This window comes from Chiloscyllium plagiosum, unplaced genomic scaffold (genome assembly GCF_037043375.1).
Source record: "Chiloscyllium plagiosum isolate Xiang-an unplaced genomic scaffold, Cpla_swu_hap1 HiC_scaffold_36, whole genome shotgun sequence".
Lineage (NCBI taxonomy): Eukaryota > Metazoa > Chordata > Chondrichthyes > Orectolobiformes > Hemiscylliidae > Chiloscyllium > Chiloscyllium plagiosum.
Genome location: NW_028270174.1, coordinates 6634058 through 6922415, shown reverse-complemented (window position 1 = coordinate 6922415; position 288358 = coordinate 6634058). Strand labels below are relative to the sequence as shown.

Below are 288358 nucleotides of genomic sequence, written 5' to 3'. Positions count from 1 at the left end.
TTAGTGACAAAGGGTATTGTAGGTTACAGAGAGACATAGATAAGCTGCAGACATGGGCTTAGAGGTGGCAAATGGAGTTTAATGTGGAAAGTGTGAGGTGATTCACTTTGGAAGGAGTAACAGGAATGCAGAATACTGGGCTAATGGTAAGACTCTTGGTAGTGTAGATGAGCAGAGAGATCTCGGTGACCATGTACATAGATCCCTGAAAGTTGCTGCCCAGATTGATAGGGTTGTTAAGAAGGCATACAGTGTGTTAGTTTTTATTGGTAAAGGGATTGAGTTTCAGAACCATGAGGTCATGCTGCAGCTGTACAAAACTCTGGTGTGGCCACATTTGGAGTATTGCTTACCGTTCTGGTCACTGCATTATAGGAAGGCTGTGGAAGCTTTGGAAAGAGTGCAGAGGATATTTACTAGGATTGCCTGGTATAGAGGGAATGTCTTATGAGGAAAGGCTGAAGGACTTGAGGCTGTTTTCTTTAGAGAGAAGGCTGAGAGGTGACTTAATTGAGACAATATAAGATAATCCGAGGGTTAGATAAGGTGGACAGTCAGAGTTGTTTTTCATCAGATGGCGATGGCTAGCACAAGTGACATATCTTTGAATTAAGGGGTGTTAGATATGGGACAGATGTCGAGGGCTTTTGCCTGAAACGTCGATTTTACTGCTCCTCGGATGCTGCCTGAACTGCTGTGCTCTTGCTGCACCACTAATCCAAAATAGCTCAGACGTCAGAGGTAGTTTCTTTAATCAGAGAGTAGTAAGGGCATGGAATGCATTGCCTGCAACAGTAGTAGACTTACCAATTTTAAGGGCATTTAAATGATCATTTGATAAACATATGGATGAAAATGGGATAGTGTACATTAGATGGGGTTCAGATTGGTTCCACAGGTTGGCGCAAAGTCGAGGGCCAAAGGGCCTGTACTGCGTTGTAATGCTACATGTTCTATGTTCCATGGTGAAATATTGCTAAAAAGTCAATTATTTTTCACACTATTAATATTTACACACTGACATTCAACAACTAACTGGCTATGATGAGAAAACAGGAACCAACTGTCTCAGGGATTTGTTTAAACAAAGTTGCATGGTTTGGGGCCTGTTTTAAGAAGGATTATATTTTCAATATAAATTGATGAGACTGAACTTAAGACAACAGATGAGAAGTGCTGTGCGATAGTTGACTCAAATATTGTAACTGTGGTGACGGCACAATGAAGGGATTGGTAAGTGAAAGCATTTATTGTAAATGTGGAAGAATGACATTTACATGCCAGAGAAGGCTCAACATAATTAGATTGTGCATTAGTCGATGTAGTTAGTTCATATTTTATCTCGATGCAAAGTAAAACATTTCTCAATTTAAGGCAAAAACTATTGAAGTTTGAAATTACACTGGGCACATAATAAGGTGCAAGCCTGAACAATTACCTTCTCTCTATTTTCAAGGAAGCATTAATCCTTAAAAATAACAGATACAGGAATTTCATATTAATACATTAAGCATCTGTGGGATCTTGCTGTGTGCAGGTTCCCCTGTCACAACACATTTCAAAATGACTTCATTGTCTGCATAGTGTTCGAGATTGTATTGGGGAAGTGGAAGGTTTTATTTTATTCATTTATGGAACAGAAGTATCACTGGCTAGGCCAGCATTTATTGCTATCCCTAATTGCCCAGAGGGCAGTTAAGAGTCAACCACATTGCTGTGGGTCTGGAGTCACGTGTAGGCCACACCAGGTACGGATGGAGGTTTCCTTCCCTGAAGGGCATAAGTGAACCAGATGGGCTTTCCAACATTAGACTTGGCTCTCCAGATTTTTACTGAATTCAAATTCCACTATCTGTTGTGGCAGGATTCGAGACCCTGGATCCCCAGAACATTCCCTGAGTCTCTGGATTAATAGTCATACAGTCATAGAGATGTATAGCATGGAAACAGACCCTTCAGTCCAGCCCATCCATGCCAACCAGATATCCCAACCCAATCTACTCCCACCTGCCAGCACCCGGCCCATATCCCTCCAAACCCTTCCTATTCATATACCCATCCAGATGCCTCTTAAATGTTGCAATTGTACCAGCCTCCACCACTTCCTCTGGCAGCTCATTCCATACACGTACCACCCTCTGTGTGAAAAGGTCGCCCCTTAGGTCTCTTTTATATCTTTACCCTCTCCCCCTAAACCTATGCCCTCTAGTTCTGGACTCCCCAACCCCAGGGAAAAGACTTTGTCTATTTATCCTATCCATGACCCTCATAATTTTGTAAAACTCTATAAGGTCACCCCTCAGCCTCCGACGCTCCAGGGAAAACAGCCGCAGCCTGTTCAGCTTTTCCCTATAGCTCAAATCCTCCAATCCTGGCAACATCCTGGTAAATCTTTTCTGAACCCTTTCAAGTTTCACAACATCTTTCTGATAGGAAGGAGACCAGAATTGCACGCTATATTCCAACAGTGGCCTAACCAATGTCCTGTACAGCTGCAACACGACCTCCCAACTCCTGTACTCAATACTCTGACCAATCAAAGAAAGCATACCAAATGCCTTCTTCACTATCCTATCTACCTTTGACTCCACTTTCAAGGAGCTATGAACCTCACCCTTTAGTGTATAAGTCTTGCTAAGATTTGCTTTCACAAAATACAGCACCTCAAATTTATTTGAATTAAACTCCATCTGCCACTTCTCAGCCCATTGCCCCATCTGATCAACATCCTGTTGTAATCTGAGGTAACCTTCTTTGCTGTCCACTACAGCTCCAATGTTGGTGTCATCTGCAAACTTACTAACTGTACCTCTTATGCTCGCATCCAAATCATTTATATAAATGACAAAAAGTAGAGGACCCAGCGCCGATCCTTGTGGCACTCCAATGGTCACAGGCCTCCAGTCTGAAAAACAACCCTCCACCACCACCCTCTGTCTTCTATCTTTGAATGATATTACCACTAGGGTAGCGCCTCACAGCGTCAGGGACCCAGGTTCAATTCCCTCCTCGGGCAACTGTCTGTGTGGAGTTTGCACATTCTCCCCATGTCTGCATGGGTTTCCTCCGGGTGCTCCGGTTTCCTCTCATAGTCTAAAGATGTGCAGGTTAGGGTGAATTGGCCATGCGAAATTGCCCGTAGTGTTAGGTGAAGGAGTAGATGTTGGGGAATGGGTCTGGGTAGGTTGCTGTTCAGCGGGTCGGTGTGGACTTGGGCCGAAGGACCTGTTTCCACACTGTAAGTAATCTATCTATCTCTTTAAAATTTGCAGTAATATTCACAAAGCATTTAAAACTCCCAAAAGTCCAACTTCAGGATATGACTGGGGGTGGGTGTTGAAATACATACAGTCCTGAAGCTTTCCTGGAGTGGATAATACTTTTATGAGGAAACGTTGGACAGGCTAGGTTTGTATCTAGGTTTGTATCCGCTGAAGTTTAAGAGTAAGAGGCGACTTGATTTCGGGACCTTGACAGGGTAGATGTGGTAAGATGCTCTTATGGAAGAGTCTAGAAGGAGGGGTCAATGTTTAAAAATCACAGGTGACCCATTTAAAACAGAGACGTGGCAATGTTTTTTTGTTGGAGGTGATGAGTCTATGAACTTCTTCTCCTACCAGAAGAATGTGGAGGCTTTGGAGAGGTACAGAAAATGTTTACCAGGATGATGCCTGGTATGGGGGATTTTAGGTTGGATAGGCTGGTTTGGAGGTGCCGGTGTTGGACTGGGGTGTACAAAGTTAAAAATCACACAACACCAGGTTATAGTCCAACAGGTTTATTTGGAAGCACTAGCATTCAGAGCGCTGCTCCTTCATCAGGTGGTTGATGAAGGGGCAGCGTTTTGAAAACTAGTGTTTCCAAATAAACCTCTTGGACTATAACCTGGTGTTGAGTTATTTTTAACTGGATAGACTGGGTTTGTTTTCACTGGGACGCAGGAGGTTGAGGGGTGACCTGATAGAAGTTGATAAGATTGTGAATGGCTTGGATAGAATGGGAAGCGTGAGGCTTTTTCCCAGGGTGGAGGGGTCAATTACTCGGGGACACAGGCTCAAGGTGCAGGGGGGAGGTTTAAAAGAGATGTGTGAGGCATGTTTTTCACACAAAGGGTGGTGAGTACCTGGAACGTGCTGCCAGAGGAGGGGGTGGAAGCAGACACAATAGCAGCATTCAAGAAACACCTGGACAAATACATGAATAGGAAGGGAATAGAGGGATACGGATTCTGTAAGTGAAGCACAGGTTTGGAGGGCCGAAGGGCTTGTTCTTTGTTCTTTGTTTCCTGAAAGAGTGGTGGAATCAGAGTCCTTGATTATTTTTAAGGCAGCAGAGGATTGATGGATATGTGAGGAGTGAAAGGTTGTCTCATAGGCAGGTAGGCAGACTTAAGGTTGCAATTGGATCAAACAGGATTTTTTTGAATGATGGAGCAGGCTCAAGGGCTGGATGGTTTATTCCTGCTCCTAATTCATGAAGATGCAAGGCATTTGCTAGACCTCAGCTGGAATATTGGTTGCCAAGTTATAGGAAGGGAACGTATTGTGGAGAGTGTGGAAGTGATTCACAAGAATGGCCTCAGGAATGAGAAACGTCAGTGGTGAGGTCAGATCAGAGAGGTTGTCACTGTTCTCCTTGGTAAGAAGAAGGCTGAGAGGAGGGTTGATAGAGGCTTTCAAAATCATGAAGAGTTTGGACAGAGCAGACAGGGAGAAATTGTTCCCAGTTGCAAATGAGAGGACACAGATTTCAAGTGATTTTCAAAAGAAGCCAATACAGGACAAGGGGAAGCTCTTTCACACTGCGGGTAGTCAGGGTATGGAATACGCTGCCTGGAAATGTGGTGAGGCAGGTTCAATTCAAGAGGACATTGGAGGATCACTTGCATAGAAAATAGTATGCGAGAGTTTTGGGGAAAAGACAGGAGTTTGGCAATAAGTAAAGATGCTTGCTGATGTGGGCATGATGGGTCGAATGGCCTCCTTCTGAACCCAAACGCTGCTATCATTCTGTGAGGTGGAGCAGCGCTTCATCTAATGGCTAACTTTCAAAAAGGAAGACATATCATAAAATGACTGGATATTCTTGGGAATAGTGGACTGGTTGGATATTCAGAGATATTGGAGATGGTTAGACTGATAGGTCTGTGTCCGTGCTGTTTGACTCTAAGACTCTATATATGATCAATGTCTTTGGAGAGAGTGTAGATATTGGGACTGATTTATCTCTTGGGATGGAGACTGGGCTGATGAATGATTAAAACTTTGACCTGGGCTTGTCATCCATACAACATGTGACAATAAATTCTGGTACAACACCAATCACTGTCTTGATAACATGAATGCAGCATTATTGAAATGACATGGTTGGCAACTTAAATTCTCCCCAGATGAAAGGGACATTTCCCGGAGGCATTGTGAAATAATAGGTAGAGCTGATTTATGAAGGGGGTGATTTCCTGACTTGATGCTCCCAGCATGGAGCCTAATCCAGCAGAAACATTTATCTCAATGAGCACATCCACTTAAACTAATGACTAAAGTATTGTATATTGTATATATTTCTGACATGGTTGTAGTCGGATGTTTTGAAAATGCAGAATGAAAATGGACAGAAATTGTTACAAAGATAAGAAAACTGAACGATAGTCACACTGTCCAGATACCTGAGAATTACCAACACCTGGGGCCCAATTAAACAAGTGTATTCAAACTTGGGTTGGTGGCGAGCACTTTTGCTTTGAGTATAAAGGTGCATTAGCACTTTAAGCCAATACGCCAGTGCAGGCCCATAGCAGTGCAGAGTTGTCTTTCAGATGAGATCGAGCTCTTGTCTGTTGTAAAAGGTCCTGAGGCCAATATTTTGAAGAGGAGCAAGGGGAGTTCTCCTCTTGCCTGCAATTCAATATTTAGTCCTCAATCAACGTTACTAAGTTAAAAAGCATACAACATCAGGATCTCCTCCAACAGGTTTATTTGCAAGAACAAGCTTTCAGAGCACTGCTCCTTCATCAGGTAGCTGTTCCAAATAAGCCTGTTGGACTATAACCTGGTGTTGTGTGATTTTTATCTTTGTCATCCCCAGTCCAACACCGGCACCTCCACACACACCCACACTCACGCACTCACATGCACACTCAGTCTGTCACTCCTACATGCGCACACATATAAGCTCATGGGCTGAATTTGTTTTTGCTGAATTACATTTTGTTTTGCTGAGAAACTGCGTGAATTCATGTAAAACTCTGTAAAGCCATACAATGCCATACAAATTCGTGTAAAGCCATACAAAGGGTTGGTCAGTCTGACATAGCATTGGGACACAGACAGACTTCACACATAATGTTTAAAAAGCTGAGCTACCTTGAGAATGTATTAAAAAGAAGTTCGGGGATTTGCATATCAAAGAACAGAAACCAGCATATCCCATTATAAAATATGAAAGTTTTAATCTAAGATTGTATCACATCTCCATGACACTGGACTCCTTTGACTATAAATTCTGTGAGCATGATCTTAACCTCCACAACCACCTGATGAAGGAGCAGCACTCCAAAAGCTAGTGCTTCCAAATAAACCCATCGGACTATATCCTGGTGTTGTATGATTTTTACTAAGAGTTGGCTGTGAAGGGGCCAGCAAATATTGAGATTGTTATTTGATTCTCTGCTCTTTCTGCAGTCTGTGTATGGAGAACCACTCTCAATGGTACATGACTCCGCACACAAGGCACTCTCAAGGGCTCTCTTCAGCAGCACCAACTCTCAATCTTAAAATTGACCTACTTCAGTTTCATTTCATATTTTAATGTCAAATTTGGTCCTTTAACAAAAATCTCTTTATCTTCGGGTGGGAAGGATATCTCACTTCAATAACTCCCAGGCACCAATCTTCCTCCCCGTCCCTCTACCCTTTCGCTTTCCTCTCACCCATCCCTTCGAGTAACATTATCCCTTGCCGTATCTTCACGAACTGCTCTGACCATCCCCCTCCGATCCTGTGTTAATGAGTTTTGAGCTCAACTTGATGCTAACTTTTTCAATCACCTTAGAAAAGAAACAAAAGGCACATCTAGACAAAGCAGGGTTTGCTGCCGGCCCCCAGTTGCCCTCACACTGAGTGACTTGCTTGGCCTTTTCATTGTCAACTCCACTGTTGTGGGCCTGGAGTCACGTGGAGGCCAGACTGGGCAAGGACAGCAGATTTCCTTCTCTGAAAGACATGAGGGAATGAGGTGGGTTTTCCAACAATTGATGATTGTTGTTGTGGTGAGATTTGAAATCATACTGTCAGAGATACTGAATAAACTCACAAACTCTTAACATTTGCCTGTACCTGTGTTTTTGTTTTTGCCACTGTTTACCTATTATTTATTTATCTATGATAATTAACTCTGCGATCTGCCTGTATTGCTCACAAGACAAAGATTTTCACTGTGCCTCGGTACACGTGACAATCAATTCAATTCTATTCTGATTCCTGATGAAAGGCTTTTGCCCGAAATGTTGATTCTCCTGCTCCCTGGATGCTGCCTGACCTGCTGTGCTTTACCAGCACCACACTCTTGACTCTGATCTCCAGCATCTGCAGTCCTCACTTTCTACTAAGTTAAAAATCACACAACACCAGGTTATAGTCCAACAGGTTTACTTGGAAGCACTAGCTTTCAGAGCGCTATTCCTTCATCAAGTGATCACCCAATGAAGGAACAGCACTCCAAAAGCTAGTGCTTCCAATTAAACCTGTTGGACTATAACCTGGTGTTGTGTGATTTTTAACTTTGTACACCCCAGTCCAACACCAGCATCTCCAAATCATCACTTCCTACTGACAGAGACTTTAGGTTGCTAACCCAGTGACATTATCATGACACCGCTATCTCCCCTCAATTTGCAGCAATGTCTCTTCCTGCTCCTGCACCTTTCCTTCTTGCATCTCTCAAGGATCTATCCTTGACCCCTGCCTTTGATCATCCACGTGCCACACTGCAGCTTTAGTTTTCATATGTACACTGATAACTCTCAGCTCCACCTCACCAACTCTTGGCTTCTCTGCTGTTGCTAAATTATCAGGTAGATTATTGACATCTTGTACTGTGAGAGTGGCAGTTTCTTCCAGTTAAATACAAGGATGTCTGAAACCATTGATCTCAATGTCTCACTGGTGGTCAAGTGGTTCATTTAGTCCAGACCGTGAGGTAAACCACGGTCAGTCAGGCACATAGTCTTCCCCGAATCTGGGGATCTGTCTCTGCAGTCTAGGGATTGAGTCATGGTGAGTCGTGTGGGTCAAGTTAGAGATGTCCAGGGATTGCAGGTAGGTCAGACATTATAGTATGGAGGCATCAGTCTACAGTGTGGGCTAATTTACCCTGTAATGAGATAATGGGAGGGACTGACTCTGATGGAGATGACTAGGAGAGCATTTTGTGGTGATGAAGGGGCAGGAAAGGTTTTGAGGCACCCCCAGTGAGTGACAAGGATAAGGTGGGTAAGAGATGTGGTATGCGATAGTGAGATGTGTAGCTGATGAGCAGGAGGTCTGTGCAGTGGCAGAGTTAGAGAGAGTGGTGGCCCTGTCAATGTGAGTTACCAGAGTGAGAGGCTGGTGGTATTAACTGGTGCAAAGTGCAGAAGATCATTTACCTTCTTCCTGCACTGCTGGGCAATCAGGATATTGCACTGAGCCAAGACACTGTCTCGGTCCAGTCTGACTGTGTCTTGTGCCTAAGCTTTCTTTGACAGTCAGCAGGAGACAGTACTGCCCTTCTCTCCAACACAATGTCCACCAGCACCTCCTGGACCTGTGTGCAACCCGTTGAGTTAACCTGCCCTTCTGGGCCATTTCCTTGGGGATTACAGTGTGAAGAATAATTCCAGGCCTGTACTGTCTGAATTGCTATGGACCTGGGCTTTTAGCATGAGGCTGAAATCGTCAACATCACAAAGACCCAGGAGCAGCAAGCTCTTCCCCCTGAGCTGCCCTGCAATGCCATGAGATGGAGCTGTTGGGGCTGGCTGTATTACAAATGAGATGAAGAGTCTCAGACTTTCACGAGTTTGAGAGGAGCAAGGAGGACTGGGCACCATGAATCTCCCTCAATAAAACACTTTCTCCAAAAACAAAGGGGAATTCCAGCCCACGGTCTCAGCTCACCTGCTGCTGAAACACTCACCCATGCCTTTCTCACAGCTAGACACTGCTATGGCGAGCAGCACCTCCATTCTCTCCACCTCCTCCATCTTCACCATGGACATCCAGACCCTATACACCTCTATCCAACATGACAAAGGCCTCCAAACCCTCCATTTCTTTCTCTCCCGGCGTCCCCACCAGTACCCTTCGACTGACACCTCTCATTTGGTTGGCTGAACTGTTCCTCACCCTCAATAATTTCGCCTTTGAATCCTCCCACTTCCTCCAGACCAATGGGGCAGCCATGGGCACCCATATGGGCCCCAGCTATGCCTGTCTCTTCATTGGGTACTTGGAAAAATCCATCTTCCGCAGCTACATTGGCACCATTCCCCACCTTTTCCTCCGCTACATTGATGACTGTATCGGTGCTGCCTCGTGCTCCCATGAGGAGGTTGAACAGTTCATCAACTCCACCACCAAATTCCACCCCGACCTTAAGTTCACCTGGACCATCGAAGTCACTTCCCTCCCCTTCCTGGACCTCTCCACATCCGTCAACGGTGACTGACTCAACACTGACAACTTCTACAAGACCACTTACTCTCACAGCTACCTAGATTACACATCCTCCCACCCTGCTTCCTGCAAAAAAATGCTATCCCTTATTCCCAATTCCTCCACCTCTGCCTCTGCCACATCTGCTTCCAGGAGGACCAGTTCCACAACAGAACACACCAGATGGCCTCCTTCTTCAAACACCGCAATTTCCCCTCCCACGTGATTGATGATGCCCTCCAACACATCTCATCCACTTCCCCCACCTCCACCCTCGAACCCCACCCATCCAACTACAACAAGCACAGAACTCTCCTTGTCCTCACAGGTCATGAAGGCAGTCCTGGGTTGGAAGGTTGGATCTGGGATAAGGTGGGGTGAAGGAGATGAGGAAACAGGTGAAATCCATATTGATCCCATGTGTTTGGAGGGTCCCAAGGTGGAAGATGAGGCGTTCTTCCTCCAGGCATCAACCTTCATATACATCATGGCATCCTCTGCCACTTCCACCATCTACAGACCCCACCACCAGACATATGTTTCCCTCCCAACCCCTATCTGCATTCCATAAAGACCATTCCCTCTGCAACTCTCTTGTCAGGTCCACACCCCCTACCAACCCACTAACCCACCTCCCCTCTCGACAGCTTCCCCTGCCACCACAGGAATTGCAAAATCTGCACCCAAACCTCCCCCCTCACCTCTCCTAGGCACCAAAGGAGCCTCCCACATTCACCAGAGTTTTACCTGCACTTCCACACGTGTCATTTACTGTATCCATTGCTCCCGATGCGGTCTCATCTACTTTGGGGAGACAGGACACCCACTTGCAGAACACTTCAGAGAACATCTCTGGGACACCCACACCAACAAACCCCATCACCCTGTGGCCAAAAACTTAAACTCCCTCTCCCACCCCACCAAGGACATGCAGGTCCTGGGCCTTCTCCATCACCACTCCCTAACCATCCGATGCCTGGAGGAAGACTGCCTCATCTTCTGCCTTGGGACCCTCTGACCACATGGAATCAATGTCAATTTCACCAGTTTCCTCATCTCCCCTCGCTCCACCTTATCCCAGATCCAACCTTCCAACCCAGCACCGCCCTCATCACCTGTCCTACCTGTCCATCTTCATTCCCACCTATCCATTACACACTCTTCTCTGACCTATCACATTACCCCCCACCTCCGTCTACCCAGTGCACTCTCAGCTACCTTACCCCTGAGCCCCAACCTTCTTCCTTTTACCTCTCCACCCCCGAGGCTCCCAGCCTCATTCCTGATGAAGGGCTTATGCCTAAAACGTTGACTGTCCTGCTCCTCAGATGCTGCCTGACCAGCTGTGCTTTTCCAGCGCCACACTCTTGCCTCTGCTACGGCAATGCTATCCTGACAGGTCCCTCACTTTTCTCCTCTCTAAACTTCAAATCATCCAAACCCCTGCTGCTATATGTCTTTACTCAACACTGAGTCACATTCACCCATCCCTCCTCTCCCTCCTCCACTCACTGAGCATTGTGACTTCTGAGGTGATTTTAAAACTCTCACCCTTGTCCTTCCAAAGCCCGACCCTTCCCTATCTCCATTATCCCCCATCCAGCCCCACAACACCTTGAGAAATTTAGTCTCTAATTCTGAGAGAAAGTGAGGGCTGCCCATGCTGGAGATCAGAGTCGAAAAGTGTGGCACTGGAAAGGCGCAGCAGGTCAGGCAGCATTCCTGATGAAGGGCTCATGCCCAAAATGTCAACTCTCCTGCTCCTCGGATGTTGCCTGACCTGCTGTGCTTTTCCAGCTCCACACTTTCCAAATCTAAGTCTGAGATGCTGCATATCGACAGATATGTCTTCAGTTTTCCTGACCTTAGACTCTAGAATTCCCCTCCTACTCCTCTCTGCCTCTTTTCCTCACTCTTGTCCTTTCTGATACTACTTGAAACCTATCTCGTTAAGCAAGCCTTTAAAACAATAGACTCAATTATGACTCACCATCATCTTTTGTTCTATAACACTCCCGTGAACTACCTTGGGACATTCCTTACACTAAAGGTGTTTTATGAATATAAACTGATATCCCTGTTAAACCAGCCACCAGGCAGTGCATAAAAGCAGCCTTAAGGGCAATACAGTGGCTCAGTGGTTAGCACTGCTGCCTCCCAGCACCAGGGACCCAGATTCGATTCCACCCTCGGCCGATTGTCTCTGTGGAGTTTGCACATTCTCCCCGTATCTGCGTGGGTTTCCTCCAGATGCTCCAGTTTCCTCCTACAGTCCAAAGATGTGCAGGTCAGGTGGATTGGCCTTGGGAAATGCAGGGTTATAAAGTAGGGGGGTGGCTCTCAGTGGGTTGCTCTTCAGAGTATTGGTGTGGATTCGATGGGCTGAATGGCCTGCTTCTACACTGTAGAGATTCTATGAGTGATATTGGGGTGAGGTGGGAATGGGAGTCTGGGGATGGAATAGATTCCCTAATTCCACAGTCCACACAAACACTAAATCTAAAAGTTAAGGACCCGTTTGAGAAGTTGGGCTAAGAATAATAAGCACAAACCAAATAATTCTTCTCCACATTCTCCAAAACTATTCACCGGCCCCGGGGAAGAAAGGAAGTTAATGAATGTCTTCGACATTGTTGAGGTAAGAGTTCCACCTTCACCCAGCTGTTTTGGCTTTGTCTTTCAAGAATCTAACTAGAATTCTGTCTGTCTTTAGATGGAATTGGCACCAGTTTATAGATTGACATGAAGTGTTTAGAGAGAGAGAGTGATCTCGCTGGAAGGAAATAAATTGCGAAGATCAATAAAACTCCTGCCGACCTCAAGACAGATTAGAACACGGTTCGTGTTCGCATTCTTTAAGCAGATGTAGTATTCCCATTGAAATAAAACGATGGGTTCATTGAAAATGGATTGATCCTGAAGCAGAGATTTGTGGATGTCCTTAGGTTTAGTGTACTAGGCAGGTGGACCTAATTGCATTCGGATGGTCAACCTTCTCAAAGGGGAGGGACAACAATTGATTTCATTGGTTCGATGATGAGGTGCAGAGCATGGACCAGCTCAGCAGGAGCTCACCTTGGCTTGGGATCCTGTTTGATTTGTTCCCTTCCAGCTGACCACAGGTGATGTTGGGCCCCACAAGACTGACGATCTTGCAAAGGATATTCCCATTCTCCATAGTTTTAAACTCAAACATCAGTGACGACAGGGTCAGTATTCGCTCAGTCGTTGGCACCATAAGGTCTGAGGCCAAAGGTCAAAGGTTTAATCTCACTCCAGAGACCTGCAACAAATGTCAAGGTGGATGATATCAGTGCAGCATTGAGGAGTCTGGACAGAGCAGGTTAGGAGAAGCTGTTTCTCTCAGTGAGAGTCTGTTTGAGGACAATCTTTTCAGGCGATTGGCGAAAGTGGTTTAAGGAGAAACGTCTTTACATAGTGAATGCTTTAGGATCCAGCATGTCCCCCAAGAGAGAGCAATGGAAGCAGATTCAATTTCTAAAAAATCGTTGGATAATTACCTGAAAACAAAATAATTGACAGAGCGACAGAGAAAAGGCAGATGAATGGGGTTGTTCTTGTGTAGAGCTGACGAAATGAGGTGGATTACCTTCTGTGCTCTGATCTTTCTGTGATTCTGGGTGCCATCTTTTTTAATCTAATATCATACAGAAACCCTGTCTGCCCTTCAGCTGAATGGAAGATGGAACAATTGTGTTATTCCAAAGAAGAGCAAAAGAGTTATCCACAGTGTTCTGGCTAATAATCAATATTTCAAAAAGAAACTCAGATTCCTAGGTTATTATTGCATTTTGCTTGTGGGAACTCGCTGTGTGTAAATTGGCTGTTGTGAACAAATGTCCAAGGCTGTAAACGGTGGCACAGTGGTTAGCACTGCTGCCTCACAGCGCCAGAGACCTGGGTTCAATTCCTGCCTCAGGCGACTAACTGTGTGGAGGTTGCACATTCTCCCCGTGTCTGTGTGGGTTTCCTCCGGGTGCTCCGGTTTCCTCCCACAATCCAAAGATGTGCAGTTCAGGTGAATTGGCCATGCTAAATTGCCCATAGTGTTAGGTAAGGAGTAAATGTAGGGGTATGGGTGGGTTGCGCTTTGGCGGGGCGGTGTGGACTTGTTGGGCCAAAGGGCCTGTTTCCACACTGTAAGTAATTTAATCTAATCTAAAACACTTTGGAACACCCAGCAGTCAGGAAAAGAGATTCATTCATTTGAAATTTTCAAATGCTTTCCGGTCTACAGTGTTATCAAATTAGATCCAAGTCCAATTAATACAGAACAGTCACACATGCAGGGTTTGAATATGTGCAACTTTCTTGAATTGCACCATGTATTATAGCTATGTCAGAATGGCCAGAAAACTAGTTTAGTTTCAATTGTTCCACATCCCAGATTAATCACTTTGTCGTCATTACTTCTGCCCTGCTTTAAGATTGCTAATTCCACATTACTTAAACTACATTTTGACCATTTTTCTGCATCAGCAATGCTATCTGAAGATTGAGTGACTATAAAGAAGACAATGGTGTTTAATCACTAACAGCTGTAGCTGATAAAATGGTCGATTGATTGACTAATCATTGAGCCGCTATGCTTTTTAAACGAGGTGTCATATTTCGAGCAATAGTGCACATGGTAAACTGATTGCAAATGGATATGCAGATGCATGGCAAGACTGGATTAATTCTCTCTCATTTGATGTAATCTCAGGGGTAGGCAATGATTAGAGAGAGGTGTTAATTTGCTGTAACTGATCCCATGGTTTATCAGTAGTTCAGGACTTCTTACTCACACACCCCTCCAACACTGCTCACCCTCAGCTCCCCACACCCACCGAATCAAACATGTTTAAAATCATGATTTTGACGTGCCAGTGTTGGACTGAGGTGGACAAAGTTAAAAAAATCACATAACACCGGGTTATAGTCCAACAGGTTTATTTGGAAGCACTTTGGTGAAGGAGTGGTGCTCCGAAAGTTAATGCTTCCAAATAAACCTGTTGGACTATAACCCGGTGTTGAGTGATTTTTAACTTTGTTTAGGATCAGCCACCGTGAGGGCTAACCTTGCCAAGCGATCAGCACTGGTCTGTTTATTATTGTTAAAGGAAAGGGTTGGATCTGGCGCATTGATGTGTTGTTGCTTTATGTTTCATCTCAGTCATTGCTGTGAGCTGTCCCTCCAATCTAATACAGTTCCTTCTCAACTCTGTGAGGTTTTCACCTTTGGCCTTCATGTACTTTTTAAACCCTGATATGGGAGTGGCCTACAAAGCCAGCTTTTGTCACCCATCCCCAATTGCCTTCAAACTGAGTGGCTTGCTGAGTCATTTCAGAGGTTGGTTTAAGAGTCAACCATATTGCTGTGGGTCTGGAGCCACACATTGGCCAGACCACGTAAGGACGGTAGACCTCCTTCCCTGAAGGATGCCAGTGAACCAAACGGTTCAATAAGCAAAGACAGAAATTGCTGGAGAAACTCAGCAGGTCTGACAGCATCTGCGGAGAGAAAGCAGAGTTCAAAGTCTATGAAAGCAGAGTTACCGTTTCAAGTGTAACAATCCTTCATCGGAATTTCTGGATTTGAAATGCCAACTCTGTTTCTGTCTCTTTACAGATAGTGCCAAACCTGCCAGTTTAGAATTAGAATGAGTACAGTGAAAGGTTTACAAGTCGCCACTTGTGGCACCATCTTAGAGCCAAAGTACAGATTCTTCAGTATAAATTCCTGGGACAACATTAGAAAAATAAAGAAATGAAACCGTCCAGCTTCACAGACCTTCCCACCATCTTTGGTACAAACATACACACTCATGGGAATCAATTCGAAAGCTAAAGAGATAAAAAGTTCAAAATAACATTTCTGCCAACCCAGACTGCACCAGCACCTAGTCTCAAGGCTCATGAGGCCAAACATCCACTCTGATTGTGGGAATATATTCTAATGTGGGGAATCCACACTGACGCCGGGAATCTACACTGAGGCCGGGATTCCACACTGAGGCCGAGAATCCACACTGATGCCGGGAATCCACACTGAGGTTGGGAATCCACACTGAGGCTAGGAATCCACTCTGATGCCGGGAATCCAGATGCCGGAATCCACTCTGATGCCGGGAATCCACACTGAGGCTGGGAACCCACACTGAGGCTGGGAATTCACTCTGATGCCGGGAATCCACTTTGAGGCCGGGAACCCACACTGAGGCTGGGAATCCACACTGAGGCCGGGAATCCACACTGAGGCTGGGAATCCACTTTGAGGCCGGGAATCCACACTGAGGCTGGGAATCCACACTGAGGCTGGAAATCCACACTGAGGCTGGGAATCCACACTGAGGTTGGAAATCCACACTGAAGTGGGAATCCACTCTGATGCCGGGAATCTACACTGACGCTGGGAATCTACACTGACGTTGGGAATCCACACTGAGGCCAGGAATCCACTTTGAGGCCGGGAACCCACATTGAGGTTAGAAATCCACACTGAGGTTGGGAATCCACACTGAGGTTGGAAATCCACTCTGAAGTGGGAATCCACACTGAGGCCGGGAATCCTCTTTGAGGCCAGGAACCCACACTGAGGCCGGGAACCCACACTGAGGCCGGGAACTCACACTGAGGCCGGGAATCCACACTGAGGCTGAGAATCCACTCTGAGACTGGGAATCCACTCTGAGACTGGGAATTCACAGTGAGTCCGGGAATTCACACTGAGGCTGGGAATCCACACTGAGGCTGGGAATCCACACTGCGGCTGGGAATCCACTCTGAGGCTGGGAATCCAATCTGAGGTCGAAACCCACTCTGAGGCTGGGAATACATGATAATTTCACTTGAAGCTCAAGGACGGGAAGTAGGATGGACAAAGGAAAAAATAATCAAAAGTAAAAAAGAAAGAAAATGAATAGATGGGGTGGATGAGCTTTATCTGAGGAGTCCCACTCCGTCGCCATCTTGAATCTTCTGTTTGTATTTCAGATCTCCAACATCCATAGTTTTTTTTAAGAGTTTTACAATAATCAACAGTGGTCAGGTGGTTACCATTAACTTTCAATGCCAGATTTGTGCTGGATTCAGATGTAACGATTTGCCTTGGTGGGATTGAGACCTGTCCCCAGAATGTTAGCCTGGGCCTTTGGATTGCTGGTCTAGTGACATTATCACTACATCTCCACCTTCTTTAACTGAGTGACTTACTCAGCCATTTCAAAAGATTGTTGAGAGTCAACCACCTTGCTGTGAGTCTGAGTCACATACAGACCAGGTAAGGACGGCAGATTTCCTTCCTTAAAGGACCTTAGTGTGCCAGATGGGTTTTTATGGGAATTGATGATACTTGTCATGGTTACCATCTCTGAGGCTGACCTTCAGGCCAATTGAGTTTGCATTCTACTAGCTGTGGTGGGATATGAAAGCTTGTCCTCAGAACGTTAGCCTGGGCTTCTCCATCATTCCTAATCCAGTGGGATTGCCATTATATATGAACAGGCTGATCCCCCACCTACAGATCCTTGGCCACATGAGGTAGGACATCGCATAGTGAAGTGGGATCCAAGTGCAGGAGTTACTTTCTTTCTGTTGTCTGTCACCGCTCTGCCTCATTGTTACAATGTGCATTGAATAGCCATTTTGAATAACCAGTAGCAAGGCCCATCCTGCCACTAGTGTCAATGGTGTCATGCTTCAACTAGAACTTCAGCATGGTCTTTTTTTTCAGAATTCCTGCAATGTGAAAACAGGTCCTTTGTCCCAATAAGCCCACACTGCCCCTCCAAAGAGTAACCCACCCAGACCCATTACCCGACATTTCCGCTTGACTAATGCATCTAATCTACACATCCCTGAACACTATGGGCAAGTTTTTGTTGCAAACGTTTCGTCCCCTGTCTAGGTGACATCCTCAGTGCTTGGGAGCCTCCTGTGAAGCGCTTCTGTGGTGTTTCCTAAGGGACAGGCCACTATAAATGCCGGAGGAAACACCACAGAAGCGCTTCACAAGAGGCTCCCAAGCACTGAGGATGTCACCTAGACAGGGGACGAAACGTTTGCAACAAAAACTTCCAGCTCAGCGAACAAAACCACAGCAACGAGCACCCGAGCTACAAATCTTCTCACAAACTTTGAACTATGGGCAACTTAGCATGGCTAATTCACCTAAACTGCACATCTTTGAACTCTGGGAGGAAACCGGAGCACCTGGAGGAAACTCACGCAGACATGGGGAGAATGTGCAAACTCCACACAGAGAGCTACCCAAGCCTGGAATCAAACCTGGGTACCTGGCGCTGGGGGGCTGCAGTGCTAACTACTGAGCCACCATGCTGCACCCTCCCCCCGGTCTGTGAAGCAATGGTTCTGTTCTCCCCTAGCCATGTGAGAGTTGTGTAAATAGGACCTGGTAAGGGTGATGTTTTCCCCACCTGGACACACCATCCAGTCCTTTGTGGTGGCACAGTGGCTCAGTGATTAGCACTGCTGCCTCACAGCGCCAGGGACCCAGGTTCAATTCCAGCCTTGGGCGACTGTCTGTGTGGAGTTTGCACATTATCTCTGTGTCAGTGTGGGTTTGCTCTGGTTTCCTCTCACCACCAAAGATGTGCAGGTTAGGTGAATTGGCCAATCTAAATTGCCCATATTGTTTAGGGATGTGTATGAAAGGTGCATTAGTCAGGGAAATGTAAAATAAATAGGGTAGGGGAATGGGTCTGCGTGGGTTACTCTTCGAGGGTCAGTGTGGACTTGTTGGGCCGAATGGCCTATTTCCACAGTGTAGGGATTCAATGCTCATACCTCAACTGGCCCAGAAAGAAGTAAAACTAGCAAATAACAGATTTACATAGAACATAGAAGAATACAGCACAGTACAGGCCCTTTGGCCCTCGATGTTGCGCCGATCCAAGCCCACCTAACCTACACTAGCCCACTATCCTCCATATACCTATCCAATGCCCGTTTAAATGCCCATAAAGAGGGAGAGTCCACCGCTGCTACTGGCAGGGCATTCCATGAACTCACGACTCGCTGAGTAAAGAATCTACCCCTAACATCTGTCCTATACCTACCCCCCCTTAATTTAAAGCTATGCCCCCTCGTAATAGCTGACTCCATACGTGGAAAAAGGTTCTCATGGTCAACCCTATCTAAACCCCTAATCATCTTGTACACCTCTATCAAGTCACCCCTAAACCTTCTTTTCTCCAATGAAAACAGCCCCAAGTGCCTCAGCCTTTCCTCATACGATCTTCCTACCATACCAGGCAACATCCTGGTAAACCTCCTCTACACCCGTTCCAGTGCCTCCACATCCTTCCTATAGTATGGCGACCAAAACTGCACACAATACTCCAGATGCGGCCGCACCAGAGTCTTATACAACTGCAACATGACCTCAGGACTCCGGAACTCAATTCCTCTACCTGTCTGATCAGGCTTGCCTGCTTCAAAGTGAAGATCCAGTACAATTATTTCCAAGTATTGCTTTTTTTTAAACAGCTTTTCTCTTGCGTTTGCCTGAATGTTGTTGGTGCTGGCTTCTCTCCGCTACTGAAGTTGGGCTGTGGATGAGGACATTCACAGTTTGAGGAGAAAGTGAGGTCTGCAGATGCTGGAGATCAGAGATGGAAATGTGTTGCTGGAAAAGCGCAGCAGGTCAGGCAGCATCTAGGGAACAGGAGAATCGACGTTTCAGGCATTAGCCCTTCTTCAGGGCTAATTCCTGAAGAAGGGCTAATGCCCGAAACGTCGATTCTCCTGTTCCCTAGATGCTGCCTGACCTGCTGCGCTTTTCCAGCAACACATTTCCACCACATTCACAGTTTGCAGGGTGACTGTGGGTGGTGCAAAAACCAACTTCTGACAAGTTCCGAAGTTATTCGTTGGGCAGCCTGGAAACTTCTTCACCTTCACTTTGGACCTTTTATTCTGGAATTATAAAACTATGGAAAAGTCCTGCATGTTCTTTGGTAAAGGCTGCTAACATTTGGATAAAGCTGAGTGCAATTCTGCATTTGAGTTAAATTCATTTAACACAATTTTTCACAGCACATTTCATGACCTCAGAGGACCCTAAAACACTCCCCAATTATTTAATTTATTTTAGAGTTTACTCACTGATCTGCCCCACTAATGTTCATTTTTGCCTTCCCCAGAGTATTAGTACCTGATGGGGAAATGCTTGTGTTAGCTCATGAAACATGAGAAGCCGACATGGCTAATGTGGTAGTGAAAGCGTTAACAGGCTTGGATTACAGTTCCACGAAAGTGTATATATTACACCCAAAGACACTTCAGTGTCTAGGCTAACGTTAAGCTATTCGGTTACAAATAGGTGGACCCTTCCATCAGCATTTCATGCTTCAAGTGGCCTCAGTTAAGCTGAAGTCTAAGACCTTTAAACCCTCAGTTCATTTATTATGAGACAGTATTGATATCATGAGAATGCCTCTTCAAGGTATCTTGCACACTAACACTGAGACATAACAAACAGTTACAAATATAATGTGGAAGATCTGTAACATAGCCATGTACAAACAGGGAGGTTCTCATTTTCTCTGCTAGATATTAATATTTGAAAGGTAACACGAGTTGACCCCAACTGAGTGGTGCAATCCAAGGTCCTGGACTACATGCTGAGGTACGCACTGAAGCCTGGGGCAGCTCCTGCCAAGGTGCAGTGGGGAAAGACAACTGTCTGAGGCCTTTCAGCTGAGGGTAACTGGGGGTTTGTTCAGTTTCAGATCGTCCTGGTGCATCAAACACATGTTGCTGTAGTCTTGTACGTGTAAGTAAGCAACCATCCCTGGCCTCCAGCAATCACACCCGGCCTGGTGCAGCAGCCTGCTGGCATTAGCGTGGCAACTTCCTGGCCTGGTGCAGTCGCCTGCTGGCATTGGCATGGCGACCTCGCGGCTTGGTGCAGCTGTCTCCCAGCATTGACATGGCAACTTCATAGCATTGGCGTGGTGACCTCCTGGTATTGGCATGGTGACCTCCTGGCATTGGCCTGGTGACCTCCCAGCTTTGGCTTTGTGACTTCCCAGCATTGGCATGGGGACCTCCCGGTGTTGGCATGGTGACCTCCCGGTATTAGCCCGGTGACCTTCCAGTATTGGCATGGTGACCTCCTGGTATTAGCATAGTGATCTTCCAGCGTTAGCATGGTGACTTCCCGGCATTGGCCCGGTGACCTCCCGGCATTGGCCCGGTGACCTCCTGGCATAGGCGTGGCAACCTCCTGGTGTTAGCGTGGTGACCTCTCGGCATTGGAATCGCGACCTCCCAGCATTTGCATGGTGACCTCTCAGCATTGGCATGGTGACCTCCTGGTGATGGCGTGGTGACCTCCCGGCATTGGAATGGTGACCTTCCAGCATTGGTGTGGTGATATCCTGGTGATGGCATGGTGACCTCCTGGTGAAGGCATGGTGACCTCCCAGCCTCCTGCAGCAGCCTCCTCCTGAAGGGCCTCCCAGTGTGCTGTGTCACCAGCATGGTGTGGAGCCAGGGCCTGGTGGGGACTGGGAGCTAGGTGCCGGTGTGGTCAGCTGTACTGAACTTTTATTTCTGTTATGCTGGATATTTTATTTTATGTATTGTCTTCAATCTTGTCACAACATAAGCTGTGCATGGGTACTTTTGTATCTAAGCAGGTGCTGTAATTGGTGACGTATAAACATTTCACTATATTCATGGAGTATGTGTGACAGTAAAGGCTGGTGTATTCCATTCTAAGAGATGTCTTTGGTTTGTTTGGATAGAATCAAACTCCAATGTTCGTTTGTTTCCTTGAAATGCTACTGTGCAAAATAAAACTGTACTTGTGACTATGTATATATATAAAGACTTTTTTATGAATATATTTTTGAAATAAAAGAAGTAGTACTCAAGTCTACCACTGCTGATTGAATACCTGATTGTTCCATTTGATATCACTGTGCCTTAAGATCTGAACAACACTCTTGGAGCTGTTAACATTAATGTATATTGAACCAAGTAGCATTCATATGATAATGACCTGGTGGCTGTCAAAGTGATACTGTTATTGAAGTGCTACAAGATCAGAAATCAAGCATTTAGCTTCTTCCCTGGGCTGTGACAATCATGGGCAAAATATATTCACTCTATATATTGATTTTCTTTTTGTGGAGAGCAAACTGTAAATATAAATGGAGCATATCACCAACCACGCTACAAAATTACTACACTGGGCCAAACAGCAGTTGAGGTGGTGAAAGGCAAACCTTTCTGTTTTCTCCCTCTATATCAGGACACCATCATTCAGGTAACCAAGGTGACTGCTGATATATTTTATTAGCACCACAGAAGTGGCTGAACCTGCTGTAGGCTGCAGGTCTGGTAGTGCTGACATTCCTGTTCCGATTGTATGAGCCCAACTCTCAAAGACAAAGCTGGGGCAATATTCCCTCTAATTTTCTTCCGCATTCTGCGGATCCTCAGAGCGGCTGCGCAGCCGGGAATGCTGCCACTTACAGCAGTGAGAGATTTAACAGAGGTGCTTACAATCAAAAGGGATTTTGAGGAGAGTACTTAAGGTAAATACTGTAGAGCTCTTGTGGCACAGTGGTAGTGTCCCTGTCTCTCAACCAGGAGTCTGGGTTCAAGTCCCATCCCCTCCAGAGGGGAGAACATGTTGGTTAGAGAATATCAATATGGAAAAAGTTGTAGTGTTCTTGTGGTACCGTGATTGTGTCCTTACAGCTATAACTGGAAGATCTGGATTCAAGCTCCTCCTGCAATGGAGGTATTTGTTTTTTTTTATATACACTACTACCTGACAACGGTAATGCCTATTTTTCCTCGGCACCCATGTTGTGTGTGTGCAGGTGTCAGACACAGTGAAAAACAACAAGTGTGTAAATCTTTATTTATATACCACCACCAGGAAGAAAGGATTGAGGTGTTTGATAATAACATCGATGAACAGGTTGAATTAAAAACCTCAAGAAGGAGAAATTGGGTTATGAGTCAAACATGAGTTTCTGACAATTAACATCAAAGCCGATAGGGGAGAGTAGAAATTACCTTCTTCCAGCATGTTATACTGATGTGTATTGAACGGTCTGAAATGCAGAAATCTATAACAACAACTGTCTTTCTATAGCGCTGCTAACAAAGTGCAATGACCCAAGGTGCTTCATTGTCACGTTATCCAACAAAGTTTAACACTGACCAAACATAAAGAGATAATAAGGCTATTCTCAAAGAGGAAAAGAGAATTTTCCAGACAAATAGAGTGGATGATGAAATCAAGGGTTATAGTGAGAGAAATCCTGAGAGTTCGGAGAGGAGTGCCAGAATTTTGAGTCTTTGCAAATTAAAATGTGCCTGCCATTGGTCGAATAATTAAAATCAAAGATGCTCAAGAGGTCAGAATAGGAGGAGCATGGACACCGTGGTCTTGTTATTGAGTTGAAAGAAGTTATAATAAATAGGGTAGAGTGGAGTTCTGGAAGGATTTGAAAACCACCGTAATAATTTTAAAATTAAGCCATCTCTGGAATTTGAGTCTAAGTAGATCAATGAGCACTGGGGCTGCTGGGTTGAATGTAGTGCAAGTTAGGATATGGGCAGCAAGTTCTTTAGATGAGCTCAAGTTTATGAAAGGCAGAAGGCGGAAAACCAGACAAGACAGAATCAGATCAATAGATTGAAGAGACAACAAAGAGCATGGGGAGGAGGGTTCCAACACCAGATGTGATGGAAATAAGGCAAGGTTCTGGAGGTGGGAGTGAATGGACATTCTCAATGCTTTAAAGTTTAGTCTCGATTGAGCCAGTCCGCTGAAATGATGTATTTTGTTCAAACCTTCTCCTTGCATGCATATCCCCTGTTTTAAATGTCACAGAGCTACCTACCTTCCCTCCCACATATTGTTTACCATTCTTAAAAGTTCACTCCCTCCAGCATGCAAGTGTCTAATAGAATGCTAAATACCTAGGAGTGAAAGGGAATAAGGCAAACAGGTGGTGGAACTTAATTTAAGGAATTGTAATAGAATACACTGTAAAAGGAGCCAGTCAGAAGGAGGAAGAAACTGTGTTTGAATAGTGAAGCAAGAGATGTGTGAAGAACTTAAGCTGCTCTTTTAAAGTATTCTGCTCTCTGCATGTTCTTCACTTGGAGACTGGGAGTCTCTCTGACACAGCTCTGGTGCATATCAGGTGCGGTGTGTACCATCTGCAAGATTCGCTGCTTTACTCACACAGCGTGCTCCCACAGCACCTTCCAAACACACCACCACTACCATCTAGAACAACAATGGAAGTAATTACATGGAAGGGCCATCCCCTGCAAGTTCCCCTCCAAACCACTAATCATCCTGACTTGGTAATATATCGCCATTGCTTTCCTGTCGCTGGGTCAATATCCTGGAACTTACAGCTCTGTGGGTGTCCCTATACCACTTGGACTACAGCAGTTCAAGAATAAGGGTCACTACTCGCTCCAGGGCAGTATGTCCCTTTAGTTTCTTTGTATAACACCCCAGATCCCTGGTAAAAAGTATTTTGCTTTGCTGTAACAGCATCTAATCTTTCTTTGCATGCAAATAAGGGGAAAGTTAAACAACTCCCAGTTGCACCGGAGTAACCTACAAAGAGTTGTGAACACAGCCCGGTCTATCACGCAAACCAGCCTCCCATCCACTGACTCCATCTATACCTCCCACTGCCTTGGGAAAGCAACCAACATAATCAAAGATCTCTTCCAACCTGATTACACTCTCTTTCACCCTCTTCCGTCAGGCAGAAGATGCAGAAGTTTATATATACGTGAAAATAGATTCAAGAACAGCTTCTTCCCCGCTGTTATTGGACTTCTGAATGAACCTCTTGAATTTTAAACTTAATGGCGATCTCGCTGTCTGTGCACCTTCTCTGAGCCGTAACATTGTCTTCCTCATTCTGTTCTACCGCCCATGGGCACTTTGTGTGGTACAATTGGCCTGAAGTGCATGCAAACATAGAAACAAAGAAGATAGGAGCAGGAAGAGGCCATTCGGCCCTTAGAGCCTGCTCCACCATTTATCCTGATCATGGCTGATTGTCCAACTCAATAGCATAATCCTTCTTTCTCCGCATAACCTTTGATCCCATTCGCCCCAAGTGTTATATCTAGCCGCCTCTTGAATACATTCAGTGGTTTGGTATCAACTCCTTCCTGTGGTAATGAATCCCACAGGCTTCCTACTCTGTGGGTGAAGAAATGTCTCCTCATCTCCGTCCTAACTAGTCTTCCCCGGATCCTCAGACTGTGACCCCCGGTTCTGCACACACCCACCATTGGGAGTATCCTCCCTGCATCTACCCTGTCTAGTCCTGTTACAAACTCTTCACTGTACTTGGGACAATAAGAAGCAAATCAAATCTAATCAGTTCCAAAGATTATAAATCCCCTCTGCACCCTTCACAAAGCTTTAATATGGTTTCTTAAAATGTGGTCCCCAGGCAATGCTCAAGATGAATCCTAATTAGTCATTTAGAAAGGTTTAGCATAACATACTTGCTTTATATTTCATGTCCTCTGCTTAAAATGGAGTGACCATTCTATAGAAAAGAAGATTTTATGCAATATTTTGGAATGCAATATCTTATATATTGCTGTGCAGTGTGGGTGTCATTGCTTCAACAGCATATCTCTACATTTGGAAGAGACAGATATCCAGTGTTTTAGACAGACGCTTATCATATTGCCAATCTCAGCACAGTCGCTAGACTGAAATAAAGTGGCAGCAGTACGATTGAAACCTAGCCTTGGGCTAATTCTGTCCACATTCCACCAACGTCCTGTGCCTTAGAGATTTGGGTCAGAGAAGGGGTTAACAACCTGACAACGATAAAATTGTTGACAGATTCAGGGGGTAGATGGGAGACTTGGAGGTAGGGAACTTCTTATTGCTGCAGTGCTGCATATTCCACTGTGGGTGATGCCAGTCAATGAAGTGAGAACATCTGCAGCAGACAGCTCTTGCTGCGCAGTGACATGAGGCGATGGCTGTGGTTCTGGGTTTTTTTTGTACTGTGCGTCTGTGTCTGTTCCATTACCCTATAAAGCAAATCACTAAGGCCCATTCCTCACTGGAAGCAAAATGTACGATAATTAGCAAATGATTGATTACTTTATGGAGCTGCCTTGCACTTAAACCAATGCATCCAGCTTAAAGGTAATCCATAGCTATTATATTGAGAGCTTTACCTTTCGTTAGGTGGTTGAGTGTTCTAAGGGATAGTGCAGCAGTGACATTGTGATTTGAGCTCAGGCAGAAATGAGAGAAAATTGGCAGTGAGAACTAGGCTCATCTTTGCTCTCAGCGGTACAATGTGTCTGATTCCCTTCCATCCTAATGAGGTCAGCAGGCTGTGCCTCATCTCCTGCCACCTCGACAGCAGCACTCCCCAGGCTACAAGGAGATCTTGTGTGTGGCCAGATAAGGAAGCTTCAAACTTCAAACAGTGGAACAGTAATCCGAAACGCAAGGAGCCGGGGTAACTTAGCAGGAGAACCAAACCTTGTGCATTCTCTATCGCAGTGCTGGGAAGTCAGAAACACAGCAGATGTATCCTTATAGGAACTGACCAGTCCAAATGTTACTGCATAACTGAACAGAACAGGCAAAATGGAGACAAAACAGAAATGCATTCGTGTAGCACCTCGGGATGTCACAGCACTCTGCGCCAGACTAAGTGCTATTTTGAAGTGAAGACTTTGTTGTAGAGTGGGAAACATGACACGTTGCTCATCATTGTATATACTTAAGGCTGAGAGAGTTAGATTCCTGATCAGTCGGGGAATCGAGGGTTAAGGGGGTGGGGCGGGGGGGGGGGTGGGTGAAGCAGGAAAATGCACATGAAGGATGTTGGATCAGCCATTGAATGGCGGAGCAGGCTCAAGAGGACAAATGCCCTTCTCCTGTTCCCATTCCTTATGGTCTCACAGAAGGGTCCAGATGATTTGCAATTATGTTTGGCACATGTGGTCAGCACTGCTGCCTCACATCACCAGGGACCCGGGTTTGATTCCAGCCTCGGGCGACTGTCTGTGTGGAGTTTACACGTTCTCCCCGTGTCTGCGTGGGTTTCCTCTGCGTGCTCCGGTTTCCTCCCACGGTCCAAAGATGTGCAGGTTAGGGTTGATTGGCCACGCTAACTTGCCCCACAGTGTCCAGGATGTACAGGCTAGATGGGTTAGCCATGGGAAATGCAGAGTTACAATGATAGGGTAAGGGTAGGGATCTGGATGGGATGCTGTTCGGAGGGTTTGTGCGGACTCGATGGCCTGAAGGGCTTGCCTCCACACTGGGGAGATTCTATGTTTGATTAAAAATAACTGGTTCGGACAATTGGAATAATCAACGATGTTAGAAGTGGACTTTAGGACAGAGAGCTTTGTGAGACTGATGGAATCTCCACAGGTGGGCTAATCTTTGTTGAGTCATATAACACTGAAATAGACTGATTAGATTAGATACAGGCCCTTCGGCTCAACCAGTGCACACCAATCCTTCAAAGAGTAACCCACCTAGACCCATTTCCCTCTGACTAATGCACCTAACACTATGGGTAATTTAGAATGGCCAGTTCACCTGACCTACATATCTCTGGACTGTGGGAGGAAACCCATGCAGACACAGGGAGAATGTGCAAACCCCACACACACAGACAGTCACCTGAGGCTGGAATTGAACCTGGGACTCTGGTGCTGTGAGGCAGCAGTGCTAACCACTGTGCCATCATGCCGCCCCATCCAGCCAGTCCATGCCGAACCAGTCCAATTCCAGACTAAACTAGTCTCACCTGCCTGCTCCTGGCCCATTTTCCTCCAAATATTTCTTATTCCTGTACTTATTCAAATATCTTTTAAATGTTGTAACTGTACTTACATCCACCATTTCTTCAGGAAGCTCATTCCACATGAGAACCTCCTTAAAAATTCCAAAGGCATGGAACGATGCTTGATAAACAAAGGGCTGCAAGGTAATCAGGGATAGGCTGAAGCATAGATTTGAGGTTCCAGTCAGTTCAGCAATGATCATATTGAAGGATGAAACAAGCTGGAGGGGTTCCTCATTTAAATGAATGTTTGTAACAAGTAAATTGTATGCTTCATCGGCATGTACTGAGTTGTTTACTCGGTATGGAACAATTTTGAGTATTTTCACTACATGACCTCCTGCACCTATCCCTGACATTCCGTCAAACAGACTCATGTGATTCATGAACACTAGGCCAGAGCAGTTGGGCTGAATGGCCTGTTTTATATTGTGAATGCTAAATAAAAGGTTTATTTTAACCCCATAATTGTATTTCTATCATTATAAAGATGGATAATCTTCTTTTCCCTGTTTTTTAAAAAAAGATTTTTCTGAATTGAGGAGATGCTAATGTATTGGTGGATACATTAGTCTTAACAATGAATTAAATAGTCAGGAGGTGTGATTATTATGGAACTCTTACTTCTTAAATGTGCTGCAATTGTCCTTAGTTGCCTGCCTTATAAACTCTGTGAAACCTTTACCTTCTCATCTCACTCATCCATTTCAAACATGATACTACTGTAAAGTGACTCGAATGTGCAAAAATGCTACGATTACAAGATCAAAGGAGCCTTACAGAGTCAAAAACCTTGCATTTATATAACGCCCTTCTCATCTGTCAGACATCCCAATGTGGGTTACATCGAGTGAACCTTTGGTGTTCATTCACCGTTGGAATACGGGAAATGCGATAACCAGCATGTGTACAGCAAGCACCCACAAACACCAAATAATGACCAGATTCTCAGTTTCTTGGGAATGTGGGTTGACAGATTGAGGCGACCTCCTGTGCCACGGAATAGTTACATCTGCCTGACAGGCCAGTGGGACCTGCAGTTTATCATCTCATCTGAAAGTTTCTTTCTACAGACTCTCTCTGTTGTTGTTTACATGCTCAGTCGCATAGCAGTCCTGTTCAGTTATTTGATGAGATTGTAAAAATGTATGGAACATGGCTAAAATAAAATCGGTCTCAAATAATAAAAGACACGGGCAGGAACAGTATCGACAGATTGGCTGGCGTACTGATGTAATAGCTAACTCAAGAGAGGCCACTTATTGAAAAGGACATTGGAACACTCACTCATGATAAAGAAGAACCAGTCCTTTGGAGCATTTTTGCATTTCTTTTTGTAGCTAGATAAAAAATAATGTGCTTGAAGCAACCCCACTGCAATTCTGACAACTCAGCCGGGTTGTATATTATGGCTGTGGATGATTTCCTTTGGTTGAGTTGTGAGGATGTATTACTAATCAGGGAATATTAACAAACTGAGGAGTACACAACCAGTCTGGAGAAAATGAGGTACTATCGTAATAAACGACAAGAATTGGAACATGGAAGGAAAGGCATATGTGAAGTTCCAGAGCAGGTTTTTTTTTAATGCTGAAAAGATTTACAAACGTAAGAACAAGGAACAAGCGAAGACCACTCAGCCCTTCAAGCCTGCTCTGTCATTCTATAAAATTAACTTTAAATTCAACTCTACATTCCTGCATTTCCCCGATAATCTTGCATCCCCTTGGTCAGCAAAAACGATTCCGCATCTGGTGCCTTTTGAGGAGGAGGATTTCAGACACTCACATCCCCTCACACAATGTGTGAACGATATGACATGTAATTCCAGCAAAAAGCTGGCGTTTGTCTTTAGGAGTGTGATCTTAGAATCCCTACAGTGTGGAAACAAGTCATTCAGCCCATCGAGTCTGCACCGCCCCTCTGAAGGCATCCCACCCAGGCCCACCTCCCCCAACCCTATCCCTACATTCCCCATGGCTAATTTGCACATCTTTGGACTGTGGTAAGAAATCAGAACACCTGGAGGAAGCCCACACAGACACGGGGAGAATGTGTAAACTCCACACTGCCAGTTGCCCCCGGGACTGGAATCAAACTTGGATCCCTGGTGCAGTGAGGTAACAGTGCTAAACACTGAGCCATGGTGCCGTGGATTTTGGCTGGTGAGCATAAGTGTCTGGGTGAGGAGTACAGCTCAAAGTTTAGTTGTTTTATGCCCCAATTCATGCCTTTCAACTGGGATGGGCAACGATGTCCTTTTCAACATTGTGATCATCCCGTGATCATACAATAAAGGCAAGATCTGATGAGCCTTGAATATAGGCCAGACACTCAGCAGATGGCCAAACATGGGCAAAGCTCCCTTCACACTTTCACGCCTCTGAGCAGGTCTCCCATACATAACCATCAGAGCTTGGAAGAATGAATGGTGGCCTCATTGAAACAAGGATTCTTAGAATGCTTGACAGGAAAGGGTGTGTCCCCCTTTGGGAGAGTCTAGGCATAGACAGAGGACATCATCACAGACTGAGGGGTCATACATTTCAGACAGAGATGAGACAGAATTTCTTTTCTCAGAGGGTAGTGAATCAGTTGCTTGACTGCAGGTGACTTGTAGAGGCTGGGTCATTCAGTATATTCAATCACCTGCTTGACTGCAGGTGACTTGTAGAGGCTGGGTCATTCAGTATATTCAAGAAGCAATAACAGCTCAGAATAGGTTCATTAGAAAATATCTATTCAAGGCTGAGAGAGACAGATTTTTAATCAGGAAGGGAATCAAGAGTTATGGGGAAAAAGGCACAATTGAGTTGAGGATTATCAAATCAATCATGACCCCATTAAATGGCAGCACAGATTTGCTGGGATGAATTTTCTATTGCTTTTCCTACATCTTTTGGTCTTAAGGTCAAGCAGAACACTTTTAAGATATAAGGCATTGATTAGGTTTGAAGAACCCAGAGCTATGAATTCTTTTCTAGTTGCTTTTTGTAAATACAGGCAGTTCCCGGCTTGGGAACATGTCCATTCTGGACAAGTCAGAACGCAACGCAGGACAATATAAGGCAGCTGTTGTGCGTGAGATATTTTAAATTTACCCTCTTGCATAGGATCGTGTTTATAAATACAAGCGTTCATGAGTGAGATGTTCATAAATTGAAGACACACTAAATATAACGTCTTGTATCTAGTTTGTTAGAACATAGTACTATGATTCAGGCAGTTAATGCAAGTAACTGCTATACCCAATAGTGAAGGGCAATATAAGTATTTTTACTGTCATGCTTTTGGCAGGAATAACCTGTTTCTTTCTCCTTTTTCTGTTACTGTGCAACATGAGGGATAACTGAGAAAAGGCACCCAGCAGTGGTTAGCACTGCTGCCTCACAGCACCAGAGACCCAGGTTCAATTCCCACCTCAGGCGACTGTCTGTGTGGAGTTTGCATATTCTCCCAGTGTCTGTGCGGGCTTCCTCCGGGTGCTCTGGTTTCCTCCCACAGTCCAAAATGTGCAGGTTAGGGTGAATTAGCCATGCTAAATTGCCCATAGTGTTAGGTGAAAGGGGTAAATGTAGGGGAACAGGTCTGGTTGGGTGGCTCTTCGGAGGGTCGGTATGGATTTCTTGGGCCGAAGGGCCTGTTTCCACACTGTAAGTAATCTAATACTTGGAGAAAAGGGGCAGAAAATAATTTTAACTTTGAACATTGCTAAAATTCATGAAAATACATTTGAAAACTATAAACAAAACAATAATCCATAACAGTCTCAGAACTGAGGGTTGATCATTTAGGACTGCGATGAGGAAAGATTATTTCCCTTGAAGAGTTGTGAACCATTTGAATTGACTAATGCAGAGGGCTGTGGGACCCCTCGGGAAATTGAGAGATATGGGAAGCGGATGGGAAAGTGGAACAGCAGCAATGTTTTTATCAACTGGTAGATGAAGAAGAGCTATAGAAGACGTGAGACATTAACTCTGTTTCCCTCTCCACAGATGCTGCCAGACCCCAGTTGAGTTTCTCCAGCATTCTTTTCTTTTAATCTCAGATTTCCAATGTCCACAAGATTTTATACGAACATATTTTGGGAACATGGTCTCAAATCCTTTCTTGACTGATGGTGAAGTTTGAATTCAATAAAAATCAAGAGTAAAAGCCAGTCAAATCGTGACCATGTATTGATTAATGTTTAAAAAACCCATCTGGTTCACCCATGTCCTTTTGGAAAGGAAATCTGCCATCCTTACCTGATGTGGCCTACATGTGACTCCAGACCTACAGCAATGGGGTTGACTCTCAACTGACCTCTGGACAATTAGGGATAAGTAATAAATGCTGGCCCTGTTAGTGACACTTCAATCATGTGAATGAATGAGAAACAGTGAAAGGCACATTAGAATGTGTGAATTGTGCCTTAAATGCTCTGAGCACATTATGGACAATGGTGTGAATTTCTTCTACACCAAAGGACCTCCTGGGAGGATGTAAATGTGACACAATAAAAATGGCTTTTTTGTTTGGGTACCTTCAAGCAGAAAGAACCTTCCAGAAAGAACCTTCTCTCAAAGGGGTAACGCACCCATCTACCACAGAAGGTGGTGGAGGCCAAGTCTTTGAATATATTCAAGAAAATAATAGATAAATGCTTAAATGTTCAAGGCATCAAAAGGTATGAGGAGGAAGCTGGAATAAAGCATTGAGATAGAGGATCTTCCTTGATCATATGGAATGATGGAGCAGGCTTGAAGGGCTGAGTGGCCTACTCCTGCTCCTGATATCCATGTCCAACCTAGACGTTGTTCAATACCAGACATCACACAAAGTACTTCTTAATGGAAAAACCATAGCTGTATGATCAGATTTTCGGAGTTTCACAAGGTTTGTTTCCCTATGGCAAGCATTACAGGTTACCCACTGGTAACTTACCTGATGTGCAGGCTGAAGCTAATATCACAAACCTGGTCTCAGAGAATACCTAAGATTGACTTGTTGCACTGGGAAGACACTGCCTTTTTGGAGGGGAGTTCTGAGATCAGAGTTCAATTCGGAACTTCAGCCATGCTTGTAATGAAGGAGGCAATTCTGGAGCAGCAGAAGGCCTCTTGATTGCGAGACAGAAAATGCAGAGCAGTTTTTAGTTACTTAATTCCCCTCAGACAGAAAATCAGTTTCCACAGGCTGGTTCCACACCTGCTTCACAGCGAGGTGCTGCTAGGACTGAGGAAACAGTTTGAGAAATAAAAGGTTGGCAGTGCCAAGCAATGTGGCATCATTGGCACAAGTGGAGATGATGGTCAGGTGACACTTTGAGCTTCAGTTTCCAAAGTCAGATTGAGGAACACGTCACCCTCAATGTTTGAATACCGCACCTGCTCCTTTTCAACTTCACAGAGGTCAGTGATGAGCAAACCCAGGTTCCTTGTCCAGGTTACCCAGTATCCCCAGAGCCTTCAGCTTTATCCAGATACACTACTAAGGTACCTCCACCACGAGGAGAAGGCATTTTTATTTCATGACCAGCCAGAACTCGTGCCAAACTACATGTGCTTCAGTCTCAGCTGTACGTTTGATGATTTTGCAAAATCAGGTACAATATGAGACTTGGCCCCTTGGCAGCACTATGACAAGTTTTAAGCTTCTTCGTGCCTTATGTTCATATTGTGTAGTTTTATATGTTGTGACATTAGATGGACAATGAAGCCAGTCTCTGAGCTCTCCCTATGGCTCCATTTCTAACCTCCTGAACATTTCTATTTGAATTGCACCTCACCTCCTCCCTCCCCTCCAATCAACAGCTTGCTTCATCAATCGCCCCCGCTCTGGACTTCCCTCCTTAGTTATCTCAGCTCCTCTTCACCAGTCCTGTCATCATCCGTTCTGCAGAAGACAACTGTGTCTGCACTCCCAGGTGTGAACAATCGCATGGCCCTAACGTAAAGAAGGAGTTTCCCTGGTATCCCAGATAACATTTATCCCTCAATTAACCTCACTAAAATCTCACAATATTGCTCTTGTGGAGATCTGCCATATGCAGAATGACTGCTGTGCTCTCCATCTTTAAAGAGTGTCTGTCCTCCAAAGGCATTTCATTGTCTGTAAAACACCTTGGCAAGATCTGAAGTCAGGAAGCAGCTGCAGAAAAACAAGTATTTCTCTCATTCCTTCCTTTTTCTTGAGTCAGTTGTATTTGGTGTCAGATCTCCCATACACGGGCAGCATAGTCGCTCAGTGGTTAGCACTGTTACCTCGTAGCATTAGGAACCTGCGTTTGATTCCACCTTGAGGTGACTGTCTGTGTGGAGTTTGCACATTCTCCCCATGCCTGCACGAGTTTCGTCCCGCAGTCCACAGATGTGCGGATTGGCTGGATTGGCCATGCTAAGTTGTCCAGAGATGTGCAGGCTCAGCTTTATTTTTGCATGGGAAATGCAGGGTTACAGGGACAGGATAGAATAGTGGGTCTGGGTAGGATGCCATTCAGAGGATGGGGGTGGAGTCAATGGGCTGAATGGCCTGCTTCCATACTGTAGGGATTCAATAGATTTTATGATTGTATCATGAGGCACCTAAAGAGTTTTGAGTGATTCAATCCACAATCTGATACTGTATAGTAGGATTCTGTAGAGATTTGAAACATCTTAAAGGAATTTTAATTTGGGCCATCACTTTGATCAGGAAGCCAATTTTTTAATCAAAGCCTTTCTTCCTCTGGGCTTTATTGATATTGTTTTCACTGATCTCTCACCGATTATAGCCTTGTTTATTATTCTGAGATCCACAATATCTCATCTTACAATGGGAAGAGTATAATGTAGCCTACACAGAAAACTGCCATCTTAGCATGAGAACATAGAGCAGGAGCATTCAGTCTCCTGAGGCTGTTCAATTAGATCATGGGAGACCAACATCTGATTAACCAATCTCGATTCCATAATCCTTAACATCATCTCAGTTTTGAAATTTTCTATTGACCTCCAAACTCAACAATTGTTTGAGAGAGAAAGTTCCAGATTTTCTAATGCACTTTGGCTGGAGAAATGTTTCCTGATTTCACCATTATCTAATTAGACCCTGCTGTAATCTTAAAATGGCAGTGTTTGCTGGCACCATAGTAACAAAATGGGCACTCACCACCCATACAGTCGCCGAGTGTATGACATCGCTGCTAGATGCTAACCAAGAGTCTAATTTCAAAAGTTTTGAATCAATTCAGTTCAGATCCTGGCATAAGGATTTTACACTGCCCCAGTCCCAGCGCCTGACTGCCCTTGGTAGCCCCTCTACAGTACCCTGCTCTCGAACACTCACTGCCCACCTCTCTTGCTGTTTACCGTTACACACTGGTGAGGGGGCAGGGTGGTGAGAGGGAGGGAGGAAGGAAGGATCAGGAGCAGGGCCCACTCGGGAAGTCATGAGCAGGGCAGCAAGCGAGTGGGGCAGTGGCTGGAGTGCGATGCGGTGCCGTTGGTAGATCAGAGCTGGGTAACTGCGGCAGTGTGCCAGTGTTCCTCGGATATACAATGGTACCATTCATTTATCTATGGACAAGCAGTTGGCGACTTCAAGTTTGAGGTGCACACCCAATGCCATCTATAATGCCAACCTCCTGTTCCAGTGCGCTAGCAAGAGATACAATGCTTTTTTTTTAAACAAATTTTACCCTCGTTTTCTGGACTCAAGCCACTGGAGGAGACAGCTCCTCCCTCATTGAATCAGATAAAAATTAGCTTAATCAGTTTGTTCGGGCATGTGATGAGACATCTCCAGTGTAGGTGGGACTTATATCCAGATTCACTGTCCAAACGATAGGGATCATCGCCATCGTGCAGTAAGCTCTATTGATGTAGACAATGGCAGTGGAGGATAATATTAATTTGAGTCATAGAATCATAGAGATGTACAGCATGGAAACAGACCCTTCAGTCCAACCCGTCCATGCCGACCAGATATCCCAACCCAATCTAGTCCCACCTGACGGCACCCAGCCCATATCCCTCCAAACCCTTCCTATTCATATACCCATCCAAATGCCTCTTAAATGTTGTAATTATACCAGCCTCCACCACATCCTCTGGCAGCTCATTCCAAACACGCACTACCCTCCGTGTGAAAAAGTTGGCTAAGACCAATCCTCTGGAGTTGTGGGTTCAGATCCTAGGCAGCTGGTGGAATATAAATACTGTGAATCCTTGAGCATAATTCCATCAGTCAGATCACTCAGTACCCGAGAGTGTACATGCATCATTGTCCCAACATGACGCTGTAATTTAGTCCCTTAGCAAAGCCATGTAGAACTATCAGAGACCTCCTTGGCCAAGGTAGCAAAGACCAAACTGAGATACAAACCACTATATGATTAGAAATATTTTAATTTCTCCACAGCCTCACAAAGTTATGTTACTTTGACTTTAATAAATATATAGGAATAGTAATTATTAACCTAGGTTTTGAGAAACTATAATTTTTTTTTAGTTCTGCTCTAGTTGGGGACAATGTAGCACTGAACTGGCTGTTGTATATGGATGTTAATTGCAGCTACATATGATGAATGTTATAATTTTTGTTTGCCACCTGCTCCCCAAAATATGATGAAATGTATTCTGCTGATTACAGCTGTTATTGTCAAAATAATTGGGTGTTTATTTGAAAAGCTGAAACTATGATGGAGCAATAGCATTGATTCCATTTTACCTCTGCCTCAGGCACACTGACTCGCGAGAGGTATTTTTAAAATAAGTTCATCATTGAGATCAAAGACATTTTCCATAGTCTTATCGATTTAAATGTCATGGATTGGAGATGCCGGTGTTGGACTGGGGTGTACAAAGTTAAAAATCACACAACACCAGGTTATAGTCCAACAGGTTTAATTGGAAGCACTAGCTTTCGGAGCGCCGCTCCTTCATCAGGTGGTTGTGATTTAAATGTGAGTCCTAGGGTTAAATGGAGTGGTTACCCCTCCTTGTTCACCCCACTCCCATGAAAGGAAGCCTACTCTAAGATACATCAGTCAGATTAGAATCATAGAATCCTTCAGTGTGGAAGCAGGCCATTCGGCCAACACTGTCACACCAACTCCCCAAAAGCATCCCATCCAGAACCTATCACCTTGCATTTCTCATGGCTATCTCTGGGCACTATGGGTAATTTAGCATGGCCAATCCACCTAACCTGCAAACCTTTGGACTGTGGGAGGAAACCCATGCAGACTCACAGAGAATGTGCAAATTCCAAACAGTTAACCGAGGATAGAATTGAACTTGGGTCCCTGTTGCTGTACAGCATCAGTGCTGACCACTGAGCCACTGTGCCACCCAACAAGGTTCAGACCACCTGTCAAATGGCATGGAATTCACAAAGGCACATTTAGACATGACAGCAATGGCAAAGAGGAAAATAAAATCCAGAAATAAAACAAAGAACTGTGAATTGCTGGAGATCTGAAACAAACAAAAACAGAAATTGCTGCAGGAACTCAGCAGATCTGGCAGCATCTGTGGGGAGAGAAAGCAGAGTTAACGTTTCAAGTCCAGTATGACCTTTAGAATCATAGAGTCCTGTAGTACGGAGACAGGCCCTTCAGCCCAAACTGGTCCATGCCGACCAAAAATGTCCATCCACGCCAACCCCATTTCCCTGCACATGGCCCATATCCTTCTAACCCTTTCCTGTGCATGTATTTGTCCAAATGCCTTTTAAATGTTGTTAATGTACCCGGCTCAACCACTTCCTCTGGCAGCTCATTCCATATGCATACCATCCTCTCTGTAAAAAAGTTGCACTTCAAGTTCTGCAGTCTACCTTCTACAGTCATTCCCTCCACAACCAACATGAGCAGTATGTACACTAAAAGATATACTGCAACAACGCACCATTGCTGCTGTAATAGCAGCTTCCAAACCCACAATTGCTACCATCTAGAAGGACAAGGGTAGCAGCTACATGGGAACACCACTATTTGCCTGTTCCCCTCCCAGTCGCACACTGTCCTGACTTGGAAACGTATCACTGTTTCTTCACTGTTGCTGGGTCAAAACTCTGGAATTCCTCCCCAAAGGTATTGTAGGCCAACCTACAGAGGGTGGCCTGCAGCAGCTCAGCAAGGCAGCTCACCACCACCTTCTCAAGGGTCAACTAGAGAAGGGCAATAAATGCTGACCCAGCCAGCAACAACTGCAATCTGCGCATCAACCAAAAAAGCACAAACAAGGCACAAAGAACCTAATTTCTTGCCTTTTGTTGCACTCAGCAATTCATATCCCCTTCAGAAAGTAGTGAAATGTTATCCAATGTTGTGTTTCTGAGCCCTGAAGTGGGGCTTGACCCCACAACCTCAGAATGGGGAACTGGAAGGATTACATTGTTGTGAAGTGTAATAACAAAACGTCATTCATTATGACAAGTGCTACAGAAGCTGTTTCCATCAAAACATGTGAGAGGCTATTAGATAAATGCATGAAAAGGAGCAACAAATGTTCATTTATAGGTCAGGATAAAAAGGTAATGAGACATTATGGATTCACATTTTTCTAATGAATACCTTAAATGCACACATACAGCATTCATTGAGAAAATAAATATTATCCTTTATAATATATTCCACATTGCTTTGTTTTGTTTTGATATGTCAGTAATTTGAATACTGCTTGATGTAACATATTAATAAATGGATAAGCATTTTGGAAATGGAATAATTGTAACCTTTTTTTGACTAGGCTAGTTCCTTCTCAAATCTTTCAAGCATTTAGTTGTTGAGGCTGCCAGATTAAATGAAATTTTCAAAACTGAGGCCAACAGATTGTAATCAGACGAAGGTATTAAATGATATGGCATTAAGGCAGTGGGTTCATGTCCTATTTCAACTTAATTTCAGTCCGTAATTCAGTAAGCGAAAGTTAGCTTCGGTGCTACTCACCAAAAGAGCCCATCCTATTCGCCCTTTAGGGAAGGAAATCTGTCATCCATACATAAACTGGACTATATGTGACTCCAGAGCTACATGGGGTTGACTCATAAATGCAAAACGGCCAAGCAAGCCACTCAGCTCAAGGGCAATTCGAGATGGGCAGCAAATTCTGAGTTTGACAGTGTCAGATGTCACATGATACCAGGTTATAGTCCAACAGATTTATTTGAAATCAGAAGCTTTCAGAGCACTGCTCCTTCATCAGGTGATTTCAAATACATCTGTTGGACTATAACCAGGTATCCTGTGACTTCAGACTTTGTCAACCCCAGTCCAACACCGGCATCTCCACATCAGGATCTTGACAGTGACATTCACATCTCCTGAGACAATAAAGAACAAAGCAGAATCTGGATTAACTGCAATCAACATTGAATATGAACATTGTCAGCTTCTTCTGTCTAAGAGTAAGGTGTAATAGACTGCAGAGTTGCATGATATACTTATTATCCTCTTTCCCTACTTGCTGATTCATTTGTGTCACAGCTAATTGTCATATCTGAAACAACACCTCAGAAACACATTTCTGGATACTAACCGATTGCTGTTTGTGGGAATTTACTCTCTGTGCATTGGCTGCCTTGATTGTTACATTACAACACTGATTATACTTCATTGGTTGTAAAGCACTTGGAGATATCCTTTGGTCATAAGTGGTACATACAAGTCATAATGGCCTTTGAGCATGCAAAGCATGTTTTGGTGGAGTTTGATACTGCAGCCATTTTACACTAAAATTTGTTCATGTCTCAACCAAAACAATGCGATTACCAGATGCCCTGTAAAAAGTTCAAGTGACAAAGGAAGGAAACAGTGCTTTAAAGTCAGCTGTACATGTTAAATTTTAAAAGATTGTAAATAACACTTAAACAATAGATTGCTTTTAAACAAGAGCATTAAAGGATATGGGGCATCAAGGTAGTTAAGGACGGGGTGAGAATGACATAGTAGAAATATCATTGGACTAATATTTCAGAAGCCAATGCTGTGGGAACATGTGTTCATGTCACATTTCAATTTACATTTCTGTAATGGAGCTGAGTTTGAAAGCATGTTGTAGTATTATTTCCTCTATATAATATCCTAGTTGTTAAATTGTTTAAAGTGTTAATGGCTTGCTGTGTTGTGAACACTGCTGTAAGAAAATATTCCTGCAGTAAAACCTTCGTATTTCCAAGTGGGGAACTGACAAATCTAATAAACTTTGACCCCCAGAAACAGTGCAATAAGGAAAATTTGTAATTTCTTTAAGGCATCATTGCAATCTATATTTTTTTTAAGAATGTTTGCAAGTTACTTTTAGGAATTTATACATGGGAGCAATTGAGATCTGGTTGATCTGACAGCCCTAACCTGGAAGCAGTACGAACAGAATTAAATTAGATTAGATTCCCTACAGTGTGGAAACAGGCCATTAGGCCCAACAAGTCCACACTGACCCTCCGAACAATAACCAACCCAGACCCATTACTGTACCCTATATTTACCCCTGACTAATGCACCTAACACTATGGGCAATTTAGCATGGCCAATTCACCTAACCTATACATCTTTGGTTTGTGGGAGGAAACCCACGCAGACACAGGGAGAATGTGCAAACTCCACACAGACAGTCACCCGAGGCAGGAATTGGACCCAGGTCCCTGGTGCTGTGAGGCCATTGTGGAAGGAAATTAAGACTCAGAACATATGTGACCAGTCACAAATGAGAGTTTCTAGGTGAAGGGGAGTGGGGTCAGAAAGGGTCAGTAAACTGATACAGATTGAAAGAGAAAGGAGACAGAGACAAAAAGGATTGCTCAAAGGAAAGAAAGAAATACTTTCTAAGAAAGATCTGTTTCAGTTTAACAGAAAAGAAGATAGAATCTCTGGGAGACACTGTGTAAACTTGCTTTAAAGAAAGGTCCAGAACAATATCACGAATGCCATGACTTAAGCAAGAGAGAGTTTATCAAAGAATGCCTCCCTGATGATAATTGAGAGGTGAAATCTGTTAATAGATAGAACCCCTGACTATTCCCTTGAATAAAGAACTTACATTTTGGAAAGTCATAACTACATATTGTTACATATATGCAGGTGTTTCTGGAATCTAAGACTCTTCAGAAGAAGAGTCATACTAAATTTGGATAATTCTGTTTCTCTCTCCACAGATGCTGCCAGGCCTGTTGAATTTCTTCAGCACTCTCTGTTTGCTTCAGATTTCCAGCATCCTCAGTATTTTGCATTTATTGCTCTACGACTTTTGTTTTATTGACTATTTAAAGTCAGATTTTTTTTTAACTATCAACTGGTTGTTAATTTATGTTTAATTTGTTCTTAGCTCTGATTCTTGTTTGAGTAAAAGCTATAAACAGTGAAATACTGTTAGTAATCTCTTCATTTGGGATGTTTCAGCAAATGTCCTTATTTTTATTTATTGTTCCCTCATGGGTATTGTAACATAGTGGGCTTTGTCTTTATCTTTCAGCAACCATGCACTTTTCAAATGTTCATTTTGGCTTAAAAAGTACGAGATTTGAGCTTTATCGAACAGAACAATGCACAGATGGGAGGATAAAGGCCTAGTCTGAGAAACTTGGAGAATCACATTGTGATAATTAAGGATAACAGATTGACAAATTATGCTAATTGAATCTAATTTGAGCATATCAATTAAATTAATTAGACCGCAGACTTTTCCATGACTCAAAGCCCTGAAGTGCATTGTTACAGAACCTCTGAGGATGTGGATAAGACCACACTGGACTCACCATCTTGGACTTTTAGAATGCTGTACGTTATAAGACATAAGCACGCAGTTGCTACATTGCACCTGTTGTAGCTGATTAAATATACCCTTCGCATACCTCACTGCCAAAGAGGAACAATCCTGTCTGTAGAAATGAGCAACCATAGCATTGCTATGTTTTGAAATGAGGATTGGTAAATGAAGCCAGATGAGGGACTGGAGCAGACACAGCGACTGTGATACATTAGTCAGTGTTCAGTGTTAATGAGAAACTACAAAATACAGTCTCCTGAAGGACTCTCAGGAATTACTTAATTAGTGAACAGCAACAACAATATTAGTAGAGATGCTTAAAGATTTGTTGCTCCTTTTCACAATTTACAAATGACCGACTACTTACATTTTTTTAAAAGAATACACATTTGGATCCAGTTAGGAACAAGAGGAGACCATTCAGTCTTTCGTACCTGTACCTCCCACTCTATTCACCCCTTGCTTCCATAACCATTTGACCATCAAAAATCTATCAATCTCAGTTTTTATGTTTTCACCTGATCATTAACCTCAGCAGAGTTTTACAGTAGAGAGTTTGAGATGACTACTGCCTGTTTTTGAGAGGAAGTGTATACAGGTCGTTCTGCTATAACGCGTGTTTCGTCAACTTGAATTCTCTGTAACACGATTGACAAATTGAGGACACTGATTCTAAAGTGCAAATTTTTAAAATATGTGTTGGCTATAACGCAATTACATCACCAATACTTTGAGCGCTGTTTCTAAAGTGCGATTTCTCTATAGTGCGGGGTTTTACAAGAACACATTACAGGAGAACTGGCTGTATCAGCAATGGCTAATTTTCGGATGGTATACCCTTGCTCTGGACTCTCCCAACAGACAAGTAAAGTTTTTTTTCCTTTTGTTTTGTTTCCACACTACTACCTAACTGTGGTAGTGCTTATTTTTCCCCGCACCCATGTCGTGTGTGTGTGTAGGTGTAGGACATAGTGAAGACCAATAAGTGCATAAGTCTTTATACTTCGCCACCACCAGGAAGAAAGGAAACACCCGAGTGGCCAGAAACAAGCAGTGTCCTTCTCAAAGGGCAATGCTGCGTGATCAAAATGTGAAGGGGAGGACAGGGATTAAATCAAAATAGGTTTGGAGAGGGAAATAATACACTTCATTCCCTGTGGTGTCCACCTCTTCCTGAACAGCTCGAGGGTGTTGGTGGACACCACGTGCTCCTTCTCCAGGGAGACCCGGGCTCTAACATAACCGCGGAAGAGGGGCAGGCAGTCAGTCCTAATGACCCCCTCCACAGCCCATTGCCTGGACCTGCTTATGGCCAGTTTGGCCAGGCTCAGGAGCAGAACCACAGGGAGATCCTCTGACCTACCCTCCCCTCTCCACATCGGGTGCCCAAAGATCAGGAGCATGGGACTGAAGTGCAACCAAAAACAGAGGCAAAGGTTTTTAAGAAAATCAAAACGGGAGTGCAAACGCCCTCACCCAATATATACAAGGTCCACGGACTCCACAGCACCACAGAACAAGCAGTTGGGCTGGGAGTCCGTGAACCACCGCAATCTGCAGTTGCAGGGGACTGCCGCGCACACTACCCTCCACCCCAGATCCCTGAGAGAAAGGGGGAAGAGTCCCACATAGACAGCCCTCCACTGGGGATTCCCACTGCCCGGTCGCAAATGGGCATGCCAGGGCGTGTCCGGACGGTGGATGAGGGAGAAGAGGTGGACGGTGTGCAGCAGCAGTCGGTACAGGGCCCGCCGTTTTATGTCCCTAAAAGGGGGCAAAACTAAAACTCCAGAGGCGGCTAAAGTTGTGGGGCACAGGTTCCCGGGGAAGTACCGGACCTTGGGGCCAATGTGAAATTCCGTTCAGGCGGGACCGCACCCGGACAGGATTCCACCACACACCTGAGCAGCCTCCAATTGATACATGATGTTGGGTCCGAGCACCGCCATTTTAAGGTGTTGAATGGTAGTGGCCATGAACCTGACGTCTACCGCCGCCCTGCTGGCAGTAAAGATTATCTTGATCGATCCAAATAAATCCTTTAACCATCTCTACAAACACCTTATTTAGATTGGCCCGGAATCTTCTTTACTCGAGAAACACCAATCCAGTCTATGCAAAGAGCCTTTGTGTTTCTGTATTCCCTTCTTGGCCAATATATCTTTTGTGAGTTTCGCTTCTCAAGGAATAGAAATGTTGAAAACAGGAGCAGGAGTAGACCATTCAGCCCCCTTCAGGCCTGCTCCACTATTCAATAGAATTAGAATTAAGGTTTATGGTTGCATACTCAAGTACAGGAGTACAGTGAAAAGTGAACCTAGGTACAAAATGTTAGGTAAACAATAGAAAATAAGCAAATAATTTAAAAGTTCTACATTACCATTCTTGTCAGTGTAAAATAGTAAAGAAGAAATAAAGTGACAAGTTCCAAAGTACAGTCCTTCATTAGTCATGGGCCTGTTGTTGCTCCATGCTGGCCCTTCCTCACGAGGGCTCACTCTCTTTCCTGTACTGGGCTGCATCTCTGTATCTGTGCCGCACAGTGTCGCTGTCTGCCACTGACCGCCTTCCTCTCTCTCCCACGCTGGGCTTGATCTATCCATCCTCACACCTCCGCGCTGCTGCCTCATCACCAACTGCCATCGAGGTTCACCAGAACGTTCACCGTGGCCCACTGGCGTCTGGCTCCGGGGCCCCTGCCACTTCCATGGTGCCGCTGACCGCCACAGTTCTGCCCAGGCTTGCCAACTGGCAAATTCCTCACTCTGGGTCCCCCCACCCACTGCTGCTAATTCCAGTAGAGAGAAAAAGAAAACTTTTTAAAAAAATTTTAAAAAGAGAATGGAAGGGGAAAAGAAGGAAGGAAAGCAGCCGGAGCAGACAAACTCCAGCTCAGGAGCCCTATTCTGCCGCCATCTTGGTAACATCAGTAAGATCACAGCTGATAATCCATCTCAGTCTCCTGTTCACTGACACTGATCCAGCATCCACTGCCATTTATGGAAGAGAGTTCCAAACTTCTCCCACCCTTTGTGTATAGAAATGCTTCCTAACATCTCTCCTGAATGATCTGGCCCTAATTCTCAGACTATGTCCCTTGGTTCTAGACTCCCCAAACAGTAGACATAGTTTACCTTCATTTGCCCTGTCATTTCCTGTTAATATGTTGAAGATTTTCATCAGATAGAGTCATAGAGTCTTACAGCACAGAGACAAGCCCTTTGGCCCAAACTGGTCCATACCAACCAAAATATCCATCCACGCCAACCCCATTTCCCTGCACTTGGCCCATATCCTTCTAATCCTTTCCTATCCATGTGGTTGTCCAAATTTGTTTTAAATGTTACTAATGTACCTGCCCCAACCACTTCCACTGGCAGCTCATTCCATTTGTGTACCACCCTCTGCTTAAAAGAGTTGCCTCTCAGATTCCCTTTTATTCTTTCCTCTCTAACTTTGAACTGATGCCCTCTAGTCCTCGATTCCCCAACCCTGGGAAAAAAGACTGAGTGCATTCACCCTATCCATGCCTCTCATGATCTTATACACTTCTGTAAGATTCCCTTGCAATCTCCTACACTCTACAAAAAAATGTCCTAGCTTGTCAACCTCTCCCTATAACTCACTCCCTTGAGCCCTGGCAACATCCTTGTAAATTTCTTCTGCACTCTTTCCAGTTTAATAACATCCTTCCTATAGCAACGTGACTAAACCTGAACACAATATCCCAAGTGCGGCCTCATCAACGTCCTGTACAACTGCAACATAACTTCCCAACTTCTATACTCAATGCCCTGAGTGATGAAGGCCAGTGTGCCAAAAGCCTTCTTCACTGCCCTGTCTACCTGTGACTCCGCTTTCAGAGAACCGTGCACCTGAATTCAAGATCTCCCTGTAACTACCTACATTCTATAGAAAGCTGATCTAATTTGTATAATCTCTCCTCATAACTTAACTCCTGAAGTCCAGCAGTTCTTCCTGTAAACCTACATTGTACTTCCTCCAATCTATCCTCCCTAAGGTGTCGTGCCCACTCCTGCTCACAGTACTCCAAGTGGGGTTTTGTGTAGCGTTAGTATAACTTCTGCATTATTGTGGTCTAGATGTAAAGCATTCCATTAGATTTCTTGATTATTTTCTGCAACTGTTTATGACATTTGAATGAAAGTACCCTCATCTATCCTTTATTAGTCCAAAATGTATAACCTCAAACTTGCTTACATTTCACTCCATCAGCCCTTTCACTTAGTCTATCACTGTCTACCATGCCTTTGTGTCATCAGCAAATTTGGGAATATGACTTCCTATGTCATTATCCAAATCGTTAATAAATAATGTGGAGAATTGCAGCCCTAACACAGGCCCCTACTAGACACCACTAGTCACATCTTGCCAATTTGAGAACCTATTCATTATCCCTACTTTCTGTTGCCTGTCATTCAACCAATGGAGAGGCGATGGCCTTGTGGTGTTATTACTAGACTATTAATCCAGGGGCTTGGGTAATATTCTGGGGATCCAGGTACAAATCTCACCACGGCAGATGGTGGAATTTGAATTCAATAAATATCTGGAATTAAGAATCTAATGGTGACTATAAATCCATTGCCAATTGTTAGAAAAAACCCATCTGGTTCACTAATGTCGTTCAGGGAAGGAAATCTGCCATTCTTACCTGGTCCGGCTTACATGTGACTCCAGACCTACAGCAATGTGGTTGACTCTGAGCTCCCCTCTGGGCAATTAGGGATGGGCAATAAATGCTGCCAAGCCAATGACACCCTCATCCTGTTACAGAATAAAGAAAAACAAAATTCCCAACCACATCAATGATTTTCCCTCAATTCCAAGTGTTTATTCCTCAATTAACAATCTCTTACATGGGACTTTATCTTCTGCCAGTCCTTCTGGAACACCATACAAACAATATTCATATACATTCCCCTCTTCCCTTTGTCACTTCTTCAAAAAATTCAGTGAGGGTTGTCAGACATGACTGACCTGTCATGTTTGCTCTCCCTGATTTATTGAAAATTTTCAAGGTGTTCTGTTACCCTGTCATTGGTTATAAACTCCAACAATTTCCCCACAACAGATACTAGGCTAACTGGTCTATAATTCCCTGGATTTCCTCTCTTGCCTATCTTGTGGACCTGAACTTCAAGGTCTTTCACTTCTTGTGCTCTCTCAATGTCCTCCCAAATCCTTGTAGTTTGCCTTCCCCAAATACATTGTCTCACACTTAAGACTGACCCTCTTTGATGTGTCTCGTGACACGCCATCTTGCCTCGTGCACGTCTCTCTTCTGCCGCTTATGCATTTCCCATTTTCCAAGGAAGCATGTTCATTTTCCTGGCTGTGTGCCTATGGACGTGTTTCTCACATTCCCTCAACAAACAATCTCTGTGTTGAGTTCCTTTCTAAATGGTGTGTATCTGTAATATCTTCTGATTCTGAGACTGTATGCTACATTAGATAAGGAAAAGATTTAGCTGACACCATGAAACAAGATTAGAGTTTCTCCCCAGCCCCACCCTCCCTCCCATTTATCTCTCCAGCCCAGAAGCTCCCTGCCTCATTCCTAATGAAGGGCTTTTGCCCAAAATGTCAATTTTCCTGCTCCTCGGATGCTGCCTGACCTGCTGTGCTTTTCCAGCACCACTCTAATCTTGACTCTGATCTCCAGCATCTGCAGTCCTCACTTTCACCTACCATGAAACAAGCTCCACTACTCAGGAGATAAAGGACTGTCCCTGGAAGGAGCTAACCAAAGTTTCTCCAAGGTAACCAGTGTGTTACACATGTGTCCATATGATCTATTCATTGCAACAGAATGTCTGAGTAGCAGTAATGTAAACTTACCTTTATTTGGAGCTGACATCTCACAAGAGACCACTTTGTAACTCAGATGTAAAGTAACTAGCAATTACATAGTATGTACTATTACTGTTTGTCCAGATTGTGTCTTTTCTCAACCTAAGACACTGAGCATGTATTCGTCCCCACTGAGTATCAGTTACACAGACTTATATCAATAAGAAGAATTAGTGGTAACAAATATACCCACAACATCCTGGATGGTGTCCAACATTATACAATGGCAACAGCAGTGAGGATTAATGGTAAGAGAAGTTGACTTATTTTCTCTCAGTATTGCTGTCTGACCTTCTAAATGCTTCTGCCACCATTTGTTTTCTGTGCTTGAGGTTGTCCGACAGAGGGAACATCTTTTTTGATGTGAAAACTGAAAGTCTGCAGATGCTGTAAATCAGAAACAATAACAGAAATTAGATTAGATTCCCTACAGTGTGGAGACAGGCCCTTCGGCTCAACAAGTCCACACTGACCCTCTGAAGAGCAACCCACCCAGACCCATTCCCCCACATTTACCCCTGACTAATGCAGCCAACACCACAGGCAATTTCACATGGCCAATTCACCTAACCTGCACATCTTTGGACTGTGGGAGGAAACCGGAGCAAACCCACGCAGATACAGGGAGAATGTGCAAACTCCACACAGACAGTCGCCCGAGGCTGGAATCAGCCCTAAGACTGTGGTGCTGTGAGGCAGCAGTGCTAACCACTGAGCCACCATGCTGCCCTTTTTACTTCGTTAAAAGTAGTTTAAGAGCAGGTGAGGAGTTATATTCATAGTAATCGCAGGGTCTTCGTGCTTCTAGAAGCCTCTCACCTGGACGAAAGCTTCAAGCATTTTGTTAAGTCCATGTATGCATAATAAATCAACTGAAAGTTAACAATCTGTAACCCCCACCTTATACTGAATTTAAATCTCTACATTTTGAATAATTAAGATGATTTATATAATCTGCAATAAAGGCATTCATAACATTATTTACCTATTAATGTATGAACTTTTTTTCTCCTTTTCTAAACATTCTGCCAACATAACCCTCCCATTGTTGTATATACCATCAACCTCGAATTTAATAAACTCAGGAGTTTTTTGCTGCTCTGTTTTAACTACTGAACAACTTTTCTACAGTGATTCTCTTACAGATCTTCGAATTTAATAAACTTAGTACAGAATGTGACGATGAACAACATTTCCGTGAAGCTGGCCACAGAAGAGGATGTCCAAAATAACCAGTCTGAATGCCAATTTTAATGTTTTCTTTTCAGATTATGGTCTTCCTCAAATTATAATTTTATATTGACAAGATGACAGACTGCACACGTAGAATGTCAGGATGACAATTTCATTCATACACTAACCCACCCAGACCCATTTCCCTCTGACTCATGCACCTAGCACTTTGGGCAATTTAGCACGGCCAATTTACCTGACCTGCACATCTTTGGACTGTGGGAGGAAACCAGAGCAAACACCACACAGACACAGAGAGAATGTGCAAACTCCACAGAGACAGTCAACTGAGGCTGGAATTGAACCCAGGATGCTGGTGCTCTGAGGCAGCAGTGCTAACTGCTCTGCAGCACTGAGCTACCAAGCTCAGCAGGCTTAGCAGGGTCTGTGGAGAGAAATCAGAGTTGAAGTTTCAGGTCCTCAGAACTGTTCCAACAATTTCTGCGTTACAACTTTTTTGACATATTTATATTTCAAATTTGTAATTTTATTGGGTAGACCAAGAAATGAGTAACTACAAAGATTCACGGTAAGTGCTGCTCAGCAACCGACAAACATTTATAAATGGTTCAGTCTTTGGTACCAGTCCTTGAGTCTTGGATGTAACGTTTAAGAGACATGGCTGTCAACCAGTATTCCTTTAAATATCTCTATAGGAATCAAGTTAGCTTAAAGATAAGAGGACTTGCTTTTGAAATGGAAATGAAGAGAATTTCTGTTCTCAGAAGGTCGTTGTTCTGTGGAATTTCCTTCCTTAAAATGCAGTAGAGGTTGATACTGAATACTTTTAACCATCAAGGGAATCAATGGTTACCATTATGGTAAATATTAAGGACCCTAGGTCAATCTTGCAATCACAGAATCCCTGCAGTGCAGAAGCAGGCCATTTGGCCCATCGGGTCCACAGGTTCCTTCCGAAGAGCATCCCACCCTGAACCCCCCCACCTTTTTCCATGTGACCCTGCATTTTCTATAGCTAACCTACTTAGCCTGCACATCCCTACACACTATGGGGCAATTTAGCATGTTAAATCCACCCAAACCTGTACATCTTTGGACAGTGGGAGAAACAAGGCAGCACAGTGGCTCAGTGATTAGCACTGCTGCCTCACAGCACCAGGGACCCTTGTTTGATACCACCCTCAGGCAACTGCCTGTGTGGCGTTTGCACATTCTCCCCGTGTCTGTGTGGGTCTCCTCTCACAATCCAAAGATGTTCAGGTTAGGTGGATTGGCCATGTAAATTGTCCATAGTGCTAGTTGCATTAATCAGGGGTAAATATAGTGTAGGGGAATGGGTCTGGATGTGTTACTCTTTGAAGGGTCGGTGTGGACATGTTGGACCGAAGGCCCTGTTTCCACACTGTAGGAATTAAAATCTAATCTAAAACTTGATCACCCAGGGGAAAACCACGCAGACAGTTGCCCGAGGCTGGAATCAAACCTGGGTCCCTGGTGCTGGGAGGTAGCAGTGTTAACTACTGATGTCCTAGAGCTGCTCCCCATTGAGCATAATTAGCACAGTGTGGGCTCCATTAACTAGGGTGTGTGTGAGTTAGCTGGAGAGAAACCCGTGTAGAGAATAGCCTTTTATTAGGTGCAACAGTGAGATTAGAGACTGCTCTATTTCTGATTGCCATGCATCACAGCATTTAATGTTAACATGCAATAATACATGGTTGTTTTTGACCCATGCAGATGTGATGAACTGAAGAGCTTTTCTCTGTACTGTATGACTCCATGAGCAGAGTTCTAAAGAGGTCTGACCACAAAGTCAGTTCTTGACCCTATCTTCTCCTCTGTCAATCTGTCTTAAATCTAAACTTGTTGTTAAAACCTCACACGAGTGAGTGTTCAGCGATAGGTGTGAATTGAGGCTGGATTCAGATCAACCATTCTCTTACTGACCGACGGAGTGGGCTGGAGGGGCTGAATGGCCTATGTTTGCTCCTAAATCATATCTTTGTCCTTAATTAGTAATCACTGGGACAATCCCATTCGCTCACAGATTGGGCATAGCATTATCTACTTCCTGATTCAGGCTGGCCTGCACTGGGATAAGAAGGTCACGTTTTGGGCTACAAGGGGGAGGTTAAACAGAAACTGATTGCCTTATCTGTTGCTAATTCCTAGTAAAGCAAAGCTGTCCTTCTTTCACTCTGTGATGAGCTTCACCATTTAAATCTTTCCTGTACCCAGCAACAATTAAAACAAAGGGACTCCTTATGCAGTAAAAGAATTACTTGAATTTATTTGTGGCCTTGCACAACATTGAACGGCCCAAAACACTTTACATCCAGTGAAGTACTTTTGAAATGAGTTTACGTAACCTTCTTATTGAGCTGAGAGGGGATAGACAGAGAAAACTATTGTCCATTCCCAGTTTGTTCTCAGGAGGCAGAATTTAAGGTGGACTGCAATACAGTTTGAGCACAGCCTCATTGGTACATATTAATTATTCAAGCTCCTTGAGAAGGGAGGGAATAAATTAGTTCCCTTCTATTCAAGAGGGTTTTATATAATTCTTAACAAATGAAAATCAATCTACAAATCTAAGCAATCTCATCTGTGTGACTGCAGAGCATACCACTCAATGTGCTACAGTGAGATCTGCACTGTTGCTATGGATGCTGCTATGGTTATTATGAGACCTGTGAAATATTGTGCTACTTGGGATGCAAACAACAGCAACTTGTGTTTACATAGCACCTTTAACACAGTAAAATGTCCCAAGGTGCTTGACAGGACCATCACCAAACAAAACCTGACACTGAGCCACAAAGGGAAGACAGGCGGCCAAAGCTTAGTCAAAGAGATTGATTTTAAGGAGCATCTTAAAGGTAAGAGGAGAGAGGGAGAGATGATTAGGGAATTCCAGAGTTTAGGATTTTGACCCACTGCCCCCTAGGATGCTTGTTTAATATTGAAGTGATAATGAAAAGCAAATGATGCAGTTCCTCCAGAGTGAAGATTGAGGTCTTTGAATCCATTTCTATTCCCACATCAGATAAAAGGTCATGATTTGGAGGTGTTGATGTTGGACTGAGGTGGACAAAGTTAAAAATCACACAACGCCTGGTTATAATCCAACAGGTTTATTTGGAAGCACTAGCTTTCGGCGCACTGCTCCTTCATCAGGTAGCTGTGTTACGTGATTTTTAATTAGATAAAAGGTAAAGGTGTCATACTTCCAAAGGAACATAGGATAGTTCTCCTGATTAGAGAGAGAAGATTCTGGTGCTGGTTTAACCTGAGGGTCACCACGCCTCAGGCAAGGGGAGGTGTTGAGAAAGCGGGACCTTCAGGTTAACCTCAGGCACAGAGGGTTTAGGAAGGAATTCCATGAGGTGCTCCCTCACCAGCCAAAGGGACAGTCGATGTGGGTGGAAGAATTAAAGTCAGGAATGTACAAGAGTGCTAGAATTGAAATTGAGTGTGAAAATTGAACCTGCGCTGTTAGCATCACTGCATCCGAGTGGTTCCACGGACCTGCGTTACAATGACAATTACCTGCACAACAATTCAGCTGTTCAATCACCATGCGTTACGGTACTATGTTGAATGGCCACATCAGCAGGGGGAGACTCACAGAAGTTACTTTTCCGTTCTAAAAATAAGAATGACAGAGAGCGCGTCACCATCACTGGCTGCTGGATGGGTCTTAATAACTGCAAGTGTCAGCTGCAATCAGGATCAGTAAGCAGCCGGGCGTATTGCTGCCGTCTGCTGCTACTGCTACCATTGCTCCTAGGTTTCCTAAAGTCACTTAGATGACCATTCCTTGGTTTTGCAATGATTATCAGTTGATTTCTGTGATAAAACAATAAAGGCGTGAGATTAATCATGATTACAGTCAGTACAGGGGAGGATTAGTAAACAAGGGATACTGGCGTTTCAAAGATAAATCTCCTACTCATTTCTCCAGCTTCTGTTTATGGAGCCAGTCCCCCTTATGGCAATCTATTGGTAATAGATAGTGACAGCTCCACTTACTTTACACTCCTAGCATTTCACTTCCATGCTGTTTTATTGGAATCTCGTGAGCCCTTGGGATTAGGAGAATGTTAATCAGCCCCCCAGTCCCAATCCATTCGAACACAGTTGATCAGTACCTTTGCTTTACTGATGTACCTTAGCTCCTTTCCAGACAAAAATAACACTTTGTCCTTTATCAAGTAGAAACTTCAGCTCTCCTGTCTCTTTCTCTGTCAAGATATAACAACAACATCTTCAATTTATATCCTAAAGACTCAAAACATTAACTCAGTTACAGCCTCCACAGATGTTGCCAGACCTGCTGAGTTTTTCCAGCACTTTTAAGTTTTTGTAACTTTTAATTTTATAAAATCGGCTCTGCAATAACACTTTTCTTCAACACAAATCCGCTTTAATGCGATTGAAGAATTTAGACCGTTATTTGTAGGATGTGAACTTTCCTTATCTGTATTGGTAATAACGCTGTTGTGGCCCCACTATTTAAATGGCACAGTCACTACGTGATTTTCTTATAACGCGAGATCGCACGAGAATGGAACAATCCCATTATATCAGGACCTTTAAGCATTATGAAACATTCAAATATCTCAAGGTGTTTCACTGAAGCTTTACAAAGTAAAGATGAGACTTCAGGCCTCATAAGGAATCATTACCACAGGGGACCAAACACTGAGTCAAAGAGGTAGATTTTAAAGAGTGTCGTAGAAACAGAAAGAGAGTCACAGAGGGTTTAGGAAGGAATTCCATGAGGTGATGCCTCACCAGCCAAAGGGACAGTCGATGTGGGTGGAAGAATTAAAGTCAGGAATGTACAAGAGTGCTAGAATTGGAGGAGTTCAGACACGATAAGCAGGAGGACTAGAGAAGGGAAGGCAGAGATAACAAGGATAAGAGTTTTAATTCTGATACATTGCTTTGACCAACACAGGAACGACAGGGGAAGTGTTTGACATGAATAGCAGAGTTTTGGATGATCTAAAGTTTGAGGAGGTTAGAGTAAGAGAAGTTGACCTGGAATAGTCTAATAGTGTAGTTTAGAGGTAACAAAGTGCCTTCCCTTCTCTATACTGTCAAGATAGCAGGTCTCTGGCACATCCCAGTACCATATGGCATATCAGATTTTGCAGCATATACCAATTGGACATTTGACAAACTGACATTCAGCCACTCAATGGAGCTCGAACCTTCCAAACAGGAAAATTCACCATGAAAATATTGAGGATTAGAATGAACTAAAACACTTGAACGGACAAAATTCTTATTTTTTTTAACACGCCATTGTATATAATGCCCTTAAGTAAAACCTTACTAATGGATTTTATGGTGAATTTATTTCCCTTTCTTTGTAAAAAGGCAAAAATACGCCACACGAGCAACGTGGTTGTTCAGTTGAAGCTAGCAGATTCCACAACAGCAGTTGAATGTTTTCAGCAAACCTCTCACTGCACAGGAGCAAGAATGCCTGCAGCCTAAACCATATGCTGGAGCTTATGTTTCTTCCTTTCACAGAGCTAAAGCACTTCACGTTGTGTTGATTAACACATCCTTTTTCAACAACAAAAGAAGGGGTACACCTGGTTGTCAGAAATGAACCTGAGTTGGAGGAGGAACATGGGAGCAGGGTTGGCTTGGAGGTTCTTCTGTTCAATGAGATCATGACTATTCTGTGACCTAACTTGAAATGCAAACCTGCTCCTAATTCTAAACTCTACAGGATTGAAATGGATCTCAACCAGTATGAATATTTATTGTTATCCATTTTTTATCTTTTATATGCACATTCACAAACATACATGGACACACACTCTCACTCACTTATTCACTCACTCACTCATTCACTTACTCATTTTTTACTCAGTCACTCACTCAATCATTCACTCCCTTGTTCTTACTCATTCACTCATTCATTTACTCGCTTAACCCCTCACTCATTCACTCACGCATTTACTCACTTAATCACTCACTCATTCACTCACTGCTTCCTCACTCATACAAATAGATACATATATATCTCTGGAAAAGGATGCAGGAATATTGATTCAAGATAGATGCTTTAACAAAATATATCAGGCCACATAAATGGTTTAAATTGAAAACAGTTTATTTGTACTTTTTTGTGATGTTTTTATCTGATAAAATCTATATTGATGCTCCATTTATAAACCGTGCCTTGCAAGTATGAGTTTCATATGAAGAGCATCTTAAAGTGTATGACACTACAGAATATCATTTATCTGTGCACTGTGAACTCCAGCCAGCTGGAAGGATACTTGAGAGCGAGAAGCTGTTTTAAGAAGCATGCATATTTCAGTGAGACTTAGTAACAGAATGGCTGTCTGGGATTGAAATGGTCATGTCATCTCTGTTATGGCATTGGTTAGTCTTGGAGGAGGTTTGACGTATTTCTAAGTAAGTAAGTGAATAGATAAGTAAGTGCCTCTCCCTGGTGAAAAGATCCTCTCTTCAGCTACAGAATGTCCCGTGGAAGGCTCTCGTTTGTTATTTTTAAGAGTGTTTTGAAGAGAGCTGAGGACGTTTTAAATAAACTGTCTATGTACGTTCTAAGAGCAATGTATATTTGTGGTTTCCCATCTACCTCAGCAGTGCCCAACTCTCCTGGTGATTGACCTTCCTGCTCTTCATCCTCTCCGATTGGATGGGAGATGATGTAGAATGCCACTGTAGTCAGAATCTGTGCATGGCACGGTCATTGGAGTCCCAACGCCAATCCCAGGACAAGCACACAGGGTGCTGCAGTGCCAGATATACCGTATTTTCAAATGAGTCCAAATTCCAGAATTCCTGCCACTTTGAGGGACAGTAAAGAATCCCACAGCACTATTCAGAGGTCAGAGGCTCCTCTTGGACACTATTAGGAGTTTGAATATTTTCATGGCTATCACTCCAGCCTCTGAATTACAAATTTGTAGGGATTCAAGTTTCACTTTAGACACTGTCCCCAAATTATAGGCTCTGATGAAGGTTCTGAAGAAGAATCATAGTGGACTCAAAATGTTAAGATTGTAAGACCAGAAGAAATAGGAACAAGAGTAGGCCATTCGGCCTCTCAAGCCAGTTCTGCTGTTCAATGGGATCATGGTATATCTGAAATTCCTCATATCCACTTTCTTGCCCTTTCCCCGTAAACTTTGATTCCTCAACTGACCACGAATCTCTCCCAGCTTTAAGTATACATAAGCACTCTGCTCCCACAGCTCTCTGTGGCAAGGAGTTCCAAAGACTAACAACTCTATGAGATAAGAAATTTCTCCTCATCTCAATCTTAAATTGGCACCTCTTTATTCTGAGATCATGTACCTGGTTCTAGACTCTCCCATAAGAGGAAACATCCTCTCAGCATTTACCATGCTAAATTCTTACCAATCCTATGTGTTTCAATGTTATTAATCCCCATTCCCCTTAGCTCCAGTGCAAAAAGTTCCAACCCTTTATAAGATAATCTCTCCACATCAGGGATCATCTTAGTCAGCGTTCTCTGAACTGCCTCCAATTAAATATCTTGCCTTCAACTTTTTTTAACCAATTTTTCTAATCGACATGTTCAGAAATGATTGTTTCATACCACTGCAGCAGCTGGGACTTGAATTCTGGCCTCTTGGTCGAGGGGTAAGGGCACTTGCATTGTGCACATTGGACTAAAACCTTTTTCTCTCCCCACAAATGTTGCCTGATCTGCTGAGTTTCTCCAGCTCTTTCTGAGTCAGTTGGGAAATCTACCAGTGAGCTCAGAAGAGAAACTGCACTGTCAGAGCTCTTCCAAAAGACAGATTAAGCAATGGAGCACTCTCTTCCAACAGCCCACTCCCCATAAGCTCCCCCATGTGAAATAACTACACAGGCCTGCATCCCGTCACCAAGTCACTCTTTATTTACATGTGAAGAGTTCTTGACTCCAGTACTACATCCTCAGAGCCAGCCCTCAGAGTGAGTTCTTGACTCCAGTACTACATCCTCAGAGCCAGCCCTCAGAGTGAGTTCTTGACTCCAGTACTACATCCTCAGAGCCAGCCCTCAGAGTGAGTTCTTGACTCCAGTACTACATCCTCAGAGCCAGCCCTCAGAGTGAGCAAAATCTCTGACACTCCTCTTTTTATCTGTCAGTCAGGGCTCCGTGATTGGACCGGGTTAATAGCCCCAGTCAGGGAACTACGAGGTCAACCTGGCTTACCTCATTACAATCACTACACTGTGAATATATTTAAGGCTGAGATTAATTTTCAAGACCTTTGGAATTCAAGGAGTTTTGGGAACGAATGAAGAAATACAGTCGAGGGTGTAAGACCTTAAGTGACAGTGTAGGGTCAAGGATAAAGAAGCTTTACTCCTGTTCCCATTTCTTCCTGGTGAATTTACCTTTGCACAGTTAGTGACAGTTTAATGAGGCTTGAGTATGTGATGTAGAGCATTGAGAGTCATAGAGTCAGACAGCACTGAAACAGACTCTTCGGTCTGACTAGCCCACACCGAACATAATCCCAAAGTAAACTTGTCCCACCTGCCTGCGCTTGGCCCATATCCCTCCAAACACTTCTTATTCATTTGATATTATAAAGTTCACAGAAATTTCAGTAAAGTGTTTTGAAGACCATTTTTAGGATTTTAGTTTAGATCTATCATTATTGGAAGTGCTGTCATGCCCTTTCTCTGCACATGAGGCTGGATAGTGTGTCAATGCATGATTCAACTGTGAGGCACATTACAGCCACAACCTGATCTTTGCCTCTTCTGATGTGCCTCCTCTGCCATGCTGTTGGGAGGTCTACTGAATAACAACTGAGATATCATGGATATCACAGGACTGTTTCACTGCAGAAGGAGGCCATTCAGCCCCTCGTGTCTTCCACTGGCTCTTCAAATGATCATTAACTATTGCCACTGTCCATCTATTTTCACACGTCCTAATGCGGTTCTCCATTATCTCCATATCCTGTGGTACTGGAGGCAAGAGTTTGCCAAGTGACCTGCCAAGAGGATTCAGCACAGACTGCACAAAGAACACATGAGTTGTTGTTTAGTTAAGGAAATAAAACACAATTATTTTAAAGGCCAGTGTATGGAATAAAGCATTAATTAACATCAGAAAGAAGAACAACGTAGTTAGTGGAACCAAGTATTAATTATTACGGAAGAATTATTCAAGGGGATTTTAATGAGACTGAGTTTGTAATGATTTGATGGCTTAGTTTAGAAATACTGACTGCATTAAAAGGAAATAGCTCGATTACTGGGAAAAAAAAATAAGTGGACTTCATCTGCAATGCCACGTTTGTGATTTTGTTTTTCAGTTATTGATCCTTGACTTTATCTTGTAGATACTCATTCTAATGCCCACACACTATCCCACTCAAACACACGCACACACATACAGACACACGTGCACACTTATACACAATCACTCATCCCATTCATACTCTTAAACATGGACTCATCTGTTCACACATCTTCCCACACGCATTCACATCCACCTCCGCACAACCCCACACACATGCACACAAACCCACACATGCGTACATGAATACACCCACACAAACACCTACACACACATGCACATGCACACACCAACATATGCACACACATACACACCAACACACATACACACCTACACACACATGCACATGCACACACCTACACATGTATATACATACACACCAACACACAAACACACTTACACACACATTTACACACATACATTTATACAGAAAATCCACACACATACACAGATGCAAACACACAAAATATAAACACACACACACACACACACAAATAGAACATAGAACATAGAACATAGAACAATACAGCACAGAACAGGCCCTTCGGCCCACGATGTTGTGCCGAACATTTGTCCGAGCTTAAGCACCCATCCATGTACCTATCCAATTGCCGCTTAAAGGTCACCAAAGATTCTGACTCTACCACTCCCACAGGCAGCGCATTCCATGCCACCACCACTCTCTGGGTAAAGAACCCACCCCTGACATCTCCCCTATACCTTCCACCCTTCACCTTAAATTTATGTCCCCTTGTAACACTCTGTTGCACCCGGGGAAAAAGTTTCTGACTGTCTACTCTATCTATTCCTCTGATCATCTTATAAACCTCTATCAAGTCACCCCTCATCCTTCGCCGTTCCAACGAGAAAAGGCCTAGCACTCTCAACCTATCCTCGTACGACCTATTCTCCATTCCAGGCAACATCCTGGTAAATCTTCTCTGCACCCTCTCCAAAGCTTCCACATCTTTCCTAAAGTGAGGCGACCAGAACTGCACACAGTACTCCAAATGTGGCCTAACCAAAGTCCTGTACAGTTGCAACATCACTTCACGACTCTTGAATTCAATCCCTCAGACAATGAATGCTAATACACCATAGGCCTTCTTACAAGCTCTATCCACCTGAGTGGCAACTTTCAAAGATCTATGAACATAGACCCCAAGATCCCTCTGCTCCTCCACCTTACTAAGAACCCTAAATACAAACACACACACATGCATGCACACACTCTCATACACAACACGCACACACAGAGACAGATACACACATATATACACACACACACTCATACACACACACACATATGAATGTTGGCACACATCAAAACGTGGGCGGCACGGTGGCACAGTGGTTAGCACTGCTGCCTCACAGCGCCTGAGACCCGGGTTCAATTCCCGCCTCAGGCGACTGACTGTGTGGAGTTTGCACGTTCTCCCCGTGTCTGCGTGGGTTTCCTCCGGGTGCTCCGGTTTCCTCCCACAGTCACAAAGATGTGCAGGTTAGGTGAATTGGCCTTGCTAAATTGCCCGTAGTGTTAGGTAAGGGGTAAATGTAGGGGTATGGGTGGGTTTCGCTTCGGCGGGTCGGTGTGGACTTGTTGGGCCGAAGGGCCTGTTTCCATACTGTAATGTAATCTAATCTAATCTAAAAATGCTTCAATGCCATTGATTTATTTTCACTGGGTGCCTGTGTGGCAACACGATGGAATAAATTTTATGTCCAATCTTTTAAAATGTTAGTGACATATTTAGAGAAGGTGATTTGGTACTTTGCAAATCACCCATGTAATGAATACAATACATTTAAAGAACCGAAATAGACCATTCAGCCCAACTGGGCTATGCTTTGTATGAGCCTCCTGAACGTCTCAAATACTTTCCAGTCCTCAGTGGCCAAGCAAAGTGTGTTCATAGCACAGCTAAACAGGCTGAGTACTAACCTGTAAATCCATCTCGATCACACCAAGGGCTGGTCAACAGAGTGGGAGGCACTGGTGGTCAACAGAGTGGGCGACACTGCCAGTCAACAGAGTGGGAGACACTGCCGATTAACAGAGTGGGAGACACTGCCGGTCAACAGAGTGGGCGACACTGCCGGTCAACAGAGTGGGAGACACTGCCAGTCAACAGAGTGGGAGACACTGCCGATTAACAGAGTGGGAGACACTGCCAGTCAACAGAGTGGGAGACACTGCCGATTAACAGAGTGGGAGACACTGGCGGTCAACAGAGTGGGCGACACTGCCGGTCAACAGAGTGGGAGACACTGCCGGTCAACAGAGTGGGAGACACTGCCAGTCAACAGAGTGGGAGACACTGCCGATTAACAGAGTGGAAGGCACTGCCGATTAACAGAGTGGGAGGCACTGGTGGTCAACAGAGTGGGAGACACTGCCAGTCAACAGAGTGGGAGACTCCACTGGTCAACAGAGTGGGAGACACTGCCGGTTAACAGAGTGGGAGACACTGCTGGTCAACAGAGTGGGAGACACTGCCGGTTAACAGAGTGGGAGACACTGTCGGTCAACAGAGTGGGAGACACTGTCGGTCAACAGAGTGGGAGACTCCACTGGTCAACAGAGTGGGAGACACTGCCGGTTAACCGAGTGGGAGACACTGCCGGTTAACAGAGTGGGAGACACTGCTGGTCAACAGAGTGGGAGACTCCACTGGTCAACAGAGTGGGAGACACTGCCGGTTAACAGAGTGGGAGACACTGCCGGTTATCAGAGTGGGAGACACTGCTGGTCAACAGAGTGGGAGACACTGCCGGTTAACAGAGTGGGAGGCACTGCCGGTCAACAGAGTGGGAGACACTGCCGGTTAACAGAGTGGGAGACACTGCTGGTCAACAGAGTGGGAGACACTGTCGGTCAACAGAGTGGGAGACTCCACTGGTCAACAGAGTGGGAGACGCTGCCGGTCAACAGAGTGGGAGACACTGCTGGTCAACAGAGTGGGAGACACTGTCGGTCAACAGAGTGGGAGACTCCACTGGTCAACAGAGTGGGAGACGCTGCCGGTCAACAGAGTGGGAGACACTGCTGGTTAACAGAGAGGGAGACACTGCTGGTCAACAGAGTGGGAGACACTGTCGGTCAACAGAGAGGGAGATACTGCTGGTCAACAGAGTGGGAGACACTGCTGGTTAACAGAGTGGGAGACACTGCCTGTCTACCGAGTGGGAGATACTGCTGGTCAACAGAGTGGGAGACTCCACTGGTCAACAGAGTGGGAGACGCTGCCGGTCAACAGAGTGAGAGACACTGCTGGTCAATCGAGTGGGAGACACTGCTGGTCAACCGAGTGGGAGACACTGCCGGTTAACAGAGTGGGAGACACTGCCGGTTAACAGAGTGGGAGACTCCACTGGTCAACAGAGTGGGAGACACTGCCGGTTAACAGAGTGGGAGACACTGCTGGTCAACAGAGTGGGAGACACTGCTGGTCAACAGAGTGGGAGACACTGCCGGTTAACCGAGTGGGAGACACTGCTGGTCAACAGAGTGGGAGACACTGCCGGTTAACAGAAAGGGAGACACTGCTGGTCAACAGAGTGGGAGACACTGCCGGTTAACAGAGTGGGAGACACTGCTGGTCAACAGAGTGGGAGACACTGCCGGTTAACAGAAAGGGAGACACTGCTGGTCAACAGAGTGGGAGACACTGCCGGTTAACAGAGTGGGAGACACTGCCAGTTAACAGAGTGGGAGACACTGCCGGTTAACCGAGTGGGAGACACTGCTGGTCAACAGAGTGGGAGACACTGCCGGTTAACAGAGTGGGAGACACTGCTGGTCAACAGAGTGGGAGACACTGCCGGTTAACAGAGTGGGAGACACTGCTGGTCAACAGAGTGGGAGACACTGCTGGTCAACAGAGTGGGAGACACTGCCGGTTAACAGAGAGGGAGACACTGCCGGTCAACAGAGTGGGAGACACTGCCGGTTAACAGAGTGGGAGACACTGCTGGTCAACAGAGTGGGAGACACTGCCGGTTAACAGAGTGGGAGACACTGCTGGTCAACAGAGTGGGAGACACTGCTGGTCAACAGAGTGGGAGACACTGCCGGTTAACAGAGAGGGAGACACTGCCGGTCAACAGAGTGGGAGACTCCACTGGTCAACAGAGTGGGAGACACTGCTGGTCAACAGAGTGGGAGACACTGCCGGTTAACAGAGTGGGAGACACTGCTGTTCAACGGAGTGGGAGACACTGCCGGTTAACCGAGTGGGAGACACTGCCGGTTAACAGAGAGGGAGACACTGCCGGTCAACAGAGTGGGAGACACTGCTGGTCAACGGAGTGGGAGACACTGCCGGTTAACAGAGTGGGAGACACTGCCGGTTAACCGAGTGGGAGACACTGCTGGTCAACAGAGTGGGAGACACTGCCGGTTAACCGAGTGGGAGACACTGCTGGTCAACAGAGTGGGAGACACTGCCGGTTAACAGAGTGGGAGACACTGCCGGTTAACCGAGTGGGAGACACTGCTGGTCAACAGAGTGGGAGACACTGCCGGTTAACCGAGTGGGAGACACTGCTGGTCAACAGAGTGGGAGACACTGCCGGTTAACAGAGTGGGAGACACTGCCGGTTAACCGAGTGGGAGACACTGCTGGTCAACAGAGTGGGAGACACTGCTGGTCAACCGAGTGGGAGACACTGCTGGTCAACCGAGTGGGAGACACTGCCGGTTAACAGAGTGGGAGACACTGCTGGTCAACCGAGTGGGAGACACTGCCAGTTAACCGAGTGGGAGACACTGCCGGTTAACAGAGTGGGAGACACTGCCGGTCAGTTTTGTGTGATGGAAAGAACTTTGAATCCTCTGCCATTACTACCTATGGTAAAAGTGGAGGTGCAGTACCTGGGACTCCCTGAGTGATCAGTGATGCACTGCCTGGATCATGAACCTCTTGACTTGCAATTTGGAAACTGTTTTGGCTGCAAACCCCCTCCTCAACTGGGTTTTAGAAATGGTGCTCTGTGGTTAGTTTAATTACCTCCAGATGCTGCAGTAAATGTTGCTATAAATCCCTAATAGAAATTGAGCAAGTGTTCAGTGATCAGATAAGGTACCTGCCAAAGGGGCTATAAGAAATTGAAAAGGACAGTGGAGGATAATTATTTAATTTATTTAACTGCAATCAATACTGTGTGAAACTCAAACCCAGTCAATCCAAATGACTAGCACATCTCTGCAACCAAACAGTAAAAGGTGTCATCAACTTTAAAAAGAAATGTGTCTTGTCATGTTTTGGTAGAGGACAGATACTGCTTTGCGGTTGACGGTGACTGGGATGAAGTGGAAATAATATGGAATGCAAGCGCAACAAGCAGCAACAGTCAGTTTCGGACCAACTCGATCACCTTGCCACCAATTACATCCACTTTCAGACCTCCTGCCAGCCACTGGAGGCTCAAGTGGATTATGTTGGAATGGGTTTTCAATGCTTTGCAGCATAAATCCCGCGGCTCTGTAACAGCAACCACCTCCACTTCACAATGTCTCAATGCATCTGCTGGGATATGGTGACATGTACCTTTCAATGGGGAAGAGGTGGGGTGTATACCTAGATGAAAAATAGTTAAAAACAAAACGCAGTAATACTTGGAAACGAACATTCTGATCGTAATGGAATTCCATTTTAAACCAGTTTGTCTCAATCACCTGTTTTACTGGTTTGCCTCTGGGTCTTGAATGGGATATGACACATTAGTCCCATGATTGATGAGGCAGTCTCTAATCATTGTGGTTGAAGTCAGATGCTCCGGGTGAACATTATCTGCAAATAATCTTGTCAACAAATAAAGTACCCACATTATTATATCTGTAATCCTAGTGAGTGATTTGTATGTTTAAGTCAACGTGAAGTATGTCACACCATCTGTGACTAAGCCCCTCAGCTAAACACGGAATTCACCTTTCTCATGGCTTCGTAGCTGGTCTGAGGAGTATAGGTCAACGCTTGATGGAATTTAGAAGAATGAATGGAAATCTAGTTGAGGTATATAAAATGCTAAAAGTGATTAACAAAGTAGACAGAGAGCGGAAGTATCCCCTTGAGGGGTAATCTAGAATGAGAGGTCATTGATTTAGAATAAGAGGTCAGATTTCAAGCAGAGGTGAGGAGCAAATACTTCTCTCAAAGGGTCATGAATCTGTAAAATTCACGACTGCAGAGTCCAGTGGATCCTGGGACATTGAAAAAATTGAAGAAAGAAATAGGCAGATTTTAATCAGTAATGGTTTGAAGGGTTATAGAGAGCGGGCAGGAAAGTGGAGTTGAGGCCGAGATGAGGTCAGCCAGGATCGTATTAAATGGCGGAGCAGGCTCGAGGTGCTGAATGGCCTACTTCTGCTCCTTGAGCATAGAACATGGAACAGTACAGCACATGAGCAGGCCCTTCAGCCCACCATGTCTGTGCCAACCATGATGCCATTCTAAGTTAACCCTATCTGCCTGCACATGGTCCATATCCCTCCATTTCCTGCCTATTCATATATCTGTCCAAAATGCCTCTTAAACACTGTTATTGTCTCTGTTTCTACCACCTCCCCTGTCAGTGTGTTCCAGGCACGTCTGTGTAAAAGCCTTGCCTTGCACATCTCCTTTAAACTCTCAACCTCGCACCTTAAACCTATATCCCCTAGTATTTGACATTTCCATCCTGAGAAGAAGATTCAAATGCTCCATCCTATCCATGTTTCTCATTATTTTGTATACTTCTACTAGGTCACCCCTCAACCTCTGATGCTCCAGTGAAAATAATCCAAGTTTGTCCAACCTTTACTTTTAGCTGATACAATCCCAATCCAGACACTGCTAGTAAACCTCTCCTGCACCTTCTCCAAAGCCTCCAATCCTTTCTATAATGGAAAAATCCATCTGCTAATTCTCTGCCCAAGTTTCCAACTGATCTATATCCTGCTGTATCCTTTGACAACCTTCCTCAATATCTACAACTCCACCAATTTCCGTCACCAAGTGTTGTCTGCGATAGAGTTAGGTTTAGGGTTAGTTTAGGGGACATGAGTTAGCTTTGGCAAATAGGGTTAAGGGCAATCCAAAGAGATTCTACAAATACATTAAGGACAAAAGCAAAACTAGGGAGAGAATCGGGCGCCTCAAAGATCAGCAAGGCAGCCTATGTGTGGAACCGTAGAAGATGGGGAGATACTAAATGAGTATTTCGCATCAATATTTACTATGAAGAAGGTCATGGAGGATAGAGAACATGGGGAAATAAATAGCAACATCTTGAAAAATGCCCATATTACAGAGGAGGAGGTGTTGGATATCTTAGATATCTATGGGAAGCTAGGGAAGTGATTGCTAGGCACCTTACTGAGATATTTGTATCATCAATGGTCACAGGTGAGGTGCCGGAAGACTGGAGGTTGGCAAACGTGGTGCCACTGTTTAAGAAAGGTGGTAAGGGCAAGCCAGGGAACTATAGACCAGTGAGCCTGACGTCGGTGGTGGGAAGTTGTTGGAGGGAATCCTGAGGGACAGGATGTACATGTATTTGGAAAGTCAAGGACTTATTAGGGAGAATCAACATGGCTTTGTGTGGGAAATCATGTCTCACAAAGAAGTAACGAAGAGGATTGATGATGGCAAAGTGGTGGACGTGATCTATACAGACATCATTAAGGCATTTGACAAGGCACCTCATGATAGACTGGTTAGCAAGGTTAGATCACATGGAATACAAGAAGAACTAGCCATTTGGATACAGAACTGGCTTGAAGGTAGAAGACAGAGGGTGGTGCTGGAGGGTTGTTTTGCAGATGAAGGCATGTGTCCAGTGGTGTGCCACAAGATTCGATGCTGGGTCCATTTATATAAATGATTTGGATGTGAACATAGGAGGTATGGTCTAGGTTGTAGATGACAACAAAATTGGAGGTGTAGCATACAGCAAAGAAGGTTACATCAGAGTATAACAGGTTCTTGATCAGATGGGCCATTGGGCTGACGAGTGGCAGATGGAGTTTAATTTAGAAAAATGTGAGATGCTACATTTTGGAAATGCAAATTAGGACGTATATACTTAATTTGTTTTTTTTTAAGATTCCCTACAGTGTGGAAACAGGTCCTTCAGCCCAACCCAATCCTCCGAAGAGTAACCCACCAAGACCCATTCCCCTTTGACTAAAGCACCTAACACTGTGAGCAATTTAGCATGGCCAATTCACCTGACCTGCACATCTTTGGACTGTGGGAGGAAACTGGAGCAAACCCACACAGGCACAGGGAGAATGTGCAAACTCCATGCAGACTGTCGTCCAAGGCTGGAATCAAACGTGGGATCCTGGCGCTGTGTGGCAGCAGTGCTAACCACTGAGCCACTGTGCTGCCCAGGTAAGGTCCTAGGGAGTGTTGCTGAACAGAGACTTTGAAGTGCAGGTTTATAGCTCCTTGAAAGTAGAGTTGCAAGTAGATAGGATAGTGAAGAAGGCGTTTTGGTATGCTTTCCTTGATTGGTCAGTGCATTGAGGATAGGAGTTGGGAGGTCATGTAGCAGGTCTACAGGACGCTGGTTACGCAACTTTTGGAATATTGCGTGCAATTTGGTCTCCCTGCTATAAGCAGGATGTAGTGAAACTTGAAAGGGTTCAGAAAAGATTAACAAGGATGTTGCCAGGGTTGGAGGATTTGAGCTATAGGGAGAGGCTGAAAAGGCTGGGGCTATTTCCCCTGGAGCATCAAAGGCTGAGGGGTGACCTTATACAGGTTTATAAAATTATGAGGGGCATGGATGGGGTAAATAGGCAAGGTCTTTTTCCCAGGGTGGGGGAGTCCAGAACGAGAGGACATAGGTTTAAGGCGGGAGAGGAAAGATTTAAAATGGACCTCAGGGGCAATGTTTTCACACAGAGGCTATTGTGTGTACAGAATGTGCTGCCAGAAGAAGTGGTGGAGGCTGGTACAATTACATCATTAAAAAGGCATTTGGATGGGTACATGAATAGGAAGGGATTTGGGGCAAATGCTGGCAAGTGGGACTAGAATAGGTAAGGCTATCTGGTTGGCATGGACAAGTTGGACCGAAGGGTCTGTTTCCGTGCTGTACAGCTCTTTGACTCTATGACACTATAAACTCTTGAAACGTCATAACATTCAAGACTCTGGGTCAAGAACTGAAAAGTGGGACTAGTGCAGTTAGGTCAGTGCAGACTTCATGGGATGCAGGGCCTCTTCTGTGCAGTATGACTCTGTGATATAGCACTTGAAATATGATGGTTCTCTCAGTCTAATAACTGGCTGAAAGTGATGTAACTCCTGTGCAAACTCCAAGCTGCAAACTGCCTCCAGTTATAGTTTATGTAAAAGGGTTATATGAAAAGCAAAGCAGTGAAGATATTGTAAAGTAGATTCATTGATTGCAATTGCAACCCCTACAGGGAATCACACATGAAGGAACAATAAGTCAGAGGCCAGCCTGTTCCATATGCAGTGTCTGTTCAGTACCTTAATACCATGCCTTGTCTCCGTATCATTTCATGCACATGTCTCGCTAAAAATCTTATTGATCTGCGATTTAAAAATATTAATTGAACTGGAATCTCAATTAATAACTTTTAATCTGCATTTGTTAGACAGTGGCTGCAGCATCAGTTTTGCCTTTTCTTTGGCTTCCTGGTCCAGGATTGGTCGTCGTTATGGATGACCTTGGCCACATCTCCCCATTCCAATTGGTGACAAGGAATCGATGAGCCATTATACTGTGGACATTTGCTCCCATTTGGTGGATGTGCCAGGAGTCCCTGGCGTGATGATACTTTGATAAAGAGCAAAGAGATGTTCCCCCCGATGTTTTGTCCAATAAAGGAAAGCATACCAAACTCCTTCTTCACTGTCCTATCTACCTGCGACTCCACTTTCAAGGAGCTATGAACAAAGGTTTCTTTGTTCAGGAACACTCCCCAGGGCCTTACCATTAAGTGCATAAGTCCTGCCCTGATTTGCATTTTCAAAATACAGCTGGATAATTACAGGTGACCAATGGCTCACAGCCCACTCAGCTCTGCTTCAAACCCCCTTCCTTTCCTTCAACTGTTCATGGTCAGGGCAGAGTAATATTGAGGCTAACTGACCTTTGAACAAGTTGGACTGTCCTATAGTTATTTATTTACACACAGTGGGTGAGCTGCCAATTTGGGCACCCACCCACTGTCAGCGTTAAGGTGTGAACCCGAGGGTGGTAGGTAGGTGATAGGCTGCCTAGAATATACTCCAACCACCACCACCACCATCCAGCCCCCCCCCCCCTCCCCTCCCACCCCGACTCCCCACTGGTCACTCTTAACACATCTGGCAGGAGCAGATTGTACCCAATCCATGATCAATATTTACCCGAAAACCAACATTATCCAAACGGATGATAAAATGAGGAGCAGAAAAGGCACAGCAGGTCATGCAGCATCGGAGGAGCAGGAAAGTTGACATTTCGGGTCGGGACACCTCTTCAGGACTTTCAGTATCGACAGTCCTTACTGTCTCCAAATCACCCAAACAGTTTGGTGTCATGAGGGAGAGTTTGCAACAGGTGTACATCACAAAAGTACCACATTGGCTGTTGAGCACTTTCAGATGTGCTGAGTGCAAGGCACTACAGAAAGGCAATTTATATATGCACTTGGGCACAATTGATCAGAGACCTGGACTATTTTTGAGTGCATACTGCTACTGCTTTGAGAAATGTTGAAAATGTAACAGAATTTAATCAGGCCAATAAACTGAATAGATAAATTCTGTGAGTTTTTTTATAAACAAGAGAAAAATTACTGCATTTACTGAGGTAGCGAAACGTAATGGCTTTTGGAACAAACAGAAAAACAAATGTCATGTTCAATTCAGAGTTTTAAACTTGGTGCTATTACGAGATAAATCACTTGTGTTTTGGAAACTCACTTGACATTTCGAGGTACCTAGGATTTAAGCTTTGTGACTATAGGCCTCTGGGATATATTAGAAGAAGGTAAAAACAATGACTGCAGATGCTGGGAACCAGATTCTGGATTAGTGGTGCTGGAAGAGCACAGCAGTTCAGGCAGCATCCAAGGAGCAGCGAAATCGACGTTTCGGGATATTAGAAGAAGCCAATCTGTATTGTAGATTGTAAGCGTATCCATTTCATGTGCTGGGGAATGCTTATCACACTGCGGTACATTTGAATAGGTGAACTGTGGTTATATCTGATTTGTTTTATTTATGGCATTGTTTCAGCAAGTTGGAATGTGTCAGAACTATAGAATTTTGCAATTGTATTCCAAGTCACTGAGTGCAGCGAACTTGCAGCACTGCGTTAGAATGTCAATGGGGACCATCATTGATAGGTGGAATGATTCAATTCAAGAAGCTTACTTTCATGGTTAGAACTTGCAATAGTAATAGTGAGGCTTTCCCTAGATCATGTCCAAGTTCAGGATCGAACTATGAGACAGATATGCTTCCAAGAAAGGCACTGGCCTAAGCTGATGCAACAGCTACCCTAACAGGGATAGCTTCTCTGGTCTTTGTCTATATCCGGACAAAGTTTGGAAGTCTAAACTGCCAGCCTGAATTATATGTCAAGGTTTTAGACTGGGACTTGAATCTTCTAATTCAGAGGAGCGAGTGCCAACCACTGAGCCACAGATGCAGATCTGACAGGTTGGGAAGGACAGGTGAAGCTGGTCTCTGGGTGTGAGAATTGGTGTTAGCAGGGGAAGCTGACACTGTTAAAATTCTGCAACTGGGATATAATTTACTTCCACTAATTTATCTATAACGTACAACTTTACAACAGACCCTTAGATCTCAACAGCTTGTGCTGGTGTTTATGTTCCAATGAGCTTCCTCCCACTCTTTTACACCCAACTCTATCAGCCTCATGGGCTGCGTCCAATGCCTGTATGTCCTTCCTCAGATAAGCTGCGGAAAACTAGCCATGGTATCCCTGTTATGGTGCTGACTAGCAAAAAGTTGCCATAAGACTGTTGTTTCTTTAGGGAGAGGCACCTGGTGGTTGTTAGACCTGAAGGTCACCACATCTCAGGCAAGGGGAGAGGTTGAGAAGGAGAGTCTCTTATGGTAACCTCAGGTGGTGTAGGAACTGAACCCACATTGTTGGCATTACTCTGCATTTCAAGCTTGCCATCCAATCAATTGAGCTCAAAATAAGGGGAAGCAGATTTAGGACGGAGTTGAGGAGGAACTTCTTCATCCAAAGGGTTTGGAATCTGCGGAATTCCCTGCCCAGTGAAGCACTTGAGGCTACCTCATTGAATGTTTTTAAGGTAAATATAGATATATTTTTGAACAGTAAAGGAATTAAGGGGTATGGTAGCGGGAGGGTGAGTGGAGCTGAGTCCACAAAAAGATTAGCCATGATCTTATTGAGTAGCGGAGCAGGCTTGAGGGGCCAGATGGCCTACTCCTGCTCCTAGTTCTTACGTTCTTATGTTCTAACCAACTCCTGGTATAATTTTATCAAACCTCCCTACTTCTATTTTTCATTCCCTTTGAGATAAAGGCTAACATTCAATTTCCTTCTCTATTAGCCACTGAACTGGGATGCAAGGATTCATGAACAAGGACTCCCAAACCCCACTATTCTGTAGTTTTTCTCCATTTCAATAATATTCAACTCCTCTACCATCCCTGCCAAAGTGTACAGCTTCACATTTTGCCAAATGAAGTGCTCTGAGTGGATTTTGATAAGCGCTATATAAATCTGAATGTTTTCTCTTCCTCTGCATTGGTATTGGCTGAATTACTGAGTCTGCTTTTATCTCAGGTTTCCACTATCTGTTTTACTTTGGGGTTTATTTTTCTCTTGTCTGCTTTCTTTAGATTAATGGGCTTGCTTTTACACCTGTCATGGTGTGTTGTTCATTTGTAGATCATTAACTCTTAACAATTTCATGGGAAAAAAAGGTCTGATTCCATTTCTTGAATCATTTATATATCAATTTCTGTGAGAAACCAGAGCAATAATCTACTGATTTCTGAGGGGGAGATGACAATGCAACATTCTCAAGTCTCCTAAAGCTTAAAGATCTTTTATTCTTTGACTGAAAGCCTTTCTTTAGTTGCTCAGAGATTTTTGTGAAAGGATGGTCTATCAAACCGTTTAACAATTAATGCAAAGGTAATTGTTAAACGGTACACTTTGGAAGTAAAAACAAGGCAGCAGATTACTACCTGAATGGCAGTAAATTGGGGAAGGGAGTGCGCAGCTGGATCTGGGTGTCCTTGTGCACCAGTTGCTGAAGGTAGGTATACAGATGCAGCAGGTGGTAAAGAAGACAGATGGTATGTGGCCTTCACTGGGAGAGGTTTAGAGTACAGGAGCAGGGATGTGTTGTTGCAGTTATACAGGCCCTTGGTAAGGCAACAGCTAGAATATAGTGTGCAGTGTTGTCTCCTTTCCTGAGGAAGGATGATCTTGCTCTCGAGAGAGAGCAGCGAAGGTTTACCAGGCTGATTCCAGGGTTGGCAGGAATGATGAATGAGGAGAGATTGAGTAGGCTAGGAGTGTTTTCACTGGAGTTCAGACGAATGAGGGGAGATCTCAGAGACTTATAAAATTCTAATAGGACTAGACAGGATAGATGCAGGGAAGGTGTTCCCGATTAGGGTGAGTCCAGAACCAGGGCTCACAAACTGAAGATTTAGGACGGACATGAGGAGACATTTCTTTACCCAAAGAGTGGTGAGCCTGTGGGATTCATTACCACAGGAAGTAGTTGATGCCAAAACATTGAATGGATTCAACAGCTGCTAGATACAGCACTTGGGGTGAAAGAGGTCAAAGGTTATGGGGAGAAAGCAGGATCAGGCTATTGAGTTGGACGAGCAGCCATGATTGTGATGAATGGCAGAGCAGGCTCGAAGGGCTGAATGGCCTCCTCCTGCTCCTATCTTCTGTGTTTCTATGTTTCTACCCTGCTCACCTCAAGTCATGTCAATTTACACACTGAATCAGAGATTAGGAAATTAGATTTCTGCCTGACCTTCTGAATAGCATAAAATAAAGAAAGAAAGGGATGGAAAAGTTCAGCAGGTCGAGTGACAGCTTTGGAGAGAGAAACAGAGTTTGTGGATAAATGGTGGACTCACTGTGGCAGCAGATACATGGGAAGAGCACCACCTGCAAGTTCCCTTCCTTGCCACTTGGAATATACGTTCACTATCGCTGGGCCAAAATCATAGAACTCCCTCTCAAACAGCACTGTGCAGAAATACCGACACAACATGTAATGCAAAGGTTTAAGAAGGCTGCGCACTGCCTCCTTCTGAAGGACAACTAGAGACGGGCAATAAGTGCTGGCTCAGCCACACACTGTGAACAAATTAAAATTAATTTTCATTTATTAGTAACTTGCAGTTTATCCACCGGAATGTGGATCAATTTTCCAACCCAGTACCCCAGGGTAATGGGTTTACACCGAATTCAGCTGGTGAAGGTCTTGTCTTCTCTCCGAGATAATTGATAAGAAGCAGTACATTTTTTCCATCATTGATTTGAGTATATTGCAGATCGTCTCTCCTCACAACATTACATGCACACGAGCAGTTACAAATAATCACAGTTGCCAACACTTGAGGGCTGGGTTGTAGTTCCAGAACTTGGAGGTCAATCTCCTGAAGAAGGGCCTGTGCCCGAAACGTCGAATCTCCTGTTCCCTGGATGCTGCCTGACCTGCTGTGCTGTTCCAGCAATAAAGTTTCAACTTTGATCTCCAGCATCTGCAGACCTCACTTTCTCCTGGTCAATCTCCTGGGCATTGCTGGGGGTAAAAGACCAGGAGAAACACAATTAGAGTCATAGAGATATTCAGCACAGAAACAGACCCTCCGGTCCAACTCGTCCATGCTGACCAGATATCCTAAATTAATCTAGTCCTATTTGCCAGTATTTGGCCCATATCCCCCTAAACCCTTCCTATTCATATACCCATCCAAATGCCTCTTTAATGTTGCAATTGTACCAGCCTCCACCACTTCCTCTGGCAGCTCATTCCATACATGCTCTCCCCTCTGCATGAAAAAGTTACCCTTTAGGTCCCTTTTAAATTTTTCCCCTCTCACCTTAAACCTATGCCCTCTAGCTTTGGACTCCCCCACCTCAGGGAAAAGACTTTGCCTATTCATCCTATCGATGTCCCTCATAATTTTATAAACCTGTGTCAGGTTATCCCTAATACTCCAGGGAAAACAGCCCCAGCCTATTCAGCCTCTCCCTATAGCTCAAACCCTCCAATCCTGGCAACATCCTTGTAAATCTTTTCTGAAGCCTTTCAAGTTTCACAACATTCTTCCTATAGCACCAGAATTGCACACAGTATTCCAATTGTTAAAAATCACACAACACCAGGTTATAGTCTAACAGGTTTATTTGAAGTGCTAGTTTTCGTAGCACTGCTCCTTCATTAGGTAGCTGTGGACCTTCTCCATAGTTACCTGATGAAGGAGCAGTGCTCTGAAAGCTAGTACTTCCGAATAAACCTGTTGGACTATAACTTGGTGTTATGTGATATTTAACTTTGTCCACCCCAGTCGAACACTGGCACCTCCACATCATGTATTCTAACAGTGGCCTAACCAATATCCTGTACAGTCGCAACATGACCTCCCAACTCCTATACTCAATGCACTGACTAATAAAGGAAAGCATACCAAACACCTTCTTCACTATCCTATCTACCTGCGATTCCATTTTCAAGGAACTATGAACCTGCACTCCAAGGTCTCTTTGTTCAGCAACACTCCCCAAGGCCTTACCATTAAATGTAAATGTCCAGCCCTGATTTGCCTTTCCAAAATGCGGCACCTCGCATTTATCTAAATTAAACTCCATCTCCCACTCCTCAATGCACTGGCCTATCTAATTAAGATCCCATTCTACTCTGAGGTAATTAGTTCAGAAAGTATTGGATTTGGGGAAGTCAGTTGTTTGATTTGGCAGACAACAATTATCCATATGGAGAACAGAAAGTCTTCCTGCTTCCCACTTGGCTACAGGAGAAATACACCATGTGAGTGAACATGTCGCTTGGCCAAATTTCACCAACTTTGCGAACAGAACCTGTTACTGTTCATTTCTCTGTAATTTTTATCGCTTTGCTGCATCTTTGCATTTACTGTCCATTAAACCTGCTGCAGAAAGTTAATTCGGGCTTGCAATGTGACTCACTTATGCTTCCTTGAAGCTGAACATACTCATTAGCGGGGACCTACCCTTTTCAGGCATTGGGAACTGGTCCAGGCATTACACATTTCTTTTTAATTAAACAAATGCATTCGGGGTAACAGTTTCCTGATGCATTCTTCACAGCAAACCTTCAATTATTCAGAGTCCACTGATCAATCAGTCACTGATCAATCAATCACTGATCAATCAGTCATTTTTCTCACACAGTCTATGCTGTTGCTCCCTACGATATTTTGGCACTCTCGTGTCTGTCCTGATGAAAATATTTGACAGCTTCTCTCTTTTTCAGCAAAATTCAAGTTGTGCACTAACAAGCCACATTTCAAAAGTTCATTCCGGGAATTACTGATGTAAATACCATGTCTCACTAACTGTGGGTGACGGCCAATCAATCCTGTTCACCACTGAGTGAACCAATGGTTAATGTAATATTTAACTCCTTCAGTTTGGGAGTTGTTGGGAGACTGTAAAAATGCCAACATTTAAATCAAAACATTTGTAAACATTTCCTTTGTCTTTTAATTTCCTCTTCTGTCCTTGAGTTGACTCCTCGTTTTTAGCTAGTTGATAAATCTAATCCAGACTCGGGTTTCCAGCATCTGCAGTCCTCGTTTTTACCTAGTTGATAAATCTCTGACCTATCTTCCTTTCCACCTCTCCATTCCACCCTCCTCCCTGACCTATTACCTCCATCCCCACCCCCATTCACCTATTGTACTCTATGCTACTTTTTCCCCATCCCCACCCCCCTCTCATTTATCTCTCCACCCTGCATGCTCCCTGCCTCATTCCCGATGAAGGGCCTTCGCCCGAAACGTCAATTTTCCTGTTCCTTGGATGCTGCCTGACCTGCTGTGCTTTTCCAGCACCACTCTAATGCTTGACTAATTAAGCCTCCCTCTGTTCAATTTCTTCCATCCAGCCTTATTTGTGAAGTGAACAGTTCCATCATCCACAATATCCCAGATGCCCTCTTGCACTCGCTGCACCTTTATAAGCACACACGTTTCAGAAACTTGCAGGCAGTTAATATCTGAATATGCTCTTATAAACCTGACTTGTAGGTTGCACCACAATATGCCTCACCCTAAATGAATCTGGGACAGGAAGTACCTATCTCCCTGGAGACACAGCTTGCAGGAATAACAAGACATTGTCTGCTGTTCAATGAGTAAGTGAGGGGGGCCTGACTGTGTAATCTGCTTTCAGAGCTTCAGATGGAAAAGATAATTGAAGAAATTACGCAGGGCATTCGAGCGGTACAAACTGCATGGGCCAAATACCATAAACAGAACAATAAACTGAAATGAAATTAACACATTACTGCAGTAAAGAGGCAATAGAGCATTTAGACAACCGAATTAATCCTGTGGACACAACCAGTTTAAAAAGGTGCCTCTCATAAGTGTTAAAAATGCAATCACTCAAAATCACACTGCTTCAGAGATAATGAACAGTTGAAATAATGCCTTGAAGTCAACACAATCACTGGGGAATTGTATGTATAAAATCTCCCAGTTTCCAAAGCTTTGTGCCATCAGTGGCACCAACCTTACAAATCAGGATGTGAACATTTTTTCTCCACTAGGAGCAGTTCAATATTACAAATTCAGGACCAATGGTCACTCAATATCATCCCTCCAAACTAGTGATCTCTACCCTGAACACGGGTGGCAGATGCATGAGAACACCACCCCCTTGAAGTTCCGCTCTAACCACTCACCATCCTGACTTGGAAATGCATTGCTATTTTTTCACTGTCACTGGGTCAAAATTCTGGAATTCTCCCCCTTGCAGCATTGTGGGTCTGCCCACTGCTGGACTGCAGCGGTTCAAGAAGGCACCACCTTCTCAAGGATGACCAGGGAATGGGCAATAAATGTCTGATCTGCATTTCAATTAAATTATGGCTGATCTGTATTTTAACTCAAACTATACGACATTGGTTCCATGCCACTTAATATCCTTATCTAACAAAAATCAATACAATAAATGGATGAATGAATTAGCTTTATTGTTACGTGCACTCAAATGAGTGGAGCAAAAACTTTGCAATGTCAGCATTTATGGCACCATCTTAGGTACAGTTACTTAAGTATTTGGTACAAAATTGGATGAATAAAAAATAATCTAATCTAATCTAAAATAAAAGTCCTGCATAAGAATAAAAAGAAAAAAAAGTATTCAATTTAGTCTTTTGACCCCAGTCCGTGCCAGCACCTAGCCCTCAGACCGCACTGGGCTTCAAAACACACAGCCTTACCTCCTGTCCACAGGGGCTGTGTCTCCCTGTGAGTAGGCAGAAGTGGGGACTGCAGATGCTGGAGATCAGAGTCAAGATTAGAGTGGTGCTGGAAAAGCACAGCAGGTCAGGCAGCATCCGAGGAGCAGGAAAATTCGACATTTCGGGCAAGAGCCCTTCATCAGGAATGAGGCTGGGTGCCTCAGGGGTGGAGAGATAAATGGGAAGGGAGGGGCTGGGGAGAAGGTATCTAAGAGTGCAATAGGTGGATGGAGGTGGGGGTGAAGGTGATAGGTCGAAGAGGAGGGTGGAGCGGATAGGTGGCAAGGAAGATTGACAGGTAGGACAGGTCATGAGAGTGGTGCTGAGCTGGAAGGTTGGAACTGGGGTAAGGTGGGAGGAGGGGAAATGAGGAAACTGGTGAAATCCACATTGATGCCCTGAGGTTGAAGGGTCCCGAGTCGGAAGATAAAGCGTTCTTCCTCCAGGCATCGGGTGGTAAGTGAGTGGCGATGGAGAAGGCCCAGGACCTGCATGTCCTTGGCAGTGTGGGAGGGGGAGTTGAAATGTTCAGCAATGGGGCGGTGGGGTTGATTGGTGCGGGTGTCCCGGAGATGTTTTCTGAAGCTGTTCTCCCTGTGACTGCCTGTTCTGAGACTATCCTTCCCCAGCTGCCTCTGAGATTTCAAATTATCAATTAACTCCACATCAGCGTTTCAACAGCGGAAAAAATTCCCGATTTCCATTACAGTTTGTGTGAAGAAAAGCTTTTTGGCATCGTTCTGTGAATCCATGACCACACGTTAACCAAAAGGCCATCAGAGATTGAATTATGCCAAGTGCCTCCACTGTCAGCAGTGTTTGTACTTTACTGGTATTTGCAGCAAGGTCTTCCCCCAACACAACAATCTCCTGCACTTTGGAAGAAAGGATTACTGCAGATGCTGGAATCTGTACTGAAAACAACAAATGCTGGAGATCACAGTGGTCAGGCAGGCAGCATCCATGGTGAGAGAGAGCAAGGTACCATTTCCAGTCTCGATAACTCTTCGTCGGAGCTGAAGTCTGAAAAGTTACCATGAATGACATGTGAGTCAGGTTCTTGCACTCATTCTGTTCTCATTCCCCTTGATCTAGACTTCCTGACCTACTCAACATTATCTCCCTGAACAAATCTTCAAATCATTTTCAATTAGATCTTCAATTATAGCACCACTTCATCTTCCATCTTCAAAGGGAAGACAGGAGAGTAGGCCTGTGGTGTGGTGGTAATGTTCCTTAACTAGGTCTGAGTTCAAATCCCACAGGCCACATGGTGTTCCATAACATGTCTGAAAAGGATGATTACACTAAAGTACAACCTGATTTTGTGCAATCTCCCTTTGTAGTTTAACCTCATGATTATGAGGCTGATACTGCTGAGGAACTGTCCCGGCACTCGCTCACCTTAAAATAAATTCCCCTCACTTAGTCCGCCGGAAGCACTAAATTCATTCTTGATTGGATCCACATGTCATTTGTATATTTCATTAACCTCCATTTATAGAGTGTCTTTAAAATTACGAAACAGCCCAAGCACTTAAAATAAAATGACAGCAAGGTGAGTCACATAACGAGAAATTCGATCAGGCAACAACAATGTCAGTGAAGGAGGCAAATTTTAAGCAGCATCTTAAGGAGGAAAGTAAGTTAAAAAGGTTCAGAACTGTAGGGAGAGAATTTGTAGGAAAGTAGAATATAGAAGCAGGAGTAGACCATTCAGCCCTTCAAGCCTATCCACCATTTAATATGCTGCTCCTACTTTCTCCCCAGACCCTTCGGTCCCTTTTGCCCTAAGAACTATACCTAACTATAACTTTTGAAAACATTCAATGCCACAGACCTCCAGAACTTTGGATCCAGGCAACTTTAGGCATTAATGGTAAAGCAATGTCAACGGAAAAAAGCCTTTTCTACACATTTATGCCATTGGATTGTTGGTAGAGACATGGACATTACTCACTATGGTGAGTAATATCTTGTCTTCATGACATACTATGGCTCCTCGACCACCAGTGGCTGCTGTGCACATTTGATCCCTTCTGACTGATTCTTATCCAAACCATTAGTGAGGGCTCCATCCAGAACAGTATTCCAGAAGCAACAATCAATGTGATGAAATCTCTGCTGCTGCAGTCTATTTTGTTGGTTGGGAGATGAAGTGGTCCTCGATTTTTCTCTGTTCAATATCTCATTTGTTTTGATGTTTGTGCTTGTTGTGAATCTCAATATTTGGATGTTATTGTCTAGATATTGCACAGGGTCAGATTGAGAGGAGCAGAAATAGTTGTATAATTAGATTGACTAAGTTGCATGTAATTGCCTGACAAAGCCATTTTAAAAAATACATTCAAGGTATGTAGGCATCGCTGACTTGGCCAGCATTCATTACGCATCCTTATTCACACTTGAGAGGGTGTCGGTGAGCTGCTGCAGTCCATTTGGTGGGGGTGCACACACAACACCATCAGACAGACAATCCAGAATTGTGATCCTGAAGGAACGGTGATATATTTCCAAGTGCTGATGACGAATGGGTTGGAGAGGAGCTTGCGGGTGGCGGTGATCCCATGGATCTGCTGTCATTGTAGTTTGGGAAGGACCTTTGGTGAATTTCTGCCAGGAATCTTAAAGATGCTGGATATAGGCTTGCTCACTGCGCTGGAAAATTCGTTTTCAGATATTTCGTCACTACACTAGGTAACATCTTCAATGAGACTCCGAATGAAGTACAGGTGGTGGAGCCCACTTTCTATTTATATGTTTGGGTTTCCTTGGGTTGATGATGTCATTTCCTGTGTTGACATCATTTCCTGTGGTGATGTCATTTCCTGGTCTTTTTCTCAGAGGGTGCTAAATGGAATCCAAGTCAATGTGTTTATTGATAGAATGCCATACTTCTAGGAATTCTCATGCAAGCCTCTGATTGGCTTGTCCTAGGATGGATGTGTTGTCCCAGTTGAAGTGGTGTCTTTCCTCATCCGTATGTAAGGATACTAGTGAGAGTGGGTCATGTCTTTTTGTGGCTAGTTGATGTTCATGTGTCCTGGTGGCTAGTTTTCTGCCTGTTTGTCCAATGTAGTTTCTGTTACAGTTCTTGCAAGGTATTTTGTAAATAAAATTAGCTTTTCTTGTTGCTTCACTTTGACTGGAAGCATGGCATTCCAAGATCTCTATCAACAAACGCACTGACTTGGAGCCCATCTACCACCCCCTGAGAAAAAGAATAGGAAATGACATCACCATAGTAAATGATGTCACCAAAGGAAATGACATCACCAAAAAGGAAACCCAAACCTATACATGGAAAGCAGGCTACACCACCAGTGCTTCATTCGGAGGATCACTGATGATGTTACCTAGTATTGACAAAATGTCTGAAAATGAACTTTCCAGCTCAGTGAGCAAATCAACATCCAGAACCTCAACCTGAGCTATAAATCTTCTCAAAACTTGCTAATCTTATAGATGGTCTACTCTGTTGCTACAATGCTTTGTTGGTGGTGGGAGTGGGTGTTTGTGGATATGATGCTATTAATGCTATTAATTAGGCTGCATTGTCATTAATAGCATCATGCTTCCTGAGTGCTGTTGGAGCTGCACCCATGCAGGCAATTGGACAGTACTTCATCACCCTTCTGACCTGTGCCTTGTAGATGGTGGACAGACTTAGTGGAGTCAGAAAGTGAGCTATTCACTGCAGTATTCCTAGCCTCTGACCTGCTCGTGCAGCCATTGTACTTATATGGCTAGTCCAGTTCAGTTTTTCTGGTCAATGATAAACTCCAGGTTGTTGATTGCAAAGAGTTCAGTAATGGAAATGCCATTGAATGTCAAGGAGCAATTCTTTCTTGTTGGAGATTTGGCATTTGTCTGATACAAGTATTAATCGCTATTTTTCAGCCCGAGCCTGGATATTGTCCGAGTCTTGCTGCCTTTAATCATGAACTGCGTCAGTATCTAAGGGGAGACAAATGATTCTGAACACTGTGCAATGATGGCAAATATCCCTATTTCTGACTTTATGATGGAGGGAAAGTCACTGTTGATGACATCTTCCATCACTTTACTGATGATCGAGAGTAGAGATAGGATGACAATTGATTAGATGTCCTGGTTTAACATATAGGACATATCTGGGCAATTTTGCACATTGTTGGTTAGACACCAGTGTTGCAGCTGGCCTGGAACAGCTTGGCTAGGGGAACGGAAGATTCTGGAGAGCACATCTTCAGTGTCATTGCTGGAATGTTGTCAGGGCCCATAGCCTTTGTGATATCCAGTCCTTCCACCATTTCTTGATATCATGTGAGTGGATGGAATTGACTGGATGCTGGGAACTTTGGAGAAGGCCAAGAAAGATCATCCATTTCTGGCTGAAGATTCTTGCCAATGCTTCAACCTTATCTGTTGTACCATCATTAAGGATGGCAATATTTGTGGAACTTCCTCCTCCAGTGAGTTGTTTAATTTTACAACAGGACAGGATTTGGCAGCACTGTAGAGCTTAGATCTGATCCATTGGCTGTGAGATTTCCTCTGTCGCTTGTTGCTTATGGTGCAAATAGCCCTGTGTTGTAGTTTCACCAGGTTGACACCTCATTTTCAGGTATGCCTGATGCTGCTCCTGGCATGCCCTCCTGCATTCCCCATTGAACCACGGTTGATAGTAATGGTAAAGTGGGGGGGGAGTTATACCAGGCCATGAGGTTACAGATGATGCTGGAGTATAATTCTGCTGCTGCTGATGGCCCACAGCACTTCATAGATTTAGATTAGATTACTTACAGTGTGGAAACAGGCCCTTCAGCCCAATAAATCCACACTGACCCTCTGAAGAGCAACCCACCCAGACTCATTCCCCTACATTTACCCCTTCACCTAACACTACGGGCAATTTAGCATGGCCAACTCACCTGACCTGCACATTTTTGGACTGTGGGAGGAAACCGGAGCACCCGGAGGAAACCCACGCAGACACGGGGAGAATGTGCAAACTCCACACAGACAGTTGCCCGAGGCGGGAATTGAACCCTGGTCTCTGGCGCTGTGAGGCAGCAGTGCTAACCACTGTGCCACCGTGCCACCCATCTGTTTAAAGTCTGTCCCATTTGGCATGGTGATAGTGTCATACACCAATGCACCATCCCAAACCCTGGGCTTACAAAGGGATTTATAAATAGGGCATAATATACAAAAGTCAAAAGAGTTTGCTAATTCTATTTAAAATTGTTTGACCCCAACGTAACTATGGATCCAATTCTGGAGATGGATGTGAGAAGGAAGGTTAAAGGGGAGGGTAGGACTAATGGATCAAAAGAAAGGGGAAACACCAGACTCCATGATTTCTCTCATTGGCCTTCGCACCCAAGCTCTTGTTGGCCTTTGGTGAACCTTTCCCTGCAGATACAAGGCCCATTCTTTGGCAGTCAATTGAAAGCCAGCAGCTCTGTTGGATGGTGATGCCACGGGGGTGGGGTGATGACTGCTGGTACTTCACCCTTCTGAGGGCATGTATCATTACTGGATCCAGGACAGAGGGGAGTGATTGAAGGAGAGTGAGTCATTCACAAGGAACTGCGATTGTGGTGGTGGGGGGGGGTGATGCTGTAGCATTCTGTAGCAAAGTCAGAATGATAGCTCTCTGAAGTCCACTTTTCCAATGCAAGCTCCCTTGAGGCGGTATTCAAGATTCACACACCTTCTCAACATAGACGTTATTAGGGTAGGGGCAGGAAAGTAATGGGATCCCTACTCACCATTCTCTAACTTAATCAAATGCTTTCTGCACTCTCAAGCCGACCATATCTAACCCTAGTCTTCAACCAGCTTCTCCAACCAACAGAAATAGTTTTTCTTTTGTTACATGAGACTTAGACACATGGATGACCCAAGGATCATAAGGCAGGATTCTTTATTCCACTGGCATCAGAGCATTACAAACAGGAAAGGAAATTAAGGATGAATGTGGAATTATTTACAGTAATTACATGGAATGAGCCTACAGGTTACATTTGGCAGAGGAATTCCTTTGTCTGTTTTTGACCCCTTAAAATCAGCCCTCCCTCCACCAAAGATACCCATTTTTCTATTCGGCAATGCCAGCTGCCTTCCCTGTCAAACCTTAATTATTTCCCTCATTAATGTTTTAGATATTCTCTGCCATTCTTTATATTCTGACCAATTGACTTACCTTCCATTCATCATTGCTGAAAGCAGCAATCAATAGGCCTGTGGCATGAGGATTGTCTTTGAATCAACCGTTAAAGAGGTTAGCAGGTGTTTGTGAAAAGAAAATCATGTAAAACTAATATATTTGAGATTTTTCAACAAGAAACTTGTGCCGTGGATAAAGGAGACTCTGTAGATGTATTGCACTTGCATTGCCAAAAAACATTTGACAAAGTTCCATGTAAAAGGTGATTACACAAAGTAGGAGTTCATGGCGTAGCGGGCAATACATTAGCTTAGACAGAAGACGGTGGCACAGTGGCACAGTGGTTAGCACTGCTGCTTCGCAGCGCCAGAGACCCGGGTTCAATTCCCGACTCAGGCGACTGACTGTGTAGAGTTTGCACGTTCTCCCCTTGTCTGCGTGGGTTTCCTCCGGGTGCTCCGGTTTCCTCCCACACTCCAAAGATGTGCAAGTCAGGTGAATTGGCCATGCTAAATTGCCCGTAGTGTTAGGTAAAGGGGTAAATGTAGGGGTATGGGTGGGTTACGCTTCGGCGGGTCGATGTGGACTTGTTGGGCCGAAGGGCCTGTTTCCACACTGTAAGTAATCTAAAGACAGGCTGGCTGGCAGAAAACAGAGGGCATGCAAAAATGAGTCTTTTTCTGGTAGGCAGGATGTGTTACACAGAGTACCCCAGCAGTCTGAGATGGCCCTCAGGTTTTTATAAAGTAAATCAGTTGTTCAGACGAGCTGTGAAAAGTCATGCAAGCTGCATTTATAGATGACACAAAGACAGGAAATTGTGTTGTGCAAAAGCTTAAGGAGGTTGCAGCCAGATATAAAATAAAATCTGAAAGAACTACAGATGCTGTCAATCAGAAACAAAACAGGAGTTGCTAGAAAAGCTCAGCAGATCTGGAGGCATCTGTGAAGAGAAATCAGATCTGAGGATGAGTCACTGGACCTGAAATATTAATTCTGATTTATTTTCACAGATGCTGCCAGACCTGCTGAGCTTTTTCAGAGCTAGAGGGCATACGTTTTGGGTGAGAGGGGAAAGATTTAAAACAGACCCAAGGGGCTACTTTTTCACACAAAAAGTGCTGCATGTATGGGATGAGCTGCCAGAGGAAGTGATGGAGGTTGATGCAACTACAGCATTTAAAAGACATATGGATTGGAAGGGTTTAGAGGGATATGGGCCAAATGCTGGCAAATGGGACTAGATTAGGTTAGGATACCTGGTCGGCATGGACGAGTTGGTCTGTTTCTGTGCTGTACATCTCTATGACTCTAATAAAAAGGTAGACTGTGAACGATTGCAGAATAGCAAGGTGTTCCAGTGCACAAGTCACAAAAATGTTACTACACAGGGGCAGGCATCAAGAAGGTGAAAGAATGCTGTCCTTTCTTATGAGAAGAATGGAACATAAAATAAGGAGTGTTTTTTATTCATTCACAGGATGCGGGTGCTGCTGGCTAGGTCAATGTTTATTGCCCATCCCCAATGACCCAGAGATCAGTTAAGAGTCAACAAGTTGCTGCGAGTCTGCAGTCACATGTAGGCCAGACCAGGTAAGGGTGATATCTTCCTTCCTTCATTAGTGAACTAGATTTTTTTCCCCAACAACCAACAATGAATTCGTGGTCATCGGTAGACCCTTTATTTCCATACTTTTAAAAATTGAATTCAAATTCAACATCTACCGTGGTAAGATTCAAAACCAGATCTACAGAACATTACCTGGATCTCTGAAATAACAATCTAGCAATAATGCCCCCAAGGCTTTCACCTCCCTCTATCCCTAATACTATGTGTAGTTTTGGTTTCTTTAGATTAGATTAGATTCCTTACAGTGTAGGCCCAGGCCCTTTCGCCCATCATGTCCACACTGACCCTCCAAAGAGTAACTCATCCAGACCCATTTCCCTCTGACTAATGCACCTAACACTATGAGTAACTTAGAATGGCCAATTCACCTGACCTGCATATCTTTGGACTGTGGGAGGAAACTGGAGCACCTGTAGGAAACCCACGCAGACACGGGGAGAATGTGCAAACTCCACACAGATAGTCACCCAAGTCAACTTTATTTAAAGACGGATGCAAGTGCATTGGAGGTTATCTACCTTGTGTCTTGAATGGAGAGGGTATTATCGGCAGCACCAATGAATTGCCAGTCTGTATGGCAGATGAATAACGCACACTGCTGGTAGCTGCCATTGTATAATTATTCACAAGATAATAATTAGATATGGACTGGGGAGGATAGGAGAACAAAGAAATAGAATCCTAATAGACAGACTAGAACTGGACATATCCTTGGTGTAGGTCTAAGGGGCTACATGCTTGCCATCCATTGATTGGGGCCCATTGTGCTCCAATGATACTAGACCAAGCTATTAATTTAATAGCTTTACCAAATGGCAGCACAATCAGAATGGGCTGAATATAGTTTCCTTCTGTGCTGTATCATTTGATGAGTTGTGGCTAAAAACAAATCCGGAGCAGCTGAAAGGACTGCAAAGCAAAGTCAGAGATGTTGTGAAAGGATAGAAATCAGTCAGCGTCAAACTGCACAGCTAGGCTGAATGGTCTCCTCCTGCTCCAATGGCTGATGACCTTGCTAGTCAAATCAGTGTGCAATTCTCCCATCCAATCAAAATGTCTGTGGTAATTTTTCATAGAATCCCTACAGTGTGAAAGCAGGCCATTTGACCTTGTGATCCTGTGAACAGCACCCCATCCAGACTCACTTCTATCCCATATTTTCCCATGACTAATCCACCTAACCTGCACATCCCTGGACACTATGCCACAATTTTCAATGGCCAATCCACCCTAACCTGCACATCCCTGGACTGTGGGAAGAAACCAGAGAACCAAAGGATGTAAACGCAGGGGAGAATATGCAAACTCCATACAGACAGTCACCTGAGGGTGGAATTGAACCCGGGTCCCTAGCACCATGAGGCAGCAATTCTAACCACTGAGCCACCATGCCACTCCTCTTACAGATGACACCCCACTGGAGACTCCATTTGGTGCAGTATATAAACAGCTTTGATTTGTTAAGGCATTTTTGAATACATTACCATTTGACTTCATCTTTGCTTACTTGTACCTTAACGTTTCCCAATATTGTGTAAGTCAGCTACATTTCCACTCTGCAGTGCATTACCCTGCAACCCCCCCCCCCCCCGCCTCCAAAATACTGCAATTTTGCTTCTAAACAGTCTTTTGGTGCAAGGATGCAGCATTGAGTTACATTTGTCGAGTTTGATAATTAAGGAACCCAGCAGCGAATCTATCACCTCAACTGAAACCTATCCCACTTCCTCATCCTGCATTACAGTCATTCTATTACTTCTGAATCACAGAAAAATCAATAGACTATTTACGCTGATACCCAGAATGACTCCAGTTAGCTTGGTGCTTTAAGTTCTAGCCTGCGGTACTTGAGCAGTGACAGATTTCAGAGTAAACGCCGTGAGTTAAGAATCACTCTGAAGCCACCATCAAAATGCCCTTTGTTGTGTGAGAGGTCAGGATTGCCTTCTCTGGAAGTTTATTGATACGGTCACACGCCTTTAACTACCCTGTCCCTAAACTCCCACCAATTATCACCTGAAAACATTCATCTTCCCAGGTTAATATCTTTGTCCACCAATTACAGGCACACCTTGACATGATTCAATGAGTCTTGATGTCAGTCAAACTAAGCTTTATTTCCAATCTCTAAAGCCATAATCACAAATATAGCCATAAAATGTTTCAAGAAAATTAAGGAAAATCACTTTCTTTTCCTGCAAAAATGATATATTTTTCCTGAGTTGGTCACAGCTGCTTCAAAGAGATGATTCCTCAATTCCAAGAACCTCCAGAACAGCAATGAATAAGGTCAGACTGAGACTCTAGTCCATCACAAGGGCACATGCATTGTTCACCCATTGTGCCATCGGCTGGTGGGCAGCATAGAGGCTAGGTGCACCCTCACCATGGGCAGTGTTGTTTTGGTTTAATAAGTTTACCTTAACTTTTGAAAGTTTATTCATAGAATCCCTAGAGTGTGAAACAGGCCCTTTGGCCCGACCAGTCCACACCGACCCTCTTAAGAGTAATCCACCCAGACCTATTCCCCTACCCTATTATTCTACATTTACCCCTGACTAATGCACCTAACCTATACATCCCTGAACGCTATTTAGTGTGGCCAATTCACCTAACCTGCACATCCTTGGATTGTGGGAGGAAACCCATGCAGACATTGGGAGTATGTACAAACTCCACACAGACAGTCATCAGAGGTTGGAATTGAACCGGGTCCCTGGCGCTGTGAGGCAGCAGTGCTGACCACTGAGTCATTATGCCCATTTATGTTTACTATTTGATTGTGTTTTTGTAACAAATAATTTCATTCACAGGATGTGGGTACGATTGGCTAGGTCAGGATTTACTGCCCACCCCTAATTGCTCAGGGGGCAGTTAAGAGTCAACTACATTGCTGTGGGTCTGAAGTCACATATGGGCCAGACCAGGAAAAAAACATCATATTTTCTTCCCTGAAGGATATTAGTGAACCAGAAGGGTTTTTCCTGGTGATCAGTTTCATGGTCATCATTACAATTTGTTGAATTTAAATTCCACCATCTGCCAGGACAGAATTCAAATCCATGTTCCCAGGACATTGCCTGGGTCTCTGGATCAATTGTTTGCGATAATGCCACTTGGGCATTATCTCCCCTCTAAAGAGATGCAGTTATTTCTCTATCCGAACAGTGGAACTACTTGTGGATCTGGCTTCCAATCCAATCAATGATTGTCAGTTGTACCTGGCCAATGAAAGAATGAGTGTCAGCAATCCTAGGTGGACCGTGTCAGCAGATGCTGTTTGCTGGATCAATACACCAATCCTGAACATCTTCTTGTGGATCAATCAATGATGATGGGTTTTAGCGCACAATAAATAATAAGCATTCATTTCCATAGAAAATTGCCCTAATTAAATAAACTCCATCAGATAGAAAGGTCTTATAGGTTTTGTTAACAATGCACAAATTATCTTCACTGCATTGGAAGTGGCATGTTGATGGGAAACAACGACATGACTAGAAAGCAAGTTGCACATGAAGCTAACCGAAGAAGAATTAAAATAAATAATTGGAAGTAGGCATATCAATCCAAGAAGTGACAAGAGGTCTGCATAACTCCAACATTTTTTTGATAAAGTATTATGAGAATTCCTATTTGAATACAAAGATCACTTAGCTTCCTTTTCACATTTAATTAGAAAGGTCACAAATGACAGAGTGTGCAAAGGCAAATTGCATTTATATAGCGGTAAAAGGACAGGCCCAAGCTGCTTCATGGAGAATTGATAAATGGAATTTGACACTTAGCCACAAAGGCTTGATTGAAGAGGCAGTTTACAAAGAGCTTCTTCTGTGAGACTAGAGAGGCAATGAGATTTCAGGAGGGAATTCCAAATCTTAGGGCCCAGACAACTGGAGTCACGGCCTAAAATATTGGAGGAGTAAAAATTGAAAGAGGTCAGAATTGTTGGAGTGTAGAGAGCTTAGAGGTTATGCATGGCTAGAGGATTATACGGAAATAGGGAGGAAGAGGCCATAAAGTGATTTGAAAACATTTTAACAATTGCGACATCGACAAACTGGGAGCCAGTGTAAGTGAGCAAAGGGGAGATTTTTGGTATAAGTTGGAATTCAAGCAGAGAGTTGTCAACAAATCCAGCTTTGAAGGTGAAGATGAGAGTGCCAGGTGGGATACCACCTACTGAGAATTGGAATCCGATAGATGTGCTGAGTCAAAAAGAATGATTTTGTCAAAGCTTTTCATCCTGCACTCAGCAGAACAGTCGGCAAGAAATATAAATTCAAAGAGAAAGCTAACATATATACTTGATGAGAAGACAGTGTTGGTTGATTGGCAAGTGAACTCCGATGGGTAGAAGGGTTTTCATGGAGAATACACCAATTAATGACAATTGACAGTTAACTGCCAGGCTTTGTTGCAAATTTTAAAGAAGGCAGGCTATTCCTGTTTGGTCAAGATATTACCGGGTGAATGGCAGCCAGTTATTTTGTTGTTGAACAGATGCAGTGCATGTACATGTTCTTTCTGTCTACATAGTTCCCTGTGTATTAATATATATATAGTTTCTGATGCATGCAAGGGAAGCACTCAACTAATAGTCTTTAAGACACAGGGGTTGTGGGCTTCTAATTGGCTGGCAACTTCTGGCAACCCATGACATTAATGTTGAGGCCCGTGATTGGCAGAGAAAGATGCCCACATTTACCTGTCAGCTCTTAACAAGCTGATTGATGGGTGATCAGGTGGGATTTCCAGGTAGTGGGGAAGGGGGCATGGGTTGTTAACAGCACCCTTGCCCACCATCATCCCTTCATTTAGTCCCAAGAAGGGAAAAATTATGTTATTTGAGCTTGTCATCTATTTTGTATGTTACTACAAATGGAAAGTCTTTTAAAGAGAAAAGACAAAGTGTTGATCAACAAAACTGGCTGCATGTTGCTGGAAGCTTTATAAAAGTGTTAGCTCTAATATCTCAAACCAAATCACGAGGAACAGTGTCCATGACCTTCCCTGCAAGACAAGACCAAGAAGTGAGCAGAGAGCAGCAGCAATCTTTATATGTGGCCATCTTTGACCTCACAAAACCTTTCCCCTCTCAGTGGGAAGGATTACACAATGCTCTTCCCAAGGTTAGCCACCACAGAAACTTGTTACCATCATTATGGGTGGCATGGTGGCTCAGTGGCTAGCACTACTGCCTCACAGCATCAGGGACCCAAGTTTCATTCCAGCCTCAGGCGACTGTCTGTGTGGAGTTTGCACATTCTCCCTGTGTTTGCATGGATTTCCTCCGGGTGCTCTGGTTTCCTCCCACAATCCAAAGATGTGCAGGTTAGGGTGGATTGGTCATGCTAAATTAACCCACAGTGTTCAGGGATATGCAGGCCTGGTGTGTTCGCCATAGGAAATGCAGGGATATGGGAATAGTGGGTCAGGGTAGAATGCTTTTTGGAAGGATGGTGTGGACTCAATGGGGGCGAGTGTCCTGCTTCCATACTATAGTGATTCTATGATCTCCTTGCTGCGCAACAACATGCAAACTGTGATTCTCACCGACAGCTCCACCACAGACCCGATTCTTCTGCAAACAGGGATCAAGCAAGGCTGTGTCATTGCAACAGTGATGTTCCTTGGTGTAACACTCCACACCATATCCATGAAGCTTCCAACAGGAGTGCCACAATCTATGGGATGAGTGGGGAAGTGCTCAGGCTGTGTCGTCATCAACCCGTAGCCATCGAGTCATACACGCTTTGGTCCAAACGGTCTATGCCAACCATAATGTCAAACTAATCTGGTCCCACCTACCTGCTCCTGGCCCATATCCCTCCAAACCTTTCCTATTTATGTACTTATACAAATATCTTTTCAACCTTGTAACTGTGCGCACATCCACCACTTCGTCATAGTCATAGAGACAGCACAGAAACAGACCCTTTGGTTCAACTTGTCCGTGCCGACCACATATACTAAATTAATCTAGTCCCATTTGCTAGCACTTGGCCCATATCCCTCTAACCCCTTCCTATTCATATACCCATCAAGTTGCCTTTTAAATGTTGTAATTGTACCAGCCTCCACCACTTCCTCTGGGAGCTCATTCCATACAGCGGCACCCTCTCTGTGAAAAAGTTGCCCCTTGGGTCCCTTTTAAATCTTTTCCCTTTCACCCTAAACCTATTCTCTCTAGCTCTGGACTTCCACACACCAGGGAAGAGACTTTGTCTATTTACCTTATCCATGCCCCTCATGATTTTATAGACCTCGATAAGGTTATCACTCAGTCCCTGGTGCTCCAAGGAAAACAGCCCCAGCCTATTAAGATTCTCACTGTAACTCAAACCCTCCAACCCTGGCAACATTCTTGTAAAATCTTTTCTGCACTCCAATGTCCAGAAATACTTGAACTCAAACCGCAAAGGCCAGTAACTGGAAGCTCATTCCACATGCAAACCACCCTCTGTGTAAAAGATTTGCCCCCATGTCTTTTATAAATCTCTCTCCTCTCAGTTTAAAAGTGTGCCCCCTGGGCATGAAATCCCCCATCCTAGGGAAAAGGCAACTCCCATTAACACTATCTATACCCCTCATTATTTTATAAACTTCTATCAGGTCACCTCTCAACCTCCTGTGCTCCAGTGGAAATGGTCCCAGCCTTCCTTTATAACTCAAACATTCCAGACCCAGCAACATCCTGGTAAATCTCTTCTGAATCCTCTCGAGCTTAATAATATCCTTACTGTAACTGGGGACACAGAACTGGTCACAGTATTCCAGAAGAGACCTGATGAATGTCCTGTACAACCTCAACATGACATCCCTACTCCTATACTCAAAGGACTGAGCAATGAAGGCACGCATGCCAAATGCCTTTTCAACCCCCCACCCCGTCGTCTATATATGATGCAAACTTTGAAGAATTATGTACCTGAACCCCGAGGACTCTCTTCTACAATATGACTCAAGGTCCTACCAAAGTCAGTATTTAAGCTGCAGAGCACAGATTGTTTGTGTGTGCGTGCATGTGGGCGGAAGGATGGAAGTGTGCGTGCGTGTGCGCGCATGTGGGCTGGAGGAAGGAAGTATGTGTGCGTGCATGTGCGTGCATGTGGGCAGGAGGGTGGAAGTGTGTGTGCATGTGTGCGCATCCGTGTGGGCGGGAGGAAGGAAGTGTGTGTGCGTGTGTGTGCGCGCATGTGAGCAGGAGGAAGGAAGTGTGTGTGCGTGCATGTGCGTGCATGTGGGCGGGAGGGTGGAAGTGTGCGTGCGTGTGTGTGCGGGCAAGTGGGCGGGAGGGGGAATGTGTGTGTGTGCGTGTGTGTATATGTGGGTAGGAGGGGGGAAGTGTGTGTATATGTGTGGGCAGGAGGAAGGAAGTACGTGTGCGTGCGTGCATGTGGGTGGGAGAGGGAATGTGTGTGTCATGCATGTGGGCAGGAGGGGGAAGTGTGTGTGCGTATGTGTGCGTGCATGTGGGCGGGAGGGGGAAGTGTGTGTGCGTGTGTGTGCGCGCATGTGGGCGGGAGGAAGGAAGTGTGTATGCGTGCATGTGGGTGGGAAGGGGAGGTGTGTGTGCATGCATGTGGGCGGGAGGGGGAAGTATGTGTGCGTATGTGTGCGTGCATGTGGGCGGGAGGGGGAAGTGTGTGTGCGTGTGTGTGCGCGCATGTGGGCGGGAGGAAGGAAGTGTGTATGCGTGCATGTGGGTGGGAAGGGGAGGTGTGTGTGCATGCATGTGGGCGGGAGGGGGAAGTATGTGTGCGTATGTGTGCGTGCATGTGGGCGGGAGGGGGAAGTGTGTGTGCGTGTGTGTGCGTGCATGTGGGCGGGAGGGGGAAGTGTGTGTGCGTGTGTGTGCGTGCATGTGGGCGGGAGGGTGGAAGTGTGTGTGCGTGTGTGTGCGCGCATGTGGGCGGGAGGGTGGAAGTGTGTGTGCGTGTGTGTGCGCGCATGTGGGCGGGAGGGTGGAAGTGTGTGTGCGTGTGTGTGCGTGCATGTGGGCGGGAGGGTGGAAGTGTGTGTGCGTATGTGTGCGTGCATGTGGGCGGGAGGGTGGAAGTGTGTGTGCGTGTGTGTGCGCGCATGTGGGCGGGAGGGTGGAAGTGTGTGTGCGTGTGTGTGCGTGCATGTGGGCGGGAGGGTGGAAGTGTGTGTGCGTATGTGTGCGTGCATGTGGGCGGGAGGGTGGAAGTGTGTGTGCGTGTGTGTGCGCGCATGTGGGCGGGAGGAAGGAAGTGTGTATGCGTGCATGTGGGTGGGAAGGGGAGGTGTGTGTGCATGCATGTGGACGAGAGGGGGGAGGTGTGTGTGCGTGTGTGTGTGCATGCATGTGGGCGGGAGGGGGAAGTATGTGTGCGTATGTGTGCGTGCATGTGGGCGGGAGGGGGAAGTGTGTGTGCGTGTGTGTGCGTGCATGTGGGCGGGAGGGTGGAAGTGTGTGTGCGTGTGTGTGCGTGCATGTGGGCGGGAGGGTGGAAGTGTGTGTGCGTGTGTGTGCGCGCATGTGGGCGGGAGGAAGGAAGTGTGTATGCGTGCATGTGGGTGGGAAGGGGAGGTGTGTGTGCATGCATGTGGACGAGAGGGGGGAGGTGTGTGTGCGTGTGTGTGTGCATGCATGTGGGCGGGAGGGGGAAGTGTGTGTGCGTGTGTGCATGCATGTGGGCGGGAGGGGGGACATGTATGCGTGTGTGTGTGCACATGTGGGTGGGAGGGGGGACGTGTGTGTGCATGTGGGCGGGGGGAAGTGTGTGTGCATGTGTGTGTGCGCATATGGGTGGGAGGAGGGAAGTGTGTGTGCGTGCGCATGTGAGCGGTAGGGGGGGAAGTGTGTGTGCGCATGTGGGTGGGAGGGGGAAGTGTGTGTGCGCATGTGGGTGGGAGGGGGGAAGTGTGTGTGCGCATGTGGGTGGGAGGAGGGAAGTGTGTGTGCGTGTGTGTGTGCGCATGTGGGTGGGAGGGGGGAAGTGTGTGTGCGTGTGTGTGTGCGCATGTAGGCTGGGGGGGAAGTGTGTGCGCCTGTGTGTGTGCGAATGTGGGTGGGAGGGGAAAGGTGTGTGTGCCCGTGTGTGTGTGCGCATGTGGGCGGGAGGGGGGAAGTGTGTATGTGCCTGTGTGTGTGTGCGCATGTGGGCGGGGGGGAAGAGTGTGTGCGTGTGTGTGCGCGCATGTGGGTGGGACGGGGGAAGTGTGCGTATGTGTGCACGTGCATGTGGCGGGGAGAGGGGAAGTGTGTGTGCGTGTGTGTGCGCATGTGGGTGGGGGGAAAGGGTGCGTATGTGTGCACGTGCATGTGGCTGGGAGGGGGGAAGTGTGTGTGCATGTGTGTGTGCGCATGTGGGCGGGAGGGGGGAAGTGTGTGTTCGTGTGTGTGCGCACATGTGGGTGGGAGGGGGAGGTGTGTGTGCGCGCATGTGGGCGGGAGGGGGAATGTGTGTGTTCGTGTGTGTGCGTGCATGTGGGCGGGAGGGGGGAAGTGTGTGTTCATGTGTGTGCGTGCATGTGGGTGGGGGGGAATGTGTGTGTTCGTGTGTGTGCGTGCATGTGGGCGGAAGGGGGAATGTGTGTGTTCGTGTGTGTGCGCGCATGTGGGCGGGAGGGGGAATGTGTGTGTTCGTGTGTGTGCGTGCATGTGGGCGGGAGGGGGGAAGTGTGTGTTCGTGTGTGTGCGTGCATGTGGGTGGGGGGGAATGTGTGTGTTCGTGTGTGTGCGCGCATGTGGGCGGAAGGGGGAATGTGTGTGTTCGTGTGTGTGCGCGCATGTGGGCGGGAGGGGGAATGTGTGTGTTCGTGTGTGTGCGTGCATGTGGGCGGGAGGGGGGAAGTGTGTGTTCGTGTGTGTGCGCGCATGTGGGCGGAAGGGGGAATGTGTGTGTTCGTGTGTGCGCGCATGTTGGCGGGAGGGGGGAAGTGTGTGTTCGTGTGTGTGCGCGCATGTGGGCGGGAGGGGGGGGTGTGTGTGCGCGCATGTGTGCGGGAGGGGGAATGTGTGTGTTCGTGTGTGTGCGTGCATGTGGGCGGAAGGGGGAATGTGTGTGTTCGTGTGTGCGCGCATGTGGGCGGAAGGGGGAATGTGTGTGTTCGTGTGTGCGCGCATGTTGGCGGGAGGGGGGAAGTGTGTGTTCGTGTGTGTGCGCGCATGTGGGCGGAAGGGGGAATGTGTGTGTTCGTGTGTGTGCGCGCATGTTGGCGGGAGGGGGGAAGTGTGTGTTCGTGTGTGTGCGCGCATGTGGGCGGAAGGGGGAATGTGTGTGTTCGTGTGTGTGCGCGCATGTTGGCGGGAGGGGGGAAGTGTGTGTTCGTGTGTGTGCGCGCATGTGGGCGGGGGGAATGTGTGTGTTCGTGTGTGTGCGTGCATGTGGGCGGGAGGGGGAGGTGTGTGTGCGCGCATGTGTGCGGGAGGGGGAATGTGTGTGTTCGTGTGTGTGCGTGCATGTGGGCGGGAGGGGGAGGTGTGTGTGCGCGCATGTGTGCGGGAGGGGGAACATGTGTGTGCGTGCATGTGGACGGGAGGGGGGAAGTGTGTATTCATGTGTGTGCGCGCATGTGGGCGGGAGGGGGGAAGTGTGTGTTCGTGTGTGTGCGTGCATGTGGGTGGGAGGGGGGAAGTGTGTGTTCGTGTGTGTGCGCGCATGTGGGCGGGAGGGCGAGGTGTGTGTTCGTGTGTGATGCGCATGTAGACGGGAGGAAGGAAGTGTGTCTGCGTGTGTGTGCGTGCATGCGGGCGGGAGGGTGGAAGTGTGTCTGCGTGTGTGTGTGTGCATGTGGGCAGGAGGGTGGAAGTGTGCATGCGTGTGTGCGGGCATGTGGGCGGGAGGAAGGAAGTGTGTGCGTATGTGTGCGAGCATGTGGGCGGGAGGGTGGAAGTGTGTGTGCGTGTGTGTGCGCGCATGTGGGCGGGAGGGGGAAGTGTGTGTGCGTGTGTGTGCGCGCATGTGGGCGGGAGGAAGGAAGTGTGTATGCGTGCATGTGGGTGGGAAGGGGAGGTGTGTGTGTGTGCATGCATGTGGACGAGAGGGGGGAGGTGTGTGTGCGTGTGTGTGTGCATGTGGGCAGGAGGGGGAAGTATGTGTGCGTGTGTGCGTGCATGTGGGCGGGAGGGGGAAGTGTGTGTGTGTGTGCGTGCATGTGGGCGGGAAGGGGAGGTGTGTGTGTGTGCATGCATGTGGGCGGGAGGGGGAAGTGTGTGTGCGTGTGTGCATGCATGTGGGTGGGAGGGGGTACATGTATGCGTGTGTGTGTGCACATGTGGGTGGGAGGGGGGACGTGTGTGTGCATGTGGGCGGGGGAAGTGTGTGTGCATGTGTGTGTGCGCATATGGGTGGGAGGAGGGAAGTGTGTGTGCGTGCGCATGTGAGCGGTAGGGGGGGAAGTGTGTGTGCGCATGTGGGTGGGAGGGGGGAAGTGTGTGTGCGCATGTGGGTGGCAGGGGGGAAGTGTGTGTGCGCATGTGGGTGGGAGGAGGGAAGTGTGTGCGTGCGCATGTGGGTGGGAGGGGGGAAGTGTGTGTGCGTGTGTGTGTGCGCATGTGGGTGGGGGGAAAGGGTGTGTATGTGTGCACGTGCATGTAGCTGGGAGGGGGGAAGTGTGTGTGCATGTGTGTGTGCGCATGTGGGGGGGAGGGGGGAAGTGTGCGTATGTGTGCACATGCATGTGGCTGGGAGAGGGGAAGTGTGTGTGCGTGTGTGTGTGCGCATGTGGGTGGGAGGGGGGAAGTGTGCGTATGTGTGCAAGTGCATGTGGCTGGGAGAGGGGAAGTGCGTGTGCGTGTGCGTGTGTGTGCGCATGTGGGTGGGAGGGGGGAAGTGTGCGTATGTATGCATGTGCATGTGTCTGGGAGAGTGGAAGTGTATATGCATGTGTGCGTGCGCATGTGGGTGGGTGGGGGGAAGTGTGCGTATGTGTGCACGTGCATGTGTCTGGGAGAGGGGAAGTGTGTGTGTGTCTGCGCATGTGCGTGTGTGTCTGTATGTGTGTGCGTGTACACACTCAGAAGTTAACCTCCTAAACCTTGTTGGCGTATTCATGGGCCCATGTCACAGAATGGACCCCAGGATAAGTAACAGCATGTCAAAGGTTGTCTATCAGACTAACACCCCTCCACGCAACAGTGCAGACTCCCCCGCCCCACCTCTGACTACCAAGATACAAGGTGAGCAGCTGGTCAATGTAGATCAATTCTCATACACTGAGGCCCTCCTCTGATTGGGAGCAGACATCAATGTTGAAACTTAGCAGTTTCATGGCAGTGTCGCCTTCGGCATCTGAGGAGAATTGATGATGAGGACAATCTGAGAACAATTGATCACAAAGACCTCAAACACAAAAATTCAAGGACTACATGGAGGCAGTGTGGCCTGCACTCATGTATGTGCTGGAGACATGAGCAATGTCATGCAGACACCTCAAATATCACCAGTGAGCCCTCTACAAATCGATTGGTGGGATGGGAGCTCAAATTGCAATGTCCTCTCTCAGGCCACTATCCCAGAATTGAGGCACTGATTTGTTGAGTTGGGTTCTTTATTCATTAATGGGATGAGGGGCATCGCTGGCTAGGCAGCGTTAATTTCCTATCCCTAATTGCCCAGAGGGCAGTTAAGAGTCAACCACGTTGCTATGGGCCAGACCAGGTAAGGATAGCAGCTTCCTTCCCTAAAGGACATCAGTGAACCAGATAGGGTTTTTCCTGGCAATTGACCATATCATCCCGATTCCTGACACAAGACTCCCCAAAACGAGGTCTCTAGTCCAAGCATTGCCATGGCAACTGGAGGGGCAGAGAAGGACATTGCTGAAGCCTCCCTGAGAAAATGCAAGATCCCACTGGCTCATGGGAATCTCTTGCCCAAACTGGAGAAGGAGCTTCATGAAGATGTCATCCATCTCAAGCAGCTCCGACAATCCCAGGTGGAGGCCGAACACAAACTGGGGGGAGGAGGGGGTGACAACTCGAGATTCCCTCCCACCCTCTTCAAACCCCAGCTCCCCCCTCCTGTGGTAGGTCCTGGAGATCCAACATCACGCTGTTTCTTGACCATGAGACCCTCATCACCAGAGTGAAAGAACATCCTCCTCAGCCACGAGAGAATGCCCAGAAGCAGAGAAGAGGAAGGCTGTGAGTTTGAGGTGTCAGCACCGACATGGCTGTGTCGGAACGTGGGGAATGGCTTCATTCTGTTTGAGGGCTACCTTTCTCATGAGAGATTCAACCAAGGCCCCCTGTCAGGAGGGAGGGAAGAGATCCTGTGGTAGCAATGAAGGAACAGAAGAGGAAACATCTCCCTGGTACCCTGTGGCCAGCATTTATCCCTCAAGAAGCATCACAAAAAGCAGACAGTCCAGTCACAAACTTGTTGTGTATGCAAAAGTCAAAGTTAAAAATCACACAACACCAAGTTACACTCCAACAGGTTTATTTGGAAGCACAAGCTTTTGGAGCGCTGCTCCTTCATCAGGAAGCTAGCTCAAAGAAGCAGTGCTCCGAAAGCTAGTGCTTCCAAATAAACCTGATGGACTATAACTTGGTGTTGTGTGATTTTTAACTTTGTCCACCCCAGTCCAACACCAGCTCCTCCACATCCTGTGAAAAAGTCATCCAGCTTCCTGTTGTGTGTAACTAGGAAGGTCGCAGACTGGCTGCTACACTGCCGGCTACAACATCAGTGCGGAATCATTTCAGCCCCCTTTCTGGCACTGAAGCCCCATTAGAAATGTACATTCTGTGTGCATTTACGGAAAGGAAAATACATTTAAAGAACCATTAACGCCATCTGTGTGTTTGCGAAAATTAATCAGCACTTTCCCACAAGGTTGGCATTTTGCGCCAAATCTCAGATGCCCCTGGCTTAAACCGCAATGTTTACATCCCCACACGTTTTGTTTTCAAGACATGAAGGGAATATAAAGGGAGTGTCTACCTACTGATGTTCCCCAGCCAAGAAAACACATGTTACTGTAGACCTCTCAGGGTTAAAAAGCAGCTGCTGCTGCTCTTTGCTGCAGAACCTCATCATTCTTTCACTCTGTATGTCATTATGTCCCTGATGCCTGCCTGCCTCTGCTCCCCACCGGTCGAGATGGCATGACTTGCTCAATGGAATTGCTTTCCTTTTAACCCCTAGGCTATATTTTCTTGCTTCCCCACCCCCTTTGTTTTCTTCATTTCTTACTGGTGGAAATTTCCGCAAATAATGCAATCCCCTGGGGCTGGGGAAATCGGTTCGGCTTTCTGTGGGGATAAGAGGGTGTTGTGACTTCCAAATGATTAACAACACTGCGTTCACACACAATATTAATGACCAAGAAAATAGCAAAGTTATCCTTAAGTATTCTTTGTTTGCTCGACTTTGAAGTACTTTGCATATTCTTCATTCAATCGCAGGCTGTGGGCTCCATCCCTAATTCCTTGAGAAGGCAAATAGATCATCCACTTCCCTTTGCAATCATCTGCTATTTGCAATGGAAAATGTTGCTGGAATTATGAATCCCTTTAATAAAAAGACACACCACTAAACTTCCATCAGTCACATGTGAGCTGTTTTATGCTCAAGACTCCATTAATGAGATGATACAATGTGTTGCTGAGTGCACCAAATGACATGGATGCATCACTGTTACATGCAAATTCAGGACTAGATATTGGGAATTGAATTGGGCATGTCTTAACTGAACCACGTGATTCTTTCAAGACACTGAATCTCAGAAATGGGGCGTCAAGAGGAAGATGATGCAGCTTCAAATCTCGCCAGTGAAGTTGAGAGGAGGATTGTCCACCGCTAAGGTCACAGGGATCTTCAGTCAATGGGTGAAGGTAGCATTGCCATAATTCCAGGGGACCACAAAGCTGTTCTCTCATCAGGGAGACAACTGGTGATGGTTTAACCAGGTTGATTCCAGGGATGGCGGGACTGATGTATGAGGAGAGATTGACTAGGTTAGGATTATTTTCGCTGGAGTTCAGGTGAATGAAGGGGGTCTCATAGAGACTTATAAAATTCTAACAGGACTAGACAGGGTAGATGCAGGGAGGATGTTCCCGATGGTGGGTGTGTCCAGAACCAGGAGTCACAGTCTGAGGATTCGGGGTGGACCATTTAGGACGGAGATGAGGAGACATTTCTTCACCCAGAGAATGGTGAGCCTGTGGGATTCATTACCACAGGAAGGAGTTGATGCCAAACCATTGAATATATTCAAGAGGTGACTAGATATAGCACTTGGAGCGAATGGGTTCAAAGCTTATGGGGAGAAAGGAGGATTAGGCTATTGAGTTGGACGATCAGCCAGGATTAGGATAATTAGTAGAGCAGGCTCAAAATGTGAATGGCCTCCTCCTGCTCCTATCTTCTATGTTTCTATGTTCCGATGTCACTACACCCCTATAGTGGCACGGTGGCTCAGTGGTTAGCACTGCTGCCTCACAGCGCCAGAGTCCCTGGTTCGATTCCCACCTTGAGTGACTGTCTGTGTGGAGTTTGCACATTCTCCCCGTGTCTGCGTGGGTTTCCTCCGGGTGCTCCGGTTTCATCCCACTGTCCAAAGATGTGCGGGTCAGGTGAATTGGCCTTGCTAAATTGCCTGTAGTGTTAGGTACGTTAGTCAGGGGTAAATGGGTCTGGGTGGGTTGCTCTTCGGAGGGTCGGTGTGGACTTGTTGGGCCGAAGGGCCTGTTTCCACACTGTAGGGAATCTAAAAAATACATGTTTCTATGCCTCACTCAAGGGATAAGATTGAGAAGGCAGGAACTTCAGGCATCCTCAGCCACGGCCTTTGCCTTTGGTGTTTCTCTATATTGCAAACCAGTCATCCAGCAAGGGTCAAAGGTAGGGTCAGGGCCCAAAATTCAAGGGTGAGGAGATCGAGAGGTGGGGAGCAACGGTGATCGGGGGTCAATTTAGAAGTCAAGCGAAACTCTCTTGACCAACCAGAGGTCATTAAGGGGACCTTAGAATCGAGGCCAAATATGAGTGACTGCAATCTTACTAAATGTCAGTACTGGCTCGAGGGGTCAAATGGTCCACACCCATTACTAATTCATCTGGTTGTATGTGTAATCCATCTCTCCCCAGCTCTACGTTTCGGTATGTTGCATACACCTTGAACTTGCCAGACATTCCTCAGGCTTGGTTTCCTTGAGTGTAATCAGGCTGCGATAGGCTGTGCCAGTGTTGGTCAGAGGATCTTCATCAGGAGCTAGGCCCCTTATCTGCATGTACAATGAGACTAATGCCCATTTCAGGAATATCCAAAGGGCATGTATTTGTCCTTACAGTAGGAGCACTGCTCTGGGCACAAACATGTACAATGCCAGTCTGTCATTTTGGAGTCGAATTAGCCTGAGTGGTTCCTGAAGAATGGGCATTGAGTAGGCCAATGTCCATGCTCAATGCAAGTCTGCATACTGAAGAAGGTGACCCAGTATGGTATGTCCAAACTAGGGATGAGCTACTAATGCTGCTGGCTGTGACATCCCACAGAGACAGGCAGCAAATACTGGACCATCCAGCGATGCCCACAACTCATGAATGAAAATGATTTAAGAAATGCCAACAGACTGCCAGCATTCAAGGTAAATTTCGACACACAGGCTCAATATTTTTGACCTCTGGAAAGAACATCTAAATCTCTTCACAACCTATTGCAAAGCCCTAGCATTAACAACAGCTTCTCACCAGGGCTCCAATTTAAGTGAGACTTATGACATCAAATACAGTTTGGACTACATTTATCAGCTCAGTCTGTTAAATCGTAAAAGAGCAAACAGCTACAAACAACAAGATTTGCATTTATGTAAGGCCATATATGTCGTGGGGCATCCCAAAGCCTTTCGTGGCCAAGATAATAATTTTTGAAATCTTATTCCTGTTGTTTTGTAGGGAATGTGACACCAATTTGTGTACAGAAGGCTCCAACAAAAAATGTGATGGTGAACATATTCTGTTTGTGCTGATGTTGGATAAGAGGGAAAAAAACCTTCTTGCTGCTTTCAAGATAGCTCCTTGAGATGCCTTAAATTCAGGGAAGACTGGGCGTTGTTTTACCATCTCATCTGAAATGTGGCTCCTCCAACAATACAGCAAACCTTCAGTACTGCACCGAGAGTCTACATTATAGGCCAAATTCGCTGGAGCAGGACTTGCAAGTTTTTAATTAGGGAGAGCTCCACCAGAAATTAGGGTGGCACGGTGGCTCAGTGGTTAGCACTGCTACCTAATAACGGCAGGTACCTGGGTTTGATTCCAGCTTCGGAATCTGTGTGGAGTTTGCACATTCTCTGTGTGTGTTTCCTCCCACAGTTCAAAGATGTGCAAGTTAGGGTGGATCGACCACTTGAAACTGCTCTGTAGAGTACATTGATGTGTAGGCTAGGTGCATTACTCAGAGGAAATGGAGGGGAATGTGTCCAGGTGGGATTCTATTTGGTGGGTCAGTGGGGATTTATTGGGCCAAATGGCCTGTTTCCACACTGTTGGGATTCTGTCCTAAATTGGAACTTGTCAGGGATAATACACTCTGTACTTCCTTCTCAGCCATGCTACCTCTAAGTTCTGCACCAAGTCACACACACCTCTGATTTAGAGATATGTTGATGTACCTTCACTGTTGCTGGGTTAAGCCCTGGAAATCTCTCCCTAAAGTCACTGTGGGTGTCTCTGTGTCATGTGGACTGGAACTGTTTGAGAAAGTGGCTCACCACTGCCTTCTACAGGCCAGTGACAGATTGGCAGCCAACGCTTGCCCGTTACCATTGACAGTCACATCCTGTGAACAAATTGAACAAAAATACCAAATGCACTCAAGGTACAGTTCCTATGTTAATAAGCAGAGAATGTCCACATCAGAGCCTGTTTAAAGTTGCTCCTGGTCTATGCAACAAAAGCACTCACACTGGAGTGTGGAGCTGCTGGTTGCCCTGTGTTAGTGCTGGAAGCTGGTATTAACCAGCCTGTTTCCATACAAGAGTTCATTATTCAGCAACTTACTTGTTGGGTGACTGAAGAAGGTTTTGGGCATTTGCTGTAGTCCATGTAGGCAGCATAAAAGTTAAGTAAGTGCGTTCTGTTATGGTGAATATGTGAAATGCTTTGTATTAAATTGTGCATATTCTCAGGTGATGATCTCCTTTGCCTTCTTGTTAAAATAGACTCTCTGCTTTATTGACCTTTCAAAAGGAAACGCTTTGAATTCCTGTCTGGGCTCTGTTTCCACTTATCTGCTCACCCCTCTTCCCCACCCTGCCCCTTGTTATCAGCATATATACTTACTTTTCTGAGCTACTATCAGTTTTGAAGAAGAGTCACTGGACTTGAAAAGTAAACTCTGCTTTCTCCCCACAACTGCTGACAAACCTGCTGAGTTTCTCCAGCAATTTCTGTTTTTGTTTCAGGTTGAATACTAAATGACAACTTCCAGTGGTGTCTCTGTGCTGAAAATGAATTTCAAAAAAATACGATAATGCCACATCAAAGTATTATCAGAAAGTTGAACCAGCTAATAAAAACCGAAAGAGCTGCCGATGTTGTAAATCAGAAATGAAAATAGAAGTTGCCGGAAAAGTTCAGTGGGTCTGGCAGCATCTGTGAAGAGAGGAATAGAGTTCTGAGGAAGGGTCACTGGACCCAAAATGTTAACTCTGATTTCTCTGCACACATGCTGCCAGACCTGCTGAGCTTTTCCAGCAATTTCTGTTTTTGTTTCCAATAAAGCAAGGTCCCGTTCTCTCTACTTGAATAGCTTGTCTGCGTATAAACCTCATGGTTTTAATGAATAAGTAAAGGTACGTTCATGGTTGACTCTTAACTGCCCTCTGGGGCAATAAATGCTAACCTAGCTAACGACACCCTCATCCCATGAATGAATATGAGAAAAATAAGTAAGGAGTTTAGTGAGATAGTGCAGTCAAACAATCAAACCTGAGGCTGATACCAATGTCATGCCAATTTAGCATCCGCAGTCGGTGATATGACAGTGCCTCCTTTGTGAATCCAGTTTACAATATTATTAAGGTGTTTGAATGCTAATAGGTAACTTTGTAGCTATCCCATCATGCATTTGTCCTAGATAGTGTTAATAAGATAATACCACCAAACAGCAATTATCTTTTGTCAGGCTGACAGAATACTGTGTTAGAGATTCATTTAACCAAAATTACCAGTTAATGAAATAAAGCTGTCCTTAGGCTGAAAGATAATCTAATTTTACAACAGAGATTAACGTAAACATAGATCCCACACAGGCAATCATGAAAGCAGGGTGACAGGGAGCGTACTTTCAGCCAGTGATGGAAAGACTCCTGGTTTGTACTGCTCAGAGGTAGAAGTAAAGTTTAGATTGATAGCGGAGAAGGCAGTTCACCTCAAGTATGCTGTAGACACTGTCTCCCACAATAGCTATCATCAATGGAACACAGTAACTGTCTCCTACATGATTACCAATGAAGCAGTAAACACATTTGATTATATTCAGCCTGATGGTGCTTTTATTTATAATGTGTGTTGATGAAATAATGATTTAATCGCAGTGTTTCCTCTGTCTCAGATGTTAATGCCAGAGAGATTCATTTTGTGGCACTTGGGGGGAAAAGAGTTCCTGGCACTACGTCTGCTCAATCTTCATTTCTCAATTTTCCAACATTGAAGTAATATTGCAGAACAATATGGGCAAATGAGTTAATCACTCTGTCCTGTCTGAAAATTATTGAATTGCAATCCACACATTTGTGCAGCACCAAAACAGAATTTTCCACTGTAACAACAACAATTTGCAATCACAAAATGCTTTTACATGGCACTTTTAACAGGCTATAATGTTCCAAGGCTCTTTGTACAAACAATTAAAGTAGAAACAAATTAAATGATTAAAGCAGAGGGTCATGTGACAGAGGTGACTGAAATCTTCCGCTCCTTGGCCCAATTAACCAAACAACTGTTTTGTGATGTTAAGACAGTTCAACGAAAGGTACCAATGCTATTTGCTCTGTATCCTGCATGGTCCCATCTCTTCTAAGCCCTTCTCTCATTTCTTCAGGCCTCATTACCTACTCGTCTTGCCTTGCAGCATCACCTCCTTTTATCATGTAACCTCTCCTGTCTTCCGCCATTGTGCTGGCCTTCCCTTTCCAGCCATTGCCTCTGTACTTGTTAATATTCCAACGTTTTCCACTTCCAGTGAAAACTCATTACAGGGAGACTGTAGTCAATGTCACTGCACTAGCTATCCAGAGGTCCAAGCTAATGTTTGGGGGACATTGTTTACAATCCCACCATGGTAACTGGTGGAATTTGAATCCAATTGACAAATCCGGAATTTAAAACTTATTAACTGTGATGACAGTAACTATCATCAATTATTTTAGGAACCCCTCTGGTCCACTGTTGGAAAGGATAACCTGCTGTCCTTACCTGTTCTGGCCTACAAGTGGGGCAACACTGTCTCTTAACTGTGCTTTGAAATGGCCTAGCAAGCTGTTCAAGTCAAGGACAATCAGGGATGGGAAACAAACGTTGGTCTTCAGTGATACTCATATCCCATGCGAGGATAAAAACCTCAAAGGTTCACTCTGTCTCTCTCTCTCAATGGCCATAGTCAGATCTGCAAAATACTTGCAGCATTTTCTGATCGTAATTCAGATTTCCCAAAGTAATCTTATTTTGCTTTTGTTCTGTCAGCTCATTGACCCTCCAGTACGTCCCACTTCTCGCAATTACATAATAAGGGCAGAGGAAGACAATAATGTGAAGGTGGAAGTTGTTATGGGGAAGCAACGGGGCTTTGGAATCTCAGATCAGTGTCAAATTAGATGTCAAGATCGTGAACACTCTGAAAGAACTGCAGGTGCTGGAAATCAGAAACAAAACAGAAATTGCTGGAAAAGCTCAACAGGTCTGGCAGTTTCTGTGAAGAGAAATCAGTGTTAAACTTTTGAGTCTGGCCACCCTTCCTCAGAACTAGACTCTGGTTGTTGGGGGGGGAAGCGGAAGGGGGGATTGGGGGGAGGAGGGGGAGGGTGTTGCAGGATTGAAGGGCTGGCTACAAAGCTAAGTTCATTAAGGAATATAATGAAATCAAAAGGAGATGACTCTACTCTTTCAGCATAACACCTGCCCGAAAACCAAGTTCCAGGAAATTGCAAGCTTAAAATAAATGTACCTCCTTGAGAGCAAAGGGTTAAATACTTACAGTAGGTCAGAGTTAAAACTTAAAGTTGGCCAAATGGGCAGACATTTGGCAAATGAATTTCAATGCAGAGAAATGTGAGGCTCAGTTGTATAACTTTGGGGGGAGTACCCGAGCAGAGGGACATCGGGGCTCATTTCATGATTGTCTGGAGGTGGCCAGGCAAGTTGAAACAATTGTTAAGAGCGTTATAGGATCCTTTGATTTATGAATAGAAGCCTGGAGTATAAAAGCAAGGATGGGTGCTACATCTCTACACATCATTGGTCAGACCACATTTAGAGTATTGTGTTCAGCTCTGGGCACCATATTTAAGGAAAAATGTTAAAGTCCTGGAGAGAGATGCAAAGGAGCTTTAATGGAGTGATACCAGGATTGAGGAATTTTAGATACAAGGACAGTTTAGAGAGATTGAACCTGTTCTCCTGGAGCAAAGAAGATTAAGAGATGACATTATTAAGGTGTTCAAAAATATAAACAATTTCAGAGTAAAGGAGGATATTCTGTTTTCACTAGTTGATATGTCAGTATCTAGGGTTACAATTTCAAGATTGTCAGCAAGAGAGCTAGGAGTGAGATGAGGAAAAACTTCTTTACTCAGAGAGTTGTTGGGATTTGGAAGGTAATGCCCTGGGGGAGGAGTAGAAGTGGATTCCGTAAGAGTTTTTAGAAGAGAGCTGGATATATATTTGAAAGGGATTAATTTAGAGGATCATGGAGAGAGTGCTGGAGAATGGGACTAGCTGGATAGCTCTTTTAGGAGCCGATACAGACATAATGCGTTACATAGCCTCCTTCTGCACTGTAACATTCTCTGATTCTAGCTGTTTTAATCTCCCATGGAACTTCTTACACCAAATGTGTGTGTGCGTGTGTGTGTCTGTGTCTGTGTCTGTGTGTCTGTCTGTCTGTCCATTTGTGAAATCTGCTCACTTTGATAGCACATTAGTTTGTCCTCAGATTTAGTGGAAGCAGTAATTGGTTAATGTTAAATAGGTCATTGTCAACCTTGAAACCATGGAGAATATCATGTGACCGATATTGTCTCATCAGTCTGTTTGAAGATGTTATTATACGCCTCCTGAGCAAGTGGGACTAGAGCCCAGGCCTCCTGATCATGAGGCTTAGACACTACCCCTGTGCTTCAATGGTTCACTGTGTTTTATTGTTGCCTCCAAGGCTACAACTAAGACTGTACGTAGCCACCCAGTACCTATGGAGAGATAAACAGAGTTAATGTCTTGAGTCTGATATGACTCTTCTTCAGAAGCTAAGTAGGAGTGTTCTGAAGAAACACCATACCGGACTCAAAACATTAACACGGTTTCTCTGTCCACAGCTGCTTCCAGATCTGCTCGGTTTCTCCAGCATTCTCCCCTTTTGTTTCAGATTTCCAGCATCCACAATATCTTAACTTCATGTATGCTTTACTCTCCAATAGTTGATGAATACCCCACAAACATTTTCATGAAATAATTCCACAATTGCATTGTTGCATTTGGTTTCCTTCAGCAAGATCTAGCCCAGCTTTACAGTTTTGATGATGGATTAGTCCAGATTCCCGGGATGATTGATTTTCCGATGAAGAAAATTCCGTATGTGGAATCTCGGGATGTCCTATTCATTAGCAACTCCTGCTGATTCCATTTCACTAATGAAGTGTGCCATCACTCTCCTGCCGACAGAAAGTTAATTCTAACCTAATACCATCAAGGCTGCCATCTGCTTCTCAGGAACACGAAAACGGAATGTTCAGCCTTTCATCAAAGGAAGGGAGGTAAAAATAAAGCCATCTTAGCTTCATAGATCGGTGAAGCAGTCTCTTCACACAATCCCTACAGTATGGAAGCAGACCATTCAGCCTATTGAGTCCACACTGACCCTCTGAAGAGCATCTCATTCAGACCCACCTCCCAACCCTATCCCTGTAATCCTACATTTCCCAGGGATAACCCACCTAGCCTATACATCCCTGGACATGATGGGGCAATTAAACATGGTCAATCCCCCCTAACCGGCACATCTTTGGGGTGTGGGAGAAAATTAGAGCACGCAAAGTAAACCCTCACAGGCACGGGGAGAACTTGTAAACTCCATTCAGACAGTAACCCAAGGCTGGAATCACACATGGGTCTCTGGTGCTGTGAGGCAGCAGCGCTAACCACTGAGCCACTGTACCACATTGTGAGATGATCCCACGCCATAGCTATGCAAGAGAAATATAATTAGTCCCATTCCCTCCATCCTTTTTGTATAACCCTGAATCCTTTCTGGTGCTCATCCAATTCTGTTTTGCAAGCTGAGATTGACCTTCCCTCCACTGCACATTCAACAGAACTTCTGAACCACAAGCTCTGGGTTCAAGTCCCACCCAGAGCCTGATGGATGTGCTTTCATGTGGTTCAAACAGGCTGACTGTCTTTGATCACTGTCACATGATCTCTCTTAGCGTCATAGAGTCATAGAGATGTACATCATGAAAACAGACCCTTCAGTCCAACTCATCCATGCCGATCAGATATCCCGACCCAATCTAGTCCCACCTACCTGCACCCAGCCCACAGCACTCTAAACCATTCCTATTCATATACCCATCCAGATGCCTTTTAAATGTTGTAATTGTACCAGCCTCCATTACTTCCTCTGGCAGCTCATTCCATACACGCACCACCTTCTGTGTGAAAAAGTTCCCCTTAGGTCCCTTTTATATCTTTCCCCTCTCATCCTAAACCTATGCCCTCTAGTTCTGGACTTTCCCATCCCAGGGAAAAAAGACTTTGTCTATTTACTCTATCCATGCCCTTAAGGTTTTATAAACCTCTATAAGGTCACCCCTCAGCTTCCAACGCTCCAGGGAAAACAGTCCCAGCCCATTCAACCTGTCCCTATAGCTCTAATCCTCCAACTCTGGCAACATCCTGGTAAATCTTTTTACAAGGAGACCAGAATTGCACACAATATTCCTAAAGTGGCCCAACCAATGTCCTGTACAGCCGCAACATGACCTCCCAGCTCCTGTACTCAATATTCTGACCAATAAAGGAAAGCATACCAAACACCTTCTTCACTATCCTATCTACCTGTGATTCCACTTTCAAGGAGCTATGAACTTGCACTCCAAGGTCTCCTTGTTCAGCAACACTCCCTAGGACCTTACCATTAAGTGTATAAATCCTGCCCTGATTTGCATTTCCAAAATGCAGCACCTCGCATTTTTCTAAATTAAACTCCATCTGCCACGACTCAGCCCATTGGCCCATCTGGTCAAGATCCTGTTGTAATCTGAGGTAACCCTCTTCACTGTCCACTACACCTCCAATTTTGGTGTCATCTGCAAACTTACTAACTATGATCATATGACCATATCCAAATCATTTTTATAAATAACGAAAAGCAGTGGAACCAGCACCGATCCTTGTGGTACTCCACTGGTCACAGGCCTCCAGTCTGAAAAACAACCCTCCACTACCACCCTGTATTCTACCTTCGAGCCAGTTCTGTATCCAAATGGCTAGTTCTCCCTGTATTCCATGAGATCTAACCTTGCTAATCAGTCTCCCATGGGGAATCTTGTCGAGCACCTTACTGAAGTCCATATAGATCACGTCTACTGCTCTGCCCTCATCAATTCTCTTTGTTACTTCTTCAAAAAACTCAATCAAGTGGAGTCACGCTGAACTTGAAACATTAACTCTGTTCCTCTTTCCATAGACGCTGCTGGACCTGCTGGGATTCTCCAGCATTTTTATTTCAGATTTCTAGCATCTGCAGTATTTTTATTTGAACGTCCAAGCCAAAGTCTTTCAGACAAGACTTTAAACTGAAGCCTGCATAGGGCAGCACAAATGTTTCCATGGAATGATTTTGAAAAGAGTAAGGCGTTCTTCGCCATGTTTGGTCAATAGCTATCCCGGAACCACTATCAGTGGATTATCCTGTCATACGGCATTGTTCTTCGTGTGGCTTTGCTGTGCTTCTCCTCCACATTTCCAACAGTCACTCCATTACAAAAGTACTCTGAGCTGTCCTCAGGTTTTGCAAAGCATGATGGAAATACAAGTTTGTCTCTTTTATGTCCCCTGTTGCATACACTTCTGACTGGGAAACAGTCACATTAGGTGAAAGCAATGATGATTGACCTTTGAAGAAAAGACAGATCACCTTGGGCTTAATGTTTCTTCGATCTTCCTTCAAACATTTCATAAAAAACTTTATTAGCTTTCTTTACACTAACACAGGAGATGACCAAACTGAAATAAGCTGCTTTTAATTTCCTAAACCTGTAATCCCTCATTATTAATTGGTTTAGGGAGTTGATGCTCCTCAGGATCTCCTTCATCATAGTCCATATGTCCCTCTCTGACATTGAGGCAATGGCCTGTCTGAATTGTGAGCTTGTCAAACAGATAGAGTTTGCTAATGTCATTATCTGAATGCAACAAACACAAACCTGCATTTATATGGTGCCTCTAATATGGTGAAGCATTCTCCAAGGCATGTTAACAAGAGGTTTGATACCAAACCACCGAAGGAGATAATAGGACAGGGGGTTGATCAATGCAGAAGACAGAAAGGAACAATATAAAAAGAGAGGAGGTAGTTAGAGGGATTTACAGATAGAATTTCAGGGTTTGGAGCATCCAGGGCTGATGGCACAGCTCTCGAGTTAAGTGATGAAACTTACTGTGCTGATTTAGAACATAGAACAATACAGCACAGAACAGGCCCTTCAGCCCACGATGTTGTGCCGAACATTTGTCCTAGCTACATCAAAACCCAATAGAGAATGCAATCACACGTTTGCACATCTCACACGTTATGATTCATGTTTCCCCCTCAGCGAAACAAAAACTGGCTGTTTTCATTACACTATCACTCAGGCAACATGGTGGATCAGTGGCTAGCACTGCTGCCTCACAGCACCAGGGTCCCAGGTTCGATTCCAGCCTTGGGTGACTATCTGTGTGGAATTTGCACGTTTATGTGGGTTTCCTCCCACAGTCCAAAGATGTATAGGGCAGGTGAATTGGCCATGTTAAATTGCCCATAGTGCTAGGTGCATTAATCAGAGGGAAATGGGTCTGGGTGGGTTACTCTTCGGAGGGTTCGTGTGGGCTGAAGGGCCTGTCTCCACAATGTAGGGAATCTAATCATAATCTGAAGTTTCCATTATCTATTAAATACCTGTCTGTATATAAAGATCTGGAAAAAGGGCAAGTGTTCTGAAGAGGCCAGATGTCTCAAAAGCTTGACATTCGATGAAGTACTTCTGAACTGCAGTCCATCTTGTAATGGAAGTAACACAAAAGTCAATCTGCATTTTGCAAACTCTCACAATTGGCAAGATTACAATGATTGATTATCTGTTTCATGATGGTGATACAAAAGAGAAGCAGAAATAGACTATTGGGCCCTGCTCTGTCATTCAGTAAGATGGTGATTAATCTGTTTGAGTTCCAAATTCCACATTCCCACCTCTCCTGATAACCCTTGGTCCTCTGGCCATGAAGCATCTATCCACTTCTGCCTTAAAAATATTTAATGATCTCATTTCAACTGCTTTTCCAGAATTCCAAAGTTGTAAAACTCTCCGGAAGGAAAAACTCTCCTCTTCTTTTCCTGAAAGTGTAACATCCTGAATTTTAAAATGGAACTCACAGGAGGCAATGACCTTTCCACATTCGCCTTGTCCGGACCACCCAGGATCTTACAAATTTCAATCACATGCCCTTCCCTCTTCCAAACTCCAATGGAAACAAGCCTAGTCAACTCAATTGTCGTTGTAAGACTACACTCTCACTGAGGTATCGATCTAGAATATTGACTTTAAACATCTCTAATGCCGTAAGACCGTAAGACCATCAGAAATAGGAATAGGAACAGGCCGTTCAGTCCCTCAAGCCTATTCCACCACTCAATTGATCTGACACACCTCACATCTACCTTCCTGCCCTTTGTCTGTAACCATTGATTCCCCAACTGATCGAGCATCTCTGTCTCAGCCTTAAATATACACAAGGACTGTACCCCCCACATGGGAAGGAGTTCCAAGCAGATCACAATCCACTGACAAAAGAGATCCCTCCTCATCTCAGTCTTCGGTTGGTGTAGCTTTATTCTGAGACTGTGCCCTCTGGTCCTAGACTCATTCATCCTGACAGCATTTATCCTGTCAATACATTTACATTCCTTCTTCAGTAAGGAGACATTATGGCACACAGTATTTGTGACGTGATTGAAGGTCAGATATTGGCAAGGACACGTAGGTGAGCTCCAGGCTCTGCCTCAATATAGCATCACAATTTCGTACACAGCTACCTTATGGGACAGAAAACACCTCTATCTTTCTCAGTACAATCTCAAAGTGTTAGCCTTGATTTATAGATTCAATCCTGAAGCAGAACTTGAGACCAAAATTTGCTGACTCAAAGGCAAGTGTGCTACCAACTGAGTCACTATAATTATAATGACATGACACTCACATTGTTGTAATTCAGGCTGGACATTGAACAAGTCCCAAGAGCTCTCCACAGGCTGATATTCAGCAGCTCAGAGTAATTAAAGAATCTGAGATTTTTCAACTGGCCAAAAAAAATCTACTTTTAAAAAATGCACTGGCTCTAACTTCTTACAAAGAGTTTCTAAATCAATCTTTCAATCTCATTTCCTTTGAAGTGATATTCAAGAATTGCAGGAATCAAGTGGATAATACAACATATTCGTGAATACAGGGAGCAGGTCCAAAAGTGAAACAAAACAGAAATGGCTGGAAAACCTCAGCAGCTCTGGCAGCATCTGTGGAGAGAAATCTGTGATAATATTCTTGGTCCAATCACCCTTCCTCAAAACAAAAGGGTCTCTTGTCTCAAAATGTTAACTCCGCTTTCTCTCCACAGGTGCTGCCAGATCTCCTGAGCTTTTCCAGCCATTTCTGTTTTGTTTCTGATTTACAGCATCCACAGTTCTTCTCCATCAATTTGATTTGAATTATTGTAGTCACGTGTACCTAAGTACAGCAAAAAGTTTTGTTTTGTGAGCAGTGCAGGCAGATCATAGCAAACAAGGAGCTACAGATCATCGGGGTGAACAGATGGGAAGCTGGTGAAGTACAGCAGGTCTGGCAGAGGGTTTTGCACCTCGGCTGCTGACTGACCTGTTGTGCTTTTCTAGCTTCACATCTACTGACTCAGCACCTGCAGGTCCTTACTGTGCCCAGGTCATAGGGTGTTTAAACAGCGTCAGGTATTGAGGTGCAAAAATGAACTTGTCTCAGATAAAGTCGGTGAAAGTGAGCACAGTGTCAACTCTCCGGTCCAGAGTGCTTGGGGTAGACTCATTTCTGGAGTTTGAAATTTCCTGGATTATACAGGTAAAAGTAAAGTTGTTATCGTCCCAGAGGACAGCTCTCTCATTGAAGAGATGAGTGCTAATGGTTTAACCTGCGAGCCACCATGCATTGAGTGAGGCTGAGAACGTAAGGTCTTCATGGTACCTCAGCTGGTGCAGAAGTTGAACTTCTGTCTGTATCACTCAGCTTTGCAAATCAGTTGTCCAGCCAACTAAGCTAACCAACTCCTCGGCATTAATACTAGAATGCTTAACTACAAGAGAATGATGCTGAAAAGATTGTGAATATAAATATTTACCTGAAACATAAAGCAATGATAAAACATTATAAAGAAATATTAAAACAAAATTCACTTGAGAAAATACTGTGTAATCCACGTTCCAGCTCCCAAAGAATTGTGTGAAAATTCTGATGGTGACATCAATGGTCTTCTCAAAAACGAACCTTGATAACTGGTGTTTCCAAACTAGATTTCCAGATTGTGGAGGTCCATAAGACCATAGACGCGAACAGAAATAGGCCATTCAGCCCATTGAGTCTGCTCCACTGTTCAAGGAAGCCATGGCCAATCTAATAATCCTCAGCTCCATGTTCCTGCCTCTTCCCCATAACCCTCAATTCTCTAACTGAGTAAACATCTATCTCAGCCTTCAATATATTTAATGAGACAGCCTCAATAGCCTCTATGATAAAGAATTCCACAGATTCACTATGAGAGAATAAATTCCTTTTCATCTTTGTATTAAACATGTGATACCTTATTCTGCCTGAAATGTTAACTATTTCTCTCTCTACTGATGTTGCCAGGTTATGGCAACATTTTGGCATGTTATAGGAATGCTTCATATTGGTGAGTACGTACAGAATTTCAAATTTTTAGTTTAGATTTCCAACCCAGACAGGAAGTCTTGCCACTTACACAACCAGTAAACATTTCAATGCTACACCATCCCATTGATTGGTTAAACCAACTTATTCTTGATATTTGCACAGAATTCCTTCAATACAATCCATTGTCATACAATGCTGAAACTTGACTGTATTAGAATCAATGACAAATAAATCTTTTACACAATGAAGGGACATTTATCCCACTGCATGGTACGGTGAAGCTGTGGTGGCTCATATTGTATCATATCTATGGCCACACAATGGTATTCCCATTCTCCTCCTCCTCCACCCGGCATGGGATCTACTGAAGTCAGAAGCTAATACCATCAGTCCTATATGGTCATTACTTTCTCTCCTTGACTCCATATAATCTCATTCCCACAGTCTGAACGGTGTATTTGATTTTCCTCAGTCTAACACTCCATTCACTCCCAGATTTGGTCATTTAAAACATTCCTTGGCTCTTGGAAGCAACAGACCTATCACCCCTTCCACCTTGTTCCACAATTTAACCTCGGTGATGACTGAGCTGTACTCAATTCCATTTACCTGCCCCATATTTCCTGGTACCATTATCTGAGAATGGTCCAGTGACCTGTTGTGACTATGTGAGAACAGGTGAACTTATTCCTTTCTGTTCAATCTCTTTGGTTAGTCACAACAAAGGTTTAAATTCATTTTGCCTGCGGTTATACCTCTCCCCAATAAAAATGTAGCTACTTATTTTTGCTGGGAGGAACAATGAATAAATCAACAAGGTTTCCTAAAATCAAAGAACTCGCACGCGCGCACACGCACACACACACATACATACACACGTACATGCGCACACACATGAGCGCATACACGCACGTGCGTGAGCACACACATACACATGTGCATATACATACACACACACACACATGCATGTACACACAACCACCTGATGGAGTAGTTCTCCGAAAGCTAGTGCTTCCAATTAAACCTGTTGGACTATAACGTGGTGTTGTGTGATTTTTAACTTTGTACACCCCAGGATATTGATAGTGGAGAGTTCAGCAATGGTAACACAAAGGGAAATTAATAATTGTTCAAATAATGATACCTTTTGCCTATTGATTGAGACATGGATATTGGCCAGGACACTGGATATAATTTCCCTGCTCTTCTCTGGAATTATGCTGGGGAGATTTTAGCGTCCATGCAGCTGGGGCCTTGATTTAACTCCTTATTGGAAAGAGGCACCCTCGACAGTGTAGCACACCTCAGTACTACCTAAAGAGAACAATCTCAACATACATAGCTGACACCCCTGACTCCTGTTAGCATCCAGACCATAAGCTCTGGAACTCTCTCTCTAAATCTCTCTGCATCCCTACCTCCCTGATTTTTAAGTCACCTTTATCGCTTTATATCATTTAAGACTTCACTGTTTGGCTCAGTGTCAAACTTTGTTCTATAACTTCTGTAAAACAATTTATGACATGCTAATGACTAATGTATAAATGCAAGTATTCAGTGCTTGTAATTCAGGGTCTAAAATACACAATATCTGGGGCCAAATTCGAACTCTGGCTTCAAAGTCTTCCCTGCATTACAAAAGTGGCTGTAGCTCAGAAACACTTCATTGGCTGTAAAGCGTTTTGGGGTTTCTTGTAAGGTGCTACATAAATGCAGGAGATTCCTTACTTCCTCATAGGACATTGGTCAAACTGGAGCACAATTTATACTGTCACCAGAGATGCAGGAATTAAAGAAGATTAAACAGCTTTGAAAAAAGTATATATTTCATCGAGCAATTGTGAAGAACTAACTGCTCCCCACGACTTTACTGATACGAAGAAGTGAATCATAAGAGAAAAGAGAAAAGGAATGGAATCTCAAAATTGTCAAAATTACTTTTTGTCCAGGAGGAATCGTAAATCTTTGGGAATATTCTGTCATTTGTTTTCTCCTGAAGCAAAGTGTCATGTAGTGTACAAAGCAGATTAAAGTTGATAGTGATTGTCCGTCTGTAATACTTCTCTGGCATCAGTGATGGACCACTGGCTGAATAAAAATATCAACTTACTCGGTTTTCAGGTGTGCCTATCTCCAGAAAGATCATCAACAATCTTTGGCCAGTCACTGAGGCATTTTTCTTTTCGAAAGCAATAACTGACCCAGATCCATTTGTCAGTGGCTGAAATGATTCAAAAGGAAATGGGATTCCTCTTAGTAAGATCAGCTATTCTCGAAGTTCCAGCTGATGAATGATTTCCAGTCAGGAACAACTGAAGAATACCTGGAATTCTGGTAGGTACAGGTTTTAGCAGTTATAGCAAAAAAGCTTTGCTTCCATCTGGCTTGGATAGATTGAAGCCTCAAGGTTAAATTGGTTATTCCCAATTAGATAACCTGTCTCTCAATCCTCTTGCAATCTCTTTTTGCCTGTATCAATTATTAATGTCATACTCATTACTATACTTCTTGCTGATCTCTGGGTTCAGTTCCAGTGGCCTCACATGAGGTTCCCCCTCATATCATAAATACTTTGAAAATACTACTCATTGCAACCTTTGTGAACTATTTGTGAAATAATAAGTATCTCAAATGAATAATGGGGCATTTTGTTGGTCTTAGCCTTTTCCCTGCATGCGCACAGTGAGGAGATATTGAGAATTCAGAGAGATGTCAATTATGTTGTGTTTCCAGCTCTCTTCCTTCATTTGTGTGCGTGTGTGTGTTTCGTCTGATTTGATCTTTTCTCTTTTGTACAGCGTGCAGTTCCTGTTCATTCCCCATGTCTTCCTTCCTCTCTGTATTTTTCTGTCTTGCATTTCATACCTCACAAAATTCTTATCTGGCTGTCTCTCTTTCTCAGACCTTTATGTTCCATGCAAAATTGAATGCCAATGCGAGGTGGGAATCTATGTGTACAGACTGATCACCTTTTAGCAAAGCTCCCTAGTATTTAACAACAAGAACAGAAATTGTTGGGCGGCACGGTGGCACAGTGGTTAGCACTGCTGCCTCACAGCGCCAGAGACCTGGGTTGAATTCCTGCCTCAGGCAACTGTCTGTGTGGAGTTTGTACATTCTCCCTGTGTCTGCGTGGGTTTCCTCTGGGTGCTCTGGTTTCCTCCCACAGTCCAAAGATGTGCAGGTTAGGTGAATTGGCCATGCTTAAATTGCCTGTAGTATTAGGTGAAAGGGGTAAATGTGGGTGGGTTGCGCTTTGGTGTGGACTTGTTGGGCCGAAGGGCCTGTTTCCATACTGTAAGAAATCTAAGGTCTGACAGTATCTGTGGGGAGGAAACAGAGTTAATGCTTTCGGTCCAGTGATCATTCCACAGAAGAACTTTTTTGTTCCTGATTTCCAGCATCCACAGTCACTTCAATTTTTATTTCCCCAGTATTTATCCAATCGATTTCAAGACTGACACTTACATTCCTTGGTATACTATGCCATTCCTCAAAAACAATCAGATAGCAAGCTCTTGTAGAAATATTAAATTTGTACACAAATACTACTCTATTTCAATCTAGAACAAGAGCTCATAGTTTTAAGATAAGGGGTAGCAGATTTAACATAGAGATGAGGAGAAATTAGCTCTCTCAAAGGGTTGTAAATCTGTGAAATTCAGTCCCCCAGACTAGAGTGGATGTTGGAACATTTCGTGAATTTAAGAAGGAGTGAGACAGGTTTTTAGTTAGTAATGGGTGAAAGGCTATGGAGAGTGGGCACAAAAGTGGAGTTGAGGCTGAGATGGGATCAGCCATAATTGTATTGAATGGTGGAGCAGGCTCAAGAGGCCGAACGGCCTACTCCTGCTCCTTATGTTCAATAGTTTATTAGTTAGTTGGTTAGTTAGCTAGTTAGTTGGTTAGCTTTTATGTAAAAGCTTGCTCAAGGGGGCATATTTGAAGAAACAGCTTGAAAAAGACAGAAAGGTGGGGATGCAGACTGGTGTCTGGAAAGAATTCCAGAGCGTAAGGTCCAGAATGCTAACAGGAGGAAGGGATGACAGTCATTGGAGAAGGGGAGGTTGTTCTCAAAGCAGAAAGGGACATAATGCACGACTGTTTAAATGATAATCAATATTCACCAAGCCACAGAGAAGGTAATGGTTTCACCGGGGGATTGGAAACCAGAAGATGCAGATTTAAGCTGATATCCCAAAGAACCAGGAGGTATACACCACCTGTTATTATTTTATACAGTCAGGTGTGGTGAGCTGAAATGCTTTGTCTGAAAGTGTGCTGGAAGCAGCTTCACGAGGAACTTTCAAACTTGCATTGAAGAGAAAAATATTTCCAAGCCTATGAAGCAACAGAAGTTGAAGGGACTAATATTCATGATGGACCAAATAGCCTCATTGTGTACTGTAGGATTCTAAAATCAGATGACAGTAAGCAATGAACAGAGGTGTTAACATTGCAGCAGGATAACTGATAGCCTGGACAATGGATGACAGAGCTACACCATTTCAGACAGGAAAGCTATACCATCCCATTGATTGGTTAAGACAATAGACGATAGGTGCAAGAGTAGGCCATTCTGCCCTTTGAGCCTGCACCACCATTCATTATGATCATGGCTGATCATCCTCAATCAGTATCCTGTTCCTGCCTTATCTCCATAACCCTGGATTCCACTATCTTTGAGAGTTCTATCCAACTCTTTCTTAAACGAATCCAGAGACTGGGCCTCCACTGCCTTCTGGGGCAGAGCATTCCACACACCCACCACTCTCTGGGTGAAGAAGTTTCTCCTCATCTCTGTCCTAAATGGTCTACCTCTTATTTTTAAGCTGTGTCCTCTGGTTCGGGACTCACCCATCAGCGGAAACATGTTTCCTGCCTCCAGAGTGTCCAATCCTTTAAGAATCTTATACGTCTCAATCATATCCCCTCTCAGTCTTCTAAACTCAAGGGTATACAATCCCAGTCGCTCCAATCTTTCAACATAAGATAGTCCGGCCATTCCAGGAATTGACCTCGTGAACTTACGCTGCACTCCCTCAATAGCCAGAATGTCTTTCCTCAAATTTGGAGACCAGAACTGCACACAATATTCCAGGTGTGGTCTCACCAGGGCCCTGTACAGCTGCAGAAGAACCTTTTTGCTTCTATAATCAATCCCTCGTGTAATGAAGGCCAGCATGCTTTCTTCACTACCTGCTGTACCTGCATGCTTGCCTTCATTGACTGGTGTACAAGAACACCCAGATCTCTTTGTACTGCCCCTTTACCTAAATTGATTCCATTTAGGTAGTAATCTGCCTTCCTGTTCTTGCCACCAAAGTGAATAACCATACATTGATCCACATTAAACTGCATCTGCCATGCATCTGTCCACTCACCTAACCTGTCCAGGTCACCCTGTAATCTCCTAATATCCTCCTCACATTTCACCCTGCCACCCAGCTTTGTATCATCAGCAAATTTGCTAATGTTACTACTAATACCATCTTCTATATCATTAATATATATTGTAAAAAGCTACGGTCCCAGCACTGATCCCTGCAGTACCCCACTGGTCACCGCCTGCCATTCCGAAAGGGAGTCTTTTATCACTACTCTTTGTTTCCCGTCAGCCAACCAATTTTCAATCCAAATCAGTACTTTGCCCCCAATACCATGCACCCTAATTTTGCTCACTAACCTCCTATGTGGGACTTTATCAAAGGCTTTCTGAAAGTCCAGGTACACTACATCCACTGGATCTCCCTTGTCCATTTTCAGAGTTACATCCTCAAAAAATTCCAGAAGATTAGTCAAGCATGATTTCCCCTTCATAAATCCATGCTGACTCTGACCCATCCTTTTACTGCTATCCAGATGTGTCATAATTTCATCCTTTATAATTGACTCCAGCATCTTTCCCACCACTGAGGTCAGACTAACTGGTCTATAATTTCTTGCTTTCTCTCTCAATCCTTTCTTAAAAAGTGGTACAACATTAGCCACCCTCCAATCTGCAGGAACTGATCCTGAATCTATCAAACTCTGGAAAATAATCACCAACGCATCCACAATTTCTAGAGCCACCTCCTTTAATACCCTGGGATGTAAACCATCAGGCCCCAGAGACTTTTCAACCTTCAGACCTAACAGTCTCTCCAACACCAATTCCTGGCAAATATAAATTCCCTTCAGTTCAGGTCCTTCAGCCACTGTTACCTCAGGGAGATTGCTTGTGTCTTCCCCAGTGAACACAGATCTGAAGTACCAATTCAACTCTTCTGCCATTTCTTTGTTCCCCGTAATATATTCCCCTGTTTCTGTCTTCAAGGGCCCAATTTTAGTCTTCACCATTTTTTTCCCTTTCACATACCTAAAAAAGCTTTTACTACCCTCCTTTATATTTTTGGCCAATTTACCTTCGTACCTCATTTTTCCTCTGCGTATTTCCTTCTTAGTAATCCACTGTTGTTCTTTAAAAACTTCCCAGTCCTCCGTTTTCCCACTCAGCCTTGCTATGTTATACTTTTTCTCTTTTAACTTTATATGTTTCTTAACTTCCCTCGTCAGCCACGGCCACCCATGCCTCCTCCTAGGATCTTTCTTCCTTTTTGGAATGAACTGATCCTGCATCTTCTGCATTATACACAGAAATATCTGCCATTGTTCCTCCATTGTCATCCCTGCTAAGGTATTGCACCATTGAACTTTGGCCAGCTCCTCCCTCATAGCTCCATAGTTCCCTTTATTCAACTGAAATATTGTCACTGAAAATGTGTTGCTGGAAAAGCGCAGCAGGTCAGGCAGCATCCAGGGAACAGGAGAATCGACGTTTCGAGCATAAGCCCTTCTTCAGGAAGGGCCTGTAGATAACTCCCAAGAGGGTCTTTCTACCCTTAGAATTTCTCAGCTCTATCCATACTGACTCTACATCCCCTGATTCCTGAAGAAGGGCTTATGCCCGAAACGTCGATTCTCCTGTTCCCTGGATGCTGCCTGACCTGCTGCGCTTTTCCAGCAACACATTTTCAGCTCTGATCTCCAGCATCTGCAGACCTCACTTTCTCCTGAAATATTGTCACTACCAATTGTACTCTCGCCCTTTCAAATTGCACATTGAAGCTTATTGTATTGTGGTCACTACTTCCCAATGGCTCCTTCACTTCGAGGTCCCTGATCAATTCTGGTTCGTTACACAATACCAGATCCAGAATTGCCTTCTCCCTGGTCGGCTCCAGCACCAGCTGTTCTGAGAATCCATCTCTGAGGCACTCCATAAAGTCTCTTCCTTGAGGTCCAATACCATCCTGATTCTCCCAGTCTACCTGCATGTTGAAATCCCCCATAACAACTGTAGTAATATCTTTGCGACAGGCCAACTTCAGCTCCTTATTCAATTTACACTGTACATCTATACTACTGTTTTGGGGGCCTGTAGATAACTCCCAAGAGGGTCTTTCTACCCTTAGAATTTCTCAGCTCTATCCATACTGACTCTACATCCCCTGATTCTCGGTCCCCCCGCGCAAGGGACTGAGTATCATCCCTTACCAACAGGGCCACCCCACACCCTCTGCCCGTCAGTCTGTCCTTACAATAGCACGTATAGCCTTGAATATTCATTTCCCAGGCCCTGTCCACTTGAATCCAGGTCTCAGTCATCCCCAGAACATCGTAGCAGCCCAATTTCCAAAATAGCCTCAAGCTCATCCATCTTATTTCTAATACTTCATGCATTCATATATAGTATTTTTAATTTGTTACTGTCCTTACCCTTCCTATCAACCCCTATTTCACTCAACCTTATGGCATGATCCCTTTTTGAGTTTATTGCTTCATTGATACAGTTGTCTTTCTTGACTTCTCTTGTTCTAACTTTCCCTTCAATTTCCTTCTTAAACATCCAGTTTGTCCCCTCTCCCCCTCTACTTAGTTTAAACGTAACTGTGTTGCAGTAGCAAACCTGCCTGCCAGAATGCTGGTCCCCAACCCACTAAGGTGCAAACCGTCTCTTTTGTATAATTTATGCTTACCACAAAACATACCCCAGTGAGCCAAGAATTTAAATCCTTGCTTCCTGCACCAGTTCCCCAACCACACGTTCAAGTCCATTATCTCCCTGTTTCTGGCCTCTCCAGCCCGAGGAACTGGAAGCAAACCGGAGATAACCACCCTGGATATCCTGCTTTTCAGCCTTCTTCCTAGTTCTCCGAAGTCCCGCTGTAGTATGTTCCTCCTCTTCTTCCCGACATCATTTGTGCCGACATGTACCACCACCTCTGGCTCTTCACCTTCATCCTTGAGGATTTCCTGCACTCTGTCTGCAATGTCCTTAATCCTGGCACCAGGAAGGCAACACACCATCCTTAAATCCCGTCTGTTGCCACAGAAACCCCAGTCAGTTCCTCTCACTATGGAGTCCCCTATCACCACGGCTCTGTGCGATGTCTGACTCCTCAGCTCTGTCTCCACGCCAACCTTTGATTGACAGACCTGGCTGCCTCGTGGCTGTCTCTACTGTTTCCAAAAGAGTCAACTTGTTCCTGACAGGTACTTCCCCTGCGGTCTCTTGCACCTGTCTCCTCTCTGCCTTCCTCATCGTCTGCTCTCTTCTGCTCTCTTCTGGTATGGTCAGTGTAATAACCTCACTGGAGGTCCTGTCCAGAAAGATTGCGTTCTCTCGAATGTGCCTAAGGTCCTTGAGTTCTTTCTTCAGTGCTGTGATATGCTCAGTCAGTAGCTGAACGTGTACACACTTTCCACAGATATACGAGCCAGATACACCAGAGTCGTTGACCTCCCACATCATGGCAGCAGAGAGCGGCGGGAGCTGGGCGGAAGTGAAGTCGGAGCGCAGAGCCGGTTAGGAAGGTAAGTGAACTCATGCACGCACACACACACACATAAATACACACATGCGTATGCACACACACACATACACATATGCATGTACATACACACAAACGCACATGCACACAAACACAGACACGCACACATGCACAAATGCACATACACATTTGCATACACACAGACACACACACACACATAGACACATGCATGCGCACACAGACATATATGCACAAATGCACATGCATGTGCATATATACAGATACACACACAGACATGCATACGCACATGCATGGACATGCACATGCACACACACATGCACACATGCATGAGTGCACACACACGCACACACACGCACGCACACATGTTTTCAGAGTTTCCCTGTTATTCTTTCACATGGCTGTGATGCAATAGTTTCAATATAGTAGTTTCAATCCTTTCTTTGTGACAAATTTCAAAGTTAAATTAATTAAATTAATAGATGGAGAAAGTTTGGATTTTTCTCCTTCGACAGAAAAAGGCTGAGATTTAATACAGATTTTCAAAGTCGCGAGTGGGCAGACAGGGAAGATAGGGAGAAGCTGTTCCTGCTCCTAAAAGAGAAAAGAATGAGAGAATATATTCCCAGTAGCACCCAGTTAACATTATCTCTCTCCAGCTTCAGACCAGCAATCCCTTTGTCTGATTATCCTTTCTGTCTTTCTCAAGGAGTATCTCCAACTATTTGATTCACTCCTTTACCCACACCCCCAACACCATTCCACATGCTCAGCATAAATACCACGTGTTCCGCATTAGTTTCACATTCGACCGATGCTGCTAGTTTCTCAGCAATTTCTTTGTTTTTGCCATAAACTTAAAGCAATGTGCAAAAGAAACAAGGGTGCTGTGAGGAGAAACCTTTTCACCCAGTGAGGGTATGGAATGCACTGCATGGAAATGTGGTGGAGGCAGGTTCAACTGAGCCACACAGTGGAGCATTGCATAGCAACTGTGTGCAGGGATATGGGGGGGAAAGCAGAGATTGGCACGAGGGATTCAAACTATGCAGGCAGAGGGGCTGTGTGGACTCCTTTTTCCTCTTCATTCACAGGATCTGGGGATGACTGGCCAGGTCAGTATTCATTCCCCATCCCTAATTGCTCTGAGGGTAGTTAAAAGTTAACCACATTGCTGTGGGTCTGGAGTCACCTGTAGGCCAGACCACGAAAGGATGGCTGTTTCCTTCCTTAAAGGACCTTAGTGAACCAGTTGGGTTTTTCTGACAATGAACAACGGTTTCACTGTCATCATTAGACTCTGAATTCGAGACATCAGGATTCAAATTCCACCATCTGCTCTGGCAGGATTCAAACCAAGGTTCTCAGAACATTACCAGATCTCTGGATTAACAGTCTAGTGATAATATTAAAGGGCCACCTGTGACTTTAACATTTGATGATAGTGTCCCAGCAATATCTGGAGTTTCATTCTGATATGCGGACACATGAAGTTTTCATGGTGATCTATACAGTCCAGATGATGAACACTAGCATGTGAGTAATTAGCCCATGACTTAACTTGTCCATGTTCTGTCGTCAGTCCCTGGGATGAGACACTCATTTACCCCTGTGAATCTGGTTACTTTAAGGTCAGTTAACTTCACTGACCATTTTTTCTCTCTATTCCCAAGGCTTTGAAGTGTAGTCGATGAGATTTTGGTGAATGATAGTCTGTCCTCCCCTAACATTATGACAAAATCTCAGGTTTGAAATTATGAGTTGGCCTCTAACATCCAAGAAGTGGATGCAGGAAGTGAGTCACAGCACTCATTCACAAGAGAACACACCCTGTCATGCAATGGCCTTGTCATTACTTACCCATCAAAGAACTTCACAAAAACAGATTACCTGGCTCGTATCTTATTGCAGTTGTGGGCTTTTAGATTAGATTCGCTACAGTGTGGAAACAGGCCCTTCAGCCCAACAAGCCCACACCGACCCTTTGAAGAGCAACCCACCCAGACCTATTCCCCTACATTCACTGCTGACAAATGCGCCTAACACTATGGGCAACTTAGCATGACCTTTGAACTGTGGGAGGAAATGGGAGCACCCGGAGGAAACCCACACAAACACAGGGAGAATGTGCAAACTCCACACAGACAGTTGCCCAAGGTGGGAATTGAACCCAGGTCCCTGGCGCTGTGAGGCAACAGTGCTAACCACTGAGCCACCGTGGTTTCTGTATGTTACAACAATGACTTCAGGAAGCACTTCATTGGCTGTGTAGTGTTTGAGATGTCCTGAGGTCATGAAAGATGCTATTTAAAGGTGTTTCTTGGTGTGCAATGCTCGACAATTTAGACCATAAGGCTATAAGATGTACGAGCAACAAGTAAGAGATTAGCCTTTTCAATCTGCTCCACTATTCAATGAGATCACACTGATCTTCAATCCTCAACTCCACTTTCCTGCCTTTTCTCCATAATCCTTGATTCCCCTTACTGGTTAAAAATCTGTCTATCTCAGCCTTGAATATATTTAATAATCCAGCTTTGACAGCTCTCTGTGGTAAAGGATTCCACAGATTCACTACTCCCTGAGAGAAGAAATTCCTCCTCAACTTTGTCTAAAGTATGCGATATCTTATTCTGAGATTATGCTCTGTCGTCCTAGACCCTCCTAACCTACTGAACCTCTCTTCATAAGACAAGCCCTCTGTAACTGGCAGCAGCCTGGTGAACCTTCTCTGAACTGACTCCAATGCCACTATATACCTTTCCTTCGATAAGGGGACTTCATTCTTGAATAGGCAAGATCAGTTCTAAAAGTGCTTTGAAAGTGGGGTGGCACGGTGGCTCAGTGGTTAGCCCTGCTGCCTCACAGCGCCAGGGACCTGGGTTCAATTCCAACCTCAGGTGACTGTCTGTGTAGAGTTTGCACATTTCTCTGTGTCTGCGTGTTCCTCTGGTTTCCTCCCACAATCCAAAAAGGTGTAGGTTAGGTGGATTGGCCATGCTAAATTGCCCCTAGTGTTTAGGGATGCGTAGGTTAGGTGCATTAACCCCTGCACCTAACCTATGTAAATGTAGAGTGATACAGTAGGGGGATGGGTGGGTTACTCTTTGGAGGGTCAGTATGGACTTGTTGGGCCAAATTGGATTTGGGGGATTCCATGAAAAATGGCAGGAATGCTAATTGCCCCATAGCAGAACGAGTAGGCATTCAGATCACATAATGAGTACACACAAACACAAGTTAAGCTGTTTCCCTTCCAACTCTCAAGGTCTGGGAGCAACCTTCAATCAAATCTTTGAAAGTGCAGAAGCAGCAACAGCAGCAACAATTTCCAGGTTAGTCAACCAATTAATGGAAAAGTGCTTTTGTTTCAAAGCAGTTAAGATATTTGATTATCTTCATGTCATAAATGGATATTACCTTACTTCTAATATTTTTGTAATTTTCTCACACAGATTGGTATCTCTTTGCCAGGCTGTCCCTCATTCCATTTAATTCTTGCTGACTGGCCAAAATAAACATGAGACACAACCCTATTCAACATGCATTAATAAACAATCATTCTGTACAACCGTGTGTGACAGAGAACCGTAAGGAAAGAGCTATTTCAGGGATAATAGGAAGGCTAATATTTCCTCAGTAGGTTGCAGCCTAAAGGCAGCTATTCCCCTTTTATTTGAGAAATAATGTGATTTTAGTCCGGCTGAAAGTGCCGACTATTTCAATTTCTATTTGGAAAATAAATGATTCACTTTGGACTGACTGAGCAGCTTATCTGTATTTGACTTTCAAAGAAGGACTTAATGTTATTGAGAATGGCAAATGTCAATAGTTTTTTCAGAAGAATAACTCGAGTGAGCTCCTGACTCATATGCTGGTATCTTATGAACATATACATCTTGAAATATTACATCTGGACAGTTCCATTATTTCTTTTCTGTCATGCATTGTGGGTGCTACTACAGTGAGTAACTAATGCACAGAGTTTCCCGTCTTTTGTTTCATCAGTCTAACATAACAACATTAACTTGACTGTTCCAGAGACCTCATATTCTGTTGTCCCAGACTCTCCTGAGGATATTTCAACCTTCATTAAGTCCTTTTTGCCATTGTACCCTGTGCTCACTGATCTGGTCCAACAATGCCTTGATTTGAAAAATCTCACCCTTGCTTTAAAATCCCTTGTCTGCTCCCCTATCTTCAGTTGCATGACCTGTAGTTTCATGAAATTAGTGCCTGATCATGGTTTACAGAGCTGTGGTGGTTCTTTCTTCCTATATGGCTTTGTAGACACGGACTGTCCACAGCAGAGACCTCAAGGCACTGGACCAGTCCCACCAATACTGTCTGTGCAACATCCTGCCAATCCATTGGGAAGACAAATGCACCGACACCAACGTCCTCGACCAGTTCAACATCCCCAACAATGAGGCACTGACGCCCCCCTCTTGATTGGCTGTGATGGGCTGGGCACAACATCCCCATGACCGACACAAGACTTCCCGAGCAGGTGCTCTCCTCCCAGCTCCGAAACGGCAGGCGAGCCCCGGGTGGACAGAGGAAGTGGTTCAGGGATACCCACAAGGCTTCACTGGGGAAGTGCATTCCCACTGACACCTGGGAACCACCCGCCCATACCATCCAAAGTGGGGGAGGAGCATCCGGGAAGGCGTCAAGCACCTCGAGACTTGGGAAAAATCAGAAACCGGGCGGAGACAGGGAAAGGAGCGCGCTGCCGCTCCAACACCCCACTCACCCCCTCCCCGTGACCACCACCTGCCCCAAGTGTAACAGAGCCTGCGTTAGCTTCATCGGTCTGTACAGCCACCTACAGACTCACCCTGACAGTGGAAGAGAGTCATTCTCATCTGTGAGGGACCACCAATGATGATGAGGACTGAAAGGGTTAACAGATATCACACGATAAGGATCTGAAGCAGTGTTCCTGGGAGGAGCTAACCAGTGTGTATGTGTGTGTCTGCTCTTCCCAGAATGTTTCATTAGCTGTGGTTTACCCTGATGCTCCACAGGACACTAGCACAGTCTCTCTGATGTAACAGAACTGGCTGTTCAGTAATATGCAATAAACTTATTCTGTTGATCAAGACATTCTGCCAAAGAATTCTCATTGGCATCCTTCTCCATGTGGTCTCATTAACGTGGATTAATACCAAGAAGTGGTGGTGAATTCACTCGAGGTGTTGTCGGTTGTTCTAGTGGACACGATTACAACATCATCTGAGCATTCTGTGTTCCCCCAATTCTGATCTCTGCCATTGTAATCTCTTCACCATTGCTCACCAGGCTTTGTACTATCTTGGTCCTCATTTCTGGATTTTCTCCTCCTTCAGCTTGTTTCCTAAACCCAGCCAATTTGCCTGAGCTTTGTTTACCTGTCCCCAGAGTGACAGGCTTAGTGTCACACTTTGTTTGAAATTGCCCTTGTGAAGATCCTTTGCCTGTTTGACCACATCAAAGGCCAATACAAATCTACGTAGCTATTGGCAGGACACAATCCCTTCCGACAAGCAACAGATAATCCACTAGCAAAGCCCCATGCACTATTTTCTTGCTATCTTCCTCCGTTTCAAATGTTAATTGAAGATTCTCTTGAGAAGCTCAATGGATTCCATTTTAATTAATTCTTGCCCCAAGGCATTCTGTGCTCCAACGACCAACAGCAGACAGGAATCAGTCCTTGTCTTTCTCCTCATTCTCTTAGTGACATTTTTATATGAATGGCCTAGACGTTCAGCTATAAGCTTCCTGATCCCAATCCACCCCATCTCCATATCCCCCCAAACCTGCAACACCACCTCCCAAGCCAGTACCTCACTTCCTCTCTCACTGGAGTGTGAACCAATTTCCAGCGACTAACAGACCTACTGCAGACAGTGGTGGGTTTGGACATGGTCGGTCAGCTTCTATGTTAAAAATCCAGGGGACAGTTTCACCTCAAGATCAGAACTCACCGATCTTGTTCTTTCATTCAATTATGGGACATAGACATCACTGACTGGCATTTATTACCCATTACTCGTTGCCCTAGAGAAGATGGTGGCGAGCCGTCTTCTTGAATCATTGCAGGTAGACCCACAATGCTGCGAGGGTAAAAAAGTTACAAGATTCTGACCTAGTGACACTGAAGGAACGGTGATGTATTTCCAAGTCAGGATGTTGAATGGCTTGTCTGCTGTTGGGGGAGGTGTTCCCATGTATCTGCTTCCCTTGTCCTTCAAGATGAAAGTGGTCCCAGGTTTGGAAGGGGCTGTCTAATGCAGACTGCCTGATTTCAGTTTATTGTCAACTGTGGTTCCATTGCTAGCACTATTTATTCTGAATCACCAGGTTCCAGACTCAAACATCACTCCAAGGCTTGAATATAAAAATCAAGACTCACACCCGGGGCAGCACAATACTGAGGGAACGTGGCATTTTGGAGTTGGAGTCACTTTCAGCTGAGATTTTAAACGGAGAGCCATCTGTCTGTTTGGGTGGGTATAAAAGATTTCATGATACTGTTTTGAGCAAGAATAGAAGATTTACCCCCATTCTAAGATGATAATGCCATAAGACATAGGAGCAGAAAGTAGGCCATTCAGCCCATCAAGTCTGCTCCGCCATTCAGTCATGGCTGAAAGGTTTCTCAACCCCATTCTCCCTGTAACCCTGGATCCCCTTGACAATCAAGAACCTATCTATCTCCATCTTAAATATAGTCAATGACCTGGCCTCCACAGCTTTCTGTGGCAATTCATCCTCATAGTCAATCCTTCAGGTCAACATCACAAGCTCCACCTTATCAAGTTGCTGCTTGCTGTGTACAAGTTGCATGCTGCCTTCCCGACATGACAACAGTGACTGCATTTCAAACTGCATTAACTGTACGGCACTTTCAGACGTCCAGTGATCAGGAACGAACTTTACAAATGCAAGTGTTTCATTCACTGTGCATTTGAAATATCCAAAGGCGACTTGTCAAAGGAAAGCCAGGAAATTCAAAATAAAACCAAACATGAGTTGAGCCAGTCTGTCCGTCTCAAACAATTAACGGATGTTGAATTACGGGAATGGGTATCTGTCTGAAGGTGACGGTTGTAAAAGCATTCAGACCGAAAGGCACATTGTCTGACAGATGGAAATTCATCTTAAAGTCTTCCTTACACTGAATTTCAATGAAAGTGGAAGTTGACTTCTGATTTCACTTGGCTTCTGTGTTTTCTTTCTCGTGCTGAATAAGATGGGAAAATATTCTCACCAATATGATGGGGTAATGAGCTGTGCAGAATTCTATGGGAGATTTGATCCTTACGAAAATAAAAAAGCCAAAGGTAAGGAACTTAGTATTTTTTTCACCTGCACACATTTTAAAAGGAAAGGTGACTCTTTCTCTCGCACAACAAAATCTAACTCAAGCTTTGTGGGGTTTCTGTCTCATGATGGATGGCATAAGGCTGCAGCAGTGCCCACTACTTGACTAGTTGAATGATGAGGATGGTAGGTTTGTGATTCCCGATTGCCACCATGACATTGCTGGTGAATCATTAGCAGTATCCATTGTTCATTAAAATGCATCTGTGTCTGACAACAACTTACTTCAGCTCGGTTCTGAAGGGCACTTTCCTCCTTTTGTCTTCGAGTCCTTGTCTTGATGTTTGTAAAGGGATGTGATGAATCCAACGCAATCAATCCACACTTGGGGAGTTTAAACATCGAGAGCAACTTTTTCACACAGAGGGTGGTGTGTGTATGGAATGAGCTGCCAGAGGAAGTGGTGGAGGCTGGTACAATAACAGCATTTGAAAGCTATCTGGATGGGTCCATGAATAGGAAGGGTTTAGAGGGATATGGGCCAAGTGCTGGCAAATGAGACTAGATTAGGTTAGGATATCTGGTTGGCAAAGTTGGACTGAAGGGTCTGTTTCTGTGCTGTACATCTCTGTGACTCTATGACTCTAAGAGGTATCCTTTCATGAAGTGTGGGCATCACTACATTTGTTGCCCGTCCCTGACCGACCTTGAACTGGTTTGTTAGACCATTTCATGACCAAAGATGTGCAGGTTAGGTTGGATTGGCCAGGTTAAATTACTCATAGCCTTCAGGGATGTGCAGACTCTGTGGGTTAGCCATGGGAAATACAGGTATAGGGCAGGGGTAAGAGTGTCTGGGTGGGATACGCTTCAGAAGGGGCAGTGTGAACTCGTTGGGCCGAATAGCTTGCTTCCACACTGTAGGAATTCTATGATTCCATAATTTCAGAGGGCAGTTAAAAGATAACCACATTGCCACGGATCTGGACTAACTTATAGACGTCAGTGGTAGGCAAAGTATCGGAGAGGATTCTGAGAGACAGGAATTATGATTACTTGGAAAACCATAGTCAGCATTGCTTTGTGAGGAGCAAGTCATACCTCACAAGCCTTACTGAATTCTTTGAGGATGTGACAAAACACCTCGATGAAGGTAGAGCAGTGGATGTGGTGTACATGGATTTTAGCAAGGTGTTTGATAAGGTTTCCCATGGTAGACACATTCAGAAACTAAGGAGGCATGGGTTAAGGGAGATCTGTCTGTCTGGATACAGGATTGGCTGGACCATAGAAGACAGAGGGTGCTGGTAGATGGAAAGTATTCAGTCTGGAGCTCAGTGACCAGTCGTGTTCCACAGGGATCTGTTCTGGGACCTCTGCTGTTTGTGACTTAGATAAATGACTTGGATGAGGAAATGGAAGGTTAGTCAGTTTGCCGATGACACAAAGGTTAGTGGAGTGGTGGATAGTGTGGAGGGCTGTTGTAGGTTGCAACGGGACATTGACAGGATGCAGAACTGGGCTGATAAGTGGCAAATGGAGTTCAACCTGGAAAAGTGTGGGTGATCTATTTTGGAAAGTTGAACTTGAATAAAGATTACAGAGTTAAAGGCAGGATTCTTGGCAGGGTGGAGGAACAGAGGGATCTTGGGGTCCATGTCCATTGATCCCTCAAAGTTGTCACCCAGGTTGAGTGGGTTGTTAAGAAGGCGTACAGTGTGTTGTCTTCAATTCGCAGGGGATTGAGTTTAAGAGTGGTGAGGTTATGCTGCAGTTCCAGAGGGTGCTGGTTCGACCACACTTGGAATATTGTGTTCAGTTCTGGTCACCTCATATAGGTAGGACGTGGAAGCTTTAGAGAGAGTGCAGGGGAGATTTACCAGGATGCTGCCTGGACTGGAGAGTATGTCTTATGAAGAAAGGTTGAGGGAGCTAGGACTTTTCTCACTGGAGCGAAGAAGGATGAGAGGTGACTTGATAGAGGTGTACAAGATGATGAGGCATAGATAGAGTGGATAGCCAGAGACCTTTCCCTCGGTTGAAATGTCTATCATAAGGGGGCATAATTTTAAGGCAATTGGAGGAAGGTTTAGGGGTGATGTCAGAGATAGGTTCTTTACTCAGAGAGTTGTGGGTACTGGCAGTGGTAGTAGAGTCAGATACATTAAGACATTTAAGTGACTCTTGGATGGGCATATGGAAGATAGTAAAATTAAGGGTATGTAGGTTAGTTTAATCTTAGAGTAGAATAAAAGGCTGGCCTAACATTGAGGGCCAAAGGGCCTGTACTGTGCTGTACTGTTCTATGTTCAATATGAAAGGCAGATTTCCAGCAGGAAACAGAGTTTTTTTAGTAACAACCATTGATAGTTTCTGGTCACCACTGCAGAAAGCAACTTTGTGTTCTATATTTTACTAATTGAATTGAAATCTCACAGGCTGCTGTTTGAGATTTGAACTCATTTCACCTCAGTATATCACCACTCAAGATTACCAGCTATTAACATTACCACTAGCATCTGACTTCCCCCAAGCTATGAGAATTGTGACTAATTGTTGCACAATTTGTTGTAAATTTATTTATCATGAGATGCGATTTGAATCTACTGCAAGCCAATGGAATCCACTTACTGTGGGGGTGGTTAGTGCAGTAGTTAGTGTTCCCTATCACCACAATGGGTGTATTCATGGACTGCAGCAATTCAAGAAAGCAGCTCATCACCACTCTCTCAATGGCACCTGAACATGGTAATCGAATCATAGAATCCCTACAGTGGGGAAACAGGCCATTCAGCCCAACAGGTCCACACTGACCATATGCATAGCATCTCACCCTATTCCTGCAACCCAACACTCCCATGGCTAATCCACCTAGCCTACACATCCCTGGACACTATGGGTAGTTTCCCATGTGGCCAATCCACCTGACCTACACATCTTTGGATTATGGGAGAATGTGCAAACTCTACGCAGACAGTTGCCTGAGGCTGGAATCAAATCCAGGACACTGGTGCTGTGAGGCAGCCATTGAGCCACCATGTTGCCTCAAAGAGTCAACCACATTGCAGTGGGTTTGGAGTCACATGTAGCCAAACCAGGAAAGAATGGCAGATTTCCTTCCATGAAGGCTCTAATGAACTCGATGAGCTTTTACAACAATCAACAATGGCCACCATTAGACTAGCCTTCTTTAATTTTAGGTTTTTTTTACTGAATTCAAATGTCACCATCTGCCAATGCAGATTTGAACCCATGAACCACAACGTTAGCCTGGGGTTCTAAATTACTAGCCTAGTGATTTTATTACAATAAATGTTGGCCTTGACCATCCAATAGTGTGCAAAGAGAAGACGACACCCCAATCCTCTTCACCTCCCTCACCCTCAGGAGGCTAAGGCTTCCTGACTTCACAATTTTCTGGCTACCTCAATATAGTGGGAATGCCTGTAATCCCAGCAATGACCACAGGTCCTAAATGGTGCCAATGGGACTACCCTGCCGGTCCATCTGATTGGTAGACGGTTCTGTAAGTCAGGGTTTCTAACTGAGAAAAGGGCACAAGTCTCAACAAAAGTGCTGTTCCCAACATTACCATGATCACTGGCAGACATCAGGACTAGGGATTGGCTCCTCTCACCACACCATCACTCAAATTTTCAGTGGATACTATGCTACTCCTAAAAGCCAAACTTTAGTGATACGCCTTTCCCTGAACTCATTTGAAGCAATTACTGACTTTGTCTCATGCAGGTCAAAATGTATTGCCTTTTGATGTAACCAAATGGAGTGCAAGTCTTGCACTGCATTTATAATTGCAATACTTGATTTTGAATGCTCCTAAGACGGTTTAGACCCAAACAACTCACCCCCAAGCTCTGCAAAATATGTCAAGAAGGCAGCTACCTTGCACCCTCCCAAGGTAATAATGGATGGACAACAAAGCCTGGCCCTGCAATGTTCCTCACATCCCTGGCACAAGTTTTCAGAAATTGTCCTGCCTCAAGGTATCATCCAAAGTAATAAAGAGCTTTATTAAGGAGCACTAACCAAAGGAGAGGCAAGTTTTGGTGCTTGTGATAACACAAAGACCCTCCAAATGGACAGCTGAGTGGCATTCCCATATTATGTTCATGTTAGTGATTGCAACATCATTAGCACTTACTCTGAATGCAGTTAAACTCTGAGGATGACATTGACAAAGCGCTCTCTCGTTAGGCAACTTCAATATATTAATCAATGGCATTCCACTGCTTCCCTTATGTCTTCAGTGCTGATGGCAATGTTTTGGCATCGACAGTAGTGCATGGCTAAACCATCTCGAAATAGGTTCAAGTGTAGATGTTACAGCATTTCTGGTGCCTGGCCACCAAGTCAGGAAAGGGAATAATGCTTAATGAACAATAATGAGGATTGGACTTTCAGTCAGGGTAGGGAATAGGACATGGGCTTAGTTCCAATTCCCAAGTCCACACACCATGCTTTAGGTCCACCCATCATAATTTTCAGAGTTACAGCCAGGCAGCTGGATTGTTATCCAATCAGGGGCAACAGATGAGATCTTGATGCTGAAGGTCCAATGGGAATCTCTTCACCTCTCAGTGATTGGCAGCTCCAATGGCTGAGGTGCTGTGCCCAATGTGAGGATATATTGAGAGAGAGAGAAAGAGAGAAACAGACAGCCAGCCAACAGAAACACAGAGGGACCAAAAGACCATAAGAAAAATTAGACCATTCAGCCCATGAAGTTTGCCCCGCCATTTTATCATGACTATTATGTTTCTGAACTCCATTTTCCTGCCATCTCCCCAGAACCTTTGATCCTTTTATTATTCAAGAACCTATCTTTGTCTTACAGACACTGAACAACTTGGCCTCCACAGCCCTCTGTGGCAGTAAGAGATCCGAGAGATACATTGGCAAGTGCCTTTTTCATTGATGTGAACTATGAAGTAAAATGATGTATTCATGAGTAAGACAATATAGTTCCTAGTGCTTTTTGAATATCACAACAAAATAACATGCTCAAGATTCTAACTTGACTCCCTCTAACAAGGAGCATATTGGACTGTCCCTGGTGAAGAAAGGGACAATGAAGGGCTGGGGACACTCGAAAGATAACTTCTCCTTTCTCTCCCCTATAATTTTTTTCCAACTTTACTAAAACAATTCTTCTCACAATGAAGTTACAAAGTAAAATAATTAAGGCTCACATAGTTAATCTATTCCAAATCTATTCCTAATACAGATGTAAAAATAATGCTCAATAATGCTTGGTGGCCAGGCACCAGAAATGCATGTAACATCTCAATCTCCTTTCCGTCTCGGACTGCCCTCAATTCAGATATTTTGTGTGCAGTTTTGGCCGCCACACTACCAGAAGGACGTGGAAGCTTTGGGGTGAGTGCAGAGAAGGTTCACCAGGATGCTGAGGGCATTGGCGATGAGAAAAGCTCAAAGGGAAGAGGATTATTTTCATGTGGAAAGATGGTGGCTGAGAGGAGATCTGATAAAGGCCTACAAAATGATGAGAGGCATAGATAGGGTGGGTAGTCAGAGGCTTTTTCCCAGGGTTGAAGTTTCAATTACAAGTGGACACAGGTTCAAGGTGGGAGGGGGAAAGTTTAAGGGAGATGTACGAGGGAAGTTTTTCATGCAGAGAGTGGGAGGAGCCTGGAACGCACTGCCGGAAGGGGTGGTGAAATCAGGCAGGTATGTTATCAACATTTAAGAGGCATCTGGATGGTTACATGAATAGGGAGGGAATAGATGGAGCAAATCAGGCAGGAGGTTTGTTTTTAGTTTAGTTTAGAGTGTGATGATCGGTACAGGCTTGGAGTGGCAAAGGGCCTGTCCCTGTGCTGGACTTCTCTTATGTTCTTTGTTCATAATAAATATGCAATTGGTTAAAGCCTTGAGACGAAAATTCTACAGGATAATGTTCAGAATGTTATGAAAATTATTATCACACCATTACTCTGATAAAGAAGTGTAATTAGGTACTTTACAACCTCATTACTGAGTTCACTGACTGTAGATCATAGCCTCTGTCCACAGTTAATTAGCGAGATACTGGTAATAGTTCCACAGGCTCCCTTTACACCCCCTCCAGATCGGGCTTGAGTTTCTTTACTTGTCCCAATACAGGTAGAAGATCCTTTATCCGAAATGCTTAGGACCAGCTGTTTTTCAGAATTCGGAATTTTTCGGTTTTCAGAATAATGACAGTTTAATGGTGAATTTTTTAAAAATCTTACCGGAGGAGCAGAGCTCTAAGTAAGAACGTGCTTGGCCACGCTCCCACATGTCTCATCTGAGTGACACGCATTGAGTGGGTGTCACCTTGGGTTAACTGTTTGCTTGCCAAACAACCTTGTTAATGAGAAAAACATTTCACAAAAAACCTTCGTGTTTCGGAGCTTTTCAGATTTTGGATGTTCAGACAAAGGATCTTCCATCCCCTGGTACTTTGCACCATTGTCTCTCTCCACTCTGTCTCAATCTTTCTTTTGTTCTGTCCTCTTCTCCCTTTCTCTGCCCCTTCGTCATCCTTTTATTCACATAGTCCATGAGGGACGGTCTATTGTACTTCGTGTTAGAGACAGCAAAGTTTGAGCTTGATGGTGTAATATATTATTGTGGTATTCACAAGCTCAAGGAGCTATTTTGTAATTCTCATGTAGGCATAAATGTCCCAGATGTCTCATTACTCACCATGACACTACATAAAGCTAAAGGAAAGTAACTGTAGTCCCACAAATGTTTTTGTACATCCTTGCTTACTATAATCTGTACTGCTCAGGAACAAAGCTTCCCTCTGTACTTTGGTACAAGTGACAATAAGAAAATCAATAATCAAACCATAGCGTTCTCTCATGAGAGAGACAACTAATGGTGGTTTGATCATAGAATCCCAACAGTGTGAAAGCTGGCCATTCAGCCCTTTGAATCTACACCAACCTTCCAAAGTGCATCCCACCCAGATCCACCCACTTACTCTATTCCTGCAATCCTACATTTAGAATTAGAATCCCTACAGAATCCCTTCGGCCCAACAAGCCCACACTGACCCTCCAAAGAGTATCCCACCCAGACCCATTCCCCTACCCTATTACTCTACATTTCCCCTGACTAACCCACCTAATCTATACATCCCTGAACACCACAGGCAATTTAGCATGGCCAATTCACCTAACCTGCACATCTTTGGACTGTGGGAGGAAACCGGAGCACCCAAAGGAAACCCACACAACATGGGGAGAACGTGCAAACGCCACACAGACAGTCACCCAAGGCTGGAATCAAACCTGGGTTCCTGGCGCTGTGAAGCACAAGTGCTACCCACTGATCCACCATGCCATCATTTACTATGGCTAGCCCACCCAGCCTGCATATCCCCGAACACTATGGGCAATTTAGCACAGCCAATCCACCTAACCTGCACATCTTTGTCTGTGGGAGGAATGTGCAGCATTTTGAAGAAATCCATGCAGACACGGGGAAAATGTGCAAACTCCACACAGATAGTCACCCAAGGCTGGAATTGAACCTGGGTCCATGGTGCTGTGAGACAGCAGTGCTAACCACTGAACCACCATGCTGCCCTTGCCACCAGAGGATCAGGAGAAGTTGTTAAGGAGGTTCCTGATAACCTCACCTCAACCTCAATCTCAGACATTCCTCACCTGGGCTGATAGTCTGTGTGAGCAACCTGTAATGTATTGTTCTGCTGTGAGAAACATCTCAACAAGACATCTAGAGTTTTCACGACCAAGTTTGGTGGCTGACTGTTAGACATTGCTGAGCACACAGATGCCCAAAACCAAGATAACTCTCCTGATTACACATCAATCGGCTCATTACAGACCCTTGTTCCCTGGCCAAGAAGTCCTGAAGGAGGGCTTGAGTCTCTCGCTCAGAGGGAGGGGATGAATATCCCTGATGTGCCCCGTTATAAGGAAAGGAAACTGAAGTGAAATACTCGGCTCACATTTGGAAAGCTTTCTGATTCAGTGCCAGGGAGGTTTTCCAGGGACAGAGAGAGCTGGGCACCAAATTTGAAATACTTAAAGACCCATTAAGAGTTGGTCTTTGGGCACACTGACAATTTGCCAGCAACATATAAGCGCTGATGGATAAGCTTCATGGAGGAGCGTCTTTCCCTGCCTCTATTTGGGCAGCCATGATATCTCAAGGCTCAATCCTGGACTGGAGTAGACATTAGAACACTCCCCCCCCCAATAAGATGGATGTGTGAGGGTAAGGGAGCCGATGACAATGGGTCACCTGGAGGAATGACCATCTCGGCTGCATCTGCTTTACAGCGTCTCGCTTTTCTCTTCATTTCCCAAGGTCTCCTTACTTCCTCAGCAATGTCTACCTCTCTCGATCAGGTTGCTGGTTGGGCCAACAGCCTTTCAATCCCACCCACAATGAAGGTCAGCAGGAAATTCCCACCCACCCATTCTACCTCTGCCTCTCCTACAGATACTGCCAGTCCCGTGGAGAGCTTAGAGTCACAGTCATAAAGATGTACAGCACAGAAACAGACCCTTCGGTCCAACTTGTCCGTGCCAAACAGATATCCTAATCTAATCTAGTCCCATTTGCCAGCACTTTGCCCATATCCCAGAAGGGATTCACAAAGCCATCCAGATGCCTTTTAAATGCTGTAATTGTACCAGCCTCCAACACTTCCTCTGGCAGCTCATTCCATACATACACCATCATCTGCATGAAAACGTTGCCCATCAGATCCTTTTTTTATTCTTCTCTTCTCACCCTAAACTATGCCCTCTAGTTCTGGACTTGCCCCACCCCCAGGGAGTCTATTTACCCTATCCATGCCCCTCATGATTTTATAAAGGTCTATGAGGTCACCCCTCAGCCTCCGATGGTCCAGGGAAAACTGCCCAGTCTATTCAGCAACTCCCAGCACCTTCTGGTTCTTAGATTTCCAGAATTTGTTTTTATCAACAATGTGGACAATTGTTGACAGCCCAACCCAAGATGATCATCCCCTCTAGGGGACCCATCGTCACCTGCTCCCTTACCCTCACACTTCCATCTTATAAGGGGGGTGGGGGGTGATTTCTAATGTCTTCACCACTCGAGGATTGAACCTTGAGATATCATCGCTGCCCCAGATCGGCAAGGAACTGTTCAGGAAAACCTTTTCAGTAAAGGCTTTCTTGCTTTGGAGTAAATGCTGCTTCCTGCCTTACCTTCATCTAACCAAACCTGTCCCAGTCCAATAACTGCAGAGGGAGGCTTCATTATAAAAGTGTTAGCATGAATTGGATCTAGCTCAAAGGGATTTCTGATGCTGCACAGTCTATGCAGCTGTTAATAATAGACTTTATTTGAGCCAGTTTAGAACTCTCTTGCCTTCAATGAACATTGCAGAAGGAAAGGTTTCTTTTTCCAGGAATTGATGAACATTCTCATGTTCCAACATAAAGTATTTTCGAACACAAAGCGAGTGATGTTTCTCAATCTTATGAATCCGAATTGTGGAAATAGAAAATTATTTTCATCGGAGGAATTGTAGAGATTAGTTGTTTTATTGTCAGATATGATGCTGAACAAGAGTCAGCATAAGCCCTTCATCAGAGTCTCCTGCTCCTCGGATGCTGCCTGACCAGCTGTGCTTTTCCAGAACCACACTGTTGATTCTAATCTCCAGCATCTGCAGTCCTCACTTTCTCCTCCATGATGTTGAACAACATCAGGTATGTTCACAATAAGGATTCCTGCCTTCTCTTCAGTTCCTTTCCTTTGAATATTCCCCATAATAGTCGCCCCAAATGCCTGAGGTTGTACAGAAAGCTGCAGCAACATATTGGCATCCTTGCAAAAACACCATGCCCTTACCTGACCCCTTGACGTATGCTGTTCCTCCTTCACCTCACATACCAAGGATCAGGAACAGAAATCCTGGCCAGTTTTCCACCTCGGAATTGCAGGGCAGTGGATAGCACCACTAGCAGAAGCTCCAGATTTGAGTCTCACCCAAGACTTGACATCCAGGGAAGATGTGCCCATAATGTGGCCAAGCAGATTGAGCAAGTCCTTCCACCATACGCCAATGGCTGTCTGTCAGAGCGGGAGAGATTACTTGTCAGTCATAGAATGGAAAGAAGCTTCTATCATCACTATACTTACTACATGCTTCTAAAATGGCATGTTACCACAGCAATTTGGACTTCATGAGTAATCTGTAATACACCACCATTACAGAAGGTGCCAGATCAAACAAAGTAAACTCTCGACTAAGTTAATAGAGCACAGCCACGCTGTTATATGTTTTATCTTCTTGGTCTATACATCCGGCATGTACATTTCCATACAAAGATAAGAAGATAATTCCATTACCATTATTATTAACAGAATCAAGCTGACGTTGACTTTGTGTGAGTGTAGATAAATGATATAGAGTAAACAACCCATTTCTTATCTCTGAGTCACTTTCAGTTCAGTGGAGGTGAAAATAATTGGAGGAGGTTTATTGATCCTCTAGATGTTTTCCACTCATGCAAGTGATTCCCAATAATGGCTGCATATTAAGGCTTCCTATGGGAAAGTTGGCAAGAATGAGTGTCAGGGGTTAGGAGAAGGAGTCTGTAAAATTGGGCCATGTCCCCATTGGCTATATGCCCTTCCCGCACTCCCCCCCACCCCACCGCCCCCCCGAAAATGTAGCAGCATTGAACAAGGCAATGGGAGGTCTGCCTGCCTTTGGGCCAACTGAGGCTTAAAGTTACTAATTATTATATTCTGTTCTATTATCCCGATGTATCCATGCAAGGTATGATTTGCCTGGATAGCAATAATTATCACTGTATCCCAGTACACGTGACAATAATAAATCAAATTAAATTATTGGCTTTTTTGTGGTACATCACACATTGCAGCTGTCACATTCCCCATCCTACCTGAAACAATGTGATCTCCTGAGAGAGGTGGGCAGTTTTGTCTTGAAAGAAAAAAGGCCATTTGGAGCATTAAGAAAAATCTGGGAAACGCTACTGATGCCAAAAAGCAGTTGGCCACAGAATATTAAAATTTGGCAAATTCTGCATTCCAAAACTGTCAATGGCAAATGCCAACAGGTTCAAGACAGATTCTTCCCCCGCTGATATTAGACTTCTGAATGGACCTCTCACATTTCAAACTTCATGCTGATGTTGCTTTTGGTGTATCTTTTCTGCAGTCGTAATATTGTATTCCTTGCCCTGTTCTATCACCCAATAAACTTTTTATGCTATGATCTGCCTGTACTACAAGAAAAACAAAGCTTTTCACTGTACCTGGGTACATGTGACAATAATAAATCAAATTAAAATCAAAAACAGCATTTTTTCGTGTGCATATTCGTCCCTTTGCCTCTTTGTCTTAACATTTAAAGGAAAATGTTTAACATAAAATATAGCTAAAATCTGTTGGAGATGCTAGAGATCTGAAATAAGCAACAACCGAAATTGCTGGAGAAACTCAGTGAGTCTGGCAGCATCTGTGGAGAGAGAAACAGAGTTAGCACTTCGAGTCCAGAGACGCCTCTTCCGAAAATGTTTTGCTGGTTATGGGCAAGGACAACTTTACAAGTTCATTACCACAGCACTCACGTTAAGAGGAAATAAAGAGGTATTTTCAAGCATCAGACCAATATGTTTGAGGTGCAGCAGCAGTCTGTGACATTCAAGAGAGAACTTATGAGCTTGGTGACATGAGATCTATGAGACTGCATTGTGTTTTCAAACGCAGGCATTATACAAAGTCAACATGCAGCTGTAAAAGCCTGGTTACGTAAAGTCTGTGCAATCATTCTGGGACTTTATTGCACACTGCTACAGCAGGCATAGTAAAAGACAACCTGTGACAATAAGAACCATGCCTGTGAGACCAAATACTTGATTTATTAATCTTGTCTCCAATAATCTGCTAAAGAGCCATTTACCAGCTATGACTAGGAAGGCATTTCATCAATAAGGCTTCCATTAAGTAAATCGTCCATCCTTTTAATGTCATGAGCTCTTGAGGCTCTGACACAACTGTTAAATATCACTTGAGAAGTTTGAGTGCTTTTGCTGGCAGCGTTTCTAATGGCCGTATGTCCAAAAGTCTCTCAAAGTTTTCTTGTGCACTCGGATTATTTGTTGGGTCCATTAAATTAATATTTATAGGTGTTGTTAGTTCTCCAAACTCCCTCAGGAATGCGGGATGAGGTGGGAGTGCATACAAAACAGCAACCATCACAACACCAGGTGACAACGCCAGCGAAAAAGCTAATATATCTTCTTTCCTTCCTTGTCCACAGATGTTCACTTGTCCTCTTTATTACCACCCTGCCCTGTCCCAAAGGGATTGGAAGCAACGCAATAGGTCACGTTGAACTTCTTGTTGTATTTAAGTCAGCATTGATTTTGTCACATCATGCTTTGCATGAATTTGCTGAATGAATTGAGGGTGGCATTCTTCCTCTATCAACAGTGCTCTTTGGGGATTGTTCACAGGCTGGGATGTTCTTTATTTCATAAAAATGACAATTTCACATGGATGCCCCTCCTATCCCTTCAATATCATAATTCAATAACTTCCAATACCAGAATAAAACAGTTGACATGCAAATATAGCTTTTTTTTCTATTAAAAATCCCATTGTGTGTTATCATGCAGCTCAGTCAGGGTCATGAATTAAGAGCATTAAACACAGGAGTAAAAACAGGCCATTCAGCCCATTCAGTCTGCTTTGCCATTCAATGAGATCATAGTTAATCTGATAACCGTCAACTCAACTTTCTTGCCTTTTCCCCATAACCTTGATGCCATTACTGATGAAGAATCTACCTTAATTATATGTAATGATCCAACCTCTACAGCCCTTTGTGCTAAAGAGTTCCACAGATTCACAACCCTCTGAGATAAGAAATTCCTCCTGATTTTTGTCTTAAATCTGCAACACTTTCTTCTGAGATTATTCTTTCTAGCTCTAATTCTCCCACAAGGGAAAATAACCTCTGCAAATCTATGTTGTCAAGGCCCCTCAGGATCTTGTATATTTCAAACATCATATCTCCCTTCTCTTCACAATCTCTTCACAATCTCTTCAGCACATCCAGGGTTCCACAGAATGGAATCCAACAATTTCTAAAGTTGCATACCAACCAGGATGTTAGGCATTACCTCCACATCAAATCACACCCACATATCCGCTCTGTCATTATAGCTGAAATCCACAGAATAGAAAGGACATAGTTGGTCACACTGGAAACGGTTGGTCATACTGGACATAGACAGCCACACTCCACCTGAGGGGAGGTGATAGCTTAGGGGTATTATCGCTAGATTGTTGACCCAGATAATGCCTGGGGACCTGGGTTTGAACCCTGTCATGTCAGATGGTGAAATTTGAATTCATTAAAAATATCTTGAATTAGGAGTCTGTTGACAACCATGAGTCCATTATTAATGTTTGAGGAAAAGCCCATCTGGTTCAGTAATGTCCTTTCAGGAAGGAAACTGTCAATCCTTACTTGGTCTGGCCTACATATGACTCCAGACCGACAGCAATGTGATTGACCCTTAACTGCCCTCTGGATGATTGGGGATGGGCAATAAATGCTGCCTGATCAGTGATGCCCATATCCTGTAAATGAATAAAGAAAAAAAAAGTTATCCAGCCATACCCCAACCCCAACCCCACCCTCGGTCATCTCTCTTAAATGAGCGTGTCAGAGGACCATTGCCAGGTTGCATGATATAGTGACAAGTGTCGAGAGGGCGGTACTGGAAAAGCATGTCTGGTCAGGCAACATCTGAGGAACAGGAGAATCAATGTTTCAGGCATGAGCCATCCATCAGGAATAGGGCTTTGCAGTAGGGTTAAAATCAACTCGGAGACAGTGAGGACTGCAGATGCTTGAGATCAGAGTCGAGAGTGTGATGCTGGAAAAGCACAGCAGGTCAGGCAGCATCCGAGGAGCAGGAGAGCCGACGTTTTGGGCATGCCCAAAACCTGATGAAGGGCTCATGCCTGAAATGTCCAGTGACACACTCTCGACTCTGATCTCCAGCATCTGCAGTCCTCACTGTCTTCAAGTTGATTTCAACCCTACTGCAAAGCCCTATTCCTGATGGATGGCTCATGCCTGAAACATTGATTCTCCTGTTCCTCGGATGTTGCCTGACCAGACATGCTTTTCCAGCACCGCCCTCACTTTCTCCTGATACAGTGACCAGACCAGTAAGATCCTATTGCCAGTCTAAGCCTCTGTGCTTGGAATCAAAACAAAGCTTCATGCTATTCTAATCTAACAGCATCAACCCCCAGCTTGGGTTGGTGGACTTCACTCAAAAACAGGAAGTCTAGCCAAGTTTCTCTTCTGCAGTACTCCACTGGTATAGGGAGTTAATGTCGAAGCTGGTGGATGGGATGCCACCAAATCACTCAGAATCTACCTCATTCCTGAATAGCATTTGGAGATCTGAAGATCAGAGCTCATTACCCCAACTTGAAAATATATGGCAGCTCTTCAATGTGACTGGATCAAACTTCTGCAATGCCATTCTGAATAGCAACGGGGGTCTACCTACTGGACTGCAGAGATTCAAGAACACACAGCTCACCACCACCTTCTCAAGGTCATTTAGGGCTTTGGCAACAAACGTTGCCCTAGTCAGTGGCACCCACATCCTCTGAAAGAACGAGAGAAAAATTCAGTGTATTCTTTTGTTCAACAAAGCGTTGGCATAAAAATTCAATCTCTGTCTCAAAAGTTTCAATTGAATCAATCTCCTCTAAATGGGTTCCCTCACCTTCCTCCAATATATTTTACAGCATTGATTTTTCTAATGTATTTCACCTAGTATTTCAATCTATGTAGAGTGACATATATCTCCAGCGTTTATAGGCTTTGCTGTCATTTAATGCACCAATTGGACATTCTCAAAAGTGGCACATTTGGAAAAAAAAAACAAAAGAAAGGTTTACATTTGTATAGCACCTTTCAGGCATCCGCATTAACTCAAATGAAATATGCTTGAAATACATTCACTCTGGAAATGTAGGAAATAAGACAGCCAATGTGGTAATGGCAAACTTTCTCCAGGCCTTTTCCATTTAAATAGTATTCTCTTTGTCCTGCCAAAGTGCATAACCTCACATTTTCCCACATTATTTTCCAACTGCCAGGTTTTTGCCCCATGACTCAATCTGTCTCTGCCCTTTTGCAGACTCTGGGTCTTCCTCACCACTTGCCTTCCTAACTATTTTTGTGTCATCCACAAACTTAGCTACAGTTCATTCACTTTCCTCATCCAAGTCATTAATATATATTTTAGATAATTGTAGCCCCAGCACTGGTCTCTATGACACTCCATGAGTTATAGGTTTTCATTCCGAAAATGGCCTCTTCTCCCAATTTCTGTTGTTTTATTAATTAGCCAATCCTCTATTCAAGCTCATATATTACCTCCAACAGCATGGGCACTTTTCTTATTGAGTAGCCTAATGTGTGGCACCTTATCAAACACTTTCGGGTAATGCAAATACATTACATTCACTAACTCACGTTCATCTATCCTGCTTATTACCTCGTCAAGAATTCGAATAAATTTGCCAGACATGATTTCTCCTTCATAATTCCACTCTGACTGATTATATTATGTATTTCTAAATACTAACCTGTTGCATCCTTTAAACAGGCTCAATACTTTCTCAAGAACAGATGCTAAGCTAACTGGCCTACAGTGACCTGTTTATTTGACTCCTTCCCTATTTGAATAAGGTTTTAACATTAACAGTTTTTCAACCTGTGGTCTAACCCCACTCACCTGCATCTTCTTCTCCCTCCTTTCGAATGAGTCATGCACCTTTCTCATTTTTTAGAGGTTACATCTTTTAAAATGTAACCTCTAAAATGTAACATCTTTTAGTGGGTGGCACGGTAGCACAGTGGTTAGCACTGCTGCCTCACAGCACCAGCGACCTGGGTTCAGTTCCCGCCTCAGGCAACTGTCTGTGTGGAGTTTGCACATTCTCCCCGTGTCTGCGTGGGTTTCCTCCGGGTGCTCCGGTTTCCTCCCACAGTCACAAAGATGTGCAGGTCAGGTGAATTGGCCATGTTAAATTGCCCATAGTGTTAGGTAAGGGGTAAATGTAGGGGTATGGGTGGGTTTCGCTTCGGCGGGTCGGTGTGGACTTGTTGGGCCGAAGGGCCTGTTTCCACACTGTAATCTAATCTAATCTAAAAATCGCAGATTGGACTGTTGCTCTGTGGTATCATTTTATGCAGATAGAGAAAACGTTAACCTGCTCATGGTATTACCCAAGAGCATATGACCATGCAAACAGGAAAACTAGTGACAGTGCAGGCTATTTGGTACTTCAAACTTGTTCTACCACTGAGTAAGACCTTAGTTGAGATGCCCTTGGTCTGAACTCCATATTCCTGCACACCTCTGATAATGTTTCACTCTCTTGTTAATAAAGAATCTATATTACTGCCTCAAAAGTTTTAATGAAATTGCCTCCATGATTCTCAGGGAAAGAGAGTTCTTACACATTCATGACATGCAGAGAAAATAATTTTCATCGTCCCCCTTTTTAAAGAGTGACCTTTACTCTCCCACAGAGGGAACCATTATTTCAGCATTCATCCGGACAAACTCTTCTGAGGGTCTTACATGTCTCAATAAAATCGCCCTCATATTTCTCTACGTATAAGGTTCTGTCACCGTATTTTTGCTGAACCATTGGGAGAGCTTATTAAAGGAGTTGACTGGTGGTGGTTTAACCTAAGGGTCACTATGCCTCAGGTGAGGAGAAAGGTTGAGAAAGAGAATCCTTCATGGTAGCCTCAGCCAGTGGGCAGTTAAGAGTCAACCACATTGATATGGGTCTGGAGTCACATGTAGATCAGATAAGGATGGCATTGTTCCTCCCTAAGGGGCATTAGTGAACCAGATGGGTTTTCCAACAATTGACAATGGATTCATGGTTGGTATTAGACCCTTAATACCAGAATTTTTAAAAACCAAATTAAAATCCCACCATCGGCTGTAGTAGGATTTGAACATTACCTGAGTCTCTCATTAGCAGGCCAGTGATAATGCCACTAGGCCATCACCCTTCCTTGTAGCACTTGTGATGTAATACTTTGTTGAATGCCTTCTGGAAATCTTATTACAACACATCCACAAGTTCTTTTTTTAATCAACATTACTTGTTATTTCCTCCAAAAAGTCTAATAACATAGCCAAAAATAATTTCCCTTTCACTAAACCATGTTGGCTCTGCCCATTTGCACTAGGATTTTCTGAGCACCCAACTATATGCTCCTTAATACAAGATGATTGCATTTTCCCCGTGACGGATGTTAAGCTAATGAATCAGTGATTTCCTTTTTTTCTGTTTCCCCACCTTGATTAAATAGGGTTATAACCTCCAACCCCAGCACATTATGACCCAAGGTCCAATATCAGAAAGGAAATGCCTTTTAATGAATGCATGAATGATTCAATAAATAAATTAATGATTTTATTGTCATGTGCATTCTAAAAAGAGTAAAATATAGCAAAAAGCTTTTCCACTGTCGCCATGATCCATTTTGAACGATTTGATTTGATTTGATTTATTGTAGTCACGTGTACCTAAGTACAGTGAAAAGCTTTGTTTTGTGAGCAGTGCAGACAGATCATAACAAACAAGTACATAGAGATCATAGGTTGATTAGACAGAGCAAGGCATATATGGTTACTCTGCACAGGAGGTGCGTAAAAGAAAGGTCAACATTAGATGTGAAATTAGATAGTTCCGTTCAGCAATCTAATAACAGAATAAAAAACAAAAGAAAGATATCACTTAAAGAGTGTACATCAGTCCTGAGTCAGCTCATCACCAACAATGAGCACCAATTGTCAATACCAGGGCTGCACACATCTGTATGAATATAAGGTGGTAAAGGGTTCACTATTAGTTGAGGAATGATAATATCCAGGCAACCCACAAAATGATAAGATTTTTTGAATGATAACATGCCATAAATTTTAAATAAGTCTGAGTTAATGGTGCTATTTATGATGGTTATTGCTGTACTGAAGAGGAAGAGATTCTTTATAGAGGCTCTTTACTGCTGAACGAGAATTCACCATGAGGAAATAAGAATCAATAATTATGTCCTCTTTAATTATTTAATTAGCTGATAAAAAGAATGGTGAGCAAGGAAAGAAGCAAGAGCAGTGTGGAGTTAGGGTTGTAAAATATTCTGCAATGAAAATAATTGAGGAGCTAGTTTTGAACATACAATATCGTGGTTGCTATTTAAATCAGTTTGGAAAATGCTAGCTAAGAAAATTATCAATATTCAACCACTTTGGCTGTTGCCTTTCAGATACAGTGCTCGTAATTTCAATCTCATCACAGTCACAGAAGGCATGCTTAAGGCAAAGTTGTTGTTTTAAAACCTACTACTTTGACCCAGGGTTTTATCACCTGCCCCGATCTCTCCTCATGGAGGTCAATACCAACTTTTCTTTTGTTTTATAATGTTAAAGAGGCTACTTAAATGCAAGTTATGTGTTAGATATTTCACAATGAACAGCAACAGACCTCAGTAGGGGTCCAGGTCTGCCAAAAATAACATTGTGGAAGATTTGCAAATACAATTTACAATGAGCAGCCTTTCATTATTTTGATATGATTTCTAATTCAGCAACTGATGTTTCGGCCTTTACAGTGGTCAATTAACTCAATTTGCAGTCAATCTTGTAACACTCTTCAGAAGTAGGGCACTCATTAATAATATAAACAGACTTTTCTTTTCAAAAGTAATGAGCGCAAAGTAGTTACATGGCTTTATTAAGACAAATTGTTTCCATATTGATAAACCTAACTAGCCTCAGGGAAAGAGATAAAGCAATCTTAAGAATCAGACAAATGCTGAGGAAAACTTGAATAGAGAATAGAGAAACCTTCTTCATCCACAACCAGCAATCGCCTTCTATATCTCTATGACATTACAAAATATTTCATGAGCGATGAATCATTTTAGAAGCTGAAATATTCTTGTTGGGTAGGGAAACACAACAACTCATCTCTACAGAGCAAACTTCTTTTGTATCCTGTCACATAGATAGCAGTGCTCTACACAATCAGCCTGACTGAATATTCGGAATAGATTGTCAGCTTTTTGCACAACATTGATATTTTCATTGCCACCATATTTACCCAACTTTCTCATCATTGCCTCAACATTGCAGGAAGTTTCTGCCATTGGTCTTTCAAGCTGGATAATCTGCTGGTGGCATTTATCCCAAATGTGAAACAAAGGGAGGCAAATGTTGTGCAATTATGGAATCATTGGCCCATATCCCTCCAAACCCTTCCTATTCATATACCCATCCAGAAGCCTTTTAAATGTTGCAATTGTACCAGCCTTCACCACTTCCTCTGGCAGTTTATTCCATACACACACCACCCTCTGTATGAAAAAGTCACCCCTCAGGTCCCATTTTAAATCTTTCCCCTCTCACCCTAAACCTAAGCCCTCTAGTTTTGGACTTCCCTACAGCATTTTTAATTTCCGCCATTCTGGAAGCTTCACCCTTTGGGATAAATGCCACCAGCAGATTATCCAGCTTGAAAGACCAATAGCCAAAACTCCCTGCCTTTGGTGCAATGTTGGGGCAATGATGAAAAAGTTGGGTAAATATGGTGATAATGAAAATATCAACATTGTGTCAAACGTTTTCTTTAATTTTTAACTGGCAGGTTCAGAATCTCAACGTATTGCTGGGTTTGGAGGGTTTGAGCTATTGGGAGAGGCTGCATAGGCTTGGGCTGTTTTCCCTGGAGTGCCGGGGGATGAGGAGTGACATTATAGAGGTTTATAAAATCATCAGGGGCATGGATAGGGTAAATAGACAGAGTTTTTTTCCCTGAGGTGGGGATGTCCAGAACTAGAGGGCACAGATTTAGGGTGAGAGGGGAAAGATACAAAAGGGACCTAAGTGTCAACATTTTCATGCAGAGGGTGGTGTGTGTATGGAATGAGCCGCTAGAGGAAGTGGTGGAGGCTGGTACAATTACAGCATTTAAAAGACATCTGGATGGGTATATGAATAGGAAGTGCTGAGAGGGATATGGGCCGAATGCTGGCAAACAGGACTAGATTAGGCTGGTGTGTCTGGTCAACATGGACGAGTTGAACCAAAGGGTCTGTTTACGTGCTGTATATCCCTATAGCTCTATGAATGGTGAATCTCGAGATGTCCATATATTTGCATCTATTTAAATCTCCCAATTCCCTATTTAAATACAGCTTCCAATTGTTCCCTCCTTCCCCAAGGTGGTGCAAATTCCCAATGATAAGTCAGAATGATCACTGTGCCACTCCATTCGTCACATCCTATCATGCTGAAAATGTATACCATCTCATTATTGCGCATTTGCTAACCAAATCTCTAGTGGCTGCAGCTCATCAAACACTTTGGCCAACATCCCCTTGTGCCCTCATTCTGACCGCCTTGTATCTTCCTTGACCCTGCATTCATGCATGTTGGATTGGCCAACCACCGTCTTCACCACATCATTCTGTCTGCTCCTGGACCAACCCACACAACACTTCAGTCCTTCAAAATTTGTCTTTGGCACTCAGGGACCTGTCAGACTTGTATGTTTCTGCCAGGTCACTTGGCAAGCAGAGACATCCATGCATCTGCACAGGATACATCTTATGGCTGAACTTCCTTCCTCAGCTCTCTGTCACTTTGTACGTAGTTGGACGCTGGCTTTGCTTTTCAATGCAGAGAGTAGGGCAGACAGTCTGTCACAGTGAGGTGCGCAGGACAGTTGAGATGTTAGGCAGGTTGCTATACCAGCACCAGTCTATGTCAATACCTGCAACATGTGCCAGAAACTTACCTGGCAAGCACACAACCCTGTCTGAAAGCCAATGCCATGTGATTGCACGAGAAGGGCACAAAGGAACTTGATCGCTCCTCATCAACTGTTGATGTGAGGAGCAGCAGATTCTTGAGAAATGTTGCTCAGAGCCATGGTAGGCCAGGAAACTCACTCAACCAAACAATTTAACTGAACATGAGAAAATTCAGACCAGTGATGCCAGGCATGGGAACACAGAGGTGAACAGTATTTCAGGAAAACAGGTTTTGGGCAGAAAACAGAAAGAATATTGGAGTGGAAACTGCAAAAACAGAAATTGTTGTTTTTGTTCAGATCTCCAGCACCCACAGTTCTCTTTTCTGATTTTCGTGGTAACTGAAATGACTGAAACATTCTCCCACTGTCCCTGCCTGTCCACCTCAGACTCTCAGGAGAAAGTGAGGTCTGCAGATGCTGGAGATCAGAGCTGAAAATGTGTTGCTGGAAAAGCGCAGCAGGTCAGGCAGCGTCCAGGGAACAGGAGAATCGATGTTTCGGGCATAAGCCCTTCTTCAGGAATGAGGAAAGTTTGTCCAGCAGGCTAAGATAAAAGGTAGGGAGGAGGGACTTGGGGGAGGGGTGTCGGAAATGTGATAGGTGGAAAGAGGTCAAGGTGAGGGTGATAGGTCAGACTGGGGTGGGGGTGGAGAGGTCAGGAAGAAGATTGCAGGTTAGGAAGGCGGTGCTGAATTCGATGGATTTGACTGGGACAAGGTGGGGGGAGAGGAAATGAGGAAACTGGTGAAATCAGAGTTCATCCCTTGTGGTTGGAGGGTAGAGCGCCTCATCTTCCGCCTAGGAACCCTGTGTGTGTGTGTGGGGGTGTGTGTGCGTGTGCGTAGGTGTGTGTGTGTGTGTAGGGGTGTGTGTGTAGGGGTGTGTGTATGTGTGTGTGTAGGGGTGTGTGTAGGTGTGTGTGTAGGGGTGTGTGCGTGTGTGTGTGTAGGGGTGTGTGTTTGTGTGTAGGGGTGTGTGTGTGTAGGGGTGTGTGTGTTTGTAGGGGTGTGTATGTGTAGGGGTGCATGTGTGTTTGTGTGTGTGTGTGTAGGGGTGTGTGTGTGTAGTGGTGTGTGTGTGCAGGGGGGGTGTGTGTGCGGGGGTATGTGTGTGTGTAGGGGTGTGGATGAGTAGGGGTGTGTGTGTGTGTGTAGTATGTGCGTGTGCAGGGGTGTGTGTAGGGGTGGGTGTGTGTGTGAGTAGGGGTGTGTGTATGTGTGTGTGTAGGGGTGTGTGCGTGTGTGTGTGTGTGGGGGGGTGTTTGTGTGTTGGGGTGTGTGCGTGTGTGTGTAGGGGTGTGTATTTGTGTGTTTAGGGGGGGTGTATGTGCAGGGGTGTGTGTGTGTGTAGGGGTGTGTGTGTGAGTAGGGGTGTGTGTGTATGTGTGGGTGGGTAGGAGTGCGTGTGTGAGAGAGAGAGGGAGTGAGTGAATATTTTTGGAGTTATTAAGTTATAAAATTCCTCTTTTTTTCACTCAGGGAAACCTTTGTAACTTTTAAAAACTCATTCAAGGGATAAGGGCCAGCATTTATTGCCCGTCCCAGAGGACAGTTAAGATTCAACCACAATGCTGTGGGTCTGGAGTCACATGGAGGCCAGACCAGGTAAGGATGGCAGATTTCCTTCCCTAAAGGGCATCAGTGAACCAGGTGGGCTTTTCCAACAATCATTTCATAATCAACATTAGATTCCTAATTCCAGATATTTATTGAATTCAAATTCCATCATCTGCCGTGGCAGGATTCCAGTCCAGGTCCTCAGGACATTACCCGGGTCTCTGGATTAACATCCCAGTGATAATAAGGCCATTGATTAATTGGCTCCTTAATTTTGACGCATACTATGTTTAATTGAAATATGGATATAATTGCATGCTAAAACGACTTAAAAATATTTGCTGCGAGTTAAAAAGAGCAGAATCAGTATATCCCTTCATAGCTGATTGTAAGAAAATTATAATTGTTAAAATTCAAGTGAATTGTACATTTAAATAACCTCCCATCATGTTTCATCTAACTCAAACCATGATGAAGAATTATTATGTGCACAGATGTCTTTACCTAACCTGTATGACTATGAGCAGTACTAATATTTAATGTTAATACAGAAATCTAAAAAAGAATGCAGCTTGAGCACAGATTTCATGTTAGATTCTTCTGTTTATCACTGCATGTAACCAAGAACCTGAATTTCTCACTCATGTATAGAACACACCTGAGTCTCAGATCATTCCTCCAAAAGAATACCAGGTATTTTTGGAAATGCATGTTGATTAGCTCTGTAAGATTACCATCTGGACAGAAATTACCTCCGCGTGTTATATTGAAGAACACAGCACACAACGAGACCATTGGGGTTATGCTGGATCTCTGAATTTGTCCCACTCTTTTTCCTTTATTGCTGGAACAGCACAGCAGGTCAGGCAGCATCCAGGGAACAGGAGATTCGACGTTTCGGGCACAGGCCCTTCTTCAGGAATGTGATGCTGCCTGACCTGCTGTGCTGTTCCAGCAATAAAGTTTCAACTTTGATCTCCAGCATCTGCAGACTCACTTTCTCCCCACTCTTTTTCCCACAAGCTTTTACAGTTTTGATTTTCCAATATTTATCCAATTTTCCATCTGAGAGTCATTATGGATTCTGTTTCCTTTCAGGCAGTATATTCCAGATTATGACAACTCCCTGTGTTTGAAAAAAAAATCTCCTTCTCCTTTGGATTCTTTTCACAATTATTAAAAATTGGTATCATCTGGTCACCGACTCAGTTGCCAATGGAACTTTGTTTACTCTTATCAGAACCCAATCATAATTTTGAACACCTCTATTAAAACTCCAATTAACCTTCTCTGTCTCTAAAGAATACAATCACAGCTTCTCCAATGTCTCTTCATAACTGATGTCCTTCATCCCTAACAGTGCTCCCTCATAAATAGACAGTTCCATTTGGCCACATCTCTCCCTTCCCATTCCTTCCCCAGGATCCATTCTGGTTGCAGCTTTGCAGGTTTTTGCAAGCACAGAGAAGCAAGGGTTTTTTTAAAATCCCCTGCCAAGAAAAGCTGATTTTCTCCAGTAGGTGATCAGTAGCCCACTGTAACAAAGCTGTGGAGCTGTCATTTGGTGTGACTGCATCGAAGGCTAAACAGCTTGTAACCCTGGAGGATGAGGCTGAGAAAGCTGATCCAAGTTCTGGCAGGTCACCATCTTTATATAAAATGAGAAGGTCTGGCTGCGATCCTAAAAAAATCCCAGTAAGCCCGAGGATTGTTACTTTGAATGCTTTGGTAGAAATGTTAAAATCAGCCAATTTACCAATCAGCCAATTTAACAGATACATTTCATTGATCAAAACTGGGCTGCACACATACAGACACACACACACACACACAAATACACTCAAACACATGCACACATAATGTCTCTCTTTCTCTCACACACACACACATACAAATACACTCAAACACACACAAAAATACACTCAAACACATGCACACATAGTGTCTCTCTCACTCTTTCTCACACACACACATACAAATACACTCAAACACATACACATACACATACACTGTCTCTCTCTCACACACACACAAATACACAGATACCCTCAAACACATGCACACATACTGTCTCTCTCACACATACACAAATACACTCAAACACATGTGCACACTCTCTCGCTCACACACATAAAAATACACTCAAACACACACTGTCTCTCTCACACACACACACAAATACATGCACACACACACTGTCTCACTCACACACACAGATACCCTCAAACACCATGCACACATACTGTCTCTCTCACATACACATACAAATACATTCAAACACATGCACACACACACACAAATATACTCAAACACATGCACACACTCTCTCTTACATGCACACACAAGCACATACAAATACACTCAAACACATGCACATACACTTTCTCACTCACACACACACATAAACACACAAACACTCAAATACATGCACACACTCTCTCTCACACACAAATACACTCAAACACATTCACACACACTCTCTCTCACACACAAATACACTCAAACACATTCACACACACTCTCTCTCACACGCAAATACACTCAAACACATGCACCCACACTCTTTCACACACACAAATACACTCAAACACATTCACACACACTCTCTCTCACACACAAATACATCAACACATGCACCCACACTCTTTCACACACAAATACACTCAAACACATTCACACACACTGTCTCTCACACACGCACACATGCATAAATTCACTCAAACGCATGCACACACACAAATACACTCAAGTGCATGCACAAGCACTCTCTCTCACACACACACATACACACAAATACATGTACACACACTCTCACTAACACACACAAATGCATGCACACTCTCCCTCTCTCTCTCACACACACACACAATGCACTCAAAGGAGAAAGTGAGGACTGCAGATGTTGGAGATCAGAGCTGAAAAATGTGTTGTTGGAAAAGCGCAGCAGGTCAGGCAGCATCCAATGAGCAGGAGAATCGACATTTCAGGCATAAGCCCTTCTTCAGGAATTGTAGAGGGAGGAAGAGAGCTTCTTCAAGGAAGGCATCCTTGCAAGAGGATTCACAGTAGGTTAAAATCAACTAGGAGAAAGTGAGGACTGCAGATGCTGGAGATGACAGCTGAAAAATGTGTTGCTGGAAAAGCGCAGCAGGTCAGGCAGCATCCAAGGAGCAGGAGAATCGATGTTTCGGGCATAAGGCCTTCTTCAGGAATGCTCCTTGGATGCTGCCTGACCCGCTGCGCTTCTCCAGCAACACATGTTTCAGCACAAATGCACTCAAATACATGCACACACACACACACTCTCTCTCTCACACAGACTCACTCACACAAACACACAAAAATACATGCACAAACAATTTAATTGTACCCACATACATTCAAACACACTCATTCACACCCTCAAACACATACAACACATTCAATTACACACATAATCAAACACACTCGGGCAGTGAAACATGCAAGTACACAGTCAGGCACACACTTCCAAACACACTCACACACGTTTTCACGTTTAAACATACACTCGTGAACACATACACAGACACAGACACCTTGAGAAAATTTAAATCTCCATTTATTGACATCAGCTGCACCATGCTTGTAAGCAAGCTTGACAAGGTGTAAATATTAAAATGGTACGATAAGTAATATCCTGACATGTTAAGTTGTGTGGAGTGTTTGAATTAACTCTACCCCTGTTGACAAAAATTACCGCTCTCTATCCAGAGGGCTTCTGAAATTTTCACAAGAGCTGAATTCTCTCGGGGAGTAGAGGTTAATTACAAGCTCAGGCTCATCTTTGTTCACTGAGTCACCTTGGCATTATGCAAACAATTATTGATTGCAAGTCATTAAGAACAAAAGTTAGCAACCCAGGGGAAGATAATGAGGCTGGCTTCCTCCTCAAAACTTGGAAAGGAACCAAGAGTGATTCTTTTTAAATTGGTTTTCACACAAGCCAACCTCGGTTTTTGATAGAAAAATGGACTCCACTGATAGGAAGCTCAGCAACTACAGGACGGGGGTTAAATATAATTGGCAATAAAGAGTCAGGGGTGAAGGGAAAGTAAGAAGTTTTCTTTGAAAGAAAATGCAATGTATTACGATAATCTGGAATTAACTGCCGAACAGGAGGTGGTAGCAGACTCAATAATCACTTTCAAAATTAATTTGAATCTTTTCCTTAAAAAGGCAAAACTAATGAGGAGTTTTGGGTGGGTGTTTGCAACTAATTGGATAGCTGTTACAGAGGGCTATCACAGGTGGGATGGGCCAATTGGCCTCCTTCAAAATCTCATTCGGAAAGAGCCATACCCTGTGTGTATCAGAGGTAGAGGTACCAGTTCCTGGGATAGCATTCCAAAAGGCCCAGCATTATTTTCTGATGTGAGCATCTCTGCATGGCTTCAGAGCCTCCTTTGCACAGTTTCTAAGTCCGTTCTGCATCTCTTGCATCTTGCTGTCAGGCTCCCACTAGCTTGACAAAGAGGTAAAGACCAGTATCGTGAGTCATTACAGAGAATGCTGCCAGAATGACGTATTTTGAATATTTAGCAATGACCACAGACCAAAAGCACGGGGGCCCGTGTTTGCTTTCTCATTGACCCAGCAGCTGACCGGGAGGAGAAAAATCTTTCAGACATTAGATTGCAATGCAATAGAAAGAGGATGATAGCGCTTACTGAATTCGCCTTGCAGAAAAATATATCAATTTGAAGTCAACCAAATCTAAGGTCATCACTTTATCAGTCTGTGTCTGCCCACCTCATTTTGAAAAGTAGTTCAGTTCTGGCAGCAAACTAATGTCACATGGTACTGTTATCAAATCATTGAGTGGTTCCAGCACAGAAGAAGGCTATTCAGCCCATCGTGTGTCCTGTGCAATATCATTCATTATCCGGACAAACTGTACCTTTAAGATAGTTACACAACATTGCAAAAGCTCAAAGGATGTTATTTCTCAGGGGAGAGTCTAGGACCAACAGGCACAGTCTCAGAGTAAAGGGACACCAATTTCAGACTGAGATAAATGCTAAATTGCCCATAGTGTCCAGATATGTGTAGGTTAGGTGCATTAGTCAGGGGTAAATGTAGAGTAATAAGGTAGGGGAATGGGTCTGGGTGAATTACTTTTTGGAGGGTCGGTGTGGACTTGTTGAGCCAAACGGCCTGTTTCCACACTGTCAGGATTCTATGATTCTTTGGTTCTATGAAGAGAATTTATTCTCCCAGAGAGTTGAGTCTTTGGAACTCCTCGCCACAGAGAGCTGTTGGGGCAGAGTCCTTTTGTTTTTTTAAGGCTGAGATAGAAAGATTCTTGATAAATTGGGGAATCAAGGGTTACAGGGAAAGGGCAGAAAGTGGACATGAGGAATGTCAAGTCAGCCATGATCTTATTGGATGATGGAATAGGTTCAAGAGACTCCTCCTGTTCCTATTTCTTATAGTTTAATGTGATGTTCTGTTATAAAGGTATCCTTCTCACCATGAGGCACTGCCTCTGTATGGTGGAGTCAGTGTAGTCAGTCGGTAGTGTCTGTACAGTAACATCAGTAAGCACAGAACCAAACATATGTGTTTATGGCTATATATATATTACAATCCTGTAAATACTTAATGTTGTAAATAAACTTCAGACTCAAGCTATCCAGCTAGCTGTGGTATACTGATGGATGAAGATCTAGGAAACCACAGAACAAGGGCACATGCCAGCTCTCTGTACAAGCACCTCACTTTGTCTCACTGCACCAGCTTCTCCCTGTACTCCTGCGATCTGTCCTTCTCTTTTAAAACCCACAATCAAGCCTGCTCCTCACACTCTTGGGCAGGCACGGTTCCCCATCCTAACCACTTGATGCGTAAAATCGTATGCTCCAATGTCTCAGTTGCCTCTTTTGCCCAATCTCTGTATATCACTAAGCCAAAGGTCTCAAATGTCTTCAGGATTCAATATTGAGTTCAACAATATTTGGGCCTGAGCATTTTCTCGCATCTCCCTTACCCCCAGCCTCCAGACCCAGACCCTGATATGACTTGAGGCTGCTTTCAGAACAACCAAACCATTCTCACCCACTCATTATCCCCATTACCAGCTTTGCTCCTTCCTTGGTTTACTATCAACCATCCCTTTGTCTGCGTAACTTTCTTTGTCTTTTTCTCTCGGCTCCATCTCCACCTACCTGCTCATTCCTTCCTCCCCCAACAGTCATCATCAGCATATACTGTATACCACCTTTTCCCAGCTACCATCAGTTCTGAATAAGGGTCACTGGACTTAAGGGTCACTGGAGTTAATGTTTCATAATTCTGCTTTTCTCTCTCTCTCTCCACACAGATGCTGCCAGAGCCACTGAGTTTCTCCAACAATATCTGTTTTAGACTCAAATACCTCCTTCGTTTCTAATAGGATGCTGATTTAATGGATGAGATCATTTAAAGGTCACAGTGACAAAGATCTTACAAGTTGATAAGAGCAAGGAAAACAGTTACATTGAATAAAGGTTAGATAACAACGAGCTAGGGAAGATATTAAGGAAGTCCACAGGGATAACAAGGACTTACAGGAAGAGATGGTGCAGCGAAAGTTTGCTTTAACACAGGTAGAATGAGATGAGGAGGTTGAGGCTGGGGAGTTGGAGTGCCAGGGAGCAGCGACCAGTGTCACATCCTCACAAGATGGACACTTTAACAAAACTCGTCAGACATTCCTCTACACAAGTAGTTTTAAGAACGACATTCATGGAATCATACGTCTGGGATTAAATGTTTGCAGTGGATTGTCCATCAATGTCCTGAAGTAGATGCTTGATGCTGGTCACAAGAGAAACAGCAAGACAAGATGATTGATTAAAGTGCTTACACGATCATTCAATAAGGTATCATAATGCTAGTCGCCTCCATCTCAACTTTCTTTCAAATTAAGAGACAAACATCAGACATACCTGTGAGATTTTAATGAAATGACTTTGGCTTTAAGACAGAAAATATGTATGGACACTGTTTAACAGAACTGCAATCACTTGCTTAAATTAAAGGAAGTATATTATTACTTGTTAAAATAAATATGCTGAATAATTTTTAACCATTAAGGAAAATATAAGCTGCATTACAATTGATAAAAGAATATGGCGGAACTCTATTCACAGTGATAACTGAGGTTTAGATTTTTAAACTAATTTCATAGCATTAGAATATTAGCTTTATTACATTCACAAGGTTGAGTTAATATTGACGCAGTGGCAAGCAATGGCTGAACAAACCACCCATCCAACCAACTAAGCTAACAGAGCACTACAGCGAGGGTTCAATTCCCACACTAGCTGAGGGTTACCATGAAGAACTCTCCTTCTCAATCTCTCCCCTCACCCTGAGGCGTGGTGACCCTCAGGTTAAACCACCACCAGTCATCTTCACTAATGAGAGAGCAGTCCCTATAGTGACTTCTTAATAGCCGAATGTAAAATCTGTTCAAGTTATTTCTATAGGAATATAGCTTCAAGACAGAATTTTTTAATTCTCCTATAAATTTTGATGATTTTTTAAATTGTCTTTGTACGTAGAGATGAGTGATGTAAAAGAAAGTGGCTCAAACATTGCTCTTCAGTGAGGTATCACCTCTGATCAGAGAGGTCTCCCTTCTAACCTCCTCTAAAGCATAATGTATTGACAGTCACCCCTCTGAGGCGAGTCCACCTCGAGACACTCTTGCATTCTACGATCTGCATCAGCAGCGACCATTGCTGTCGGTGTGTCAAATCAAAGTTATGAGGAGATTTGACCAAGGTATTCCTAATCATGAAACATTGTGATAGAGTGAGTATAAGGAGAAATTACTTCTGATGGAAAGGTCAGTAGGACACAGATTCGAATCACTGGCTAGAGAGTTGGGGAGATGAGGACAGAGAGTAAGCAGTGAGTCGCTATGACCCCTTTTGCTTATTGATTCTACAGTACCTACCTTTGCTGCACTGCTGTTAAGTCAGATTCTGTTGCAGTGGGCACAGGCCTGTCTGGTCCATAAAAGACACAGCTGCTCAAAGTGATTGGCAGGCTGACACAGAGGTTATTAATTGATATCAATATTAAATAGGTTCAGTATTGGTCAGACTTCCCTGACAGATGCTCACGGTTTCTCCCGTGGTTAATGTTTCTGTCTTTGCCAGGAGTTACCTCTGGATGATGGGGGTGAGCTGACAGGCCAAGTTCCTGTCTGCATCAGCCAGTTCCATGGATAAAGCAGCCAAGATTTGAGAGGCGTTCTATTAAAAGAAGTCTCTCTTTTTTTTTTGAAGCACAAAGCAGAATTCTAGCACTGGCTGGTCCCCATCAAAACAAAAATACAGTTCGGACTAACTGTGTTCTTGGCTGCAGACCAAGCCAATCTGAAAGGTTATAATACAGCTCTATTGACAACCCTGCAAGGTCGCACATCACAGAGCCAAGCAACTAGCTGCATTTATATAGCACTGTTAACATAGTAAAACGCCCATGGCAAGCAACGAGGGGGCCAAAAACCTGGTTAAAGAGGTAACCTTTTACAAAGCATCTGAATGAGAGAAGGGTCGAGAGGTGAAAAGGTTTAAGGAACAAATTGGAGGCAACTGGCAGCACAGGAGGAAGGAGTGATGAAAATTAAAGACATGGAAGTTAAACCAGGCGAAGGCACTAGCAGAGATTGCAGAGTTAGGAAGACACAAGGCTTTACTGAAAGATTTGAAAACAAAGATGAGAGTTTCAAAGTCAAAAAGTTGCTTAAACAGGACCTAGACCAAGTACAAAATGGGAATGAGACATGGCTAATAGCCTTTTGGATGAGCTGAGGGTTATGGAATGTAGAAAGGGAAGTCCAGCCAGGACTTCATTGGAATAGTCATGTTTATTGATCATGATGTGGAGGTGACGGTGTTGGACTGGGGTGGGCAACGTCATAAATCACACGACACCCGGTTATAGTCCAAAAGGTTTATTTGAAATCCCAAGCTTTCGGAGCGCTGCCCCTTCGTCATTTGACTCTAAAAGCTTGTGATTTCAAATAAACCTGTTGGACTAGAACCTGGTATTTATTGGTAGCACAGGCTCAGATGAGGCTTTCAGCAACAGTGAACTGAGGTAGGGGGTGAAGTCAGGTGATGTAATGGTGATGATCTGGGACATGTGATCGAAAACTCATCATGGGGACCAATATGACACTGAAGTTACAAACAGCTAGGTCTTATATTACATGGTTGCTGGGGAAGGGCATTAGCCAATAGCGAGGGAACAGAGTTTGCTGTGGATGGATCAAGGAGTTTAGTCTTCCCATTTTTTTAATTGGAAGAAACTCTAGGTTATCCAAGACTGATTATCACACAGGCAGACTTACAATGTAGAGATAGTGGACCTGTTGAACAAGGTGATGAGAAAGAGCTGGTGTTGTCAGAGCAGACATGAAACTCCAATGTAATAGGGTCATTGGATTCGAAACATTGACTTTGCTTTATCTCCACAGATGCTGCCTGATCTGCTAAGCTTCTTCAGCAATTTCAGCTTTTGTTTTGAAACCTAAGGTACCAGTTTCAGATAATGTCACCAAGAGGCAGTATGTTGATTAGAATTGGAGGTGGACTAAGGATATTGGAAAAGAACAAATCTAACACAATTATGCAAATAATGAGAGCGACCACAAGTGGGAAACTATAGACCAGTTATTACAGTCATAGTGAAATTGCTACGATCTATTATTAAGGACATTATAGCAAGGTAATTAGAAAATCATAATAGCTCATGATGAATCAGCTTAGTCTTGTCAAAGGGAAGATGAGTTTAACTTATTTATTAGAGGTTATGAGGGAAATGGCAAGGAAGATGAATACAGGAAAACCAGTATATGTGGATTTCCAAAAAGCGTTGAATAAAGTACCACATCAACAATTGCTACACAAGATGTGGACGGCACGGTGGCACAGTGGTTAGTACTGCTGCCTCACAGCGCCAGAGACCCGGGTTCAATTCCTGCCTCAGGCGACTGACTGTGTGGAGTTTGCACATTCTCCCCGTGTCTGTGTGGGTTTCCTCCGGGTGCTCCGGTTTCCTCCCACAGTCCAAAAATGTGCAGGTTAGGTGAATTGGCCATGCTAAGTTGCTGGTAGTGTTACGTGAAGGGGTAAATGTAGGGGAATGGGTCTGGGTGGGTTGTGCTTCGGCGGGTCGGGGTGGACTTGTTGGGCCACTAAGTAATCTAATCTGAAAAAAGATCATTGCATCAGGACCAACCATATTAGCATGACTAAAGGATTGATTAGCTAACAGGAAACAGAGACGAGGCAGATATGGGAATTTTTCAGGTTGACAGGTAGTAGCGTGTAGAAAGCCACAGGGATCAGTGCTGAGGCCTTAAATAGTTACAATCTGTGTTAATGACCTGGATAACTGTCCAAAAGACCAAGAGTATAGCAGTAACATTTGCTGATGGCACTGAAGTTGGTAGGAAATTAAGATATTTAGAGAAGATACAGAGTCTACAAATGAATACAGACAGGTTAAGGGAATGGACAGAAATTTGGCAGATAGAGAATAATGAGGGAAATCTGAACTGGTTCACTTGAGCAGGAAGATTACAAAATATACAGCATATTACAGGTAGGCAATCCTTTATCCGAAATCCCGAAATCTGAAAAGCTTCAAAGTCCGAAGATTCTTTTTTGAAGTTTTTTTCTCATTAACAAGGTTGTTTGGTCTGCAAACAGTTAACCCAAGTCGACACCCACTCGATGCGTGTCACTCAGATGCAAGTGGGGGCCTGGACCAGGACTGGTAGGCCTTGATTCTGTTTCAAGGCCCCATTTTACTTAGTGACTGTGTTCCTCCGGTAAGATTTTAAAAAATTTCACCATCAAATTGTCACTTATTCTAAAATTCGAAAAAGTCTGAATTCCAAAAACCAGCTGGAACCGAGCATTTCGGATAAAGGATTGTGTACCCCTATTTGCTTTTTTCCAATTTGCTCACGTGATGTCAACATAGCTGGCGAGCTCAGCATTTATTGCCCAGAGGGCAGTTCATGTCAGTCAAATTGCTATGGGTCTGGAGTCACTTATCAGCCAAATTAGCTAAGGATATTAGTAAACCAGATGGGTTTCTTTCCCCTCAGCAATTGATAAATCTCATGGTTATCATTAGACTTTTACTAAATTCAAATGCCAACATCTACCATGGTGAGATTTGAAACTAGGTCCTCAGATGATTACCTGAGTGTTTGGATTAATAGCTCTAGCAATATTCCCACTAGGCCATTGTCTCTCCATGGAGAGGTTTGTAAAACTCTGTGATACTTAGAGGAGATGAGTATTATTTAAATAGCGAAAGATTTAAATAGTGAAGGACTGCAGAAAGCTGCAGCATAGAGGGATTTGGGAATCTTCATCAGAAAATTACAAAAAAAGTTAACATACAGTTTCAATGTATAATAGGAAAGGCAAATGGAATGATGGCCTTTATTTCAAATGGATAGGAGTGTTAAAATACTGAAGTCTTGCCAAAAATGTACAAGATGCCAGTCAGACCACATCTGGATACTGTGGATAGTTTTGTCACCTTACCCATGGAAAGATAGACAGGTAGTGGAGGCAGTCCAGAAAAAGTTTGTTCACTTGATTCCCGTGTATGAGGAGGGATTTTCATGAGGAGAGGTTGAATTGTTTGAGCTTGTGTACATTGGAGTTTAGAAGAGTGAGAGGATATGGAAAAGATTCTTAGGGGGCTTGAAATATATAAGTTTCTTAGGAGGCTTGACACAGTAAATGCTGAGGAAGTGTTTCCTCTTGTGGGAGAGTCTAGGACTAGAAGGAAACATCTCAGAATAAGGGGTCACCAATTTAAAACTGAGATGAGAAGGAATTTCCCTCTCAGAGGGTATTGAACCAATAAAATTTTCTTTTAACCACAGAAGGCCAGGATTTAGATGTTTCAGTAAGAACAGAGAAAATGGTAAAAAAGGGGGAGGTGTGGCATTGTTGGTCAAGGAGAGTATTATGGTGGCAGAAAGGTCGTTTGAGGATTCATCTACTGAGGTGGTATGGGCTGAGATTAGAAACAGGAAAGGAGAGGTTGCCCCGTTGGAAGTTTTCTATATGCCTCCAAAACGTTCCAGAGATGTAGAGGAAAGGATAGCAAAAATGATCCTCGATAGGAATGAGAGTAACAGGGTCATTGTTATGGGGGCTTTAACTTTCCAAATATTGACTGGGAATACTATAGTTCAAGTACTTTAGATGGGTCAGTTTTTGTCCAATGTGTGCAGGAGGGTTTCCTGACACAGTATGTAGACAGGCCAACGAGGAGTGAGGCCACATCAGATTTGGAACTGGGTAATGAACCCAGCCAGGTGTTAGATTTGGAGGTAGGTGAGCACTTTGGTGATAGTGACCACAATTCAGTTTTGTTTACTTTAGCCATGGAAAGGGATAGGTATATACCGCAGGGCAAACGTTATAGCTGGGGGAAAGGCAATTATGAAGCGATTAGACAAAATTTAGGATGCATAGGATGGGGAAGGAAACTGCAGGGGCTGGATACAGTTGAAATGTGGAGCTTGTTCGAGGAACAGCTACTGCGGGTCCATGATAAGTATGTACCGGTCAGGCAGGGAGGAAATTGTTGAGCACGGGAGCCATGGTTTATAAGGAAGTTGAATCTCTTGTCAAGAGGAAGAAGAAGGCTTATGTTAGGATGAGATGTGAAGGCTCAGTTAGGGTGTTTGAGAGTTACAAGTTAGCCAGGAAAGACCCAAAGAGAGAGCTAAGAAGAGCCAGGAGGGGACATGAGAAGTTGTTGGTGGATAGGATCAAGGAAAACCTTAAGGACTTCAATAGGTATATCAGGGATAAAAGAATGACTAGAGTAAGATGAGGGCCAATCCAATATAGTAGTGGGAAGTTGTGCATGGAGTCAGAGTGGATAGGGGAATTGCTAAATGAATACTTTTTATCAGTTTTCACACTAGAAAAAGACAATGTGGCCGAGGAGAATACTGAGATACAGGCCAATAGACTAGATGGGATTGAGGTGCATAAGGAGGAGATGTTAGCAATTCTAGAAAGTGTAAAAATAGACAAGTCCCCTGGACCGGATGGAGTTTATGCTAGGATTCTCTGGGAAGTCAGGGAGGAGATTCCGAGCCTTTGGCTTTGATCTTTATGTCATCATTGTTAACAGGAATAGTACCAGAAGACTGGAGGATAGCAAACATTGTTCCCTTGTTCAAGAAGGGGAGTAGAGACAACCCTGGTAATTATTGACCTGGGAGCCTTACTTCGGTTGTGGGTAAAGTGTTGGAAAGGGTTATAAGAGATAGGGTTTGTAATCATCTAGAAAGGAATAATTTGATTAGGGATAGTCAACACAATTTTGTGAAGGGTAGGTTGTGCCACACAAACCTTTTTTGAGTTCTTTAAGAAGGTGACCAAACAGGGGGATGAGGATAAAGCAGTTGATGTGGTGTATATGGATTTCAGTAAGGCATTTGATAAGGTTCCCCATCAATAGGCTACTGCACAAAATACGGAGGCATGGGATTGAGGGTGATTTAGCAATTTGGATCAGAAATTGGCTACCTGAAAGAACACAGAGGGTGCTGGTTAATGGCAAATATTCATCCTGGAGTTCAGTTTACTAGTGGGGTACCACAAGGATCTGTTTTGGGTCCACTGTTGTCTGTCATTTTTATAAATGACCTGAATGAGGGTGTAGAAGGATACGTTAGTAAATCTGCTGATGACACTAAGATCGGCAGAGTTGTGGATAGTGTCGAAGGATGTTGTAGGTTATAGGGAGACATTGATAAGCTGCAGAGCTGGGCTGAGAGGTGGCAAAAGGAGTTTAATGCAGAAATGTGTGATTCACTTTGGAAGGAGTAGCAGGAATGCAGAGTATTGGGCTAATGGTAAGATTCTTGGTAGTGTAGATGACCAGAGAGATCTCGATGTCCAGGTACATGGATCCCTGAAAGTTGCCACCCAAGTTGTTAGGATTGTTAAGAAGGCATACAATATGTTAGCTTTTACTGGTAGAGGGATTGAATTTCGGAACCATGAGATCATGCTGCAGCTGTACAAAATTCTGGTGCGGCCACATTTGGAGTATTGCGTATAGTTCTGGTCACTGCATTATAGGAAGGCTGTGGAAGCTTTGGAAAGGGTTCAGAGGAGATTTACTAGGATATGGCCTGGTATGGAAGGAAAGACTTAGGAGGAAAGGCTGAGGGGCTTGACGTTGTTTTTATTAGAGAGAAGAAGGTTGAGAGGTGACTTAATTGAGACATATAAGATAATCAGAGGGTTAGATAGGGTGGACAGCGAAAGACTTTTTTCTTGGATGGTGATGGCTAGCATGAGGAGATATTGCTTTAAATTGAGGGGTGATAGTTATAGGACAGATGTCAGAGGTAGTTTCTTTACTCAGAGAGTAGTAGGGGTGTAGAACATACTGCCTGCAACAGTAGTAGACTCGCCAACTTTAAGGACATTTAAATGATCATTGGCTAGGCATATGGACAAGAATGCAATAGTGTAGGTTAGATGGGCTTCAGATTGGTTCGACAGGTCTGCGCAACATGGAGGGCCGAAGGGACTACTGCGCTGAAATGTTCTGTGTACTAAGTTCTAAAGCTGTTGAGGTTGCGTGATTAAGTATATTCAAGACTGACATGGACTGATTTTTAATTCAGTAAGGGAATCAAAGATTATGGAGAAAAAGCAGGAAAGCAAAATCCAGGATTATCAGATCAGACATGATTTCAATGAATGATGAAGCAGACTTGATGGGCTGACTGGTCTCCTACTGCTCCAATACCTTATGATCTTATTGAAAGGCAAGGTCGGCTCAGGGGACTGAGTGGACCATTCTTATTCCTAATTCATGTAATCTGGTTTATAGCAGATGTTTGATTTGCAACTACATGATAAGCTGTAAAACACTGTGAGCCAGTCAGACTAACCTTTTACCAAATAGTGATTTTGTTATCCACTATTGTCTAATGATGTTCTGAGATAGGAGACTGAGTGATGACCACAAACTTCTGAAACCTGTTCCAAATAATTTCACCAGGCAAACGCAAGGCTTAGATGAAAATTCAAGCCATGAAAAGACATATTGTTATTTGGAAAAGCATACCTTAATTAGAGATAGTCAGCATGGCTTGTGAGGAGCAAGGCATACCTCACAAGCCTTATTGAATTCTTTTAGGATGTGACAAAACACATTGATGAAGGTAGAGCAGTGGATGTGGTGTACATGGACTTTAGCAAGGCGTTTGATAAGGTTACATTCAGAAGGTTCATTCAGAAAGTAAGAAGGCATGGGATACAAGGAAATATGGCTGTCTGGATACAGATTTGCTGACCCATAGAAGAGAGAGGGTGGTGGTAGATGGAAAGTATTCAGCCTGGAGCTTAGTGACAGTGGTGTTCCACAGAGATCTATGGGACCTCTGCTCTTTGTGATTTTTATAAATGACTTGGATGAGAAAGTGGAAGGATGGGTTAGTACGTTTGACAATGAAACAAAGGTTAGTGGAGTTGTGGATGGCGTGGAGGGCTGTTGTAGTTTGCAACGGGACATTGACAGGATGCAGAACTGGGCTGATAAGTGGCAGATGGAGTTCAACCTGGAAAAGTGTGAAGTGATTTATTTTGGAAGGTTGAATTTGAATGCAGATTACAAGGTTAAAGGCAGGATTCTTGGTAGTGTGGAGGAACAGAGGGATTTTGGGGTCCATGTCCATAGATCCCTCAAAGTTGCCTCCCAAGTCGATTGGATTGTTAAGAAGGCATATGATGTGTTGGCTTTAATTAGCAGGGGGATTGAGTTTAAGAACCGCGAGGTTATGCTGCAGCTGATTAATCCACACTTGGAATATTGTGTATAGTTCTGGTCGCTACATTATAGGAAAGATGTGGAACCTTTAGAGAGGATGCAGAGGAGATTTACCAGGATGCTGCCTGGACTGGAGGGCATGTCTTATGAAGAAAGGTTGAGGAGCTAGAGTTTTTCTCATTGGAGTGAAAAAGAACGGGAGGTGGCTTGATGGAGGTGTACAAGATGATGAGAGGCATAGATAGAATAGATAGAGGCTTTTTCCCAGAGTAGAAATGGCTATCAGGAGAGGGCATAATTTTAAGGTATTTGGAGGAAGGTTTAGGAGAGATGTCAGAGGTAGGTTCTTTACACAGAGAGTGGTGGGTATGTGGGATGCACTGCCAGTGTGATAGTAGAGTCAGATACATTTGGGACATTTAAGTGATTCTTGAATAGGCACATGGATGATAGTAAAATGAAGGGTAAGGACGTTAGTTTGATCTTAGAGTAGGATAAAAGGTCAGCACAACATTAGATTACCTACAGTATGGAAACAGGCCCTTCAGCCCAACAAGTCCACACCAACCCTCTGAAGAGTAATTCACCCAGACCCATTCCCTTATCCCTGACCAATGCACCTAACACTATGGGCAACTTAGCATGGCTGATTCACTTAACCGGCACGTCTTTGGACTGTGGGAGGAAACCCACGCAGACCCAGGGAGAATGTGCAAACACCACACAGACAGTCGACTGAGGCTGGAATCAAACTCGGGTCCCTGGCGCTGTGAGGCAGCAGTGCTAACCACTGAGCCACTGTGCTGCACCAAGGGCCTGTACTGTGCTGTACTGTTCTATATTCTATGTTTGTTTTAACATGAAAATTCAGTGAAAACTCACTGTGGACAACAGTTTTGTAACAATTAAATTGGGAGTTGTTGAAATTATTCTAGCCATTGTTTTTATTGGGCACAGTTCAGAAAATCAACTTGAAACAAAATGTAAAATGTAAAATCTCTCTCCTGCTTTCACAGGTAAGAGAGAACTGAAGACTTGCCTTTCCTTTCACAAGTCTATTTTTGACAATCGGCTTTAAAAATGAGAACTGAAGTGAGAGTGAAGTGTTAGTGTTAAGCAAAGATAGACTGCGTCATGGCTCTGTGATTGTAGGCACTCAGACAGTCAGTCCCTGTTGTTACTGTGCTGTCGAGACAACCCAGGCAATCACTGCTATCAGACAGGCTCCAACTTGCTCTGTCACAGAAATTAGGGCAACAATCAGTAAATTAAAATAAATTAAACTTGCATTTCATAAGATTCACGAGTCAGTAACTACATTGTGAATCCCTCTGCAATTCTTTGCCTTTTGAAGGAGCACATTAAACAATGTGAGATGCAAAAACAGATTCCCTGCCGTGGCCATACAAATAACACATTAAGATAACCTTTTCATTGACTTTTGTGTCATTACACAATGTGGGGTTGAAGTGGGGACCCATCGTCCCTCTTAAGTGGAAGTAAACATCCAACTATCACCGTCTCAATGAAGATCAGGTGAGTTCACTCTGAGGTCCGAACTGATATTTACTCCTCAGCAAACATCACATATGGATTCTCTGATCAATATCAGGTTGTTGCCTGTGGGAGCTTGCTGTGAGCAAATTGACTACTGCATTCAGTACATTAACAACTGTGATGGCAAACATCACCACCTGCAAGTTCCCCTCCAAGCTACTCACCATCCTGACTTAGAAATATATTGCCGTTTCTTCACAGTCACTTGGTCAAAATCCTGGAATTCCCTCTCTAATGGTACTTTGTGTCTATCTACAAAATGGCAGCTCATCCCCACCTTCTCTAACTAGGGGGTAAGAATATATGAAAAACCAAGATGGAACCCAAAGTTTTACTCTGACTCAGAACTGAGTTCTTCAGAAGCAATGCTCACTGTCAGTACAGTATGTGTTGGTTTTACAAATGATAATTTTATTATTATTTTAAGTATAACACTATTAAGCTTTATTCATTTAAACCTTACTTATGAAAGCATGAGTCAATATGAATTTTTTACGCAAATTGTCTGTCTTTAATTAAATCTCTATGTACTCTCTATAATGTGGAGGTGCTGGTGTTGGACTGGAATGGACAAAGTCAGAAGCCGCACAATACCAGGTTATAGTCCGACAGGTATATTGGAAATCACTAACATTGTCAGGTGAAGTGTTGATTTCACCGGCGAAGGATCAGTGCTCCGAAAGCTTGGGATTTCAAATGAACCTGTTGGACTATAACCTGGTGTCATGTGACTTTTAACTTTGTTCTCTTTAAGGTGAGTGAAGTCTGTGAGCACTTGGCCAAAGTCCATTCATTTCCCTTTTTCAAAGTGAAGGATAGAGGGGCTGAAGATTCCTGAAGAAGGGCTTATGCCCGAAACGTCGATTCTCCTGTTCCTTGGATGCTGCCTGACCTGCTGTGCTTTTCCAGCAACACATTTTCAGATAGTGGGGTTCAGACTGGTGACCTTAGCGTTCCGCTATTTTCCATTTCTTCAGAAATCACTTCCAAGGTTTTTCGCTGAAACGTGAAAGAGAATGAGGCAGAATGGTTTCTCCTGCCTCCTCTGTTACAGCAATGGCGCAGCATTTTGAAGTATCTATCCTTCTGGCCAGTGAAGCATTTATTGTTCAAATGTAGACAGGTAACAGAAAAGTTGCCATATTCCTACATTAGACAGAGATAAGTGGTGATGTGCTTGAGCTGAAGGTCACTATGCCTCAGGCAAGAGGCAAGGGTGAGAGGATGGGATCTTCATAGTAATCAAAGCCACACTGTTGTCATTATTCAGCATCACAAGCCAAGGAATTGAGCTAGGAGAAAGTGAGGACTGCAGATGCTGGAGATCAGAGTCGAAAAGTGTGGCGCTGGAAAAGCGCAGCAGGTCAGGCAGCATCCAAGAAACAACAGAGTCAATGTTTTGAGTATAAGCTCTTCATCAGGAATCTGAAGATTCTTCAGTCCTTCTGAGACTCTAAAGCAAGTTCTGATTTTTGTTTCAACCATCTGTGATAATGGGCAAATCTGCTTTTCCTTTCAAATGTAAATGACAAAAAGTCACAAGGTAGAGGGCCCAGCACCGATCCTTGTGGCACTCCACTGGTCACAGGCCTCCAGTCTGAAAAACAATCCTCCACCACCACCCTCTGTCTTCTAACTTTGAGCCAGTTCTGTATCCAAATGGCTAGTTCTCCCTGTATTCTGTGAGATCTAACCTTGCTAATCAGTCTCGCATGGGAAGCCTTGTCGAATGCCTTACTGAAGTCCATATAGATCACATCTATTGCTCTGCCCTCATCAATCCTCTTTGTTACTTCATCAAAAAAACTCAATCAAGTTTGTGAGACATGATTTCCCACGCACAAAGCCATGTTGACTATCCCGAATCAGTCCTTGCCTTTCCAAATACATGTACATCCTGTCCCTCAGGATTCCCTCCAACAACTTGCCCACCACTGAGGTCAGGCTCACTGGTCTATACTTCCCTGGCTGTCCTTACCACTCTTCTTAAACAGTGGCACCACCTTTACCAACCTCCAATCTTCCGGCACTTCACCTGTGACTATCGATGATACAAATATCTCAGCAAGAGGCCCAGCAATCACTTCTCTAGCTTCTCGGGTACACCTGATCAGGTCCTGGGGATTTATCCACCTTTAACCGTTTCAAGATATCCAGCACTTCCTCCTCTGTAATATGGACATTTTGCAAGATGTCCCAATCTATTTCCCTACAGTCTATATCTTCCATATCCTTTTCCACATTAAATACTGATGCAAAGTATTCATTTAGTATCTCCCCCATTTTCTGTGGCTCCACACAAAGGCCATCTTGCTGATCTTTGAGGGGCCCTATTCTCTCCCTAGTTACCCTTTTGTCCTTGATATATTTGTAAAACCCCTTTGGATTCTCCTTAATTCTATATGCCAAAACTATCTCATGTCCCCGTTTTGCCCTCCTGATTTCCCTCTTAAGTATACTCCTACTTTCTTAATACTCTTCTAAGGATAGTGAAGAAGGCATTTGGTATGCTTTCCTTTATTGGTCAGAGTATTGAGTACAGGAGTCGGGTGGTCATGTGGGGATGTACAGGACATTGGTTAGGCCAATGTTGGAATATTGCGTGCAATTCTGGTCTCCTTCCTATCGGAAAGATTTACAAGGATGTTGCCAGGGTTGGAGCTACAGGGAGAGGCTGAACAGGCTGGGGCTGTTTTCCCTGGAGCGTCGGGGGCTGAGGGGTGACCTTATAGAGGTTTACAAAATTATGAGGGGCATGGATAGGATAAATAGGCAAAGTCTTTTCCCTGGGGTCGGGGAGTCCAGAACTAGAGGGCATAGGTTTAGGGTGAGTGGGGAAAGATATAAAAGAGACCTAAGGGGCACCTTTTTCACGCAGAGGGTGGTACGTGTATGGAATGAGCTGCCAGAGGATGTGGTGGAGGCTGGTACAATTGCAACATTTAAGAGGCATTTGGATGGGTATATGAATAGGAAGGGTTTGGAGGGATATGGGCCAGGTGCTGGCAGGTGGGACTAGATTGGGTTGGGATATCTGGTCGGCATGGACGGGTTGGACCGAACGGTCTGTTTCCATACTGTACATCTCTATGACTCTAAGTGATGTTGATTTAAGGACAAATATTGTTTCACTGTTTTTTGAATAGAGTCACGGAATCTCATCCCTCCATCTGAGGGGAGCAGACAGTTTAACATCTCAACTGAAGGGTGGCACATCTGACAATACAGCACTCACTCGAAAGTACCAGCCTAGATGCCGTGCTCATGTCTCCTATCTTTACAACTTAAAAACCCAGCTACCCAATTCAGTGTGTAGTTACTATTGATGAGTCACAGAGCGACACCAGTATTGGAAAATGGGAGAACAGCATCCATTTGTTTCTCGTCTATTAATTTAAGTGCAGAGAATGATCCCAGCATCTGACTGGGCAAGAATATTCCATGAGGGGCATTTGGGCACAGCTCCCCATGATTGAAGGATCGCAGAGCAGCGTGTGTGGGGGTTGTGGGGGGCAGAATCCTGGGGGACGATATCTTTAAGGTGTTCATGAGTCATGGGCACGCTGGCAAGGCCAGCACGTATTGCCCATCCCTGGTTGCCCTTAAGAAGGTGATAATAAGCTACCTCTTGAACCATTCCACTCCATGAGAGTAGGGGCACCTACAATACTGTTAAGGAGGGGATTTTGACCCAGCGACACTGAAGGGGCAGTGATATATTTCTCAGTCAGGATGGTAAGTGGCTTGGAGACGGAATGTGCAGATGGTGTTTCTGTCTTGTTTTCATTATGTTTGGCTTTGGAATAATAGCAGTATGGTTTTTCTTGCATTTTTCACTATATTTCCAAAATTGGTCATCTTACTCTTTATTGGTCATCTTACCTTTACGAGTAGGGACTTCAGGTTTGGAAGTCCTTGCTAAGTAGGTTTGGTGAGTAACAACGATGCAATTTGGTAAATGGTACACATAGCATTTGGGAGAGAGCGAGGACTGCAGATGCTGGAGATCAGAGTTGAAGAATGTGGTGCTGGAAAAGCACAGCAGGTCAGGCAGCATCTGAGGTGCAGGAGAGTCGACATTTCGAGCATAAGCTCCTCATCAGGAATGAGGGGGTGATCCAAGGGGGCTGAGAGACCCCCACTAACCAACCCCACTGCCCTGTGGCTGAATACTTTAACCCCTCCCCCCCCCAACTCTGCCAAGGACATCGCGGTCCTGGGCCTCCTCCATCACCAAACTCTAACTAACCAACATCTGAGGAAGGACACCTCATCTTCTGCTTTGGGACCCTCCAACCACATGGCATCAATGTGGATTTCACCAGTTTCCTCATTTCCCCTCCCTCCACCTCATCCCAGATCCATCCCGCCAATTCAGCACCGCCCTCATGACCTGTGTATCTTCCTTCCCACCTATCTGCTCCACCCTTCCCTCCGACCTACCACCTTTACCCCCACCTTCACCTACCTATCGCATTCTCAGCTACCCATGCCTCCAGCCCCAACCCCCCCACCCCTCCATTTATCTCTCCGCCCCCTTGGACCACCCCCTCATTCCTGAGGAAGAGCTTATGCTCAAAACGGTAACTCTCCTGCTTCTCGGATGCTGTCTGATCTGCTGTGCTTTTCCAGCGCCACACTCTCCGACGCATTGCTTTTGGTCAGGCAATGTTGTCCCATAGGAACACAATGTGTAAGGATTACCTTACTCCCATTTCATGGCTGTCGAGGACATCACACGCTCCCAGCCAACACTATCGGCAGCATTTCTAGCTCTCTGCAAACTAATCGTTAGAATTTAAACACGTTTTCTCGTCAGTAGGCACAAAGGTTTTCCTTGAAGCTCCAATGTGGGGATGGAAACTGATTGATCCTCCAGGGTCCTTCACAATTATGGTCCACTGACATCAGTCAAAGCTCAGCCACACAAGGACAATTAGCAAAATAGCAGTAAAAGAAGTGGAATGTCAAATATAAATGCAACATGCCATTGCAATGCCTTACTGTAACATTGACTAGTGCCTCAAGACTGTCATACATGATGAATCACTTTGAAGTGCAGTGAATTGAAAGATATAACTGAACAAAATATTGAAGTTCTCTGGGGAAAGAGCAAAGAATTGAAGCTAACTGGATTCCCCTTCCACAGAGCTGCTGCACACTCAGTGGCCCGAGAGATCTCTTTCTGTGCCGCACAAGTCTATAACAAACAGTCTGGGGCGTATGTAGTAGCCTTTCCAAGCACAGCAAGATCCCACAAGGAGAACAAGCAAGGGGATTAGCCAGGAGGTTTGTTCTTGGTGTAGTTTATGAAAAGAAAAAATGCCAGCCAAGAGAACGGGTTTTGCTCTTAAAAAGACAGTGACCATCCAATGGAATCCCAACTACAACTGGAGATTGTGGCAATCTGAAAGAAAAACAGATTGCTGGAGAAACTCAGCAGGTCTGGCAGCATCTGTGGGGGAGCGGAGTGAGAGAAACAGAGTTAATGTTTTGAGTCTTTAGAAGCAAAAAGAAAGTCTTGCTTCAATTGTATATTACACTGGTAAGGCTGCATCTTGAGTATTGTGTTCAGTATGGTCTCCTTGTCTAAGGGCGGTATATCTCTTTCTGTGGAAAGAGTGCAGGGGCAGGCATGAGACTGATTCCTGGTTCTGGATCAGTGGTGCTGAAGAGCACAGCAATTCAGGCAGCATCCGAGGACAGGCAAAATCGACGTTTCGGGCAAAAGCCCTTCATCAGGAATAAAGGCAGAGAGCCTGAAGCGTGGAGAGATAAGCTAGAGGAGGGTGGGGGTGGGGAGAGAGTGGCATAGAGTACAATAGGTCAGTGGGGAAGGAGATGAAGGTGATAGGTCAGGGAGGAGAGGGTGGAGTGGATAGGTGGAAAAGGAGCTGGGCAGGTCGGACAAGTCCGGACAGGTCAGGGGATCGAGTTGCTGGAGGTTAGAAGCTAGGTGGGGGAAGGGGAAATGAGGAAACTGTTGAAATCCACATTGATGCCCTGGGGTTGAAGTGTTCCGAGGCGGAAGATGAGGCGTTCTTCCTCCAGGCGTCTGGTGGTGAGGGAGCGGCGGTGGAGGAGGCCCAGCACCTCCATATCCTCAGCAGAATGGGAGGGGGAGTTGAAATATTGAGCCACTGGGCGATGTGGTTGATTGGTGCGGGTGTCTCGGAGATGTTCCCTAAAGCGCTCTGCTAGGAGGCGTCCAGTCTCCCCAATGTAGAGGAGACCGCATCGGGAGCAACGGATACAATAGATGATATTAGTGGATGTGCAGGTAAAACTTTGATGGATGTGGAAAGCTCCTTTGGGGTCTTGGATAGAGGTGAGGGAGGAGGTGTGGGCGCAGGTTTTACAGTTCCTGCGGTGGCAGGGGAAAGTGCCAGGATGGGAGGGTGGGTTGTAGGGGGGCGCGGACCTGACCAGGTAGTCACGGAGGGAACGGTCTTTGCGGAAGGCGGAGAGGGGTGGGGAGGGAAATATATCCCTGGTGGTGGGGTCTGTTTGGAGGTGGCGGAAATGTCGGCGGATGATTTGGTTTATACCTGGTGGTATTCACTCTGGTTTACAAGCGTGAGAGATGATCTCATTGAAACTTACCAAATTCTTCAAGGGAGAGACAGAGTAGATGCAGAAAGGATATTTCCTCTAGCTTTCTTGAGGGCACTGTCTCACAATCAAGGACAAACCATTTAGGATTGAGATTGGGAAGAACCCTCTTCACTCGGGGTAATGAATATCTATCATACAGGAATGTAGACTTTTTGTCATTGGGTAAGTTCCAGACTGAGATCGATAGAAGTCTCATTGCTAATGATATCAAGGAAATTAGGGATAGCATGGGAATATGCATTGAGGTAGATGATGAACCAAGGGCAGGCTTGAGGGGATGAATGGCCTATTCCTGCTTCCATCATCTTATAATTATACTCAAGAAAAGAAAATTAAGTAAATACTAAGAAGAGGGAAAGCGCAAATGTATGAAGAAACTACAGAGTAATCTAAAAAGCTTTTTAAAAGAAAGAAGTATGTTTATATTGTGATTTTAACAATCACAGGATACTCCCAAAATGACTCAACAGTGACATCTACTTCAAACCCGCTGACTCCCACAGCTACCTGCACTACACCTCCTCCCACCACCCTGCATCCTGCAAAAATGCAATCCCTTACTTCCAATTCCTCCGCCTCCGCTGCATCTGCTCCTAGGAGAACCAATTCCACTCCAGGGCATCCCAGATGGCCTCCTATTTCAAGGATCGCAATTTCCACTCCCACATGATCAACAATGCCCTCCAACAAATGCCCTCTACTTCCTGCACCTTGCCCTTGAACCCCACTCCTCCAACTGCAACACTGATAAAAGCCCCCTGGTCCTCACTTTCCACCCTACTAATCTCCAGATACAATGCATTAGCCATCGCCATTTCCGCCACCTACACTTAGACCTCACCACCAGAGATATATCTTCCTCCCCATCCCTACCAGCATTCCACAGAGACCATTCCCTCCACGACTCCCTTGTTAGGTCCACGCTCCCCCCAATTAGCCCACCCTCCACTCCCGGCACCTTCCATTGCCATCGCAAGAAGTGTAAAGCTTACGCTGACAACTCCCTCCTCACCTCCATTCAAAGCTCCAAATGATCCTTCCACATCCACCAGAGATTTACCTGCACATCCAAACACCTTAACTACTGTGTCTGTTGCTTTTGATGTGGGCTCCTCTACACGAGGGAGACAGGACGCCAACTCGTGCAATGTTTCAGGGAACATCTCTGGGATATGCACTAAACAACCCCAACGTCCTGGGGCCAACCACTTCAATTCCCCCTCCCATTGACAGAGAGTAGGAGGAACTTCTAATGCACCTAATCTACATATCCCTGAACACTATGGGAAATTTAGCATGGCCAATTCACCTGACCTGCACATCTTTGGACTGTGGGAGGAAACTGGAGCAAACCCATGCAGACACAGGGAGAATGTGTAAACTCCACACAGACAGATGCTGAAGTGATTGGAATGTGTTATTGCCCTTCCCTAATTACTCAGAGAGCAGTTAAGAATCTAAAACATTGTTCTGGGTGTGGAGTCAAATACTTAACTACACCAGCAACCATCCCAACACACACAAAGGAAGCTGTATCAGAACACTATTCCAATGAGCCACATCACACTGCAGCACAGGCGAACTTCGGAAAACAGAGGAGAACCACCTATACAACGTATTCAAGAAGAACGGATACTCAAAAAATATAGTCCACAGATTCCTCAAGAACAAACCACGACAAGCAGACCAAACACAGCCAGAAATCCTAACCACCTTACCATACATCAAAGAAGTTTCAGAAATGACAGCCAGACTACTAAGACCCCTCGGAATCCTAGTAGCACACAAACCCACCAACACTCTCAAACAAAAACTAACAAACTTATAAGACCCAGTACAACCCATGGACAAAACCAACGTCATCTACAAAATCCATGCAAGGACTGCCACAAACACTATGTAGGACAAACAGGAAGAAAGTTAGCCACCAGGACACATGAACACCAGCTAGCCACAAAAAGACATGACCCTCTCTCCCTTGTAGCCCTACACACGGAGGAAAAAAACCATCAATTCGACTGGGACAACACATCTATCCTGGGACAGGCTAAGCAAAGACATGATCGAGAATTCCTAGAGGCCTGGCACCCCAACCACAACACCATAAACAAACACATAGAACTGGATACCATCTATCAACCCCTCAGAAAACGAACAGGAAATGACATCACCACAAATCCCAGGAACCCCATCCAGGACAAACATATAAATAGAAAGCAGGAGCCAACTGCTTCGCTTCACTTGGAGGTCGCCACTGATGATGTTACCTAGCCAGGTAATGAAACGTCAGGATATCAAACCTACAGCTCAGCAAGCAAAGCTACACCCTAAACCTCAACCTGAGCTACAAACCTTCACAAACCTTGCAAAGTCATTAGTTTCTTAACTCCAGATATTCATTAAATTCAAATTCCACCTTCTGCCACAATGGATTTGAACCAGTGTCCCCAGAATATAATCTGGGTTTCTAGATTAACACACCAGTGATAATACCATCAAGCCATTGACTTCCCTGTGACCGTTGATCAAGATCATCATTTGACTCTTAATTTCAGATTTTCATTGGATTGAAATGCTACCAGCTGTCATGGCAAATTTAAAGCCGGGTCCCCTGAATATCACCTGGATTTATAGATTAACAATCTTGTGATAAATACCACCAGGCCATTGTCTCCCCTCTAAACTCTACATTCACTCAGGAAGACAGACAAAACCTCAGTTTAACATTCCATCTGAAAGACAGCAACTTTTGACAGAGCAGCACTCCTTCAGAGTGCAATTCTGAGTTGGGACTCAAACTTGGCATCTTATGAAATTGAGGTGAGAGTCCTAACAAATGAACTCAGGTCCCTGGCGCTGTGAGGCAGCAGTGCTAACCACTGTGCCATTGTGATTTGTATGCTGACTTTCTGCACCTGGTCACTCCTGCCAAGAATTTGGGATCTCTACAATATTTCTAGTCAGGATGAGATCCCATCTCCACACTGGCCAGCCTCAATACTCAAGGGTTTAGATCACAGTGGTGCTGGAAAAGCACAGCAGGTCAGGCAGCATCTGAGGAGCAGGAAAATCGACGTTTCGGACAAAAGCCCTTCATCAGGAATAGAGGCAGAAGCCTCCAGGGTGGAGAGATAAATGGGGGGTGTGGTCCCAAGGTGTGGTCCCACCAATTTGACACTGAGGTGGCACAGATACACCGGGCCAATAGTTTTCCTCTGTGCAGCTTTGATTAGGAGAAAGGAGGAGTTGGGATTCTCCCAGCAGTTTGCATCACAATCCAGATATCAGCCATTTAACTGCAGCACAAAGAACTAGCCTTGGATACATACGGTAGCGAGGCATTTGCAATGAAATTTAGGTTGTGTTATGGATACCAAACAATTAACCTCACACAAGCTGAGTTTAACATGAAAATAACAAGAATAAATCACATCCCCGTGGTAATATGAGTGTGACTGCCCACAACCTGTTCCATCATCAGATCCTGTTTGGAATGGGAGATAATTTGAATTGACATATTTAGCCTGTAATCTGATAACAATCCAAAAGTACACAACTAAAAACAAAGATAATAAAGATGGAAATATAATTGGGAACAAGGCAGCCAAAGCAATTAAAATAAACAGAAAAGATTAATATTTTGATGTTAGCTCACTCTTTGTCAGAATGTAATGATTAAATCCATTCCACGTAGGAGAGATTGCGCTGATAACAAATTTGAGTGACAGTAATTTCATTTAATGAGTTTATAACTCCACCAGTAATTTCTTACTCCATTGATAGGCTGAAATTGAAAGCTATAACAAAATTATGTTTGCTGTTTTCAAAATTAGTGCAATTACTTTTTCCTCATTTAAATTGTGTAAGAATGATGCTCCAACAATCTATTCATGAGCTGTTTTGTATTCTGTGAATCCTTTTTATGCAAAGAATTAGCACCATCAGAAGCTTCTTTCATTGTTAGAAAGACTCAAATTATTAGCATCATTCACAACTGCTGAACCCTACTTTCATGATAACTTGGGGAAACTGGGGGACAGTTCCAAATGTGTCCAGATTATGTTAATGTCACGGAGTAAATCATTGGATTGAGACACGAGTAATAAGCAACAATACCATTGTGATTTATTAAAGTGGGATCTGGGTGTCAATGTCTCGAACTAAGGTAGCACTGAATAACAACAATTCTTTAAACAATGCAGTAACTCCCAAAGCACAAGCTGCTTTGGTCCAAATAAGCCACTCCACATTTTTCTAATTGTTTTCTTGAGAAAGGGACTTCATGCCTATTACCTGTGTTTTTGTCATTAAACTATTTCACCTTGGAACCAAAGGAAAAAAGCTTTGCACTCAAAGGGGCATAATATTTCAAAGTAAACCTGTAGGAGCATTATTTCAGCAAGGGACTGGTCAATATATAGAACAGGTTCCCTGGGAAGCAGTCAATATTGATTCATTCACGTACTAAGTAGATAGATATCTTGCAAAACATAACATTCGATGATGCATTATTTAAGTAACTGAGGACATGACATGTGGAGAATGTATCATGCCTTGGAGGGGTAGATTACTTTGAACCTATTTTCCCAAAACTCTGCATCACTTGAGGTTTTCCTCACCTCCTGTCTGTATGTAGTGAACTCACTGATAGAGATTGACTGCTATGACTAATCAGCAATCCTAATACTGCTGTACCTTATGACCAGGACAAGAGAAAGCAAAGACAATGGCCCTTGGGCTCATTTCATCCAACAATTCATGTCCTCCCTTAAAAGAATGTCCTGATTTGAAATTTTGTGCCTAGCATACTAATACTCACATAGACATTTCTGGATGGTTGAACTTCATAGAATCACCTGCAACATGGAAGCAGGGCATTTGGCCCATCGAATCTACACTGACGCTGAGAACCAGACCCAACCCCCTACCTGATCCTTGTGACCCTGTATTTAACATGGCTAGTTCATCTAGATTGGAAAATCTCCTCGGATACTGTCTGATCTGCTGTGCTTTTCCAGCACCACTCTAATCTCCAGCATCTGCAATACCCACTTTCGCCTAACTAGTTCACCTAGCCTGCACACTGTGGACAATTTAGCATGGCCAATCCACCTGACCTACACATCTTTGGATTGTGGGAGGAAACAGGTGCAGACATGGGGACAATGTGCAAATTCCACACGGACAATCACCCGAGAGTGGAATCAAACTCAGGTCCCTGGTGCTGTGAGGCAGCAGTGCTAACCACTATGCCACTGTGATTCCTATGCTGACTTTTTGCACCTGAATCATTCCTGCCAAGAATTTGGGATCTCTACAATATTTCCAGTCAGGATGAGATCCCATCTTCACAGTGGCCAGCCTCAATACTCGAGGTGTGGCCTCACCAAGTCCCTGTTTAATGAGTCCTCTGAACTCAGATCCTCTTGAAATAAAGGCTAACTACTAGTTTCCTTCTTCATAACATACTGGGAGCCTGAGTGGTTCAACTCCCTGCAATATCCAGCCCAGTGTTTCAGGTGGATAACCTTTTGCCTGACCCTTTCTGTCTCACAGAGGATCCTTGACAACATTTTCCTTTCCAATTTCCAGCATTCTGCATATTATACATTTGCTGAGTCTGGAAGGTACCTTTTCAAAGTGAAATGATACTGATACTGTACAGTTTAATCATGCTGGAGAAGACTCATATTGGCCTCGAAAGCTTAAAGCTATTTCTCTTTCCACAGACACTGCTGAGTTTCTCCATCATTTTCTGCTTTTATTTAAGATTTCCACCATTTGCAATATTTTGCTTTTAAATAGCTAGAACTGCGTTCTGTAACTAAACCAACTGAACACCACTACACTTAGATTAATTACAGCAAATCTTAGAAACATATTTAAGGAAAGAAGTTGAATTGAATTCAATTAAAAAACAGCATGATGCTTCCTGAGAAAATGTGGCTGACTGTTAAGAAACAAAGCCATATGTTCAGTTTAGTTGAGTCATTCACTGCTGATGTGCTGAAAAAAAAGTTGTCCTTGATGTTCTAGTTGAAGTTTACCTGTCAAACATCTTCTCAAAGCAGACAACTGGGCATTATCACATTGCTGTTTGTGAGACCTTAGTCTCCTCAAATTGGTTACCACCTCTCCCACAGCATAAAGTTCTTCATTATATGAACTCAGTTCACATTTACAACTTCTGTAGACTTCAGTTTGATGGATTAAGAGACGTCAAGACTGTTTTCCAAATGTCAATGAAAAGATCCAATGGAACTTCTAAAAAGCTTTCTTGAAAGCCACCTAGTTTTAGTTAATTGCTGGTCTTTGCTGCTTGGACTCTCATCAAGGAAAACACTCGACTGTTTTACAATGGGACTTCCTGGTAGTTCTGTTTGTACAGTGTTTGCAGGTGTGATGTTTATGTTTAGGTTCTGCAGAAGAGGAAAGCCTGCTACATAACAAGCAGCTCTCACAGCTTGACTCTCCTGTTTCTGAAGCACACCTGTGGTGAATTTAATGTGAAATTTAATTGTTTCTCTGGAGCAGTGGCTGAAATCCATATCGCATTTTGTTGAGCAAACTGTGTCTGCCAAGATTCTAGAAAATTCCGTGCATGGTTAGTGACTTGATCACAGCTGCAAGAACATCAGATAAACAGACTTCAGAGCATTCTCTATCTTATCCCTTTTTCCTTCAAGAATAATTAAAATTGTCCAGAAGGTGTTTTTATTTATTATATGTGAATTTCTGCAGAAAGATTTAAATTTTCTCCCCGTTTATCTGAATGCTAGTCATATGGGTTACTTACAAGGATAAGCATTTTCTACACCTGCATTGGATCTTTCAATATAATAAATTGACAATTTTGTGTTCATTGCAGAAACCTATTTGTTGGGTAGAGTCCACAATACAGAACAATGTCCTTCATTCGATCTCATCTGGGCTGGTCAATAACAACCATTTAACTAATCTTTTTATTCTAATACAGAGAAAGCATTCAGTACCCCCACATTGAAAATTGGATTTTTAAATATTCATTCTTGGGATGAGACCATCATTGGATAGGCCATCCAAAGGGCAGTTGAGAGACAATCACATTGCTGTGGGCTTGGAGTCACTGGTAGGCCAGGCTAGGTAAGGATGGCAGTTTCCATCCCAAAAAGATATTAGTGAATCAGATGGGTTATCAATTCACGGTCATCAGCATCATTTTAATTCCAGATGCTTATTGAATTCAAACTCCACCATCAGCGGTCATGGGATTTGAACCCGGGTCTCCAGAGCATTATCTGGGTGACTGGATTAACAATCCAGCTATTGCCTCCCCTATATTGTGATCTGTGGAACAGTGAGACCAGTGTAATCTTAGTTCGTCCCTCCCATCTCAGTTCTGAAATGTAACGTGCCTTGATAATTCCCAAAGTAACAATAGGTGCTACATAAATGCAAGCTTTTTTGGAATGGTACATAAAATAGAGCAATAATTGTCATCCCTCTTAGAAGCTTATGCTCTGTGACAAGGACAGATAATGGCTATGTATCAGAGATACTGACAACCGTAATAAAAAAAGGCCATAACTAAACATTTCATGGGATATTGAACAAAATGAGACTTTTTTTATGCACAAGAATTGTGTTGTCAAATATAAACATGTTCATTTATTCTGGCAGTTATACTTGGAACCAAATGCTTTATTTATGGATGAGCTGATTAAATTATTTATTTTGAATGTCTGTAGACAGGTAGGATCAATGAAGTCTGCAGCTGTGGGATTGCATGAACAAAGCATGCACTGAAGTAGCTCAGTAAAGAATAGCTGGAAGAAGTTATATAAGGGTGATAACTCACAGGGAGTGATATCTTGTTGGGAAATAAAATGTTCCTGAGATGCTATAAGCAAGCAAACTGAGTATTGCGGATGCAGGCAAAGCCAAAACAGTTCATGACCAAACCCAATCACTTGAGCTTAAGTTCCCAGACATAGATTTTAAAAGCAGGGAGGTGATGCTGGAACTGTCTAGAACTTTGATTAGGCCACAGCGAGAGTATCATATGCAGTTCTGGAATCCACGCTATCAGAGGGATATTATTGCACTGGAGCGGGTATACAGGAGATTTCACAGGATATTGCCTGGGATGGAGAGCTTGAGCTATGAAGAGGGAGTGGACAGACTGAACCCTAACCCCTCCATTCCTGTGAGTTCCTTGTCATGCGAGCTGCCGTCCATCAGGGCAACAGGCTTCCCTCTCCACAAAGTTAATAAATGAGAAACTGGAAGAGTGCACTGAAAACCTTAAGGGTTTCGGCCCGAAATGTTGACTTTCCTGCCCCCGGATGCTGTCTGACCTGCTTCTCCAGCTTCACATCTATTGCCTCTGACTTCCAGCATCTGCAGTACTTACTGCCTCCCTCTCTATAAAGTATTAATTCAGAACTGTTCTCTTGTTCACTCCCCTCTCCCCACCCCCACCATCCACCAGAAACTGGCTTGGATTCATCCTGGTGGAGCTATTGGGTTAAATGTCCACCTGCTCTGACTGTATGGTCCTTGGTGAGCTGGGGGTGTTAACCAGAAGCAGAGAGTCTCTGTCTGAGCTGACTGAGATTCTCTAGCTTTATGTACTGTGGCCAATACCTTTAGAAGTGTCAAAGATAGAAATCAACATCGCTGTTTCCAACAGCGTTTCAAATGTGGAAATTGGTGAGTAGATGAGATGAAGAGAACTGATGCATTTAAGGGTAAACTAGATACATCCAAATGGGAGATAAGAATAGGTGATACTTTTGAGGTGGCAGTGTCATTTCCTCTGGACTAGGAGGCCTGATGTCAAACTCCACCCACTCCAGAGGTGTGCAATAAAATCTGTGAACTGTTTGATTAGAAATATCTTGAAGGTTTGAGCCAGGTGAAGAGGGGTGGAAGAAGGATCAGGTGAAGCATGAACAGGCAGCAAATAGAGGGATAAAAACAGAAATCACTGGAGAAGCTCAGCAGGTCTGGCAGCATCCATGGAGAGAAATTAAAGTTAATGTTTCAGGTCCAGTGACCCTTTCTCACTCAACCTTAAATGTTAACTCTGATTCTCTCCACAGATGCTGCCAGACCTGCTAAGCTTTTCCAGTGAGTTCAGTTTTGCCTCTGATTTGTAGCATCCACAATTTTTCTGTTTTTATTTTGGAAATAGAGGGATATGGACCACGTGCGAGTAGATGGGATTAATTTAGAATGGCATTATGGTGGACTGAAGGGCCTGTTCCTGTGCTATGTTCTATAAGGATCAGATGGTCTGAATGATGCAAATGTATTTTGTAAAGTCATTGTAACATTATCTTTATGAAAAAGATCAAAGACTCTATACCTTTAAATTGTACAATTCCAATTAGTCCAGATTTAATTTTCCAATAGTCGTTTAATTAAATGCAATATCTGTTATAGCAACCCTACACTTAAATGTCTGACTTGCATGCTAAGAACTATTATACGAGGATAAGAATCATACTGAGTTTATCACTTTCACAAAAGGGAGATTAAAATAGCTATATGCAAACTACCTTTGATCAGAACTCAAGAATCCAATCTAAACAAACATTATCAAATTTACTAGTCTGAAATGTACCGATAAGAATTCATATTTTATACAGGTCCCTTCTGAACATGGTGTTTAACAGTGTGATGTATTTAATAGTCAGTGATGCAGCTCTGGAGCTAGGGAACGGCTGTGGCATAGTGGTAAGGTCACTAAGGCTCTATCAATCTAAATAAATTCCAAGCTAATGCCCTAGGAGTGTGGGTTCATATCCCATCATGGCCAATGGTGGAATTTGAATTAAAAATCTAGAATTTAAAAAAAATGGCCATTGTCATAAAAACCCATCTGGTTCATTAATGTTCTTTAGGGAAAAAGAATTGCAGTTCTCATCTGGTCTGGCCTATATGTGACTCCAGACCCATAGCAATGGGGTTGACTCTTAACTGCTCTCTGTGCAATTAGGGTTAGGGAATAAACACTAGTAGAGCCAACATAAATTGATTAAAAATATGTAAACTATGAATATTTTCCTAACCAACCTGCTCAGTGATGTTATTGTTATATTCTAATAAAAGAGTACTTCAGTTTTTGTCTCTGACCCTAGAAAGGGTGTATTTTCCCCAGAGGGAGTGCAGCAGTGGTTCACCAGGATGATGTTGGGTTGAGCGGGACAGTCCTAAGAACAGACGGATTGATTTGGCAAGTTTTATATCTACATAAGATGATTGAAACCGATATCATCCTATCAGGGGCTGGACAGAGTAGATGCAGGAAGGGTCTTCCCCTGGATGGGAAATCTAGAACTAGGATCAGGGTAACAGGGAAAATATCTAGAAGGTTGTGCAGGTGGAGATTTAGGACTGAGATGAGGAAACGTTGCTTCATTGAGAGGGTGGCCAACCAGTAACATTCTCTAACACAAGAGGCTGCGGATGCCAAATCACTGAGTATATTCAAGAAAGAGATAGATAAACTTCAGGATTTAAAAGACATCAAAGGGTATGGGGAGAATGTGAGAATATGACATCAAGATAGAGGATTCAGGTTTTGATCCTATTGAATAGCAGAGCAAGCTCGAAGGGCGGAATGGCCTAATCCTGCTATTTCTATGTTCCTCATCCAACAGTGATTCTCAACCTAAGGTTCACTGTTGTTTTTTTCTTTTTTTCTTTCACTACCACCTGACAGCGGTAGTGCTTAATTTTCCCCAGCACCCATCATTGTTCATTGTTATAGCTGATAGTGTACTCAGCGTGGTAATCTCAGGTGAGTAAATGTTGAAGGTGGTGGATGAGATAATAATCAAGTGGGCTGCTTTGTCCTAGATGGCATCAAACCTCTTGAGTGTTGGAGCTGTATCCATCCAGGCAAGTGGGGAGGATTCCATCACACTCCTGTCTGGTGCCTTGTAGATGGTGCACAGGCTCTGGGGAGTCAGGAGGTGGATCACTCACTATAGAGTGCCCAACACCTGAACTATTCTTTGATAATGTCAATGTTCCTATGGATAGTCCAGTTAGGTTTCTGGTCAATTGTGAATCGAAGGATGTTGATAATAGGGAAATTTATGAAGGTAATGCCTTTGAATGTCAAGGCGAGGTGGCTAGACTCTTGTTGGTAGTAGGATCCATAATCTAATGCCTGTCTGGGTAAAGACATTTCTCCTAAATTGTCAATTGGATTTATTGGGTTTACATTATGTTTATAATCCTGTGGTGGTTACTTGTACAAATACTGTCATGTAGAAATGGAAGTAGATTGGTGAGGGCCTGATTAAGTTGGTCCTTCTCTCACCATCTGTTGTAAGCCCAGCTTGGCAATTGTACACTTTCAGGGATCATTCAGTGCTACCAAGCCTGTATTAGTGACCAGCATTAAACTCTAAGTATGGTGGCATGGTGGCTCAGTGGTTAGCACTGCTGCCTCACAGCGCCAGGGACCTGGGTTTGATTCCTACCTTAGGCGATTGGCTGTGTGGAATTTGCATGTTTTCCCCATGTCTGTGTGGGTATCCTCTGGGTGCTCTGGTTTCCTCCCACAATCTAATAATGTGCAGGTTAGGTGAGTTAGCCGTGATAAATTGTCCATAGTGTTCAGGGATGTTAAGGTTAGGTGCATTAGTCGGGGCAAATATAGGGTAGGGGAACAGGTCTTAGGTGGGTTACTCTGCGGAGGGTTGATGTGGACTTGTTGGGCTAAAGGGCCTGTTTCCACACTGTAGGGGTTCTAATGTAAGCAGAGAGTAAACTCTGAGCCCTTGCTATCCTTGGTTCTTCCATGTAATGCTCAACTTGGAGGGGTACTGACTCATCTGCTGAAAGAGGGTGGTGTGTAGTCATCAGCAGGAAGTTTTCTGATATCTGTTCTCCTGGTACCATTGTGTGAACTCTGGGGCTACTCCCTCCCTATTGCATGCTGCCTCCCACTGGTAGGACAGTATGTACCCAAGAATGGCCATTAAAGTCTGGAACATTGATCAAAAGGTGTGCGAGTGTGGATATTAGGCTTCACTAGCTGGTGGGTCAGCTCCACAACAGGAACACCTGTGCGAAATGTGCCTAGCGTTAATTCAGTGTGTATACATTAATGTCAGGTGTCCCACCTTGATTTTTTTATATATAGCACTTTTTCAATACAAATGTGTAGCTTGCTGGAGGTAAATGCATTGCAGTTAGATACAAGTTCCTGTGAACCACCTTGAGCTGTTTTGCTACGTGATTCCAGTTTCATAGTTTAATAGCGCTGGAAATTTGATTTAATAGACAAAATTCCAATGATAAATAGTTTACATTTCCCTTGCTTCATTTCCTTCATGTTCCATGTTGGAATTGAACTGTTTCTTTTCTTGAAAGTACTTGGTAGATCACAAAGGGATAAAGTCACAGAGATTACACTCTGATTAACCTCCATGCTTTCTAATACAACCCATTGATTTCCTGTTCCTGCAAGTCATGGTGCTTTTTTCTCTGCTTGCACTCTGTATGTGACGTTGGGCGTCTATCTGTTATGTCGCCAGATGATGAATGGCTCCCTGCTCAATACCAAGCTCACACTATCTCCTTTATTTCCTCTTCGGTAAGGACAGCAGTCAATACCATTTAACAAGAGAGACCAGCAAATCAAGTCACTTAAACTTTCTCTTCCCATCAGCATCATAACGATCAATCTGTTGTGCGGCATTGAATGACACTGGTTCATCTGGAGCTGCATCTGGAGTAAGCGTGCTGAATAGAGACATAGAGGTGGGCATGACTGTCACAACCAAATAAAGAGTCTATTGGTGTTAGAAATTGTAAAATGGTGGAAGTATTCTTTTATGAATGCATCATGCAGCACCTGCAGAATTTTTACAAGGACTTCCAACAAACCTTTCTCAAATAAAACTACTGCTGCTTCTGCCAAAAGACATCAACACATTACTGGGTGGGAGGGATTGAAGATATTCCCTGTTGCATGACTCTACAACTTGACATTTGGTGGTTAGCTTTGATGACTCTCCTAGACACTCTGGGCTGGATCTAATGGGCAGAGTTTTCCCAGTTCCTGAATGACATGAGCCATGGAGAGGAGGTTGGTAAAATTGGGTGAGCTGTCCAGTGAGGAACATTTCGAAGACAAGAACACGATGTCTCATCTTCAACCAAATGGCTATGGGCCTAGTCCTGGGAGTGGGACTCATGTAGGTTCAGTGTGGCTTTGAAGGCATAGGCTTGATGGACCAAAGGGCCTTTTCTGTACTGTATGGTTCCAGATTTTAACAGTTCATTACTATGTAATCCTACTTCATTAATATGCAATTTCCTATTCTCCCACCCTCCAGATAGAAACGAGATTCGAGGATTTCCTAACATGAAGGTCAAAGCAGGTACTTAGTATCTCCTCCTCGCTGCTAGCTGTTCCCAGCTCCACCTTGGACACCTGGTACCAGAGTTCTCAGGGAACACTTCATGGAAAGCGATCACATGTACTGCATATCTAGGAGCCTTGCCACCTGACACATACCAACCTCACTGCAATCTCACAGCCCATCTCCTAGCCACTTCCAGAATGGTTCTGCATTTCAGTGATACCCTTTAGAGGGCACCAGCACCATTCATGGCAATGCTGATGCAAGGGCACTTTCTGTACCGGGACAGTTGCACAGCTCGTGAGGTTGCATCTCAGAGATCTCCATTTGTTCCTTTCGCGCCCACGCACCTTATTCCTACTTTGAAGCTCCCAGCATCCCTCATGTTCGGCCAAGCACTTTGCTCCCTCAGCCAGAGTTTTAAAGCTCACAGTGCCTCTATCTTGCCCTTCAGTGCAGACCCAAAGCCAGGCTGTCCTGGTTGGTCAGCAGTCACCGGTCAAGGGGCGGTTATGTTGTTGTGTGGCCCTGTGTTACATCAATATCCCACCTCCAGCGTGTGCCAGCTGTGTATGCAAAAACCACACTGCATTTGCCTCAAGCAAATGGCCATGTCTCAGAGTCCGAGGGGCATAGTCCTCATCATGCCCAGGAAGACATTCTCTAGGCAAGGAATCCCAGCACAGTAAATCAACAGAAATCTCCGGTATTGGAGCACGAACTTGGGCACAATCAGTTGGCCACTCATGGGAGTTATCGTGAGGGAGTCAGTATCCCTACAGCCCAGGAAGTTAGCCCTGTGAGTCCGGTATAGCCCATCCAGGGGAATCAGGGGTCAGGGGTTACAACAGCATCCAGCAAGTACATTGATGCCTCTGCTTGCTGTCTGTGAGAGATGGATCAAGCTGGGCTATCACTGAGTGAACTTCAAGTTGGGCTATCACTGAGTGAACTTCAATTGACCTTTTCATCCACATTGCGGTGAGCATTGTCATGGGCCTGGGTTCTGTGAGTGCAGTTTTACTCTGATGCCCTGTGATAATTAAAAAATAAGCAGGTAAGCCTGATAATCATCTAATTCTCTCCCACCACCCCCTCAGCAGTGAAGTGTTTTCATAGGGGCATACTGCAGTGTTTACTGATTGAACGTAGAATTTGCAAAACTTATTGTAACCATGGATACAGTGCCAGAAGATGAGAGGTAATAACAGTTCCCAGTTTTGAAATGCTTATGCAGTACTCCTTTTAATATGGTTCAGATGCCATTAGGGGCTCATCTTCTATTCATCTGTAACCTTTGATGCTCCTCTGAACTATCCATTTACTCAGTCATGACTAAAGGATATTAGATAATCTGGGTTTAAATGATGTCTTATCTTTCTCCCTTGCCCTGTAACTATGAAAGGCAAGAGAATGCTATCAAGAGGCAGTGCAGGGTCATCCCAACTTCCAGACAACCAAACAGCCCCATTAAAAACATAATTGTCTGGGTGATAGTTATTTTCCTGTCTTTGAGAATGTATCTGGACTCCACTCATTAACCACTGACTGCAGCATATGAGAAACCTGGTAGCATACTGTGTTAGAAACTCAGCTGTAGATTCATATGCTATCACTCTGACAAACCTGAGAGCTGCCTCTGAGTAGCTATTAGTTGCAATTTCAGTCCTTGACAAAGTTACTCAGTAATTGACGTTAAGTACTCTGCCTTCTTGCACATTGTTACTGACAACTTCACTACAGAGAGGTCTACTCTTGAGATGTTGAGCTGAGGACTCACCTGCTCCCTGGACAAGATCCTACGGAGGTACATTGAAGAAGTGTGCAGGATGGGAGATGGGGTCGAGGGGGTGGGATCGGCGGTGGGGGGGGGAAGTAGGTGGGATGTGTATCCCTCAATATTTAACCTGTTCTCTTGTAAACTAGGTCACCAAATTAAACAACTAAACAAATAACTGGAGTGATTGTAGCGGTGTCTGCCAGGTGGACCTCACAGAATATGAGTTCCCAGTTTGGAGCTGTTATTCTGGACCAATCAGGGAGTCCTGGCTGACAGATATAAACAGGAGTGTCAAAATTTGGTTCACTCTGAGGGAGCTGGGTCAGTGTCAAGGACTGTCTGTGTGTAAATAAAGGGCAACTTGGTTTAGGTACACCAGCCTCTGTGGAGTTATTTGAAGAACAATGAAGAAGAACTGTCTACCCAAGATACTGAAAACAATATCAAAAAGGAGGAAGGTAGGAGGCACGGGCTAAATCAAGATAATGCATCCTAGCCCCTACCAAGTTCAGATCTCTCTAAATACTTAGCACTTTTTCGAAAAATAAGCCAAGCATTAATTCACCAGTTAACAAATAATACCACATACCTCTCACCAAGGGTAGTGCAACAGTAATGGAAATAAGAAAGGAGATTAAATTATATTTAGCCCCTTTTCATTTTTGAATTAACATATTCAGACACACTATGAAACATCTTCATTTCAGGTGGGACTTGAACTTGAGTCAACTAGCACAGGGGTAAGGACATTGACACTGTGCTACAAGAGCCCAGGTAACCTCTCCTGGAGTCTATGGTCATTATAGTCCAGCCTTTAAATGAATTGCTTTGGCAGAAACTCTAAAGCAGTGTGGGGAAGACAAAAGTCAGCAGTGGTCACTGCTTAACCCATCCACTTGGCTACCAGCTAATTCCACTGCCTGTCTCATGCACTTTGTTCCTGTCACTCCATAGAAATACCCACCGTAAGGGAAATAGGTGCTGATGGCCAATAAGTGCAATAGGACACAATACACGGACCAGAAAAATACTGCAACAAACTGACCATCTATCTCTCCCCTGCCACCACGCTTTCTCGCAGGAATTAATACCAGATTACTCTCTGTAACAGCAAACCTGCCAGAAATGTAACCGTGCCATCTGGTGGGAGAGAGAGAGAGAATGATAGCACAAGCAGAATTCCAACCACTATCCAAGGCAACATTTCAGTTTTTTCATAGCTTTCTCTCCCAGTCCACACTGAGCACCAACGCCAACAAATTTGTCAGTGCACTGTAAGGAGAGTTGAACAGCAGGATCTGTCTGGATAAAATGTGGAGCTGGAAAAAGCACAGCAGATCAAGCAACATCAGAGGAGCAGAGAAGTCTACGTTTCAGGACAAAACCTTTCAACAGGATCTATAACTTGGGAATATTCCCTATGACCATACATCTCACCTACCAGCTAATAGTTGCATGCACTGCTTTAAATCCCCTTCCTCTACTTCAATAAATTGGCACTGACACATCTCAATGAAACTCTGCCATGCAACTTGGCACAAAGACACCAACCCAACCTGGGGCTGCAAAAGAGGTCAGAACCAAAGGATGTCTTGGAGCTTTGCAAAGTAGTAACAAGTTTCAGAGATTGATAAAGTAGACACAGAATGGATGTTTCCCCTTGTGGGGAAATCTAGAACGCGGCCATAGTTTCAGGATAAAGAGTGGTAGATATAAAGCAGAGATGAGAAGAAGGTATTTCTCTCAAAGGGTCATGGATCTGTGTAGTTCACTTCCCAGAATGTGGTGGATGGGACATGGAGTAAATTTAAGGAGGAGACAGAGAGATTTATAATCAGTAATGGTGTGAAGGGTTCTGGAGAGCGGGCAGGAAAGTGGAGCTGAGGCCAAGATGAGATCAGCCATGATTATACTAAATGGCGGAGGGGCTGAATGGCCTACTTCTGTTCCTAGTTCTAATGCTCTAGTGGAAGGGAGAGGCAGTTTGGAAAACAGGATGAGAACCTTAATATCACATCATTGTTGGAGCAGGAGCTGATGTAGGTTAGCAAGCAAAGGGGCAAATGATGCTGAGGACTTGGTCTGAGTTAAGTTGGAATCAGTAGAATTTCAGATTAACTTTCATTTACAGATTCAGAGATGCCGGTGTTGGACTGGGGTGTACAAAGTTAAAAATCACACAATACCAGGTTATAGTCTAACAGGTTTAATTGGAAGCACACTAGCTTTCGGAGCGACGCTCCTTCATCAGGTGATAGTCGCTCCGAAAGCTAGCGTGCTTCCAATTAAACCTGTTGGACTATAACCTGGTGTTGTGTGATTTTTAACTTTCATTTACAGAGGTTGTGCTGTTCATTGGACCATTAGATATAGGAGCAGAATTAGGTAAAAACAATGACTGCAGATGCTGGAAACTAGATTCTGGATTAGTGGTGCTGGAAGAGCACAGCAGTTCAGGCAGCATCCGAGGAGCAGGAAAATCGACGTTTCGGGCAAAAGCCCTTCCTAGGTGCAGAATTAGGCCATTCAGCCCATTGAGTCTGCTTCACTATTCAATCATGACTGATATGTTTCTCAACCCCATTCTCCTGCCTTCTCCTGTAACACTTGATCCCCTTACTAATCATGAACCTATTTAGCTCCCTCTTAAATACACTCAGTGACTTGGTCTTTAATGAGGTCCACAGATTCCCCAACCTCTGGCTGAAGAAATTCCTCCTCAACTCAGTTCTAAAGAGTCATCCCTTCACTCTGAGGCTGTGCCCTTGGGTCCTAGTCCTCCTACTGGTGGAAACATCTTTTCCACATCCATTCTTTCCAGGGCTCTCAGTATTTCTAATGAGATAATGCTGGAGGTCAACATGAGAAACATTTGAGCAGTCAAGTCCTGAGGTAATAAAACACATGGATGACGGTTTCGACAGCAGATGAGCTGTGCCAAGGATGGAGATGGGTGATAATATAGAGGTGAAATCGGAAAGTCTTTTGGTGAAGTGGATGTTGGGTCATGCCTCAGGAATAACCCTTGATCATTCTCTCTCTCAGAACTGATTGCTGGAGAACAAACTGGGACAAGATTGCATGTTGCTTTTGGAAACTACCTACGATAATATTGAAGATCCAGGTCTAAATGATGGACTTCAGTTTCCCCTGGATTTTAATTAAGGCCAGGTTCCCATTTGACAGCAATCTGCTCCTTTATCATATTGAGTTGGGGTGTCCCTCCAGAATATTCTCATTACATTTTATAGCAAATAGCAATATTGCAATACAATCAACATGGCGTCAGATCAATAAATCAATCCGGGGGATATCAAAGTCTGCCGCCTCAGTAACTAAATCCCGGTCGTTTGCAGATGCAGTAGTACAAAAGGTGATCTATGTCTAATCTGAGATACACTGGGAATTGTGCATCAATCTCTAATGCTCATTTGATTTTCCTCGAAATGTCCCTTTCTGTGCTTTGAATCTCTCACTCACATATCAGCAGCTCAGAAAATGATGAAAGTTTGGACAGTAAGCACTTTCGGTGTTATGTAAATGGCACAAATAGCAGGCCCTCGCTCCACACCCAAATTCCGGATGAATAATTTAACTCCATTAATAATATAGTTCTCGAGTAAATTGTGAATCAATACTTTCAGTGAAAGGGAGCCTCTGCAAAAATATTATCTGTCTACTTACAGCTCGCCTGTGATACAACACTCTTTAACCCTTCAAAGGCTAAACATCTCCCAGAATGCAGTGTTATCCAAATTGTCACATTTGCCCTGTAGCCTTCTTTTTTCGTCATCAGCCAATTTCCTTTTGAAAGCTGAGACGGATCTTTTCCTTTATTCTATCATGGGATGTGAGTGTCACTGACAAGTCCTGCATTTGGTGCTCATCCATAATTGCCCTTGAATTGAGTGGTTTACTGGGCCGTTTCAGAGGGCAGTTAGGGGTTAACCACATTAGCTTTCGGTTTGGAGTCACAGGTAGGGCAGACCAGGTAACGACTGCAGAAATCCTTCACTGAAGGGCATTAGTGAACCAGATGGGGTTTAGCAACAATCAAAGATAATTTTATAGTCACTGTCCCTTTACAATTCCAGATTTATTAATTGAGCTTGAATTTCATCACCTGTCATAATCAGGTTTCAACCAGCATGATCATTTGGGCCTCTGGATTAGGACTCCAGGGATATTGCTGCCACATCACTGTCACTCCCTGAAATATTCCTGAAATTTTTTTTCTACAGCCTTTTCACATTCATCCCAAAGTATTGTGTCCAGAATAGCAAAGAAATACTCCAGTCGAGGTTGAACTAGTGTTAAACCAATCTAAAGCGTTTTTTATTTGCTTTTGTACTCAGTACATCTGTTTATAAAACCCTGCATGCCTCATCAACATTTTTTTTCAAACCTGCCCAGCCACCTTCAATGATATGTTGCATATGTATCCCAGGTCCAAACTCACACCATTCAGCTTAAAGTCATTCAGAACCATTGCCTTATGCAATAGAGATAGGCAATACAGAGAAGGGCAGCAGTCTCACCAACAGACAGGATATAGGATTCAAAGCTCAGGAGCGGGTGAAGTAGGATGGAGAGATTGTGAACAGTACCCATCATCCTGAAAGAATGGCCAATGATTTGGAGGCTGAGGTCAATAGCTGAAGTGTGCAATTTGTGATAGACATCAAAGAAAACATTTATTTAAATTAAACGAGTATAGCCCATCCTAAACATTGACCAAATTAATTCATTACTTAGCACTGATTTGTAGTCAAATAATGAATTGTAATGAAGTAGGTGTAAAAAGTGACAAATAATACAGGCTTTAAAATGCAAAAATCATTTAAATATAGAACTCTTAGGTTGATTAAGTGCACAGGGCAGAAATCAGAACTGGTGCACAACTCATAGTAAAGTGTCTCACTTGAGTTTCTCTTCTAATTTGTCACTTGAATGAAGTACAGTGGAATTCAAAAATAGGCAGTCCCCATTAAGTGAACAAATACTTCCACAAAAATTATAATCACTTATGAATTCACATTGAAATCTTACATTTAAATGAAATTATAGGATTTATAAAATGCACTGTGTTTTTTTTAATTTTAGACTCCCTGTCTTGTGTCTTTTCTCACTCACTACTCTTTGATTACTTCCTTACTCCCTACTGTAATACCATGCTTTTGTGGTGGTAAATCAGTCATGATGGGCATGAGCTATTAAATAATATCATGCTTTTTCTGGTGGTACATCAGTCACAATGGGCATGAGCTATTTTGCCTCTTGTCCTGCGCTCCCCAACCAGAAGTTGTTTCTGTCTATTCTGTTAATATTTAAAAATATTGTGAAATCATCAATTGAATACTCCCCCCTATCCCCACTCCTGGATTCCAAACCTGCTTAATTCTGGGACATGCAGTCTGGGACTGTGTAATCTTCTTCCAAAATACAGCCCTAAATCTCACTCCAAGACAGATGATCCCCAACTCACAAACACTCGTACTTACAAATATGATCCCATAATACCATTGCCATATTACTGTTAATTTTAAGGATCCAAGATGCGAGCATTCAGTCATACTTAGAAATGAATATTTATAATGCATTGTAGTTCCCTCCGACATGCAATTTGACTTACAAACATACTCCAGAATACAACCCATTCATAACCCAGGGACTGCCTGTAATGCATTCCAAAGTCAATATGATCATAGAGTCATGGAGTTATTCGGCACAGAAATAGACTCTTCGGTCCATCCTGTCCTTGCCAACCAGGTTTCCCAAACTAAATTAGTCCTATTTCCCTGCACTTAGCCCATATCCTTCTAAACCATTCCTATTCATGTACCTCTCCAAATGATGTAATTGTACCTGTATTACCACTTTGTTTGACAGTTCATTCCACATACAGACCTCCTTCTGTGTGAAAACGTTGCCCTTCATACACAGAACTAAACAGATTGTTCTCCAAATATGGCCCACCAGGTATTATATAGCTGAAACATGTTTTCTAACCTCTCATATTCTAATCCATTGGATATAAAGGCCTGAATTTCATCAGCTTTTTCTTTTATGTTCTGTGCCTGTCCATAGATATATTCACACTGATCCTCACTTTTTAAGTTTTTCTTTTTTTTAGTTCACTTGTGGGGTGTGGGCATCACTGGCTGGGCAATGCCAAACTGCCCTTACAAGGGTGATGTTGAGCTGTCTTCTTGAATTGCTACAGACCATTGGGGTATGTAGATCCACAATGCTGTTACAGAGGGATCTGCGTGCCTTTGACACAGCAATGCTGAAGGAACGGCAATATATTTCCAAGTCAGGATGGTAAGTGACTTGGAGGGGAACTTGGTGGTGTTCCCATGTATCTGCTACCCTTGTCCTTCCAGATGGGTTTGGAAGGTGCTGCCTGAGGATCTTTGGTGAATTTCTGCAGTGCATCTTGTGTGCTGCTCCTGAGCATCGGTCGTGGAGGAAGTGAATGTCAGTGGATGTGATGCCAATCAAGCGGACTGCTTTGTCCTGGATGGTGTCAAGCTTCTTGACTGTTCACTACTTTCACCACTTAGAATGTACTTTGGTTTGAGGTTCGCTAGGAGGTAAATGGGCACTTTTTCCTCAAGACTTCCTGTTGGGAAGTGCTAATCAGTCCATTCTAATTTCTAACAGCAAGATGCAAAAGGTAGGGAATACACTAAACAGGAAATAATGTCCAAAATTCTGTACAACATTCCTTTTGGTTGTGGGGCACCTTGGAGAATGTTTGGAGCGTATTTGTATCTGAAAAGAGATGTGACCAGTGTCTGCACTTTTCAAATAATTCTTTAATTACTCAATATTAACTATGTACTGTACATTCTACATTCCTTTCTTCACAGTTTTTCTGTAATCTTACAGCTATGGTGTGATCAGTGTCATAGCCACCTTTGAGCATGCTCAAGAATTAACCCTTTATACATCTGGTTCGACAGAACTTGAGTAATGTGGAAAACAAAAAGATGCTTGGTTGAAGCTTCCCAGCTTGCATTACCAGGGCAACTCTCATATTAAAGAGTGCTTTGTTGAAATTTGTCTTTTTTTCAGTAATATTTAAGTTACCTCTTTACTAACTTCACCTCTGGGCAACTTACCACCAAGTAAACCTCAAAAGGATAGACCAAAGCATTTATAAATAGTGAACACTCAAGAAACTTGACACCATCCTTGACAAAGTGACTCATTTGATTGGCACCACATCCTTAAACTTGTGCTCATTCACAATTGACACTCAGTAGCACTGTGTTTTTAATGCTTGAATCTAAATATTGGGATAAAAAAGGGGCAAATTGCAAAATCATAATGGACTGTTGTGAAAATGGTTCTGAAGTTCATTGGCAATATTCTTGCCAGTGCCTGTTTAGCAGAAAGTTCAGGAAAAAGGTTTAGAAATTCAGTTGCAAAGATCAATTTATCCAGTTCATAACAATGGGCCCAAGTCCAATTCATACTTGGTGCACAGGTATGTACGATTAATCAAATATTCCTGATACAGTAATGACACATGAACAACCCACAGCATTATTAATGAACATATCAGCTAATAACTTGTGACAAGAAAGAGGTGCCCTTAAATTGAAAATCACTTCAATTTGGGAGATGATTTATGCTGTTCCTTAACTTCACGAAGCTATCATCTCACCATTTAACCCTATGCACATGATTTGATTGCTAAAAGTGCTGCAAAATGTTCGTTCAGTAAATGAACAGCACAAGCATTTTTAAACAACATGGTAATTCTCAGTGATTAACAATTAACCTCTCACCCAATTGTGGTCCATTTGAGTGGGGAGTCTGATTCCTTTCAAGTAGCGAATTATTTTGGGACATTTTAAGAAAGTTTTGTTTTCTTTCCCTTTTTCTCTTGATACAATCTTTCTGAATTTGTTTTGGTTTGAATTTGCCTCAATTCCTTTTCAGTTATAGAGTCATAGAGTTATACAGCATGGAAACAGACCCTTCTGTCCAACTCGTCCATGCTAACCGGATATCCGAATCTAATCTAATCCCATTTGCCAGCATTTGGCCTATATCACTCTAAATTCTTCCTATTGAATTGAATTGAATTGATTTGAATTTATTGTCACATGTACTGAGGCACAGTGAAAAGCTTTGTCTTGCTAGCAATACAGGCAGGTTACATGGTTAACTAGCATAGATAGTAAATAATAGATAAACGGCAGCAAAAACAAAAACACAGGTACAGGCAAATGTTAAGAGTTTGTGAGGCCATTCAGTATTCTAACATGAGTAGGTTAGAAACTGTTACAAAACCGTTATTCATATACCCATCCAGATGCCTTTTAAATGTTGTAATTGTACCAGCCTCCACCACTTCCTCTGGCAGCTCATTCCATACACACACCACCCTCTGTGTGAAAATGTTGCCCTTTAGGTTTTTCTCTCTCATTTCTTTCTCAATATATAATTAACATTGGTAAGTGGAAATAGACTGCTGATCTATGTGTTAATTTTTAAAATCCATTCCTAGGATATTGGTGTCACTGTCTGGATCAGTATTTATTGTCCATCCTTGTTGCCCCTTAAGAGTGTGGTGGTGAGCTGTCTTCTTGAATCGCTACAGTCCATGTGCTGTAGGTAGATCCACAATGTCCTCAGGGATGGAATTCCAGGATTTTATAAGTGCACCATTGAGAGCATTCTGTCTGGATATATCACTACCTGGTATGGCAACTGTACCATTCAAGATCGGAGACGGTTGCAGAGAGTGATGAACTCGGCCCGGACAATCACAAAGGCCAACCTCCCATCTATAGAATCCATCTACCAGGCCCACTGTCAAGGAAAGGCCGCCAGCATTCTCAAAGATCCATCCCACCCTGGCAATGTTTTTCTACAACCTCTACCATCAGGGAAAAAGTACAGAAACCTGAACACATCAGCCAGTTTTGAAATAGTTTCGACCCTACTGTTGTTAGAATACTGAATGGACTCACAAAATTCTTAACATTTGCCTGTACCTGTGTTTTTGTTTTTGCTGCTGTTTACCTGTTATTTACTATCTATGCTACTTAACTCTGTGACCTGCCTGTATTGCTCACAAGACAAAGCTTTTCACTGTGCCTCGGTACACGTGACAATCAATTCAATTCAATTCAATTAGACCCAGCAACACTGAAGAAATGGTGATACATTTCCAAATCAGGATGTTGAGTGCCTTTTAGGGGAAGTTGCAGATGTTGGTACCCCAAGTATCCCTTGTCCTTCTAGGTGGAAATGGTCATGCAGTTGGAAGGTGCTGTTAAAGAAGCCTTGGCGAATTTCTGCAGTGCATCTTGTTGATGGTACACATTGCTATTGGTGGTGGGGCGAGTGAATATTTGTGATGTGGTGCCAGTTTGAGGATTGTGGATTGAGATCCCAGATGTTCAGTTGCTCTCGCTGAGTCAACATCAGTTCGCACTTCTGACAAATTTGAGGTGAAACACTCCAAACCCTGGACATTCACAAAGAAAGCATGGTAAGCCATGAAATTCAAAACTCCTGCAAAACAGGGACCATTGCATTGACAAGAAATATCATAATTTGCAAAAAAATCACAATGTGAAAATGTTGAATGCAGACAGGTCTTGGAATGCTGTTCCTTGAAATCATGATTTGCCACAGCTTGGAACTGTGCATCTATCACTCCTACAAAGCCAATGTGGCTTGAGAATCTATGGCTCAGTTAGCAGAACTTTTTCTTGGTGCAGAAGGTTCTGGGTTCAAGTCTCACTGCAGCACAAGATCTAAGCGACAGAAGCTCTACATAATAATAATTAATAATAATAAAGCAAATGGACTGCAGCAGATCAAGGAGGCAGCTCAACATCACCTTCTCAAGGGCAATTAGTGTTGGGTAAATGCTGACCCAGCCGGCTATACCCACAGCCCACAAATGATGATGGTGACAGCAATAATCAGAAAGGCTCAGAGGCTGTGAATTTGGAATGTGTGATTAAACAGTGTTCTGCCATCTTAGTTAGATGTAAAAGGTCTCTGGCACCACTTTAAGGCAGGGTTGATGAGTTATCACCAGTAACTTGATCAATATTATCCAACAACCAATATCACCTCAGGATTCTCTGCTGATGATTACTGTACTGTTTGTAAAATCTAGCTGCAGACAAGTCACAGCTGTGTTTCAACAACAACTTCGGGGTTTGGCTAGCTGTCAATGTAGCCATCTCTGTCCGATTTGCCCCTCACACAGTTGTTTGTGGATATAGCTGTTCCAGAGGGCACTATTTAATATTGCCAAGTGGATGGAATTCTTTCCAGCCCAGCCTGCCCAGGAGGTGACAGTATGTGAACATATTAGAAAGAGGAGTAAGCTACTCTGCCTCTCAAGCCTGTTTGTCCTTTCAATAAGGTCATGGCTGATCTGATTGCAACTTCCATTCCACATTCCCACCTATTCCAAAAAACCTTCCATCCCCTCTCTTATCTAGAATCTATCTACCTCTGAATGGCTGATTCCCAATGCAGAGTGATACCAAGTATTTGGGTTCCAATCCCGCACTGTCTGAGGTTATCCTGAAGGACCCATCTCTTCAACCTCCCCACTCACCACAGGCATGTTGACCCTCAGGTTGAACCACCACCAGACATCTCTCTGCAATGAGAGAGTAGGCCTAGGGCAACTTGACCTCATATTTGTGTAGCACCTTTAATGTAACGAAACATTCTAACACTCTTCAAAGTGACATGATTAAACAAAATATGACACAAAGCCACATAAGGAAATATAAAGTCAGATGACCAAAATTGTGGCTGAAGTTGTAGTTTTTCAGGAATGTCAGGAAAGAGATGGAGATGGACAGAGGGTGTTTCAGTGGTTAGGGACCTTCATCACTGAGGTCACAACCATCCATGGAGCCAGAATCAGTAACCAGCAAGAAGCCAAATTAGAGGAACACTGATATCTCAGAGAGTTGTAGGACCCATAGGAGAATACAGAGATAGGTGGGGTGAGAACATGAAAACTTTTAAATCAACATGTTGCCAGTGAGCCATATTTGCTCAGTTACATGATGGATAGGATCTGCTACAACACAGTTTTTGACGATTGAAGGATGTATCGGCTTTGGAGGGAGTACAGCGTAGATTTACCAGAATGATACCTGGACTTCAGGGGTTAAGTTACAAAGAGAGATTATGCAAATTAGACCTTGTCCAGAAAGTTAAATGGTGATCTGATCCAAGTCTTCAAGATATTAATAGGAAAAGACAGAGTAGATAAAGATAAATGGTTTCCACTGGCTGGAGATTCTAGAACGAGGGGCATAGTCTGAGAATTAGGGCCAGACCGTTCAGGAGAGATGTTAGGAAGCTCTTCTACACACAAAGGGTGGGAGAGGTTTGGAACTCTCTTCCCCAAAGACAGTGGATCAGTTGTTAATGATAATTTTGAGATAGATAATGGTTTGTTCAGCAAATATATTAAGGGATATGGCCCAAAGATGGATATATGGAGTTAGGCCACAGATCAGCCATGATCTCATTGAAAGGTGGAACAGACTCGAGGGGCTGGATGGCCTACTCCTGTTCCTATGTTCCTGTGATCCTACAACTTGAAGTTTAAAGAGATTAGATTATGGGAGACCAGCTGGAAGAGAAACAAGCCTGCAGGTAGTAAAGGCATGAATGAGGATTTTGCACATTACAACAGCAACTGCAGTCCAAAAATATTTTATTGACTGTAATCATATTTTGGGACTTAGTGGATTTGTGAAATGCTGAAGAAATATAGGTGATTTTCTTTCTCTTCATCATGATGCCATTTTTTACTTTTATTTGTTTCCCAAATCAAGTTTATCTACACTATAATAGTGGTGTTTTCAGCTTCTTTATAAATATGCAAACAAGCTGTTCCCACCTGAAAGCAGTGTGATTGACACAGGAATTTCCTTTCTGAGAATATTGCATATTTCCAGACATTACTTCTCAATAGGATGGTGCTTTCAACTCACACCTAACTAGAGTGTTTCTTCGTTCATATAAAAATAGTTTGTAGCACAGCATTTTTGTTTTTACTCAAATCTTCTCCTTTCTTTGCAGAAGATACCAGTTAACTTCAGCATGCAGTTCCACACAACAGACAGATCCTTCCACATCTCTATCACTTGTTAACAATAACTGAGAATGGGCAGAGAATTAAAGACTGTCATTGCAGTCAATCCAGTCTGATCTCTCCCTCTCAGAGTTGGTTGCAGACACAGGTCACTCTGCTATACTGCGCGTTTCGTTAACGCAAGTTGGCTGTGATGTGATTGACGAACTGGGGGTGCTGTTTCTATCGTGCAAACTTTTAAAGTGTGTGTTGGCTGTAACACAATTACATCGCCAACACTTTAAACACTGTTTCTAAAGCTCGAGTTTTCTATAATGCGGGGTTGCACAATGACGCGAACACCTATTCCAGAGGGCACCCTTCAATATCGCAAAGTGGTGGAATTCTTCCCAGAAGGTGAAAAAGTAGAATAAGAAAAGGTAGTAAGCCTCTCTGCCTCTCGAGTCTACAGATCCGACTGTAACCTCCATTCCACATTCCCACCTACTCATAGAGTCATAGAGTCATAGAGATGTACAGCATGGAAACAGACCCTTCGGTCCAACCTGTCCATGCCGCCCAGATATCCCAACCCAATCTAGTCCCACCTGCCAGCACCCAGCCCATAACCCTCCAAACACTTCCTATTCATATACCCATCCAAATGCCTTTTAAATGTTGCAATTGTACCAGCCTCCACCACATCCTCTGGCAGCTCATTCCATACATGTACCACCCTTTGCGTGAAAAAGTTGCCCCTTAGGTCTCTTTTATATCTTTCCCCTCTCAACCTAAACCAATGCCCTTTAGTTCTGGACTCCCCGACCCCAGGGAAAAGACTTTGTCTATTTATCCTATCCACGCCCCTCATAATTTTGTAAACCTCTATAAGGTCACCCCTCAGCCTCCGATGCTCCAGGGAAAACAGCCCCAGCCTACTCAGCCTCTACCTGTAGCTCAAATCCTCCAACCCTGGCAATATCCTTGTAAATCTTTTCTGAACCCTTCCCAAGTTTCACACCATCTTTCCGATAGGAAGGAGACCAGAATTGCACACAATATTCCAACAGTGGCCTAACCAATGTCCTGTATATCCGCAACATGACCTCCCAACTCCTGTACTCAATACTCTGACCAATAAAGGAAAGCATAACAAACGCCTTCTTCACTATCCTATCTACCTGCAACTCCACTTTCAAGGAGCTATGAACCTGCACTCCAAGGTCTCTTTGTTCAGCAACACTCCCTAGGACCTTACCATTAAGTGTATAAGTCCTGCTAAGATTTGCTTTCCCAAAATGCAGCACCTTGCATTTATCTGAATTAAACTCCATCTGCCACTTCTTAGCCCATTGGCTCATCTGGTCCAGAGGTAATCTGAGGTAACCCTCTTCGCTGTCCACTACGCCTCCAATTTTGGTGTCATCTGCAAACTTACTAACTGTACCTCTTATTCTCGCATCCAAATCATTTATGTAAATGACAAAAAGTAGAGGGCCCAGCACCGATCCTTGTGGCACTCCACTGGTCACAGGCCTCCAGTCTGAAAAACAGCCCTCCACCACCACTCTCTGTCTTCTACCTTTCAGCCAGTTCTGTATCCAAATGGCTAGTTCTCCCTGTATTCCATGAGATCTAACCTTGCTAATCAGTCTCCCATGGGGAACCTTGTCAAATGCCTTACTGAAGTCCATAAAGATCACATCTACTGCTCTGCCCTCATCAATCTTCTTTGTTACTTCTTCAAAAAACTCAATCATGTTTGTGAGACATGATTTCCCACGCACAAAGCCATGTTGACTATCCCGAATTAGTCCTTGCCTTTTCAAATACATGTACATTTTGTCCCTCAGGATTCCCTCCAACAACTTGCCCACCACGGAGGTCAGGCTCACCGGTCTATAGTTCCCTGGCTTGTCTTTACCGCCCTTCTTAAACAGTGGCACCATGTTTGCCAACCTCCAGTCTTCCGGCACCTCACCTGTGACTATCGATGATACAAATATCTCAGAAAGAGGCCCAGCAATCATGTCTCTAGCTTAAAAAAAAAACCTTCCACCCCCTCGCTCTAGTATCTACCTACCTTGGGCTTAAGATATTCAAAGACTCTTCCACCAAATCTTCAGGAATGACAGAATCATTGCAGTGCATTCGGCCCATTGTGTGTGAGCCAGCTCTCCAATAAGCACTACAACTTGATACCCCATTCTCCCAGACTTCCCCTATCCTCATACAGTGTTTCCACTTAAGTAATCACCAAATGTCTCAATTGACTCTGCCTCAATGGCATTTACAGTTACCTCTAATTTTCCGAACCCCAGTAGATACACGCCCAGACTGCCTAATTATTCCTGATAAGACAACTCGCCCATTCCAGGCATTATTCTGGGAAACATTCTCTGAAAGGCTGCCAGTGTGTTTACTTTTCTTCCTGAAATAAGGAGAGCAGTTGTCCAGATGTGGTGGTGGCGATATCTGTCTGAAACATTTCTCAATTTCCTCAACAATCATTACATATTTTAACTTCTTTAAAATATATTCAGGGGATATGGTCATTAGTGTAAAGGGTAGCATTTATTGCACCTTCTTGAGAAAGTAGTGGTGAACTGCCTTAGAACATTGAACAGTAGAGCAAAGAGACAGACCCTTCAGCCCATCATATCTGTGCTGGCCATAATGCCATTCTGAATTAATCCCTATCTATATCCCTCTATTCCCTGCCTGTTCATGCCTCTGTCTGAATGTCTCTGAAATGCTGCTAACATATCTGCTTCTATCACCTCCCATGGCAGCGTGTTCCCATCACCTATCACCCTCTGTGTAAAAAACTTATCTCGCACATCTCCTCTAAACATTTCCCGTCTCACGCTAAACCTATTCCCCCAAATATTCAACATTTCCACCGTGGGAAAAAGACTCCAACTATCCACTCTATCCACTCTTCTCATAATCATATATACTTCTGTATAAAGATCTGCCCCTCTGCCTCTGACGTGCTAACAAGAACAATCCAAGTCTGTCAGACCTCTTATTCTCGCTAATACACTCTAATCCAGGTAACATCCTGGTAAATCTTTTTTGTATTCTCTCTAAAGCCTCCACATCCTTCCTATCGTATGGAGACCAGAACTTCATAAAATATTCCAAATGTGGCTGAACTAAAGTCTTATGCAACTGCAACTGCAACGTGACTTGCCAAATTTTATACACAATACCCTGACTGATGAAGGTAATCATGCCATATGTCTTCTTTACCATCTTATCTACTTGCGTTGCTACTTTTATGGAGCTATGGACTTGGATTCCAAGATCCCTCTGTTTATCAATGCTCCTAAGGATCCTGCCATTTTCTGTATAGTTCCTTCTTGCATTTGACCTTCCAAAATGCATCATCTCACACTTGTCCTCCATTTCTCCACCCAAAGTTTCAGCAGATCAATATCCTGCAGCATTCTTTGATAACCTTCTATCAACAGCTCTATCAAACTTACTGATAGGACCACCTACATTTTCATCTCCTTTTACCTTCTTGAACCGCTGTAGCCCTGTGCTGTAGGTAGACTCACAATGCCATTAGGGAGGGTGTTCCAGGATTTTGACCCAATGACAGTATGTGATGTAGTCACAAACCAGCATGCTTAGAATCATAGAGTCATTTTTGATAGGGAAGGATGATATTCCATTCACTGAGTCCATGCCAGTGATACGTCCTGCGAAAAAACTCTAAACTATTCTCGGAATTATCTAGCTTATTATTCCGTAAAACTTTTTTGTTTCTTATGCCCTCAACCATGATACACATTTGTCCATATGGACAACTTTGGTTAGATACATTATGTGCATTCTTCCAGATAGATAATAACCATTGTGGGCACTGTATGCATTCCAAGTGATGAACATCTGCAACATGCATTGTATACATTCACCCACAGTGGATTTCAGGAAGAATTTTCTCCAAGACTTGAAGAAGGGTCCTTGTGAGGATTTAGGTGGCGATCTTGCCAGCAATGGAGATTAGGGAGATTCCTCACTAATTCCCACAGTGCACTTTGTTTACTTTCTTGAATACGGTGGCAATGGCAGCATCCCTGCGATTGGCAGGGAATTACTTCTTTGTCCCAGATTGTCAGGAACAGTAATGGAGATGACACATAAGCACCAAGTTTGAAAATCCTCACTGGAATTCCATCCACGCCTGTGGCTTTTCCATTCTTCATGTGTCTAATGGTAGCTTTAACTTCTGCCACACCAGGTGAGAGTCAAAGATCATCTTTGATGGGGATTTGGGGGAGCTCCTTAAACATGTCCTCAGTTACGATTGCATCACAGTTTTGGAGTTCTTTGAAGTGTTTTCTCTGTTACTCAAAATGGTTCCATCCTTACTCTCATTTGTCCAGATAGAGACCATCTGTTAAATACATTTTCAACATGGCAAATATACTTATATATATTGATATACATTCAGCCATATAGAGACCATCCATTATATACAGTAGATACATTTTCCATACATAGACATATATTATATACATTTGTCCATAGAGAGTCATAGAGTTATATAGCACGGAAACAGACCCTTCGGTCCAATCAGTCCATGCTGACCAGATATCCCAAACTAAACTGCTCCTGGCCCCTAGCCCTCCAAACCTTTCCTATTCATGTACTTAGCTAAATGTCTTTTAAATGTTGTAATTGTATCCATATCCACCACTTCATTCCATACAAATTCATGCCGCATGCAAACCACCCTCTGAGTAAAACATTTGCTCATGTCTTTTTTAAATCTCTCCCCCCTCACCTTAAAAATCTGGTCCCTCCCACCCCCACCCCCACCCCAGTCGGGAAATCTCCCATTCGAGGGAAAAAACAATTACCATTAACACTAGCTGTACCCCTCATTATTTTATAAATTTCTATCAAGTCTCCTCTCAAACTCCTACGTCCCAGTGAAAAAGGTTCCAGCCTACCCAGCCTTTCTTTATGTCTCAAATCTTCCATACCCGGCAACATCCTGGTAAATCTCTTCTGAACCTTCTCCAGCTTAATAACATCCTTCCTATAACCGGACACAGTATTCCAGAAGAGGCCTCACCAATGTCCTGTACAACTTCAACACGACGTCCCATTTCCTATACTCAAAGGACTGAGCAATGGAGGCAGATGTGCCAAATGCCTTCTTAACCACTCAGTGAGACAACTGTTATACACACTATATACATCCTTCCATCTTGAGAACAACACCCAGTTATTCCGTGTGCTGCACACTGCTTGCTATGATAAAGATTTGGTTTATTGTGATATTATGATCAATGTGTTATAATTCAGCAACGCTTCTTATCCAGTTCTGGCTTCATTGAGCAAGCTTGTAACAGACCCAGTCTCCTGTTTTATTTTTGGTAATGGAAGCAGTCAATGAATATTCTGACGAAATAATTCTCTGAATGTTGGCATGGGTTCAAACATGTAAAACAAAATTCATTTCCCGTCCGAAAAAAAGTCCCTTTTCTGTTTAAACGCATTGTTGTTTACTTCAAGTCTTTCATCTCACCTTAATTAATTGAAGAAAAATATCCTAGTTGACAAAAATATATACAAGAAATACGAGCACAATTGCTTGGTGCTTTTACAATATGACGTACTGCTTGTTAAAGAGAAACCTAAAGGGAGATTTGAAAGAAAAATAGATAAATGTCCTTGCTGTTGGACGCACTGATTGTTCCAGGAATGTGCAACAAACTCAAAGGAGAAGATTATTGAAATAAAACTCACAAACTGCAGTGATTCATGAAGTAGTCTCTCCCTTCAATGGGATTTGTAGATGATGAAGAGTTCTGTAGCAAAAGCAAAAGTCATTTCTTCATGAGCAAGCATCGACTCCAGAGTTCTATTGCATTGAGTAATAACCCTCATTCCAGTCAACCCAGATAATCACTCCAGACCTTCGCTGTAAATTGTATTAAAGCAAAGTAACTGCCAACACTTGACAGCTTCAGAAAAACATAAACATGTTGCTGGTTATTGACCAGATGTCCTGATTAGTCAGCTGTTATAAAGCAACCAAGAAATTACGCTACTGTCCATTTAAAACAGAAGTGGCAACTTTCCAGAAACATGGAACAGTGAGATCAAAACAGATCATTGAAGCATAAACTGGACAGCAGCTTCTGGGGTTGGAGAGATAGACCATGAGTTCCCAGGAGTTTGGTGGTTGACTTATGCCACTTGGCTATCTGGCTGGCACAGACAAACTCTGCCCTCAACTGCCTCAGTCGTTTACTTGTTTGATAGGTTTAAGACCATAAGACCAAAAGGTAAAGGAGAAACAATAGGCCTTTCATCCCATCGAGTCTTTTCCAACATTCAATAAGATCATGACTGAACTGGTTGTGGTCTCTGCACTTTCTTGTCTGCCCTCCCTAATCCTTGACTGCCTTGATTAAATTCAACGACCCAGCCTCCAGGGAAAGAGAATTCCATATACTAACTACCCTCAAATAGAAAGAAAAAAGGTCTCCTCAGTCCTAAGTGAGTACCTTCTATGTTTAATCAATGTTACCTGGTTCTACTCTCTCTAACTCAGGAAATCATACTCCCAGCATCTGCGCTGTCAAGTCCTGATGGAATCTTGCAATATGCTCAGCTTGCATTATTCTAATCTGCAATGGATACAGACTCAATCTTTCTTCATAAGGTAAGCATTTCATTGGTTGAATGAACCTGCTTCCAACCTGTTTCTAATGCAATTACATAATTTGTCAAATAAAGAGAATAAAACTGTACACAGTTCTCCACATGTGGTCTCACCAAGGCTTAAGGCAGCTGCAGTAAAACATCCTTATTTTTATATTCCATTATCCGTGCAATAAACACCAATATTCCATTTACCATCCTAATCACCTGCTAAACCTGCAGAGTAACGGTTTGTCATTCATGTATGAAGACGCTCACATCACTTTGTACTTCTGAGCTCTGAAATCTCTCTCCATTAAATAGTACACTGCTTTTCGGTTCTTCCTGCCAAAGTGAACAAGCTCATGTTTTCCCACCTGTTATTCCATCTACCAAACTCTTGCCCCACTCACTTTACTGCCTTAAAGATTTGCTACCTTCTCTACCTTTCCGATCTGTTTTTGTTGAGTGTGACCAATTTAGCTGCCATCTATTTGACCCCTACCTAAATTGGAAGTAGTTGAAAGATCCCAGCACTGTGGCTACATCACTTCATGAGTTACAACTTGCCAATATGAAACTGATTTATTCATCCCTACTCCAGCTTCCTCTAGGCTAATCTTTCCTTTATTATTGAACCCAACATGTGCACTCATCTGGTGTTTTAACTTTTGATGTGCTTCCTTATCAAATTTGAAATTTTAAAATCTCAACTTTTAAATATCAGATATAACTGAAGTAACTGCACTTTAACAGCACACCCAGCTCCTTTGCCTTCTCTGTGAGGGTGGACTCTGTTGCAGAACATCTGAATTTATCCCTCAGGTGCCACCTTTGCAAAGGTGAAGAGCCTGTGACCTTGAATGTCTCAGAAACTCCAGCTTTGTCTTGGAAGGTGAAGAGTCCGACTATTGAACATAAACCCCGTGATAATTTTCACAAACGGTCCTCAGATTATACTGCAATAATTAAGTGCATCCCTAATACCAGATGTCAGAGCAGCACAATGGCTAGCACTGTTGCCTCACGTTGCCAGGGAACTGGGTTCAATTCTCTCCTTGGGAAGGTGTGTACAAACTCAATACGCCTAAAGGCCTCTTTTTGTACTATAAGCGTTCTATGATTCAAGATTTACCTTGAACGTGATAGATGAACTAAATTATCATAGTCGTGCTTTACATTCAGGACTATAACGTGCTAAATTCCTGATCTACACTGACTACAAATATCATCTCCTGTCCCGTTCACTCACCATTCTTGACTTCTCTGGTTTAAAGTGGATTCCTGTCCTCACAAACCACAAATATTGAATCCTATATTCATATTTCAATTGTTCATATCCTTACCCTTCCCGATCTCTGTAACATCCTCCAACTCAAACTCGGTTTCTCCAACTCTCTCCTCTTCTGCTTGAACCAGCAGTCCTTCTTTCACCCCACTCTCCTGGAATTGGCTTCATTTGCAAAGATTGAAAATCAGAATCCCTTCCTTATTTTTGATGAAGATCGTTATTCCAACTCACCTTCTTTGATCAGTCTTTGACACTTTTTATCATAGCTTTTTGATTCTGCTCTTTGAACTGTCAAGAGACCTTTTTTTTAACAATGTTGAAGGCACATAAATGCAAATTGTTTCTTACTTGATGCATTTGCCTAAACTCCACTAATATATGTCTACATACTGTCAATTAACTCCTTCACTCCGACAAACAGGTACTAAATGTATCTTTTCCATTAGAAGTCAAGCCCCAGTAACTTTATTAACAAATCCATCAATTAGCAGTACAAGCACCATTAACTCTGGGTCAATGCCATAATTGCATTACACATGTTTACCCACAGAAGCATTGTTTGGATCTGAACACAACAGTTACTGATCAGGTATTGTTGCATCAGGCACATTTTGTTAAAGTTTTACGTCGTGTACTCATCAGGCCAATTCACAAAAATACAAATGTAGGGGGAAAACCAACATTTACTCTGCATAAGGGGAAAGTGCTAATTGGTTGGCAACTGGACTATAAGTGTCAAGGTGTTGTTATGGGCAAAGCCTCTGTCAATGATGATGACATTTAACAATTAGGTTTTGTTTAAATTTTAAATCAGGTATATAAATTCTGATTGGTCAAAGCATTGCCCTGAAAAATGAACCAGCAAATAACTGTTGCATATTTATTAAGTTGAAATTGGCACAATGCATGTATATATTCATTGTGTCTACAAAAAACAGAGGCGTGCATATTAATATTTGTAGTATTAATCACCTCTGACCTGCTCCTGTAACCATTATAATTATATGGCTAGTCCAATTCAGTTTCTGGTCAATGGTAACCCCAGGATGTTGTTAGTGATGGATGCAATGATCACAATGCCATTGAATGTCAAGGATAGATAGTTACATAAAAAAACAAAAGAACTGCAGGTGCTGAAAATCAGAAACAAAAACAGAAATTGCTGGAAAGGAGAGATATCAGAGTTAACATTTCAAATCCACTGACCTTTCCTCAGACAGTTAAATTCTCGTTTGTTCAAGATGGTCATTGCCTGGTACTTGTCTGGGTGAATGTTATTTCCCATTTTTCAGCCCAACCCTGGATATTATTCAGATCTTGCCATTTGGATAAGGGTCGCTTTAATATCCAAGGAGTTGCCAATGTACAATTCATTACACACATATGCACCATACTGTGAGGCCATCTGACAATCTGAACTTGGCTGTCAGTGTGATTCTTTGCATTGGAGAAAGTGAGGACTAAGGTGCCGGAGATCAAGATCAAAAGGTGTGGCGCTGGAAAAGCACAGCTGGTCAGACAGCATCCAAGGAGCAGGAGAGTCAACGCTTCAGGCATAAGCCCTTCACCAGGAATCTTTGGATCCTCGGGACTATCCAGCAAGTGTTGCCCAGTTGTAGAATCACATCTACTATTGGGCATCACGTTGTGAGTTTAGCCAACATAAGCTGATTGGGTACAGTCGGCACCTTGCTTGCTATGAATAGCCAGAGAGATATGTTGTTGATATGATCCAGTAGTCTTTAGGACAGACAGCCTGCATACCAGCACTGAAATTCATATACCACACTCCCCATTTGAGTAATGGGCAGAATGCCTTTTTGGCTTGAAGGCAACATCCTGTTAATTGCAAACCGTAGGGTAATCTGAGGTAGACTGGGCAATTTCAGGACTAACAGTGATAGTCTGCAGGCCTTAATAGGTGTGATAAACAATAAGAAACAATCTGATCAGGATATCTTGCAAGATATCTTGATGCACCTTATTTCAGTATAAGAATGAGAGGTGACATTTTTGGAAGGTGCAAAGTTCTTAGGGTACTTGACCGGGTGGATATGGAGAAGTTGTTTCTCCTTGTGGGAGGATCTAGGACTTGAGGGTTAATCTCAAAATAAGGGGTTGCATATTTAAGACTGAGATGAGGAGGAATTTCTTCTCTGAGAGTGTAGTGAATCTGAGGAATTATTTACCATTTAGGGCTGTCGAGGCTGGGTCATTAAGTATATTCAAGGCTGAGAGAGACAGATGGAAGGGGATCAAGGGTTATGGAGAAAAGGCAGGAAAGTGGAGTTGAGGATGATCAGCCATGAATGGAGCATCAGATTCAATGGGCTGAACGGCCGACAGTAACAAACGGCTAGGGCTGTATTTACAAGTTTGATGATAAGTACAACCTTATAGAATGTAAAAGTGTAAGAATTCCAATGTGTACATTCACCAGTGAAGGGAGGTTTGTGGTACACAATAACAGAGAATTCCCTGCATAATTTCTCAACAAGGACAGTGACGGAAACAAGCTGGTTTGACTATTCCATTTCAAAATGGAGTTGAGCTCTGGGTGGGGCCCATTAAGACATGTCAGGAGATTCTAACAGACAGCAGCAGATTCAAATATAGCAAACATATGATTGACAAATCGGAAATATGCAATGGGTCAGAGGGGGGTTGCCGTTCTATCACAGGCATGTTTCTCATGGAATCCAACAAAGATGTTAACAAGAGCTGGACCCGGTGGGGACTCCCATGGCAACACCGTTTATTCGAGTGGATGTGACGTTGTTAATCTTAACTGCTCATATTGCTAAATGCATTAGTTCAATGAACAATGGTCTCAATCATCATGAGATGGTGCTGCTGCACAGATGTCTACAGTGTCATTGTCGATAAAAAGTGGAACTGGAAAGGCACAGCAGGTCAGGCAGCACCAGAGGATCAGGAGAGTTGAAGTTTTGGGTTGGGACCCTTCGTCAGGATCTTGATGAAGGGTCTCAACCCAAGACATTGACTTTCCTGCTCCTCCCATCCTGCCTGACCTGCTGTGCTTCTCCAGCTCTGCTTTTTATTGACTCTGACCTCCAGCATCTGAAGTCCTCACTGTCTCCAAGTGTCTGCAGCTTCATATTGTGCAGAACCAGTCATAGACTTGAAAGGGCATAAAGAGACATCGCTATAGTATACATTGGGCAGTTTGTATCTGCATGGTTGCAGTGAGCCATGGGTAGCTTGTTTCTTGTGCACACACATGCTGCTTTTGAGTGAGCCTGTCTAATCATGCTGATCCACTGAAGTTCATATGAAGTTTCCCCCATCATTAAGAATAGTGTGCATGATATCAGTATTGTCACACTTATTAAGGACAAGTATTTCAGTCCTTTTTTAGGGTTTGCAGATTGCTACAGATCATTCAATTGTTGCTGCAGTCACACAATTCTATGTCCTGTCGTTCTTTTAGATAATGTAAACACTTAAATGAATTGAGAATCTAAAATCCCTCCACTCTCTCTCTCTGATCAAATAGATGTTTCTTTCAGTAAAGGAACATTTCCATTTGGTTGCAGCTGCTACCTGTTCACACAGCTCTGCAATATGACAGAGAAATGTATGCGCAAGGAGATGTTGTACCTCCACTGTCTATACTGTAATTAATTAAAGTGACAGTCTGACACAAACTCAAAAATACACTTCAAGAAGATTAAAATGCAAGTGCCAATGGACAGAGAACTCAGTCCAATTTCTTAATCAAACACAAAAACCTGATCACAATAAATATTTTAAACGCGGATGGTTGTGTTATTCATGTTAACATTAGGCCTATTTATAACTGAGAGCTATCATTATCAACAGCAGTTCTGGCTATCAATATCTACAGGTGTCTGTTTCCACCCAAAGCCCAGTTCTTTTACAATGGAACAGAAGGCTGGATATTTATAAGACATGAGGTTATTTTAAACAGATGGATTTTTAATAAGGGTGGTCAGAAAGCTCAATGCTGGACCATTCATTGCTGACTAAGGACACAACAATACACCTTAAGTTATTATTACAATTTAAATTGTTAAATTGCTATCATTACTTCAGTTTGTTTTTATTTATTTCCTTGTTTTTTTTAGGGTGTGACCTCACTGTTGCTCATCCATCCAGCAATCTACACTGCTCTGCAGATAAATCCATCTAAACGCACTCAGGAATGGACCAAACTGTGAGCAAAACATATCATTGAATAAAGAAACCCACTCGACAATCTCAGGATAAGGGATTGGATCATCTAGGACTGGGGTGAGGAGAAATTACTTCACTCAAAGGATTGTGAATCATTGCAAGGTTCCTTTGAATTCTCTGCCCCAGGGGTTTGTGAATGTTCCATCATTGACTATAATGAGGGCTGGATCAGACAGAATTTCTGAACACTCAGGGAATTGAGGGATACAAGAGAGAGTGGGAAAGTGGTGTTTCAACATTCAGCCATGATTGTACTGAATGATGGAGAAGGTATAAATAATCATCTCCCTTTTCTCATTGTCCAATAAATGGTATGACACATAGAATCCCTACAGTGTGCAAACAGACCCTTCAGCCCAACAAGTCCTCACTGACCCTCCAAAGAGTAACCCACCCAGATCTATTCTGCTACCCTATATTTACCCCTGACTAATGCACCTAACCCACACATTCCTGAACACTATGGGCAATTTAGCTGAGCCAATTCACCTAACCCACACATCCCTGAACACTATGGTCAACTTAGCACAGCCAATTCACCTAACCTACACATCTTTGGATTGTGGGACGAAACCCACACAGACTTGGGAAGAATGTACAAACTCCACAAGGAGTTAATAAGGAGGCTGGAATTGAACTCGGGTCCCTGGTGCTGTGAGGCAGTAGTACTAACCACTGAGCCATTGTGCTGCCCCGCATGCTAAGAAGGAAGTGGTGTACTTAAGTAACAAACAACCAAGACAGGAAAGGACTATACCATTGAAAGTAGGGCATTGGGTAGTGTTGTAGAACAAAGACGCCTAGGGGTTCAGGTATGTAATTCTTTGAAGCTTTGTCACATGTGAAGAGGGTGGTTAAGAAGGCATTTAGCACGCTTGCCTTCATTGATTGAGCTTTGCGTGTTGGAGTTGGGACATTGTGTTGATATAGTACAGGATGTTGATGAGGCCTCTTCTGCAGTAGTGTCCATTTTTGGTCGCCCTTTTATATTATCAAGCTGGAGAGGATTCAAAAAAGACTTACCAGGATGTTGCCAGGAAAGGAAGGTTTAAGTTATAGGGTGAGGCTGGAGAAGCTGGGATTCTAAAAGGCTGACACAACACTGAGGGCCGAAAGGCCTGTACTCTGCTGTACTGTTCTATGTTCTTTCTACAGGAGTGTGGGAGGATGATGGGTAACCTCATAGAGGTTTATAAAATCATGAGGAATGTAGATAAGGTGAATGGCAAGTGCCTTTTCCCTCGGGTGGGGGAATTGCAAGACTGGATGGATGAAAACCTGTGAGAGAGTGCTTTAAAGAAAATAGTCATATGCCACTGGCTTTTAATGGCTTTGTGAAGCAGTAATGCAGTAATTTACTTCTACTGGCAGAGCTAATGAACATGCATCTTATCATTTTTCCCCCAACACAGTCATATCCTTGGAAGTGTTAGGAGGGACACATCTGTATTGTTGGATACCTCAGGTGTCTTGCATCATGATCAGCTTTGGTTCTGTCTTCATGTGTTCTCTAATTCAATGGGCTTCAAAATTGCAAACTCCCGAATGTTCCTGCTAGATCAATAACTCAGCCTTGATCCTGGCAATAGCAAAGCACGCAGCAGGAATACATTGACAGTGATTGCCGTTAAGACTATTGGCTCAGTATCACTATATATTTTGTTTGTCACATTCGGTGCCAATGTTGTTTGCATGCTGGCGTCTTTCATTTGTTACTTTGGACCCAGATACCTTGAAGCACTTGATATGTTCAATTTATTCTCTCTTGTCAGATAGGTGACTCGATAAGATTACAAATATTTGCTTTTAATTGTCATTCCTTCGGGTTTGACCGATCGGTATCGACATTGTTTCCTTCCTCGTACACTTCAGTCTAAAATCTCTCCTGTCTAACATGTCGTGTTCACGAGCCTTGAATTCAGCACGAGCCTTGAATTCTGCTACTGTCACCAGATCAATATTGTTAGCAAAATTCAAGCTGTTCCCACCCCCCGCAAAGATATTCGTGGCTCCCTACATTTTATTAAAAGGCTCAAACCATTGTATGCTAACGAGAGATATCGAGCAAAGCTGAAAATAGCAGAAATCCCCACTGAACATCCACTGTAAGATAAAACTAGTCAATCAAAAGGTTCACTGGACATAAAAGATCCAAAGATCCTCTTCAAACAAATGTTGCCAACATAGATTAGACTCCCTGCAGTGTGGAAACAGGCCCTTTGGCCCAACCAGTCCACACTGACCCTCCAAAGAGCAACCCACGCAGACCCATTTCCCTCTGATTAATGCACTTAACACTACGGGCAATTTAGCGTGGCCAATTCACCCTAACCTGCACATCTTTGGACTGTGGGAGGAAACCTGAGCAAACCCATGCAGACACAGGGAGAATGTGCAAACTCCACACAGACAGTTGCCCAAGGCTGGAATTGGACCTGGGACCCTGGTAGCAATGCTAACCACTGAGCCACCATGCCACCCACAAAATGCTTCTAACAGTTCTCCCCCTTGAAACATTAGACATTAATCTCATTCACAGTTTATAACTTCTCATTTCAATCAAATTGGCTGCACCTTTACCTATGCGATTGGTGATTATATTTGAAATGCTTTGAGTTTTCATATGAACACGCCATGTCACTATTTCACAACAGGTTAGCAGAGCTTGTGGAACAGTGGGTAGGGTGTCTGCCTCTGTAATGGAGGCTCCAGGTTAGAGGGTCAGAACAGGACTTGAAGGCCCAAGGAGCTGCATTCAAAACCCAGCCAAGCAGGTGGAGCATTAACCTCTGAGTCCTTCCAACACCTGCCAGGGCAGGTGGTAAAAGTGGGAGAGTTTCCTCGTCAGCCATGTGATGGATTATCCATAGCTCCAGTCTACGAGATGTTGATAAAAGTGTTGACACAGCTTGTAATCCTTGACAGTTTGGTGGAATAGTTGTCTCAGTTGGTGAGATGGCTGGTGTGGATCAGATCGGTACTGACAGCATGGGGTTTGAGTTCAGCTCCAGCTGGCTAGATATGGGACCTGTTTCCATGCCTTATGCGCAATGAAGATGGCAGCACTGTGGGTTAGACAGAGAACTCAAAAACTATTCAAATTCTTTCCTTTTTAACACTGTGCTTTCTCAAGTATTGAATAGATTGCAGAGAGCATTGATGACTCCTGATCTGTCACTGGATTGCCACTAGGTAATAAGATCAAGCTTTTTGAAGTGAAGAAAGACATTGAGTGTTTTCCTAAGTGACATTAGAACTACTTCTTACATCAACCTCAACTGTTAAAGAAATATTATCAGCAGTTAACCACACATGAACATGAGACTTGAACCACACAGATGGCCCAAAGATCATGAAACACGGATTCTTTAATTTATTGTTATGCGAAAGTCACTTTCAAAAGTCACTGGAGTCAGGGAAAGTCCAGGATGATTGGAAGATCGCTGTTGTAACCCCATTGTTCAAGAAAGGATCAAGACAAAAGATGGAAAATTATAGGCCAATTAGCCTAACCTCAGTTGTTAGTAAAATTCTAGAATCTATCGTTCAAGATGAGGTTTCTAAATTCTTGGAAGAGCAGGGTCGGATTAGAACAAGTCAACATGGATTTAGTAAGGGAAGGTCGTGCCTGACAAACCTGTTAGAATTCTTTGAAGAGGTGACAAGTAGGTTAGACCAGGGAAACCCAGTGGATGTGATCTATCTAGACTTCCAAAAGGCCTTTGATAAGGTGCCACACGGGAGGCTGCTGAGTAAGATGAGGGCCCACGGTGTTCGAGGTGAGCTACTGGCATGGATTGAGGATTGGCTGTCTGACAGAAGGCAAAGAGTTGGGATAAGAGGTTCTTTTTCGGAATGGCAGCCGGTAACAAGCGGTGTCCCACAGGGTTCAGTGTTGGGGCCACAGCTGTTCACATTATATATTAATGATCTGGATGAAGGGACTGGGGGAATTCTAGTGAAGTTTGCCGATGATAACGAAGATAGGTGGACAGGCAGGTAGTACTGAGGAAGTGGGGAGGCTGCAGAAGGATCTAGACAGTTTGGGAGAGTGGTCCAGGAAATGGCTGATGAAGTTCAATGTGAGCAAATGCGAGGTCTTGCATTTTGGAAAAAAGAATACAAGCATGGACTACTTTCTAAACGGTGAGAAAATTCGTAAAGGCAAAGTTCAAAGGGATCTGGGAGTGCTAGTTGAGGATTCTCTAAAGGTAAACATGCAGGTTGAATCCGTGATTAAGAAAGCCAATGCAATGTTGTCATTTATCTCAAGAGGGTTGGAATATAAAAGCAGTGATGTGCTACCGAGACTTTATAAAGCTCTGGTTAGGCCCCATTTGGAGTACTGTGTCCAGTTTTGGTCCCCACACCTCAGGAAGGACACACTGACACTGGAGCGTGTCCAGCGAAGATTCACACGGTTGATCCCTGGAATGGTAGGTTTAACATACGAGGAATGGCTGAGGATCCTGGGATTGTATTCATTGGAGTTTAGAAGATTAAGGGGAGATCTGATAGAAACTTACAAGATAATACATGACTTGGAAAGGGTGGACGCTAAGAAATTGTTTCCGTTAGGCGAGGAGACTAGGACCCGTGGGCACAGCCTTAGAATTAGAGGGGGTCAATTCAGAACAGAAATGCGGAGCCATTTCTTAAGCCAGAGAGTGGTGGGCCTGTGGAATTCATTGCTGCGGAGTGCAGTGGAGTCCGGGACGCTAAATGTCTTCAAGGCAGAGATTGATAAATTCTTGATGTCACAAGAAATTAAGGGCTACGGGAAGAATGTGGGTAAGTGGAGTTGAAATGCCCATCAGCCATGATTAAATGGCGGAGTGGACTTGACGGGCTGAATGGCCTTACTTCCACTTCTATATCTTATGGCCTTATGGTCTTATTGTCATCAGGTCTTTACAAGCATGAAGGGAAATCAAGATTAAATAATGGGCACTGTCCATACATGGAGACAGGTCTATGGTCTAATGTGGGTGAAGAAATCTTTTATTTAAACCTTCCCCCATGAATTCTCCTAGCACTAAAGACGCCCTATTTTCCAGGAAGGAACCATTTAACTCCCCCAGCTGCCCTGCTTGGCACCCTCCTTCACTAGCGCCACCTGTTGCTGGACATTCCATCATAATTTATATGGAACCATTCTGTATATGAGTGGGGTTAGTTACAGCAACACCTCATCTTCCACCTCAGGAGCTTACAACCATACAGCCTTAACATAGAATTCACCAGCTTCCAAAGCTCCCCACCCCCCCACCTCATCCCAGTTCCAGCCCTCCCTCTCCATCCCAACCTCCTGACCTGACCTAACTTGGCCTATCTTGCTTCCCACCTCCCCACTGACCAATCACAATCACCTCCCACCTGCATTCACCTCTCGCCATCCCACTTACCTTTCCCCCAGCCCAGCCCCTCCCTCTATTTATTTGTCAGCCCCCTTCCCCCTCCCCAGTCCTGATGAAAGGTCCCAACCTGAATCATCGACCCCCCCTGCCCCTCTGATGCTACTTGCACCTGCTGTGCTTTTTCCAGCTCCATTCTTTATTCACTCTGACTCTCCAGCATCTGCAGTCCTCACTATCTCCAGGTCAGGTGACAAGGCTTGCCAAACTCTAAGGCAGAAGTGGGTACTGCAGATTCTGGAAATCAGAGTCAAGATTAGAGTGGTGCTGGAAAAACACAGCAGGTCAGGCAGCATCCGAGGAGCAGCAAAATCAATGTTTCAGGCAAAAGCCCTTCATCACCAGGTCAGGCAGCATCCAAGGAGCAGGAGAATCGACGTTTCGGGCATAAGGGCTTTTGCCCGAAACGTCGATTCTCCTGCTCCTTGGATGCTGCCTGACCTGCTGTGCTTTTCCAGCAACACATTTTTCAGCTCTGATCTCCAGCATCTGCAGTCCTCACTTTTTCCCTTCATCACCAGCCCAGTATCAGGTTAGGGTTACAATGAAAGACTCAACCTCTCCCTTCACTGAGGTCTGGTTGCCCTCTGGTTAAATCACCACCAGTCATCTCTCTCTAATGCGAGAGCAGCCCCTAAGGTCTGGTAAGACAATGGTGATGCAACAAAAGTCCTTGCCAAGCTCTAAGTCTGACCTGTCGGAGCTTTCCATTGTGTGAACTCAGGTCACTGGAGATACGTTTTACCAAGCTGAGTTTTTGGGTGACAAGTGATTTACTCACTGATTACACCAGCTCTCTTTGTTCAGTTTGTACTCACAGATGTCTAAAAAAATCTGATCCCCTGAGTCCTTCCCTTCAGGGAAATGTTTGTGCTAGTTTCAAAGTCTATTTTCTAAATCTAAAGCATGAAAACAATTTACCCCTTCATCACATTTCGCAAAACCTGAACAATCTCAAGAGCAACATCCTCACCAGCTGTGGGAAAATTTACAACTAAATTCTATCTTGTGTTCCTTTTGGGTCTTTAATGTATTAAAGAGAATTGAATCAAACTTGCAAGACAGGACCAGGCCATTTAGATTGACAGGTCTGTACTGATATTAATATTCCTGATCAGCCTACACCCACTGTCTGTGAGCTCACTGTCAGCATAGAAAACAGATAAATCAGGAGCAGGAACTGGCCATTCAGCCCTGCTCCACTATTCAATACTATCAGGTTTAATCATCCAAATCAGTCTCCTGTCCCCACTTCCTCACCATATCCCATGACCATTTTAGCTCTGAGAATTAAATCTATCTCATTCTTGAAACCATTCAATGCTTTGGCCTCAAATGCTTTCTCTGGGTGAACAAAATTTCTACTCATTCCAGTCCTAAAGGGCCTACTGTGTGTCCTTAGACTGTGACCCCCTCCTGCTTTATCGATTATAAAACAGGCCATTCAGCCCAACTCCACACTGACCCTCTGAAGAGTGTCCCACCTGGACCCATTCCCCTGCATTTCCGCTGACTAATGCACCTAACCTACATATCCCTGGACACTATGGGCAATTTAGCATGGCCAATTCACCTAACCTGCACATCTTTGGACTGTGGGAGGAAACCCACAGAGAATGTGCAAACTCCGCACAGACAATCACCTGACGCTGGACTCAAACCTGAGTCCCTGGTGCTGTGAGGCATGAGTGCTAACCACTGAGCGACCACATCCCTCCATTCCTCATTCCAACATGTATTTATCTAGTTTCCCTTTAAATGTATCTTTGTTATTCGCTTCTCTCAGTTCAACAGCAGTTACGAATGGGAATAACTGCCAGCTCAGCTAGTGATGTACACGTCTCATGAATGAATAAAGAAAGTATGATTCCTTATGCGGTACATTCCATAGTGTCACTATTTTCTGTAGAAAGAGGTTTCTCCTGAATTCCTCATTAGATTTATTACTGACCATTTTATATCTATTAACGTCCATTAGTGAAAAGGCTTCTTGATTTCTTGCCTGTCAATACTCTCGCTCATAATTTTAAAGACCACAATTGGTTTAGTGTTCAGCTTTTCTTTACAAATGAGTCCCTTAAAGGAACCCAGCTCTTTTGTTCTCGTCATTCGGCCAATCAGTTTGTTTGTTGCTGGCAGGTTTAGTTTAAGTAAAAGTCATCTTCTCCATATTGTGCAATAATAGTATGAGCTGTGAAGGACCCACAATCAATCTGTAATCATCACTCCTTTGTCACTCCAGCACTGATCTTCATTTCCCGGTAATTCCAGCTAAGTCAATCTTTTCTTTAATTCATTTGTGGGACATGGATATTGCTGACTGTGCCCAACATTTATTGCCCATCCCTAGCTGTCCTTCAGAAGGTCAGGGTGAGCTGCCTTCTTGAACTATTACAGTCCGTGTGCTGTAGGTATACTCCCAATGTCCATTCGGTCGGAATTCCAGGATTTTAACTCAGTAACATTGAAAGAACAAAGTTTCCAAGTTAAGATGGTGAGTGGCTCTGAGGGGAACTTGCAGGGGATGGTGTTCCCATGTATCTGCTGCCCTTGTCCTTCTAGATGGAAGTGGTTGTGAGTGTGGAAGACGCTGTCTAAGAATCTTTGGTGAATTTCTACAGCACATCTTATGGACAGTGCACACTGCTGTCAGTGGTGGAGGGAGTGGATTCTTGTGGATGTGCAGCCAATGTGGGGTCATGCTTCTTGAGTGTTGTTGGAGCTGCACCCATCCAGGCAAGTGGGGAGTATTCCATCATACTCCCAACTCGTGCATTGTAAATGGTGAACAGGCTTTGGGGAGTCAGGAAGTGAGTTCGTCATCGCAGTATTCCACACCTCTGACCTGCTTTTGAAACCATTGAGTTCATTTGGCAAGTGCAGTTAAGCTTCTGGTAAATGGTAACCCCCGGGATATTAATAGTGGGGGACTCAGTGATGGTAACAACATTGAATGTCAAGGGGTGGTACTTAGATTGTCTCTAATTGGAGATGGACATTGCCTGGCATATGTGTGACGTGAACCTTGTAATTTGTCAGCCCAAACCAGGATATTAGTGGGCGGCACGGTGGCACAGTGGTTAGCACTGCTGCCTCACAGCGCCAGAGACCCGGGTTCAATTCCCGCCTCAGGCGACTGACTGTGTGGAGTTTGCACGTTCTCCCTGTGTCTGCGCGGGTTTCCTCCGGGTGCTCCGGTTTCCTCCCACAGTCCAAAGATGTGCAGATCAGGTGAATTGGCCATGCTAAATTGCCCGTAGTGTTAGGTAAGGGGTAGATATAGGGGTATGGGTGGGTTGCGCTTCGGCGGGTCGGTGTGGACTTGTTGGGCCGAAAGGCCTGTTTCCACACTGTAATGTAATCTAATTTTCAAAATCCTGTTGCATTGGAACATGGACTGCTTGATACAAGGAAGGGCTTGCTGTCAATTACACAGAATACTGGAGAAACTCAGCAAGCATCTGTGGAGAGAGAAACAGGGTAAATGTTTCAAGTCCAGTCAAATCCTCCAAGGGCCATGCTGGATCTGAAATGCTCACTCTGTTCCTCCGCCCACAGATGCTGCCAGACCTGCTGAGGTTCTCCAGTGGTTTTCTGTGTTTGTTTCAGATTTGTAGCATCTGCAATATTTTACCTTTATATGCAGTGATCTACCAATTTTCAAAACCTCTGGACATCCCAAAGCACTTCTCAGCCAATGAAGGACTTTTAAAACAAAGTCCCTGTTGTAATGTCGAGACTGTGGCAGCCAACGTCCACACAGCAAGTTCCAAGAAACAGCAATGTGGCCAGATAATCTGGTTTTAATTGAGGGAATAAATACTGACCAGAAGGCCAGGGAGATCGCCCAGGCTCCTCCTCACGATAATGCCATGGGATCATTCATTTCCACCTGAGAGAGCTGTTAGGGGTTTGGAGAGCACCTCCAACAGGACAAGTCATAGGTAGATAGGATAGTGAAGGCAGCGGTTGATATGCTTTCCTTTATTGGTCAGACTACTGAGTAGGGGAGTCGGGAGGTCATGTTGCGGCTGTACAGGACATTGGTTAGGCCACTGTTGGAATATAATCTGGTTTCCGTCCTATCGGGAGGATGCTGTGAAACTTGAAAGGGCTCAGAAAAGATTCACAAGGAGGATTTGATCTGTAGGGAGAGGCTGAACAGGCTGGGGCTGTATTCGCTGGAGTGTTGGAGGCTGAGGGGTGACCTTATAGAGGTTTATAAAATCATGAGGGGCATGGACAGGATAAATAGACAAGGTCTTTTCACTTGGGTGGGGGAGTCCGGAACTAGATGGCATAAGTTTAGGGTGAGAGGGAAAAGATATAAAAGGGCATAAGGGACAACATTTTCACGCAGAGGGTGGTACGCGTATGGAATGAGCTGCCAGAGGATGTGGTGGAGGCTGGTACAATTACAACATTTAAGAGGCATTTGGATGGGTGTATGAATTGGAAGCGTTTAGAACGATGTGGGCTAAATGCTGGCAAATGGGAATAGATTAGGTTGGGATATCTGGGTCAGCATGGATGAGTTGGATCGAAGGGTCTGTTTCAGTGCTGCACATCTTTCTGACTCTGAGTCTAAGTTCTGCCTTGGAGAGTCAGCAAGGGTTTTTCTTCTTCTGATGTCTCAAGAGCAAAACCTGAACCTGAGAACTCTGCTCACTGAGACATGGTTGACACATGTAACTAACTTTACATTTAATCCATGCATAAGGACTTCTTTTAAAAAATTGCTTTCAAAATCTTTGTAAATCTGTCCTGGGCTACACTGTATTTGTGACATATCCACTTGCTATAGCAGTACCATCTTCTCAAAGAACAAACTGGGACTCACAGCCAGCTTCTGCTAGCTATTATTGTTTGTCACCTTTTAATTCTGAGCAGGTATTGGCAAAGCCCTGCAAAACTACCATCCAGCATTTCCTCGTGCTGCTAATGTTAGACTAACAGCTCCCTCAGCATATCACTCTCTCACAAGGTTGACACTGAGGACAGTTTGTTACAGACACACATTGAAGTGACATGGCAGAGCCTGCCCTGACTTCACAATGCTATACTGCATTCCTCACAGCACTCAGCCAAGTCTGATTTGTAATGCACAACATGGATCTGACGTATCTGGGGAACTTCCGACATTGACGAGCCAATGCCAATGTTAGAACTGCTCTGGGTAGGGAAATACCTAATTCTGACCGACAGCTGTTTATCCCTGCAGCCAAATTATAGGCGTGGCCCAAAGGTAATACTAACTCTGCTGCTTTTCATAATGGTCTTGAAGGGTAGATGCAGGAAGGTTCCTATCCTTTGTTTTTAAATGCTGAGTCCATTGGAGTTTCTGGTCAATGGTAACCCCCTAGGATGTTGATAGTGAGGGAATCAGTGATGGCAACACCATTGAATGTCAAGGGCCAGTGGTTAGATTGTCTCTTATTAAGGAGTCAAGATCAGAGTGGTGCTGGAAAAGCACAGCAGGCCAGGCAGCATCCGAGGAGCAGGAAAATCGACATTTCGGCCAAAGGCCCTTCATCAGGAATCATCGGGCTTTTGACCCAGATATCCAAAATTAATCTAGCCCCATTTGCCAGCATTTGGTCCATATCCCTTTTAACCCTTTCTGTTCATATACCCATCCAGATGACTTTTAAATGTTGTAATTGTACCAGCCTCCACCACTTCCTCTGGCAGCTCATTCCATACACACACCACCCTCTATGTGAAACAGTTGCCCCTTAGATCCCTTTTATATCTTTCCCCTCTCACCTTAAATCTATGCCCTCTAGTTCTGGACTCCCCAACCCCAGGGAAAAGACCTTGACTATCCATCCAAACCATGCCCCTCATGATTTTATATATGTCTATAAGGTCACCCCTCAGCCTCTGATGCTCTGATGCCTACATTCTGGGCTCTGCCAAATTTTGAAGGTAGGGTTTTTTGTGCAGCCTCCTCCTCCCATTATTTTCTTGATTGTCCAATAACATTCTTGACTTGATGTATACAATGACAGAGTAGTAGCCTGATCCATCGGCTGTGCTGCTGCTGAGCTCAGTCAACTGCTTGTGGGTTTTAGTGTTTGAAAGCAATATCACTCACTTTAGTGAGGCTGGTACCTGTGTACTGTCCCTTACACATTGACACGTCTCACTGAACCAGAGTTCATCTTAATGGTTGTCATGGAATGTGGGACAGGCCATGCTCTGCACTCATAGATAGCACTCAGCAACTCATGGTTGCTAATTTTGGGAACTTATTTGATTCTTTGACTGTCCCATAGGCTGTAGCACAATGTGGGGTGTTGTTTGATTTAAGGCACTTTCCACATCTCATTCTCCAAGATACACACACACAAAATGTTCCTGTGCATCATTGTTGTGGATGAGGGGACAAGAAAGGATTGTGTAACCCAGGCCTGGATTGTGGAAGGGGATTTCACTGAAACCCACAATATTCTTAAAGGGTTTGGCAGGATAGATGGTGGGAGGATATTCCTTCCTTCCCAGCAACGCAAAGCCACACTGTCACTCAGAATAAGGGGTTGGCCATTTTGGAATGAGAAAAAGAGGAATATTTGCACTCCCAGAGTGTTTTAAGTAATTGGATGCCAAGGTGTTAGGTATATTCAAGGCAGAGATTCATCAATGATGGGGAACTGAAAGGGATGAAGGAATATAGGGTTAGAACCTCAGGAGTTGAGGGAGGTGATCAGCCATGGACATGTTTGCTAGCAATTTTTTTTGGGGGGGGGGTTTAAACTAATTTGGCAGGGGGATGGGATCTGGACTTGTTATCCAGCAAGTAGGTTAGCTGTTTGTCAGGGTGTCCAAGAATGTAGGGAGGCTGTGGAGAAGGTAGCACTGACAGGGAATACTTGCGGACACAGTGATGGGTTCAAGAGTGTATACTTCAACGCAAGGAGTATCAGAAATAAGGTGGGTGAACTTAAGGCGTGGATCGGTACCTGGGACTACGATGTTGTGGCCATCACGGAAACGTGGATAGAAGAGGGACAGGAATGGTTGTTGGAGGTTCCTGGTTACAGATGTTTCAGTAAGATTAGGGAAGGTGGTAAAAAAGGAGGGGGGTGGCGTTGCTAATTAGAAATGGTATAACGGCTGCAGAAAGGCAGTTCGAGGGGGATCTGCCTTTGGAGGTAGTATGGGCTGAAGTCAGAAATAGGAAAGGAGCAGTCACCTTGTTGGGTGTTTACTATAGGCCCCCCAATAGCAGCAGAGATGTGGAGAAACAGATTGAGAAACAGATTTTGGACAGGTGCAGAAGCCACAGGGTAGTAGTCATGGGCGATTTCAATTTCCCAAATATTGATTGGAAGCTCTTTAGATCAAGTAGATTGGATGGGGCGGTGTTTGTGCAGTGTGTCCAGGAAGCTTTTCTAACTCAGTATGTAGATTGTCCGACCAGAGGGGAGGCCATATTGGATTTAGTATTTGGTAACGAACCGGGACAAGTGATGGGCTTGTTAGTGGGTGAACATTTTGGTGATGGTGACCACAATTCTGTGACTTTCACCTTGGTTATGGAGAGAGATAGGTGTGTGCAACAGGGTAGGTTTTACAATTGGGGGAAGGGTAAATACGATGCTGCAAGACAGGATCTGAGGAGCATAAATTGGGAGCATAGGCTGCCAGGGAAGGATGTCGTGGAAATGTGGAACTTTTTCAAGGAACAGATACGACGTGTCCTTGATATGTATGTGCCTGTCAGGCAGGAAAGAGATGGTCGTGTGAGGGAACCTTGGTTGATGAGGGAGGTTGAATGTCTAGTAAAGAGGAAGAAGGGGGCTTACATAAGGTTGAGGAAACAAGGTTCAGACAGAGCATTGGAGGGATACAGGATAGCCAGAAGGGAGCTGAAGAAAGGGATTAGGAGAGCTAAGAGAGGGCATGAAAAATCTTTGGCGGATAGGATCAAGGATAACCCCAAGGCGTTTTATGCATATGTGAGAAACATGAGAATGACGAGAACGAGGGTAGGTCCGATCAAGGACAGTAGTGGGAGACTGTGTATTGAGTCAGAATTGATAGGAGAGGTCTTGAATGAGTACTTTTCTTCAGTATTTACAAACGAGAGGGACCGTATTGTTGAAGAGGAGAGTATGAAACAGACTGGTAAGCTAGAAGAGATACTTGTTAGGAAGGAAGATGTGTTGGGCATTTTGAACAACTTGAGGATAGACAAGTTCCCCGGGCCTGACAGGATATATCCTAGGATTATGTGGGAAGCAAGAGAGGAAATTGCAGAACCGTTGGCAATGATGTTTTCGTCTTCACTGTCAACGGGGGTGGTACCAGGGGACTGGAGCGTGGCGAATGTTGTGCCCCTGTTCAAAAAAGGGAATAGGGATAACCCCGGGAATTACAGGCCAGTTAGTCTTACTTCGGTGGTAGGTAAAGTAATGGAAAGGGTACTGAGGGATAGGATTTATGAGTATCTGGAAAGACACTGCTTGATTAGGGACAGCCAGCACGGATTTGTGAAGGGTAGGTCTTGCCTTACAAGTCTTATTGAATTCTTTTAGGAGGTGACCAAGCATGTGGATGAGGGTAGAGCAGTGGATGTAGTGTACATGGATTTTAGTAAGGCATTTGATGAGGTTCCCCATGGTAGGCTTATGCGGAAAGTCAGGAGGCATGGGATAGAGGGAAATTTGGCCAGTTGGATAGAAAACTGGCTAACCAGTCAAAGTCAGAGAGTGGTGGTAGATGGTAAATATTCAGCCTGGAGCCCAGTTACAACTGGAGTTCCGCAGGGATCAGTTCTGGGTCCTCTGCTGTTTGTAATTTTTATTAATGACTTGGAAGAGGGAGTCGAAGGGTGGGTCAGTAAATTTGCAGATGATACGAAGATTGGTGGAGTTGTGGATAGTGAGGAGGGCTGTTGTCGGCTGCAAAGAGACTTAGATATGATGCAGAGCTGGGCTGAGGAGTGGCAGATGGAGTTCAACCCTGTCAAGTGTGAGGTTGTCGACTTTGGAAGGACAAATAAGAATGCGGAATACAGGGTTAACGGTAGGGTTCTTAGTAAGGTGGAGGAGCAGAGGGATCTTGGGGTCTATGTTCATAGATCTTTGAAAGTTGCCACTCAGGTGGATAGAGCTTGTAAGAAGGCCTATGGTGTATTAGCATTCATTAGCAGAGGGATTGAATTCAAGAGTCGTGAAGTGATGTTGCAGCTGTACAGGATGAGGGGTGACTTGATAGAGGTTTATAAGATGATCAGAGGAATAGACAGAGTAGACAGTCAGAAACCTTTTCCCTGGGTACAACAGAGTGTTACAAGGGGACATAAATTTAAGGTGAAGGGTGGAAGGTATAGGGGGGATGTCAGGGGTAGGTTCTTTATCCAGAGAGTGGTGGGGGCATGGAATGCGCTGCCTGTGGGAGTGGCAGAGCCAGAATCATTGGCGACCTTTAAGCGGCAATTGGATAGGTACATGGATGGGTACTTTAGCTAGGACAAATGTTCGGCACAACATCGTGGGCCGAAGGGCCTGTTCTGTGCTGTATTGTTCTATGTTCTAAATTCTGGAGGCTGAATGTCCTACCCTAGCTCTATTTTTCCTGTTATGTTCATAGAATCATAAAAACCCTCCAGCATGGAAAGAGGTCTTTGGTCCATCAAGTCTGCAATGACTTCCAAAGAGCAGCCTGCCCAGATCCAGCTCCCTATTTCTATCTCTGTAATCCCACATTTCCCATTGCTAATCCACCTAGTTTGGACATACCTGAACACGACGGACAATTTGACATTGCCATCCACCAAACCTGCACGTCTTTGGACAGTGGGAGGAAATCGGAGCACCCAGAGGAAACCCACAGAGACATGGGGAGAACGTGCAAACACCACACAGACAGTCCCCGAGGCTGGAATCGCATTCATATCCGTAATAATTCAATCACTTCTTTAAACAACTAAAATAAATTATTTTGATGTCTACTGCTGTTATCCATATTTTGCCTTTCTATTTTCATCTTAGGCTTTCCAACACTCCCTTTAGTCATTTTAAACTCATTTTTCTATAACTCCAAGTCCTCGCTGTTGCTTAACACTTCTGCAAAGGAAATGGCAAGCCCATCCAAACCCTCAGCTTTTATGAGTTATGGTAAATGCTGTATCTCTCACATGAAGTAGAAAAATCAATCCCTTTTTCACCATGTATTAACTTTTATATATCTTCACTGGAGTGAAAATATTGCAATCATCAGATAAAAATGCACATTGCCACCTCAAAAAGAATGATTTAAATATTAAGGAAACTATTTGCTTGTGGAGTTCAAGTCTATGTAATTAAATCTCAGGGAGCCATACAAAAAGCATGTTACAATGGAGAAGCAAATATATTTGCAATTAGAATCTGCACAAATATAGTAAAAGCAGACAAACAGAGTGATTTGTTGCATATTGCACTCATGGGAATGATGTGGATGCTGCTAAATGTGAGTATTAATGCACAGCTGTTTAACTGAGGGTTACTATGGCCCTTTAAGGGTAACAAAGAGGACTGCTTGCCTCGCCGTTTTCCTGCTTTCAACGGGGTGCACTAAAACAAGCACTTAAATCCCCAAACAGCGGGTCAGCCAATCAAGCGGAAGATACAATAATTTTCATAATCAGTTGTCAACTGCAATTAAATGCTATTTGAAACAGCTGGAATGGCATTTAGTGGGCCAGGGCAGCTGTAAGCTGAGCGGAGTCGGTGAGGAACCGAGAGGCATCAGAGCACAGGAAGGCAGGTTTGTGGGCCAGGTGCTGGGTGCCCTCCTGCAAGGAGACCAGGAAGAGGAGGGACACACTGCACAGGGCTGAGAGGGCACCACTCAGCAGTGGTTGATGCTGCACACTAGGGAGGAGGTGGCAGCGAGTGTCAACGCTGACTTTCAGAGCAGCAGGATCTGGAAAGAGTTCAAGCCGAGGAGTTTGAAACCTTAAGACCTCTGTGACAGCAAAAAAAAATGCTATTTCATATGACAAGTTTGCAACCCAAATACACAAAGAACTTTCATTCGTAGAACGTAGAATATAGAACTGTACAGCACACGATGTTGTGCCAAACATGACGCCAAATTAAACTAGTACCTTCTGTCTGCGCTTGGTCCATATCCCTCCATTCCTTGCCTATTCATGTGCTTATCTAAAGTCCCTTAAATGCCTCTATCGTACCTGTCTCCACCACCACCACCGCTGGCAGCATGCCCCAGACTCCTACCACTGTCTGTGTAAAAAACCTGTCCCTCACATCTCCTTTGAACTTGCCCCCTCACCTTAAATGCATGTCCCCTACTATTAGACATATTCCAAGAGGTTGGTGTAGAAGAAAATCTTGCTTCACTTACAATCATACAGCACAAAAATAGACCCTTCCGTCCCACCCGTCCATGCCAACCAGCTTTCCCCATCTAAACTAGTCCCATTTACCTGCGAGGGGTGTTCGCTGAAACCCACGATATTCTTAAAAGGTCTGGCAGAATAGGTGGTGGGAGAATGTTCCTTCCTACCCAGCACACCAAAACCACTGGGTCAATCGGAATAAGGTGTTAGCCATCTTGGAAGGAGAGAAGGAGAAATATTTGCACTCCCATAGTGTATTACGTGATTGGAGCTCATTATCCTGCAGAGATGTGGATGCCGTGGTGTTAGGTATATTCAAGGCAGAGGTTCATCAATGTTGGGGAACTGAAGGGATGAAGGAATATAGGGATAGAACCGAGGGAGTTGAGGGAGATGATCAGCCATTGACATGTTAAATGCTGGAGCAGGCACTGGAGGCTGAATGGGCTACCCTAGCTTTATTTTTCCTGTTATGTTCATGGAATCATAGAGTCCCTATAGTGTGGAAAGAGGCCATTCAGCCTATTGAGTCTGCACTGACCCTCCAAGAAGAAGCTCATCTAGACCCCGTCCCCAATTCGATCCCTGAAACCGTGCATTTACAATGACTAACCCATTTAGCCTGCACATTCCGAGACACTATGGACAATTTAGCATGGCCAATCCACATAATCTGCACCATGTCCCTCTAAACCTTTCCTATTCATATACCTGTCCAAATGTTGTAACTGTACTTGCAACTACACTTCCTCTGGCAACTCATTCAAGTATGCACCACCCTCTGTGTGGTACTTTGATGAGACCTCACCTGGAGCACTGAGAGATTCAATGCCACTGGAATGTATTAAATTCCAACAAGGCCTGACAGACTGGATGCAGTTATTCCTGACTATGGGGAGTATCCAGAACAAGGCGTTATTGTCTCAGAGTATGGAGCAGGCCATTCTGGACTGAGATGAGGAGAAATTTCATTTTTTGGCGGTAGATGGCTCTGTGGAGTTCTCAACCACAATTCATTAAGTGTCTTTCACAAATAAATAGATTTCTGGATGCTAAGGATGTCAAGAGGATGGGGGAAGAGAGAGAGCAGGAGGACAGCATAGAGACAGAGAATCAGCCATGATCACACTGAATAGCAGAGCAGGCTCAAAGGGCTGAATGGCCTACTCCTGCTCATATTTTCTGTTTTTATTTTTTATCAAGGGAAAGATATACTTACTCTAGAGGGGTTGAAATCAATGTTCACTAGTGTTGAGTGATAATGAGTTGAGTACAATGGACTTTCATTCTCTAGAGGTGTGTAAGAGATTCCATTCCTTTCCTCCTCACAATGATTCTTGGAAGGAGAAACTACAAGGTCAAAATGCATATGACAAATTGGATTCACTGAACCTTAAATCTGATACTTTATCACATGAAGAAAACCACAGCACAGACTCCATTATGATTTGGCTGGAACTTAGAATTATTCACATGGCCAGTCATTATCTATATTGACTGGAGTCTTGGATTATTTTTAATCATTCATGGGATGAGGGAGTCCCTGACTAGGCCAGCATTTATTGCCCATTCCTAATTGCCCAGAGGGTAATTCAGAGTCAACCACATTTCTGTGGGTCTGGAGTCACATATAGGACAGAACAGGTCAGGATGGCAGTTTCCTTCCCTGAAGGACATCAGGGAAGACACATAGGAATTTTCCCAACAATGGATTCATGGTCATCATTAGACTCTTAATTCCAGATTTTTACTGAATTCAAATGCTACCATCTGTCATGGCATGATTTGAACCCGAGTCCTCAGAATATTACCTGGGTCTATGGATTGCTCAGTTTGCCTCAGCTTTGCCTCAGGTCTGAATTCAGTGAAGGGACTGCTGGATTGAGTGGCCTTTAACTTTCACTCTTTTACCTTAATCTTTCAATCTCCTAAACTATGCAAAATAGCCAGGTCAGAGACAATTCCTTACCTCATCTCCAGCTCTTTACACAGTAGATCGATATCTAGGTTTACTACTTACATAATTCTGACAATTGCAGGAGGGCTTGTGTTTTAAAACCAACATGAGAAGCTCCCTCCAACATCTGACCAGTCTTTGTTATATCGTTGTAGGAGAATATGCAAATGAATAAATAACCTAGATTTTTTGAGCTGTATGTTCGATGTAACTTTGTTGGGCCTAAGCTTGAGAAGAGCAAAGCCTTCCACATCATCCTACACTGTAGACCCTGTAACATTGCCAGCTCCTTCATCCCACTCCTGCCTCAGGCAGACAGTGGCCACCCATGTAAACAAAACACATGATTTAATGTATGCCTTGGGCCCTGATTAATTAGAGTTTTATAGTGGGCCATTTCTGCTGTTTAAAGCTTTATGCCTGTGTTCAGTGTTGGCAACATACATCCTTGAATCACGCTGATCATCACTATCTGACCTACACATCATCTTCATCATGAAAGTAATTAATTTCCAGCTCTACAACCTCAAGCTCCCACAATAACCTCAACCATTTAATGCTGAAAATTTATTTTATGACTTTACCAACTCCCCATCTGGCGTACTGTGAGAATTCTGGTCTTCTTATTCAGGGAAGATACCATTTCATTGGAGGCAGTTCAGAGAAGGTTCACGAGGATGAAGCCCATTATGGAGGGATTGTCTTATGAGCAACTGACATAAGTTTAGAAGAACGAGAGGTGATCTCATTGAAACCTATCAGATTCTGAAGGGGTTTGACAGGGTCAATGCTGAGAGGATGTTTCCTCTCGTGGGAGGGTCTAGGATCAGAGGGGCTAATTTCAGACTAAACGGGCACCAATTTAAGATGGAGATGAAGAGGAATTTCTTTCGTCACTGCTTGCCACAGTGAGCTGTGAAATCAGTGTCCATATGTATATTTAAGGCTGAGAGAGATGAATTCTTGATCAGTTGGGGAATCAGGGTTATGGGGAAAGGACAGGAAAATGGACATAAGGAATGTTGGGATCAACCACAAGGCGAAAGTGAGGACTGCAGATGCTGGAGAATAGGGAGTGTGGTGCTGGAAAAGCACAGCAGGTCTGGCAGCATCCAAGGAGCAGGAGAATCGATGTTTCGGGCAAAAGTCCTTCATCAGGAATGGATCAACCACAATCCTATTGAATGGCGAGCAGGCTCGAGGGGCCAAATGGCCTTTTCCTGTTCCTGTTTCTTGTGGTCTTAAAAACAAAAGCTGGTAGGGGTTGTTTTAGTCTCAAGGCACGTAAAGCTTAGCATCTTTGGACCATAAGTGAGCCACATTGGCAGATTTTAAATCTCCAAGATGGGATTTCATCTTCAGGATAAATTGGCTTCATTTGCCTGAGGAACAATGTCACTGTAGATGTTTTATTATCTGATGGAACATATTATGAACAGGAATTACTGCAACTCTACATGAGAAGTCAACAGACCCACCATTTACCAAAAATGCACCTTCAACATAAACTGAAAATTGCACTTCACATATACAAACTATCGGGAAGTAAGTTTAGCCATAAACCTGCCGGTATGATTTTTTTACAGGCTTGTGGTCCAATGAGTGTGAAGGAAGCCATCTTCAGGCTGAGTGAGAAAGATATTATGGGGTAAACAAGGTGTTGTCTATTGCATCTCTCTAGCAGTTTTAAAGTTACCTCACAACCGTAAGAAACAGGAGCAAAAGTAGGCCATTCAGCCCAAAGAGTCTGATCCACCGTCACTCAGTGAGATCATGGACGATCTGATCATCCACAATTCCACTTTCCTGCCTTTTCTCATAACTCTTAATTCCCTTACTCTCTGCCTCAGCCTGGATCCAACTTCATGATCCAGCCTCACCGACCCTCTGTAATAAAGAATTCCATAAATATATTACCCTCAGTGGAAGAAATTCCTTCTCATTTCAGTTTTAAAAGTCTGCCCCTTTATTCTGAGATGATTCCCTCTGGTTTGGCTCTCCCACAAGGGGAAATAACTTTTCTGCCTCTTTATTTATAAGAATAAACAAGCTGGAGCTTCCTGTTCGGGAGGATCTAGCCTTCGCTCTGTCTCCCATGTGATTGTACTTTATTCTCCCACCAAGTCCTTAAGACACCATAGTGGCTGGTGCGTATTGCACTCAGTTAAGTACATAACTATTTCAGATCCATACACAACACCACCACCACCACACAAAGACATTCCCACCCCAAAAACACAGTTGTTATCCGAAGGTTACTTTTCTAGATGGGCTGCTGCAATTCAGTAGTGATACTAAACAAACCCATACAGTAAACTCTGTTTTAACTGGCATCTTGAACCGGCCCTCTCGATAAACAGCCAATAATGACATACCAGCAGTTTACTGTGTTATCGTGATCTACTGCAATGTCTGAGTAGTCAGTTGAGGTTACCTTAAATAAAACTTATCTTTATTGATGTTTAAGGCAAAGTTGCATTATATTTGAGTGATTTATGCTGCAACTGAAGTATAACAGTGATGTATATATCCTCTGTATAACAGTTCTATTATTGTGCGATTTTACATTGATTATGTGGACCTCTTGATCAACCGGAATATTAATTAACCAGCACATTCCGAGTCCCATAGTGCTGGTTAATAAAAAGTTATTTTTCAGAGTCTGCTGCCAGGTTGCACTATTCACCAATCAGGCTGAGGAAACTGAAGAAAACCTGTAATAGGGACAGGAAGAGGTTTTTAAACTGCCCGTACCTGTCCCACCATCAGATCAGACCATTTTTGTTCCATTGCTTAATATTGACAAATAAAAGACATTCTTCTAAACACCAGTGAGCTTACAATCCTATCTGACTCAATCTCTCCTCATCCATCAGTCCTACATCCCCAGGAATCAATTTGGTAAACCTCCATGGTATGCATTCTATAGCAAGAACTTTCTTCCCCAGATAAAGAAGCCAAAACTGTACATAATACTCCAGGAGAAAGTGAGCACTGCAGATGCTGGCAATCAGAGTCGAGAGTGTGTCACTGGAAAAGCACAGCAGGTCAGGCAGCATCCGAGGAGCAGGAGAATCAATATTTCAGGCATAAGCCCTTCATCAGGAATGATGCTTTTGGGTCAGGGCTGAGACATAAATGGGAGTGGGGTGGGGTCGGGGGAGGTAGCTGAGAAAGCGATAGATGGATAAAGGTGAGGGAGAAGGTCATAAGTCAGAAGGGGGGGAGTGATGGACAGGTCAGGAGGACGGTACTGAGTTGGAGGCTTGGGACTGGGATAATGTGGGACTGGGACCTGCATGCCCTTGACAGAGTGGGAGGGCGAGTTGAAGTGTTCAGCCACGGGGCGGGGGGGGTGCGGATGTCCCAGAGATGTTCTCTGAAATGATCTGCAAGAAGGCGTCCTGTCTCCCCAATGTAGAGGAGACTATACCGGGTGCAACAGCTGCAGGAGATGACATTGCTAGAGGTACAGGTGAATTTCTAACGGATGTGGAAGGATCCCTTGGGGCCGTGCACAGAGGTGAGGGAAGTGGTTTGTGTGCAGGTTTTGCACTTCCTGTCATGGCAGGAGTAGGGTTTGGGCTAGTGCGCCTGACGAGGAGTCACAGAGGGAATAGTCTTTTCAGAACGCTGATAGAGGTGGGGAGGAAAATATATCTTTAATGGTGGGGTCTGTTTGGAGGTGGCAGAAGTGGTGGAGGATGATGCGATGTATGTGGAGGTTGGAGGGGCGGAAAGTGAGGACCATGGGGGTCTGTCCTTGTTGCATTGGGAGGGATGGGGTTTAAGGGCGGTGGTAAGTGAAGTGGAGGAGATACGCTGTCGGCCATTGTCAACCACATGGGAAGGGAAGTTGCGATCGTGGAAGAAGGAGGCCATCTGGAACTTTCTGAGGTGGAATTGGCCATCCTGGGAACAGAAGCAGCGGAGGTGGAGGAATTTGAAATAAGGGCTGGTGTTTTTACAGAAGGTAGGGTGGGAGGAGGTGGGTAGTAGTAGATGTCTGTGGTTAGTCAGTTGCCAGAGATGGTGATGGAGAGGTCCAGGAAGGGGAGGGAAGTGTCCAAGCTGGTCCAGGTGAATTTGAGGTAGGGCTGGAAGGTGTTGGTAAAGTTGATGAACTGTTGATCCTCCTCATGGGAGCACAAGGTGACACCGATACAGTCATCAATGTAGTAGAGGAACAGTTGAGGGGTGGTGCTGTTGTAACTGTGGAAGATGGACTGTTCCACATATCCAACAAACAGGCAGGCATACCTGGGTCCCATGTGGGTGCCCACGGCTACCCCTTTGGTTTGGAGGAAGTGGGAGGATTAGAAGGAGAAGTTGTTGAGGGTGAGGACCAGTCCAGCCAGGTAATGAGGGAGTCGGTGGAAGGGTACTGGTTGGGATGGCATGAGAGGAAGAAATGGAGGGAAGGGGAACCTTTGTTGTGGCGGATTGATGTGTACAGGGATCTGATGTCCATGGTGCAGATGAGGCATTGGGGGCCAGGAAAACGAAAATCTTGGTGGAGGTGAAGGGTGTGGGTGGTGTCACGAACATAGGTGGGAAGTTCCTGGATTAAGGGAGACAGGACAGTGTCGAGGTAGGTAGAGATGAATTCGGTGGGACAGGCGCAGGCTGAGACAATGGGTGGATTGGAACAGTCAGGTTTGTGAATCTTGGGTAGGAGGTAGAATCAGGCAGTGCGGAGTTCATTGACAATGAGTTTGGAGGCTGTGGATGGGAGATTTCCTGAGGTGATGAGGTTGTGGATGGTCTGGGAGATGGTCAAAGGGGCAGTAGGAGGTGATGTCTGCGAGTTGGTGCCTGGCTTCAGTGGTGTTGAGGTCCGTGCACCACACTACTACTGCACCCCCCCTTGTCTGTGGGTTTATGGTGAGGTTGGGGTTGGAGCGGAGGGAGTGGAGGGCTGTGCATTGTGAGAGCGAGAGGTTGGACGGGGGAGGGGGTGGACAGGTTGAGGCGGTTGATTTCACGGCGACAGTTTGAAATTAAGAGGTCATGGGTGGGTAGCAGGCCAGCACGGCGTGTCCAGGTGGATGGGATGGGTTGGAGGTGGTCAAAGGGGTCCTCAGTGGGAGGGCGGGTGTCTTGGTTGAAAAAGTGGACCCAGAGGTGGAGGCAGCGGAAGAAACTTTCAAGGTCGCAGCATATGTCGAACTCATTAATCTGGGAGCGTAGAGGGATGAAGGTGAGGCCTTTGCTAAGGACTAAACATTTGTCCTCAGTGAGGGGGAGTTCTGGGGGATGGCGAACATACAGTAGGGCTGGGAGTTAGGACCCGGAGTGGGCTGGAGCTGGAGGTGGGGGCGGAGACAGTCGAGTGCACGTGATTATAGGGTCAGGAGTGACATCACCAACAGAAGTGATGCTCACAAAGGGGGCGGAAGTGGGGCTTATAGCAGTGTCCACAGGGGTGGAAGTGGGGCTTATAGCAGGGTCCACAGGGGTGGAAGTGGGGCTTATAGCAGTGTCCACAGGGGTGGAAGTGGGGCTTATAGCAGGGTCCACAGGGGTGGAAGTGGGGCTTATAGCAGTGTCCACAGGGGCGGAAGTGGGGCTTATAGCAGTGTCCACAGGGGCGGAAGTGGGGCTTATAGCAGTGTCCACAGGGGTGGAAGTGGGGCTTATAGCAGGGTCCACAGGGGCGGAAGTGGGGCTTATAGCAGTGTCCACAGGGGTGGAAGTGGGGCTTATAGCATTGTCCACAGGGGTGGAAGTGGGGCTTATAGCAGTGTCCACAGGGGTGGAAGTGGGGCTTATAGCATTGTCCACAGGGGTGGAAGTGGGGCTTATAGCAGTGTCCACAGGGGTGGAAGTGGGGCTTATAGCAGTGTCCACAGGGGTGGAAGTGGGGCTTATAGCAGTGTCCACAGGGGTGGAAGTGGGGCTTATAGCATTGTCCACAGGGGTGGAAGTGGGGCTTATAGCAGTGTCCACAGGGGTGGAAGTGGGGCTTATAGCATTGTCCACAGGGGTGGAAGTGGGGCTTATAGCAGTGTCCACAGGGGTGGAAGTGGGGCTTATAGCAGTGTCCACAGGGGTGGAAGTGGGGCTTATAGCAGTGTCCACAGGGGTGGAAGTGGGGCTTATAGCAGTGTCCACAGGGGTGGAAGTGATATAACGAATGACATGGGCGGCGTTTCGGTTTGGTTCTTGGTGGATACGTCACTGGTGGCGGAAGTGACATGCAGGTCCTGGGCTTCCTCTACTACCAAACCGTTACCACCCAGCACCTGGAAGAAGAATGCCTCATATTCCACCTTGGGACCCTGCAACCACACGGGATAAATGTGGATTTCAACAATTGCCTCATTTCCCCTTCCCCTTACATTATCCCAGTCCCAAACCTCCATCCTGGCACTGCCCTCCCAACCTGTCCATCACTGCCTCCTCTGACCTATCACCTTCTCCCTCACCCTCATCCACCTATCACTTTCTCAGCTACCTCCTCCCAAAACCACTCCACTCCCATTTACCTGTCAGTGCCCGGCCCACAAACTTCATTCCTGATGAAGGGCTTGTGACCGAAACGACGATTCTCCTGCTCCTTGGATGTTGTCTGTGCTGCTGTGCTTTCCCAGGCTTGGTCTCACCAGTGTCTTGTATAATTGCAGCAAGACATCCCTGTTCCTGTACGCGAATCCTCTCACTATGAAGGCCACCATACAGTTCGCCTTGTTTACCACCTGCTACACCTACACGCTTACTTTCAGCGATTGGTGCATGAGGACATCCAGGTCTTGCTGAACATTCTTCTTTCTCAAGTTAATGTCATTTTCCTGCCCAGATTCCATACTTCTTGATGTCCTTGACTTAAACAGAATCTTCAATCTTGCTTTTGGCATTTTTAATCGAGCCACAGACATAACAGCTTCGTGAAAATGAACCTTGTTCAGTAAATGGGAGCAGAAGCCAATCAATCCCACTTCCAGCTCTGACCATATCCTACCACCAAATTCGATCATAGTTGTTAACTTGGCCAGAGTTGTTGGCCAAAACTCTGTTTACCAGCCTTACCTCCATAACTCTATCAGTTTTGCCTTGTAAAAATCCACCAGTGTTGGTGAGTGAGAGAGGGAACGAGAGAGAGAGAGAGAGAGAGAGAAAGTTAAAGAGAGAGAATTCCTACACATCTCCATGATGGACCCGCCCACTGGATGACATTTCTCCTGATCAATACCATGAGTTCCTGGAATCATTATAACTAATGGTTAAGCCACCGTTCTGTCACCCACGAGCTGTGAGGGTGTGTGTAGTGCAGTGGTAATGTCCCTAGCTCTGAGCCAGGTAGCCTGGGTTCAAGTCTCACCTGCTCCAGAGGGGTGCAGTAACATTTCTGAATAGGTTGATTGAAGAATATCTTCTTCAATAGAACTAACATGTCCTTATAACTCAGACTGACTATCCTTACAAAGATGTAATACTAACAGGTTCTGATTATTTTACCGTCCTGTGCCATTTCTTACCAGTCAAAATTAAAGCTAGAAAAATCCCTGGTTGGCTTTCGGTAAATGCAGTCCCATAACTTAAATCCGAGTAAATTCTGTGCAAACCTCATAGATTTGTTTAGAATTTTAAATCCAAGTGTCAGGCTTAATGCATAAATTTAGCAGAGCTCACTTGCCTAAACACTTTCTGAATGATGATAACCAAACTGCATTTATATAACGCCTTCTTCATTGTAAGGCATGTAAGGTGTTCCCCACAGGAACAAACATAAAACAGAATTTGGCACAGAGCTAGAGAAGATATTAAGGGAAATGATTAGAAGCTCAGTTCATACTTTGACCTCACTTGTAATTCTACGAAAATAGATGGACTTTGACTCAGACATTGACAACATAGAAAGGCCATTCGGCCCATTGTGTTTGCAATGGATCTCACTGTATAAACTCCATTAGAAAAGGTAAAAATTTCACTTGAAGAGCAAAGTCTCTTCATGAACAATTTTATGAGCGTTCATGAGACCATGTAGCTGCTTGCAACAGATAAATTTGTATCTGTGTTATTTGTGGACTTGAAAAATCAATCTAACATATCTCTCATATTAAATGCAGAATTGTTTCAGATGAAAAAGCTATTTTAAACCCAGTGAGTTATTTCTCCTTCTTCTGTATTAGTTTTAGCTTGCTTGATTGGCATCATATCCAAGACCTTAATCAATCATTCCCTCTATCACTGACTCACAATAGCAGCAGTGTATACTATCGGTAACATTTACTGCACCTAATCTACATGGCTCCTTTGATAGCATTTTCCAAAACTGTGTCCTCTACTACTTTGGAAGGCAGGTAGTGCCAGAAAGCGTTAACTAATATCCCAAGAAGTGCACCACCTATCAAGATAGAGCAGTGGAGAAGGCTTTTGGCACACTGGCCTTCATCGGTCAGAGTACTGAGTACAGAAGTTGGGAAGTTATGTTGCAGTTGTACAGGAAATTGGTGAGGCCACACCAGTAGTAGAGGACACAGTTTTGGAAAATGCTATCAAAGGAGCCATGTAGATTAGGTGCAGTAAATGTTACCGATAGTATACACTGCTGCTATTGTGTTCAGTTTTGGTCACCTTGCTATAGGAAGGATGTTATTAAACTGGAAAGAGTGCAGAAGAAATTTACAAGGATGTTGACAAGACTCAACAGTCTGAGTTGTAAGGAGAGGTTGGATAAGCTTAGCGTTTTTCTTTAGACCATAGGAGACTGAGAGGTGATCTTATAGAAGTGTATAAGATCATGAGAGGCATGCATAGGGTGAATGCACTCAGTCTTTTTCCCAGGGTTGGGGAATCAAGGACTAGAGAGCATCGGTTTAAGGTCAGAGGGGGAAAAAATAAAAGGGAACCTGAGGGTGGTACACATATGGAATGAGCTGCCAGCAGAAGTGGTTGAGGTGGGTACATTAACAACATTTAAAAGGCATTTGGACAAATACATGGGTAGGAAAGGATTAGAAGGATATGGACCAAGTGCAGGGAATTGGGGTTAGGACGGATAGACATCTTGGTTGGCATGGACCAGTTTGGGCCAAAGGTCTGACTCCGTGCTGTAGGAGTCTATGATTCTGTGACTCTATGTAAAAATCTGTTCCTGGGAGGAGTTAACCAGCGCTCAAGTTATTCAGAAATTGCTGGAGAAACTCAGCAGCTCTGGCAGCATCTGATGAGAGTCACTTGGACTGGAAATATTACTCTGCTTTCTACCCACAGATGTTACCAGACTTGCTGAGTTTCTCCAGCAATTTCTGTTTCTGTTTCAGATTTCCAGCATTCCGTTCTTTGTTTTAGTTTGAGCAACTTGTCAATATAACAAGAACAAGATGTGCGGGAGAAATTCAGCATCTGCAGACAGAGAAATAGAGTAAATGTTTGCTATAACTCTGGGAATAGCGGGATTCCATTTACATTGCACATAACTCATAACAGATAATATAACATCCATTACATTGAAAAACAAGGGCAGCAGATACATGGAAAAGCCACCATTCCAAATCCATTCACCATCCTGAACTTGGAAATATATCACTGTTCCTTCAGTGGAACTCCCTCCCGAATAGCATTGTGAGTCTACTTTTGATATATTATTTTTTATTCATTCATGGCACAAGGATGTCACTGGTTAGGCCAGCATTTATTGCCCATCCCTTAATGTTCAGTGTGGTTGAGGGTTTATCACATTGCTGTGGGTGTAGAATCATGTGGAGGCCAGAACAGGTAAGGATGGCAGTTTCCTTCACTAAAGGACATCAGTGAATGAACTGGGTTTTTCCTGACAATTAGATTAGATTCCCTACAGTGAGAAAACAGGCCCTTCGGCCCAACAAGACCACACTGACCCACTGAAGAGTGACCCATCCAGACCCATTTCCCTCTGATTAATGCTTCAAACACTATGGGTAATTTAGCATGGTCAATTCACCTGGCCTGCACATCCTTGGATTGTGGGAAGAATAAACCAATACAGACACAGGGAGAATGTGCAAACTCCACACAGAGAGTTGCCCGAGGCTAGAATTGAAGCTGGGTCCCTGGTGCAATGAGGCAGCAATGCTAACCACTGAGCCACCATTGACAATAGATGCATGCTCATCCTGAGACTCTTAATTCCAGATTGTTATTGAATTCAAATTCCACTATATGCCATGGCCCGGATTGAACCCAGATCCCAAAACCTGGAATGATCCTGTGATAATACATTCGGCTATCACCATCCATTCTTGATTCAAGATGGCAGCTCACCACTGCCTTCTCAAGGCCAACTAAGGACAGGCAAGAAAGGCTGCCTCAGCCAGCAGCATCCACATCCCTGACATTGACTTTTTAAAAATCTTTAACGTGTGAAAGGGCATGTCCTGATTTTGTGTAGTTAAAAAAAATCTAAAGTTCAATCAACATTTTTCATTATTATCATGAATGATTGGTACAGTGACTACATTCCAAAAGTAATTCGTTGGCTCTGAAGCATATGGGATGTCCTGAAGTCATGAAGTGGGCTATAAAATTGCAAGTCTGTCTTCCCAAAAAAGAAATTCTAATTAAAACCTTCACACAGAGAAATGCAGAGACAAGACTGTTGCAGGATTACAGAATGAGCGAAAATGCACAAAACAATACAGCATATTCAAAACAATACTCGGTTTTATGTCACAGTTTCCCTCCTAGACATCAGTTTATACCTTATTTATTTTTAATTTGCATGAATGTTTAAAGTTTCTGAAGGATGTCTCGCCACAGGCAGCTGACTGTGGTTATGTCGAGTTCCTTATAAATATTTCAAAATGACTAAATAACACAATAAAAAAAACACTTGCAATTGGGCACAGGAGTCAAGGTAGCCATTTAGTGAATTTTACAAATGTACTTACATGAAGAAATTAGCATGAACCTGCTGTAAGATCTCTGTTTTTTTTTCATTATCATTATTAATCTCCTTTGCTTCTTATTGAAGATCACTTCAGATATCGGCATTCCTCCACTTCTGGTCTTTTAACTCATCTGTAAGTTTAATCACCGAGACCACACACTGCCTTCAGCTGCCTGGACTCCAAGTCCCATTGTCTCCTTTCTAAACCTTGAAGTCATCTTTGGTCTTCTGGTCATCTGTGACCTCAAGATTTGTTATCAAATTTTTATCTGTTATGCTCTTGTGAGTTATTTTAAGACAATTTATTACAATTAAAGGCATTATATAAATGCAAAGGATTGCTGTTGAATTGAACCTCTCAGCAGTGGGCAAAACAATCTGCTCCACCATTCAGTATGATCATGGCTGATCCTCTATCTCAGCACTAGATACCTACCCTCTCCTCATACACCTCGATGCTTTTGACACCTGAAGAATTATCTTTGTCTTTCTTGAATCTAGAGTCGAAGAGTCATAGAGATGTACAGCACGGAAACAGACCTTTTGGTCCAACTCGTCCATGCCGACCAGATATCCCAACCCAATCTAGTCCCACCTACCTGCACCCAGCCCACAGCACTCTAAACCGTTCCTATTCATATACCCATCCAGATGTCTTTTAAATGTTGTAATTGTACCAGCCTCCGCCACTTCCTCTGGCAACTCATTCCATACACGTACCACTCTCTGTGTGAAAAAGTTCCCCTTAGGTCTCTTTTATATCTTTCCTCTCTCACGCGAAACCTTTCCTCTCTAGTTCTGGACTCCCACACCCCAGGGAAGAAACTTTGTCTATTTATCCTATCCATGCCCCTCATGATTTTATAAAACTCTATAAGGTCACCCTTCATCCTCCAATGCTCCAGGGAAAACAGCCCCAATCTATTCAACCTCTCCCTGTAGCTCAACTTCTCCAACCTTGGCAACATCCTTGTAAATCTTTTCTGAACCCTTTCAAGTTTCACAGCATCCTTCCGATAGGACGGAAACCAGAATTGCACACAATATTCCAAAAGTGGCCTAACCAATGTCCTGTACAGCCACAACATGACCTCCCAACTCCTGTACTCAATATTCTGACCAATAAAGGAAAGCATACCAAACGCCTTCTTCAGTATCCTATCTACCTGCGACTCCACTTTCAAGGAGCTATGAACCTGCACTCCAAGGTCTCTTTGTTCAGCAACACTCCCTAGGACCTTACCATTAAGTGTATAAGTCCTGCTAAGATTTGCTTTCCCAAAATGCAGCACCTCACATTTATCTAAATTAAACACCATCTGCCACTTCTCAGCCCATTGGTCCATCTGATCAAGATCCCATTGTATTCTGAGGTAACCCTCTTTGCTGTCCACGAAGCCTCCAATTTTGGTGTCATCTGCAAACTTACTAACTGTACCTCTTATGCTCACATCCAAATCATTTATATAAATGATGAAAAGTAGTGGACCCAGCACCGATCCTTGTGGTACTCCACTGGTCACAGGCCTCCAGTCTGAAAAACAACCCTCCACCACCACCCTCTGTCTTCTACCTTTCAGCCAGTTCTGTATCCAAATGGCTAGTTCTCCCTGTATTCCATGAGATCTAAACTTGCTAACCAGTCTCCCATGGGGAACCTTGTTGAATGCCTTCGTGAAGTCCATATAGATCACGTCCACTGCTCTGCCCTCATCAATCCTCTTTGTTACTGCTTCAAAAAACTCAATCAAGTTTGTGAGACATGATTTCCCACGCACAAAGCCATGTTGACTATCCCTGATCAGTCCTTGCCTTTCCAAATACATGTACATCCTGTCCCTCAGGATTCTCTCCAAAAACTTGCCCACCACCGACATCAGACTCGCAGGTCTATAGTTCCCTGGCTTGTCCTTACCACCCTTCTCAAACAGTGCACCACGTTAGCCAATTTCCAGTCTTCTGGCACCTCACCTGTGACTATCGATGATACAAATATCCCAGCAATCACTTCCCTAGCTTTCCACAAAGTTCTGGGGTACACCTGATATGTTCAGAGGCCTCTATAATCGCCTGTAGAAGAGAAGTCCAGAGGTTCACTAGCCTTTGAGTGCAAAGGCTTTCCTCATATCCATCCAAAATGGCGTCCCATTAAATACCACAGTTCTCTGCTCTGCAACAGTAACGTTATTGCCTGCAGTAACGTTAAAAGTGTGGAGCGATGAGACAATGATGATGCCAGTGTCACATGATCATATAGAAGACTCTGGAAAGAAGTGGGAGTTCTAACAGAGTCTGAAAGAATGTCTGCATCTGCAATGTTGTCAATGAGAAGATGGTGGTTAGCTCTGTTGGCTGGGTGGCAAGTACAAAGTGATGCCAATGGTGTGGGTTTAATTCAATGAAGGACCGTCCTTTTCAACCTCCTCACTTACCCTGAGGCGTGATGACCCTCAGGTTAAACCATTCTAATAAGGCAGCAGCCCTGTGGTCTTGTAGGACTATGGTGACTTTATGTTTTCTTTGCTGTAAACCAAGAGTTTTAAGTACCTTGGTCTCAAGAAAGAGCATTTAGTTGAATCCTATATATATAATAAAACAAACATTTGAAATGTTCCTTGTAAGGTTTGACATTAGGCTTATCGAATCAGGCCTGTTTTGTACTTTTCCATTCCGGAGTTGGGTAATTGACTCTTCCTCCCAAATCTGACGTCTAAGAGGCCATGATGTCCTGTAGGGAGAATGGTGCGATTATGTTATCAGCTTCGAACAGCCTGAGCTGTTACCATAGTGACATGCTCGGCACTGTGCAATAAAAGGTGATGGTGGAAGAGCAACACAATTGTTTTTGCAATCTCAAATACACCTTTGAAAGTCTCCAAATGTGATTGCTGTATCAGCTTTACATTTTGTTTTTGAGCCTGGAAGAGGGGAGATGCTGATGATTTTCAAACTTTGATGAAATGTCTTGGTTGTGGAACTAGCATTTATTCAACTTCTGTTCCTGATCCTTGGGTAGTCTGGATTGGCTATTGGGAGGTGTGGGCTGACTGTCAGTGTCAGTAAATACATCAACCGTCTCTCTCGTTTGTCTGTTATCGCCAAAACACAGGGCTGACATCATTTTAGCTTTTCTGTATTCTTACACAGTCCAGATACTACTGATGCATGAAAGAGATGAGCTGATGTATCCAAAGAGAATGTTGTTAATTTCCATAAGGCCATAAGATATAGGAGCTGAATGAGGTCAATCTGCCCATCGAGGCTCTCCACCATTCGATCATGGTAAATATGATTCACAACCCTATTCTCCTACCTTCGCCCTGTTACCCTTGATCCCCTTATCAATCAAGAACCTATCTATCTCTGTCTTAAGTACACTCAGTGCCTTGGCCCCCCCACAGCTCCCTGCAGCAATGGGTTCCACAGATTCACCAGTTTCCGGCTGAAGAAATCCCTCCTCATTTCAGTTCTAAAAGATCATCCCTTCACTTTAGGCTCTGCCCTCGGGTCCTAGTCTATCCTACTAGTGGAAACATCTTCTCTATGTCCTCTCTATCTAGGCCTGTCAGTATTCCGTGAGGACAATTTCTTCTATTTGTACCTCCAAGGTATATAAGGATGGCAATTGTAGTGAAAGGCTGACACATTCTCATCCAAGTCCTGTCCAAGTGCTGCCTTTGATACAATCCTCTGCCATGTCTTTGCTGTCATTCCGGCATTGTTCCTGGTCCCTTTATGCCTTCTCCTTGGTACCCACACTGGGTTATGTCCCTGCTACATAGAATGGGCACCACCTTCTGAACCCAAAGTGCCAGTCTGAATGACCACCAACTTTGTGTGTGTGAGATACCAACAATGACCTGTCTTTAACCATAAAACGTGGCTTTGACTTTGCTTTATTGGTAAATACGAGGTAACAAGGTAGTATGGCTAGCCAATATCTATTATCACAAAACTGCTGAATCTGTGCTCGTTCCTTCTCACTGAGAGTCACACTGCCACAGTCAACACTGATATAATCGTAATTTTACAGACAATTTATTTCATACTGCACTGTGCGATAGGTGCAAATCAGCAGCTTCAAAGCTTGACAGTGTGACAAACAGTACTGACTTGTATTTTACAAACTGCTGCAAATGTACAATTAATGTGTAACTTTAGCTGGTCTTGACTGTGGCACCAGGTAATTGGATATTGTTTGGGAAGGATTGTGGTTCAGGGCAAAGGTGAGTGTAAACATTGGAGAAATTGAATTCAGTTTCAATCAACTGACCTGCTATTCAATTTTCCTGATATTTACACTTTACTGATCCAAATTGAATTCAATTTCCCATTAGAAACAGGGCAACTGTGGTTCACACATAGCACCAAGTTGATTATTCTTCCACTCTGACTCCCAGAAAGATTTTGTTATATTCATTCATGGCACATGGGCTTCGTTGCTGGGCCTGCATTTATTGGCAATCCCTAAATGTCCTGAAGAAGGCAGTGGTGAGGTGCCTTCTTGAACTGCTGTTTTTGATGCGGGTACAAGTTAGGGGAAGGATTTTGAGCCAATGCATTGCAGTTCAATATTCATTGATTAATTGCCATATTTGTAATCTGCTCCAATTCATGGCTTCTGGTTGGAGACATTCTCAAACACGTCATCAAATGACCTCCTGACCCCACTCTTCATGCTGACCATTAGTCATGTGACACCCCCATCCTCACTGTTCATGGCCAATGGGAAACAGACAGATTTTCCATTGTCTGATTGGATGAGCTTCATTCACATTTTCCACACCTACAGTATTTAATTCTACAATTAGTGGAAAAAAGTATTAAAACAACTAGTCAACAAAAGTAGTACAACCGGTAAAGAACTGGTCAAAACTTGAAAAACTAATAAACAACTAGTGTACAAAAGTGTTCAAGTAGGAAACAGCTGATTAACAAAAGTAGCAAAGTTAGTAAACAACTTGGAAACAAAAGGAGGAAAAAAGGGAAACAACTAGTCAACAAAAGTAGTAAAACTAATAAACAAAATTGTTCAAAAAGACAGGTTAGGGAGAGAAAGAATAAACATCATGTATTTTTATTGTCCCAGTGATTTTATTCCCAGAATGCGTCTTGAATTCCACTTCAGTTATGGAACATTGGGAATTCTAATCACAGTGCATGCCTGGTAGGTACAACACCCCATTAAACAGTGCTCCTTAAGCTGCAATATTCCTTTTTTAAAGTTTCACTCTATTCCTGTGCAGATATTTAGCTTTGAAAGAATATGAAGGTCAATACCTTATAAGATGTTGCTGTGGTCAGTGCCAAGGACTGTGAGTTGTGCTTATGAGTTCCAACCTTCTACCCTTTACCCCCCAGATCCCAAACTTCTAATTCAGTTTGATAGAAAATGACAGGGAAACATGATTTTTGTTCAAAATCCAGGTTTTTGAGCTCTTAACATCCCACGGAAGACTGCAACTTTAAGATCCGGATACAGTCAAATAATGTTTATGATCAAACAGATTCTAAATAAAATGTACAAAATTCATTATAGCGGAAAAAAAACAAGATCTAATTTGATGAGGGCAGAGTGGTAGACGTGATCTATATGGACTTCAGTAAGGCATTCGACAAAGTTCCCCATGGGAGTCTGGTTAGCAAGGTTAGATCTCATGGAATACAGGGAGAACTAGCCACTTGGATATAGAACTGACTCAAGGTAGAAGACAGAGGGTGGTGATGGAGGTTTGTTTTTCAGACTGGAGGCCAGTGACCAGTGGAGTGCCACAAGGATCCGTGCTGAGTCCACTACGTTTCATCATTTATATAAATGATTTGGATGCGAGCATAAGAGCATCAAAATTCAAGATGTAGTGGACAGCGAAGAAGGTTACCTCAGATGACAACGGGATCTTGACCAGATGGGCAAATGGGCTGAGGTGTGGCGGATGGAGTTAATTCAGATAAATGCGAGGTGCTGCATGTTGGGAAAGCAAATCTTAGCAGGACTTATATACTTAATGGTAAGGTCCTAGGGAGTGTTGCTGAACAAAGAGACCTTGGAGTGCAGGTTCATAGCTCCTTGAAAGTGGAGTCGCAGGTAGATAGGATAATGAAGAAGGCGTTTGGTATGCTTTCCTTTATTGGTAAGAGTATTGAGTAGAGGGGTTGGGAGGTCATGTTGCGACTGTACATTGGTTAGGCAACTTTTGGAATATTGTGTGCAATACTGGTCTCCTTCCTACCGGAAGGATGTTGAGAAATTTGAAAGGGTTCAGAAAAGATTTACAAGGATGTTGCCAGGGTTGGAGGATTTGAGCTACAGGGAGAGGCTGAACGGGCTGGGGCTATTTTCCCTGTTTTCTCTAAACTGACAGGTGAATAGTTTCATTAATTTCTTCCAGTATTGTATAACATCTCTCTCGGTTTGTAAATGAAAGAGGAAGTGCACTGGCTGTCAATCCATACCACCCAGCATTTCTCTTGTTCTAGTCACCATGTTCTCATAGATTTTTATTTTTTTTGCATCCTGAAGGAGGTTTCTTGGTGCTCTTTGTCACTCCGGTAGTCTGTGTCTTTGACTGGTGACCAGCATTTGCTCTCTCAGACCTTGTCTCAGTCAGAGGCTGAGGGATGACCTTACAGAGGTCTCTAAAATCATGAGGGGAATGGATAAGGTAAACAGACAAGGTCTTTTCCCTGGGGTTGGGGAGACCAGAACTAGAGGGCATAGGTTTACGGTGAGAGGGAAAAGATATAAAAGAGAACTAAGGGGCAACTTTTTCACGCAGAGGGTGGTGTGTGTGTGGAATGAGCTGCCAGAGGAAGTGATGGAAGCTGGTACAATTGCAACATTTAAAAGGCATTTGGATGGCTATATGAATACGAAGGCTTTGGAGGGATATGGGCGGGGTGCTGGTAGGTGGAACTAGATTGGGTTGGGATATCTGGTCGGCATGGACGAGTTGGACTGAAGGGTCTGTTTCCGTGCTGTACATCTCTATGACTCTATGACTCTAATTGGGATGACTCAGAATAGGGAACAAATGTTGCTTTTGGGAAAAATGTTGGCATTCAAAATGTGCTACTTACTCATTGTTAACCCAACATTGTGTACAGTGTAATATAGAATCATAGAGTCATACAGTACGGAAACAGATCCTTCGGTCCAACCAGTTCATGCTGACCATAATCCCAAACTAAACTAGTCCCACCTGCCTGTTCCTGGCCCATAGTCCTCCAAACCTTTCCTATTCATATATGTATCCAAATGCCTTTTAAATGTTGTAACTGTGCCCACATTCACCACTTCCTCGGGAAGTTCAATCCATGCACAAACCACCCTCTATGAGTAATAAAATTGTCCCTCATGTCCTTTTTAAATCTTTCTCCTCTCAACTTTAAAATATGCGACCTTGTCTTGAAATCCCCCATCCTAGGGAAAAGACTCCTGCCATTCACCTTATCTACAACCCTCATGACTTTACGAACCTCTATAAGGTCACCGCTCAAATGCCTACGCTCCAGTGAAAATGTCCCAGGCTATCCAGCCTTTCCTTATACCTCCATTCCTGACAACATCCTGGTAAATTTCTTCTGAACTCTCTCCAGCTTAATTATATCCTTCATATAACAGTCAATAGAACTGGGTACAGTACTCCAGAAGAGGAGTATACTGTTAGTTACAACAAAGCACTTCAGTGTTCAGCTACTTCTGGTTTTGTGTGACTGACAGCAGACTGACAGGTGAATAGTTCCATTAATTTCTTCTAGTATTTTATAATATCTGTCTCGGTTTGTAAATGACTGAGGAAGTTCACTGACAGTCAATCCATACCACCCAGCATTTCTCTTGTCCTAGTCACTGTGTTCTCATAGATTTTTATTTTTTTTGCATCCTGAAGGAGGTTTCTTGGAGCTGTCTGTCACACTGGTAGTCTGTGTCTTTGAATGGAGATCAGTACTTGCTCTCTCAGTCCTTGTCTCTGAGGGACTAGTCCAATAGTTGTACAGTGTTCTACATTGCCCTATCTAAGAATGCAGATTATGCCACAGAAGGTCTGACTTTGAAGGGACTGGAATCTGACATTTCCTGCCCTTTGCTCGTTTAATGTATCGTATGGAGAGTGAGGAGGTGATTGGAAAACACTGTCATTCTTCAAATAGTCATGATTTGGAGATGCTCATGTTGGACTGGGGTGTACAAAGTTAAAAAATCACACAACACCAGGTTATAGTCCAACAGGTTTAATTGGAAGCATTAGCTTTTGGAGCGCTGTTCCTTCATCAGGTGGTTGTAGAGTATACGATTGTAAGACGCAGAATTTATAGCAAATAAAATTGTTATATAAATTTGCTTTAAATTCTGTGTCTTACAATTGTGTACTCCACAACCACCTGATGAAGGAACAGCGCTCCGAAAGCTAGTGCTTCCAATTAAACCTGTTGGACTATAACCTGGTGTTGTGTGATTTTTAACTCTTCATATGTGTTGCCAAGGGGTTTATCCAAATCAGGGAAGCATCATGAAAGTTCTGACAGGAATGAACAAACTGGATGTAGAATGACATTCTCCCCAGCTTAGGCGCCTTGAACAAAGGTTGTGGTCTCAGGACACAGGGAGGCTATTGTGGACTTAGATGAGGAGAAATTTCTTCACTCGAAAGGTAGTGAGCCTGTGAATTCCCGATCACGTTAGAGGCAATGTCACTGAAGAAATAAATAGGCATTGAGACACAAAAAGCATCAAAGGGTTTAGGGAGAGAATGGACTATAATGTTGAGATAGAGGATCAGCCAGAGTAAATTAACACCAGCAAAACTGGAATCAATGGGAATCAAGAAGCAAACTCTCCGCTGGTTGGAGTCATACCTCATGCAAAGGATCGTGGCTGTAGTTGTTGGAGGTCAGTCATCTCAGCTCCAGGACACTTCTGCAAGAGTTCTTCAGTGTCCCAGACCTAACCATTTTCAGTTGCTCATCCGTGATCTTCCCACCATCATAAGAAGTGGAGATGTTTGCTGATTATTGCACAATGTTCAGCATCATTCATTACGCCACAGATGCCAAAGCAGTCCAAGTTCAAGTGTAACAAGACCTCAATGATACCTAGACTTAGGTTGACTAGTGGCAAGTAACATTTGCAGCACACAAATGCCAGGCAATGACTGTCTCTAATAAGAGACAAACTAACAAACTCTCAATGGTGTCACTATTAACATCCTAGAAGTTACCATTGACTAGAAACTCAACTCGCCACATAATCACAGTGGTTACAACAACAGGTAAGAGACTAGAAATCCTGCAACAAATAACTCACCTCCTGACTCCCTAAAGCTCATCCACTATCTACAAGACACAAGTCAGGAGTGTGGTGGAATACTTCCCACTTGCCCTGGGTGGTGCAGCTCCAACAACACTCAAAAAGCTTGATAACATTCAGGACAAAGCAACCCATTTGATTGGTACCACATCCACAAATATCCACTCCCTCCATCATTGGCACTCAGTGACAGCAGTACGTACCATCTACAAGATGCACTGCAGAAATTCACCAAAGACCCTTAGACCTGTGGTGCACCTTCCAAACCCAAGACCATTTCCTTCTAGAAGGAGAAGGGCAGTGCATATATGGGAACACTAGCCCTGCAAGTTCCCCTCCAAATCACTCACCATCTTGACTTGGAAATATATCACCATTCCTTGCGTGTCAGAGGGTCAAAATCCTGGAATTCCCTTTCTAACAGCACTGTGGGTCTACATACAACAAGTGGACTGCAGCGGTTCATGAAGGTTCCCCACCATCTTTTAGAGGGCAATTAATGCTGGCCCGCCAGCGACGCCCACTGATTTTAAAAAAAATTATTGAAGAGCAGAACAGGCTCAATGGGCCAAATGGCCCAATCTTAGACCTATTCTCTGTGTTTTTATTTAAATTGCTTTGTTAACAACTCAAGAATCTGTGTGTCTTCGTCTCTGAAAACTCTGAGGATCACAGTGTGTCAGAACACAACCTGACCTTGGATTTGTCCCAAGTTGCACTTTCCAACATCCAGAAACCTGTGGGCCCCTGTGAAAAATGGCACACTCTCCTGGCCACCACCTCTCTGGGTACACTATTTTCAAATCAGGCCTCCCACCCGTTTCCCTCCCGACAGGGAATCTCTACAGGCCTGCTTTCTCCGGAACTTTTACAATCCTCCACAATCTCAATTTGGAGATGACGGTGTTGGACTGGGCTGTACAAAGTTAAAAATCACACAACACCAGGTTATAATCCAACAGGTTTATTTGGAAGCACTAGCTTTCAGAGCGCTGCTCTTTCATCAGGCGATTATACTCTGATGAAGGAGCAGCGCTCTGAAAGCCAGTGCTTCTAAATAAACCTGTTGGACTATAACCAGGTCTCGTGTGATTTTTAACTTTGAACTCCAAAATCTCAGCATTCCTCTGATTCTGGTTTCTTCCAATTACTGTGGCAGCTACGCTTTCAGCAAGGGAATCCATGAGTTCTGGAATTCCTTCCCTGAAACTCTCCGCCGCTTTAAGATAAGCCTAAGAATCCATCTCTTTTACTTCACCTGCTCTAATACATCTTTGCAAGTCTCAGTTGCACAAAAACTTATTTTATAAAACTCCTAAGAAGAATCCTGGAGAGTTTTTAAAGAGTACAGGAGTTGGGACATTATGTTGAAGTTGTACAGGACGTTGGTGAGGCCTTTTCTGGTGTACTGTGTCCAGTTCTAGTCGCTCTGTTATAAGAGGGATATTATTAAGCTGGAGATGGTTAGACAAGATTTGTCAGGGTGTTGCAGGGAATAGACGGTTTGATTTATAAGGAAAGGCTGTACAGGCTGGACCTTTTTGGTTGGAGTGTAGGACGTTGAGAGGAGGTTTATAAAATATTGAGAAGTATGGATGGCAGATATAAGGAGTAGTGAATGGCAGATGTCTTTTCCCTAGGATGGAGGATTTCAGGTCTAAGGGGTATATTTTTAAGGTGAGAGAAGAAAGATTTTAAAAAGACATGAGGGGCAAAGTTTTTAACACAGAGAGTGGTTCGTTTGTGGAGTGAACTTCCAGAGGAAGTGATGAATGTGAGTACAATTAGAATGTTTAAAAGACATTTCAATAAGTACATTAGTAAGAAATATTTGGAGGGACACAGGCCAGGAGTAGGCAGATTGGACTAGTGTAGTTTGGGATTATGTTTAGCTTGGACTGGTCAGATCGAAGGGTCTGTTTCTGTGCTGTTTGACTCTATGACTGTATGACTGTATAACCCAAGGAGATTTTGAAGAGATATATAAATGCAAGGTTCTGATCATGGAATTGAAGAAACAGAGCAAGACTTTGAAATGAAAGTGAATGCATCCATTTCATTATCCAAATAATGTGGTGAAATATGTACCAAATCAGATAGAATGTAAGAACATATAACGAGAGGGATCAAATGTGCAGAAATGATGCTAATCCTTTGTACTGAACAGATCACACATAGAAGTCCATATTTAACATATCACGAGGTAAGATGTTAGATGGAGCACAGGGAAAAGTGTGGGATTAGTCTCTGGTGTAAAATGTTTGAGCTGGAGGAGAATTGAGATAAACTCATGTTTGGCAGTCTACATAAGAGGGTGGATCAGGGTCACCTCCTCACAATGTCTGAGATATTCTACCTCAGCTTCAGAGAGCTGTGCTTAAAGCCTCTACCTTTCAGAGGAGCCTGACTTTGGAGCTTTTCGATCAGTTTCTTGAGACTGTTTGGAATCTGGTAGCATTGCAACAACAGCCTGCATTTAAAAAGCCACTTTAACACACTATAGCATCCCCGAGGCATTTCACATGAGAGGTAGGAAGCAAAAGTTGACACAAAGGTATCGTGTTTCATGGGCTGAATCACATTCTGATTTTCTTGTTGCACAGAATCATAGAACATAGAAAAGTGCAGCACAGTACAGGCCCTTTGGCCCTTGATGTTGTACTGACTTTTTATCCTACTCTAAGATCAGACTAACCTCCATACCCTTCATTTTACTATCATCCATATGCCTATTTAAGAGTTGCTTAAATGCCCCCATTATCTCTGACTCTACTACCACCGCTGGCAGTGCGTTCCACATACCCATCACTCTCTGTGTAGAGAAACTACCTCTGATATGTCCCCTAAACCTTCCTCCAATCACCTTAAAATTATGTCCCCTCATGATAGTCATTTCCATCCTGGGAAAAAAGTCTCTCTCTATGTATCCAATCATGTATCCAATCCTCTTCGCTGAGACAGTGAGATGAAGATTTAGGTCACAGGTTGGCATACAGTCTCACGTTGTCACCCTCATCTCTGAACCAGGTCCTTCACTGCCCACTCCAGTGGCTTGGGAATGCCATTCAGGCTGACACTGTCAGGAAATGCTACACAGTCAGAGGTGGTGTCGTTTGGATGTGCTCTTACATCCCATTGTCCCTCTCAGGTTGAAAGATGCCACAGTCTTTATGTTGTAGAAAAGCGAGACCATGTTCCATTTGTGTATTAGTCAACATCTATTCTTCGACCATGTTCAATTTAAAAAGAAAGCAGGTAACCTGCTCAATACCACATTGCTGGTTGTGGGATCCTGCTGTGTGTTGTTGTGGCTCCGATATTACAGTGACAACGCTGCAAGAAGTGCTTCATTGGATGAAAATGAATTGTTTTGTTATGGTCTGAAGCACTTAAAGATGCTATACAAATGCTTCTATTGTCCTTTTCTCCTGCAACTCTCCTACATGGGCGGCACGGTGGCACAGTGGTTAGCACTGCTGCCTCACAGCGCCTGAGACCCGGGTTCAATTCCCGCCTCAGGCGACTAACTGTGTGGAGTTTGCACGTTCTCCCCGTGTCTGCGTGGGTTTCCTCCGGGTGCTCCGGTTTCCTCCCACAAATCCAAAGATGTGCAGGGTCAGGTGAATTGGCCATACTAAATTGCCCGTAGTGTTAGGTAATGGGTAAATGTAGGGGTGTGGGTGGTTTGCGCTTCGGCGGGTCGGTGTGGACTTGTTGGGCCGAAGGGCCTGTTTCCACACTGTAATGTAATGTAAAAATGTAATGTAATCTAATCTACATTTCACATACAATGGCCACCTTGAACAATTTCAGAAAACCTGCTGTTGAACAAAAGGTAATGGTTCCTATTCCATGGCTATAACCCACCCTGCACAACAATCCAGTCACCCTCTCATATAGCCAACCACTGGGACACTTATGGCATTAAAGTTTCTACAGAAGTGTAAATTGTTTAGATTAGATTAAATTAGATTAGATTCCCGACAGCATGGAAACAGGCCCTTTGGCCCAACAAGTCCACACCGACCCTCCAAAGAGCAACCCACCCAGACTCATTCCCCTACATTTACTCCTGAATAATGCACCAAACACTACAGGCGGCACTGTGGCACAGCAGTTATCACTGCTGCCTCACAGCGCCAGAGACCCGGGTTCAATTCCCACCTCAGGCAACAGTCTGTGTGGAGTTTGCACCGTGTCTGGCCGGTTTTCCTCCGGGTGCTCTGGTTTCCTCCCACAGACCAAGGATGTACAGGTCAGGTGAATTGGCCATGCTAAATTGCCTGTAGAGTTAGGTGAAGAGGTAAATGTAGGGGAATGGGTCTGGGTCGGTTGCTCTTCAGAGGGTTGGTGTGGACTTGTTGGACAGAAGGGCCAGTTTCCACATTGCAAGTAATCTAATCTAATTGAGCATGGCCAATTCACCTAACCCGCACATCTTTTGGAATGTTGGAGGAACCCGGAGCACCCAGAAGAAACCCATACACACACGACGAGAATGTGCAAACTTCACACAGACAGGCTGGAATCCAACCTGGGTACCTGGTGCTGTTGTTAAGTGAAGTAACAGAACACTTCCCCCGAACCCTCACCCCCACTGGGGAATTATTTGCCACTGATCAGGTCTGTTTATATCATTGACGTTCTCACCTGAACATCAGATATTTCACTCAGATTAATGGGCTCTGATAAATTCAATAGTCTGGTTGCTTCCAGCTTTATAACTCTTTCTAATTGTCTGTTATGGGGGCAAATTATCGCATTATTTATATGGTGAGACAGAGATTATTCATATGGTGAACTGTTCACAAGATGATGTGGTTAAAAAAATTGTTTTTTTATATACAATCCTCCCTTTGTTATTCCTAACGTTCCACATGTAAACTGGTGGTAATTCGCCAAACATTTTGGCTTCTCAAGTACATCTGTTGCTTCCCATGTTTCTATAGTTGGTTTTGTAAATGGCCATTAGCATTTCTATACTTAAAAAGAGCCAGTTCACTCTTAAAGCTCATGTAATGTGTTGAGGAGAGACAATCAAATGCATGAGCGGCGCCAGGTGTAGTGAGAAGGGAGCAGATTGACCCACAGGAGAGAGTATTTGATCAACTTGGTCAAATTTTAATTCCGGCCAGTGCCTTTCCACAGTGCATGGTGAAAATTGGAAGCAGACAGCTGGGCGCATTCAGGGTTGCATAGCCCAGAGCTGCTGGCGTTGTGTCTGCAATGTGTACCAGGCACAAGATTCAATGCAGCTCTTGTTTCAGAGTACCTTCCAAAATCCACAGCCGTCACTGTTTAGTAGGACATGGGCAGTTCATGTTGGGGATAACAACTTCCTAGCATTTTCTCAAAACAATACCGAGGTGACTTTGGTTGCTGCTGTTTACAAGGATTGAAAAATATTTACGCAATTATAAAATGCACTCTTGCTTACAGTTCAGCTTCCAGTAGCTTCTCTGGTGTAGGTTTGCATTTTCCTGAGTTCAAACTTAACCAATCAAGTACAGTGAGCATAGATCATTTACCAGACTCATTTAATTGAATGCAGAATAATTGAACAATCCAGCGACAAATTCTGAGGAAAGGCCACCGCACTGGAAACGTTAATTCTGATTTCTCTCCACAGATGCTGCCAGACCTGCTGAGATTTTCCAGCAATTTCTGTTTTTGTTTGTGAACACATCATCAAATCATGTACCATCCTGTCTTGGACATATATTGAGCAATCCTTCAAATCTTCGAGCTCCCTAAGTAATGCCCAATGAGGATACCTCACCACACAGACTACAGGGATTCAAGAAAGTAGCTCACCCCTCAAGGGCAATTAGGGGTGGGTAAAAAATGTTGATCTTGCTAGTGACACCACATCCCAGTTTTACAAAACACAAGATGTCACTGAGGTGAATAGATGCATTGAAGAGACAATTACTTTGACACATGAGGGAGAATGGAATAGGATAAGTTGATGGGATGAGATGAAAACAGGCAGGAATAGATTTGTGTAGATAAACAGCAGTTGGATTATTAAGCTGTTTCTGAGATGCAACTACTATGAGATGTCAGAATGTATCAGATTTATTTCTCAGTTGTATGTCTAGGATTGCCTTGTCAAGCTGCTAATCAAACTGAACTCTTTGAAGAATGAGGTTCTTCCCTTATTATGAAAGCCATGGCAACTGTCTCCTCTTTGTCAAGGTAACTCTGTTGAATGAAATCCTTCTAACACAAAGATGAAAAATGCTCTATGATGACTGGTAGACATCTCCTTGTCTCAAATTAAGAGGGCAGGTAGGATTCAGCTATGGGAAAGTACAGTGAGCCAGTTATTGCTGTTTGATAACTGTCCATCCATCACTTTGGGCTTATGCCCGAAACGTCGATTCTCCGGTTCCTTGGATGCTGCCTGACCTGCTGTGCTTTTCCAGCAACACATTTTCAGCATTCATCACTTTACTCATGATAGAGTTTAGACTAGTGAGGCAGTAATTGGCCAGGTTGCATTTAGCCTCAAAAAACAAGAGCTGTGGATGCTGGAAATCTGAAACAATAACTAAAATTGCTGAGCAGATCTGGCAGCATCTGTAGAGAGAAAGAAATGGAGTTAACCTTTTGACTCAGAGGGTTGGCGCTGAAGATGGACCACAGGATTCAAAACATTAAGACTGTTTTCTCTTCACAGATGCTGCCAGACTTGTTGGGGGCAGCAATACCTGTTTCGGTTTGTCCTGTTTTTGTGTACCTGGATAATTTTCCACATTATCAGAAACATGCCAGTGTTGTAATTGTCCTGGAACAGCTTGGCTGGGGGAGCAGCAAGTTCTAGAGCACAAGTCTTCAGTTCTATTGATGGAATGTTAGGACAAAGTGAGGGCTGCAGATGCTGGAGATCAGAGCTGAAAATGTGTTGCTGGAAAAATGCAGCAGGTCAGGCCGCATCCAAGGAGCAGGAGAATCGACATTTCGGGCATGAGCTCTTCTTCAGGATTCCTGAAGAAGGGCTCATGCCCGAAAAGTCGATTCTCCTGCTCCTTGGATGCTGCCTGACCTGCTACGCTTTTCCAGCAACACATTTTCAGTATTGATGGAATGTTGTCAAGGCCCATAGCCTTTGCAGTATCCAGTGTCTCCAACTGTTTCTCGATAACACATGGAGTGAATCGAATTGGTTGAAGATTGGAATCTGTGTTGCTGGGGACCACTGGAGTGTGCTGAGATGGATCATCCACTCAGCACTTCTGACTGAAGATTGCTGCGAACGCTTTAGCCTTATCTTTTGTGCTGATGTGCTGGGCCTGAGGATGGGGATATTTATGACAATTCCTCCTCAAATGAGTTGCTTAATTTTCCACCACAATTCAGGACTGCAGAGCTTAGATCAAATCCATTGGTTGTGGGATCACTTAGCTCAATGTATCACTTGCTATTTATTCTGTTTGGCACTCAAGTCCTGTTTGGTAGCTTGGAGAGTCATACAGCCATATAGCATGGAAACAGAGCCTTCAGACTAACTTGTCCATGCCGTCCTAGTATCCTAAGCTTAACGGGTGCCATTTGCCTGCATTAGATCCATATCCCTCTCAATTTTTCCTATTCATGTACCTGTCTTTTAAATTTTGTAATTGCACCCACCTCTAAACTTCCCCTGGCAGCTAGTTCCATAGACACACCATCCTCTGTGGGGAAAAGGTTGTCCCATAAGTACTTTTAAATCTTTCCCCTTTTACTTTATTCATTTAGTACCTCTGCAATATTCAGTGAGCAGCTTACCCTGTTTGTTCCTTATTGGCCCCACTCTACCCTTCAGTAAGCCTTCACTACTAATATTCTCCTATTTGTTTTCGCTCTACCTGTCGTACTTCCTCTTAGTCTTCCTTCTTCCAGCCTTAGCCTCTCTCCTACATTTGAGACACTCTTCCTGATTTCTATTGTTATTATTATTCTGGCATGCATTGCATGCCTCCTTTTTCTTCCTTATTTTCTCATCAAAATCCTTACTCATCCAGGGTATTCTAGCTTTTGATACCCCATATTTATTTCTCATGTGAGTATGCCTAGCTTGCACCATATTAATCTCTCTGAAAATTCTCCTATTTTTCATATACTGTTTTATCCACCAAAATGGACTTCCAATCAATGCATTCCAGTTCAACTTTTTGACTTTTAAAATATTCCCTTTTCCAGCCTGGGATCTTAATCATTGACTGATTTCTATCTTTTTCCAATTCTGTATTGAACCTTATTATATTATGATCGCTAGTTCCCAAAATGCTCCCCCACTCTGACATTTTCCACCAGGCTTGCTTCATTTCCCAGCATCAGATCCAGCACAGCCCCCTCCTCAGTAGGACTGGAAATATAATGCTCCAGAAAGTTCTCCTGTACACTTTGCAGGATTTTCTCCCATTCCATGCCCCAGCCTACCCCAGGGTAATTGAAATCACCAATTATCACAACCCGATTTATCCGGCAGATTTCCTTAATCTGCTCTCTCCTACTTCCACCCCACTACGTGGAAGTCTATAATAAACACTCACTGCTCCCTTCCTGTTTCTCACCTCCACACATAGGGATTCTAATTCAGGAACTGTATCTCATTTAGAGATACAGTTATTATCTTTGACCAAGCTACACCTCGTCCCTTTTACCCACCGTATAACTATAAAAGTCTTATAACCCAGGAGGTTAAGTATCCAGTCCTCTTCTGGCTTGAGCCATGTTTCTGTCAATGCTGCTATATCATATCCCTGTAGAGCAATTTCTGCTTCCAGTTCTCCACCTTCGTTCACTATACTCCATGCATTTATATATTTATAATTTAACCTTGCCCTTATCTCTTTCTTGCTGTTTGGAAGGTGATCATTTCTTTATGCACGGTTGATTGTTCTTGTTCGCCAGGTCTTTTTCAATCCCCTTGTTAGTCATGGTGACTGAACCAACTTCTGCCTGAATCCTCCTCAGTCACTTCTCATCAACAGCCCCCGTGATAGTAATGTGTGGGTACTTGTGTCTGTGTGAATATATGTGTCGATCTGTACCTGTGTGTATATGTATATATGTGTGTGTGTGTGTATATCTGCATTTCTGTGTGTGGGTGTTTATGTGCCTGTCCTCGTGTGCGTGTGTATGTATGTGTGTATGTATGTATGTGTTTGTGTATTGTTGTGACTGTGTATGTATCTGTGTATATCTGTGTGTATAAGTATATGCATATATGTGCCTTTGTGGGTGTCTACATGTGTACATGTTTATCTATATATGTGCCTCTATGTGTGTATATATATGTGTGTGTGTATATATATTTAAATGTGTGTGTGCATGTATTCTTGTGCCTGTGTGTGTCTGTATGTGTCAGTTAGCTTAGCTGTGTTAAGATAAGAGCTGAAGACAGGGTCACTGACAGGGTTGAACTTTTGCTGATTCTGGAATGAAAAAAAATGGATTATTAAACCTTGAGATGTATGACGACTATGCACTAATCTGCATCAGAGATGATATGAAACGACACTTCACTGACAGCTGTTCACTCTGTGGAAATATAAATGGTAACAGGTGTAATAACAAAGCAAGTGGAATGACCACTAAATAGTCATGACATACATTGGATCAGATACCTTCCACAGAGACATTCTGTACAATACCAAGCACAGAGTAGCACGTATATCCTGACACCAACACAAATATTTAAATCAACATTGTTCAGGCATCAAAGAATTTTGACCACAATTAAAATGTGATATCATTGTTTTTTTGTTGGAGATTCTGCCCTTTAAAATTAATGATTAGAAAATTGGACAACAATCTCCACTGATCCACCTATCTGCACCAGGAAGCAGTCTCCAAATAGCTTAAACCATAAAACCATAAGAAGTAGGAACAGGAGTAGGCCATTTGGCCCCTCAAGCCTGCTCTGCCATTCAATAGGATCATGGCTGATCTAATACTCCTCACGTCCACTTTCCTGCCCTTTCCCAATAACCCTTGATTCCCCGAATGATCAAGAATCTATCTCACCCATCCTTAAATATACACTAGGATTATACCCTCATAGCTTTCTGTGGTGAGGAGTTCAAAAGACTCAACCCTCTGAGAGGAGAAATTTCTCATCATCTCAGCCCTATATTGGCACCTGTTTATTCTGAGACTATGCCCTCTGGATGTAGACTCTCCCACGGGGGGAAACATCCTGTCAGCATTGACCCTGACAAGCCCCGAAAGAATCCAATATGTTTTCAATGAGATCACCTCTCATTCTTCTCAACCTCAATGAGTGGAGTCCCAACTTGTTTAGCTTTCATCATAAGACAATCCCTTCATACCAGGGACCATCCTAGCGAACCTTCTCTGAACTGCTTACCTTATGGTTTGATGGCATAACAATTATTTGATTGCGTTTAAGACACCAACAGAGAATTCACACAATGCCAAAACTAAATCTCATAATCGGTGAGTCCGTTTTGGATCTTCCACAATACTGTGCTTGAGAAACTGTTTGCACATTTGGCAATCCACGGTACCTATGTGAAAAGAGCCAACAATTGTCTTTATTCTGTGATAGGATCTGGGCAATGTCAGCAAAGCCAGCTTTTGTTACCCATATTGAACTGAATGGCTCGCTCAGCCATTTCAGAGGGCACTGATGGGCTAATCACATGGACTTAGATCTGGAATAAAGAGCAGGTAAGGATGGCAGATTTCTCTCTCTGAAGGATGTTATTGCAGCCAAGATGAGCTTTTAAAACATTTGACAACATTATGTTATTTTTTTCTATTCATATTCAAATGCATTTCAAAGTTGCACTTTCTTTCCAATGAGATGGTTTTTCCACTTCAATATTTTTGTGTCTGATATTCTGCATTCAGAACCATACATGTCTGTCTCTATCTCCATAAAAACTGACAATGGTTTAAAGAGAAATTTGAAATTCCAGTTATTAGTTGAAAGGATGGCATGTCAAGATTTCATGTTTTCAAACTGTTCTTGTGACAAATACATAAAGCAAGTTATTAACCAAACACCATTTTCTCCAACTTGCTCTTTAAACTGTAAAACCATTTTAGGTATCACACATTGCACTCTGCACAGTGTTATAGTTCTTATGGAAAACAGTTTTCAGTTCTCCCAGCTTCACAAACAGATGAATTTGAAGCAGAGATAGACCATTCACTCCTCAAACCAACTCCTCCATTTAATAAGATCATGGTTGATCTGTTTGTATTACAAATTCCACATTCCTGTCTATGTCCATAGAGTCATAGAGATGTACAGCACGGAAACAGATCCATTGGTCCAATGCCATCCAGATATCCTAACCTAATCTAATCCCATTTGCCAGCACTTGGCCCATATCCCTCTAAACCCTTCCTATTCATATATCCAGCCAGATGCTTTTTAAATGTTGTAATTGAAACAGCCTCCACCACTTCCTCTGGCAGTTCATTTCATACACGCACCACCCTCTGTGAAAAATTGCCCTTTAAGTCCCTGCTAAATTTTACTGTTCTCACCCTAAACCAATGCTCTATAGTTCTGGATTCCTCCACCCAGAGAAATAAAGAGAGTTAGTACATTTTGTCCAGTTAGTTTTAGAATAGGAAATACGTTTTTAACATTAGAGCTACAGGTCAGGAATGTAACTCACCCTTGTCATATGCTTCCTAAGAAATTCATGATTTCCATTTAGCATGCTTATGTTTCGGAACATATTACGAGTGTTTAATGATGGAAAGCCAAATTGAATCCAATGCATTAATCAGTATCAAAGTCATTTGATTATATCAAAGATATTCTTATTTTAGAGTCATTGAGTCATAGAGATGTACAGCATGGAAACAGACCCTTCGGTCCAACCCGTCCATGCCAACCAGATATCCCAACCCAATCTAGTCCCACCTGCCAGCACCCAGCCCATATCCCTCCAAATCCTTCCTATTCATATACCCATCCAGATGCCTCTTCAATGTTGCAATTGTACCAGCCTCCACCACATCCTCTGGCAGCTCATTCCATACACGTACCACTCTCTGCATGAAAAAGTTGCCCCTTAGGTCTCTTTTATACCTTTCACCTCTCACCTGCTCTCTAGTTCTGGACTCCCCGACCCCAGAGAAAAGACTTTGTCTATTTATCCTATCCATGCCCCTCATAATTTTGTAAACCTCTATAAGGTCACCCCTCAGTCTCTGACACTCCAGGGAAAACAGTCCCAGTCTGATCAGCCTCTTCCTGTAGCTCAAATCCTCCAATCCTAGCAACATTCTTGTAAATCTTTCCTGAACCCTTTCAAGTTTCACACCATCTTTCCGATAGGAAGGAGACCAGAATTGCACACAATATTCCAAAAGTGGCCTAACCAATGTCCTGTACAACCACAACATGACCTCCCAACTCTTGTAGTCAATACTCTGACCAATAAAGGAAAGCATACCAAATGCCTTCTTCACTATCCTATCTACCTGCGACTCCACTTTCAAGGAGCTATGAACCTGCACTCCAAGGTCTCTTTGTTCAGCAACACTCCCTCGGACCTTACCATTAAGTGTATAAGTAATACTAAGATTTGCTTTCCCAACATGCAGCACGTCGCATTTATCTGAATTAAACTCCACCTGCCACTTCCCATTGGCCCATCTGGTCCAGTCCAGATCCTGTTGTAATCTGAGGTAACCCTCTTCGCTGTCCACTACACCTCCAATTTTGGTGTCATCTGCAAACTTACTAACTGTACCTCTTATGCTCGCATCCAAATCATTTATGTAAATGACAAAAAGTAGAGGACCCAGCACCGATCCTTGTGGTACTCCACTGGTCACAGGCCTCCAGTCTGAAAAACAACCCTCCACCACCACCCTCTGTCTTCTACCTTTCAGCCAGTTCTGTATCCAAATGGCTAGTTCTCCCTGTATTCCGTGAGATCTAACCTTGCTAATCAGTCTCCCATGGGGAACCTTGTCGAACGCCTTACTGAAGTCCATATAGATCACATCTACTGCTCTGCCCTCATCAATCCTCTTTGTTACTTCTTCAAAAAACTCAATCAAGTTTGTGAGACATGATTTCCCATGCACAAAGCCATGTTGACTATCCTGAATCAGTCCTTGCCTTTCCAAATACATGTACATCCTGTCCCTCAGGATTCCCTCCAACAACTTACCCACCACTGAGGTCAGGCTCACCGGTCTATAGTTCCCTGGCTTGTCTTTACTGCCCTTCTTAAACAGTGGCACCATGTTTGCCAACCTCCAGTCTTCTGGCACCTCACCTGTGACTATCGATGATACAAATATCTCAGCAAGAGGCCCAGCAATCACTTCTCTAGCTTCCCACAGAGTTCTCGGGTACACCTGATCAGGTCCTGTGGATTTATCAACCTTTAACCGTTTTAAGACATCCAGCACTTCCTACTCTGTCATCTGGACATTCTGCAAGATGTCATCATCTATTTCCCTACAATCTATGTCTTCCATATCCTTTTCCACATAAATACTGATGCAAAATATTAATTTCGTATCTCCCCCATTTTCTGTGGCTCCACACAAAGGCCGCCTTGCTGATCTTTGAGGGGCCCTATTCTCTCCCTAGTTACCCTTTTGTCCTTAATATATTTGTAAAAACCCTTTGGATTCTCCTTAATTCTATTTGCCAACACTATCTCATGTCCCCGTTTTGCCCTCCTGATTTCCCTCTTAAGTATACTCCTACTTTCTTTATACTCTTCTAAGGATTCACTCGATCTATCCTGTCTATACCTGACATATGCTTCCTTCTTTTTCTTAACCAAACTCTCAATTTCTTTAGTCATCCAGCATTCCCTATACCTACCAGCCTTCCCTTTCACCCTGACAGGAATATACTTTCTCTGGGTTCTTGTTATCTCATTTCTGAAGGCTTCCCATTTTCCAGCCATCCCTTTACCTGCGAGCATCTGCCTCCAATCAGCTTTCGAAGGTTCTTGCCTAATACCGTCAAAATTGGCCTTTCTCCAATTTAGAACTTCAACTTTTAGATCTGGTCTATCCTTTTCCATCACTATTTTAAAACGAATAGAATTATGGTCGCTGGCCCCAAAGTGCTCCCCCACTGACACCTCAGTCACCTGCCCTGCCTTATTTCCCAAGAGTAGGTCAAGTTTTGCACCTTCTCTAGTAGGTACATCCACATACTGAATCAGAAAATTGTCTTGTCCATACTTAACAAATTCCTCTCCATCTAAACCTTTAACACTATGGCAGTCCCATAGCGTTAAAGGTTGAGATGGAGAGGAATTTCTTAAGTGTGTACAAGACAATTTTCTGATTCAGAAAATTAAATGCCTCTTTTTGATTTAATAAATATTGATTCCCCTACCTAACAGGAAATTATCTCCCTCTGAAAAATATTTAATAAACCTGCCTCCACCTCAACATTATTGAGTTGTCCAATTTCAAATAACCCCCCTCTCCATCCCCTGACTTCCTTCCCAGCCCCTCCCCCTTCCTTTCACTGCTTCCTGCCACCAACCAGATTCATTCCTCCCATTGACCAACCAGGTCGTACCCTCTGTCTGTCTTCACCTATCCGCACCTCACCGCCCTGCCCCCTTCAGCCCCTTTATCTGCAGCTCCCCTTACACCCACGCCCAGTTCTGAAGAAGGGTTATACCCAAAACATTGACTTCTCATCTCCTGATGCTGCCTGGCTTGCTGTGTTCTTCTAGCCTCCTGCCTGTTTTGTTTTATCTCCATCTCTTTTGGAGGCAGAAAGTTCCAAAATCAGATAACCTTCTGATAGAGAGAAAAAATTCTCCTCTACCTGTCCCAAAAGGGCAACCCCTAATTTTAATACAGTCCATTCCCTAGCTTTGAACTCACCCAGAAGAGGAAACATCCTTCCCATGTCAACATTCTCAAGACTATTCTGGATCTTGTACACTTCAAACAAGTCACCTCACATTCTTCAGTGGAAAATAATGCAACTTGTCTAATTTTTACAACTCATTCATTCCATGATTTGGACTGGAGTGTACAAAGTTAAAAATCATACAACACCAGGTTATAGTCCAACAGGTTTATTCGGAAGCATTAGCTTTTGAGGTACTACCTCTTCATCAGAATGTTCTTTATCATTCATTCCAGGTAGATTTATTCCTCTAGATCTATATTTAGGGCTTCTATATAATGCCCCATTATTAGGTCAGTTGGCTGGATGGCTAGTTTGCTAATGTACAGTTATACTAGCAATGTGGGTTCAATTTCTATATTACCCTGAATGTCCTGCATTCTGTATCCCACCCATTTGAGGTATGGGGATTCCCATGTTCAACTCACCAGCAGTCATCTCTCACTAAGGAGAGAGCATTCTCTGGGACTTTAGCAAGTGCTAATTAAGAAGGGAGCAAGAAAGGAAAATAAAGACTCGCTCGTCATGAAAATGCTAGAATCTATTATAAAGAATGCATTGAAATGAAACTTAGATGGTCATAGAGTCATAGAATCATAGAGATGTACAGCATGGAAACAGACCCTTCGGTCCAACCTGTCCATGCCGACCAGATATCCCAACCCAATCTAGTCCCACCTGCCAGCACCCGGCCCATATCCCTCCAAACCCTTCCTATTCATATATCCATCCAAATGCCTCTTAAATGTTGCAATTGTACCAGCCTCCACCATATCCTCTGGCAGCTCATTCCATTCACGTACCACCCTCTGCGTGAAAAGGTTGCCCCTTAGGTCTCTTTTATACCTTTCACCTCTCACCCTAAACCTATGCCCTCTAGTTCTGGACTCCTCGACCACAGGGAAAAGACTTTGTCTATTTATCCTATCCATGCCCCTCATAGTTTCATGAATCTCTATAAGGTCACCCTTCAGCCTCCGACGCTCCAGGGAAAACAGTCCCAGCTTGTTCAGCCTCTCCCTGTAGCTCAGATCCTCCAACCCTGGCAACATCCTTGTAAATCTTTTCTGAACCCTTTCAAGTTTCACAACATCTTTCTGATAGGAAGGAGACCAGAATTGCACGCAATATTCCAACAGTGGCCTAACCAATGTCCTGTACAGCCGCAACATGATCTCCCAACTCTTGTACTCAATACTCTGACCAATAAAGGAAAGCATACCAAACGCCTTCTTCACTATCCTGTCTACCTGTGACTCCACTTTCAAAGAGCTATGAACCTGCACTCCAAGGTCTCTTTGTTCAGCAACACTCCCTAGGACCTTACCATTAAGTGTATAAGTCCTGCTAAGATTTGCTTTCCCAAAATGCAGCACCTCGCATGATCTAATTGGGCATTATTGTGCTCGATGAATTTGTTGGAATTTTTTGAAGATGTTACTAACACAGCTAATATAAGAGAGGTGATGAACATAGATAAATGTTTTTCTTGGAATAACCATTCAGCACCTGGCATGCATACCCTGACAATGTAGTGGAAACAGGTTGAATTGAAATGTTGAAGCACAAAGTGGATTATTACCTGCTGAAGAAGGAAATGCAGGGTTGAAAGGAAATGATAGGGGATCAGCACAAAATGAATTGCTTCTTCAGAGAGTCAGCATTGAAACGATAGGCAGAATGGCCTCCTTCTGTTCTGTAATCATTCTAAGGTTCTGTTCCTCTGAACCCACTTCATGATGGCTGCAATACTCAAGCAACAGGTCTTTTTTTCAAAAAATTCTATAAGCTCATGTTGAAAATTGTACATTCTTGTCCACAGAATAAGGTGAGAAAAAGTTTTCAAATTAGTCCATGCCTTCAATTATTCTTTTAAATCACTGCAGCAGATGAAATTAATTAAAAGCAACCAGGACACATGGGCATTGTCAAGTAACACATTGTCAGAATCGTTTGAAATGCACTTTAAACACTACTTCTATTCAGTGCCTTTGTGTTTCTGTGAGTTTATTTTTAGTAACCATTGATTCTCGTTCATGAAAACTTTTACAGCATTGCAAAACTCAGACTTCACCTCCTTCTCTTCTTGGGAAATTGGCTTTTAATAAGCTACTGGTTATTCTTCATTAGTTTTATCTAATTCATAGAATTATATATTCCTTACTGCATGGAAGCAGGCCCAATTCAGTCATCACACTGACCCTCGGAAGACCATCCCTCTCAGACCCACTCCCCTTGACTCTATACCCATAACCCTGCATTTCCCGTGGCTAATCCACCTAGCCTGCGCATCCCTGGACACTGGGCAATTTAGCGTGGCCAATCCACCCTAACGTGCACAAGTTTGAACTGCAGGAGGAAACCAGAGCACCTGGATGAAACCCTCGCAGATATGGGGAGAACGTGCAAACTCCACACAGAGAGTCACCACGGTTTCCCTGAACCTTTCAGAATGGTAACCAGAGCCAGTCCCAGTACACATGGATCACTGATACTTTGTCATACATTCCCAGTGTTTTTTGTATTCATGGGATGAGGGAATCACTGATTAGGATTGCAATTAATGCCCATCCCTAATTGTTCAAAACATAGTTAAGAATCAACCACATTGCTGTGGGTCTGGAGTTACATATAGGGCTAGATCACGAAAGAAAGGCAGTTTCCTTCCCTAAAGGACATTACGGAACCAGATGGGTTTTTTCTGCCAATCAACAACAGTTTCATAGTTATCATTGGATTCTTAATTACAGATTTCTTTTTAATTCAATTCAAATTCCAATTTTTGCTATGGCAGGATTTGAACCCAGGTCCCCAGAACCTTACTTGGGTTCTAGATTAATAGTCCAGTGTTAATACTATCAGGCTACCACCTCCCAATAATCAAACTTTCATGATTGTTGAACTATAGAGTTACTCTCTCTTTACCTCTGTTAATTCCTTCAGTCCCATAACAAGATCTTCCAATTCTGACCACTTGACTATCCCAAATTTCCATTTCTCATGCACTAGTGACCATGCATTCAGCTGCCTGGGCCTCTAACCTGTGAAATGTTCTCCCTCGATCTTTATATTTCCCCCTCCTCATTTAAGGAATTCTGTAAGACTGACCTATCTTGTGGTGATGAACCAAGTTTGTTTGGTTCCCAATAAACTAGCTATGTGGGTTGTGAGGTTGTAAACTTCAAATATTGTATACAAAAAAGGCTAAACTACAAAAACCCTGTCAGTCAAAAGAAAGATATTGGGCTGGAATCTGCACCCTTCCCAGGTAACTTCAGAGATGGGTAGTTAGGGTGGGGACGGAAGGTAGTGGGGTTGGTTGAAGTGGGGGAATAAGAGGCAGGTGGAAGAATAAGGGTAAGTCATTCTCCTGTCTTTCTGCCTGTCTGGGATGGATTTGGGAAAGACCTGCACACTGTCCCCCAAGAGGCCCAACTCAAACTCACTGTCCAAGCCTCTTGGGTGACAGACTCACCATCTAGTGACACCACCCAGGAAACCCTGCCAGGATGGTGGGGTTGGAAGGTTGGGGTGGTTTGGTGGAGGGGTTGGGGTTCCCATTGAACACCGATACTTTGTGCCCAAGGAAAAGTCCGGGCACTAGAAACCTGGTTTGGGAACTGCAGTAATTCACCTCCACACACTTGCAATCACAGCCCAAACCTATATACCTCTCTGTGCGCCCACTCACCTCCCTCCTGGGATGTATCAAAGGTATTAGTGAAGGTTCCACCAGATCGCACTGGCATCAGCAGCTCCGGAGAGCTGAAGCCCTCTGAATTGGTTCAGCAACTTCATCAGATGATGGGTCTGATACATTTTGTTTCCTCACACGGGATGTGGATATGTCTAGATGATCCCTAGTTGTCCCTATTGCCCATCCTTAGTTGTCCTTCAGAAGATGGTGGTGAGTTGTCCTCTTGAACAGCTACAGTCCATGTGCTGTAGGTAGACCTATTATGCTGTTAGGGAGGGAATTCCAGGATTTTGACCCAGTGACACTGCAGGAAAGATGATATATTTCCAAGTCAGGATAGTGAGTGCCTTGGAGGGGAACTTTCAGGTGATGCTGTTCTCATGTACCTGCTGCCCTTGTTCTTCTACATGGAGTCAATAGATGTGGAACCAGAGGAGTCCAACAGGTCAGACAGCAGCTGATGAGTGGGAAAGTCAAGATTTTGGGCCGAAACCCTTTGTCTGTCCTGACTCCGACTTCCAGCATCTGCAGTCTTTACTGTCTCCTTCTAGATGGAAGTGGTCATGGGTTTGGGAGGTGCTGTCTCAGGGTCTATGGTGAATTTCTGCTGTGCAACTTGTAGGTAGTCCACACTGCTATTACTGAGCATTGGTGGTGAAGGGAGTGGATGCTTGTGGATGTGGTGCCAATCAAGCGGCTGCTTTGTCCTTTTTAAGCTTCTTGAGTGTTGTTGAGGCTGCACCCATCCAAGCAAGTGGGGAGTATTCCATCACACTCCATCCACCCAGTTGTTGAGATTTCACCGACCACATTAAAGCCCGGTCAGACACTGTTATCGTTTTCAGACTCCCATCAACTGCTCACCCTTCTTTATACATATCCTTGTTCCATGAAAATTAATATATGCAGAAAAATTCAATATGTTGAGATGGTAAACAACAACTGGACAGGTTTTACATTCCCTTGTCCACAAATGTAGTACCTGTCGTTTTAAGTGCTTTCCTTGGAATCACTTTCTCTGGTGTAAATAGAGCCACCACATCCACTTTTATCTGTATTTAGAGGCTGTGATTACCCATGTTGCTTGTGCCTCTTGAACAGGCAAATATTACCACATTACAGTTTCAGCTCAGACAAGAGCAATGCCATAGTGAAGCTGCTGCGTGTGGTTTTATAAGATGTGCCAACCGATAAGAGGTTAATGGGACCCTCCAAAGGGTCGTCGACCTATTGACGCTGCGGGGCTAGTGCCCAGCTGTGACTCTGTGCTGGCTGCTGCACGGGCAAACATCTCAGAGAGGACAACAAAGCAATTCTGACGAGAGTGAGAGACCACCAAGCTGCTCTGGGAGAAGATAACACACAAGTGTTTTTCTTCTTTTGACACATATGATGTCTTCTACAAGTAAACCCACTTTCATTCAAGATTGCTGGTACATTAACAAAGGCAGCATCGTGAAATAAACTGTCAGTGCCACTTTATCTGCCCCAGCCAGCTTTCAGAATTTAAGACAAACCTTGATTTGCTTCTAATGACATTTTGTTTTTACACAGAGTTCTGCGCGGTTATCCAATTATATGTTCTAAACATTACACATTTCATAATAAAACTCATTACTGTATCATAACTAATTTTATGCAGCAGCTCAAGCAAGTCAACTTTCATTGCATTAATGCGTTAGTCTGTGGATCATTCCCTCCACAGCCCAATCAGCACTTCACACAGGGGACCCGAAACCCCGGCAACATGATATTTTCAGAACAAGAGAAACATCAGTCAAGTTCTTGGTGAACTTTTTTTCTGGAAGTGCTTAGGCTTAACACTCAACAGTTTTCAATGAGCATGGGTGAAGAGATAAGAATATTCTGAGTCATGGGTAGTCCACACCCCCTTTCTACTTAGACATTGGGAGCTTCAGATGGGTTACAGAAATAACAAATGGCGAAATCAAATGGATAGATCCACTTTCTAAAGAAGGGTCACTGGACATGAAAAATTAACTCTGCTTCTCTCTCCACAGATGCTGAGTTTCTCCAACAATTTGTACTTTTGTTTCAGATTTCCAATATCTGCTTTATTAATTTCATTATAGATAGATTCCCCCCACCCCAATTTATCGACAAATTCAGGGTTCCAGCAACCGAAAAGCTCAGGGGCTGATTTTCGTGTTGAGAGTCTAAAACTGGTCTCAGGGTAAGGGATTGGCCATTACAGATGAAGATGTTTTAATGTTCTTCACTCAGATGGCTGTCTACATCTATAATTATCTACCTGGTGATGCCAGAACATGGAGTATATTCAGCAAGCACCATTCACGTGATAAAATATCACTGGAGTGTTGTAAGAATGTAAAACATGAGGCAGAAGTAGACCATTCAGCCCATCAAGTCTGCTCCACCATTCAATGAGATGATGACTGATTTATAAGACAAATTAGATACAGCACCCCATCAGATAATTTAGATTGGATGGCTAAAACCTTGATTATTTTAAGGACACACTTAATGGAATAACAGAGAGAGAGAGTTTAAGAAGGGAGGAAGTTCTTGGTGGCTTCACACATAGTGGAGAGACTGATATCAGGGATGCACAAGAGACTAGACTTAGGTGAGTGCAGAAATGTCACAGGGTTTTGGGCATGGAAAAGACAGTGGGGGCTGAGACCATGAAGGGATTTGAAAACGTGGTAAAAATTTCAAATTTAACGTAATGCTTAACTGGCAGTGAATGTAAGTCAGTGAACTGACAATAATGGGTGAATGGGACCTGGAGCAAGGAAAAGTCAGCAAAGCTTTAGATGACCTCAAGGAGTTTAAAGTGAGGAAGTGATCAGTTCTGTGTTACAATATTCTCGACCTATATCTTAAGCAAATCAAGGGGAAGGGAAGAACGTCACAGATTAGTTGTAATCATATTGAATGGAAGGGGCAGACTCCAGGGGCTAAATACCCAGCCTTGTTTTAATTAATTCACAAGATATGGATGTCAATGGATAGTCCAGCCTTTATTGTCCATTCATCATTGGCTAGAGGACAGTTAAGAGTCAACTGCATTGAAGTGAGGTTGGAGTCACATGCAGGCCAGACCAGGGAAGGATGGCAGATTTCCTTCCCTGAAGGACATTAACAAACCAAATGGGTATTTTGCTGACAATCATCAAAAGTTTCATGGTCATAATTTGACCCTTAATTCCAGATTATTATTGAATTCAAATTCCACCATCTGCCGTGGCAGGATTCGAACCCAGGTCCTCAGACTTCACCTGAGTCTCTGGATTAATAGTTGAGAGTGTGGCGCTGGAAAAGCACAGCAGGTCAGGCAGCATCCGAGGAGCAGGAGAGTTGACGTTTCGGGCAAAAGCCCTTCATCAGGAATGAGGCTGTGAGCTGAGGGAGTAGTAGGTTAAATGGGAGGAGGTGGGGCTGGGAGGTAGCTAAGAGTGCGATAGGTAGACGAAAGTGGGGTAATGGTGATAAGTCAGAAAGAAGGGTGGAACAGATAGGTGGGAAGGAAGATGGACGGGTAGAACAGGTCATGTGTTGGAAGATTGATGGGATAAGGCTTATCTCAGATCAAAGTTGAAACTTTATTGCTGGAACAGCACAGCAGGTCAGGCAGCATCCAGGGAACAGGAGATTCGACGTTTCGGGCACAGGCCCTTCTTCAGGAATGAGCAGAGAGTGTTCAGCAGGAGAAGATAAAAGGTAGGGAGGAGGGACTTGGAGGAGGGGCGTTGGAAATGTGATAGATGGAAAGAGGTCAAGGTGAGGGTGATAGGTCGGAGTAGGATGGAGGCGGAGAGGTCAAGAAGAAGACTGCAGGTCAGGAAGGCGGTGCCGGGCTGGAGGGATTCGGCTGAGACAAGGTGGGGGGAGGGGGGATGAAGAAACTGGTGAAGTCCAAGTTCATCCCCTGTGGTTGGAGGGTTCCCAGTCGGAAGATAAGACGCTCCTCCTCCGACCGTCGCGTTGTTGTGGTTTGGCGGTGGATGAGTCCAATGACCTGCATATCCTCGGTGGAGTGGGAGGGGGAGTTGAAATGCTGTGCTACAGGGTGGTTGGGTTGGTTCGTCCGGGTGGCCCAGAGGTGCTCTCTGAATCGCTCCGCAAGTAGGCGGCCTGTCTCCCCAATATAGAGGAGGCCACACCAGCTGCAGCGGATGCAGTAGATGATGTGGGTGGAGGTGCAGGTGAATCTGTGGCGGATATGGAAGTTTCCTTTGGGGCCTTGGAGGGAGGTGAGGGGGGAGGTGTGGGCGCAAGTGTTGCACCTCCTGCGGTTGCAAGGGAAGGTGCCGGGAGTGGAGGTTGGGTCGGTGGGGGGTGTGGATCTGACAAGGGAGTCGCGGAGGGAGTGGTCTCTACGGAAAGCTGATAGGGGAGGGGAGGGAAATATATCCTTGGTGCTGGGGTCTGTTTGGAGGTGGCGGAAGTGACGGCGGATGATGCGCTGTACATGGAGATTGGTGGGGTGGTAGGGGAGGACCAGTGGGGTTCTATCTCAGATCAAACCTTCCAACTTGGCACCACCATCATGACCTGTCCAACCTGTCCATCTTCCTTCCCACCTATCCATTCCACCTTCCCCTCTGACCTATCACCATTACCATCTGCAGTCCTCACTTTCGCCTTTCTCGATTAATAGCCTAGAAGGCCAGTACCTCTCCTGTTCATATTGCTCTGTTCTTACAGATGTTGGGTTCTAATTGCCTTGATGGGAGAGGCCTTGATGGACTTTGCACTGTGCATGTCCTGCTAAGAAGGACATTTGAAGAGGATTTTCAGTTGAATCTAATTTCATATTGGTGGAAGAGCAGGTGATGCTCATTCAGTTTCAGACAAAACCTCCTGAGCTGTTGCTCCACTCCTGCTCTGCCATAAATTGTGAAAAATGACTAAAAAGGAAATGACATTTTGCTTGAGGGTTTCTTCATCAAGGATTCTGATTCTCATCAGCCCTCCTTTGGCAACTCCCATACATGTAATGGGCTGTAGTCAAACCCCAAGATCCTCTCCTATGACGTTTACCAGCATTGCTCCTGGGTCACCATCCGCAGCTGAACACAGGAACATTCAATTGGCAGGTCATAGAATCCCTACAGTGTGGCACAAGCCATTCTGCCCATCAAGTCCCAGCCCCACCAAAGAGCGTCCCAGCCAGGCCTACCCCCATACCCTATCCCCGTAACCCTGCATTGTCCACAGCTGATCCACACAGCCTGCACATCCCTGGACACTTTGGGCAATTTAGCTAGCCAAACCACTTTAGACTGAGGGAGGAAACCAGAGCACCAAGAGGAAGCCCATGTAGACAAGGAGAGAATGTGCAGACTCCCCACAGATCTCCTGAGAGTGGAAATGAACCCAGATGTCTGGCATTAGTGTTAAGCACTGAGCCACCTTGCCACCCAATATCCAATGAGAAATCTCCATTGTTATTTAAAATCCTGATCTTGTCTTCCTCATTCATCCAGTGAGGAAAGTGAAAAAACAATCTGGTGCATTGAAAAGAAAGGCCTGGATTTGCTCATTTTGTGGCAGGTTTGTATATTTGCACAGAAAATAAAACTTTAGTCGACAGTGCAAATGTTTGCAATACCTATTGGTGGAGTTCTTGAATGTCCATAGAACCAATAACTAAAACGCATGATCTCGTACAAATTGTTCACTTACCTTTTCTCATCATTAATCTGATCATTAATGGCAGGAAATATTAAAATACTTTTAGCTCAGGCTTCATCGATTTGATAGCTGATGCTTAAAGCAGTTCCAAAGGTATTGAATGATCAACGCATTTACAGCCCATGGTTTAGCAAAGTATTCTTTACTGGTCCATACATGTTCCGCTCCTCAGTCTGAAGGATACAATAGTTTAGCTGAAACTACTGCCAGCCTCACACCTGGGAGGACAGAGTGAAGCCAGGGGTGCATCCCCATTGGGAGGAGGAGCCACACCTCAGGCATCCTCCCAGAAGCTACATTGATTTTTCACATTCATTCGACACAGCAAAAGGGATCTCAATCGTTTTTTATTCAGACACGGAATGGGAGGTCACCAGTATTTATTACCCATTCCTAGTTGCCCTGAGAAGATGGTGGTGAGCTGCCTTCTTGAACTAGTGAAAGTTGCTATATAAATACAAGTCATTTCTTCCTAGTGTAATCATACAGAATATTGAACCCTGTTAGCGCACAATCAGAAATTCTGTGACATCAAAAAAACAAGCTGGCAAAATATTACCTACTATCGACGAGTCAGGTCATTATTTTTTCTCAACTATTGACTGCCTTTAATCAACTCAACAAAGAAGCCTGCATTATTGAGTAGATAAATAACAGTGGTGTGCTGTTGGAGTCACTGTGCTTTCAATGGAGGTAATGATTTTTAGACCATCTAGTGTGAAGCATGTTGAAGGACACATCATTTTTGATAATGAATCGACTTGCATGCAGTAACTTGTGATCATGTTATTGCAAAGATTGATTTCATTGGAAAGTGTACTCAAGCTCTTTATCCTAAACATGGAATTTTGATCAAATTGACATTTCTTTTCCTGCTGGCTATAATCCAGGATCAGGGTTTTTTAAAATTTATCAGATAGTCAAATAAAATCATGTAGCATTTCATGCAATCTTTCAGGAAATTAGATGTATATTATTGGTTGCACAACCGGTGGGTGATACAATCTCAGTAGTTGTGGCTGGAGGGTGCCTGGTCATTCTATCCCCATATGGGACTCATTTAATGGGAGTCTGTGAGATCAAGTGGGGAAAAGAACCCCCCTCCCCACATTAACATGGGGCAGCAGGTACCCACAGTACCAGGATATGCACTTGACTGACAAAGTTTCATATCAGGAGCTGAAAGTGGGATTACATTCAATGGCTGCTTTGTTGGCTGGTGAAACAAGAGGGGCTGAATGGCCACCTGGGAATGTTGTTAATTTCTAGGCCTCTCTGAAAAGCACAGAGTGTATCAAGAGGACAGCAAGTATCGAAAGCAGATCAGCTTACACTAGCAGTGAGCTCGGATGCATATCACAACAGAGAGGCAGGGAAATTGGAAGCATACAATGAATCATTGGCCTGCCAGGGTAGCTGAGATATACATAGTGAGTTGGTGAGCAGATTGGCAGGTAATCTGGGTCTTACACTTCCTGGGAATCAGAGAAAATTACACACAGAAAAGACAAAGACTTGCACTTACACAGTCATGGGTTATCTCAGACCTTCTACAGTCTGTTTGAAGACATTTCCATTTGAGATGCATTTTACTCTGGCTTTAATATAGTCTCAGATAGGTTACAGTAACAGACTTAACTATAAAAAAAAACAAAGAAATACTGCTTTTTACAACCATTTCGGGCTGTCCGAAATGTTTACAGCTAATGAAGTGCTTTTGTGGTGTAGCCACTCGTACAATGTAGGAAACGTGTAGCCAAATTGTGCACAGGAAGTTCTCACACACAGTAGTGCAATAACCACCAGAACAAAAACTGTTTGTTGTGATGCTGTTGAGGGATAAATATTGACCAGAACACCTGGGAGACACCATCCAGTCCACTTCATCGACAGACCTTCTACTTTGTGAAACATTCACTCCCTCTGCCACTGCTGCCCAGTGGATATAGTGTGTACCATCCACAAGTGCACTGCAACAACTCACCAAGCCTCCTTCCACAGAACCTTCCAAACCCTCAACCTCTACCATCTAGAAGGATAATGGCAGCAGAAGAACCACCACCTGCGATTTCCCCTCCAAGCCACCACCAGCCTGACCTTAGAAATATGTCACTGTTCCTTCACTGTTCCTGGGTCAAAATCTTGGAACACCCCCTGTACACCACATCAAGAACATAGCTTCCCAAGGGCAGTTAGGAATGATAAATAATTACTGGCCTTGTCAGCAAGATTCAAATTCCATAGAAGAATGAAAAGCATTTTGAAGTAAAAGGGATACAGGTTTGTTTAACGAACAGATTTCTAGTTGTCTGCAATAAAATCACCATATCTATCACTATTCCATTGTGCACCATTGACTTCTGTCAGTTTGACTATCTTTTATAGTCCATATTAGGAAGGAAAGATAGAATCTCTATTCATAACGCAATTTTCAAACACTCAGGATGTCTCACAACACTTCACAGCCAATGAATTATTCTGACAATTCAGGAGAAGTGACAGAGAATTTGCACTTACAGCAATATCCCACAGACAGCATTGGGATAAATGCCCAGTTATCTTGATGCTGTTGTTTAATGGATAATTGTTCACTGGGACACAGGTGCAAATACTATGATATTTGAATGACTGTAAAACACTTTGGGATTATTGGAGGTTGTAAAAGCTGCTATATAAATTCAAGTTTTATTTCTCTATGGCTCATCATGCCCACATTGATTGAATCTGAAAAGGGCACAAGTATGGAGCAAACAGTAGTGAGAGGATGCAGACTGGGTACCCGCTTTATAGAACTCCTCCACTCAGTCCACTCGAATGTCTCTAACCTTCTAATTGTTTGCCATTTCAATAAACCATCTTTCTGTCATTTATTTCCATTCCAGGTCTGCTGCAACGTTTCAGCTTTGCTTAAGCATTTTACACCCATCAGGACTCAAAATTGAGTGGAACAACTTCAGAACATAACCTCCATCTCCCATTTTGACTGTAACCCCATCCCCATGACTTGTTTGTGTCCTGATAGCTTTGCTCAACAGAGCAGACCCACGTTCCCCTTTTCACACCTATCATTGGCACCTATTTCACATCATTATCACTCTTTATCACCATTAGCATTTCCTTTGTCTTTTGCTGTCGGCACACTCACTGTCTGTTCAACTCACTCCTCCTCCCGCCCTGTTATCAGTATCAAAAAACATTATTTCCCAGCCCCATTCAGCTCAGTAGGAGAGTCTCTGGACGCAAAACATGAACTCTGTCTCTCTTTGTCCACACATATTGCCAAACCTGCTGAGTTACTCCAGCATTTTTTGTTTTTATTATAACCAAGACAGGTTGCGGTAACTTACAGTGATCACTAGTGTTTCAGCATTCTTAACACAGGAAAAACTCAATCTGATGTTTATTTTAAGGTATTGCACAGGCGGAAACATGTTTACAATAAAATGGAAATGAAGGTGAGCTGTCGCATTTCATCCGAAACCAAAACTCTCCCCCAGGACTTCGACAGAGGGACTGGGAAAAGAATCTGGGAATTGTCAAAGATCCATCACATCATCGCTGTCGCTGGTTTGAAAATACAGCCAAGCTTACAATTTCTGGTGATGGGTCTTGGGAATGAGAGAGTTTGCATGTCGACCCTTGTGATCGTTCTGTCCCAATACCCTTAGGAGTCAGGTCCAGGGGCACATGAATGAACCAAATCTGTTCCAGTTTGCATCAGTCTGTCAGTCCAAATTTACAAAGTTTACACAGAGGCTTTGAGTCAGGTTACGTTACTGTGCTAGCTTTCACATATTCCATAAAGGGTAATGTAAATTCCAGAGACAGGAGATGCCGGTAAGATCTGGATGTAACCGGAATGATTGGACAAGCTGCTCAATACAAAGACAATCAGGAATTGGCAACGGGTGCTGTTTTGTCAGTGATGTCCCACAAAAAACTAATGGGGAGAAAAGTTAAGGGTGCCTACTAACACGGGTGTAACACATCATGGCTGAAAGAAGTGTCTAATACATTAATTGTCTAGAAGCATAGAAAGTAGGAACAGGAGTAGGCCTTTTAGTTCTTTGTGCCTGCTTCGCCATTCAACATGATCATGGTTGATCATCCCACTCAATCCCTTCTTCCTGCTTTCCAACCATACTCATTGATCCCTCTAGCTCGAAGAACTATATTTAACTCCTATTTGAAAACATGCAGAGTTTTGGTCTCAACTGTTTTCTATAGCGGAAAGTTCCACTCTCAGGATGAAGAAATTTCTACTCATCTCAGTCCTAAATGGCCTACTCTGTATCTTTAAACTGTGACTCACTGGTCATAGGGAATATCCTTTCTGTATTCAACCTGTTAGAATTTTCAAGTGTGCTATCAAATCCGCCCCCACCCTTTTTAGGAACCAATTTAAAGCTTGCTTCCCATATATTGATGTGTGATTGAGGCCAGCAGCTTTGCTAGTCAGTCCAATGCTCACTGTTGAGACCAGCATGCCCAGCAGGCGTTTCCTGATTTCCAGATGCCTTGGGAAACTATTGAGTCTCCATCTGAATAGTAGGTCCTGATCTCTGACCTATCGAAATCTGGTTGCTTGAATATCTCCAATTTTTAGCCACGTCAGCTTTAGACCTACAATAGCCTCAGCCCTGAACTTCAGAATCCTCTGACTGAATGTCTCTAACCCCCTGCCTCCCTCTTCCCTTCTAAGATGTTCCTTAAAACCCATCAGCTGGTTCCTCACCTACCATCTGTTTTACTGACAAATTCTACCTGATTTTGTTTTTGTAAATGTTCTTGGAATGGTGTCTCACTCAAAGATACTGAAATATAAATTGCTGTGGCTGAGGCTGAAGAATTAAAGAGTCTCAAAGACATTTGAGATCTTCCAAATTAATTACTGGACAGCATGAGTTCAGATTCTGGAATGATGGGGTACAATGGACAAAATAGTTAACTGCCATTTTTAACTATTCCTGGATAAGACCTTGTTCATATCAATTAGTTCACAACATTTTGCAGCACCAAGCATAAATAGCACCATCTCACAAATATATATAACCAGTCCTCAAAATCATAACTGATTGGAAACATGTTTTAGAAATACATTAAGTCTATCTTTTAATGATATGTTGAGATAAATAAGATCGATGCTGATAATATTTTAATACCAAACAACATACATAAAAATTGTTCATTTGCTGCTGGGATTCTTTGCTATAGGAAAGTAAATGTGTTATCTATACTTATGCCACCAAAAAAAGGCATTTTCTCCTGTCTCATAGACTGCATATTTTTAAATCAGCCAGAGTCACCTTTGGCCCTAACTGGTCCATGCTAACTCTACACTTTAATTTCGACATTGAGAGAAGGTCATGGTTAAGGCAGAAAGAGTCAAAAGGTCTAACTTTCTTACAATTGCCATCTAGAATTTGGCTCAGTTCTGAAACTTCATTCAAGACGTGGTCTTCCCAAACTCAGACAGAGGGGCCAATGGGGTCAGTTGTGGTTTCACGATCTGGGAGCAAGGCAGTAACCAATCAATAATACATCATCAAACCTGTCAAATTACTAATCTGATTTCCCTGTTCTTAAAGAGGATGCTTTCATATATTTGTCCATAAGGAACTTGATTAGCTTAAGTATAATTGATTATGCACTTTTAAGACTGTAAGAACGAGGAATTGGAGGAGGCCTTTCAGCCCCTCAAGTCTGCTCTCCCATTCAATAATTAGATCACAGATAATCTGATGTGGCCTTAACTCCACCTTACAGTCTACCTTTCTCTCACCCAGAAGCAGGAAGATGTCCTGCTACTCAGGATGGAGGTTGTGGTGAGTGGGGTCTGGCCACAGTGTGGTTTGGATAGATGGCATGATTGCAGGGGAGAGGGAGTCAGAGAGACAACTAGGTTTGAGAAGGAGTCCTTAGGAAGTTTGGTGATCACGTTGTTGTTCAATTGTGGTTAGGATTGACGGGGAGGGAATCCAACTGTGGGATCTTGCTGTGTATGCATGTAGCTGGCATGCTTTCCTAAAGAGAAGCATTGGGAAAACTCCATAAGGAAGATATTGCCTGTGGGGTACCATGTGCTGTCTCGTACAGGTATTATACAGACACTGCCCTTCCTTCATTCTGGGGACACAATGTCCCAACCATCAAGAGCTGACTCACTGGGCATGTTTAGGCTTTGTTTACGTCTTCCTATCAATGAGACAATAGGTCACTGCATGTCAACAGAGTCACTGTTACCTAAAAGCATAAACTCCAGATCACTCCTTGAGGTTTGGAAAAGGAGTATATTGAATACATTCCACTCTGCAATGATCTTTTTCTGCCACCATCTGTCTCGATGTATTCCAAACACTTAGACCAAATCCAAAAGCAGAGAAAGTAAACACATTTGGCAAGGTCACGGTGCATGAAATGCTTGGAGCAGAGTCTTCCTGGCTTCTCTCTGTGTTTCGAGATATTAATTAGATTTTATATTACAATGCTCCCATCCCCTCAGAGTGCAGTAGCTGGGTAAAGAATTGGTGCCAGTTTAACCTTTCAAGGGGTTACAAACTGCACAGAATTATGGGATCTCACAGCTCAGATGAAGGCCATTCAATGCATTGGGCCTGTGGCAGTTCTTTGAAAGAGTTATCCGTTTGGTCTCACTCTTCCTCACAGTCTTGTAACTTCCTGCTTTTGAGATTTTATTTTTGATTTTCCTTCTCAAGGTTCCTTTCGAAACAGTTTTCTCGCATCGTGTTTTGGATTTTAGTAACAATCCTCATCTCTGCTTTTTGCATTCCTTTAGGTAAAAACAATTCCTGATGAAGGGCTTTTGACCAAAATGTTGATTTCGCTGCTCCTCTGATGATGCCTGAACTGCTGTGCTCTTCCAGCACCACTAATCCAGAATTTTGCATTCCTTTGGCAATTCCTTTAATATCGAACAACGGATGACTCACTCAATGAGTTCTGCTGATCAGGAAACACCTGTTCCCACTGGGTACGAAGAACATGTCAACCACTACGGATGATTCTGTCAAAGATTTTGAAGTTTGAAAAGGGGTCTTTCCCTCAAATTCTTCTGTGTAATAAGGGTGGATAAAGAGTGAAGCAGGAAAAAGCACAGCAGGTCAAGCAGCACCAGAGGAGCAGGACGTTTCAGGTCAGAACCTTTCATCAGGATTGTAAAATAAGGTCAAGCAAAATAACACTATTATTAAGTTAGATCAAGTGAAAGATTTAGCCCTGGCCACCCTTCATTATTCCACTCAGAAATGTGTCCACACCCTGAAAGCAAACATCAGCTCAGTTCTATTTCAAAACTATAACTGTCTTGTAAATGTGAATATCAGTCAAGGTCTGAGATTGAATGTATGATTGGGATCTTACATCCATACACTGAAACTTACTGCTGACTTACAACAATAACTTGCACTGATGTAGCAACTTTAATGTAGGAAGACAGCCAAGGTGCTTCACAGGAGCCACCTGAGCAGATATTCAACAGATTTATAGAGTGTGTGAGTGAGTTTTTTTAATAGGATAGTCAGCATGCATTTATCATAATCATTGGCCAGTTCATTTGTTTCAGTTCCTCTTTGGCAGGGATATATATTGGATAATTGGAGGGTGAAATGAAACTGCTTACACACACAAGCTTTCTGAGGAGATATGAAAATTTACATTCATCTCCTTGTTTCTGGAGTTGTCCTTTTGCACAAGGATTCACGGCAACTTCTGCTCTCTGATTGCCAGGTCATGCCAGAGGCTTATCTCCTGCCACATACTGCATTGAGAGCTGTGATGTATCTCTGAGCAGCGTTTCATCCATCGAGTTAATCAATCCAGCCGAGCAAGAATAAAATACTCGCTATCACATCTAACTGGACACCACAAATTGCTTCAGAGTTGATGATAAGTTTTGAAGTTTAGGCCCTGCTGTTTTGTAGAGGAGCAGATGGGTCGGGGCCGGAGTGGGTAGGGGAGAATTATTTTAGCAGTTGGGAAGTCGTGAAGCTTGAGAAAAGTGGAAGGAGAGTTCTTATTTGGACTTGGTTATTGCAATTGCATTCAATAAAAAAGTTTGGAGTGGCAAAGCTAGTCTCGGATGTCTGTATAATCACTTTTGATTGTTATAAAACCCACCTGGTTCACTAATGTCTGTTAGGGAAGGAAATCTACCATTCTTACTGTGACTCCAGACCCACAGCAATGTGATTGATTCTCAACTGCCTTCTGAGCAATAAATCTGACCCAGCCAGAGATGGCCACATTCCTGAATGAATGAAAAGAAGATGACCAAATTGAGAGGCTGGATTGTGATAGGGTAAAGCCTTGTGGTACAAGGTCCTAGCTGGCGATTGGGTGTGGCAGAGAGGGAGGGGCAGGATCCTTGAAGGGAAGGAAGGAGATGACTGGAGGAGGTCACAATGGAGAGAGGCGGTGAAATGCCAAATGGGGGGCTGGAAGCAGATGAACCTGAGACTCGGGCATTTTGGGGAAGTAATCCCTCTTCTCCTGAGCCACAAGCAGTGCTGTAAAAACCCTTATCTTCCAGATCCTGACCTCCTCACCTTCCACCCAATTCCAGGTTTTACAATTCTACACAGCGACCATACTTGACCCAGCCAGACTCAATGACACATTATAATTCCCAACATTCCTCTCCAGAGGCAATTATTCACCTGAACACCATTCCCTGCCACCTTCACCCCCACTCACTAGACCAGACATAGAAAGGTTTGATAAATTCTGTACAAACATAGTAACATCAGAAACAGAAGTGGGAGTAGGTCATTCAGACCTTCCAGCCTGCTCTACCATTCTATAAAATCACGGCTGATTATCCAACTCAGGCCCCTGTTCCCACTTTTATCCCATACACGTTGCTCCCTTTATCCCTAAGAGCTACATCTAACTCTTTCCTGAAAACATTCAGTGTTTTGACCTCAACCACTTTCTGTGGCAAAGAATTCCACAGGGTCGCCCACCCTCTATAGTCAGGTTAAAGCTTATAAAAAATTAAAACCCGCCCACCCCTCCTCCTCCCCCCCGACTTGATCAGTTGCCTGTTTAAGAATAACATTAGGCCAAAGACAAGCCTGGTTTTCCAGAGTCTTGGCTGCCTCAGAACAAGCTGACCGTGTAATGGGAGCCATCAGGCTGGGGTTAGGCTCTTATTTGCATTGGTAAAGATTTTCACTCTTTGTAGAATGTGGGTTGACACTGCAGGTGGATTTGGCCGTCTTTACCAAATTGACTGGGGACATGCTTCCATATTTAGGTGATAACATAGCCTTCCTGAGCTGCCATATTAGATGTTTAGAAAGCCGTTTTATTTCTACTGGAGATAGTAAAGACTGCAGGTGCTGGAAGTCAGGGTCAATACAATGTAGAGCAGGAAAGGCACAGCAAGTCAGGCAGCATCAGAGGAACAGGAAAGTCAATGTTTTGGGTAAGGACCCTTCATCAGGACTTACTTAGAACCTCTACAGTGTGGAAACAGCAAGTCCACACCAACCCTCCAAAGAGTATCCCACTCAAACCCATTCCCCATTATTTACATTTACCCCTGACTAATGCACCTAACCCACACACCCCTGAACACTATCGGCAATTTTAGATTAGATTAGATTACATTACAGTGTGGAAACAGACCCTTCGGCCCAACAAGTCCACACCGCCCCGCCGAAGCGCAACCCACCCATACCCCTACATTTACCCCTTACCTAATACTACGGGCAATTTAGCATGGCCAATTCACCTTACCTGTACATCTTTGGACTGTGGGAGTAAACCGGAGCACCCGGAGGAAACCCACGC

At 43.8% G+C, this 288358-nt stretch overlaps 1 long non-coding RNA gene across 1 annotated transcript; it reads right to left on the bottom strand.

Moving 5' to 3' along the window:
- Positions 1 to 71956: 71956 nt before the first annotated feature.
- On the bottom strand, positions 71957 to 209082 carry LOC122539292 (uncharacterized). The gene is made up of 3 exons (XR_006309022.2): positions 208982 to 209082; positions 139334 to 139555; positions 71957 to 72473 (listed from the first exon to the last, which is right to left on the bottom strand). It is a non-coding gene; the product is annotated as an uncharacterized LOC122539292 (long non-coding RNA).
- Positions 209083 to 288358: the final 79276 nt, after the last annotated feature.